Source organism: Equus asinus, chromosome 3 (assembly GCF_041296235.1).
Source record: "Equus asinus isolate D_3611 breed Donkey chromosome 3, EquAss-T2T_v2, whole genome shotgun sequence".
NCBI lineage: Eukaryota > Metazoa > Chordata > Mammalia > Perissodactyla > Equidae > Equus > Equus asinus.
The window spans coordinates 131,335,738-131,593,411 of record NC_091792.1 but is presented as its reverse complement, the minus strand read 5'-3'; the positions used below and the strand labels follow the sequence as shown (position 1 = coordinate 131,593,411).

The 257,674-nt window shown below is 43.3% G+C and overlaps 1 protein-coding gene and 1 long non-coding RNA gene across 12 annotated transcripts; both read left to right on the top strand.

Moving 5' to 3' along the window:
* The first annotated feature begins 18,003 nt into the window (after nt 1-18,003).
* Nucleotides 18,004-235,854, top strand: TBC1D1 (TBC1 domain family member 1). 11 transcript variants are annotated; one of them, XM_070506045.1, is made up of 23 exons: nt 18,056-18,507; nt 28,656-29,163; nt 120,892-121,413; nt 123,339-123,428; nt 125,834-125,938; nt 126,457-126,589; nt 132,848-132,939; nt 139,049-139,159; nt 145,536-145,664; nt 146,931-147,017; nt 150,284-150,564; nt 152,735-152,896; nt 153,684-153,803; nt 154,797-154,936; nt 189,793-189,978; nt 195,938-196,099; nt 202,261-202,419; nt 213,030-213,274; nt 215,333-215,492; nt 215,747-215,806; nt 223,075-223,244; nt 230,087-230,260; nt 233,994-235,854. In XM_070506045.1, the coding sequence occupies exons 2-23, from the start codon at nt 28,747-28,749 to the stop codon at nt 234,192-234,194; spliced, it is 3,906 nt and encodes a 1,301-aa protein (XP_070362146.1). In that variant the 5' UTR covers nt 18,056-18,507; nt 28,656-28,746; the 3' UTR covers nt 234,195-235,854. The 11 variants fall into 11 exon arrangements, with proteins under 11 accessions (XP_044623615.2, XP_070362147.1, XP_070362146.1 ...); XM_044767680.2 differs by lacking the exon at nt 215,747-215,806 and having other exon boundaries at nt 18,004-18,507; XM_070506047.1 differs by lacking the exons at nt 18,056-18,507; nt 28,656-29,163 and adding an exon at nt 90,429-90,881.
* Nucleotides 235,855-239,839: 3,985 nt separating this feature from the next.
* On the top strand, nt 239,840-241,333 carry LOC106831098 (uncharacterized). Its single transcript, XR_011502275.1, has 3 exons — nt 239,840-239,945; nt 240,360-240,419; nt 241,197-241,333. It is a non-coding gene; the product is annotated as an uncharacterized lncRNA (long non-coding RNA).
* The last annotated feature ends 16,341 nt before the right edge of the window (nt 241,334-257,674 follow it).

The window sequence follows — 257,674 nt, the reverse complement described above, 5'->3', positions numbered from 1 at the left end:
TAAAATCTTTAAAAAATAAATAAATAAAATAAAATAAAATATACAACTATGTGCTGGGGGGATTTGGAGAGAAAAAGCAGGGAAAAAAAAGATTGGCAACAGTTGTTAGCTCAGGTGCCAATCTTTAAAAAAAAAAATTTCAGTATGTATCTGTAAAAGATAGGATTTACACACACTCACAACCATACTACCATTTTACCACCTAGAAATGTTGACAATTCCTTAACATCACCAATTATCCAGTCAGTGGGCCAATTTCCCCATTTGTCTCATACATGTTATTTACACTTTGCTTGAATCAGTTTTCAAATAGCATCCACTCGTTGCATTTGGTTGATAGGTCTCTTAAATCTCTTTTAATCTATAAGTTCATCTATTTTTTCTTTTTTTTCATTTTTTGTAATTTATTCCACACTACCGAATCATTTGTCCTGTAGGATTTCTCACATTTTGGATTTTGCTAATTGCTTCCTCATGGACGTGTGTTTCTCTGTGCTTACATTTCTTGTAAAGTGATATATAGAAGATCGAGAAGCATGATCTGATTCAAGTTTGTTTTTTTGGCAAGAATATGTGATATGAGTTGGGGAGGGGTGGCGCTCACAGCCCTAGTTGCTTTCCAGGTGCTATGGATTAGTTATCACCAGCCAGTTGCCCACTCCTGCTCTGCCCTGCAGAATAAGAGGGTGATCAGGCAAATGGCAGTGGGGTTCACTCAAAAAGAGGAATGAATCGATGTATCCAGGGTCTCTCACACAGAATACTGCAAGAAGAGGGTGGGAGGAGTTGATGGACAATTTCAGACAGGATTATTAGTTTATGTCAACCTTGATGAAAGCGTGCTTGATGCCCTCAGAGAGCTCTCTTGGGCTCCAACAGTTAAAAGAAAGTGATTTGTCACACCTGCAGGCTCTTAGCGATTCCTCGCCTGTTCTAGAACAAAATTACATTTTTGTGTTGAGTTATAAAGACCAATAAACAAAGGGAGCAATGTGAAGCAGGTGCAAGAATCCACAGAGAGATCTGACAAAGTCTTTGCTTGAGTGGCCCAGCAACACGGTGGCTGTAACCACAAGTCAGAGGAAATATGACGATCTTCCTTCATACAGGGTGCAAACCAGAACTGGAACCACAATCTTTGTTGATAAGATACCAGACTTAAATGAGGATGAGTTTGTGCTGTTTCTCGAGAAGGATAGTCTCACTTGAGATCTACATCCTACGTCTCATCAGAGAGTAAGCATTTAGCACCTTCTGTGGAAAGGATGCTGACAGAAAGCTGTGACATTGTGTCGTGGCCATGAAATTTGCCCTGGAGTATGCATTTCTGTGGCAAGCAACAGGCTGGATCAATTTCACAAAGTAAGACATAGGAAAAGATTTTGAAAGAAGTCACACAAAGTTTGGTCAGTGGTATTTTCTATCATGAATATCATTTCTATCATGATAAGAAAAAGATCTGAGAGTTCAAGAATCACCAGTTAGCAGCACAAGCCAGAGGCTGGCTGATGAGCGGAAACCTAAAAGAATGAAGTTAGTTCCAGTTGAATGGATTGACCTTGCAGATGAAACGGATCCTGAGCTTGTGGCAAGATATGCACACTTCGGGAGAATCTTGACAATCACAATTTTGAAAGAGCTATTGAATAGGCAATTTTCAGAATTTAGAAAACTCAAAAGGCTGGATAAGTTGAAATATTACACATTTGCTCACAAATGGTAGCACACTGTTCTCCATCCGTTTTTCAGTCCCCTAGTTAGAAGGACATTTAAGCTGTTTCCGATTCTTTGCTAATATAACATAGCAGCAAATAATATTGCATATACATCATTATCCCTCCCATTCCAGTATATAGGACAAATGCTATTTTAACAGCTAAAATATCTTCTTGTTGAAAGAATGACACGAAGTATTACTATTGTCAGATAAATGAACAAATTAGACATAAATTATGTCTCATAATCCACCCATTTAGTGTTTGCATCTCTGTTTTAGAACACCAGTATTTTTTACTGCCCTTATTTCCCAGATGTTCACAGTAATTCTTAAAAAGAAAAAGAAATCAATATTTTTAGGTTGTGACCATTATAACCTGTCAGGGTTAAGGCTGTGTGGGCTCTGTAACCAGACTATCTGAGTTTCAATTCCAACTGTGTGATTTTGGACAAGTTTTTTAACATCTCTAAACCTCAATTTCCTTATCTGTAATGGGGATGAAATCAAATCATTTTTTCAAAATCGTTTGTGAAGACATTTGTCAATTGCCTTGGATCATGGAGGACGCTAAACGGCGGTTAGGGAGAAATTTTAGACCATCAGTAGAAACTTACTAACTATTAGGGAAAAGCCTCATAGGACATTAGGCCCCATGGATGACAGGCAGATGTACTCATTATTGTTCCTGCCAAAGGAGATAAAAGTTTGCGTGGAGAAACAAGACTGACACAAGACCTAGCAGTATTAGAAGAAAATTTGGGATTAATTCTTTTGTAATCTTAGAGTGGGAAAGAGTTCTAACTTTCTAACTACCACTCAAGTTATAAAGAAGGACTGATAAATTGACCCACATGAAATAAAATCTGTGACAAACTGGGGAAAAATATTAGCAATTTGTATCTCAAAGGGCTTACCCCCTAATGTGCAAAGAGCCCCTCAATATCAGTAACATAAAAGATCAACAGCCCAAGAAAAAAAGGGGCAAATGCTACAGAAAGACAGTTCACAGAAAAGGAAACACAAATGGCTTTTAGACATATTTTGTTAAGTGCTTAAGATCATTTTTTTTACCCCTCTTTGTTTCCTGTGCTATTTCCTATTCTTTTTGTGGTTACTCTTAAAATCTTAACATGTAAGTTTCCTCAATCAGGTTTAAAGTTAATATGTCTAGTCTCCACGCAAACAATACATGAAATTTAATTTTTGCTTAGATAAAATATTCCAATGGTAGAAAATTCAAAAGGTACGAAAGGGTATATAGAGAGAGAACTGTCTCTCGTCTACTCTTATTCAAAGCCACCCAGTTTCGATGCATGAAGGCAACCTCTTTGCCAGTTTCAAGAGTATCCTCCCAGAGGTCTTGTATATAAAACAATTATGTGATGGATTCTTTTGTCTTGATTTATTTTACCCAAATGGTAGGACACTGTACACAGTGTTCTGCACTCTGCTTTTTTCACTGAGCAATTGCGAAAGCGTTTTAACGTTTGTAATTACTCACTCCTCCTTCCCTGTAGACGGTGCGTCTGAGAAATCCATGTTCATCGTTAGAACCCACTGAGATGCTGTAGTTGTTAATGCAGAAAAATGACTCATACACAAATATATTATTCTAGATTATACTCAAAAGTGTATTTCCTTCTTTTTAACCAAATAATATTTTAATGTGGGGATATAATGCAATCTATTTAATCATTTCCCCTATTGATGAATACTGAACTTGTTTCTAATTTGTGCTGTTTGAAACAGTGCAGCAGTGAATAACCTTGTCACATATTTTGCGTGTATGTGTCTGCAGGATAATCCACTTAATTTTTAAAACTCTCCAAAATCAGTGTTTTTGAAAGTTAATGCTTATGTAGATTCACCAGCATATCATCTGTTTTAATTCTCCCATCCCACCTCTTCTGGCCAAAGCACGTATTTTAGAGGTGGTTGAAGTCTTGACCTGAAAATGTCTTTCGTCACTTTCATTCGTTCATAATAGTCCTGCCAGATAAAGGGCCCTACATAGACATTTATTTTCCCCGGCACTTTGAAGTCACTGTTGAATTATATTCTGGCCATTTTTATTTCTGACCAAAAGTGTGCTGTTAATCAAGTTGTCATTCTTTTGTAGATAGTTCTTTCTTTCTTTCTTTTTGATTGCTTTTTTAAAAAAAGTATTTTTATCAAAGTTTAGTATACATACAATAAAGTGTGGAAAATCTGAACTGCATGGCTCAGTGACTTTTCACACATTTATATATCCAGGTAACCATGAAGATAGAAAGCGTTCCCAGTATCTGAAAGGGCACCTCCTGCTGCCCCTTTCTAGATCGAACCCTTCCCCACCCCCCCCCCAAGATAACCACTATTTTAACACCCAACATCATACATTAGTTTTGCCTATTCTTGAACTTCATAAAAGTGAGGTTGTGTCTTTGGTTCACTATTTGATGGCTTCTTTTGCTCACTATTTGATTGCTTGTAAGATTTTTTTTTGTCCTTGCTGTTCTGTAGTTTTGTTATCATATTAAGTATACCCTTCTTGTTTTCCATTTCTTTATCTCTGTGTCGCTTTTTCAGCAATTTCCTCAGAGCTATCTTCCAGTTCACTGATTTCTCTTTAGTTTTTTCTAATCTGCAATTTAGCCTTTTTTTGAGTTTCAAATTTATATATATATATATAACATTTAGTTTCTAGAAGTTCTCTTTGACCTTTCTTCAAATCATCCTTTTTTAAATTATTTTTTACTATTAGAATCCCATTCCATCCTCTTGGTTCCCATTTTTGCTTTTTGTGAATAATTTTCAATATGCTTGTTTTATTCTCTCTTTCAGCTTGTCCTGTAAGCTAAAGTTCTTGAGATGCTGTGTCCTCAGTTTGTTGTGCTCGTTGGTTGTCCCTCATGGTGGATTGTTTTCTAGTGTTTGTGAATTTGCTTGTTTTTATTTTTGGCAGAGGTTTATTTATTTATGTATTTAATTTATGGGAGTCTCTTTGTGGCCTACTTTGTAGATCTATGGTTACAAAGCAACTTTGTATTTACTTCTGTGAGGTCCTGGGGGGTTCGCTATTTTGTTGCTGTTGTTATTATTGCTGTTGTTGTTTTGTTTGTTTTTTAAACTATTTTTTTTGTTTTGTGATCTTTTTTTAAACTGTTAATTGCTTTGCATACCTACAATTACAGTTATTAATTATAAGACATTATTATATGTGGTTGTAAAGAACACTTTTTTTTAACTTTTTATTAAGATTATGATAGTTTACAACCTTGTGAAATTTCGGTTGTACATTATTGTTAGTCATGTCGTAGGTACACCACTCCACCCTTTGTGCCCTCCCCCCACCCCCCCTTCCCCTGGTAACCACCAATCAGTTCTCTTTGTCTCTATGTTTAACTTCCACCTATGAGTGGAGTCACACAGAGTTCGTCTTTCTCTATCTGGCTTATTTCACTTAACATAATACCTTCAAGGTCCATAAGAACACATTTTTAAGTGATGTGGATAGCTTTAAATCTAGTAGCATAGTGCTACCCAAAACAACTATACAAATTGATCTTCACATTCATATGGAACAGTAAACAGCCATAATATGCAAAATAATATTGAAAAATAATAAATGTCGGGAGACAATTGTCCATTGGTGTCTTGCACTTCTGCACATCTTCTGAGCAGAGACACTGACAGATCTTTTTTTCTTTTTGGTGAGGAAGATTGGCCCTGAGCTATCGCCTGTTGCCAATCTTTCTCTTTTTTTTTTTCTCCCCAAAGCCCCAGTACATAGTTGTATATCCTAATTGTAGTGACAGATTTTTTTCTGAACTATCTTTTCAAGGACGTTTATGTAGCAAACAACTTTGGAAGACAGAGACAGTGTCTCGCTCCAGGGGGTAGCGCAGATTTGCTTCATGTCCCGGATATTTAAGAAATGTCTCCCTCTGGGGTTAAAGATAGGCAGGTTTGCTAGCAACCCCTTTAAAAGTGTGGGGCTTCCTAAGCTTGGGTTCCTCACTGTGATGTGTGCCGAATTCATCTCAGCTCTTCCATGTCACATGTGGGACTTGAGGACAAGAGTAACTGAGGTGAATGTGAAGATTATGCTGCCTGCTGTGCTGTGAGCAATACAGCCCTTTGCGTCTGACTCACCAGCCTCTCGTGTCTTCTGCTTGTATCCTTGGAACAGTGACAGGCTAACACTAGCTTGCACATAGGATATATTCTCAGACTTTTCACAGGTCACAGTAAGAAGAGGGGAATCGTACTACCAAATATTAAGATTTATTATAAAGATATAGTAAGTAAATTTGGCAGAGAGATGGACAGATAAAACAATGGTAGAAAATAACAAATAAGCACACGTCTATCAAAGAAATTAGTTTACGACTAACATGGCATCATAGACGTGTAGGGAAAGAACTATTGAGTAAGAAATTTTGAAATAATTGGCGATCCAAATGGAAGAGCTAAAATTAGATCCCTACCTCAAAACATATCCAAAACTATATCAAAAAGTAGATTCCAGTTGGATTCAAGATCTAAATGTGAACAGTAAAATTTTAAACACTTTAGAAGAAACTGTAGGACATTGTCTCTATGATATCATGGTAGAGAAGGGTTTTTGAAACAAGACACAAAAAGCCCAAACCATAAAGTAAAAGATTGAACTGCATTAGAATTAAAAACTTTTGTAGGGGCCAGCCCGTGCCCGAGTGGTTAAGTTTGCACGCTCTGCTTCTCAGGCCAGGGTTTCACTGGTTTGGATCCTGGGCACAGACATGGCACCGCTCATCAGGCCATGCTGAGGCGGTGTCCCACATGCCACAACCAGAAGGACCCACAACTAAAATATATGACTATGTCCTGGGGGGATTTGGGGAGAAAAAGCAGAAAAAAAAAAGATTGGCAACAGTTGTTAGCTCAGGTGCCAATCTTTAAAAACAAAACAAAACAACTTTTGTATAATAAAAGCCATCATAAGCAGAGTTAAAAGACAACCCACAATCTGAGAGAAGATACTTGCAATTCTCCTGAAAAAGTTAGTGTTGAGTTTTTGTGTTACTTTTACTAGCTTTTGATTCCTGCACCAACTTGTGAGCATCAATTCCCACTTCATACACGTGACACAGGCTTGGAGGGTTTTTTTTCCTTTCCTTTCCTTTTTTTTTTTTGAGGGAGATTAGCTCTGAGCTAACATCTGCTGCCAATCCTCCTCTTTTTGCTGAGGAAGACTGGCCCTGAGCTAACATCCATGCACATCTTCCTCTGTTTTATACATGGGACGCCTGCTACAGCATATAGGTTGATAAGCAGTGTGTAGGTCCACACCTGGGATCTGAACCAGTGAAACCCAGGCCACCGAAACAGAATGTGTGAACTTGACCAGTCAGCCACAGGGCCAGGCCCAGGTCTGGAGTTTTCATTTCTGGTCATGAACTCACTCTCCCCACCTCTGCCCCCCAGCCCATCCCCGAACCATCATCCTTCCCCAGGGTCTCAAGCAAACTACAAGCTTTCCTGATCCTTGTGGGAAAAATTTTTCTAGTTCTCTTTTCACAGAGGTATAGTCCTTTCAGGTTTCTTGGACACTAAGGGATAAGTAGGACACCGTGAATAAGAAGTCTTGAAAAAAACAATCCAATAGAATTTTAGGGAAAAAAAATAAAAAGTAAAAACAAAATGAATTCCAACTCCCTGCCTCCTCAGCCCAGGGCCACATTTCCAGTCGTGTGTGTGTGTGTGTGTGTGTGTGCGTGCACACGCGCCCGACCGATGTTAACCCCCAGCCCCTGAGGCCAACACCGGGTCTCACACCTCCCTAAGGCCATGGGTGCTTCCGCTTTCTGCTCTTCTCAGTTGATCTAGGAAAAATTTTTTAGCACCTGAGAAATTTCCCTATCTTTCTTTAGAGTTCAACTTTATGTTTAAAAACATTGTGTTATATTTTGTCCAGCACTAATATCCATCTGGTTCGGGAGACTTCTCCGCGCGTGCACAGCCTGCCTGTGGTCAGAACTCCCACCCCTCACCGTCCTTTCCCCAACACCCCGCTACCTCCCAGCGAAATCCCATTTAGGGGCAACAGGGCTTAAAGAAATTTTGAAAGACTTTTAAGTTGGTAAATTTTAACTTGAAAAATGTTACTAGCTTTGGACAAGCTTTCCTGCCCTTGCTGGCAAACCTTGACCATTTAAAAGGAAAACTGTTTCAAACTTGTTCTTTAAAGCCATCATTGTACTGTCTCTGAGGCAGCACAGGTAATGAATTCCTAAAGTCTTAGTTTTCAAAAAGATTGCGGTTGTTGGAATTTTCACCTGAAAGAAAATAGCCTATCAGGTTAGCATCCTGTTCTCCCTAGAGAAAGATGGAAGAGGAAAGAAAGCTGATAAAATCCAGAGCAGAAGGAAAAGGAGAGAAATTGCAATACTCAATAATAATGATATTGGCTTGCTTTCCTAGATGCCAGGTTGTAAGTATTTTACCTTTATTAACTCATTAATCCTCTTGACAACATTGTAAGGCAAGTTCTGTTACTTTTATTCCCATCTTATGGGTGGGGACACTAAGAACCAACACAAGTAAGTTAAGTAATTTCCCTAAATTTGCAAAGCTAGTCAGTGGTCCTTGGCCACCTGATGGGGGTCAGTGTGACAGGAATGGCGTCTTTCTTCAAAGGAGCATTCAAACCTAAAGGAGCTTCTGTGGTTATGGAACACTCAAGAGGAATTTAACACAGACTTGTGGAGTCCTCTCCCTGGTTATAGGAAGAAATGAGTTGTGATGATTGATAGTTGATGTTGAGGTCCAAGTGTGATCTTTTTTTAAAGATTAGCACCTGAGCTAACATCTGTTGCCCATCTTTTTTTTTTTTTAATTCTTCTCCCCAAAGCACCCCAGTACATAGTTGTATATTTTTAGTTGTGGGTCCTTCTGGTTGTGGCATGTGGGACGCTGCCTCAGCGTGGCCTGATGAGTGGTGCCATGTCCGTGCCCAGGATCCGAACAGGGGAAACCCTGGGCCGCCGCAGGGGAGCGCGAGAACTTAACCACGCAGCCTTGGGGCTGGCCCCTGAAGTGTGATCTTGTAGCACGCCAAATGCAACTGGAATTTTGAAGCCCAGGATGGGTAATGAGACACTAAGAAAATACTCACCAACTCAGAAGAACCTCTCTGAGTGCTAAGAACAGTTTGATGCAGTTGTACACGTTATCCTGACACACAGTGTATTAATCTTGGAGGACTTGTGGAACGTGGGAAAATTGCCAGGAAATGTAGATTTGGAAAATACAATGTTACACACTTGTATTAGTTAGTTAGTTAGCTTTTTTTTTTTTTTTTAAAGATTTTATTTTTCCTTTTTCTCCCAAAGCCGCCCGGTACATAGTCGTGTATTTTTAGTTGTGGGTCCTTCTAGTTGTGAGATGTGGGATGCCGCCTCAGCATGGCTTGATGAGTGGTGCCATGTCTGTGCCCAGGATTCAAACCTATGAAACCCTGGCCTGCGAAGCAGAGGGCGCAAACTTAACCGCTTGGCCACGGGGCTGGCCCCTATTAGTTAGCTTTTGATGCATAAGAAAGTACCCCCAAAATGAGTGACTTAAGGCCACAGCTACTTAATTAGCATATCCTATAGACTGGCAATGTAAGCTGGGCTCAGATATGCAGTTCTGCCTTGGGCCAGGCTTGACTGAGCTTGGTTGAGGCTCACTCATGTGTTTGCAGGATAAGGAAGGCATAAGAGATGCATAGCGGGATTACCAAGGGGTAGCAGGGCCTAGTTAAGGTTGAGTAACTTGGAACTATAAGGAAACCAAATAGTTTGTTTTTTTTTTATTTCTCCTTCCTTCCTTTTTTTCCCTTCCTCTCTTCTTCCTTCCTTCCTTCACCAAGTTCTGAGCTAATATTGAGGAACAAGGCTGACTCTCTCCCATACATCTTTTACGCAGATGATATATCCCAAAGTAAAGAGCAGAAATAAGACTTAGCTGTAAAATAAAGACTGTTCCCATTAGAAAATAATGCATGTTTATTGTATATAATTAAAAAATTATAAAAATGTACAAATTCAATGAAAATTATCATCCTTGTCCCCACCAGTAAAGTTGAAATTAAAGAAGCAGCAGGTGTCTCTGACAATCTTGGGTGTCTTCTTAGGGGAGAGTAAGTCTGTTCTAAATTGCTTTTCCAAAATCATGTTTTAATAAGAATACTTGAAAAGTCCAGTTGATAGACAACATGGTTTCTAAATGCTTTGGGTTTGCCTGGTTCACATCACACAGCATCTGCTGTATCATAAGAACTCTAATGCGGAGCCCAAGTGGCACCAATCAAGTCTTCTCTTAAAGGAGGGGTTGGCCTAGGTCACATGGATGGGGACGGAGTTGCACAGGACATTTAGAACCTCCTCTCTCCTTGCTGAGTCAATGCACTTCAATTTACCTCTGTCTTCTCGTGTCTATTAAAATTGTACTTTCAGAAGCAACGGCCTTCTAAATACTCACTTTCCCAGACCACCTTCTCCTTGACTTCTCAGGAGCTCTTACGCTGAAATAAAGGTTCTCCAATGGTTCGGCGCATAGAATCCAGAGAGTCAGTGAACTCAAGAGGAAAAACAAAACTACACTTCTTAAGTTACTTCTAGCATTTCTAATCAAAATTTAGACTTTCCTTCAATTATGAATGCAGGCAACAAACCACAAAAGTATTATCAGTCCCCATGACTTTGTCATTAATAGAAATCACAGATTTTCATGTCACATTTCAGTTGACACAGGTATCTCAGAATATCATGTATCCTCATCACTACCTCAAAATGATGGTATATGGGACCAGTGGCCAGATTTTGTTATTTAACGTTAATAACGAAGCACATATTAACCCCTTATCGGATATATGGTTTACAAATGTTTTCTTTCATTCCATAAATTGCCTCTTCATTTTGTGGATGGGTCCCTTTGCTGCGCGGAAGCTTTTTAGTTTGATGTAGTAGTTTTTACACTTTTAAATGATTGAAAACATTTTTTTTTAAAAGAATAATATTTCACATGTAAAAATGTTTGCAATTCTAATTTCAGTGTCCATATTCACAGAACACAGCCATATTCATTTATTTACATATTGCTTATGGCTACTTCTGTACTGCAACGACAGGGTTGAAAGTTGGGATGGAGACTGAAACGGCCTGCAAAGGCTAAAATATCTACTATGTGAGCCTTTAGTAAAAGTTTGCTGACCCTGAATTAGAAGAGTGTAAGAGTCCTGAGGACAGGGACAATGTCTCATATTTCTTTGCGTCACTTCAGAGCCTTAATCCAAGTCCATAGAAAGAATCGCTAATCAACAAATCTCTATTGGTTGAAAGACTACTCAGCCTTTTGTGGACCATACCTGCCCGTTTGGGAATCTTGGTAAATTCTACCTCCCCCTTAATCTCTTCCCTAAGCTCCTAATTCAAGGACTCACGTTCCTTTCCCTTGAATAATAGGAGAACTTCATCTTAAAAACATTTTACATTTAGCAACAGGAAAATGAGAAGAGGGCCAAATGTCTCTAGCTCAGCTTTACTGTTAAAGGAAATTACTAAGTAATGAAGCAAGCTGCCACTATAATGGTGTTGCGCAATATTAATTACTATGCAATAGAAACAGGGATCCAAAGGAGACTGCCTTGAAGCATATTTCTTCAATATGCACCTCGATTCAGTCCAGTGGATGGTCCGTCAAGCTAAAGGGTCAGAGGAGCCCAGCAGAAGTACGGCCCTCCCACAGAACACCTTGCAACAAGGCAGGTCATCCCAAAAGCCAAGGAAATAACCAGACTCTCCTTATGTCTTCTTTAAAAACAACAACAACAAAACAACTCTGTACAATATCTCCCTCAAAATAGTAGTTTTAAAGAGCAGTCATAAGGTATAGAGGAAAAGAATTAGACTTGGAGGCAGAGCATCTGGGTTAAAATTCCAATTTCTCTCCCACAAGCTCTCTGCCTGAGGAAAACTCCAACTCTCTAAGCCTAAATCTCTTCATGTATATAATGAGGGAAAGGGGAAAATAACACCCACCCCTCAGGAACATGAGGAGGATTAAGTAAGATGAGCCATGTCAATTACGGAGCCCTATACACTTGCAGATAACATTCAAAATGCTGATGAACAAGAGCATTTGATGCAGTGTGGAGTTGGTGCCACATGCCAAGCAAGTGGATATGTTCTTTAGCTCGTATAAGTCTATTCATTCGTTCATTCACTCATTCATTCACGTCTGCCACATCCCAGAAATAATTGAAGGTGGCTTAAATGCACACAAGGCAACATAACAAGAAGTGAATAAGAAATCAGGACTACAGGAGGAGAAAGTAGATGAGGATGAATGAAGCCAGGAGTAAGGTAGATAACCAATGCTTGCTAGACTCTGGATTTTCTGAACCACTGAAAGTTTCCCAAACACTGGCAGCTGACGGAACTGTGCTATCGTGTTCTTTTGCCAGGTAAAGATGTTAAAAACCAAAAATAAAAAGCCAACAAAAGCTCCTACCCTTGACTCTTACCACCATTTCATAAAAGAAAGACTTTCTTTTGTTAATACCTACAAAGTGGGAGGAATATGATCCCAGAATACAGAGTAGTATAGTTTAGTTTTGTAAAATTATACATTGCTATTCATATTTTGTCTTACATGGATGAAAACTGACACAAGCTGGCCATGGCTTATGAAGGGCATTTGTGAATCAATGACTTGGTACACAAAATGACCTCGAGACCTGCTAAGCAGTGGATCCCAAATCTGACCATTGAGTCCATTAGTCAGTGCAAGGATGGAGAGATGACAAGTTGCTCAAGGAAAGAAAAGTTATTCCTGGTAGAGCCCTGAGAAACTTTTTCTTGAATTCTCCTTAAAAGGACATTGTGTAAGGTGTTAAACAATATCCGGACCGAATAGGGCATTTTAATAAAATGTATTCCCCCAATATGGGCAAATGAAATAATGTCAAAGTGTAATTTGATGAAAGAAATTGTTCTGGATACAGTCCAGGAGGACTGCTCTTCTGTTGGGCTGATCGGGTCCAGGAACTGATTTTCAGGGATCCATATTCTGGAGGACCAGTCGGACTGTATATCTTTCAGGCAGTTCTCCAAAATGATACTTTTCTAAACCAAACTTTTGACAAATATTGAGTTCTCAGTTGCTGCATGATTTTACAGCCCTTTTATGGTACTTCTGGAAGTCAGATCCTGTGTTGATGGTTAAACTAGGAGTCACATGCTTTAACATTCAGATCACCTTGGGGGTAGGACTGACGTATCTCTTAGGGCAGTTGAGAAACCTGATGAGGGCACAAGACTAAATAGAGGGAAACCTAAAACTTTTCTAATCTAAAGGAGGTTCTATACAGACATTCCATGAACTCCCCAATGTCATGTGTTACAAATTATTTTCATTCATTCCTTATTTATTGAATGCCCACTATGTACAGGCTCTACTCTATGCATTGGAGATACGGCAGTGAAAAAAACAGAAAGAATTCTCTTTCCTCATGGAGGTGGGGACAGAAACAGATACGAATAAGATATATGAGTAACTAATATTGTATATCAGAGGGCAATCAACACTATGGGGAAATATAAAGCAGGAAAGTGGAAAAGAAGAGAGAGAGAGGGAGAGAGAGGGAGGGAGAGAGGGACAGAGAGAGAGAGAGAGAGAGTGTGTGTGTGTGTGTGTGTAGGTGGAGCAGTGGTTTCCATTTTCAAAAGATTGTCAAAGAAGGCCTGCTGGAGAAGGTGACATTTAAACAAAGACCTGAAGAAGGTGAAGTAGAGGGCAATGAGGAATCTGAGGTAAGAGCACATCTGGCAGAGGGAAGTGTGAGTGCCAAGGCCCTGGGCCAGGAGTGTGCCTCACCAGTTTGAGTAACAACAAGGCCAGTGTGGCTGGGGCCGAGTGATCTAAGACTGTTGGCAGGTGATGGAGCACAGAGGTAGTGGTGTGGAGGCGGGGAAGAAGGTAGACCCCTAGGGCTCCATAACCCACTATAAGGACTGTGACTCTACTCTGGGAAACCTGGGAAGGCATGGGAGGGTTCTAAGTAGACCAGCAACACGGCCCCACTAGTATTTTAACAGATTCACTTGGCTGCTGTAGTGAGAGTAGACTGCATGGAGGCGAGGGCAAAAGCAGGGAGACCCGCCAGCCGGCTACTGCATTTTCTAAGTGAGACCACACATCATGCACCAGCAACGTCATAACGGCATTTGGGATAAAATGAAGTGGGGGTTTTGCAGTGTTGCAAGCTTAGTCATTTTCCCAGTCTGGGTAAAAATCCCTGAAATCCCCAACTCTGACAATTTACAAAGAAATTCTCAGAGACCTTAGACAAATTTAGATATCATAACAAAGAGTGGCGTGCTAGCACTGGCTCAGCTCTGTGCTTAATGCCCGAACCCACAGAGTCAGCTCAGGTGGGAGGTGGGAACCCGAAGTAAAGGCTGGATACCGTCATAGAGCGGCGTGGAACAGTCGCCTGTGTAGAGCAATGATTTAACAAATAGGAGAGGGAGCTGAAAAAGGAAGTGGAACCAGTGCCCAGAGTTTTATCTACTTTGTCCATAAAAGGAGATGAGACACTTCACAGAAGCCTACTCTGGGGCTCGACAGGACAGTCCGCTTGTTCTCACAGCGCGTGGATTTATGTTGTCTTACCCCTTGTAAGCACCAGTTCTCCCATGCAATAAAACTTTTGTTTAAATTGCTGAAATTCCAAAATCTACATTGGTTATCTGCTCGTTTTATTTTTTTACTCTGCTACGTTTTATCATTCTTATGCCTTTCAGAAAGCAATTTAAGGCCCTAAGTATTGTAGGCAAGTCAATGTAACATACTCTCTGAACTTGACTTTAATCCATTTTCTTGTCATGAAGGTATTTCTTACAGCTAATTAAGATACTTGGGCATGACTTAACACACTGTTTAGATGCCGATAGTTACGCTTTGGGTTGGCAGGATTGGCAACTACCCAATTTGGTGCCTCCTCCCATGCTTGAGGCAGATGCTGCCTCTCCATTTTGCACCCCTTCCCACTGAGCTTGGATATGACTCAGAAACCTTCTCCACCTAGGGCTCTAGAAAGTCACCACCAGTCTGTGGCAGCAAGCATACTCAGTGAACCACTGTGCCATCCTGGGGTTCTATAGTCACAGCGGTGTTTGGTCCCATTCCCTACTTAGTTTTGTTATTGGTGACTTAAAGAACTACCAACAGAACACCTTCCTGGGCTCCCAGGGAGCCCATCTCTGCTGCCATCACCAATGCCCTGTTGCCCCAGCCTCCGCCATGGTGGCGTACCAGCCCTGCTGGGAGTCACATATCTGCACAAGGGGAAAGAGCTACTTTCTTCCTAGAGCGATGGCACTTGCAGTTAAAAGCTGGGTGGTTAGCTCTTACCTTTACCTTTCTGCTCTGCACTAGGACAACACGGATGTCCCCTCCTGTCTGACAGTCTGCATCCTGCCATCCCTGGTATCACCATCAGTCTCAAAGTCCTCTTTACTATTTCCTCCAGAGCTCCTAGGAATGAGTGCAAATGAGGTTGATGACAGGCTATCCTCTATTCTCTGAGATAATGCTTTACAGAAAAAAAAAAAAATCAAAAATCCTTATCACATATTGTAAAGGGAGTTCTGTTTCTAGGAAGCTAAAAGTATTATAAAATCTCTCACTATCCTTCCTAGGGCATTAACTGACCATGGGAACTGGAAAGGTGATGCAGAAATCACTGCTGCTCGCAAGGCCACAGCCCTTCCCTAACCCAGGTTAGGGGTCAGGGCAAATGATCATTCCTCACTAAGTTGTAAATCTCTGAGCTGGAACTTGCTAGATCTCAGCAGGGGGCGGGAGGGAGGTTTCCCCACCACTAAACTGTTTGAGAGACAGGGGACTTAGGCCTACCTCTGCCCCCAACCCTCCCACTTTCGACCTCTGTGACCTGATTAGCACCCCAGCTGGCTGCCTGTCTGTACCTAAGCTTTCCTGCTCTCTGGGACTGGCGGCGTGGGTGGAGTGGGGGTAGAAGGGGGTTAATGAGGAAAAGAAAAGGGAGTGGAGTGGCAGGATGGGAGGGGTTCTGGCCAGAATATTCTATAAGCAGAGAATAGCCTTGGCCTATCTCCTTCTCCCAGGGGCAGGGGATGGCAGGCAGGGATGATAGGTAATAGTTTCAACCACCATCTGGCAGGTCATATATGAAAGGCGGTTTTGGAGTGTCAGTGAAACGGACAACAGTGTACCTGTCTTGACATCCTAGCACTCTGAAGGTAAGTGGGTACAGCAGGCTGCTGCAAAGAAAGAATGAGAACTGTATGACTGAGTTGGAGATAAAGATGTGAAATAATTATGGTGTGATCCAAGAGACAACAATATGGCTTAACTGGTTTGCCTGGTCTTGTAACCTAATGAAGAACGATTTCCATAACCCAATAAACATTCTAATCACTAGAGTATTTATGTCTGTATGTATTCCTCACCTCTTTTTAAAAAAGATTTGAGGCTAAGTTCATAAATAACTGTGCTATAATAAACAGTGAGCTAAGTGCTCAAGACAGCGACACAGTGGCCAGAGAGAAAGTGGGTTATAAGGGGCTTTGGATCTTGGGGTTTCCAGCACCAACTAGCTCTGTGGCCTCCAAGAGGCATTAACCTCTTAGTTTCCTCATTAGTCAAGTGGATTGAATCATCTCTGTCCTGTAGAATTTTTGTGAGGATTAGAGACAACATATGTAAAGTACCTTCCACAATGACCCAAATAGACTAACCCTTCAAAGAATAATAGCTACCGCTATTATGAGAATTTTAAATCACACTGTGGATAAAACTTGTGTGCCCCACTTAAATATACCTTCCCTGGATGTGAGCATCCAGGAGAATGGAATCAGGGAATCCCATAAGGAAGTCCTAATCAAAAAGTCTCCAAGAACCTGGGTCAGCCTCTAGGAATACTCCTTTGGGGTGGGGCGGGGGGACCTGGGTCCTCCATCTGCCTCCTGAGCCATAGCAATAGCTGCTGCCATTAGCCGAGGTCCATATATGTGCCACTGTGCTCAGCACTTTACATACACTTTCCCATTTTATCCTCACAATGGTCCTGTAGAGTGTGAACTGGTCCCATTTTACAGGTAAGAGAATGGACACCAGAGGTGCAGCAGCTTGCCTAAGCCACACCAGTGGTGGAGTTGAGATGTGCCCAATCCTGCAGTCCAAACTCTCAGCCACTTCCCCAAAGTCAGCCTCCTGCTACACTAAGCAAAAGATCCCAAAAGATGATGCCTGGGCTTCTCCACCGCAGCCCCCTTCTGCTGCCCCACGTCCATCTCCCTCTTCTTCCTGCTCTCCCTTCCCTGCTTCCTCATCTCTGGAGACGGTGCCAAGCCCCTCACCTTCCTCAGATCCCTCCCCCCACCACGGAGTGAAATTGCTCCTATCTACCTGGTGGGACAGGTGTTTGGGAGGTTTGTCTGTGTCCTGCAGACTGCCACCCCCCAATCCCAGGAGCCGGCTCTCTCAGCCATCTTACATTTCCCTCGTGTCTCTTCTTACACTTTCCCAGGTTGCTGGGAACTTCCCCTAAAGTGACTCAAGGTTAGGCACACCGAGGCAAGGGGGTGGGGCGGGGGGGAGTGCACGCTCGCGCGCTCAAGCGCTGGACCAGCGAAGAGGGAAAAAGCGCCCAAGCCAGTCCCTGCGTCACCCCCGCAGTTGTTCAGAAATGGGGCTTACCGGTGTTACCGTATTAAACATGGGGCGGGGGTGACACTTTAACCTTCGCTGTTTCCCTGAGTCCCTGGTTTTCCTGCCATAGGATGTCCGTGCCTCAGTTCCCTCCCTGCTGTTATCCCACCCTAGGACAGGAAGCAGCAGTGATGCGAGGGAGAGCCAGGTGGCTTGGTTGCCTTCCTGTGATCTGGGCAGTTTTCACTACGTCCCTTTCAGAGGGAGAAGGCGAGAGTCCACATAAGGGGGGAGCAAAGAGCGGGCGGGTAGTGCCACCTGCTGAGAGCCCCGCTGGCCGAGAGAGCGGCAGGCAGTGCCACCTGCTATAAATAGGCCGCCGAGGACAGGGCGTGCGACCGCACATCCCACCGCGAGGGCCTTAATCACGCGCGGGGCCCCGCATCCCCGGAGCCCCAGGCGTACAGCGGGCCAGGAGCCTGCGCTAGGGCTGGATGGGGCGGTGCCCTGGACCTCCTCCCCCAGGCGGGGGCTGGAGCCCCCGGGGCGGGCCGAGGATGGACCGCCCGGGAGGGGAGAGGCGGGGAGGGGAGGGAGGCCGCGGCTGACCCGCACTGCAGCAGCTGTTGCCCGCGTGTGACTCGCCTGTCCCGGCTGTGCCGCTGGGGCAAAGTCACATGGCGCGGTGGGGAGGGGGGGGCATCGTGTCCCCCTCTTAGGTCCCTGGTGATTGAGTCGGGAGATCCCGGCTTCTGCCCTCCCCTCGCCTCCCCCGCGTTCGCCCAGCCGGGGAGGAGGAAACGCGAGCAGCGCGCAGACACCTCCTCCTCCTCTGCCGCCACCGCCGCCGTCGTCCCCGCGCCACGGTGCCTGTTGCTGCCGCCGCCGCCGGACCCGCCGGGTCCTCAGCCGGGTGGAGAAGAGGCGGGAGCCGAGCCAAGGGGAACCCTTCCCCGCCCCCCCGCGGCGGGAAGAGCGCAGTGAGCCGCGCACGATGGACGCCCCGCCCGCCCGGGCGGTCTCCAGGCTGCCCCCGAGCACCTGCGCCCCCCGGCCCGGCCCAGGGCTCTGAGCGCGCCGCGGCACAGGTAGGCGCCCTCTGAGGCTTCGCCCTCGCCACCTCGGGGGTTCCTGCCGGTGCATCCCGGGCGCCCCTCTCCCGCAGCACGCCCCTGCGCTCCCGGGCCCGCGGAGAAGCCGGAATCCAGCCGCCCAGGGGCGTTTCTGCCTTCGTCGCCGCGTGGGGGGCCCTCGGGGGAGGAAGTGCATTGCTACCTGGTTGCCTCCTACTTGGACGAAAGCGAAACCTTCAAGTTTGTAGCGACCCAGGAGCTCCGACAGGCACCCTCCCTCTGCCTTCCTCTACTCCTGCTCCTTCGTCCTTGCATCTCCCCGCTCCAGCCAAATAGCTCTAGGGCTAAAGAGTAAGGCAAGGAGATTGGAAGGAGGGCGGTCAGATGGAGCCCGTGCCACCTTCTAAAAGTTCAGGATACTTTGCAGTAGTAACTTAGGTAGTTCCACCAGTGCGCGCAACATTTCTTTCTATGGGCACATCCTGTACCAGTCATTTTGAAACCCTGCATAATTGTTTCTAGCAGCTTCCTGACCGTTCTATGATTATGGGACCCCTCAAACTTCGCCACACGTTGTTGGGTGTTTTTGTTTTTTTTTAAAAGAGGTGTCATTTTCTTTGAAATCCATCTAGAGGCGCCTTAACCTGTTGTGATTTTATTTAAAATGGCTTATTCTCTTGGAGTTGCTTAAAAAGGAGAAGAAATTGAAAGTAATGATTGTTCCTTCCGCCAAACACTTTAATTTGCCGAGTGCCCGACAGTAATGAATAGGTATTCACTTCGTATAGAGCTCTCATTCTTCCTGTTAGATGATCGGATGGTTTCATTTATTAATATAATCAGACTTTGTAAGAGCATTTAAAAGTGACCTGGTTTAAATGGGTCACACCCAAGAAACTCAGCTCTCTCTGCAAGTCCAAACTTCTTAACATTTTGCACTGTGTTTAAACTGAACTGCAGAGGCCCTGATAAAAAACCCTTCTTTAGGAAAGCAGAAATTCATTCTTCTCCCCAGATTCCAGATTGGATTGATAGGAGTTGGAGAATGGCCCCCTCTGGGTTTTGTTGTGTTTGGGGAGCTTGCTCTGTGTCGGAGGGATTCGGGTGGAAGAATGAATGGAGAGCTGCTCCAGGAGGCTGGGAATCCACCTAGCAGAACAAACTCTTGGTGTTTCTAAACACTTCATGTTCAGTTGCTCCCTTGGGTCAGGGATCCCAGAAGCAGGCGAGCTCTGCACCTTTTCCTAGAGTTAAGATGGCTTCTCGTGGTTGGGAGGAGGTGTGCCTCATGATCAGCTCCTTCCTGGGAACCCAGAAGGCTGTCCTAAGGAATAAGGACCTTAGATGAAACAGTTTGTATAAAAAATGATTCGTTGCTTTGGTCAACAGGTGCAGGTGTTTTACAGCTGTTGGCAATGGAATGCTACCACATCCTCAAATCTACCTGTTTCTTCTTTTTTTCTACCCAGTATTAGGAAAATAAGACCATAAAAATGCTTTCTCTCCAGATTTATCTGTAAGTAACCTTTGGACATCACGTGTGCTGCTAGATGGTGGGCACAGCTGTGAGTTAAAAGACACCATGTGAAATGTTTAGGGACATTTTCTGAAGTGAACACATGTGGAGTATCCCGAGACTATTAATTGAGTACAAGGAGATAGAAAAGAGACTAAGCCTGGCTCAAAGGGATAAATAAAATAATCAGGTGATAATTAAAATAAATGCCTTTATGTGGATTTGCCTAGCTGTTTGCAAACTAGGAAAACGGGGAAATTTGATGTTGTTATACATTTTTAGCATCAAAGAAAAGTTTTGCAAATGGGACTCCCTGCCATAGTCAACTGTTATCTTTCCCACTGAGCCTGGGGATTTCCCCTTTCACGATGAGAACTTTTCTGTTGGATGTTGACCTTTTATCCCATAAGACATTGTTTGTCCTGGTACCAGAGGGTGTGAGGAAGAAATGGGCAATGCTGAAGAAATGCAGCTTGCCCCTTCTCCCTTATTATCTGTCTACTGACAATTTCAGTCCCCCACTTCCCTAGAAGGCAGCCTTCACCAGAAAGGCTGCAGTAGCAATCAGATGTGCCCCTCTGTGGAGCCAGGTGTGGGCAGGCAGCTCCTTTCATGCCCAGATCTTCTAGAATCTTCTAGGAGGTACCCCTTACAAGCAGCAGTTAGTGCTGCACCAAGCAACGTGGTGCTTACCTGTTTCCCATTTACACCCGCATCTCCAGTCATTTGGTGGCTGGAGTAGGGATGCCTGCTTGAGAGGATGCTGTCTTTGAATGTGCTTTTAATTTTATCTCACAAAGTGACAGCTCCCTCAGGCCCCTTTTACTCCCTTCACAGCATTTCTCTGAAGGTCCTTGGTCTCTACTCTTCAGATTCCCCAGGTGACCTAAGACATATCAGCCCATTTGAGGGCTTCAGTCTGTTTATGTTTGGGGGCCTTGTTGCTTGACCCTTTTCCCTGTCTACTGTGCTGTCCTTCTCAAGTTTAATGTCCATGTTGGTCCTAATACATGGTATGTTTCTCAGCCCTTTTCTTTTCTTGGTCATTAAAACTTGGAGAAGTAGAGGGGGCTGGCCCCGTGGCCTAGTGGTTAATTTCCATCCTCTCCGTGTCAGCGGCCTGGGTTTGGTTGCCTGGGCGCAGACCTATGCCACTCCTTGTCGGCCATGCTGTGGTGGCAACCCACATACCAAAAAAAAAAAAAAAAAAAAATAGAGGAACATTGGCACAGATGTTAGCCTCAGGGCGAATCTTCCTCAAGCAAAAAGAGGGAAAAACTTGGAGAAGCAGAATCTGTTCCTGAAAATGACTGCGAGTCCACTCAGCAGACAGGGAATGTTGAGTTTGTGTCCCCTGGTGATGGCAAAGGATTTAGGTTTGCAGGGCAGAACTGTTACCTTACAATTGCCTTTGCCGATTTTTATCTTCACTTCTTCCTTTCTAACAAAACATTTTTTAAACTAGATTCTTCACAAAAGACATGAAGGTTTCCATTTTCAAGGGTTTTGACATTTTCAAGCCGAGCTTTTCATTTTATAGGTTCTTAGATTTAAAGGGAATGTGTCCCTTTGCAGGTTTCGAATGTTTAGAAAACAGATGTGTCATATTTGGGCCATGTGAAATAATCTTGACCCAGGTTTCAGCGGAGTTGTGCAGAAGGTGGGAAATATGTTTTAGCACCAACAAAGGGGCATTTAATTTTGAGTGTGCCTGCTTCCTTTGTGACAAACAGCAGCTACTTTTCTCTTAAAAAGGGAATACACTTATTTAGCAACACATTATTTATGATCAACGAATCTAAACTTCCAAAGTAGGTAAGCACTTGTGGGTTAGTTGTCACACTTAATGAATTGATGCATGTGAAGTCCTTAGTGCCTAAAACATACTGAGCCCTCAATAAAGATTACCTATTTCTTTATTATATTTATTTTATACTTTGAGAGTATAACTTTGACATTAGATTTGGATTACTGAGGCCAAGCAAAATTTGGGTAGAAAAACAACGCAGCTAATCCACCAGAAAGATATTTTAGATTTTCTCCCTTCTAGAGATATTCTTATATCACAAAGAATAGAAATTTGGGCATAAGACAGGTCTAGATTCAAATTCTGCCTTCACCACCAGGGGACCCTTATGTAAAATGGGGATGATAAAACATACTTCTCAGAGCTGTAAGAATACAGAAGATCATATATGTCCAAGGAGACATAGTTGGCCAACAGAATTCCTCTAGCAAAGTAGTTAAGGGCAAGCACCAAGTCTGGAGCAGAGGACCTGGGTTCAAAACCTGGTTCTGCCACTTGCTACTGGTATGACCTTGGGCAAGTGACTTCACTTCTCTGTGCCAGCGACTTCCTTCTCATCTCTCATCTTTAAATTGGAGCTGATAATGATAATAATCCATCATAGTCCTTATTCGGATAACATAATAATTGTCCTCATTGTCCAGGGCTGTTGTGAGAGCTGAATTAGTTCACAGATGCATAGTAAGTGCTATTCTGTGTTAATAATAATTATTATTACTTTTAGGAGAATGACCTAAAGCAGCTGTGCAGGAGGGAGAGTTACATGTAATCTCGGAAGGCCTGCCAGGACCCCCAGCCTCACCCCTTTATCCTGTGCAATAAAGTAGAAGAGAATACAAAAAGTGACAGTGGCATTCTAAAGCACTAGCCTTGAATTGGCTCTGATTTATATAGGAAGGAAATCGTTCAAAACATTGTTACTTTATGTGTCAAGTTAGAGAGGCGCCCGCAGTACTGGAGCATCCTTGATGATGAAAAGATTAGAAACACTGGCTCCAGGTGCTCCATGTGACGGTGAAATAGCCTGCTGCTCCAAAGATCTCTGGAACCTGCGGGCAATTCCTGGCTGAGCAGCACGTTGCTCTGATTGGGTGGGCTTCTGTGGAGGACGTGAACATATAGTTTAGCCAAGCCAGAGCTCTTACTGCGTGAGATTAGAGTGTTCAGGTGGCAGAATAATTCTATTCTACTGCATGCCCACTCTCTCTGGGCTAAAGAACAGAAAAATTAAACCATCGATTCTCAAAGGGAAGTGAATGGCCACCTGGGGGGGTGGGGTCCCTGACAGCTAATCAATATTGGCTGGTTCTTAACCTGGTCTGGAGCTAGAAGCTTCCCACACCCCTCCCTTTATCTTTCTTTTTTTCCCTTCTCCTCTCCCACCAGCACTCTGAGGAGATGAGGGCTGAACCCGCCACAGCTGTGGTCTTGTTACCTGCTGGAAATTCCCCATCCTACTCCCCATGGTTTGCTGGGAGGGAGTGGAGGGGGGCTGGGAAGAGAGGGGGTTCCCGATGGCAGCCTGCTAACTACCGCCATCACTCCTCCTGCTTCCTGATCAATAAACGCCATCCTTTCTTCATGTACCTCCCCCACGTTTATATTCTTGACAGGAAGATGAGAGCAGCTTTCCATTCCCCCACAATGTCAGGGACATTTGGTGTTATACATTATGAATATGAGATTCACCAGATTTTAGAGACAGAAGAGAACTTGGGGATGATCTTGTTCCATCCTCTTATAAGAATAAACTTGAGATTTGGAGAAGTTAAGTAACTCACTTTCTCAGCTTCACACTTGACAATGTTTTCATGAGGAAACTGAGGGTCTTTGCAGCACTGGGATGGGCGTCAGGGACTTAGATTGTCCTAATTCTGTCACCAAACTTGGACAAGCCACTTAACTTCTCCAGAACCCAGTTTCTTCATTTCAAATATGAGGGAAATTTCTAAATGGTTTAAAAGGAACTTTCTAGTTTTAAAATTTTATGATTCTATGTGCATGCTTCCAGGGATGTTTAGCATAGCAGGACTCACTAACAAGGCTTTGAAACTGTTCTAATAAGAGGATCTTTGTGTTTTGGGTACCTACCATGTTTATGAACTGTGGTAGGTAGGAGTTGTTTAGAGTACAGACACTCTCTGTAAGGGATAGGCCTGCTCACAGATGGCACTGCTAGCAAGAATGTAACTAGCTCACTGGAATAACAGATCAGAGTGTTTCTTACTGAGGGTATGAGGTACAAGAGGCCTCTTGGAATAGGTGGTTCTACCTGGGGCTTAAAAGATGGTCAGAGGTTGCATGCAAATGATGTGGACTTAGATGGCTTACAAAATAAACTAATGGTTTGTTAGTATTATTTGAATAGTTCATCTGTTTCATGGAACTTTTTATTGGCAAGTAATGTAGTTACTCACCTAGCTTGAGTTACCATGAACCTTATATCAGCAGAATCTGAATTGCTTATAAATAATTATGGCTATGTCTGAGGTAGAACTTATTATTTGATAGTTTATAAACAGTGTTAAGCTCCCATCTACTTTTTACAGAGAAACTAAGAATGTGCCCCAGCTGGTTGCAAAGTGAAAACTTCAGACATTCAAATAGTTTTGTCAGTGAAATATCAGAACTAATTTGATGACTGATTACTTACCAAATAATTTAAATGACTAAATTGTGTCACTTTTTTGCACTATGTATATATTCCCTTACAAGAACAGTGAAAGTAATTCTACTATGCTAATTGCCACCATATTCACAACTGTCTCGTCTACACTAATGGAGAGGTCTCAGTCCTATTCTTTGTAATAATTCTAGTACTTCTTTAAGCATGTCTTGGGATTAGCAGCTGTCAACAGTTAGAACTTGAAACAGATTCAGTTACAGGAGTGGAAGTTGAGCCAGACATTTAATGCCACTTTCACCGTTAGGTCAGAGAGAGAAAAAAGGAGAGAGAGAGAGAGAGAGACCATTATTTATGGGGTTGTAGGACTTCAAGTCTGTTTTCATCATCAAGGGAAGCTGTACTTTAAAGGAAGAGACAAGGGAATACACTTTCATGGAATATTTTGGAGCTCTAAATAAAGTATGGGTTTATTTCTGAACTTTTGAACATTTGCAATAAAAAAAATTAGCCCTGAACTATGTTCAAATTATCAAAATTCACTTTTGGCATATATGTCATGCAGAAAAACAGGGAGTAAAAAGAACAGCCTTCCATTCTATTCCAGAAAAGGTTTAGAATTTCAGTACCAGTTTGAGAAATCTCAACCCTTAGGAGTTCAAGCAGCTTACAGTCTTGTTGAGGGAGACCTATTCAAACTCTTGAAATAAATGTGGTGGTTAGATACAAAGTGCAGAAACCTGTGGTGATGGATGCCCTCGATCACCTTGCCAAAAAGAGGTGGCAGTTGCTTGAGCTATGACTTAAATACAAGTTGGAATTAGGTTAGAGGATGAGAGTAGGGTCCCTGGGAGATGATTCTCCATGGGTCCCTCGTGTTTCTACACATTTTGTGAACAGAGGCACTAAGTGCCTTTGTTCTGCACTACATTTTCAGTCTTTTTTTTAAGTAGCAAATAGCCATGGAAGGAGGAATAGCATCTCCCTCTGCAGAGAAGGGCAGACGTGCTTACTCCCCATTACAGAATATTTGGGCTCCCAGAGCTCAGGTGCCTCTCCTGTAACCCAGTGAGGATACAGAGGTCGCTCAGCCTGTGGGAATTGGGAGTCAGGGAACTGACACAAATGCTGACTCTCTGGCTACTGCTATTGCTCTGAGTAATACATTGTCCTCTGTCTCAGACACAGGAGTCTTATGCCTTCAGCCAGCAGGCTAACTTGTTAGCTTGCAAGTAGGGTAAAATCTCAGACCATTAACAGTTTTTGATAGGTATTATGTTCCTGGGAGAGAGCAACAGGATGCACTGTGGCACAGATGCGTGAGAAATCACATCTCCTATGGGAACCATAACTAGTTTTCTATCTTCAGAGCCCAAAGGTGCATGAAGGAAGGCATTTCAGAGAATATGAAGTTGGACAGTTAGCAGGACCAGATTCTGATGAGACCTTATGTACCATGTAGAACACTTTATGGGGGCAGTTATTAAGGAATTTTTAGTAGAGGAGTGACATGATGAATTTTGTGCATTGGTTAAATTACTCTAGGAAATAATACGTGAAGGATAAATTGGAGATTGGGCATCTTTTCTCCAGTTGAGAAAAGATAAGCTATATTTAGATATAGAGTTGGTTTAGAAGTAGTGATAGGATAAAGAAGAATCTGAATGACTTATTTTAGTTTGTTCAGGCTTCTATAACAGAATACCATGGACTGGTTGGTTTATAAACAACAGAAATTTATTTGTTACAGTTCTGGAGGCTGGATGTCCAAGATCAAGATGCTGGCAGATTCAGTGTCTGGTGATGGGCTGCTTCCTGATTCATAGACTGCCATCTTTTGCCTGTGTCCTCACGTGGTGGAAGGGGCAAGGGAGCTCTCTATATCTCTTTTATAAGGGCACTGATTCCATTCGTGAGGGCTCCACTCTCATGACCTGATCGCTTCCCAAAGGCCTGACCTCCAAATACCACCACAATGGGGTTTGGTTTCAACATATGAGTTTGGCGAGGACACATACATTTAGACTATAGCAATGACTCCTTGGCTTTTTACTTGGCCAAAAAAAACAGTGATGCTGTTCCCAGAGATACAGCTTATAGGAAGGAAGACAAGCTCTGGGAAGAGGGTAGGTGAGACTGAGTTAGTTTTAAAATAACTAAATTGAGACTGAGGTGCCTCTAGGCTATCCAGGTGGAAATATGTAATGGCCTGCACTGATCTGGTACTCAGGAAGGAGGGGGCTTCAGTGGGAGACAAACACTTGGGAACCATCAGGGTATGTGTGGTAGATGCGTTCTTGTGCAGCACTCAAGAGGATGGGTTGAGAATAAGGAGCAAACTCTTCCGCATCACCCGTGACAAGCAACTCAGGTTCTCCAGGCCTCAGTTTCCTAGGTCATAAATATGGCAGTAATCGTAGGCTCTGAGACTAAGGTTAGAGATGAAGGTCGTTGTGAAGATGAAATGAGATAACACGTGCAAAGTGTCTGGCTTTCCATAAAAGTAACCTGTTAGCAGCAGCGGCGGCAGGAGTGTTAGTTAGCAGCGGTTAGGAGTGTGGTTGTTGACACGAAGAGATTAGGTGAGATTGTCCAAAGAAAGCAGGTGGAATGAGAGGAGAGGATGAAGTCTAGCAGGGAAGAAAGCCATCAAAGGACCTGAAAAAAAGCAACCAGAGAGGTAAGATGAGAACCAGAAGAGTTTCTCAAGTAGGAAGGAGCAGTCAACGTTGAGAAATTCATCAGAGAGGAGACGGCAGTAAAGGACTAAAAAGCCCCCTTTGGATTTCCCAACCAGAGGATGTGGGCAACCTTAACGGGAGCAATTTCAGTGGTTCTTCAGTACTTATAGTCACAATCCAGATTGTGGATGGGCAGTAAGAATTGGAGATAGTCTAGACTTTACCTGAAGAAATTTGTGTAGGGAAGAAAAGTTATGACTGGCAGAGGTTTGAGGTCAAGGGAAAATATCTTTTTTTTTCAGGATGGGAGAGACTTCATTCAGTCTTTTAAAATATTTTTTGAGCCTGTTCTGGGTCGGGCTCTGTGCCAGGCACCAGTGATACAATAGTGAATCAGACAGATGTGATCCCTGCCTTAATGGAGTTTCTCCCCAGCGTGTGTATATATGCTCAGGGAATACATGAGACAATGGAGATCCAGGGAACAAATGAGTAGAGAATAGGACTTGAGACCCTGTTGACAACTCGGCTCTGAACAGAAGGGTTTTGTCATCCAGTGGACAGGAAGGCTTTAGGATACACCAAAATGTGGTTGTTGAAAATCACCCATCAAGAGGGGAAAGCAGTTGAGAGTTTGAGTCTAATAGAAACACCATCCTCTATTGAAGAGGAGGGGCAAAGTGTTGAGGTGATGGCTTGTAGTACATGAATTCAACAAAACGATATTTGTGATAGTGTTTAGAGCATAATAGGCACTGAGTACATGTTATTGGAATTTGAATTTGTGATTCAGAACCTCTGAACTACATGAGGGAGAGCCTTTTAAAACTTAAATGGGGGCCAGCCCTGGTGGCATAGTGGTTAAGTTGGGCACAGTCCACTTCAGCAGCTGGGGTTTGGTTCCTGGGCGCAGACCTATGCCACTCGCCTGTCAGTGGCCATGCTGTGGCAGTGGCTCACATATGAAAAGAGGAAGATGGCAACAGATGTTAGCTCAGGGTGAATCTTCCTCAGCAAAATAATAAAATGAAATAAAACTTAAATGGGATCCTAAGTGATAAAGTCAGTTGTTTAAAACTGGCCTCATTCAGTAGACTATGATGATGGATAGCTGATATTTTTTCTCGCAAAATTGTTTTTTTGGGGGTAGTCACCAGTACTGAATTTGATTATCTTAAAAAACTTCCCTGACATATATGTTAACTAATACAACAGAGTTTAAAGCTATCCAGGTAGCATTATATTGTTTTCTATTGTGCTTGCCTTTGTTGGCTCTCTGAGGCTTACGTTTAACAGGAGTTTCCCAGTGGGATCTTTGTAACCTGTAATGAGTGTAACAGTTATGGAATTTTCAGGTTTTATATGAAATACAGTTTTAGGGAGGCTCTTTCTAGGCAGAACAGCTTATTTGAACTAATATCTATTTCTTCCTGTGTTTGGGTTTCAGGCTTTTAAGATCTTCTGAAATAATAACTCTTTGAGAATAGCTATTGTGTGACTTCATTAAATTGTAATGCCTCTGTTTTTCTCCCCTAGGATTCTGCATCCGAAGCACGTAAAATAGATTGCTTGGTCTAAAACAGAAAACGGTAGCAACGTTTTGCTGAGTTTCCAGACCTTTCCCAAGATGGAACCAATAACATTCACAGTGAGGAGGCATCCATTTCCTAACGAGGTCTCGGTGGACTTCAGCCTTCAGCTGGTGGGCTCTCTGCCTGTGCATTCTCTCACCACCATGCCCATGCTGCCCTGGGTCGTGGCAGAGGTGCGAAGGCTCAGCAGGCAGTCCTCCAAAAAGGAGCCTGGTATCAGGCAGGTCCGGCTTTGTGTTTCGCCCTCTGGACTGAAATGTGAACCTGAGCCAGGGAAAAGTCAACAATGGGATCCACTGATCTGTTCCAGCATCTTCGAGTGTAAGCCTCAGCATGTTCACAAACTGATTCACAACAGTCATGACCCGAGTTACTTTGCTTGTCTGATCAAGGACAATGCAGCCAATCGGCAGAGTATCTGCTATGTGTTCAAAGCCGATGATCAAACAAAAGTAAGTGGAGTTGGGGATCAAAAAGATTAAGGTGTGACTGGATGGTTGTTATCGTATGGGGGTCAGAACATTGATTTTAAGTATCCTGGAATAAATAAGAGACCATGCTACAGTTATATATGGATTATTGCGCTGGAGTTTTGAGTTTGGGGATAATTTCTTTATAGTTTTGAAGAACATTTGATAACAGATATTAGAGATTATAAGTTTATGAGTTCAAAAACTCAACAGAGAAATCTCTCTAAATAATTATAAAGAAGAGCTGAACTGTTAGAATTTAGATTGTTTCAGATGTGTCTTCTGAAGCAGCGATTCTCAAACAGAAATGTACTGTATGAATCACCCGGGAATCTTGTTAAAGTGCAAATTCTGATCCAGTCGGTCAGGGATGGGCCCTAAGACTCTGCATTTCTCACAAGCTGCCTTGTGATGCTGATGCTGCCCCTTTGCACATTGCACTTCGAGAAGCAAAGTTCTAGATCAGTGAGCTCCACATTTTAAAATCCTATTAACAAACATATATTTATTTATAAACTGAATAAGAATACTATTAGCCAATTTCCCAAGGCATAGTGTTCTCTTAGGCAAAGACCATTGATAAGAACAGTGGCTCTGAATCTAAGTGTTGACACATTCAGGGTTGTTTCTGTTGTTGTTTTTTGCCAACTTCATGTCAGTTCTGATTATCTTGTTATTGTCATATCTCATGATGTGACGGAGAAAAATACTATATGGGAAATTGTAAAAATGTCGTCAGCCCTGCTGTTTTCCTGTTCATTTGGGCTTGCTTTGTTGTTAGTATTGTTTGCAGTTCTGTGCAGGATTCGTTTAAAGCGACTTGTTCATTTTGTGAGGGTTAGTTTAGGTGAAATTGAAAATATAAGCCATACAGCCACTTTCTCAATTGAGACCATGTAAACTGCAATTTGGTACAATCTACGGAAAGCACATAAACAGGTGAGAGCCCTGTTGTAGCCCTGTGAGCTGAGGCGTGCCCAGGCTAGACCTCGATGCCCAGCATGCCTGTGTGGCTGCCTGCCACCAGCACTGAGTGAGGATGCCAGTGTCAATCCATGTGCTAAATGTCAGTAAATAGAAATAGAAATGCTAATGATTGCTCCCTGCCCCCCACTGTGTTTTTTTTGCGTACCCTCCAGGCTGCACAAGCCTCATTGGAAATTAATGTTCTTGGTGACTAAGTATATTTGTGGAGATTGACTTTTGTTTGTTCATTCCTTGATTTTTTTACTCATTCATTCAGTGCTTGCTGCTCCAGATACCATGTGAGAGGATATTAGTACAGGCTAGGAGGAAGGCAGAAGCATCAATAGGTAAATACCGAATGGTCCAGGCACAGGGCATGATGGGAAGACAGAATGTGGCCTAACACACCAGAGTGTAAGGAAGGCTTTTTTGAAAGAAAGGCTCATCTGATAGAGCTAATAGAGCTTGAAACCACTAATTTACCCATAGAATTAGAAATCATTTAATGTTATTGTCCATGTATCTCAGATAGGCAGGACAACATCCTGGTTCAGAGGTTCAGAGGAACTAACTCCCTGGATTCCAGTCCTGTCTGCCACCTATAAACTGGATGGCCTCAGGCAGCACTGAGCCTGTTTTCTCATCTGTAAAATGGGGATAATTATTGTGTCGATCTCATAGAGTTGCTGGGAGGAACAAATGAGCTAGAACGAGACCTGAAACTTAGTAAGCGTTTATGGCCATAACCAATTTTCATTAAAGAAAGTTTTACTGAATGCAGATTATATGCTAATTTCATTTCAAGTCTTAGTTCAAAAGAAAAAGGAGACCAAGATGAGTGTCTTCAGCTCTCAGGATGAGAACCTAGTCATCCTTGAGCAACATTTTATAAACTAGACACTTACAAAACTACATAAATAAACTTAATGGTTCTTGTTATTTGGGCAAATTCCAAAATGAAAATTAGAGACTTGAACAGCCTGTACTTCAGCCCAGCTCTCTGTAAGGACCGCGTTTCCTTGGGGAGATTGTGTTTGCGTGGAGGAGTTGTTCAGACCTTTACACTTTTGACTCTTGCCCAAAATCTTTTACAGCCATCTGAGAACAGGCTTCTGGCCAGTCATGCAGATACCTGACAGGAAGAACAGATTTATAACTAAATTCTGTAATTGGGGCTTCCAGTCTTGCCGAAAGTAGAGAATTGGCCTTACTCCGTGTTCTAAAAAGCCATGGTAGAAATATGAATTAGTTCTTAAGTTATTTTTGGCTTGCATATGATTTTTACAAACACAAAGTGCCAGTATTCAGAGTAATAGATTGCTGTCATCCTGCTTATTTTATAAAAGAGTTATTTATAACATAGGTATTTCAATCAGTGACTCTGTTGTTGGTTCTGTTGTTGCTGGAAACTGGTAAACCAAATTGGCTATGATTCGAACTGGTGTGATATCTTTTATGTTCTTGGGCATCCCTGGCATTGAATCTCAGAGCAGAGAATTATCTGCTGTAGGAGCATGTTAACCCATGTCATCATTTCTCTTGACTATTTGTAACATTTGCTCAGTGAAGTAATTCTCTAGATTGAGGTGTCTTCTCGATAGATCAGGTCAGCATCAACTGTGTTTGCCAGAGGATGTATGTGCATTTACTGCCGGGTAAGCACAAAACTACAATTTGAGAGGGAACCCTTTGATCAACATATATATTAATTTACTGAAGAATGTCTAGGGAGAAGAGGCACAGAAATGAATAATTTTATTAGCACAAAATGAGGTTGTGTTTCCCAGTGTATATTCCATAGAATGTAGTCAAGATGTTCCACAGAGAAGGGCTTCCATCCTCAAAATACATTATGGCGGCCTCTCAACGTTTTAGATTTGAGGACCCCTTTTCACTCTTAAAAATTATTGAGGATCCTGAAGAGCATTAGTTTATGTGGCATATATATATTCATACTTACTGTATTAGAAATTAAAACTGAGACATTATAAAGGTATTAATTTGTTCATTTATTAAAAAACAAAAGTAATGAGCCCCTTACATGTTAGCATAAATAATATTTTTGTGAAAAATAACTATATTTTTCCAAAAAAATTGTGATGAGTGGCATAGTTTTATGGTTTTTTTAATTGAGGTAACGTTGATTTATAACATTATATAAATTTCACATGTACCTCATTATATTTCAATTTCTATGAAGATTACATCATGTTCCCCACCCAAAGACTAATTACCGTCCATCGCTGTACGCTTGCGTGAATCACCCCTTTCACCCTCCTCCCTCCCCCTTCCCCTCTGGTAACCACCAGTCCAATCTCTGTCTCTATGTGTTTGCTACTGTTAGTTTTACTTTTCTTGTTGCTTTCTTCCAATTCTCTTTAATGTGTGGATTAATATGCAGCTAGTGGATCCTCAGCTGCGTCTCCGTTCATTCTGTTGTGGTATGTTGTTTTGGTTGAGTACATGAAGAAAATTTGGCCTCTACAGATATGTAGTAGGAAAATGGAGAAATATTTTATGGCCATTTTAGAAAATTGTGGATATTTTTCTTTAGTACTATATTAAGCCTTGACAAGTGGTAGTTTCTCAAAGATTTGTTTTAAATGAAATTTGCAACTACATCAAAGCACTTTTTGCACTTTGTTATATTAAAATCCATTGGTCTGTCTTGCACTTTAATGAATCTTTTAAGCATGCATGATTCTGTAACATCATGCCTTGATTATGATTTGAAAAGTACTGGTTCACTGAGTTATACAGACCTCCCTCTGCGAATCGCTGTTAGGGAAACCCTGTATTCCAACCTTGAGCTGTACTTTAGGCCATTAAATCCCCGAATTTGTTTGACCATAGGTTACATTTTCTCATAACATCCAAGAACATCCTTCAGAATGTGTGTGAACACACTAGTAGAAGGTTCTGGGTTGAAGTGTAGTTTTGAGTTTGGGTCCATGGCAGGAAATGAAGACATCCACTCTGGAAATCATGGTTGCATGGATGACCCTGACTACATCTTCACCCCATCCTATCACAAAAAAATCAAGAGTCCCATCTGGACTCAGCCCTAGAAATCATGAAAAGTCTAAGAAAATTATCGCATGATTCTGCCCCTCTCCAGTTCTTCAGCTTTGTCTCTTCTATGAAAATCTGTACTCAGAAGAACATCTGATTTGCCACTCACTTGAGTGTTAACGTATGTCACTCATAAGAGTATCTACATTTTAATCCTTTTCTTTATCTATGGAGTGGAAAGCTCTACCAGCAGTGAGTTGCAGGTAGGGGACATGTTGGACTGGGGCTTCTGACATTGTCTGTTGCTGTTTAATGTCAATAAGGGAAAAGTGGATTTTGAATGGGGAATGGCAGGGATTATTGGGGCAGTAATAAATGGAGGAGAAGTATAGGTTTGTGTGTAGGTGAGGGGAGTGGGCAGTGTGTGGGGTCCAGCGTAAGTCAGCATAAGTCAGGGGTACATGGGAGTAGTTTTGCTATCAGTGCTCACTGTTCTTAACTCTTTCTTTATCACACTTGAAATCTATCCTGGCTTTTCAAACACTGTTCCCAACTCCAATCAGAGTCTGGTCTTCTGGATTTGGGGCGCAGTCTGGGCACAGCGTGAGTGTTTCATAACTGATGGGAGAGATGCCATTGATGCGGGAACGCTCATGGGCTTCAGCTTCTTCCTCCTGCCTAAGACAATCTGGTATTTGCCAGAATCTTACCAGCCTTATTCCTCCCTCTCCCAAATAAGTATTATTTCTTGCTGGGAGAGAGGCTGAGTTGATCTCCATAATAAAGTGCTAAAACCTTAGGGATGAGGAGGAGAGGAAAAGTGTGGAAAAGGAGCCTGGGGTGGGGGTAGAGGAGCTGGAGTAACTGCACAGAAAAGGACTTTATTAAATGTTGCTGAGGAAGATGTATTTTAGGGAATGTCAATGTCCTTTGAGAGAATGGGTTTCCTTTTCTATGATTCTTGGCCATGAACTGCATTTCTTGAAGGTGATCTGAGACCGAAACGTGTAGGCTCCCTTACCACTAATTTTAAGAGTCCTTGACTATTTGTGGACTTAATTTAAGAGCAATAAATGTTTCTTTTTGAAACTTCCTGTAAGGAACCAGTGCATCCTTGCCCTCTGAGTACGTCGTCTTTCCCCGTAACTGATTTAGAGCGACCTCACTTGGCCTCTCTGGATTCGGTTATCTTGGGTATTAAATAAAAAGGTGATCTAAAGTTGTTTTCCTGTGACTGACAGAGTCAATACTTCAATCCCTTATAATAAAAGCCAGAGTTGCTTTGACTGAGTTTTATGATTTAATTAACAATTTAAAAAAATGTTATCTTTGATCATAGCTTTGTTTCATTTACCCATTACTAATTTGTCTTAATAATTCCCCATCTGCTTGGAATTTTAAGTTAGTGACTTAAAATATGCACCACTTATTTTGGGATTTTCAATAGAGTCTGCCTTCAGTTGCATCTCTTGCTTGGCTGTTATATTTGCCGGCTCATTACTTTCTTTCTTTGCTAGAGTGAAAATCGAAATTATAACACTGAGCTGGAGCGTTTTGTTCCTGAGGGTGATTACTCTAAAGAATGTAGTATTGTTTTTCAGATATTCTTATCTATTGCCCTTTCTGCATTTGGTCTTCATAATTTCTAAATTTCAGACATGAGTCTCTTTTTGCTCCTCAGGAAATGGTTGTAAGAAGGTTTTGTTGTCTATGTTTTGGAGGATTTTTGATCTCTGTTAAATTCTCCCTGGGCATCTTTAATCCCATTCTGGTTTATTATGTAAGGTTTCATTTGGGGTCCCACTCGGTGGCTGTGACTCGGTCACGGAACAGCATATTCGTGTCAGCTAACCAACACTTGACCGTCTGTCATGCTAGACAGAAGTCGATTGCTGGTTACAAGGGTTGGCATGGATTCTTTTCATCTATAAAAAGAATGTCCTGGACTACATGAACTCTGAAGTATTCGTTGGAAGGTTTGGGTTCATGACACAGGTTTGATTACATCATTTATTTTTGACTTTGAGAAATGAGTCTGAGAGCTTCAGAAGCATCCACCTTCTGATAGATGCTTAGATAATTTTTTAAAAGTCTTTATTTTCAATACATCACTTTATATAGCTTTACATTTTTCACCAAATGCTTTGTTTGATAATTGTTTTTAATATAAATCTTTTCCTAAGAATAGACTTTACGAGTACCTTGAACCTAAAGCTGACTTGTATCTTAAAAGGATTTATTTATAGCCCAGAGCTTCACTGTCCAGAACAGTAGTCAGTAGCCATACTGAGTGCTTGCACTGTGGCTGGGCTGAATTGAGATGTGCTGTAAGTGTCAAAACAGTGCATTTCAAAGACTTAGTTTGAAAGAAGCAATATAAAATATCGCAATAATTTTCTAGATTGATTACATATTGAAATGATAATATTTTGTATATATCGGGTTAAATAAAATATAATAGTAAAATTATTTTTACCTTCTTGAATGTGCTTACTAGAAATTTTAAAATTACATATGTAGCTTGCATCCTATTTCTTTTCTTTTCCAGTTTATTTATTTATTTATTTTTTGAGGAAGATTAGCCCTGAGCTAACTACTGCCAATCCTCCTCTTTTTGCTGAAGAACACTGGCCCTGAGCTAACATCCATGCCCATCTTCCTCTACTTTATACGTGGGACGCCTGCCACAGCATGGCTTTTGCCAAGCGGTGCCATGTCCCCACCCAGAGTCTGAACTGGCGAACCCCAGGCCACTGAAGTGGAACATGCGAACTTAACTGCTGTGCTACTGGGCCGGCCCCGCCTCCTATTTCTACTAGTCAACTCGGACGAGGCTAGCTACCTAGGAAGTATTTCTGGAAATAATCTGAATATTCATCAGAGTGACTCCAGGTTTCATCCTTATCATTTGTTAATGATAGAATTTCACTCAAAGTTACTCTGAAAAGATCACATTCAAAACTATGACCTGTTTTTAATTTTGGATGCAGCTTGCAACGAGAGCCCTGTGAGTCACTAGTTTGGGATATACTGAAAGAGATAAATCTCTTGTTGCTACTTTTTCTCTTTTTCAAGTACTTTTCCTCCCTAGGGATCCAGCCCAATAATTGTTGCCTGCGAGCCCTAACCAACAATCAGAGCAGGCCAAGTTGGGAGCTGGCCTGACTCAGAGAAACCTCAGTTGGGGCTGGATTGAGGGTAGGACTTGGAGGAGGGGCCTGATGCAGGACACACAAGAAAAGAGGTGGACTTGAGTGTGATTGCTAATGTGCAACACTGTGCCTGACCCGGCACCTTAAATGTGACTCCATAGCTGTCAGTCCTGCAGGAACCCTTCCCTGGCAGCTTTAGTTCCAGAAGTGCGTCAGAAGTCATCATTTCTTGTGGTCAAGAGATGTAGATATTTGGGGGGCCGGCCCAGTGGCATAGTCATTAAGTTCATGTGCTCTGCTTCTGCGGCCAGGGTTTCACAGGTTCAGATCCCGGGAGCAGACCTGTACACCGCTCACCAAGCCATGCTGTGGGGGCATCCCACATACAAAATAGAGGAAGACTTTCACAGATTTTAGCCCAGCAACAGTCTTCCTCAAGCAAAAAGAGGAAGATTGGCAACAGATGTTAGCTTAGGGACAATCTTCCTCACCAAAAAAAAAAAGAGAGAGCTGTAGGTGTTTGAACTGTTGCCAATTTTATATTAATTCATTCTTTGGAAAGCTACCAGTGTGTCATGTACTTGGCTCAGTGCTAGGGTACAGAATCAAATAAGGCATGATTGACCCCTCAAGAAGAATAATGATGTTTTCGTATGTCAAATATAGGTTCTGAGTGCCGCACTGCTAGGAGTTAGCAAACATCTGTAAGTTATGGAAGAGAAAATTGGGGAGAGTGGGTGGAGCTCTAGTATAATAAGCGCTTGTAGTTATTTTAAAAAGCTGCCAGGTACAAAAAGATATAGACAAGTTATGAATTGCTCCAGAGGGCAAAACTAGAAACAGTAGAAATTCGTGGATAGATTTTTGTCTCTTCCCAGCAATGATAGCCATCTAATAATTAAATGGGTTTATATTGAACAGTGGACGTGGATGGGTCTCGTCTCAAAGGGGTTTCACTTGGCAAGTCATCATCTTCCTGTCTCCACACTTCCCGCTGTGTGGAACGAACTACCTGACAGTGTTCCCCTTTTGTTTCAGACAACTGAGTTGCTCCTAAGTCTGTTTTATGTTGAAATTAAGTTGTTCCCTGTAATATCTAGTTGTTCAGCACAGATCTGTCTTCTGGAAGAAGCCTCCAGAATGTACTGCGTTTTCCATGGGATGTTTGAATGGGTTTTAAAGACCCACTAGGAATTTCCCAGGCCAGTGAGTTGGGTGCGGATTGAATGGCTCTTCTAAGTAGAGGATATAGCTTGTGTTAAGCCATAACAAGACAAGGGAATGCAGACATGTCTGCTGGGGCTGGGGCTGCTGCCATTATTCTTTTGCAAATTGCATGATCAGAGATGAGACAGGAAGGAAAGGCTGGGGCCAGACTTTACAGGGCTCTGTATGCCTTGCTGAGGGAGTTGGATGTTCTCCTTAAGAAGGTTCCTATTTGAAGCATTAATCAGGGAAATGAAATAATTGTATTGTTTTTGGAATTTGGGGTGGAGGATGGAGTAGAGGAATGAGAGACAGATGAGGGAGACGAGTTAGGAGACTATTGCAGTAGTCAGTGTGAAAACTCAAGAAGCGTCTTCATCCATAAGTATAATATGAAGTAGCTTGTTCTCGCTGAACCCGTGTTGATGTCTTCTGATCATTTTCCCCTCTGGCTACCCAGAGAGGTTTTAATTGTTCATCGGTTTCTAACAGAAGAGAAAGTCAGCCATTCTGATTTTCTGTCCTATTGATGCTGACCTGCTTGGTTCCTACAGAATGATATGAAAAATAACATAGAAGTAAGATTTCTAATCTGGTTCTGCTTGGTCTTCTAAAAATATATCCTGATATCTCCCATCTTAAAAACAAACCCTTTCCTGACTCCATATCCTGTTTCGGCTCCCTCTAGTTATCCAATGTTCTGCTCCTTTTTTCAAGAATTGACGTGGTGGCTAACTTAACCTCCTCTTACCGTTTTCTCCTTGGTTTACTAGTTGGGCTTCTGTCTTCAACATTCCACTAAAGCGGCTCTGATCATGTCACCAGCAGCCTCTAGCTTGTGAGATCCAGTGATCCTTTCTCTGCACTTCTCTTATCCAGTTTTCAGTGGGTTTTGGCATAGTTGGCAAGAGAATGTTCTTGAAACACTCTCCTCTCTTGGCTTTTGGAAAACCAGACCCTCCTGTTTTTCATTCTTTTTCCATGGTGGTTTCTACCCTGTCTCTTTTCTTTGTTCTTCCTCTTCTCAATTCTGAGTTTTATGCCCCCCAAGACTTGATCTTCTACATTTCTCTTCTAGACACTCTTTCCAGATGAACTCATCATAGCGTTAAATACCACCTATTTGATGGTGACTCCCAAAAGTTATTCTATTGCTTCAGACTCGGTGATGGGTTCCAAACTTGTCTATCCAACTGCCAACTTGACTTTTCTACTTGGCTGTTAAATAGGCATCTCAAACTCAACATGGTTAAAATAGAACGCTTGAATTTATTCCCCACCAACGTGTTGCTTTCTCAGTCTTCTGCAGCTCTTAAGTGGCAAGGACAGGTGCTACAACCAAAATCTAGGAGTCATCTTTGATTTCTCTTTTTCCTTCACACACTTATCCAAATTATTCAAGGCTCATTCCAGATCTGCCACTTCTCTGATTCCCTTCTTAACCCTGAGCCCAAGACTGCATCATCTCTCCTCTGGACTACAGCAATGTTTCTTAACTGTTCTCCCTGTTTCCATTCTTGCTTTTCTCCACCAAGCAAGCATGCAGAGCCATCTTTAGAATACCTATCAATGCATGCCACTCCCCTGCTCAGAAGCTCCCTAGCGACTTCCCCCTGTACTTACACTAAAATCCCATATCTTTGCTGGGATTTACCATGTGGACCTCATTTCCCACACTCTTTCCAGTGCTCTCTGGACCCCAGGAACTGCTGCTTGTATTACTAAAACATGACAGTTTCATTCTTCACATTGGGTCTTTGCATTTGTTGTTGCCTCTCTGTGGAAGGCTGCGCTCCCAGCTCTTCATGTGGCTGCTTCCTTAGATCATTATGAACTCAGTTCGGATTTCATCCTCTGGCCGCTTAGTCAAAATCAATCACTGTCACTTCATCTGGTTTTAATGCCTTCATAACACTTACCACTATTTGAAATTATCTTGTTTGTTCATATGCTTCCTTGGGTACTGTCTCCCACCTGCCTAAGCAGCAAGAGAGGAGGGCTTTTGTCTGTCTTGTTCACTGCCAGACCCTGGCACCCAGAACAGTGCTTGTACATAGTGGGTCCTTCATGAATGAATGTTACCTTTTTGCATTCATTCTTGGGGATGTGCTCCTCCTTTTTTTTTTTAACCCCAGTCTCATCTGGAAACCCCCTGTGCACCCGTATTAGTTTGTTTCCTTGTTTTTCTTTTCCTTCTTCAGGACAGATTTCTCTTGCTCAGTCAGAATTTTATTCTTAGATACCACGCCTCCTCCTCCATCCCTCTTGAGCATCTTTCCCCTTAGAGTCTTTGTTCATAAGATAATATTCGTTGGCTCTCATCTCTTTGGGATCCGCACAGTTCTCTTCCTTGGTTTTTATGAACACAAAATTTTCTTGGCATTTATTGGTGACAGGTGTGGGAAACATTTCGTGAATGTTGAACAGTCCTTACTATTGAGAAACTCTTGTATGTAAGTTAAATCCTTTCGGCTGTGATTTATTTATTTTTTTTGCATCAATTTTTTTCCTAAAATGAATAATTCTTCTTATTATAGAGGCATTTATGCTTAATGTAAAAAAAAATAGTATAAGAGTATTAAAATTAAAAGTTTCCCCTTAATCCTACCTCCTAGAGGGAAACCAACATTAACAGATTTGTGTATATCCTTATAGATTTTTTTAATCTTATTATACAAACAAATGTTTCTGTATTTAATCACTTTATATATTGATATCTACCATTTTTTTAACTCAGCCCTCTCTCCCTATATATATATATACACATATGTATATATACTTATAAATACATATTTATTTATATAAATAAATGAATACATAAAAATATCTCTCTATATTTATATATAAAGTGAAAATATATACACAAACATAGATATAGCTATACATATAGACATATTTTAGACATTGTTTATGGTAGTGCAGGTGCATCCTTTTGAGTGATTGCACAGTTGTAGCAGCGGGGAGAGAGGAAGGGCCAGTTTTAGGACTGTGGCAGAACTGCTCTTGGGTGACAGCAGCATCTTTGTTTAGCTTTGATGAGCCATTTTGGTTATGAAAAAAGAGCATGGCCAAGATGGGCTGGAAGTGACTCAGAGATGTGTGATCTGCTTAGCACAAGAAACAAACAGGATTTTGGAGTAACAAAAGCAAAAATGAGCAAGTGGGACTACATGAAACTAAAAAGCTTCAGCACAGCAAAGGAAACATCAGCAAAACGAAAAGGCAACCTATGGAATGGGAGAAAATATTTGCAAATCATATATCTGATAAGGGGTCAATACCTAAAAATTATGAAGAATTCGTACAATCCAACAGCAAAAAAAAAATTCAGTTCAAAATGTGCAGAGGAACTGAATAGACATTTTCCAAAGAAGGCATACAAATGGCCAAGAGGTACATGAAAAGGTGCTCAACATCACTAATCATCAGGGAAATGCAACTCAAAACCACAATGAGATGTCACTTCACACCTATTAGAATGGCTGTCATCAAAAAGATAAGAGTTAACAAGTGTTGGCAAGGATGTGGAGAGAAGGGAACGCTTGTGCACTGTTGGTGGGAATATAAATTGGTATAGCTACTGTGGAAAGCAGTATGGAGGTTCCTCAAAAAGTTAAAAATAGAACTACGATATGATCCAGCAGTCCCACTTCTGGATATATATACAAAGGAAGTGAAAACAGGATCTGAAAGAGATATCTTCACTCCCGTGTTCTTTGCATCATTATTCACAATAGCCAAGACATGGAAACAACCTAAGTGTTTCAACAGATGCATGGATAAAGAAGTTGTGGTAATGAATAAAATTCAGAAGAAGGAAATTATGCCATTTGTGACAACGTGGATGGACCTTGAGAGCATGATGCTAAGTGAAATAAGTCAGACAGAGAAAGACAAATACTATATAATATTACTTATATATGGAATCTAAAAAAGCCAAAATCCTAGAAACAGAGAGTAGAATGGTAGTTACCAGGGGCTGAGGGTCAGGGAAATGGGGAGACGTTGGTCAAAGAGTATAAACTTTTAGTTATAAGATAAATAAGTTCTGAGATCTAATGTACAGCATGGTGATTATAGTTAATAATACTGTATTATGTACTTGAAAGTTGCTAAGAGAGTAGATCATAAATATGCTCACCATAAAAAAGAAATGAGAATCATGGGACAGTGTGGAAGTGTTAACTAATGCTATGGTGGTAATCATTTTGCAATAGAGAAGTGTATCAAATCAACACATTGTACACCTTAAACTTACACAGTGTCATATGTCAATTATATCTTAATGAAGCTGGAAAAAAAAGATACACAAGAACAATAAAAAAATAAAATAACAACTAAGATTTTGGAGAAAGCCAAGGCTCAACAGTGTGGGAAGCTGAGGCCAAAGTGAAATTCCTATTTTTGATGGCAGGGTTGGGGGAATAAGCAAGGTCTTCTAAGAACGGGAGGCCTAATATTTGTTTTTAGTTAGCTGCTATGTTGAATTATGTTGCAGCCAAATATCTTGCTCCTCCTCCCACCTCTTGCTGATATCCCCAATAGCTATTACAATCTACTACATATAAGAGGTCGTGTGAGTATTATTTGTGGACAGCAAAGAAAAGTGCCTATGTGGTATGTCTGCACACAGTGAACAGAGAAGGAACGGGTCGTAAGAGCAATAGGAGGCAGGACAGGGAAGAGAGCCAGTATTCACAGGGAGCTGAAGATGGAGGCAGAGGGAACAGGAGGAGCCGTGGACTCCCAAGAACCCCTAGAGAGTTTGGGATGGATGCTGGATTTCTCTTTCCCCAAGAGAAGAGATTTTGATCCAATTTTTTTCATCTGTCAAGTGACAGAATGACCCTTGCTACTATCTGGACTATATATGAATGTACCATAATTTAGCCAGCTCCTATTAATGGTCATTTAGATTTTCCCCTCTTTATTATAGTTTTTTCTGCAACAAGAATCTTACATAGTTTTGTATCTGCTTCTAAGTAGATATCATTAATTAATATAGATTAATGGAAACAGTGCTGCACCCCTCAGAAAACATAGACTACGAATGTTTTGAAGATGATCTCCTTAGCAGCAGATGTGGCTGGGAGCCCCTAGTTGCCCTGTGCTACTTAACCAGAGATTCCATTTTAATTATGATGGCGTGCCTTAATGGGATTCACAGCTTAAAAAACAACTGGAGACAAGTTGCACATGCAAGTGAATAAATGTCACATCCATGTCATTTTCATTCTCAAAGCTTGATTTATAACTCTTGATCTCTTCTTGCCTTTCTCCGTCTACACTATTATGGATTCTCTCAGTACTGCTCATAATGAATGAGGTGACTACCACTGACTTTTACAATGAGGGAAAGAAAAAGATTGTTTTGCATTGGAAAGCTGTATATAGCATTTGTGTTTTATGAAGAAAATAAAATTATACTAAATAATATTCTAGATTTTTCTTTCTTGGCTTTTATGTTTTAACTAATGACATCATGGAGTGTTTCTGGCATTTTTGATCAGTATCCAAAATGGGGTACAAATATACACTTCATGTAACAATTACTTATAAATTATGCAATCTTTTTAAAGATAAACAACATGTAACTATTTAAAAATTTTCTTATTATATTTCTGGTGTATATAACATTTTTTTTAAAGCGTAATTCAACATAATTGTTGAGTAACTTTTCCTTTAAGGTTTTAGATGATATTTTACTTCTTGTAACAATATGTCAACAACAGGGAGAAAAGACATGCAAGAAAATGATTCCTATTTGCAGGCTTGAAGACTTATCCCCTCCTTTTTTTAAAACTTAGAAGTGTGTGTCTTGAAAATGAAAGGTAAGAAAGAAGAAATAATCGAAAGAATTTTATGGTTATAGATTTTAATTTGATCAGTTTCTATGCAGTTCACTCCTGGGATAGGACAACGACTCCTAGTTAAGACTCAGAATGTGATCACTGGTTAAAAATGCATGTGCATTTTTCTCAAAATAAATACTCTAACGTAAATTTGGAATCTTCTGTGTCATCTGTTTCATGGGTTTAAATATATGAACTTCCCCATCTTTTGACTCTATCAGAGCTAAGTGATTACACTAAATTATCCATGTTGACTCTTACAAGTTAGATTATTTTCATCACAAGCAGAGTGTTCTTATTTAGCTTTCCTACAGCTGGTGAGGACTGGTTTAGTTCAGTAAACATTAACTGTTTACTCTGTACAAGCACTGTGCCCAGCATAAGGGATACAAAACCCAAAGAACAGCCCATGCCCTTGAAGAACTTAGAGTCCGGGGGCCGTGAGCATGGGGTGGGAGGAGGATGGTCTCAGACAGAGGCTTCAATATAAACTGCTAAGAGGTAATGAGGTACAGTTATGCACAGGGCACTAGGTGAGCTCTCTTCCACTTGGGGGTTCTGGAAAGCCATCTTTGAGAAGATGATGTGCGAGATGACTCTTTAAAGAGGAATGAGAAACAGGTGAAGAGACAAGGGCACAGAGTCACAGAAAGTGTGAGGTGGGGAGTGGCCTAAAAGAGGAGGGAGAATGAATGAGTAGGTTTCGGGCCTTAATGGCTTCCTGAGATGGGGAATAAGGGCAGACTTGAGGGAGACGAGCTGATTACTTGCATTTGGGGCTTGTGGGGTGTTGGAATTGTTTGAGAGACGTCCCATGGGCTGAAGCTCAGAGGAGTGGTCAGGGCTGGAGAGACGTAAGTGGAGCACAAACACAGTAGTCAAAACTATGAAAGTGGTTGACAACATCCAAGGAGAAAGGAACACCAGGGAACATGAGTATTTTAGGAGGTAAGTAGGGGAATGGGAGTCCAAAAAGGAAGATTAAGATAGGAGGAGACCCGTGAGGCAGCAGTGCCACAGGAGCCAAGGCAATAGGGAGTTTCAGGAATGAGGACAAGGACAGCAGTGTCAAGAGCAGGAATCAAGTTTGTAAATATAATAGCTGACAAATATTCCCTAGATTTGGCTATGTGAGTGGTCACTGATGACCTTTGTCAGTTTCAGTGGAGTAGCAGGGTGTGGAGTCAGATGTCAGTGAAGAGGGGATGGACAGCAAAGATGTTAAGATGACTTCTAAACCTACCCAGAAAAAAAATCTGTATCTATATATACACATAGATGGATAGATATACAAAAGTTTTATTCTGCCTCATCTATTTTTATTTCCTTTTCCTATTTTTATCTCTACTCAGGCCCATTCACTTTTTGTTTTTTACCTTCCCTACCTTTTGATCTTAAAAACAATAACCGCAACTAATTTGCATGGCTTTTTTTGTAATTTACAAAATGCTTTCACATACATCACCGCGTGTAATGTGCTCACGCACCCTTTGAGTTGGTATTATAACTAATTTACAGTTGTTTAGGATGGAGGCTCAGACATGCAGGCTCATCAATGCCTTGTAATTCAACCCCCTGTTTGATATTAAGGACACTAAGATTCGGAGAGACTTAGGGTCTTATGTCAAATTTCACTGATCTTTGGTGAGGTCCTGGCACTAGAAGCTGATCTCCTGATTTTCACTGCACACCTCTAATTACAGGGTGAGAACGTTGGTGAAGTTCAGGCAACCCTGTTAGAACTCGGTACAGCAGAAGCTTTGGCCCATAGCCAGCTAAGATCCTGTACCTTTAAACCATTCTGATTGATCTATGTGCTAGTTGCTGGTAGGCAATAAAACCAAACCACAGGCTCCCAGGCTCATCTATAGTAATGGCCTAAGACTCTCTCACTTTGTTCCCACTCATGTCTTCTATTGGTGGACATTCGTCCTTTTTGCCTGAGCAGTATCCACTTCTTAATTTATCAACAGCCCCCCACGTGGTCCACTGGAGATGACCCATGCCTAATTAGCATATTCTGTTACTTTGGCCTCAGTGATTGGTCCCCGTGTAGGCTTGTGAGACGAGTCAGGCAAATCTGAGCCAGTCCTGGAAAGAGAATCTCTCTGCTGGAGCTGCTGGAGACCATGTGGCCACTGCCTGGAAAGAGCCCAAATGAATGAAGCCAACATGGAGGCAGCACAGTCATGGATGGGGTAGCTGGGTGCCTGCAACATCATCTGCACGCTGGGATCTGCCCTGCCTGGAGCTGGAGCTCTCCCTGAACTTTGAGGTGCATGAGCCAATAAAGTGCCCATTTACGTTTAATCTTTCTGAGTAGCAGTTGCAACCACAAGAAGCTTAACTAATATTCTTCATTTTTTAGCCCCGCTTTGCCCCTGTGTCTTAATTGGACTCACCGAGTTTGATCGTTGCATTCTCTAGGATTTGCTTCAGACCGATCCTCTTACTCTGGGCTTCCCACTTTGCTGGTTCCTGCCCCATCAGCCATCTCTTCCCACTTCCCCTCACCAAGCCCTCTTGTGGGATGTTTTCTCATTACTTTGCTATGAGTCAGAGGTTATGAGCTGCCTCTGCTTTGTTTGTATGAACTGATTATTGTTGTTATAAAGACAGAAGAAATTTCTACCATTAACCCAGCACTTTTTTATTGAGATAAAATATTCCTAACATAAAGTTTACCATTTTTAGGTGTACAATCCAGTGGCATTAAGTACATCCACTATGTTGTCCAACTATCACCACTATCCATTTCCAGAACTTTTTCATCATCCTAAACAGAAATTCTATACCCATTAAGGATAACTTCCAACGTCTCCCTCTCCCGAGACCCTGGCAACCTCTATGCCACTTATTGTCTCTATGAATTTGCCTGTTCTAGGTATTTCATAAAAGTGGAATCATATAATATTTGTGCTTTGGTGTCTGGCTTACTTCACATAGCAGAATATTTTCAAGGTTTATCTATTTTATAGCATGTATCAAAATTTCTTTCCTTTTTAAGGCTGAAGAAAATTCCGTTGTATGTATATCCATGTTTTGTTTATCCATACATTTGAATTCTTTCTACTTTTTGATGATTGTGAATAACCCTGCTCTGAACATTGGCATGTGAGTATCCTGTTTGAGTCCCTGCTTTCAGTTCTTTTGCACAGAGAAGTGGGATTGCTGGATTGACCAGGACTTCTTATGTGCCAGGCACTGTGCTATGTAGTTTATGCTCATTATTTTATTTAATATTCACAAGAACTTTGTGAGGTAGTATTATTATTCCTACTTTACAGTTGAAGCTGAGGCTCAGAGAAATTAACATGCCCAAGGACACGTCCTTTTTCATGAACAACCCACGCCTGTTGGACTCCAGAGACTGTACTCTTAGTTTACTCTAAAGTCATGCCTTCAAGGCCTTCAAGAAACACACTTTGGGTACGTACTGTGTGTTGGGCCCTGGGCTGCATGCTGGAGTACGTAGTCATGTGTTCATCATGCCTCGTGTGGTCTTGAGCAAATTGAGAGGAAGAGCAACATTCTGTAGCATGTAGAATGGGCTGCGTGGTGCCTGGCCCGTGCTTCATGCATGGGGTCTCGTCTTCTCCATATGCACTGCTGGACTTTATTTTTTCCCAGCTAGTGACCAATTCTGCCAGCCTCTTTCAGAGCATGGACAGCTGCTTTCTTGGATGAGCCCAATCCTGTCTGAAAGTGGAAGGAACAAGGAAACAAGCTAAGAAAAAAAAAATTGTATATATTTCTTCTGATTATAAAAATGACACATAACCATTGCAGACAATTTGGGAAAAAATGGAAACATAGAGCAAAGAAATCAGAAACTACCCTCTAGTCAGGCTATTCAGAGAGAATTGTTTTTGATGAAAGTTTAAAAATAAATTAAAAATAAAAATAAATTAATAAAATGCTATGTTATCCTCTATTAGAAAAGATCAAAGTAGTTTGGTGTCAATTTATTCCGTAAAACAAAAGGGAGAAATTGGCCCTAAAAGTCCCCCAGCTACCTCTAATATGTTCAAATTACTCGATTCAGTTACTGCAGAGTTATGTCTTTCTGTTTGGAGGATATTAATCCTACAGAATTTGCCAGATGGTGCCCTGTGATAACTCTATTATTATCCATCATCCTTAGACGGAAAGGCTCCATCATCTGTCTGCATTAACTTTAGCTATTTAGAAGGAATGTATGTGCTTTGGAAGAAAGGTGCCACGTGAGGAAAGCATACTCTCGAGGGAAGGTGGTGAATTCTAGCAGTAAATTCTAGCAGAGATAATGTAAATGACACCAGGATCTACTCCAGGAGGGAGATTCCCTCCCCCTGCGCCTCCATAAGAGTATTGTCGGCTTCCCGTCCTTTAGGTCAGGTTTGCTCCTTCGTAATGCTGCTAACGCCATATGGCACCTTTGTCCAAAGTAGACAGAAGTACCTCTTCCTCTGGGAGGAGGGGGCCCCGCTCCACAGCTTGGCCAGTGGAGTGGTGGTGAGTTCATTCTTCACTTGATTCCTTGGCCAGGCACCCTTGTTCGGTGAACAACACATAACACTGTTTGTAATAGTCCGGGCTCTGCCTTTTTGAGGTTCTTCCCTCTCTGTGGACGTGGAGGCTGTAGATATTCCAGATCCAGGTGATGCAGCTCCAGTTCTGGGTGTGCCCTGGTGATATGGTCCTCAGTTCAACCTGTATGTATTGAGCTCTTACTGTCCAAGCCTAGTTTCCATGGAGAGCTACCTGGACCTGGATACCAGTCCTGCCTTCTTCTTGGCCACTGCCACCACCAACTCTGTGTTTTACAGCCCAGAACTTTCAGTCAAGTCCTCTAAGTATTGGCTGAATTTATTGGAAGTAGTTCTGTCTACAAGTGCTTGAGATATCACTATGTAATTATTAGCAGCTATTCAAATGAACAGAATCCTAATGTAGTCACAGACACATGAGCTAGATCTTCCAAAACTATGGCCACATCTAAAAACTCTCCTCATTTCGATTTTTTTTTCATTGGAAGCCAAATTTCACTCTCTTGCTACTAAAACAAATTCTATTTCTTCTTTGGGTCTTGGTTCTTAAACTTGCCAAGGTGACTTGGTCTCAAGCCTTTCCCTGTCTTAAGCTACTCCTCAAGAGTCTCTCTCTTAAAACTGTTGTGATTTAATTCATCTTTTGGTCTGGGGAACCCAGATCCATGGTTCCGGCTGTACTGGGCATCCTTAGTTTTCGCTTTACCCCGGTGCTGTTTGTATAAAAGCAAGGCCAGCAGTTACATCGTCTTGGGTGCATGAATGGATTTTTCATGTTAGAAACCATCATTGTGCCCTTGTGCAAATGAAATGTAACTTTGTGGAACTATGTGATATAGCATGAAGCTGAGCTGCTTCAATACAAATCCTTATGTTTTTGTCCCATTAACGCACCCTCAAAAATATTGGTAGGTTGAATTCAGGTCATTATTGTCCCTCACAAAAACAGGAATGATTGATTTATGGTAAGTGTGATTAAAAGCTGCACTCTAGAGCCACTTACCTGTTCAAGGACCTTGGGTAAGACACTAACTTTCTCTGTGCCTTAGTTTCCTCATTCTCCAAAACGGGGATGACAGTAGTACCACTCTTCTGGGTTGTTGCAAGGATTAAATGCGTTGATAGGTGTAAAGTGCTTGGACTACGGCCTGGCACATGGTAGGAGCTACTAGTGGACAAATGTTAGCTATTACATGGAAAATACTATATAATTAGCTTTTGGAAATCAGACAGAATTTAGGTATGCATTTTTATAATGCAGTCTTACTTTTTTAATGCTTTGGCCAAGCTAATTGAGATTAAATCCAACAGTGATAAATACCAAATGTTTAAACATTTTAAAACAGATTGGTGTTTTAGGGGCTGGCCCCGTGGCCGAGTGGTTAAGTTCGCGCTCTCCACATCAGCGGCCCAGGGTTTCGCTGGTTTGGATCCTGGGCGCGGACATGGCACTGCTCATCAGGCCATGCTGAGGCACAGCACAACCAGAGGCACTCACAACTAGAATCTACAACTATGTAGTAGGGGGCTTTGGGGAGAAGAATAAAAAAAAAAAAAAGAAGATTGGCAACAGTTGTTAGCTCAGATGCCAATCTTTAAAAAAAACAGAATAGATTGATGTTTTGTTTCGTTTTACAAACTTTCGATAACTGAATTACCTGAGTTTTCCCTCTTCGATGGGATAGATTTGTTCTCAGTCAAGGCAAGCATAATAAGCAGAACTTTAATTTGTCTTTCTTTTGCATCTGATCGTTGAGTCTGTTTCCATTACTTTTTCTTAATCCCTGTGGCAAGAGCCTCTGCTCTGTTTTGCTTCTGGCCCTGTTTGTTTGGATTCTGCTTTCTCTCTTACTTACTACAGCAAGGCAGCCAGCTCTGGCAGTGGGCGTACTTTAGAAAATTTAGATCTTGATTTTGCAGCTTGTCTGCACACAATAAATAGCCAACCTGTGCCAATTTTCTTCCAGGCTCTTTTTGGCAGAGGAATGATGACTGGCTGCTGTGGTCAGGAATGCTGTGTGCTCCTCAGTGGCTGGCCAGATCCGAGCTACAATATAAGAAATACAACCTTAAACTATTCCAATCTTTTCTGTTGCAGAAATGGATGCTATTATAACTGAGAAATTTATGATGGCCAGTTAATTTCCCTTTTTACATCACAGTGTTACTTATTTATTTATTTATTTTTAATTTTTTTTTTTTAGGAAGATTAGCCCTGAGTTAACATCTGCTGCCAATCCTCTTCTTTTTGCTGAGGAAGGCTGGCCCTGAGCTAACATCCGTACCCATCTTCCTCTACTTTACATGTGGGACGCCTGCCACAGCATGGCTTGCCAAGTGGTGCCATGTCCTCATCTGGGATCCAAACCAGTGAACCTCAAGCCCCCAAAGCAGAATTTGTGAACTTAACCGCTGCGCCGCTATGCCGGCCCCACAGTGTTATTTTTAACAACTGATTTCTCGAAATCCAAGGTCATAGGAACCATAGGCAGAATTATCTGAAGCGCTGAGAGCTCTTCCTGAAATGTATCTGGCTTGGTTTAGGAACAGTGAGCAGGATGCAAAGAATTTGTCTGGACTGTTCATCTGAGCCGTTCTTGCCTCCCTTTATCTATTGGTGCTTGGAATTTGTCATGGTGAAACTGTAAGATGGCTCAAAGTAAAACCACTTCAATAATTCATATCTTCTTTTTTTTTTAATTTTTTTAAATTCATATCTTCTTAATCTCCTTTTGATAATTTTGTGAGTGACTAGTGGTAACTGTAGTTAAGCGATGCCAGGGCAACCTTTTCTTTCTATATATCTAGTCCAGCATTTATCTGTCTGTTTATCTACCAATCTAGCTCTTGTGCCAGAAACAATCATAAGTGATTAACAAGTATACATAAAATACAAGAATGTTCCATGGATTAACAGTTGGGTGAGAGAGGAAAGAGACACAGTGATAAGGACATCATGTTGAGTAAGAAAGGAAAGTGAAAACGCTCTATTATGGAGCGTTACACCAGTGGTTTCAAAATTTAGCATGCACTGGCCTCGCCATGGGGTATTTCTTAGAAAAGCAGGTTCCTTGGCCTCACCCCAGGAACTCTGGCCCCTACATTGTTAACACGTGCCCGCAGGTGATTCTGACCCCGTGGGTGTAGGATCATACTCTAGAAGCACTGACCTGTTTGCTTGCTGCAGATGGGTAAATTTGGCTCCAAGCTTTCTGGCAGTCAAAATGAAAAGGGAAGGCTGTCTTTTCATAGTATGCAGAAGATAAGATCTTTGGCATAAGGTACAAATGAAGGTTTAACTATGCTTCTATCAACTTTAATATCTGCGTGGGACCTTGACTTTCGTAGGAATCAGAAAGGAAACGTCTTCTGTAGACCTCCCTAAGATGAAGTCTGTCAGTGAGTCTGTTGGATTCAATTAAATGGCATTAACTGAACTTTTGGGGGGTTGTACCAAACTGTCTTAGGGAGAAAGGAAAAGAAGGGGAAAAAAAAAGAGCAGGAGTGGGGAGATGAGAAAGAAAAAGGAAGAAGGAGGAAGAGTAAGAGAGTGAAAAATGAAGTTGGCCACGAGTTTGGACAATAGTTTGGTATTATCTACAAAAGGTGAATATAGTGCATACTCCATGGCCCAGCAGTTCCATTCCTAAGCATCTACCCTGTGGAATTTCTGCACATTAATGCCAGGAAATAGGAACAGAGAGTTTATAGCAGCATGGTTTGTAAAAAGTAAAAATTGGAAACAAATGAAATGTCTATCAACAGTCAAAGGGATAAATTGTGTAATATGATGCAATATTAAAGGTAACAAAAATGAATGAACTACAATCATGTGCAAAAACTTGGATGAATTCTAAAAACATAATGCTGATCAAAGGAAGCCAGGTGAAAGAAAATACATATTGTGTGATTCCATTCATATAAATTTCGAACTGGGTAAAAAGGGAACTGATACGTTGTTTAGGGTTGCAGACCTAGAAGTCAGGAGTCACTACCTTTCCAGGGAAAGAAGAGGCTGGGATCATGAAGGGGCATATGGGGATCTTTGGGAAGATGACGGTCATTTCTTTCTTTACTTGGATGGTAGTTATAAATGTGTCTCTTTTAATATGATTTGATAAATGATTTTGTGCACTTTTCTGTATGTGTATTATTTTTCACAATAAACAAGTTCTTAAAAGGTTGGGAGAATGTTATCAACAGGTTCATGGATAAACAAATGATGGTATATCCATACAATGGAATATTACTTTGCAATTAAAAGGAATGAAATATTGATGCATGCAACAAATGGATGATCTCAAAATCGTTATGCTGAATAAGCCACTCAAAAAAAGAGAATATACTGTATGATTCCATTTATATAAAATTCTAGAAAGTGGAAACTATTCTAGAGTGACAGAAAGTTGCTCAGTGATTGTCTGGGTCCTGGGCAGGGTAGAAGAGAGAAGGAGGGTTTACAAAGGATATGAGGAGACTTTTGGAAGTGATGGAGATCTTCATTATTGTAATGGTGGTGATAATGTTGCAAGTGTAAACAAATGTCAAAATTTATCAAATTGTGCTCCTTAAATATGTGCAGATTATTGTATGTCAGTTATACCTCAATAAAGATGTTAAAAAATGTTGAGAGGAGAAAAATTAGGTGTCAGAAATGCCAAAGAAATGGATCTGTCATCACCAAGCCTTCTCACGGTTAAGAGGGGACCCCCTACATGCCAAGGGTCAGTGTGAGGTGCTCTAGACTTCACTGTGCCCAGTTGGCCAGCACCTCATTGGGTTGGGGGATAACCATTCATTGACTCTCACTGTGCTTTTATTTCTTCATTTGTATATTGGACATAAATACCTTTCTTCTCATGATCTTTTGTTGAGTAAGGGATAAAGAGAAGAAATCTCACATTGGCCAATTCAGTTGCTCACTAACAGTTCAGACAGAGTTCGGACAAGAAGGCCTCAGGGAGAATTGAACAAAGTGCCTGCATTTACCTGTCTTCCATGTTTTTCTCGTGTTAATGTAAATCATTGTGAGATGGCTAACAGTGGTTGGTTGTAAACTCGAATCCAGTGAACTGTTAGACAAAGACTCTTACTACGCATATTTTTCAAAATACAAAAATTTCAAGACAGTGTATTATACTTCTGTGTTAAATTTTTAGAAACTCACTAAAATAATCTATTTGGAAGGCAGATCTGTGTGTTGACGTAGCATGAATATGTGTAACAACAAAGAGTATAGACATTTATGAGCTCAACAAATTCAAGTGCAGCGTGTATTGGTTTCCTTTTTGTGCTTAGCTTTCATTTGTTACGCAGATAAATTTAAATAAAATCATTTCTTGAATCGTATCTAACTCAAAGTGGAATACTAAATGCCCAGTATTTAAACTAATTAGATCGAGCTTAGGAATAATTAAATGTTTTAAAGGTAGGATAAACTAATTAAGTTATTAAACTTTTCCTTAAAATGCTGAGCTCTGTGGTTAGAGGTTTCCAGAAGAACAGGTAATAAATCTGCTTTAGTCATCTGAATATTTTATATTGAATGAAATAAATACAGCCTATTTTTGTTTTTCTAAAGGAGTATTTGCCAGATATTAAAATAATAAATAATTATTTAAAAGTATAAGTCATGAAAAAGTGAAGAATTAGACATGTTCGCAAGATAAAAATTCACACTAACAAAGGTGGAGAAAATCGTATTGGATAATACTTTGAGAACTCTCCCTTTCATGTGGAGAAAGAATGGATTAGGAGATTTTTGATCCTGGGTTTATTTAAGAATAATGATGGCCAGGGCCAGCCCGGTCGCGCAGCGGTTAAGTGTGCACATTCTGCTTCGGCTGCCCGGGGTTCGCCGGTTTGGATCCTGGGTGCGGACATGGCACCGCTTGGCACACCATGCTGTGGTAGGCATCCCACATATAAAGTAGAGGAAGATGGGCACGATGTTGGCTCAGGGCCAGGCTTCCTCAGCAAAAAGAGGAGAACTGGCAGCAGATGTTAGCTCAGGGCTAATGTTCCAAAAGAAAAAAAGAATAATGATAGCTATTACCATTTCTTACATGCCTACTTTGTGCCATTCACCACGATAGGTACTTACGTATTTTATTTCCAATTGTCACAAAAATTCCTGAGAATAAGGTACTGCTGTCCCCATTATTCCCTAACCTTTTTCCACTTCAGTCTCTTCTTTTCAAACTCATTCACAAGAGGTGTTTTGCAAGCTCATCCTTTAATATAAAATAACTTTTACTGTTCCTGTACCTCACATCTAATTTGCTTTGCCCTGATGACAGTAACTGAACAGGATCGAGAAATAAATTCTGAAATCATAAATTAGATCCAGCAGTCCTGTATCCGTTCCATTTTCCCCCCATTAGCTTCAGTCATTATAATTTTGACTAACAAATTTGGAATCACCTGAGAAAATCTCAAACTCGTCTGTCATTGTTTTTTTCCCCAGTGGCAGCGAAAGATTGCCTTCGTGGGCTTTTCCAGAATAAACAGTCTGAATCTTTAGTGAGATCTCTGAAACCTAACGCCAGGTCATTTCTAACGCATGTGTCAAGACTGGGCCTCTGTAGCTTGCCCTTTACAGAAATAGCTTCTGTCAGTTTTCTGTAAGCGATTCCTTTCATGGTGCATTGTCTACCCATGAAACTTAGAATATACAATTGTTTTCATTCCTGTGCTTTTAATTGATGTGGGAAACCAAGAATTACCACTGACGTTTCATAATTGTTCTCCTTTTATGCATTCATTACACTGGAGGTCATATGAAATCAACTTTTATTGTTCTCCTTGAATGTTGGGAAAATGATTTTACAAGGCCTTCAAGATGGAAAAAGAGCACTCGAAAACCAAAAGTGTAAATACTACGAATCCCTATGAGCGAGCATTAATTGGCTTTAAATCTGAATCTATTAATTTAAGAGGGATTTGTTTGACATTTTATGTCTTCTGAATTGTGGCATTTTGAGCAGGAGTGGCCCTGATGAGGCATCTGCTCAAACTCCATTTTACAGAGAGGGAACTCTGATTCAGAGAAGGCTGGTGCTGCTGGGCGCTGGCAAAGCTGGGACCGGAACGGGCCTCCTGGCTTCCTGTAGCCCGGGGCAATTTCTAAATGACTTTCACAGAAAATAGAATCTTAAAAGTTTAATAAACTTAAAACTTAAGAAATTTAAAAGCGTTTTAAAACTTCTCTGGGGATATTGCATTGTACTAGGTGTGATACCAAGTGGTTAAAACACGTATTTCCAGGACCGGCCCCGGTGGTGCAGCAGTTAAGTGCGCATGTTCTCCTTCAGTGGCTGGGGGTTCGCCGGTTCGGATCCCGGGTGCGGACATGGCACCGCTTGGCACGCCATGCTGTGGCAGGTGTCCCACATATAAAGTAGAGGAAGATGAGCACGGATGTTAGCTCAGGGCCAGTCTTCCTCAGCAAAAAGAAGAGGATTGGCAGCAGATGTTAGCTCAGGGCTAATCTTCCTCAAAAAAAAAAAAGTATTACCTACTTTCTAATCTAAGATCAGCAAATTCTTACACCTACAGCTATATGCACACACGTGTATATATATACATATATACCCACAAACACACAAAAAGGTATACACGTTTACCAATACATACACACACCTACATATATATAGATATATATATACAGATATATATATCTCCACACATGTTTCCCTACACAGGCACACCTCATTTTATTGTGCCTCACTTTATTGTGCTTCACAGATAATTGCCTTTTTTTACAGGCCTTCCACCATCAAAAAGATTACAACTTGCGAAAGGCTCAGATGGTGGTCAGCATTTTTTAGCAATAAAGAATTTTTTAATTAAGACATGCACTTTTTTTAGACATAATGCTATTGCACACTTAATAGACAACAGGATAGTGTAAACATAACTTTTAGACGCACTGGGAAACCAAAAAGTTCATGTGACTCCCTTTGTTGCGATGTTTGCTTTACTGTGATAGTCTGGAACTGAGCCTGAAATACCTCCAGGGTGCGCCTTTATATATACACACACATACACATATATAGATATGTCAACACGCCACACACACATACACACACGTGTACATTTGTGTATACACACACATACTCCCGTATGGACATTCATAAATATATGTATCTACACACACATACAACATACACACACACACGCACATATATAGCAGAATAGTAGAAAAATAAGGGCTCTGGAATCAGGCAAACCTACAATCCCATTGGTACTAGTTGTGTTTCCTCAGGCAATTACGTAAACTTTTAAAATCTAAGTTTCACCATTTACAAAATGGGGAAAAATATTGCTACTCTTAGGCTGACTCTAAGAAACAAAATAGATCATACGTTAAGTGTTGAGCGTGTTGCCTGCCATCTAATAAGCGTTCAATAAATGTTAGTAGCTAACCTTGTGAATATGTGCGAAATGTGAATGCTTAGTAAACTTAATAAAAGATAGATGTGTTTCAGTATCTTGACCTCCATGCTGATCATAATCTTCACAGCAGGCTGGGTACCTCTGGGTTGGGGACTGGCCCTAAACCAAGGGAAGAGGCATAGTCTTATTAATTTGGAAAGAAGGGCTTTTAAACAGAGGGTGACACTCTCAGTCCCAATGTATGGAAGGAGAAGAACATCTCAGGAGCCCTGGAGGCAGGGGGAGCCAGATGGCCTGTGCAATAGCCTTGTCCCAGGTCAAAGGTGAGCAGAAGCCACCTGTGTTGCATGTGTTCAGTGGGAATAAAGACACTTACACATGTCAGTTTGCCCCGGGTGAGCAGTGACCCTCTGGATCAACTGGGAGGATGCTGGTGGATGAGAAGCTTAGGCAATAGGCATCTGGTGTGTCATGGTTTGAATTCTGAGGCTGAGGAGTGGGAGTGCGGAGGGAAGAAGAACCAGCCAACTGGAATCTGGAAAGGTCAACTGGGCACACAGCTGTCCGTCTGGGGGCGTATCCAGAAGCCAAGACCAGAAGCTTGGGATGAGTCAGAATGGGCACGGGCGCCACATGTGCAGGTTGTCCCAGAGGCTGTGCGGGGGGCACATGGACCTCAGGCTGCCCAGACAACCCCAGGCACGGGGGGTCCAAGACCAAGAAGAAGAGTAGCCAGAAATGAATCCAAGAAATTGGTCAGAAACTGGAGGGAGTGAAGAGAGTAAGTCAATCACTTAGTCTCTCAAAATCACCAAGAAAGGACCAGGGCAGGGACTGATTTGGAGGGAGGGGAAAAACGTGTTGCTTCAGTTGTCATCTATCCCCACTTGTTCCCTGGGCAGAGTTTGTGCCTCCAGGCCTGAAAGTTGACGCAACTGGCTTCTGACTAAAGGAAAGGGAGCAGAGTGAGCAGCAGAAGAAAAAGGGCTGCTTTTGTTGGGATGGAAACCTGAGTTAGCCAGCGGAGAGGAGTCTGACAGAGACCCAGGCTGACCGAGCAACCTCCATCTGGAATGTTGCTGCTTGGCGTAGAAGATGAAAAAGAGACCACGGAGAACATTGAGCTGGCCTTAAAGCCTCTGCACAGAAGGAAGGTGACACATAGCATTTCTATTCACATGTCTTTGGTCAAAGCAAGTCATGTGGCCAACACTGATGTCAACAAGGTGGTAATTCTAATCCTTCCCCAGGGAGGGGCAATGAAGCTTTGTAATAATAACACAGTCCACCTATGACTGTGCTGACCCCAGGGTCATCTCACTACTCCCATGACCTCAGTAACTGTCCTTATGGTCCTAGACCCAGTCCTGTAGCTCAGATCTCTGCACCGACAGCCAGAGCCACATATGCAGCTGCCAATCAGGCAGTTTCCTTGGTCACTTAAACTGAACATGATCATGCTGAAGTCATTTCCTCCTAACCATTTCATTTCTTTTTGATTAAAGGCCCACTGTCCACCTGGCTACCCAATCAGACATCCGGGTGTCATCTTTGACTTCTCGCTTTCCTTGTTCACCCCATACACAAGCATGGATCAGAAAGTCCTCTGGATTGCACCCAATAAATGTCTCTTGAATATTTCTGCTTCTTTTCATCTCTTCTACTCCTACTTATTCAGGATATTGTCTTTCTTCCTTTATTTTTTTGAGGAAGATTAGCCCTGAGCTAACATCTGCCACCAGTCCTCTTTTTTTGTTTTCCTGAGGAAGACTGGCCCTGAGCTAACATCCTTGCCCATCTTCCTCTACTTTATATATGGGACGCCTACCACAGCATGGCTTAGTAAGCAGTGCGTAGGTCTACACCTGGGATCTGAACCGACAATCCCTGGGTTGCTGAAGCAGAGTGTGCAAACTTAACCACTGTGCCACCAGGCTGGCCCCCAGGATGTTGTCTTTCTATTCTGGACCACTTTGGTGAGCTCTTAAATAATCTTAATGCCTCCGTATTTCCCCTTTCGAGTTCATTCCACTCAGCACCCAGACTGGTCTTTCTAATTTGCAGATCTGACGATACGCCCTTTTGTTGCCACCTCTGCTTAAGCTCTTGCACGGCTTCTGATCTGAGAATAAAGCTGTGAAACGCTAATAAGCTTCTTCATCTGCCTCTTCAGTCTCACCTTAACTATTATCACTCCTCGCAACTGCTTACATTTCATGCCCCCACCTTCCATACTGAACCCCTTCCATTTTCTCTAATGTCCCGTGCTCTCTCCTACTTCTAGAATATTGCATGTGTTCTTCCTTCTAACTGTTATGCTCTCTGTCCTCTTCAGCTGGCTAACTTTACCTCCTCCTCCCTCAGACCTCAGCTTAAACATCCCTTCCTCAGGAAGCCTTCTCTGACCCCTTCCTAAACTAGGTAAGGTGCTCCTATTACGTACTAGTATGATACCATACTTCCTTCTCTATGGCACAGATCACCACTTAGAGCTGACTTAAATTGTCATTGTCTGTCTTTGCTGGTACACTCTAATCTCTTTGAGGGCAGTGACTAGTTCAACATAATGCCTCTGAGTCCTAGCAGAGTGCATCGAATAGCTTAGGAGCTGGTAAGTGCTTATGGAGTGATGATGATTGACCATTCGTGGTGTTGAATAGAAGGGTTTGTCCCGAACTCGAGAGAAAGGCCAGAAGGACGTGGAAAGATCCTTGCTTCTTTAATTCAAGGAAAGCTGAGGAAGACTAGCTTGGCTTAGGGCTAGAGGGATAGTATCAAAGTAAAAGAGACTTCTAGAGGAAGACAAAGTCAGGGCAGGGTCAGGAAGGAGTGAGATCCACTCGACTATAAGCTCCTTGAGGGAATGGCTTTTTGTTTCGTTCACTGCAGAATCCCTGTGCCTAGGATGGTGTTGGACACATATTAGGCAGTTCATAAGTACTTCACTGAATGAAGGAATGAACAAATTGTGGGCCAGGGTTCTTGGCTCCAAGAACCAACCGTGGCTGACATAAGCAAAAAAAAGGTTGGGAGGATATGGGGTAGTTCCCAGACTCAACATAAAGGCCACAGAATCAAGCCTTGCGAATGAGCAGCAACCCAGGGGAGCCAGGCAGGTGGAACCATGGCCAAGGTTGCATCACAGGAATACCCTGCCAAGGACACCACGGCTGGCACCACTGCTACCAGACACTGCTGTCCCTGGCACTGCCACCACTGCTCATTAGCTGTGGCACCACTGGACTCTAACACTGCTGCCCTCCTTGTGAGTCAGGCCTCACTGACCCTGTGACCTGACTTTACCCCTTCAAGATTCAAAGTCCCAGACAGGAATGCCTGACTGGCCTACCAAGGTCGGTTGTCTGCTGTTCAGCTGCCAGAAAACAAGACAGTGAATATTTGTCCCCCGTCAGCAGAGGGGGCCATGCTGCCACCTGTTTCAGGAATTCTTCCTAAATAGGAAAGTCATTCAACGCTGGGCAGCCTGGAAAGCTCGAAGTGTCCATTATGGGAGGACTGGACAGAAAAATTCAGAACCAAGGAAAGTATTTTCTCATTTAAAATATTTTATAAATGCTCACTATAAAAATTCCATCAATTCAGAAGTGTGTGAAGTATAAAATGTAAGTTCCCTCCCTACTTCCCCATCCCTATTCTACTCCAAGAAATAAGCACTGTTAGCAGTTGGGAATCTGTTCCTACGCACTCCTTCAAGAAACTTCTTGGATAAGAATTGTTTCTTAAATTGCACGGGGTTGAACTTCATAGAATTACTGGGTGCTTATAATTTTTATATTAAGCTTGTCGTCTGATATTTTTTACTTGGGAATAAAGTGGCTGCTTGGAGTCTAAAGACCGATGTGGTGGCAGCTGTCATTTTGATGGGTGAATGCATCTTGGGTTCTGTTGGTGGGAAGGTACTTGCTCTGCCTTTGCCTTCTCGATTTGAGTTGCCGAGGGGACAACCTCCTGTTCAGGATGTCTCGTGTAGAGAGTTAGGTTATGAAGAAAGAAAAGTTGTCTGAAACAATATTTTGCTGTGATTTTAAAGAAATAAAATTCTAGAGAGAATCCATCCTTAACTGACCTCCAGGGAAGTTACTCACGGTGTGTAGCTGTTAATTTTCCTTGTTGTGTTGGTGGTCGGCTGGGCTGAGGTGCCCAGGGAAGTGGTGCTCAGGTGCCCCGTGGTGGTTGGGCAATACAAACATAAGACTCTTATTTGAGACAATTTTGCACAAAGAACAGAGAGTTGTTGTTAAAATAAGCAATCTGAATTTTAACAAAGTAGAACTAGGTGTTAAAAAGCTCACTTGTAAGAAATTTATGATAAACCGTATGTTAGAGTTGTAAACTGAATAATCTCCTTAGATGAGGTGGATGAATGCTTCTCAGGTTGTTACATGGCTGACCCGAATTGGTCATCGAGATTGGCCCCCAAATAAGGCCTTGGACTGGTATCCAGTGTGGTCTCTGAGAAGCTAGAAGCAAAAGCTAGCACTTCCTTTGAGCCTGCTTTGCTCTGGATCGTCACGTGCCCAGGTTTGCATCAGTGAAAGATGATGCATACGTAATTTTTCAATGGTGCCATGTGCTTCTTTACCAAACAAGTAGTCTGCACGGTATTTCTGCACAGAAAGAAACAGATCCGATCAGATTAAGATGTGACATCCAGGATTCTCATCCAAAACCTTTCTGTCTGAAATCAATTATTAGTACCTACACTGGTAGCAATTGTGTTTTACACTCGTGAAATGGGATAAATTTTAGATCTTTTTGAGAGAATCAAATGAACAGATAGGGCTTGGAATTTTAAAATGCGGATGAATTGAGGCAATTCCAGTTTGGAATCCCAGCCAAAAGGAAAGCCAGCTGTGGTTCATTTGAAAGCATGTGGACATTTTGAGTGTTGATCACAGAGAAAGGTCTTCATTAAAAAAATATTATTTTGCAACATGTAATTATAGCCGAGCTGTAACAAGTGTGACAGAAAGCCGTAATATTTTGTTTATACAAAGAAACATTGGCTCCTTAAAAGAAGGTACCAGTGCAAGTGGCAACATTTAAAAAGAAGTGAAAGCAGTCAACTTTGATATTTTAATTTGAGTTAAATTTGCTCTTGCCTTGGTATCTTGACTGTTATACAAACAATCCTCTGTAGACTAGAAATGTTGGAAAACCCAGTATCATATGAATCTGTCGAAATAATATCCTTGTTTTGTCTGAGCAGGAAGTGAACAATTCTGTCATGTCCCCAAGGAGAAGTTAGACCACGACCGGGGCACTGAAGGGCCAGCAGTGGGAAAAGAATTAGAGGCATCAGCTGCAGAAAGAGGAAGCTGAGCTGTGGTGGCCACAGTGACGAGAAGTGGGAGTTGTGGGAGCAGCGGGGGACCAGTGGTGCCTCCGGAGGGTGTTTGGGAGTAGCAGTTGTGGCCATGCTGATGCTGGTTGTCTTTTCAGCCCACGGGCCACGAGCAGGTGCTCTGCTGGGCTTTACGAAATTTCGGGACAGCCACAGGATGCTATGTGGAAATGAAAATGTGTGTCCGCACAAGTCTCGTAACCAGCACTCCCGCAGCTTTCTATGGATCAGCCAAAAATGGAAAACAGCCCAGAAACGGAAAACAACCCAGATGTCCATCAACAGGGGGCGAATAGAATGCCGTTCACCAATAACAAGGATGCACATAGCAATGTGCAAAATCTCAGTATCATTGTGCTGAATGAACCCCCCCCCCCGCCCCAGAAAGAGTCTATGCTATATAATTCCATTTATATGAAACTCTAGAAAATGCAAACTAATCTCTGGTGAAGAAAACAGATCAGTAGTTGCCTTTGGATGGGGTGGAGGGAGGGATGGTGTGCAAAGGGGCACAAGAACTTTTGGGGGTGATGGAAATGCTTGGTAAATTGTGTTGGTTTCACAGGTTCATATGTCAAAACATATCAAAGTGTACACTTTATATGTACAGTTTATTGTAAAAAGATGTATTAAAAAAACTTCCAAAAAAGAGAACAGGGCCTGTTAGACAGTAAATACTCAATAAATTAATAATAATAGTAATAAAAATATGGGCTAGGCACTATTATTATCTTTGCTTTACAGATGGGGAAACTGAAGCCCAGAGAGGCTAAGTAACTTGCCAAAGGTCACACAGCCAACTGGTGGTATGGCCAGAATGCTGTCTAACTCCAGGACCTGGATCCCACAGTGGGAAAAAGAGTGTGAAGACAGAGCTAGAAGAGCAGGCCCAGAAAGATTATAAGAGGCAACATGCCAGAGCGGCAGCAAGAGGGGAACAGAGAGCAGTGTGCACAGGAAGAGCTCCGGCTGAGGACATTTTGTGGGCGTTCTTTAAGTACATGAACTTGCCTTCTCTCATTCAGTTTTTAATTCACATACCATAAAATTCACCCACTTAAAGTATACAATTCAGTGGGTTTTAGAATATTTACAGAGTTGTGCAACCATCACCACAATCTAATTTTGTAGCATTTTTATCACCCTGTAGGTATCAGCTGTCACTCTGCATCTTCTCTCCCTCCCTCCTGTTTTACTCCCCAGCCCTAGACAACCACACATCGACTTTCTGTCTCTATACATTTGCCTGTGCTGGACATTTCATACAAGTGGAATCATACAGTCTGTGGCCTTGTGTGTCTCACATCCTTCACTTAATATAATGTTTCCAAGGTTCATCCGTGTTGTGGCATGTATCCATACTTCATTCCTTTTTTCTGGCTGAATAATATTCCATTGTATGGATATGCCACATTTTGTGTCTCCAATCATCAGTTGATGGACACTTGGCTTGTTTTGGCTATCATGAATACTGCTGCTATTCTCAATTTCATTTAAACAACTGATGGTTATTTGAGCAGGTAAAGAGAGAGGCAGCTATCAATCATAGGCACACATACCATCCAAGCGGAAGGCTCTCTATTTGCAGGACTTCGAGTTTATTTGGTATTTAACAAGATACGTGGGGACTCTTTTGAAATATTTTCCTGTGTGGTAAAGGATTTAGACTGAGGCCATTGATACTGATGATAGTGTTTCCTAATACTAGTGTTTAGGAAAATTATTTGCAAATAATTGATAACATTTATTGAGCATTTCCTATGTGCCTGGCACCTCCTATGAGGTTGGCATGTATTTCCCGTTATAATTTTTACTCTGATCCCTGTGCTACATTTGATCATTGCCCTCCTTAGAGAAGAGAATTCTGAAGCCCAGAGGGGTTGTATGCGGCACATGCTTTGTTGCCTGGCTTGAATCCCTTTGACCCACCTCTGAGTTCACGTGTGGCTACATGCAGACAGCTTCTCATTTTAACCACCAGCCTCTCTGCTTCTTAGCCTGAGGCTTTCTCAGGAGCCACCCAGGCTAGCTCAGCTTGCCTGAAGGACAGGTTGGGAGTGCTAGGCATCTAATGACCCCAGGGCAACCCTAAACTAATGAGGTAAATAAATACAGCCGTTCCACAGTATCTGTGGGGGATTGGTTCCAGGGTCTCCCACAGATACCAAAATCCACAGATGCTCAAGTCCTTACAGTCAGCCCTCCGTATCCGCGAGTTCCGCAATATGGGTCTTTTCCATCCTTGGTTGGTTGAACCTGAGGACGCGCAACCCGCGGATACGGAACCCGCGGATACGGAGGGCCGACAGTACTCAACTTCCCTCTTACCTTCCAGATGTTCTACGTCACAGGTCAGCAAACTCTTTCTCTTAAGGGCCAGATAGGAAATATCTTCAACTTTACAAGTGTCTGTTGCAACTCTTCAACTCTGCCCTTTCAGCATGAAAATAGCCATAGACAGTAGACTGAAGGAATGAGCCTGGCTATATGCCAATAAAACTTTATTTACAAAGAGGCGGTGGGTCGGATTTGACCTGCTGGCTGCAGTTTGCTGACCCAGATTCTCCATGCTTCCTCAGCAGACTCCCCAGTGGAGCTGAGGCGCAGTTGCTCCCAGAGGTCACCCCTCCATCACCACACCCTTTCTCGGCTTTTCTTTCTTTCCTCTATTGTTGTTGGCACGTCCTCACTTGTGCTTCCTGGGATCTCCAGTCAGACAAAATCTCTGCTCGCAAGTTCTTTTCTCAGGGCCTGTTTTGGGGGAAACTGAATTGAGAAACCAGGACAATGCTAACAACACAATATTATGACAGGTTGACGACCGGAAGAGGTCACGGGCTCTAGAGTGAGTTGAGCAGCTGTTGTGCTCCTGAATGGCCCTGAGCAAATGCCTTCACCTCTTGGTGCCTGATTTTCTTCATCTGTAAAATCGGCATTATCACAGACCCTACCACAAAGCATTGTGATGAGGATTTTATGTTAATCTTTGTACAAGAGTGGAGTGCCCGAGATAGTGCCTGTAGGTGTTATAAGAGCATAGAGTATACAAACATTGAATCATTGTCTTGTACACCTGAAACCAGTGTAATGTATGTCAATTGTACCTCAATAAAAAATGAAAAGAAAAAACAAAGCCTAGAGACTTTTGCATAGTTAATAAAGCTTTTCCTTCATTCTTGGAAAAGTGCCTTAATGCCCTCTTTGCTGGAAAACTTCATGTTGAATTGATGGATTTTTGTTGTTGATTGTAAGTGGACAATATAAATGGCTGACCAGTGCTATGCATTTTCCCCCAGTTCGGGCCTTGATTTTAAAATCTGTTGTCCATGATGTTTAAAAAGCACAAAGTAGAAAGAATTCTTATCTTTTAGGGCTATATACTGAAATGTCTATGGATGAAATAATACATCGAGGACTGTCTTTAAAATAATCTGTGGGAGAGCAGTGGGTGTGGATACAAATGAAACAATATTGGGCCTGAGTTGACGATTATCGAAGTGGCGGATGGGATCTGGGAGTTCATTATAATATCTTCTCTACTTTCCTATTTGTTTGAAAATTTCCATAATTATAAGGTTTTTTAAAAACTAGTTTCATAATTTATAAACAAAACCTTGCTATTATAAGGACTGCATTACATATAGGATGGAAGACAGGGAATTGTCTCCAGCTAGAGACTGGGGACCACAACACCCCAGTTCCTTAATTGGTCAAAAGTATAGGCTCCTCGTTATTCTTGAGTGTACTGAAGACCCCCTGCAAGGTTCAGCTTATGTGGCCAGCAGTGGAGGAAGGGGCCTCATGACACTCAGCTAGAGAAAAGACATGGTGACACATAGCAGGGATGGGAAAGTGGCCCTTATGTCATAAATTAGCAAACTTCAAAAGGAATATTTGAAAGAGATGTTCAAAACAAACGTTTGAAAGAGATCAGAGTATCTGCTCAATAAAACACTTAGGATGTATAAAGCGGTCGTAGTACTTGTCCAGGAGGGTAAAACACTGAAGATCTAGAAAGAGGTCACAGTGTTTGCCCAGAGGAGTAAGTCATTAAGAGTTTTAGCTTTTAGGGGGCTGGCGCTGTGGCCCAGTGGTTAAGTTCGCGTGCTCGCTGTGGTGGCCCAAGGTTTCACTGGTTCGGATCCTGGGTGTAGACACGACACTGCTCATCAGGCCATGCTGAGGCGGCATCCCACATGCCACAACTAGAAGGACCCACAATTAAAAATATACAACTATGTACCAGGGGGCTTTGGGGAGAAAAAGGAAAAGAAAAAGAGTTTTAGCTTTTGGAATATTACCATCAAGTTCAGTTGACAGTGGACCTGTGCTTTACCATGCTCCCCAGTCTGTGAGTGCACAGATCACCTTAGCACCTAAGAGGCCTCAGGCTAGGAGTAAGCCCGTCCCTGGACTGTAGTTGCTCACCGTTCCTGTAGAAGGCCTGTGAAGATGCAGAAGGTGGGAAGACCTACCTGGAAAGCCACAGTGAGCTCCCAGTGTTGGCGAGATTGAGACTGTCACAAAGTCTGTGGTCATGTGTAGCCCAACAGTTTCCAGTTCATATCAGTGGCCCTGAGATTATTTATGCTGTGTCTTCACATTCTTCTTTGAGATTTTCTTTTTTTTTTCTCTTATTCTCCCCAAAGCCCCCCAGTACATAGTTGTATATTCTAGTCGTGGGTCCTTCTGGTTGTGCTATGAGGCAGGACGCCGCCTCGGTATGGCCTGATGAGCAGTGCTAGGTTCATGCCCAGGATCTGAACAGGCGAAACCCTGGGCCATTGAAGCAGAGCACACGAACTTAACCACTCGGCCACAGAGCCGGCCCCTGAGATTTTTCTTGTGGTCTTCCCTGAATCAGTTGTGGATATCACAGGGTGGTTTTTAGATTTTTTACTTTTACAGTGTGTGACTTGAACTTCGGTTGGTCTTGAGGGGAAGCTGATATTCTTGTGCAAAGTCATTTGTAGAAGCTGAATTAAAACCTTCATCTCGGGGCTAGCTCTGTGGCTGAGTGGTTAAGTTCGCGTGCTCCACTTCAGCAGCCAGGGGGTTCACCAGTTTGGATCCTGGACATGGACCTACACACTTCTCATCAGGCCATGCTGTGGCAGCATCCCACATAGAAGAACTAGAATGACTTACAGCTAGGATATACAACTATGTACTGGAGGTTTGGGGAGGAAAAAAAAAAAAGAGGAAGATTGGCAACAGATGTTAGCTCAGGGCCAATCTTCCTCCCCAAGAAAAAAAAAAGCACTTAAAAAAAAACCCTCCAGGGGCCAGCCCTGTGGCCGAGTGGTTAAGTTTGTGCGCTCTGCTTCGCCGGCCCAGGGTTCAGATCCTGAGTGTGGACATGGCACCACTCATCAGGCCACGTTGAGGCGGCGTCCCACATGCCACAACTAGAAGGACCCACAACTAAAATATACAACAATGTACAGGGGGGATTTGAGGAGAAAAAAAAAAAGCAGGAAAAAAAAAAGAAGAAGATTTGCAACAGTTGTTAGCTCAGGCGCCAATCTTTAAAAAAAAAAAACCCTCCATCTCTGGAGTCCTGGTTCTCTACTTATCCCTCATGTCCTTGTTGTGTGCACAGATTAAGTGATGGTTTTGAGTTGATTGGGCTGCAGATAAATTGTGCTGATTTACAGTGGAAATCAAAGCAAATGAACACATCTGACTGATGATGTGCAGTCCTCATCATGGCTGATGGATGTGAGGTGTCTGACAGCTGCAGGTACTCCATACCCACACACGTCTCCATTCCTCTCCCACCCTGGCTCTCGGACATATCTTACATTCAAATCAAGTAGTCTGATGCCTTTTCTGGTTACATTGGGCTGAAAAGTATGAATGCTAAATTTTTGAATAATATTTAAAAAGAGACATGGAAATACAGTGTGGTATGAAAAGTGTGTTGTTAGTTAATGAAATAGAATAAGTAGGAATTTTTTGGACAGATAAGAGAGGGATGGTGTTTTTAATCTAGGAGTGATCGTGAATAATTATTCTGAGCTCAGTTTTAAGCTGATACATATTAATATCAAACTTTGTAAAAAAAAAAAAACCCTGTTAAAGTGCCGTGTGCAATTAAGGCTTAATCAAGGAGAGACACATGCATGTCATTACTGGTAATAGAACACTGTTTATATAGTTTTTAATTCCCACATTACTGAAATAGAACACAGCCAGTTACATAACATAATATATAAAATCTACTAAGGAATTAAATGATTTTACAATTAAGTTTGAGGTCTTTCAAAATCATTTTACTTATCAAACATGCCACTCTAATTGTTTAATAATGACTTGAATAAAAGACTGTAAAGAAACATATTTGGGAATAAGTGCAGATGAGGTTAATGAGTGAAAAAAGTGACCAAGGCTGATGCGTGGAATAGTGGTAAAATCTGCAGAAGCTCCTTAAAGTGAGGGGTGAGCAGGAGCCCAGGCTGGGAGGCTGTTTGCATACATTGAGGAGTTTGGATGGCTAGTGTCCTTAGCTTGGCATGTGGAAAGGGACAGTAGACAGTAAGCATGAGTTAAGCTAAAAGTATTAGAATGCCCAATTTATAGTGGCCTATATCCTCATTCCTCAAAATGTGGTTCTTAGCAACATCACCTGGGAACCTTTTATTAATCTCACCTGGGCCCCGTCTCAGATCTGCTGACTCAGCATTTTCATTTCAGTGAGATTTCCAAGTGATTCTGTGAATCACTTTGAAGTCCAGTCTAGGCCGTAAAGATATGTTGATATCTCTCTTAATAAGGATTGGAAAGTAAGCAGTTCCAGAATGGCTGGATCGACATCATCAATAACACAGGCTTTTCTCTCATTACACTCTGCCATCCTTAGCGTGTTGATTTTAGCCTTTTGGTTTGTAACCTTATGGTTCCAAGATGGCTGCTGTGGCTCCTTGCACAAGTGAGTTCCAACCAGGAAGGATGTGGCATACTCCTTCTAATATCTCACTGGCTAGAACTGGGTTACGTGTTGACTTGTAGACTAATCACTTAGGAAGAGGAATGATATAAACATGACTAGTTGATACCATTCGTTCATTTAGTAAAAAAAGAAAAAAATGAATTGCTTTCTATGTGCCAACTCGTGAGTGTCCTTGGGGTAAAGCCTGAAATCAAGTCTTTTTTCATTAATTGAATAAAATAAGGGTTCTGTTAGTAAAGAGGAATGGAGGGAATTGTTATTAAGTAGGACTCATTGTCCACCACAGAAACGGGAGGCCAGATTTGGAAGTCTTGGAAGGCATGCCAAGACTGGACTTGATCCACTTGTCATTGGAGAATCAAGATAGTGACATAATCAGATCTGTGTTTTGAGAAGTCGTAAATCTAGCCTGTGGAGGATGGACTGAGGCCAGTAAGGAGATTTATGCAGTCGTCCAATAAGAGATGATGAGAGCTGACCTAGGACAGTGGCAAGCAGAACGGAGAAGAGGGGGTACATTTGGAAGGTCGGGCTGAGACAGAAGTCACTCCTTAGTGGCGGTGTCTGGGGGTGATGAGGAAGGAGAGGACTCAGAGATGATTCACTGAGGCTTTGATGGGATCACTCACTTGGCTGCCTAACGCTAGCTGCCACTTTTTAAAAAACAATCTGTTTATTTTACAGATATATGATCACAGCATACAAAGCTCTGTAACCTAGATTTTCCACTTTATGTATCATGAACTGATTTCTATCTCAGTCTGTATAGAGCTTTCTCATCCCTCTTTAATTCAGTTTTTATTTCTATTTATTTGAAAAATATCGTAAGACCTAAGCAAGTTAAAAACTATTTATAATGTGATAAATTTAAGAAACTGTAAACAGTAGAAAAGAAACTGCCTTCTCCATCTTGCTTCTGGAACACGTTCCTCCGCCCCAATTTTTTCCCTAAGGTAATACAGACATGTTGAGAGATTTGATACGCATGCGTACCTCTCTCCTTTCTCTCGCTCATAATCACGCTCTTCATGTTAGTCTGCCTTGTGTAGTTTCCATTGTTACGCTTTCCCACAAAAATCCTTGTCCTTTGTTTGTCATGAGTGGGCTGTGCTCCAAGAACAACCGGTGTGACCTATAAGAGGGCTTTACCTCAAAATGTACACCTTCCATTTTTCTATTTATACATGTAGATTCTATTTATACAGTCTGCTTCTAATGAACTTCTAATATACTATGGCATTTTAAGATTTGTTGATTGTCTGTCTCTCTCTTCACTAGGATGGAAGTTTTTCGAGACCAGGGATGTTTGCTTTGTTAATAGATGTATCCCCACGGCCTACACTATGTCTGGCCCCAAGTAGGGGTTCAAGTATTGGTGGATAAATGAACAAATTTCTAGCTGATTATCCTCATTATGCCAGACCTGGTGGTCTAGTAGTTAAGATTCAGTGCTCTCACCACTGTGGCTAAGTTTGTTTCCTGGTCGGGGAACCACACCACCCATCTGTGGGTTGTCATACTGTAGTGGCTGCGTGTTGCTGTGATGCTGAAAGCTATGCCACCAGTATTTCAGATATCAGTAGGGTCACCCATTGTGGACAAGTTTCAGTGGAGCTTCCAGACTAAGACAGACGAAGAAGGAGGGCCTGGCCACCCACTTCTGGAAAAAAAACATGGCCATGAAAACACTATGAACAGCAGCAGAGCCTTGTCTGATGTAGTGACAGAAGGTGAGAGGATGGAGCAAAAAGACCGGGCAGGGTTCCGCTCTGCTGTCCGCAGGAGCACTAGGAGTTGGAATTGATGCCACGACACTAACAATCCTCACTGTATTTTGCTTTAACACATTTAAAATCTTTAAATGGCTTTTCCCTATACCTCCATTCTATGTCTTTCCTTCTTGACCTCACACAGTGTGCCCAAGGGTGTCAACTAATTTTCCTATTCATCTAAAGAAAAGGGGAGTACAGCAATGAATTCCCCCAGAGAAGTCACTCAATGCATGCCACAGTGAAACATAAAGGATTACTGTTATCTGGCATTTGGGGTTGTCTGCACCACGGCCTCCCTCCCCTCAAAGGAAGGCTCAAGCTGAGCATCAACATTTAGACCCTCAGGGGTTGGGAGGATGTAAGCAGCTGACAATTGTGTCTAACACCCATGGCCACACTAGCACAATGTGGCAGGAAGATCTCTTACTTTCCGAAGGAAGGAAAGAAGTGAATGTATGTGATATATGATGTTGTGTGACACTTTTATCCTCCACAACCATTAAAGTAATAAATCATATCACCCTTTTAGAGATGAGGAAATTGACCTCATCACAAGAATGTGGAGTAAAGGGAGAGAGTTGATATTCCAGTATAGCCTTTCTGACTCCAAACTCCAATATTTTTTACCCAACACCGCTTTTTTGTAAAAGTTGAGAACAGATTGTTTGATGTTTTTCTTTTTCTTTGTTATTACTTTTAAAAAGGTCAGTTCTGACATTTGATTTACATTTCCTGACAAGCTACGTATCGTTTTCCTCCCTCCCTCCCTTCTTCCTTTTCTTCTTTTTTCATTCTTTGCATTTATAATGCAACAGATGATAGGTTTTCTTGATGTCCCGTACATGGTATGTTTTATTGAAAATGCCAGACAAATAAAATTATAAGTAGTCACTGGTGGAAACCTACACTGGAAAATATGCTTTCAGCTATAGTTCTATATTTTTTAAAACGCTATTTTTGCTGATCTCTACTCAGAGCTACGGAAACAGATGGCCACATATGCTGGATTTCCTGCTGGTTTTTATGCCCTCTTTTCGCATATATATTTATGGTGACCAAGTTTACTTTTAAAAACATGTGCTAAGAGTAATGACATATTTTTCAGTTTGAAGTTGTCTAGAAAAAGTATGCTTAAGAAAGTGAGATCAACGTAGCAGATTTGTCTCCTAGAAAACCCATTCTCTGATCAGGCCATTTTATCTCCAACGCTTTCTGGCCTGTCCACTGTCCATCCACTAACTAATAAATGCCAAACTCCTTAGCTTGGCAGCCAAGGGCCTTGACCAGATGGTCTCAGATGATTTTTCGTAGTTTTCCCTCTAATTCCAAGATTTTGCACCCTGTTCTCCAACAAGATGGACTGCTTATTTTTCCAAAATAGCCAAGCTTTCTTCTTTTTGCTCATTGCTGTTTCTTTTATCTGGAGAGGATTCTTTTCTTCCTTTACTTAAGAAAGCATTTCGTCTCTCCCAGCTCAAATGCCACCTCCTCCAAAAAGCTCCCCTGGATTGGATTTGCTTCCCTTCCTCTAGACCTCACCAGTCTCTCTTTATCCCTTCTCTGGGACACTTATACTACATCTTTTACTTTATTTCTGCCTAAATTCAGAGAACTATTTTAAGGCTATTCATTTAAAAAATGAATGTGTTAAAACACTTTGAATGAAGGCAGTTAACAATAACTCCTACTAATGGTATAACTAGGCAAGGTTGCAGACAGGTGGCTGCCGATATTTTTCATGTGCCTGCCATAGTGTTTGAAGAAAAGCAATTCAACTTGAATGTCTGCAGATGGGCATGCGCACTGGATTTCGCCAGTCTCTCCACTCCCCGTTGCCTTCCACCTGGCAATTCACATGTTTACATTGACTGCCTGACCCCCAACAGTACTTGAGTTCACAAGCTCCATGTAGCAGTTAATTGCTTGATACACCAGATGCAAGTTATGGCTCTATCACTTACTAGCTAGCTGTCTCAGGTTAGCAGTAAGAGTTCTCATAGTATCTTTGAATGGCCTTTTCTATTTGAGGTGGGCCTTATGCAAATAAACAGGTATATTTTTGCATATGGACTCAAATACAGACATACACACACAGCTTGGGTCAAAGATTCCTGGAATGAATTGGAAAACAAGCATGTTTATGACTGAACTGAAAGGACTCCCTTCATCTTAGCTCTAGGCCGTAGAAACAGACGTGACCCTTTGCTGCTGTGAATCAAGGGGCTGGACTAGGTTGGAGTAGGGCTGGCAAATGTATGGTGTCGTTACAATACTCCTGTATCCTGTGCCCATGGCTGACATCAGTGGTAGCCACATTACCCACGACATCACCGCTGAGCCCAGACACGGCCTCACAACTCTACTCACCGCTGTGTGCTAGATTTCTACTACCAACAGATAAGAGTTGGCAAAAGAGATAAATCAGGGTGGAACATATTTGGCATCTTGCAGTTAGAAGAACTTTGGGGAGCTGCTTTAGTCAAAACTGGAATACTTGAATTTACTCAAGTTTAGTAAGAAGTGAAACCATGTATGCAAAAGTACGTTACAAATTAGGCAACGCTGTAAAGGCAGCTGCTGTTTCTTTATTGGTTGCTCTGCACCTTGCCTAAGAGGTTTTCGACTTTCAAAATGCCTGAAAGAAGGGTGTTACCTCCATTTCATGGAAGTGGAAATAGGGCTTGGATGTTAAGTAAAGCTGCCCGGGGCTCCCAACTCCCAGTAAGTGGTGCACTGTGACTCCCTCTCAGCTCTGTCTGAGCTCTGGCCTGCGCCCTCTGCATGAGGTCGTGTGGGCTCCCAGATCACACTTTAGGCACGTCAGTTAGTCATTACAACAATGATTTCTACTATAATTACATTCCATTTAAATATAAAGTAGGTCGTCTTCCTTCTTATTCTCCCTCAGCTGATCCCTGGTTCCACACTCCTTCCGTACTAACGCTCCCACTTTTTGAGATATGTGAACAAGATTTGCCCCTGCAGAGAAAACAGGAGACAGGAAATAGCAAAGGATAAAGGAGAAAAGGCCAGGGTCAGGTCAAGAGCTTCCCACGTCTTTTCTTTCCAGTCTAGCATGAACCAGATGGAAGCCTTAAGGAGGTCCTAGAAGCCAAAGGCGACAATCAAGAGAAGATTGAGAGTTAAGTGGAATGCTGAAAAAATAGGAAACATATTTGCAGCTCAGACTAACATTGATTATCTTAAAATGTCTGCATGGTAAAGTAATATTCATGAATTCTCATTTTGCTTCTGACGTCTTATAACTTAAAGCAGCTTTGTGCCCATTCCTTGGAGTCTATACAAAGCTTTGATAGAGTGACAGATGTCTGATGTCAATCTAGACCACCTGTGAGGCTTGAGGAGCTCCTCTGTGGTTGCTGAGTTCCAGGATTTAGTGAATTTTCTAGATTGAGAGTTGGTAGTTATCATATATGTTAGTAGTTTTGCTGCTGCTACTGAAAGTGGGTGGTAGTTATGTCTCTGAATGTCTTCTTATTCCATAAAAAGCCAACTGGATATGGCTGTTTAAGAACCATCTGAGGCAGCCAGAGGCCAAGGGTTCCAGATTCCTTCCCAATCAAAGGATGCTCAGAGCTGACCTCCAGAAAAGATACAAAGTCTCAGTCCTAGGCTGCCATGTTGTTCCTTAAAGAGTCACCATTTCATGACTTTCTCTCCCCTTCACACTTCTCGCTGGAGAGGGTTAAATTTAAAAGTTCAAGACAAATCATAAAATGTTTGAGAAGTGATTGCAGATGGTTCCTTATTCACATTTTTTAAAACCTAAAGCTCATTCTTGATTCTCCTCTCTCATGTATACTGTGCCTTCCATCCATTTGTAAACCCTATTGGTTCTGTTTCCAAAATAGATCTTGGATCCATCAGTTTCTATCTAATTTTCACTTCCAGCCACCATCCTAATCCAAATCACCACGACAGTAGTCTCCTACCTGGAGAACTGGTCTCTTGTTCCCATCCTGCCCCCCGATATTCTCTTCTCTGTATAGTGGTCAGAATGACTGAGTAAAGAATTGAATCATGAGATTCCTCTCCTTAAATCCACCAATAGTTCCCAGTTATATTTAGGATAAAGTCCACCTCCTTACACAGCCTTTAAGGCCTTTGGTAATCTGTCCCTTGCTTATATCTCCAGCTCTATCTTAAGCCACTTCCTACCTCACTCTCTCTATTGTATCCATAGAGATAATTTCTTCTTTCCATTCACAGAGCCTTTGCTCATGCTTTTCTCCTGACTTGTGACATTGCCATCTCATTCAGGTCTCAGTTTGTTTTTTTTGAGGAAGATTAGCCCTGAGCTAACATCTGCTGCCAATCCTCCTCTTTTTGTTGAGGAAGACTGGCCCTGAGCTAACATCTGTGCCCATCTTCCTCTACTTTATACGTGGGACGCCTGCCGCAGCATGGCTTGCCAAGCGGTGCCATGTCTGCACCCAGGATCCGAACTGGCAAACCCAGGGCCTCCCGAAGTGGGACATGTGCACCTAACTGCTGCACCACCGGCCGGCCCCAGGTCTCAGTTTTAGTATTAATAGAGGCCTTTATTGACTAGACATTCTAAAGTAAGTCCCTTGTTCTCTTCCTTCATAGCACTTTACCTTCTTCCCTTCCTTCATAGCACTTACTACGCTTTGTAATTGTATATTTCACTGGCTTCCTTACTTCGTTATTGCCTGTCTCCTCTATTAGAAAGCGAGGCCCATGCGGGACAGGGACCGTGACTGTTTTGTTCACTATGATGGCCAAGTACTTACTCTTCCCCTGGAGCTGACCCTATGCTGGGTTCTCTATATAAGTAGTCTTTGTCTTGGATCAATGACCACGCAGGTCAAGGATGAGTTTGCATTAGGTGTGGGCATAAGCTCCTAGCCGTCCATTGCTCTCTTTAATGGAAGAACTGGATTTCATCTATAAAGGAGGCCATCATATGGTGTGAATGCTGGGGCTCTGTTCTCATGCAAGATTCATCTCTCTGTGTTTCAAGGTCAGGCCAAGCACCAGAAGTGTATCCTGTGACAAGACTGGAAGTATTGCTGGGGTTGGAATCCCTGCATCTTAGCCCTGCTTCCTCTGCTAGGAACCTTGGGCAAGCTGTTTACCTTCTCAAATTTTACCTCTTAAAGCTATCATTAGAGACATTAAATGTGTCTGAATTTTGTTTTAATGTTTAATGCTTACATTTACATGAAATTCTTAGTCATGCTTGGTAAATAGTAAGCACCTAAATGATATCTGTTGGAGTAGAAGCTTAATAAATATTTGTTGATTGAATGAATCAATAATTTAACCTCTCAGACTTCAGTTTCATCATGTGTAAATAAAGAGGTTTAGCTAGGTGATAACTTTCTAGTCTAACAGCCTATGGATTTAAGTTATGAGGCTGCTAATAGTTATGATAATTTGGGGTTATATTATTATTGATTTTTTTCAGGGTAATTATAAGGAGTAATAAAAAGTCAAATTCTAATTGGAAGTAAACAAATTGAACAAAAGATTGGACAAAAAAAAAAAAAGAAAATGTATCAAAAATCAGCCTAAGTCCAATGTTAAGTGGATCTTTGATTTAAAGTGTGTCTGTGGGGCTGGCCCCGTGGCCGAGTGGTTAAGTTCGCGCGCTCCGCTGCAGGTGGCCCAGTGTTTCGTTAGTTCGAATCCTGGGCGCGGACATGGCACTGCTCATCAGACCACGCTGAGGCAGCGTCCCACATGCCACAACTAGAAGAACCCACAACGAAGAATACACAACTATGTACCGGGGGGGCTTTGGGGAGAAAATGGAAAAAAATAAAATCTTTAAAGTGTGTCTGTGGTCAGCCCAGGGCTTGCAGCTTCTTTGAGGGTCTTTAACTTCTCCACGACAGTGATTAATCAATTAGTCTAGGCATCTCTATGGCAAGGGACATGAGCTCTTTGTTTCAGATATCTCTTTACATATGCTCCCCTAGGGCATGAGCTATGAAACTATTAAGAAAGTACAAGCCCGGTCCTCTGCTAAAGTTAATAAAAATCATTTAGTTGAAGCTATGCATAGTTACTAGATTATACTCATCTGTTAGCTGATTCACTTAACAGTATGCTTCTAAGTAATTATTAAGTCAAAGAACAGTTGATAAAGAATTAATATCCAGAATATATAATGAATTTCTGCAAATCAATTAAAAAAAAGACAACCCAGTAGAAAAATGGGCTGACAATGTGAACAGGCAGTTTACAGAGGGGGAAAGCTAAATAGCCATTTGACATATGAAAAGATGGGCATTTGCCAACAACCAGGAACAGGTAGATTACAGTAAGAAAATAACATAGGACACTCCTTAGATTCACAAAACTTAAGAGCTTGATAATACCAGGATTGTTGAGAATGTGAGGAAACAGGAAATATGCACTGCGAGTGGGAGTATAAATTGGCACAGTGGCTCTGCAGAGGAAAATGGCCAAGTGCAGTACAGCTGAAGATGTGGACACCCTTAACCCAGCAATTCCATTTCTAGGGACTCATCATGGACATATGTACAAGGATACAAGTACAAGGGTGTTGTTGCTATGGCAAAAAAATAATAATTGGGAAAAAATCTAAATGTCCCTCAAAAGAGAAGAGATAAATTATGGAATAGTCATACCATCTAATAAAGTTGAATATTATTCAGCAGTTAACACAATGTTGAATATAAAAAAGCAATTTCCAAAAAAGTATATACACTATGATATCACGTAGTAAAAAATTTAAATCACAAAATGCTACCTTATATTGTTTGTGGATTGATATCTATGGGGTTAATATATAAAAACAGAGGGGGAAAGACACACTCAGCACAAAATGGTGGTTACCTCTGGGGATGGAGGGAGAACTCTATAAGTAACATTTTACTTCTTTAAAAGAGTACATATATGTACGTATGTGCAAAATATTTAAAACTGTTAACACTGGGCAGTAGCTACATGGATATGTCATATTCTATTTAATTTAAAAAATATTTTATAATTAAAAAAATAACCTTAGAAAATAAGAATGCTGTATGTAATAAAAAGTTCAGTATCAGAGTCTACTCCTTTGAAGACTGGGGACACTGTCTCTCCTCTGGACCCTCTGGTGCCTAATTTCTAGTTGGCCTTTGTACGCATCCTTAAGCCTCGCTTCCTCCAGGCCATCTTACAGGGCCCCCGGTGTTAGGTAAAGGCCTTCTCTGCCTGCTTTACATAGCACCCTCTCTTTTCCTTCTTGAAGCACTTCTCACCCCGTCCTGCAGTTTCCTGTTTACTTGCTGTATGGGCCCACTGGACCCTAAGAAGTTCCTCTAGGGGCAGGTGGCTTGTTTACTGTAGCATCCCCAGGGACGAGTGTGCAGTCGTGTGCAATAGATATTTATTAAGTGACTGAATGAATTAATGGATACTTCAATGGCTTAAGTTCACTGCTATGCACATGGTGGGCCAGAGTTGGAGACCTGAAACCACCAACTATGTATACTATATATCAACTATGAATTGAAACTATAAAGCAGCATTTCTTGGTCCAGAGGGGCTGTGTGCATCTTTCTTGGATTTGGCCAGCCTGTGGCCCTTGCACTACGATGTCACATTTGGAGAGGAGGAGCAGGGTGATGTGACTCTTGTAAGGAAACTGCATCCTAGGAAGCTCACTGACTCATCCAACCCAAGAATCAGGTTCTCTTTAAGCTTTGGCAAGGGCCATACCCTAGCCAACAGAATTTCCTGAGCACTGGGAGGTTGGGGTCCTCCAGACCATCAGCCAGGCCAGCTTTTCTCAGGGAGGACCACTGCTCCTGTCTCCCTAACACCCAGCAGCCCAGCCCCTGCTTTATCCTGGGTTCAGGACAGGTCTGGCTTTCCAGCCCCCAGCGTGGCCTCCTTCTTGTTAGCCTTGAGAAGGGCCCTGCTGCCTCAGACCCAGAGAGAACTTGCTTCCTTTCCTTTCCTTCCTCTCTCATTCATTTGATTATTCATTAGAAGCTGCTGCTATTTCAAGCCCACTCCATCCAGTTTAGCTGGCGTTGGCCCAGCCCCCAGCCCCACGAGAGATGCAGAACTTCCCTGACAAAGCCTGCTGTTCACTGGAAGCTGGGGGCTGTCTCCAGAACCTCTCTTGACTAGACTAGATCCCTGATATCTTAGAGCACAAGGCCCTGTGTTTATAGCAGTTGGGACCACTTGCTTTCCTGACATTGCAGAGAGAGCCTCACGTTTACCTGGGCATGACCTTAGGCAACTTACTCTACCTTTCTGAACCTCAGCTTCTTCGTCTGCAAAACAGAATAAGTAATACCTTGCAGCGGAGTTTTGAGATAATAATTAGGGGCTAGTAGTAAAGTGGTTACGTTGACAGGATGCTTGGGCTGGAATCCTGGTTCTGCCCCTTCAGTCTGAAATAGGCTAATTCTGGTCTCTACCTCGTAAAGGCTTAGAACAATGCCTGACCCCATAATGAGTGCCTTCCAGAAGTTTGCTGGATTTAGCAGTGTCTGGTAGGTAGTGAGCGCTCAATACACAGTATGTTCTATTACTATTAGAATATTTGGGCTGCTATAACAAAACACCATAGACCAACTGGCTTATAAACAACAGAACTTATTTCTTACAGTTCTGGAGGCTGGGAAGTCTGAGATCAAGGTGCTGGCAGATTCGGTGTCTGGTGAGAGCTTGGTTCCTAGTTCATAGATGTCTGTCTTCTCACTGTATCCTCACATGCTGGAAGAGGTGAAAGATCTCTCTGGGCTCTCTTTTATAAGGGCACTCATCCCATTCGTGGGGGTTCTATTCTCATGACCTTATCACCTCCCAAAGGCCCTACCTTGAAGTATCATCACACTGGGGATGAAATTTCAGCATATGAACTTTGGGAGCACACAAACATTTAGTCTATAGCATTCTGCTCCTGGCTCCCCAAAATTCATGTCTTTCTCACGTGCAAGATACATTCATGACATCCCAACAGCCCCCAAAGTCTTGACTTGTTCCAGCATCAACTCAAATGTCTAAAGTCCAAAGTCTCATCTAAATATCATCTCAACCAGACACAGTGAGATTTGAGATGTGATTCATCCTGAGACAAATTCCTCTTTAGCTGTGAAACTGTGAAATCAAACAAATTATGTGCTTCCAAAATACAGTGGTGGGACAGGCATAGGATAGACATTCCCACTCCAAAAAAACTCCAAACTTCAAGGCAAACTCCATGAGATCTTAAGGCTTGAGAATAATCCTCCTTGGCTTGATTCTCTGATTCTCTGCCCTCCAGGCCCTCTGGAGCAGGGGTCCCACCTTCTGGACACACTGGGACAGAAGTCCTGTCCCTGCACTGCAGCTTTGTAGGGCAGGAGTTGGTCCCCCAAGGCGCTGGGAGGCCCTCTCCCTAAGCCTTTGGGGTTGTTATGAAGATTAATGAGACAAGATATGAAAATAGCTGGCATGCAATGAGTGCTCAATGGATATGGTTTCCTTCCTTCCTGACCCTTGATCTTGGAGGAGGGCTGGCTCAGACAGGAGGCAGGTGACTCCTGCCACTGAGTCACAGGCATTCATTCTTGCAATCTTCTCCCCTGAGGTAAGGAACCAACTCTAGGTTTCTGGAAAAGTTCTAAGAGCTTTGGTGCCCTTGTGACATGACTGAGATTGGTGAGCAGGTATGTTTAGTTTGGCCTTGACCCTGAGCTAAGGCTGCCAGCCACGGACCCATCCTGGGCATTTAATTTAACACATACCTCGTAGAGTTCCCGAGGGAAGCTTGGAAGGGGCCTGGGAGATCATGAGTCTAACCTCTGAAATTTACAAGCTGGAAACCGGTCCAGAGATGCAACATGAGCTGCCTGAGATCACACAGCCAGTCCTGGGCAGGTAGAAGCTAGCAGCACACACCTGGACGCCTACCCCATGTTCCTCCTGGGCTGCTTCTGAAGATGTGCTGCCTCCACAGAAAGACAGACCTCAAAGGGCTGGGTGTGCTCAGCTGGACCACTTTAGATGAATCCAGACCCTCCTCTGAAAGCTGATTTATCTTCACCTTGCCCAGAGCACACCCTCTGTCATGTCTGAAAAATTCCAGGTGAGGAGAGCAGTGCTTCAGACCTCCCACTTACAAGCACTTGAAAAATCGAAGGAGATTCCAGCACAAAGGGAAAAGAAGAGCCATTTCCGTCTTACATATTCTCAGCCCTTACATCTCGTCTACACCAACAGAAGTTCTTTTCCTTTATGTGCCTTCTCTAGGTGTATAGAGACCAGGATGCAGATGAGGTTTATTTTATAACCTGTGCAATCCTTTGCTAAGCAGCAAACCCAGAGAGACCTCTCATCTTAAAGGTTTTAAAGGGGCATTTACCTAGGAACACAGCATTTAACTCTTAGCTTCTGGAACGTGTGCTTGTTCTGTGTACCTGAAAATTGTGCTGAGCGTATCCTGGCACACTCCTCTTGGTGATATGTGAGTGTACATGGCTTGGGGGACTTTTTGTAGGAATCTCAGGCTACAGCGAGGAAACACATGAATTGCTTTGCACAACTGTGCAGATGTGCATGGGGGCTCTGTATCGGGCACAAGTAACCAACACAGAAGAGTCACTGTTCAGTTTTCTAGGTGCTTGCTGTATGATTCTGATCCAAAATACCAAAGTACATAATTTAGGTTTTGAAAAGGGTGAGAACATTGACAGAGAGTTTCTGTTGTATTTAAAACCTGATGATTTTTTTTAAACTTAATTTTTTAGAGTAGTTTTAGGTTCACAGAAAAATTGAGGAGAAGGTATAGAGATTTCCCATACACCTGGCCCCCACACATAAATAGCCTCTCCATTATCCACATCTCCCATCAGAGTGATACATTTGTTATAATTGTGAACCTCCATTGACCATCGTTATCATACAAAGTCCATAGTTCACATTAGGATTCACTCTTGGTGTTGTACATTCCGTGGGTTTGGACAACTGTCTAATGACATGTATCCATCATTATAGTATCATACAAAGTATTTTCACTGCCCGAAAAATCCTCTGTGCTCTGTCTGTTCATCCCTTCCTTCCCACTCTCAACTCCTGATAACCACTGATCTTTCTACTGTCTCCATAGTTTTGCCTTTTCCAGAATGTCACGTAGTTGGAATCATACAGTATGTATGTAGCCTTTTCAGATTGGCTTCTTTCACTTAGTAATATGCATTAAAAGTTCCTCCATGTCTTTTCATGGCTTGATCACTCATTTCTTTTTAGCACTGAATACTGTTGTCTGGATGTACCACAGTTTGTTTATCCATTCACCTACTAAAGGACATCTGGTTCCTTCCAAGTTTTGACAATTATGAATAAAGCTGCTACAAACATTCATGGGCAGATTTTTGTGTGGACATAAGTTTTCAACTCCTTTGGGTAAATACCAAGGAGTGTGATTGCTGGATTCAAACTTGACCATTTTAAAGAACTAGATGAAGATGAACAAATGGAAATTGTTTTAGAAGTGGGAAATCACTCTAATCAAAGGTAAACTAAATGACCTTTTTTTAAAAAAAAAAAGTAAATTATGATTTACAATGAAAGAAGGAGAAAATGCAAGTTTTGGTGAGATTTTTATTCACCACTAGATTTGATTAGGAAATAGGAATTGATGTTTTTCAGTCTAATTTTTTAGGAGAAACATAACTTTCAATTGAGAAAAAAAGTTATTTTTTGGTGAAATTGGTGCTGTGCAAAGTGGTGTTTTAATGTTTCCATGATGAATTATAATAAAAATGTCTGAGTTTAAAGCTGAGCATCTATGTTGAGTTGTAATGCAGGGTGAGGATGTCAAAAATCTTTCTTTTTTCCCAGTAATTTTATTGAGATCATAATGGTTTATAACATTGTGTAATTTCGGGTGTTATTATTTATCAATTTCTGAATAGACTTCATTGTGCTCACCACCAGTAGTCTAATTTTTATCCATCACCGTACATATGTGCCCCTTTACCCCTTTTGCCCGTCCCCTAAACCCCCTTCTCCTCTGGTAACCACTAATCTGTTCTCTTTATCTATGTATTTGTTATCTTCCACATATGAGTGAAATCAGGCAGTATTTGTCTTTCTTTGTCTGGCTGATTTCGCTTAACATTATACCCTCAAGCTCCATCTGTGTTGTTGCAAATGGGATGATTTTGTCCTTTTTTATGGTTGAGTAGTGTTTCATTGTATATATATACCACATCTTCTTTATCCATTCATCTATAGAGGGGCACTTGGGTTGCTTCCACATCTTGGCCATTGTGAATAAAGCTGCAATGAACATAGGGGTACATAAAACTCTTTGGATCATTGATTTCAAGTTCTTTGGATAAATACCCGGTAGTGGGATAGCTGGATCGTATGGTATTTCTATTTTTAAGTTTTTGAGAACTCTCCATACTGTTTTCAAAAATCTTTTGACTCTAAATTTTCACTGTGTTTTCTTTTATGAGCTCATTGCCACTGGGTTTTTCCATGAATTTGAAACATGTGTGCACAGTAATTTGGAAAGATTGTTTGTTTAAACTTTATAGACTGAGCTAAAAATAGAAAAACTCTGTTTCTATTTTTGGAATGTCTTACCAGCTAAAAAGTGAGCATGGTTACTGTACATGTTAAGCAAAATACTGAGAAGGGAACAGATATTTAAACAGCAAAATATATTAATTTAGCTGGCTTAGAAATGTCATAAGCATTTCAATGAATTGATTATTATTTTTAATGAAGAGATAACTTCGTGTCACAAAGTAAATGTCTGTTTTCACAAGAGTGCTGAGTGCAGAGAGAAAAAAGGCATCCTGAAATTGGAGTGAACTTTAGCTTGAGGGAGTTTGTTACTGTCTGGGTCCCTCTTGAGTTATAAGTTCAATGGCTCCCATTTTACACTGCACAGTCTTCTTAGTATTGCTAATTGGGCTGCAGTCAGCTTTTAATTTTGTAAGGCTTTTGGATGAAAGTAGTGAGCGTGGCTGGAGCCACTAAAAATATTCTTATTAAATCTGTTTGCCGTTATTCTGGCCAACAAGAAAACTACACCTTGATGCACAAAATCAAAACATAAAATTGGAGACCTTAATTTCAACGTTGACATGATCTATCAAAGTCGAATGTTCTTTAGCTAATCACCTGAATTTATTGTCTACCTCCAAATAAGTCTTCACCAAATTTATCCTTCCACTTTCCCACTGTACTTTCACTCATTCACTGATTTATTGAGCACCATTTGCTCTGAAGCTGGTCTTTGAATACTCAGTCTTGCCACTCACAGACTCCCTTTTGAATTTAGCACGATTTAAAACGTGAGTACATGTGAGTGCTTGAGACAAAGCAAAAGATGGAGACTGGTAAGGAGCGACAGGGTGTGTGGGGAAGAGAAAGGGAGAGTAGTAGTTTGAGTGAGCAGTATCCTTTTCTTAGGGAAGAATTTCTGAACTGTCTGAAAGTGTGAGAGGCTAGTAATGCTTGTGCACGCCAAGTCTCTGCCCAGGTAGAACGATAGGAATTTACCAGAGAAACCTGGGTGATTCACGGTGTGGCTTATAGCATGACAGTAACAAATGGAGCACAGTCCTACTGCTAGACATAGCAACTCATAAAAAGGGAGAGGAAAATATTGAGAGATGTTGGGGGTGGGGGGACCCTCCCATCCCGGAATTAGTTTTGGCTAACATGTAATCTCCTCTTTGAACTCAACTGTTTGTCCTGTCTATACACCCAGCCATGAATTTGAGACCTCCAGCCCATCACTTCTGTTTCATTTCTACATTTATAACATATCATACTGTATTAGCCAGGGTTCTCCAGAGAAACAGAACCAACAGGATATATTAGAGTGTTGGCCTTAAACAAATAGACAGCCAGTTATTTCTCCAGCAAAAATGGGTTTATTTAGGATCAACAAAGAATTGCAATTTGGGATCTGCAACCATGGTAAGCCACTTGCAAGTCAACAAGGGGAGGAGAGACCGTTTCATAGAGGGGAAAGGAAGTTGGGAGCCCTATCGTGAACAAAGAGTCCGTTGGAGGAAGTGAGAGCTCGAAGGATAGTGGCTTTTCCTTGGCTGAGGTGTGACAGTCTCTCATTGGCTGAGCTCTTGCAGGGCAGGAAGAGGAAGTCTTTCTTCTTCCTGTTGGGCTTACCATCCTCTAAAGAGCCTGAGAGCTCCCCCTTCTGGCCTCCTGACTCCATTTTCCCCCCTTCCCCAAGGCCCCAGTACATTGTTGTATATCCTAGTTGTAAGTCATTCTAGTTCTTCTATGTGAGCTGCCACCACAGCATGGCAACTGGCAGGTGGTGTGGTTCTGCAACCACTAAAGCTGTGAACACTGAACTTTAACCACTAGGCCATCAGGGCTGACTCCTAACTCCATTTTTTTTCTTTTTTTTTTGCTGAGGAAGATTCACCCTCAGCTAACATCTGTTGCCAATCTTCCTCTTTTTTTGCTTGAGGAAGATTAGCCCTAAGCTAACACCTGTGCCAGTCTTCCTCTACTTTGTTTGTGGGTCGCTGCCACAGGATGGCTGATGAGTGGTGTAGGTCCACACCTGGGATCCGAACCCAGGCATCCAGGCTGCTGAAGTGGAGTGGGCTGAACTTAATCACTACACCACTGGGCCGGCCCAAGCATCTCTAAAAGTCTTGATGTCTTCCAACCAAGAAGCTGGTTCCTCCTTTGGAGGCTGAAGTTATCTTTCCTCCGTCTGAGAACTCCGTGGGGCTTCACCTGGGCCTTTCCCATGGCAGTCTTCATTTACTTTTCCCTGCCTGACCTTCCCTTGAGGTCAGGCTTCAGTTCTGATCACCTTTGCTATTCCTTGCAAGGACACGTGTTGCTTTACACAATAGATGTACATTGTGTAATAGGTGAATATTCTCGAACTGAATAAATTCCTGATCAGTTGCTGTGGTATTGTGATTTATAATAAGAAATATATATTTGGTCTTTGCTCCCTTCCTGGCACAGAGCTCCTAAAACCTGTGGAATTTCCTGTGAGAACAGCAATAAAGGTGTCTTTTGTAATGTTAATGAGATGACTTTTGGAAAGCCTCTGGGTCACTCAAGGATGGAGGTTGGTTGCCAGGGGAACCAACCCTGTGATTACAGGGTTGAAACTTTCAGTCCCACCCTCTGACCTCTGGGGAGGGGATAGAGGCTGGAGATTGAGTTCAATCACCAACGGCCAATCATATAATCAATCATGCCTATGTAATGAAGCCTCCCTTAAAACCCAAATGGCAGCGTTCAGAGGTTGGTGAGCACGTGGAGATGCGGGGAGAGTGGTGCTCCCAGAGAGCGTGGAAGCTCCGTGCCCTTTCCCCATCCCTTGCCCTATGCATCTCTTCCATCTGGCTGTTTCTGAGTTATATAGCCTTTTATGATAAACTGGTAATCTAGTAAAACAAATGTTTCTCTAAGTTCTGTGAGCCACTCTAGCAAATTAATCGAACCCAAGGAGGGGTTTGTGAGAATCTGCGATCTCTAGCCGGCTGGTCAGAACCACAGGTGACAACCTGGACTTGTGATTGGCATCTGAAGTGGGGTGTGGGGACAGTGTTGTAGGACTGAGCCCTTACCCTGTGGGATCTGATTCTGTCTCCGTGTAGATAGTGTCAGAATTGAGTTGAATTGTAGGATGCCCCACTGGTGTCCTGGAATTGCTTGATGGGGGGTGGAAAAACACACATTGTAATTGCTGTCAGAATGGTAGTTGCCAAGTACCAGGTGGTTCTGATTCACTTGAAACCAAGCTGACTTTCCTTGTCAAGTTGGTATTACAATGGCTCTATTTTTAACCGTGTCTTGTGATGGGGAGGAACAAGCTGGCAGAGTGGGCTCATGCTTTTGCCTGCCTCCAGCCTCCCTGCCCTCCACATCTGAGTTGATGGAGAGCAGCCTGTCTGGCATCTTCTCCTGAACTCTCAGGAGGTTTTTCTGTCTTTGCCCCTTGCTCCTGCTCAAAGGAAGAACTTGGCAGAAGAGTAGGGCAGGAATGTCCAGGTTTATTTGGGGGGTTATGATCAGGCTTCGTAGGGAAGCAACGCTTCCAGTTCCTAGGTTTTCCCCTCTCTTTTCAAGACCTCCCTTAATGTCTCGGGGAAACTGAGATGGTGAGAGATTAAATCATCCTTTTAAAGTTACTTAGACAGCAGTCTTGGATTTTCTGTAGATCCTATTTGTTTAGATCTTGGCAGTCCTATTTGGATAGCCTATCGCTCTCCACAGAGCAACCATATCTTTTTTTTTTTCCTTTAAATAAGGGATCTAGAACTATGGACGTGGTTCTCAATCCTGACTGACAATCAGAATCACCTGTTAAAGTACACGTCCCACCCCCCCCCCCCCGCCCCCAACACTTTTCCAAGCTTTAAGTAAACCCAGAAGTCAACACCAATAATGACCTATCTTGCTTAATTCACTCAGCTGTCACATTTTGCTTGTCTGGGTGGGGTTTTAATAACTGAGCATGCATTCTCCAACAGTTCATTCATTCCTATTGTCTCACACTTGGGCCTCTTCACACATTTATGTGACCCGCCTGCCCTTGGAGGTTTCTGAGAATACAACCTTGCCCCACAGCAGCCAAATCATCTGCCCTCCTTCCCCACCTACCCCCACTTGGTACCACGGGTAACTCTGATAGACAATCAGGGCTGGGAGCCATCAGCATCTTTGAGCAATGACAATTCTGTCTGTAGAGGTTCTCAATTCTGGCTGAAAGAGAATCACCAGGGAGCTGTTAAAAATTATCAGTGCTTTTTTTTAGATTCCACATGTAAGTGAAATCATATGGTATTTGTCTTTGCTGACTTATTTCACTTAGCACAATACCCTATAGGTTAAACCATGTTGTTGAAGATGGCAGGATTTTCTTTTTCATGGCTCAGTAATATTCTGTTGTGTGTCTATATATACATACACACACACACACACACCATATCTTCTTTATCCATTCACCTATTGATAGAAACTTAGGTTGCTTCCATATCTTGGCTATTATAAATAACGCTGCAGTGAACATAGGGGTGCATATATCTTTTTGAATTAATGTTTTTGTCTTCTTCAGATACATACCCAGAAGTGGTACTGCTAGATTGTATGGTAGTTCTATTTTTAATTTTTTGAGGAAACTCCATACTGTTTTTATGGTATGTCAACTAGACTTTAATTAAAAAACAATTACCAATGCTTGGTCTACATACAGTCCTTCCCTAGGGGAATATACAGTTTCTTGGGGAAGGATACCTTTTCAGATGGGAGGGGGCGTAGTATTTTAAGGAAGATTGTTTTATTTGAGTGAGAGATCAGTGAGATCGTCTGAGGTAAACAGTCCCTTTGATGGAAGTCGAGATTATAACAGAATTTCCTTGTGCAGTGTAACTGGCAAGCTACATGTTGAGAGTGAATTAAAATAAGAACTTTCAGGTCTATTTCTTAAAAGATTTGGTGTTGGACCTCCACACGTTACTGTCCATCAAGTCTGCCCATTGGAAAGGCCCATATGTTCCCATGAAATGATTCTGCCCAGTCCTGGATCAGGCAGAGAGACCTGGAGCAGAGGGAGACCTCTGTGAGTCTAAAAGATATGCAAGCTTTAGGTAAGTTCAGATCCGGGTCAGCGTGAGCCTCCACCCTGATGTGTATGTATGGAGAATTGGATCCAGGTTTAAACAGTGAAGTCTTGATGTCCCTATTTCACCTGCCCACACACTTTTTCTTTGCAACTATTACACTTAGGATTTGGTCTGACTTTAATTTTTTTTGCAAGAAGTGCAATTTTTATTCTCCAAAGTTTAATGTAATTTCTTTTTTGCTTCCCACCTTGTGCCCTAGTGGCAAAAAATGTATCTCAGACAGTTAGAGGTAATGCAAGTTTCTGTAGTCAATTTCGGGTTCCTCTCATCCTTTCCCCAGAGTTGCTTCTATGTTCTGGGCATTTTCGTAGAGCTTTAGTCTGGGGATTGGAGTGATGGAGTATGTGATGTTTGTCATCAGCCCAGCTTGTCCCTCCTGGTCCTGAGCTGCCCATCCACATTATGTTGCTGTCCCAGAGCTCTCCAGGGCTCTCTCTAGCTGAAATAGTTCACACTATCACAAAGACTCAGGACAATTTTAGCTGTTCTCTCAAGGGGCTGTTTGGTCATAACTTATTTTAAGACCAATGTCAGTGAATCTCATATACTAGTGCATCTCAAACTTTAATGTGCATACCAGCCACTTGGAATCATGGTAAAATGAAGGTTCTGACTCAGTAGGTCTGGATTAGGGCAGGGCCTGGGATTCTGCATTTTTTCCTTCTTCTCCCTAAAGCCCCCTGGTACATAGTTGTATATTCTAGTTGTGAGTGCCTCTGGTTGTGCTATGTGGGACGCTGCCTCAGCATGGCCTGACAAAGTGGTGCCATGTCGGCGCCCAGAATCCAAACCAGTGAAACCCTGGGCTGCAGAAGCGGAGTGCACAAACGTAACCACTCGACCCCAGTGCTGGCCCCGGATTCTGTATTTATAACAAATTGCCAGGTGATGCTGAGGCAGCTGGTCAACGGACCACAGTCTAGGGAGCAAGGTTGTAGGGGCCAGAAGGGCTCTGATTTTAATGGAGCTCTCAGCCTCTCTCTCTTCCATTTGCTTGGGGAAGTGATGTGGCAACAGGGAAAGATTTGGTTAAATGGCTGCAAGGGCACTCTCATTTGCCACCTCTTAATTTCTTTAGGGAGCATCACTGGTTAAAAGAGTGAAAGAATAGCACTTCCCTAAGATGTTCCTAAGGTGCTTTTTAATTACCCAGGTAGGCTCTGTGAGAATGATAGCCCTCTTGACCTTCCCCATGCCTTTATCACTTATCTCATTCCCATGCACCTTATTGGGAAGGAGAAAAAAAAGGGATGATACCCCCTTCCTCTTGATCCTCTCCTCTTGGTATTCATGCCCTTGTGTAATCCCCTCGCCTTGAAAGCAGACTAGATTTATTCCCTTGACTTTAAAGAATAGGATACAGAAGTCTTAGGATGTCACTTTGGAGATTAGTTTATGAAACGACTGACGTCCTTCTTGGACACGTACTCTTTCTTGGATCACTTGTGGTGGGGAATTAAAGCTGCCATTTTGTGAGCAGCCCTATGGAGAGGACCACATGATGCAGCAAGAAACTGAGGCCTTGAGTCCAAAAGCCTGTAAGAAACTGGATCCTGGGAACAACTATGTGAGTGAGCTTGAAAGTGGATCCCTCAGTCCCAGTCCAGTCTTGAGATGAATGCATCTCCAGCTGACAGCTTGAGTGCAAGCTCAAGAGAGACCTTGAGCCAGAGGCACCCAGCTAAGATGCTCCTGGATTTCTGACCCACAGAAACTGTTGTTTCAAGCTTCTCAGTTTTGGGGTGATTTGTTATGCAGCAATAGATAACTAATATATCCACCTAACTCAGATGCCAGGCATTTGGGGAACCTCATTAAAATGTCATACTGGCCTATCATGAAGATAATGCACAATTAATGTGACAAAAGGAAAGCAAAGCAAAATTCTTGGGCTAGGGTGGCTATCTGGCCTGAGGAACTCAGTGAGCGGCTTAGCATGACGCGTATATTTACACATTGGCTCTTAGACCTTTGGTCTTTTTTTTTTTCAGCCTGGAACTCTTGGGTGTCTGAGCTTGAAACTCAGCCTAACCTTTGTAGCTATAAACTGACTCCACTGTTTTATCATCTTGCCTTGGGAAAGAAGAAAACTGTGGTGAAAACAACATTTCTCACGTTGCTGAAACCTCCAGGCTGGCAGGAGCTGATAGTTCGTTTCCTCCGCCCCTTTTCTAGTCTCAATAGCTGAGTTTCCTGACTCCCAGAAAACCACCTTTGATTACATAAAGGTATTAGGGCCTGGGGAAACACTAGTCCTTTTGTTACCAGCAATCTCGAGCTCTTAGGAAGAAACGCTGTGGGGGTGGGGGTAACCCCTGGAAAGTTGGGCGGGCTTTGTGTTCGCTCCTTCGCGGGGGCTTTTATCCGACCTCAGAGAGCGGGATGCCTAGCTTTCCGAAAGTTGTGCGAAACGAAGCCCAGAGGCCCAGAAAGCCGCGTCGCGGGGGAGCAGGGCTTGGGCTCCTCCTCCCGGAGCTGCGCAGCCAGGAGCATCCCGGAGGAGGGCGACCCCCGCACGTCCCAACTTCCCGCCGCGAGCCGAGCGTGGGGTGGGGGGCGGGGTTGGCGGCGCTCCCTCCTGCTCCCCCGTCCCCTCCCCCGCGCTCTCCCCACCCACTTCCCTTTCTCCGCCGGGCAGCCCCGCGGGCGCGACCTCTGCGGGCAGTGACGAGCGGGGAGGAGCCCGCCGCTGCCGCCGCCGCCGCCGCGGGGGGAGCCATGACCCGGCCCCGCCGCACCCCGAGCCCGCCCCCGGCTGCCCGCAGCCCCATGGGCAGGCGGCGGGAGTGAGCGGGAGCGGCGGGCGAGGAGCCGCCGCCCGGCCCGCGATGTCACCATTGTTCAGCTGGGTGGCCAAGGTAGGCGGCGGCGGACCGGCGCCCGTTCCGGTGGCGGGGGCCCTGGGAGCCGGCGGCCCGGGGCGCGGTTCGGGGGAGCTTTGTAACCGTCGGGCCGTGGGGGGCCGGAGCGCGGGGAGCGCCCGCGGCGGGGGGCGCCCCGCAGCCCAGGGACCGCGGCCGGGGAGCGCCGGCCCGGCCCGCGTCGTTTACCAGATGGCTCTCATTCATTAGTCCTTCTGCCCGGTGGGGCGACGGGCGAGTGGTGTCACGCCCATTTCACAGGTGGGGAGAGTGAGGCTCGACGCCGGCACGGTGAGCCCCTCGGGCCCCCCTCCCTCCCCACGCGCCGTGGGTTCACCGCTTGGCGTCTCCCCGGTGTGGGGAGCTTGGGTGTCATCCACTTTGCTACAGGTTTGTGCCTGGGATAGTGCTCCGAGGATGCCAGAAGGCTGATCTTGTTGCACTTCGAGGGGGGTCTGTCTCTTGTTTTTAACTCCTCGGTTTCAGAGGGCGGGTTTTGAGGTCTGAATTTTAAATGTAAGTTTTTTACTTTCTATTAAAGTTTTATTTTCAGAACATCGGCGCCTTCAGAATAGCTGAGCGTTACAGATCCAGGCCAATTTGACTATTGCTAAAGTGAAGAGACTAGAGTAGATTTCTAGAGTTCCCATCAGCTTGAGAGCGCGGTGATAGAATGATACCCTGCCAGAGCACCAGGTGTTTGCGGGTTTTCCGTGATGCATCCCTCGTCGCCTTTAAGGCCGGCCGGTCAGAAAGGCATCCTTCGCGAACCCCAGAGGCTCCCTCCCTTTGCCAGCCCCTTAGCAGGACTTACTCCTGGCGTATGGCAGGTTGAGGAATAAACTCGTATTGAGAGAATCTGTTAGCCATTCTGTGACTCTTTACAAATAATAATTAGGTGGTTGTTACATCTCTAGTTAGGATGCAGTGCTTTTAGAGTGTTGTTTTTATAAACACCTGCTTATGAGACAGTTAAGGCTTTGCCTATCATTTAAGAGAAAAGAAAATGGAGACACAGAAACCAGATAATATTAGTTGTTAGACAGGCACTGTATTGTATTCCATCTCCGATTCCTCACCAGAATCCTCACTTCCTGAAACACAGCTAGTGGTAAAATGAAATGACTTTCAAAAGAGTTTAGAGTCTTTATAAAGTGGTTTTGTACTGAAGAAAAATTGATAATGCCCAGATTTTCTGGGTTAAAGTGATAAGCTAATTGGCTTTTATAAATAATGCTAAAACTTTAAAGTGATGTTATATAGTTTGAAAAGTGACAAAGAGTGTGTTGTCTGATTATATTTTGCTTATTCTAGGTTGAGAATTTGAGTCTACTATATTTTGTACTTTTATTCTGTAAGGCTAAAGGGAGAAAAAAACAAATGGAGTTTTTTCTTCCAAAATCAGAAGTAAATCTAAAAAAAACTTATTGCCAGTACTATTTTATAGTTTTACTTACTTTACTAAAACCTATTTAATAAGATGCTTTTCACCAGAGAAGTGAGATGGACTTTTGTTTACGTTGACCTGGGGAGGTGACAATGAAAATACCAGACCACAGCCTTATTTCCAAAAAAACATCAAGGACTTCTACAAGGATTGTCAGCCTTCTCTGACTGGCAGTATTTTTGAAAAGTTCATGTAAGTGAATAGTATGTTGATAACTTGATCCAAATTCTGAATCATGTTATTTCAAAGTTGTTTAAACTGCAGAACAACAAAACTATGAAAGGTTTTGAAACAAAGTTATCAGTTGTCAGCATAATTTTTAAAAATGTAGTTATTTTCTATTTCATTTCTTCTAGGTGTGGTGCTATTATAAACTGCATCCTGAAATTGATTTTTATAGACAATGTTATTCTATGAGAGCTTTTAAGAAGTTTTTTTTTTTTTTTTAAGATTTTATTTTTCCTTGTTCTCTCCAAAGTCCCCAGGTACATAGTTGTATATTTTTAGTTGTGGGTCCTTCTAGTTGTGGCATGTGGGACGCCACTTCAGCATGGCTCAAGGTGCCGTGTCTGCGCCCAGGATCCGAACCAGCGAAACCCTGGGCTGCTGAAGCGGAGCGCACGAACTTAACCACTCGGCCACAGGGCTGGCCCCTGTGAGAGCTTTTAGAATATGAAGTTATTCTTTGAAAGTTCATTTCTTGGGGTTATAGATTACAAGAGTAACTTTCTATGGAACCTTTCTGGTTTTCAGTTAAGAGACAAGTCATTAACGCACTTTGAATTATAGACTAAGAAATGTTTTAAATGCAGAAACAAGAGGCACAGATAATACACGCAATGTGCATAATCCCAAAGTACATTTATATTTGATTTTAGAATGACCTGTCAAGGACACACAGATGCATACGAGCACACGCCTCTCACAGACACTTGCATGTCTAATTTCTTTTCTCTTTTGACCTTTGCAGACTGCAGCTCAACACCTGATAGGGAAGGAGAAGGGGGAGTGGGCATTGCTTGATGCAGATGGATCCCTGAACACGACTTTGTTTTTGGCGATGTGTTAATATTGTACGAATATTGAATGTGTAGAGTACACAATTTCGTGATGTAAACAGGGAAGAACTTTATTTCAAAGAGATCATCTGTTTAAAAAAAGAAAAAAATTAACATTCACTTTTTAAAGATTGGGTGTGACCTGGACCATTAAGGCAGGTCTGTATTGTATTGCACACAGGGCGAGGTTTTATACAGGTGTGATTTCTTGGTTAGCCTTTCATCGGGGACACTTGAGTTTTTACATCAATAATCAATAAAAAAACTTCCTTAAGCTTTGTGGTTTTCATACTAAACCCACAGATGTCCCCAACAACTTGGCAGTTTGAGTATTTCTGTTGATTGTTTCTATGCCTCCATGTATCTGTTAGTGAAGACAGGCTGCTGGAGAACTGCCGGGTAGGTTTCTGAATTTACTTGGACTTGTACATGCCTGTAAAGATGATGGCTAAGATTATTGCTAGTCTCTCAAATTAGTAGATTTTAAATGTATCTATCAGTTTATCAGATAAAATGGAAAATGGGACCTAACTGTACCCAAATTAGCTGTGTTCTCAAGTTTAAATGAAGTTTCCTATAGTTTATGCCTTGTTTTAAGTTATTTTCCACTGCTTATGTGTTTCTTCAGCAGATGTTTATCAGGTGCCTTCTGAGTACCAGGCACTGTTATGCCCTGGAGGAGATAGTTCACTTTGCACAACAGGTTTATCCTTTAAAAAATGTGTACAGTGAAGCTTTCTAAGCCAAGTATTTAAAAATGCATTAGGGAAGGAATCCTTTTGTAAAAGGAGTAATCACTAATTAATATTTTATGTAAAACCAGGTTTTTCATATTTTGCCCTTGCTTAAAACATAGGTAGGTTTATAGCCATTATTTATTCAACAAGTCATTTAACACATGTGTTCAACACAGATATTTATTGAGCACCTACTGCATGCCAGGCGCTGTTTGAGGAGCTGGAGCTTTACTGTAAATAGGTAGACCAAGTCTCTGTTTTCATGGAGCGCAAATTCTAGGCAAGAGAGATGACAGCAAAGCGGGAAGCAAATGGATGAATGAGGTAATTTCAGATGGTAGTAAGTGCTAGGAAGAAAAGGAAATACGGTGGTTTGGTAGAGACTCACTGGGGGCTGTGGTGGCATTTTGTCTGAGTGGTAAGAGTGTGCTAAACATGTTCCAGGCAGAGGGAACAGCAGGGACCTGGAGGTGGCACCCGGTGAGTGTGTTGAAGCAGCAGGAAAAAGGCAGGTGTGACTGGAGTACAGTGAGCTGGTGCGGAGAGGTGGGCCCAGAGCTGGGGAGGGGTAACCTGGGCCAGGCTGTTAAGGGCTCTGTAGGCACAGGATGGGGTTTGGGTTTGCTTTTAAGTGCGGTGAGGAGCCATTAGAGTGCATGAAAGAGAGGAGGGACGTCAGCTGATGTCTATGTTGGGTGGAAGCAGAGAAGACCACATAGGAGGCTGTTGTGGTTCAGGCAGGAGGTGAAAGTGGTAGCTTGGACTTCAGTAGTAAGGAAGGAACACAGTGGATATGTAATTGTTCTTTATCTTCTAAAATGATGTGGCCCAGCAGCTTTGCTCTCTTGTTTGTCTGAGATGGTCCCTAATCGCTTCTTGTATGTTGAGTACAACTGCAATTTGTCCTTTGGCTGGCTGCTCTTAACCATGGCTCTCAGGCATGATGTGTCCTGACGCTGGGCTTGTTTATTTACCTTTGAGGTTTCCTGCAGACTGGATCAGCCCACTTTGGGTGCCGCTGACCAGTTGGACTTGCTCTTCTGTTTCCCAGCACACAGCAGCCTTCCTATATGGTGTGACCCTGGCTGTAGCTAGTATTCAGGCAGCAGTCCTGATGTCTTGCTTAAAGTCGGTCTGATGTTGGTTTGTCCCTGAGGTGTGTCCTAGGTTAATGTGATGCATTATTTAAAAATATGTATAACATTTTTTTCTGTAGACTTATATTACTTTTAATTAGTGGATGGTTGAGTTTAATAAGGAGGGAAGAACTTTTCGTGGTCAAACAATTCCTTGAATTTGAAAAATTTGCTGCCTCTGCTAAGCCAAGCTGGTGTAGCCCAGACTATAGTTTCAGCAGAGCCCCGGTCGGGCATTTTTGTCTGGTCGTGGCAGCAGCCTCACTTTGGGTTGTGGGAGCTCTGGTTGCTTAAAGTGACAATAATTTGGGCACAGGTTGGTTTCACTAAGAGAGAATGGAGAAAAGCAGGGATGGAAACCCCACCTCATCCACAACAGAACTCTGAGCCGGAGCAGGTCTCATGATGAGACAAAAGCAAATTACAGTTTGTTCCACAACACAGATTCCCTAAACCCTTCTTAGCCTGTATGTGCCTCTGCCCTGGTTTTCCATTTCTGACTATGTAAACCCTTCTCATCCTTCACCCCTTCCCTGAAGCGTCTCTGATGACTCACTCATTCATTCCTTCATTCATTTGTTCAATGATAAACAGGATAGAAAATAACCCCTGAGGCGTTTCCTCTGGCAGGGGAGGATCGACCGCTAGCCAGCTGGGCTGTGCCATGGTAGAGCAGGGAAGGGCACAATGTGCCAGGTGGTCAGAGTAGCATGTGCGAAGGCCTGGCGGCACGTTGGAGAAACCTCCATCACGGGCTTGTATTCAGGCTGACAGGAGAATCTGCTGTAGGGGATAGTGGAGGGTGAGACTGGACAGATGAGCTGGGGCCAGGATGCATGGCATACAGAGCCCTTCAGAGGAGCTAGCATTTTATTCTGGGGCACTGGTAACCCCTGGGGAACCAAAGCTGATCTTTTCCTGAACTGTTGTAGCCGCATGGTCCATTCTGTGTCATGTCTTGTGTTGCAGGTGTTTGAATATTTTATCTCCTCTGTTAGCCTGTAAACTCTATGAAAATGGGGATGGTGTTGTCATATATACCAGTGCGTACAAATCACGTGGGCATCTTGTTAAAATGTAGTTCTGCTTTAGTGGGTCTGGAATGGAACCCAAGATTCTGTATTTCCAGCAAGAATCCCAGGTGATGATGCTGATGCTGCTGGTCTGGGGACCACACTTTGATTAGTAAGTTTCTCAATGTAGGTATTTTCTGTTACACCTTACCATTAGACATAGGACTTGCTCATATTTTGGGGAACAAATACCATGATTGCAGATTTGTCACTTGTATCCTTTGGGAAGATAATAGTGGGAAGAGTGTCCCATGAAATAAAACTTAAAAAAAACAGCAATAACCTTGAAATTGAGTGTCCGGGGAACGGAAGTGGAAGGAAGACTTGGCACTGCATATTCTTGCACCTTTTAAAAAATTTGAGCTTTTTGCGTATTAACTACTCAGTTTATTGAATTTAAAAAGTACTTTGGCCTTTCCTATTTTTGTGTGTATTTAACTTTGCACCCAAAACCATTAGCATATTAAAATAGACTAGCAAGCAGATTATTATTGAAAAATAGACTCAAATTGCCCCTCTTCCATTTCCTTTTTTTCTTTTGGAGACTATCTTTTAGAGCAGTTTTAGGTTCACAGCAAAATTGAAGGGAAGGTACAGAGATTTCCCGTGTGCTCCCTGTTCCCACACATGCATAGCCTCCCCCATTATCAATGTCCCCAACCAGAGCGGTACATTTGTTACAGCTAATGAAACTACACTGACACAGCACCCTCACCTGAAGTCCATAGCTTACGTTGCTCTTCACTCTTGGTGGTGTACATTCTGTGGCTTTGGACAAATGTATAATGGCATGTATCCACCACTAATTATCATACGGAGGAGTTTCACTGCCCTAAAAATCTCTGTGCTCATTCATCCTTTTCTCCTCCTAACTCCTGGCAACCACTGATCTTTGTAATCTTGCCTTTTCCAGGATGTCATATAGTTGAATCATAAAGTCTATATCCTTTTCTGATTGGCTTCTTTCACTTAGTAATGTGCATTTAAATTTCTTTTGTGTCTTTTCATGACTCAACAACTAATTTCTTTTTAGAGCTGAATAATATTCCATCATCTGGATATACCACATTTTATGTATCACCTACTGAAGGACATCTTAGTTGCTTCCAAGTTTTGGCAATTATGAAGAAAGTTGCTATAAACATCTGTGTGCGGTTTTTTGTGTGGACATAAGTTTTTGGTTTCTTTGGCTAAATAGCAAGGAGCATGGTTGCTGGATTGTATAGTAAGAGTACGTCTAGTTTTGTAAGAAGCGCTTAAAAGTCTTCGAAATTGGCATCCCCACCAGCAGGAATGAGAGTTCCTGATGCTCCACATCTTTGCCACTGTTTGGTGTTGTCAGGGTTCCAGATTGTGACCATTCTAATAAGTGTGTAATGGTATTTCATTGTTGCTTTAAGTTGCGTTTTCCTAATGACTTGATGGGGAACGTATCCTCCTTTCTTTTGATTGTTAACTTTTAAGGAGTAGAAGTAATAAATCAGTTCTTCTGAATTTTGTTTCATAATACGCGGTAGTATTCAGGAACATCTCTAAAAGAGAAAAACAACATCGTATGGTTATCTTTGTGAATCTAAATTTATCCCTAACTTTTTCATTGTTTCTGATTATCTCAGATTTTGCTGTTGGAATAGTGATGAATCAGCAGTCTACACTAATGTGTTAGATTTATAAAAAAGATGTAATAGAAGAATTTCCTTAGTTTTCATGCACTTTGGTACTTTTTCTGTGAATTACTTTTATATCTGTCATGCTGTAATGGGATTAGACTTGCAGGCTTTGTTCGCTTTTGGTTGAGCTTGCCTAAGGTAGCTTTGCTGAGCCTGTTTTCTCACCTATTAAATTAACTTAGTAATATATTCTGTATTTATTTGTCTATAGATCTATTTTAAGTTGAATAATGTCAAAATCTGCTTAGGAAATTGTGAAGATCATCTGCAAATGTAAACCATTTAAACCAGGTTTGAGGTGGCAGTTTAAGGCTGTGGTTTGTGCGTTTGTGGTGGAAGGCGCTGTGGATCCAGAGAAGGGTAGGGCGTGGCCCAGCCCTCGACCGCCTGCAGTCTCCTTGGAGAGGGGTGCCTGTGAAGGTAATTTAGTGCAGTAATACAGATGTATGCCAGGGAGCCACTCAGCTGGGGATCCAAGGAGACGTTTTAGAGGAAGTGAGGTCTGAGCCCAGTGTTGAAAGTTGTAGGTCATTGACGTGGCGGCTTCTGACAGAGAAGTTAGAAGTTTCCTACCATGTTTTGGAATTATTCAGGGTTACTTTCCAACCCTGTTTGCCTTGTTTTTGAGACTAGTGATTTTAGCCTTGGGGAAGGCATACCACGTTAAGTAAATTACCCAGACACAGGGACACTGAGGATTAAGAGCGAGCCTTTGCTTCCATCCCAGCTTACCTTAGGGCTTGCACACGCTTATCAGTAATTGGGGCCAGTGTGGTGCTCATTCTGGTGTAACCAGATTGTAATCTTTAATGTAATTCCATTGGTTCTTTTCTACATGAGGAAACTGAGACCCAGAGCAATAAAGTAACTTAATTTGAACAAGCTCCCACAGCTAGTTTGTGGCAGAACTTAAACCCAAAGCCTTGGACCCCAGGGTTTTGCGTACCTTGTTTGGGTTCCCCTGCTGATTTGTTTGTGCTTTGTCTCTAAAGAATTTTACTAAAATCAAAGCATGCACGCCTATCAAACAATATATTAGATTTCAGAATACTTGTATTCGTGTATTTCAGAGTAGGTCTATGTGCCTGCAAAGAAACGGGCAACGAATGGAGGCAAGACGTCGAGCAGTTTTGGGGGTGGAGATCCTCTGACGTGTGAAGGTGTCATAAACGCTGGAGAGCCTGGGAGGCCTGAGCAGTTGTGTGTACTGTGTGCAGGGAGAAACTAGGGCCTGAGTATTTGGAGAGAGTGGAAGTTGCCAAAATCAGGGTGGTGACACAGCTCCCTGGTATTGGGCTTCATTGACCTGCTGATTCACTTAATGCTCCCATTTCCAGGAGATGGGGTTGGTGTGTATAATGTATCTCTGCTCCTCTAAAAAGGGAGGTGGTTTGCTCAGAGAAACATCACTTGCGAAGCAGATTTAACAGGAGGGAAAATTACATTATCATTAATACCACCATGGAAAGGAAGAGATGATTTTTGTTTTTTTGAGCACTTAATGTGTGCCGGGCGTTGTGTTGGGAGTAGTCAACTTCCATAATTTATTTAATTATTGAGATAATTGTGGAGGTAGTGGTATTATTCCCTTCCATTTTTTTTTTTTTGGAAAGGAGCATGAAGAAACTGAAGTTCAGAGTGGTGAGGTAACTTGTCATAGCTATTAAGATAAAAGCTTGAATTGTCCGGCTCTAAATTCATGTTCTATCTGTTGTATCTTTGCTATCTCTCTGATAAAGGGTTTACAACACATGTTCAGGATTTGAAACAAGGGTGGTTAGAACTTAAAAAACTTGTCCCACCAAGAAATTGAATTTTTTTTTCTCCCTTAGGTGAGAGGTATAAAATGTGTAACTTAGCTGCTTTTAAAAATAGGTGTATGGGGGCTGGCCCCGTGGCCGAGTGGTTAAGTTCGCGCGCTCTGCTGCAGGCGGCCCAGTGTTTCGTTAGTTCGAATCCTGGGCGCGGACATGGCACTGCTCATCAGACCACGCTGAGGCAGCGTCCCACATGCCACAACTAGAAGAACCCACAACGAAGAATACACAACTATGTACCGAGGGGGCTTTGGGGAGAAAAAGGAAAAAAATAAAATCTTTAAAAAAAAAAAAAAAAAAAAAAAAAAAAATAGGTGTATGAAGGGCTGGCCCAGTGGCATAGTGGTTAGGTTCGTGCACTCTGCTTCAGTGGCCTGGCGTTTGCATGTTCGGATCCCAGGAGGGGACCTAGCACCACTCGTCAAGCCACACCGTGGCCGCATCTCACATAAAGTAGAGGAAGATTGGCACAGATGTTAGTGACAATCTTCCTCAAGCAAAAAAGAGGAATATTGGCAAGAGATGTTAGCTCAGGGCCAATCTTCCTCACACACACACAAATAGGTGTATGAGATTGAAGCGAAGTGGAACTAATATTTTTTAAATGCCTGGATTTCATGGTGTTCTCAGGGAGGGAAGAAAACAGGAAATACACTGGTAGGAAGATTGAAGATAGGTCAAGACTGGGGGGAGGTTAGGGGCAATTAAATGATAGAGTGAAAGAGGTCAGTTTTCAGTTTTCTTGTTCACTTGAGTTGTGAGCTTTCGAGAGTTATCACTTGTCTGATATTCTTTTCAAAGCACCATGGAGCCGTGTTTCATAGTTATTCAGCTTCTCTGGCAAGTTCTCTTTGTGTTAAGAGTCTATTTTGAATAGGCTCTCCAGAGAATCCTACCATAGTGGACATTTTCTCCGGCCTGTGACAGTACACAGACAGGAAGTTAAAGGCTTGAATTGGACGCCCTGGTTTGCCCTGCGTTTGCTGTTGACCTTGGCTGGATGCCTTGGGAGTGATGATCATCGCCCTGCTGCGGGTCGTCCTGTTTGGGCGTCAAATGAGATGATGTAAGTGAGCGTAAACTGTCGAGTACTCTTTAAGATGAGCTTGTCGAGGCAATGGGGTAGATGTAACCATTTATTTCCATTAAGTTTCCTGTCCTCTACTTCAGGTTTTACTTCCCTGGGCCTCATTCCCTGATCCATTAAATGAGGGCACTGTGTTGAATGATCACTGTGATTGTTCTCAATTTGGAATCTGTGTCTTTCTTACTGCAAGTCAGGCCAATCATCTTAGATCATACACCTCCAGTAAGGAAGAGAGGGCCCCTGGAGCCATTGATCTGGATTGCCTCTCCATCTGTCACCTGTAGAGGTATGACCTTAGACAAGTCACGTCTCTCTAAGCATGAATGTGTTCATCCACAAAATGACAACAATAGCCATCTTCCAAGCTGTTGAGGATTTATCCACATGACGTGTTTAGAACAATGCTTGGCTCAGATTAAGCACTTAATAAGGGTGAGCCATCACCATCGTCATCATTGAATTTAGGGGTGGAGAAGACCTCTGCAGTTGCTTTTTTCTGTTCCCTCTTTTTAAAGATGAAAAACTTGAGTCCTCCGGAGGGGAGGTGGCTTTCTCAAAGTCACAGCTAAGATTAAAACAAGGTGTCCTGACTCTTAGTCCAGAGCTCTTTGTATCACCCAGTACTCACCCCGATATTTAGATTCTTTCTGTTGTTTTATCACATTCTGCATGAATTAAACATAAGCCGTGGCTCTGTAGGACAGAACAGGAGCAAAATGCTTCCATCAGGCCACAAGTAATTTGATCAGATAAGGGGAAAATGGGGCAGAGAGAGTTACAAAAGCCTCTGCCACCAGCAGCCTGTGTGACCTTGCCGAGGGTCACATCTCTGCCTTGATTTCCCCTTCCCTAAGATAGAAATAGGGCAGGGCTGCTCAACCGTCTCTAAGGTCCTTTTCCTCTCTCAGAATACCGGGAAGAATTTCTTCCCTGCTCAGCCTGTTGAAGTCCAGGAAATGGTGTGCCAGCCAAAGATGTAGGTTCTCCAACTTTGGAAAACTTTAAAAATAGGAAGGAAGTTTATTTGTTTAGCAGAGTTCATAATTGTAGGCTCGCCGAAAGCAGAGAATCAGGCAACTGGTATTTTGCGGAAGTTCTTTTTACAGGGTGAACCCAAAGGAAATCAGTCATAAGGTGAAAATAAACTGTCAGGTCTCTGAGACAATATTTGCCTAGACTCATTTACACAGTTCTATTTTGATGGTCTCAGTTGTCTAGGCTTTTCGTTTTTTAATACATGTAAGTTTCCAAACTTAAAATATTAGAGATTTAATTGTAAAATTTGACTTGAGAAACACAAACCAAAAGCCTGCTTATAAGTAATGAATTTGTGGCCTCTTGCACATTGATTATTAATAAATGTATAATGGGCATGAAGTATTGTTAATACTTTGTGGTCAAAACCTTATATTTCCAGAAACAGCCATATTACTGAGTTTCTAGGTGAATAGAAGGGATTCTCTTCCCATATTTGAAAATATATAAAGGTAATACATACAAATTTATATGACGTTGGCATTTCAGTAAAGGCAGCCCTTTGAGCCTGTACCACCCACTTTTAGTGTAGCTGAAGGAACATCCCAGTTTGGTTTCCTGAATTCTGTGGTGTTTAAACTAGCTGAGGTTGTGATCTCTGGATTTCCCCCCCCAGGTAAGGAGCTCAGTGTGCTAGAACACCAGAGCACACAATTCTGTGTTAACTGTTTTGCGGTTACCACACCATTTAGGGGAGTCCTGTGGTATTTCCAGGCATTGTTGGCTGAGGAATCCAGCTTCTCCAAGCGCAGTGTCAATCACAACATATTAGTTGTACACCTTCTCTGTGCCAGACATGTGGGACACAGATGCCAGAATGAGAAAGACATGATTCCCGTCCTCATGGAGGGGAAGGCAGGCGTGTGTGAGGGTGCCTACGTGGTAGTCCTGCAGTAAAGCAGGCTGGGGGAGCTCCAAGACCTTTGGGTACACAGAGGTGACAGTTTTCCAAATGCAGTAAGTCCCACTTGACGTCTCACTGTTGATTTAATCAGGGATAGTCAGGGCCGATTGTACACTGTTAACTTAAATGTCATCCTTCTCAAAAACATTGTTTTCAGTTCGGGAGTCAGAGATGTGGTTTGGATGTGGGTGTTAAGAGAGGTCAGTAGTGTCCTGGAGCTCTTCTCTCTGCAGGTTTGGGGGCTCTTTGGATCTAATAGGTTTTTGCTTTAATCCTGATTGAATAAACAGGCAGTGGGGCCTACCTGGCTCCTCTTTGGTGGGGAGAAGGTAACTGCTCTCCAACCCTTCACACAGACCCCAGGATGGGCACCAAAGCCCTTCGTAGCCACATGGCACTAGCCATTAAACTTGAAAGTGCAAACCTAGTAGGTCTGGTGAGTCTAAGAGAAATCCCCCCAAGTCCCTGGAAATGTGGGCACTGCCTGCTCTTCTTGTTTTTTAAAAAACTTGAGGGCTTAGAGGTTTAGTCTAATGAGGAAATTTCATCCCAATTAAAAGCAAATCATGGGGACCTAGTGTGGTCTCTGAGTGAGGAGGTCTGGCTCTGACCAGCGCGGCTCTGTGACCAGATGCCGTCAGTCCAGCCCTCTGAGGCCTTGTTTCCTGATAAAATGAATAGGTTGAATTGAGTGGTTTGAGGGTCCCATCTAGGGGGTGAGAAAGAACGTTTGGATGGAAGCAGCTGCATGAGCAAAGGCATCATGGTGGAAATGCAGATGAGCAGAAGCCCAGATATGTTTGAGTGACGCCTTCCCGGGTTGGCGAATGGGGAACTGGGCCCCAGCGTGGAGGGCTTGCAAGGTTGGCCCTGGGGTGTTGGTGTTTAGGTAGCTTGGAGAGGAACTCTAGGTTTGTGAGTGGGAGGCTGACGCCACCAGATCATATCAGGCTGTCGTTGGAGAGTAGGATGGGTGAATATACATACTGGGAGAAGCCAGAGGTAGGGCCTCAGGCCATGGCTGGGGTGGGTGTGGATGGGAGGGGTGGGGGTGGGGGGTCCTTACCGTGGTCTGGCGGAGTTAAGTGCAGGCCTAGACCAGCGCTTGAGGTTTTGGGTTCTTAGAGTGTGCACTCTGATGGCAGATGGATAGATGGAGAAAGAAGGGAGAAGAATAGAGGCCACTTTCCAGCTTTCGAAACTAGTTACCTGGAAGGCATTTGGGAAACAAGTAAGGAGAGAGACCTGTTTTAGGGCAAAGAGAATGAGCTTGATTTGACTTTTAGGGTCAAGGTGCCTGAAGTCTGGGTGATTTCGCAAAGAGTTGTTTGGAAATTTGAGTCAAGTTTGGGAAAGAATTCAGAGCTAAAGATGTAGATTAGGAAATTATCTTTGCTGGCTCTGGGGGAGTGGATGAGTTCCCTGGAAAGAAACAGAGTAGAGAGAAAAGCAGAATACTTATAAAGTCTTCCTCAAGATGTCTATGAAATGGAAGTACATTTTACTAAATAGATTCTGAAGGAGGTAATTGCGTTAGTAAGATTTCCTTATACCATTCCTCCCCTTAGGGCTTAACTTTATTTTTTTCCACTTGTAAATCAAGGTGAAATCTCACTTTTGAAAATGTCATTAGGATTCAGGGACTACAGTTCTCACTTGGTAGGTGGAATTCTTGTTCCTTGATTGTGGAATCAGTGGAGGGTAGATCAGAGTTGAGTTTCAGCGAGTTGCTGAAGCTTCTCGACACACATTAGCCATTCCCTTGGCATGGGAAAACAGCGCTTTGAATACATTCCCAGCGGCAGCTCTTGGCAGCTGTAGCCAGTCTTTATCTCGTCAGCCTTGGTTTCAGTGTTGGTTCTCTAGGAATGTTCCTGATTGTAGAATATGTGGTCTTGTGAAGATGAAGTCAGCACTTTTCCCTCCCCCTACACCACACAACACCACACCACACACACACGCACACGCACACGCACACGAGTGTCCTGATTGGATAGAGAGGGAACCATGTTTTGAAACTCCTGCCTAATGGGAACTATTGGTCAGGAAGCCCTTGATGGTAGAGGCAGATTCTCGGTGCCTGTCTTTAAATAAAACCCAGGCCCCTGGAAATTGAAAGTCTGACTTTGAGCTGCATGGACAAGCTCCCTCCGTCCAGTGCTCAAACCTTCTCAAGGGATGCTCAGCATTCCTCAAGAAGTCCATACCATTCTATGTAGCTTTAATTGAAAGAAAGATTTTTATATTCTAAGCAGAAATCTTTCTCAGTTTGTGTCCCACCTTCTTTCCTTCCCGTTTGTGAGAAAGAGTGCTAATGCCTCTTGCCTGCAACAGACTTGCACGGGCAGTGACAGTGTTTTCTGTGTTCACTTTCCCAAGCTGAACGCCCTTAACTCCTTCCTCCAGTCTCCATCCTTGGATTTGCAGACACCATGCCACCTTGTTGCTACTGCTTTTCAAGTCTCCTGTAACTGAAAATGAAACTTCCTCTGTGGCTGGATCAGCAGGAAGGACAGTGAGGCTGTGACCCCTCTCTTAGTGTAAGGGTGACATTTCTCCTAATGCCATAGGCTTTTTGTTCCTTTTCATTCTTTTGGTATCCAGGCCATTCTGCTGGCTTATCCGGGGCTTACAGTCAACTAAAATCCCTAAATCTTTTTCACATGATCTTCTGGCAAGCTGGGTCTACCCCATGGGTACTTACCCAGCTGAGGTGTTTTCTTTTTTGTTTTTTGTAGCTTACATATAATACTTTACATATATCACCATGTTCCTGATATTGGGATTTCCTTTTTTGTATTTTCATTCTATTAATTTATTTTTACAGAATGGTAGAATTATGGCACTGGAAGTGATTTTGAGAGTACTGCAGTGGATTCCCTTCAGTGCGACACATGAGTAAGCGGCCTTGGGGAAGCTGGCCGTCGAGGGCTGTTTGGGTGCTAGGACAAGATGAGGTTTTCTTTCTCACACGCTCGGAGCGTAGGCAGGTCAGGGAGGAAGAGAAACGTTAGCCGAGGGCTGGGCACTGGTTATGAATTCACACTTGGACAGCTTCATTGTATGTGCAGCCTTATACTGTTTTATTTTTGTCTTGTGTATTTTTTTTTGATTGATTTCCTTCATCTCTAAAAACAGGAAGAAAGTGTTTGCCACTTAATTCTGCTTTTGAGGTATCACGTACTAGGAAAGAATCTGAGTTTTATAAACATTTATTGAAGTTATCTAACATTTATAACTTGTGAGAAAGTCATGGAGCAGCAAACAGGGTTGTTACTGTTACACTTGCTATTACATAAAGTATAAAATATGTCAAGTGGAAAATAGATTAGACCATTTCTAACTAGTATTCTTAGCTGGCCAAAGTTCTGATTTGCCTGTTGATTAAGATTAAAGAGAAGGAATGGCTACTTGGTGAGAATAGTTTATCTCAAGAAAAAGACTGAAATGATATGAGAGGAAAGACCTGTTTCTACTACTGATCTGAATGAAGTTCAGGATTCTTGAACATATGTGATGGGTTTTATTCAAGAATGCAGTTAATGCTGTAAAAGCTAGTGTAGTGTATTTAAAAACTAAATGATTGATTGATTGATGCATACCAGAAGCCATTCTGCTGATTGAGCCTGGAAATCATATATTAGTAAGTTTCAATTTCCAACCTTCACGTGGAAATTACCATGGATGTCGCAGATGCTGGTGACTGGGCTGCTCTCTATGTTTCTTCAGGTTGCGTACTTCACAAAGGCGCCCACCCAGCAGCTTGAGCAGGGGCTGAGATCCGCCCACATGTGGCTAGTCTGCCACCCATGGGTTTTTGTCTGCCAGGTGGGGGAGAACAGGGATTGGGCTTTTAATAATTTGAGCAAAAGCACTGTATATGAGAGAGGTAGCCCTATGCTAGGAATTATTTTATGTTTTTAAAAAAATGAATATTGGCGTTGTCAGTGTGATTCCATACTGTGTCCACAGATGTGATAATTTGAATTACAGTCATTTTACTACGATTCCTAGGAAGTAGCGAGTCTTTATCTGATTAACAGGGGTATCCAAACTCAAGTTTGAGCTGTCAGCTTCATAAAACAGACCAGTTCATACTATTACCACAGTTTTGATTTGAGCTACACATTTTTGTCTCAAGTAATTACCTATGCATGTAATAGGACAGTCTTTTGAATATTGCTTTTAGACTGTCATCTAAAGTTTTTGCTTTCTGTAGATATTGAAGTTGTTCAGATTGCGTTTCATAACTTAAAGGCTTTTGTGTGTTACACAGTAAAGCATTTGGGGGCACTTAGAAATGTATGCCATTTCACTGCTACACTGAGATAATTTATCATATTTACAATGAAGATTTTTTTCCTCTCTCCAAATAATTTTGCCTCTTGAAGACTTTACCTAAAAACAGTAGACAGTAACCTCTAAAATGTCTTAGAGTTTAAGAAAAATGTGCTCTCTTAAAAATTTAAGGATAACTTTTTTAAGATTACAAAAGCAATATCTGTAACTATAGAGAAATAACATACTGATAAGTGAAAATAACAAACTGCCATATTTCTGCTACCCGGAGAGAGGTAGCTCCTTCCAGATGTTTTTTATTGATGAACATTGTTTTAAATTGCATCTCTTGCTGAAAATAAGAAGAAATAACAGCTCTTCACACATACTTACAAGTGGTTTCTTGGAGCCTCAAGAGAGTTAATGTATTCCACTTTTGTTGTAATCTGTCAGAAGTTTTGGCCAGAAGGCCAAGTGCCACTGGGTGGATGGGGGAGGGGAATTGTTTTCTGAGCTGTAGCCTCCCCTATCTGCACAATTTCCACTTTTCGTTCAGGAATGAAATGTTCTTGAACAGAGAGAAAACTTACACGAGTAAATATTGAATTGTAACTTGTGTTCGGGTTTCTGGATGTTTTTTTGTCTTGGTGGATGGTTCTGCCATCTAACCTCTCACCTTTCACATTCAGTCCGTTACCAGTTCTTGCTCATTGTACTTTCTGAATAGTTCTTTACTTGATCCTCTTCTCTCTCCGTTTGTATTGCCGCTGCCCTGGTTGAGGTCATCATTTCTTCCTCGTCAGTTGCTCATTCGGTCTTTCGTCATTCATTTATTCCATCTGAGTTGAGGAACAGTGCTAGCTAAGCACAGCGGTGACTAAGCCCCTGCCTCCAGGACCCGTCCTCTTTTGGGGATGAAGGCAGGTAACTCAGCCATTTCCTCTTCAGCATCCTCCTGCCTGTCATTCTTCTTCGGGTGTTTTTCCATCAAGCGCAAGTTCTCCACAGCAACCGTGTGATCTGTTGATGGTGTAAACTGGCCCAGCCTCACCTGTCCAGTCTCAGGGTGTGCCGGTGGCCTGGGGCAGGCTGTGTGCAGGGCCTGGAGAGCTCCTTCCTCACCTCTCCTGACCAGCCTCTACTTGAGCCTTGAAGTCTCAGCCGGGGCTCCTCGCCTTCAGCAGTGTTCTCTGACCCCTCGCCTCCTGTCCTGCCCGCCCCCAGAAGGAGGTGCCTCTCCCCCGTTCACCTGTTGAGCTGAGGCCCTTTAGCTCCCATGGCCTCCATCACCTCGTTTTCTAAAGAGAGTGTGTTTCTGGCCCCACTCAAGACGGTGCCACGTTCATCTACAGCTCCGGTGCCCAGCACTGATGCGGAAGTCTCTGTTCTGTACAATGGAAATGATGTGTTTTTCTCAGAGGGTTGTTGAGAACGCAGTGAGATTATCTGTGTGAAGCGTGGCTTCTGGCACCTAGCTGGCTTCCATGAGTGGTGGTAATGCCTGAGATACTCTGTTAACTTAAATGACTCAGCTGAAGTGAAGGTGTCAGCAGTTTAGCTTTTCCCCTCGACGGTGTGCATATGATGATATAAAACACTGGTGTCACACTTTTCTCTGCCTGCTACTAGGTAAGGTTAGGAAATAAAGCCATTTTATTCTTTGTTTCTTTTGTTTTGACTGGCACAGTTTACCTACAGGAATTTGGTGAATTTTCAAGTAAATATATTTAAATTGAGGCAAATTCGTATTACATTATCTACACTTTAAGGTGGAGAAGCTGAAAACTGCCATTTATTTGCTCCTCACATTAAAGTGTGTGTGTTTAGTAAACACTGCCGCAGACCTGCAGGGGCAGACCTGCGTGGAGTACTGAATCAAACAGTGCTCCACCCCCAGCCCAAGGTATGGTATGGGAGACAGACGCCATGCTTGTGACCTGTGTTGCAACAGTGTAGGAACCCAGGGGGGCCAGCCCTGTGGGGCCGTGGGGCAGAGGAGATGCTCGAACTGGATCTGGAAGAATCAGCAGATGCTAGTGGAGAGTCGATGAAAGAATATTCTAGCGTAAAGGCTCCCCTACTTGCCTTCAGTTATCAAATGTGAGCTGCAACCCAAATAATAGTGTCTTGAAATGAGGTTTTAAAGGTATTTATTTTTTCATATTTTTCCTGTTCTCCCATTGGCAGGAATAACAAGTTGATAGTTGAAAATAATTTTCCATCTGTCTGTATATTAGACTAAATTGTCACATTCGAGGACTAGCTAGGAAATAAATCACATCAGACTTACGTTGAGTATTTGTAACATTTGAAAAGAGTTGTATTGGTTTTATATTGATGAAGAATTTACATTATGTAGAAATTAATTCCATAACTCTTAACTAATGGACACTTGAGTTCTACCCAATTAGAGTTTGCTTTCCTTATTGACTGCATCATGCCATTTTAATTTCTCTTTGTAGACTTTGATGACTATAGCTTTTGGCACAGCTTTCCCATTTTCAGTTGGATTTATGTTTGCAGTGGAATGGTAGGATGGCTTTGTTTCATTATTTGTATTTACAACATCTACACATCGTGGTCCCAGGAGAGATGACGTGGTGGTGATGGTGATCATATCTTTGAGTTAGTTGTAGCTGGTCCCACCCCTACCCCCACCCCCTGGGCTTCCTTTAGTCCAAGGATCCTTAACCTAAGATCTGAGGATGGAATTCCGGGGGTTCCATAAACTTGGATGGGGAAAAAATTATATCTTTATTTTTAGTAACCTCTAACTGAAATTTAACATCTCCTTCAATTATGTATGTAGTCATCAAACCCAGTAGCGTTAGCAGCTCCTCTGATGGTAATAACATCAATAGAATCAGTAGTGTTAGCAACTCCTGTGATGGTAACATAAATAAAATCAGTTATTTTCATATTGCATTACAGTTCACACATTTCTCAAAAATACTGTATATGCTCATTGTTACTTTGCATTACAGTAGTAATTTGGCATGCCACTAGGTCTTGTTAAGTATGGTAATAAGCACGTAAATCCTATATCGTAATTATTTGGATAATTCCCTTTTAGTAAAATTAAGTTCTTTTGTATTGCCTTGTGCTCTATTTTATGCATTTGAAAACCTAATTCTGAGAAGGGTCCCCTAGGGGTCTGTCAGAGGGTCTGTGGCACAAAAAGACTGGGAACCTCTCCACTGGTCCCCGGGGTCCATCTGAGAGAGAGCATGCCAGCATTTGCCTAGAGAGGACTGGGAGGAATGTGGGGTATGTAATTAAAAGCTGAGTTACGCATTTCACCTAAGACGCCTGGGATACTATACCATATGGTCGGGCCTGTTGTCCCAACCCAGTGCAGCACACAGCTTAACATAACCTCAGTAGCTCTTGTGGTCTATGCTCACCACAAAGAAGAAAGGGTTAAACTGCATTCTCTATAGCCTTTGAAAAAAATACATGAGATGATTCCCAACCAAAAATGGTTAAAATAGCTTAGGCGCTTAAAAGGGTCAGCCTTCAGCTGTCTAGAAAAATCTTATAATCCAAAAGGACTTAATCCTACTGTTTCTGGTTCACTGTTTTTACGCATTTGTTCCTTCTGCAAATATTTGTTGCATGCATGCTATGCGCGGGCATTGTGCTGAAGATATTACAGCTTTATTATGGTTTTCTCTTCTGAGGTCTACTTGAGATTTTTTTTTTTTGAAGATTGGCACCTGAGCTAACATCTGTCACTAATCTGTTTTTTTTTTTTTTTCCTCTTCTTCTTCTCCCCAAAGCCCCCCAGTACATAGTTGTATATTCTAGTTGTGAGTGCCTCTGGTTGTGCTGTGTGGGACACTGCTTCAGCGTGGCCTGGTTAGCGATGCTAGGTCTGTGCCCAGGATCCAAACCGGCAAAACCCTGGGCTGCTGAAGCGGAGCGTGTGAACCTAACCACTCGGCCATAGGGCAGTCCCTACTTGAGATGTGTCTTTCTCATGACTTAAAAACCTTGAAGTGACTAGATTTTCATTTTCAATTGCAATCATTTATACATTGAGCAAATTTATCGAGTACATGCTGTGCACCAGGCACTGTCCTGGGTACTTTGGGCTACCTCGGTGAGCAAAATAGACAGTAATTCTGCCCTCTTCGAGCTGACATCAAGCATTTAGGCATTTTATGCCGCGAAGTTTGTAGCACTGTCCTGAGTGTGCCACAAAACCGCCTGCCACTCACAGACCCGCACAGTTTATAAGGAAGTGGTTTCACACTTTGTTCCTGTGGGTCCTTGTGATGGCTCAGAGCTGGCGGAAGGAGGAGAAGGGATGTTCTCCTTCCTCAGCTGTTTGAATCAGAGCTTTCCTACTCTTGTGTATTTGGGGTGGCTGGGAAGTTGGACGTGGGGTGAGGGAGGGGAGAGTTCTGTTGTCTGCAGGATGTTTGGGAATGAGGTTGGACTTTTAAAATGTGATTGCCATTATCTTCTGCTGGCTGATTAGAATACATTTTTGTCATGTATTACCAGTTCTCTACTGAAAGGCAGTTGAAATAACAGCAAGCTCATTAGGTGCTGTTACTTTAAGAGAGGTGACCTTTTCCTGTTTTGCAAACCTGAAGGTGACAGCTTATTGGGAGCTAATGTGTGCTAGGCTCTGTACTAACAACTTTCGCATTCATTGTGTAATTTCATCCTCAAAACCACCTCCAGGGTAGCTGGTGATATCCCGTTTTGAGGGAAGATGATGCTGAAGTTCTAAGCAGCTGGCTGACTTGCCCGGACTTGCACGTGAAGCTGCAGAGTTTGGAGCTTTTTTCAGCATTTTCAGCAAGGATTCCCCTGTAGGATCTGTCAGTGCAGTAGATTCATGGCTTCAGCTGGGGCAGGAATTAGGGCTGACTTTCTCCTAATAGTTGTGACCAGCAGCAGCGAATGTTCATCTCTGTCTTTTTAAAGGTTATTCTATTTCAGTTTCTGCTCCCAGATCCCTCTCTCCCTTGAATGGAATGTTTCTCTCTGGTCTAGTAAGCAGTACTGGGTTCACTCTTATCATTTCTCCTACTCACCTCACACAAACACCTTACATCCTCTGAATACAAGGAGGGGTCTAGGCAGTTTATGCAAAGTTTGGGATCCTCATCACACTGTGGCCAAAATGGCTTATTGTTGAGCAGAGTTGATGACAGCTAGCATAGGGTTGATTGGAATCGGATCTTGAATAGGTTAAATTTTTTTTATATTTCTGTTGTGTACACTGTTAGCAGTGAATGAAACTGATGCTGTGGTTATCAGGAAGGAATGAGATGGTTCTATAATGGATTGACATGTCAATACAGTATGCCCATGATGATAAAAGTTAGTTGCAGAACACTGATCTGATTTTTTTTTTGTAAAGGAAATTATCATTTATTATACACAAAGAACCACATTTAAGAAAAACAAAACTATTAACTGAATATTTCTGGGCTTGGGATTATGGGCAACTTTATATGTTTCTCTATTTTTCTTTTACATAGATATGTATTAAACTTATTATTGGAAATAAAAGATGACTAAAAAACACATTCTGCTGCTATGTTTAAAAAGGAAACTGGATTACTGGGAAGTAGTAAAACAATTAGTACTTGTTTTTCCTTGGTTCTTGAGGTTAGCCCTTTCACACCAAGGCAAGATGCCGCATCCCGTCTTGCTCCTTGCTGGGGCCCAGGAAAAAGGCCCGACCTCGGCCCCTGGAGTCAGAGCCAGGGGGTAAGGCAGTTCTCTTTTATGTCCCATCTGCTCAGCAGCAACCTGCTTGCAAAAGTCTTGGTCCTGAAATGGTTGACTTTTCAGTTCAGCCCAGAGACGTCAGCCTGGTTGGCCCAGAGGCACCTGGCTGGTGCTGACTGGGAGTGGAGACCCCAGGGACTGGGGGAGCAGAGCAGACATGGGAAGGAGGCATCCCGGAGGGAAAAGCTTATGCTTTATTTTCCTCTGAAAACAAGGGGATAGAGAGGGGAAGAATTCCAGTGCAAAGCCCGCATTTTCCAGTAGCTGCCTCCATTCTGATCACCTGATTCCATTTGGTGTGTTTTAAGTACACAGAGTGAGACTGTCAGGTGCTGTCGGGGCTAGTTATGCAGGAGTCTAGGGTATTGCAGTTTACTGAGAAGTAAGGCGGTTTGATTAGAAGGACTACACCGTGTGACCTAGGGAATGGGTGTGCCCCTGCTTGGTGTTTGTCTGGCTTGCGTGGTGCTGTTCCCAGCCTTGGGCCAGGTAGCCTGGGTTCTGAGACACGGCGCAGCCTCCATGGGGACGACTCTGTTTCTTGTTGCTGTGGCTCAGAGCCCTGCACTTGGCACTGGGAGCCCTGCTTTTCCCATTCATATTCCTCTGGGTGGGGAAAGCCTTATCTTTTACCTAAGAAATGAGACTTGCCCCTGGATGTCTGGCTGAAACCCAGAAAATTCCTTTGCTGTGTTTTTCATTGAGGTGGACTCTGCTTACAAGTAAGCAGAGGAGGGATGTGCATCGTGGAGGGAGGGCAGGGCCACGTGGTACTCCTGCCCTCCCTGTCTCTGAGGACTGCCCCCAGTCCAGTGGCAGATGTAGGCCCTGGTGCAAGAGCAAGAAAGTTACCTTTGAGAGAAGCAACATCATCTTGGAGTGGCGTATTTAGAACTGTCTGTGAGGCAGTGTGCAGATACTTTGTAAATTACTTGTGTGTTTTGGTCCTGTTTCTCAGTGTTTTTATATTAGATGTGACTATAGTCTTTTCTTGTTCTACGTAGCAGGGAGCAGAGGAGCATGGGGATAATGGATGAACAAGTTGTACAGCTTTCTGAAGATTTTTTGATATCTAAAATTTTATATAGTCTCTTTTTTATAGGGAAAAAATGGAGTCAATTTCAATTTGGATGTGAAAAGATAACACATGGGCACTTGTTAGCTTAAAAACCAATTTTAATGGGGTCCAGCCTGGTAGCATAGTGGTTAAGTTCACATGCTCTGCTTCGGCAGCCTGGGGTTTGCAGGTTGGGATTCTAGGCACAGACCTATGTGCTGCTGGTCAAGCCAGGCTGTGGCGGTGTCCCACATACAAAATGGAGGAAGATTGACACAGATGTTAGCTCAGGGTCAATCTTCCTCACCAATAAATAAATAAATGAATGAATGAATGAAATTTTTTTAACTACCAAAAAAATCAGTTTTAATAAGTGTAATATGTTTGGTCCTGAATGATTTTAGCTAGAAGCAAAACAGTATTGGTACACCGTGCTCTAGCTGATTTTACTGTTTTGTTTATAAATATGTACTATTTGACCAAATATTCCTTTATTGAAGCACTCTCCATCAGTGACAAAATTTCGTTTGTAAAAGCTGATTATGGTGTGTGCCCTGGAGAAGGAGCCTGTGCTTTGTTTCCCGGTTTCTCCTAGCACATTTAGGTAGTTCTCTGCCTTGTGGAAAAGGGACCCCAGTGTCTGTTTTCAAAATTGTGCACCATATAGAACTAATGTTGGGTGACTGCTATGGTTAACTGCTAGTGCTTTATATTTGAGTGTTTCTTAATCTTTGAGAGATTATTTTGAAGTAAACTGATCAAAATTACAGAGTAGCATTTCTTATAAGGTATTCAGTCTTATGTATTTAATTAGCTAAGACCTGTGAAATGCGGTGAATTTATTTGCAAACCAAATTTGCCCTTAAATGGTATGGATAGGTTATCAAATATTTGTGTGGCGATTCTGTACTTGTGTCTTTGCTGGTTTCTTTGTCTCTGCTATAAGCGTGGTCTGGATCTGTGTGGTTGGGCTGCATTATTGCTATTCCCAGCTTGCCTAGGGCCTTAATAATCAAACAATTTTTGGGTATGATGGTGTCGGGGACACGGTGGGAGTGTGAACCGGACAGGTGGTAAATCTGGGATTCTGCCCGTTAGAACTGCCCGGATGCTTCTGAGAACTGCAGATCCCAGGGCCCCACCTCCCAGTGGGCCGCTTCATCTAGACTGGGGTGGGGCTAGACGTTAGTTTTTTAAAATACTGGCAATTCTAATATGCAGCTACATTTGAGTTGGGAATCATTGCATTAAATGAAGAGGGTTGGACATTGAGGACTTAGGTTCCCAGGTTGAACATTCAGTGATTTATTCCATGGTTTCTGTCAATATTTATGCTGACCCATCAAAATGTTTTGACTTTTAAAAATTGTTTTAGAAAACTTACAAAATAATTTCATACTCTTACAGTGATCCCTTCTCCCACCCTCTTTTATTAGCTCCTGCGGCTGTTAAATTACTTCTCCTGTTGGATTTTTAGAATCATTGTCTTAAACGTCTGTAGAAATGTGTTGGTTTAGTCAGAAGGTTGTAGTGAACCTTTCAGAGGATTATTTTAGAGTGTGACACTGGGCTTTGTGTTTGTGTAGACTCTTTCTGTGGGTTTAAAAGCTGCCAAGAGTTTATCCAGTTTGCCACTTCAGAGCAAGGGAAGCTGAATACTGCTGCTTCTCCTTTACATACGATGCAAGATCAAGACCCGAACGATAGAAAGGCAGGGATGAGCCAGGGTGTGTGCCCTGTGTCAGGGGCTGGCAGTCATTAGCATTTCTTATGTGCCAGATGCTTCCTCAGCCAGCTGATGAGAGCACATGTGATCTCTCTTTTGGGAAGATGTAACACACTAATCTGACCTTTCTGCTCATTGTAAGCGCAAGGCAGGGGTTGATGTGTTAATTCAAGACAGACCTCTACTCAGGGCCAGCCTTCTTGAGCACGCATTCAGTTGCTTTGCTCCTGTTCATGTTCTAGCGTCTGTCACACTATATTGGAAATCACATATTTAGAGTGTCTCTTCCTTCCTAGACTGTGAGCCTCGTAAGGTGGGGAGGAATCATGTCTTATTCACTGTATGAGGTGTATTTGCATCTTTATGTTGAATCTAGTGTCAGCAGGCCGAATCATGGATAATATGAATGCTCACATGTGTCTTACCTAGAAAGTGTCAGATAAGTGTTTTATTATCTTTAAATAATTTAAGTGGTGAGCACTAATGAGAAGATATTTAAGTGTTTTGTGTGAAACTCAAGGCGTGTAAGAGAGTGAAGAAATACTTGGTTTAGTTTTATTCACCTATTTACCTTATGACCAACAAATACAAATAACCACTTATTACTAAGGCAAACAAAAGTGTTTTCCTTCTGGAAAATAAGTATGCTGAATAATAATTTTGTTTGAAGTGCTTGTTTTAACTGCTTGCAGTGAGAACATTTCAAGGGACAAAAATATGGCCTCCATATTTTTGCAGTTTTGGAATGTTTTAATGTTAACTAATGGGAAAAAAAATGCTAGAATTTTAAATACAAGCTTCTTTAGATTCATTTAATATTTGTTACTAGTTGACAGAAAAACCATAGTGTAAATGCAAAGAAAAATGACTTTTCCTTCTAAATACCATTTCAGGAGCTCTTTCCCAAGTCCTTGTGAATAAAATTACACTTGCAGTGTGTTTATAATCCTCTAAAATCCCAAAATCCTTACAAAGAACGTTGACCCAAATGCTTAAATAAGGACTTTATTTACAGAAATGAGTATTTCTAATACTCTTAGAGTATCATTTTCCAGCTACTTATAAAACAGTATTCACTTAAGCCTGCTGCAGAAACTTCATATTATATTGTGCATTTGTTAGTATGTGAACTCATTAGAAACTTGTTTTGGTCGTGAAATAACTGCAGATTTACTTTAAAATTGAGCTTTAGTATATTCTCAAATAGGTCGACAGAAGAGCAGTTCAGTCAATTTTTGTATGTCTCAACAGGGCCTGTTTATTCCGTATTGGTGATGCATTTTAATTAACGTTTTTGTTGTGATTTCCAATATAAAAGGAAATAAAATCAAATTTCAAACCCATATTGAATTTCTCTCAGTAAAATGCTTTTCAGATTCTTATTTTTGCTGTAGTTTTGATTTACTTTATCTGCTTATCTGCAATCTGAAATGACGTAGATGCTATTGCTGTAACTAAAATAAAAAAAGATTTTTGTTAAAAGTACCCAGATTGTATCAGTGGGAATAAACACCAGTGACCTCAGCATATTTGCCCTAAAAGGGTCTTTGTATTTGCAGTAAATATTGTAACTTGAAGTGTATGTTCTTATAGACTAAGATTTCACCTTGAGACGTTTTTCAGTTATGGGAGCTTATTTTGGGGGGTTCGTATTGGCATTGCCCCCTTTCTTTGTTTTTACATGTCTCTGTAAGCTGCCAGCTCCAGCAGGCCTGTCTCAGTCCGTATTTTATTCTCAGTCACCTCCTCTCCCCGTCTTGAAAAGGGAGTGCTTGCTTGCCTGGGCATCTCTGACAGCATCCTTGCCTGCCTGCCTTCCCACTTCTCTGCCTGTGATTCCTCGGTTTCTTTACACCTGAAATCTTGGTGTGTCCTCAGGTCCCGTCTTTGCCCCCTTCCTTTACTTTCCCTTTTTCTGTTCCCACGGCGTCAGCCACCTCCTGTAGATGAGCTGTTGGTGTCTCGATCTCCATCTCCTGTCGTGGACTCCAGTCCTGTTTGTCCAGCCCTCCACTAAATGCCTTTACTCAACGTGTACAAAAGCAGAACTCATTGTATTGTCTCCCCAGATCTGCTTCTTCTGTATTCCCTACTAGAGAAGGCTAATCCAGAGCTCTGCCAGTCACAGTGGTCTTTGTGCCCTCAACTCCCCCATCTGGGTAATCACCAAGTCTTGTGGATTCTGTCTTCCAGAATCTTTTGTTCAGCCTCTCTCCATCTTCAGTGCTTGGTTCTTAGTCCGGACTCCCAGGAGACCCCCCTCAATTACTGTAAAGGATTCTAACTAAACCTTCCTCAGGCCCCATTCCCTTCCCAGGCAGGGCTGGCTTCTCAGGCCCTCCCTCCTGGCATCTAGTCATACTTAGAGAAGTGTGTGGACATAAAATGATGTCAGTAACTCAGTTCCCTCATGTAACAGGTGACAGTGTGGATGAGTCCAGGACAGAGTTATAAAGAATGGAGAATTCGAGATTTCATCACAAGTGGACATTATGCATTCATTTTTCAAAAAACAGTGTCCTAGGTCTTTTCTGGTAAAGGGGACTAAAGGCTCGGTAAAGTTTTACAAACTTACACACAGGTGGAGCCCACTTTTGATTGAAAGAGTGTCCTGGTAGATTTGACTTACAGTAATGTTTAAACAACAATAAATTTTTAACTGTTTACAGTTTATTGCTGAAACTACGTTTGGCAATATGCCTTCAAACGTTCTGAAGTTGTTATATTCTGGTCAGGAGCCCGGTGGTTTTTTTTTAAGCCCAGTTATCTCCTTGATATCCATATCACAGCTCACCTGAGCGAGGAGAGGAGGCGCTGCTCTTTGACTGAAGCCTGTCTTTTAGAGATTCTGATTGAAGTACGGGAGGGATTGCTGGTTGGAAAAAATTCCACAGCCTCGGCCCTGGCCAAGGTCAGACGTACTTTTAGCCTCTTCTACCCCCATGAAGCGAGGGAACAGTCAGGTTCTCGACTTTGTGTCTGACTCATGTTTGTGTTATTTACTACTGAGTCACCACAGATCACGTGACTTCACACATTTTCTCTCCCTTGGGTGTATAATGAAAGGCACCATTACTCTCTTCAGGGGCAGTGGAAGACCCAGCTTATAGAAACGTCAGCTCTTTTAACAAGCCTCCAAAGACTGTCAGCTTTGAATTTTCCATTCAGAGTGGGGTTAATAATTGAGAAGATTCACATGACTCCTGATAAAAATAATTTCACACACTTGCTCAGAGCACCGACAAGCTTCTTTACTTGCATAAATTGGTTATTTTTCTTTGAAAAATATCGTTATTTTTTTACCTCAGAGAAATAACTTTTACCTGAAAAGTCTTATAAGCTTTATTTTTTTCCCCAGAGAGAGAAACTGAGGCTCTTTTTGCTAAGTTCCTGTAGTGACTTGTTGGCAGAGCTGTGAATAAAATCTAGGCTTCCTACCTCTTTCTTCTCTCTTTGATATTGGTGAACAAGTTTTAGGTGTCCACCTCATGTATAATTATTTGTCAGTAGAGAAGTGAGCTACAGCACGAGCAAATACTCAGTGCAGATAAATGCTTAACGTGTATTAAAATTTTGACTTACTTGGTATTGTTTAGGTCTTATGCTTTAGGAATCAATTTTTAAATATAAAATATCCATAAAGATATTTTGACTCTTTTTTATGATAAAATACCTTGAACGGATATAACATAATCTTTATGGCAGACATATGGTCTTTAAGATGTGTTTGTTATGAAATCACAGAAAAATCTTTGGGTCTTTGGGGATTATCTCATTATCAGAGAATAGAAGCATTTTAAATCTGCTAAAACCTGCCTTGCTGTATATGTTGATCTTTGACATGAATTGAAAAGGGTTCTTTTTTCTCTCTCTATAATATCATTAAAAAGACATTGGGCCTTTAAGGTATTGGGCCTTAAATTGAATTTTCTTACATAGGAAAAAAAGGAAAAAATTGCTTTGGGTTTTAGGTCATAACAAAGACGAGGCCCTTCCTTAGGAAGGTTGAATTCCTGCTTGTCTGTGGTGGTGTTGGAGCTGTTTTTCATCCAGGTGATGCTGATGCTCGCTCTCTGTGGTCGAAGATTTGCCTTCGTTTCTGCTGCTGCTTTGAAGGGTCTTGTCAGAAGTTAATGATGAGAAGGTACGGCAGAAGGGATGATGGTAGCACATGAGACCCTTTTGTTCATTCTCTTGATCATAAGTTTACATAGAACTCAGTGGCTTTGGCATCTCCGTGGGAAGAAGCCCCAGCATGTTGTTGTGAAAATGACACTGTCCTGGGTTGCTTACTCCTTGATTAAAACCTCCTAGCTCTGGGGGCCAGCCCGTGGTGTAGTAGTTAAGTTCACGCACTCGGCTTCGATGGCATGGGGTTTGCAGGTTCAGATCCCCAGCGTGGACCTACACATCGCTAGTCAAGACATGCTGTGGCGGCGTCCCATGTACAAAAGAATAGAGGAAGATTGGCATGGATGTTAGCTCAGGGACAATCTTCCTCAAACAAACAGGAAGATTAGCAACAGATGTTAGCTCAGGGCCAATCTTCCTCACCAAAAAAACCCAACCACAACCCTCCTAGCTTGTAGTCAATCCTATTCAACTGTTAGGAAATACAAGACTTAGTAATAAATTGTCAGTAGTCATTGAGGAAAATAATGATGTTATGATTTGAAAAAATGTTTTATAAGATAAATTTAGTCTTTACGTGTCAACCTTATCCCAGCCATTTATTATTGAAGACTTTCCAAGATACACTGCCATGAAATCTAGAATAATGGCATGATGTTTGGTGAGCCACATCAGAGACAAACCTCTGTGGGAGGTGACAGCTTCTCCAGAGAGGACCTTTGGCTTTGGAGTGGAACCAGACTTGGTTTGAATCCAAGGCTTGCCATATTGGGCTGTACATCCATGGGCTAGTTACTTAACCTTGTGGGGTGCTGTGGCATGTGAATCCTCCAGCATAGCCCCTGGCACGTGAGAGGTGCTGAGTAAATATTGTTCCCCTTCTCTTCTCTGTGAATGTTGTGCATTTCGCTCTCATGGGAAGGCATTCATGGTCCTAGATTCCCCGTGGGATCCTCCTTCACTGCCATGCGGTGGAACAGGTGGGAGAGCGGATGGGCAGAGCGTAATGTCGGCTCCTTGTGTATTCGTGCCCTGTGTGTGTCAGCGTGGGAGGACCAGCTACTGCATGTTCCAAGTAACTCTCCTTCCTTTCTCTGCAGGTGCCTGAGATCATCAGCTCCATCCGACAGGCCGGGAAGATTGCCCGCCAGGAGGAGCTCCACTGCCCGTCGGAGTTTGACGACTCCTTTGCCAAGAAGTTCGAGGTGCTCTTCTGCGGCCGGGTGACGGTGGCTCACAAGAAGGCCCCGCCAGCCCTGATCGACGAGTGCATCGAGAAGTTCAATCACGTCAGTTGCAGCAGGAAAGCCGAATTTGACTTGGGGTCTCAGAATTCGGAAACAACCAACCCTGATGGAGGGTTTTCCCTCACGGATAAATTCCGGTCTGTGCTCCAGCCGGTGGGGAATGGCGAGCAGGGCCGGAGGCCCATGCGCAAGTCCTTCTCCCAGCCCGGGCTGCGCTCTCTGGCTTTTAAGAGGGAGTTTCAAGATGGAGGCCTTCGAAGTAGTAGTAGTATCTTCAGCTCTTTTGAGGAAAACGACATCGAGAACCACCTGATTAGTGGACACAATATTGTGCAGCCAACAGATATTGAGGAAAATCGAACTATGCTCTTCACGGTAAAATATTATCAAGCCTCGTGTGCATCCCCACTCTGAGATAGAAGTCCAAAAGAAAATCCACTTTATTGAGCGAAGATTCTTCATAAACGGCTTTTGGATTTATGTGTGAATCCATATATTTTCATCCTGAGTAATTCTTTTCTCAGGATGAAATCCTTACATGAGTCATAAGCCTTTAAAATCGTTGGGGGAATGAGGAGAATCTGTCTTATATCCTTGTATAATTTTTATGCCCCCCCCCGCAATGGTTGTAAAGACACCTTTCAGTGTGGAAAGAACAATCAATATATAGAAAAGAGGCCCCAAAAGGGGTTTTTAAAATGTAAATTAATTACAAGTAATGTATTTCAACAAAACCTTTACTCCCTCTTTACTGTTGGAAAATACTCCCTCTTTACTGTTTTTATTAATTTATAAAAACATTCACTCTTTGTTAATCAGGATAGTTGGATTTGGGGATAAGGTGATATTTGAAATTTATACCCAAACTGAAATAGTAGTTTAGTCAACCGCTTACACTTTTTTCTAGAAAAACTTTGGTAAACTAAAAGTGAACCAAATGCCAGAAAGGAATGGGCAGGGAGGCTGTCCCTGGCGGTTGGGGTTCTTGGCTTCCATGCTGACCTGGGCTCTTCTGGATGGGCTTGCCCTCCTTGGGAGTCCCCTGGGTCTGCCTGGTGGGACTCAGAGCTGTCCCAGCAGTGAGCTGGCCTCTGACGACATGGGGAACTGATTGTTCCTTAAGCCCCCTTCTCCATTTCTTCTTTGGTGCAAGGCTGGCTGACGTTTTAGAGCAAAATTAACCTTAAGTGTAGTGTCTTGTTTTTGTGCTTCCCTCAGGGCAGTGAGATGGCAGAGGGGTAAGGAAGCTGGTTGACCTGGTGTGCTGCAAAGCGTGCTGTTTTGGCAGTCAGACTTGTGCTTTAAGCTGTGAACTATATTTAAAAAACTCTTAGTGTTGTTGCGAAAGCTGCTCAGTGCGTTTATTTTCAAATACTTATCGTGTGACTGCTGTGTACAGGGTCCCTAGCAACACGTGAGAAATACAGCAGGTAACAAGGCAGGCATGGTCCCTGGCCATGTGCAATTTAAATTCCACCTCAGAGAGGCCGCCAGTTGATGGTACAAGCAATTATCTTGTTTCACTTGTGATACATGCTGCAAAGGTGAAGTAGAGGATGCTGTGAGAGCATCTGGGCATCAGGGAAGGCTTCTTTGAGGAAGCAACTTTCACTGAGCAGAGGTTTCAGTGTGGCCAACTGGAGGGCGCCCTGGGTTCAGGGAGCAGCAGGTGAGAAGGGCCTGGGGGAGCAAATGCCACACAGTTAACAACATGACCTTACAGCACAGTCCTGTTCTGTAATGGAGGTTTCTTATGCTGACCCACGTCAGGAAGACCATGTTGACTCAGGCTAATCCTCTAACTTTAGAAAGCCAGGTGAGCAGTATATGAATGCCTAACATGTGGTGTGTCCTCAACAAGCAGTAGGTTATTTTAACGATAATTTAAAAAGACTTTTCAGTGAAAAAAAAAAGTCATTATTAGAAAGTGTTTTGAAAGTTTTAAAAGAGAAGCTTCTCTTTTCTGGAAGATTCTCGTGTGTAGAAACCTCGCTTCCTTGCAAATGAGGGATGTGGGATCTGAGGTTTTGTTGCTCACTTTTGGATATTTGGTCCTTTCATCTCAAAGAAGACCACTGTCTGTGTAGGCGAATGCGCTAATAGTTGTGCTGTGCCACCTGAAATCCACAGGATAGATTATAAGCTCCAAAGTGGTTTTCTACAGTGAGACAGGCAGAATTTTATAGGAGCTTACCCCTTGTCTTCTTTATTTTTATAGGTCATGAAATGAGAAAGTTTGTTTATTAATGTGAACTCAACTTTCATGACAAGCTAGTTTCTGTTTTTGTTTGTCTTTTAAGATTGGCCAATCTGAAGTTTACCTCATCAGTCCTGACACCAAAAAAATAGCATTGGAGAAGAATTTTAAGGAGATATCCTTTTGCTCTCAGGTAAGTGGAGATGGGTTATTGGCTCAATTGCAGTTGAATTTTTTAGTGAATTCTTTTACTCTCTGTCTTTCAGCAGAGGTACTAAAGCTCACGAGACGTACGCTTTCTAAGTGCTGGATTTGTGGTCTTGCGTTTCTTGCTCCTTTGCTTTGGTATATTAAGGCAAAATATAATTATAATTTTGAAACTAGGAATTTTGCTCTTAGCAGCCGTAACCTACTGGAGAAAATAGATCCACTTTCCTTTTTTTCAGTTATTGGTGGTAATGTTCCACAGTCATGATTTCCTGATGTATATGTGTGTGTCTGTGTGCACGTTTTATATATAAATTCATATATACACAGAAATACATATTAAGTAGATACTTATTTATTTTTTTAATACTTTATTTTACATTTTTTGTGACATTATTTTATTTTATTTTTATTTATTTATTTTTTGAGGAAGATCAACCCTGAGCTAACATCTGCTGCCAGTCGTTCTCTTTTTGCTAAGGGAGACTGGCACTGAGCTAACATCCGTGCCCATCTTCCTCTACTTTATATGTGGGATGCCTGCCACAACATGGCTTGCCAAGCAGTGCCATGTCTGCACCAGGGATCTGAACTGGCGAACCCTGGGCCACTGAAGCGGAATGTGTGCACTTAACTGCTGTGCCACCAGGCCAGCCCCAAGTAGATACTTATTTCTACTTTACAAAGATTCACAACTTTTTTTGGGTATGGATTATTCTTTTTTTCTTTTCTTTTTTGGTGAGCAAGATTGGCCCTGAGCTAGCGTTTGTTGCCAATCTTCCTCTTTTTGCTTGAGGAAGATTATTACTAAGCTAACATCTGTGCCAGTCTTCCTCTATTTTGTATGTGGGATCCTACCACAGCATGGCTTGATGAGTGGTGTGTAGGTCTGTGCTCGGGATCTGAACCCACAAACCCTGGGCTGCCGAAGCAGAGCATGCGAACCTAACCTCTACACCACTGGGCTGGCCCCATAACTGTTTTTTGGTACCAATTATCGTTATTTCTTCTTTCTTCCTTAAAATATCATAGTTATTATCTTTGAGGATGTTTTACTCATAATATGATGTCTGCTTGAGTTCTTTCTTGACAATCTCCCAAGTGTGTTTCATAGAGAAATTTTGGCGAGTCAGTTATAATGAGCTGTGCTAGTTTACTCAGGATCTTCCTAGCAAACATGAGATCACTTAAAGTTATTGTTTGGCTATTTTTTTAAACTCTGACTTCTCATTTTCTCATTTCCATTTTCTCATAATTAGTAAGATATAATGAAAATCTCGTTTCTTGTTTTATGACATGACCTAATAAGGATTCAAAAGGGAATTTTTTTCCAAATTGTGAAAATAAAAAAATGTTCCTTTATAGTTTGAATAGGGAACCGTTTACAAAGGAAAAGTTTTTCCAAATCATATTCCCTGAGAAATAACCTCTAGCATATGCTTCAATTGCTGCCGGAGAACATTGATCGAGATATCAGGATATGTCAGTGGTTACAGATTTATTGGGAAAAATTCGACCTGAAAGTGAGATTATCCACAGAATTTTTATCTTGATTTGCTGATATTTCTATTGAAATATTAATGTTAAATGTTTGCTTTTCCCTGTGATAGTGTATTATTTCCTAAAGTGTGCAGTTCACAAGTGTATAGGATTCCGAACTCTAAGCTGTCAGCACTCCTCTCTCTCCTGCTGACGCTTTCAGGAGACGCTCACGTGTTAATATGTACGGACGATGTGTGATCTGTATCAAGGTGCTTCTTGGCTGATGTTTTCCAAACCAGTTTGCATATTAATGTTTATTAAAAAGAGCTCTTAGGAAACCACAGTAGAGCCTTGACCTTAATATCTTAGGTTTAAAAGCTTCTCTACTCTGCCTGTGTATCGTTTTTGACTCATTCTTCGTGCTAGTTGACTTCAGTATTGACTTGTTTGTTGTCTTAGGAGTACAAGTATGTTTTAAATCTTTTGTAACCTTTGTGTTTGTGTGTACACATGTGGGTCTGAGTGTGTGTGTACAGTTGTGTTTCTTCATTAATTTCTCATCTGCTTTTGATTTTCCAGTAGTTTTTTATTCTTTACTACCTAAGAAAAGTGCTCATTTTTCTGGGTCAGCTTTTCTCCACTTCCTTTTAGTACTGAAATGAGCATTAAAACCTCCAGTTTTTAGATCTTACTTCTCTTGTGTGGGGATAATCTGAATAACATTTTAGTGGAATGATGTTAATCTTCGTCATATTTGAGAGATGTTTTTAGACATTAAAAATATTTGAGAAAATAATAGTTTTATTGCTCTTTAAACCCGTGCTGTGTGCATCTTAAGCTGCCTTTCTGGCGGTGGCGCCTCTTCTGGATGCAGCTCAGCATCCCCTCCCGGTCTCCCTGCCTCCCCAGGGTATTCGACACGTGGACCACTTTGGCTTCATCTGCCGAGAGGCTTCGGGAGGTGGAGGTTTTCTCTTCGTCTGTTACGTGTTTCAGTGCACAAACGAAGCTCTGGTAAGCGGGAAGGAGGGGTTCCTCCCTTGAGACCTTATTTACAAGGAATTTTAGCCTCACTAATGTTTCTCTCCTTAGCAAACCATATAGCCTCACTGACATGTCGTTATTTGGCTTTCATTATTCATTCATGACTAATGACTCTCTAGTACATATCTGAGACTTACTTGGGTGTGCATTTTCAATTTTCATTACTTTTGAAGAATCTGTTCCCTTTCACCCTCTGGTCTAGCATTTTAAAAATGTCCTTGTGGGGTTTTGATCAGAGGAGTTGGCTTTTTCGCTCAGTTTAATTTGTGCCTTTAGTTTTTACCTTATCTCCTTTAAGAGCTGTGAGCCTCTAGGTAGTATTTCTCAGACTGTCACCCTAAGCAGTTATTCCAATTATTGTCCTTCAACCTGTGACTAATAGTCCAGAAAATCTTAAAATACTGTCTGTCCAGAGAGTCCTGAAATCTCAGCCCAGCTCATTTTGAATGGACTTTTTGCTGGTTACCGCCTCTCTTCTCTTTGACCAGGTGGATGAAATTATGATGACCCTGAAGCAGGCTTTCACGGTGGCTGCGGTGCAGCAGACGGCCCGAGCCCCCGGCCAGCTGTGTGAGGGCTGCCCTCTGCAGGGCCTGCACCGGCTCTGTGAGCGCATAGAGGGTGAGTAGGGGCCCCTGTCAAGCTTTAGCATAGCTGGAGTTCGAGGTCCCAGGAAAACCTTCGATGGTCCACATCTGTTGAAACGTCCTGCCTAACAGAGGCTTGTATTCATTACACGGATCATTGGTGAACTTGCATTGTGCAGTGGAAGGCTTTCCTATGGTCAGGTATTATGCTCAGTGCTTGAGATTTGAAGATAAAAATCCGTGTCCTCTTCTTCCATCTCCCCTCCAAGAGACTCTGAGGGTAGTGGTGGAGTCAGGAAAACAGGTTCCAAACCAGTCACCTAGCATTTATCAAGGTTATGAATGGTCAGTCATATTGGCTGCCATGGAGAGATCTAGTAACTTAAGAGCTAAACAGTTTCCACTAGGTGTCTTAATTACAAGGTCATCAGTAGAAGGTCAAGTGCCAGAAGAGTTGTAATGGAGTGGAGAGGGCAGAAGCAGGTTGCAGTTGAGGAGCCAATGGGAAGGAGTAAAAGAAGTGTTGACTTTAAGTATGGACTACACTTTTTAGAAATTTGGCTTAGGGAGAAACTGTAATAAATGTTAGGATTTCCAGCTAATATTTATTAAGTACTTAAGATGTGCCAGGCACTGTGCTTAGTGCTTTCTTTAACATGTATTATTGTCCATTTAATCCTTACCACATTGTCGGGGGAAAAGGGACTATTTATTCTGTACATTTTAAGGATAAGTAAATGGAGGATTCGTGAAGTCGAGGAGTAAACTAGTGTCTGAGGAGTCCAGGAGTCATCCCCAGGTGGGAAAGCCCTCACTGGTACCTGCCACCAGGCTGTCCTCCCAGGAGAAGGCCATGGTGAGGGGAGATCCAACTGACTTGCCTTTTACAATTGGAAAAGTTTGAGCAAGGGGGACCGGCCCTGTGGCCGAGTGGTTAAGTTCGAGTGCTCCGTTTTGTCAGCACAAGGTTTTGTGGGTTTGGATCCTGGGCATGGACATGGCATCAAGCCATGCTGAGGTGGCATCCCACATAGCACAACCAGAAGAACCTACAACTAGAATATACAACTGTGCACTGGGGGCCTTTGGGGAGAAGAAGAAGAAGAAAAAAAAAGATGATTGGCAACATATGTTAGCTCAGGTGCCAATCTTTAAAAAAAAAAAAAGAACCCAAGGGGCCAGGCTGGTCAGGATGGAATGGGGAAGATCCCTCCTGAACAAGGGCGAGCGGTCCATCTCAGACAGGAAGAGAGCAGCTCTGTCTCAGGGGCTGCAGGGGCTGAGGGGAGAAGACAGAACCCAGGTCAGGATGAAGTGATGGCAGTGATGCTCATCGACGGAACTTGGAAGTTGTTCATTCCTCTCTTTTCTTGATTTTGTATTTGGTTCCATTTATGGGAGGATTGCTAAAGCTTTTTGTGTGTGTATGGTTTTGAGGGGGCGTCACAGGATTTAAGCAATCCGTGTTGTTGTAAAAAGAAAACAAAGTTTTGATAGTTTCCCATGTCTCTAGAATACTTATTATAAGCTCTGCTTGTGTAAAGAAAAAGGTTACCATTGTGGGCTGGCCCGTGGCCAAGTGGTTAAATTTGCATGCTCTGCTTCAGCGGCCCAGGGTTTCACTGGTTCGGATCCTGGGTGTGGAATGGCACTGCTCATCAGGCCATGCTGAGGCGGTGTCCTACATAGCACAACCAGAGGCACTCACAACTAGAATATACAACTGTGTTCGTGGGGGCTTAGGGAAGAAGAAGAAGAAGAAGAAGAGAAACAAAAGATTGGCAACAGCTCAGGTGCCAGTCTTTAAAAAAAATTGCTATCTAGATCTGATTTCTTTTTTTTATAATTGTGGTAAAATACACATAAAATTGACCATTTTAACCTTTTCAAAGTGTCGAGTAGCGTTAGTACATTCACGTTATTGTGCAGCTGTCACCACCATCCACCTTTAGAACTTATTCTTCTTTCCAAACTGAAACATTAAAGAATAACTATATTTCCCCCTCCCCCTACCCCCTGGCAGCCACCATTCTACTTGCCATTCCTATGATTGTTGCTCCTCTAGGTACCTCGTAAGTGGAATCATAGAGTATTTGTCCTTTTGTGTCTGGCTTATTTATTTAGCATAATGTTTCCTAGGTTCGTTCTTATTGTAGCATGTGTCAGAATTTCATTCCTTTTTAAGTCTGAATAATGTTCCATTGTGTGTATATAGACCACGTTTTGTTTATCCATTCATTGGTCGATGGACATTTGGGTGGTTTCCACCTTGCGGCTGTTGTGAATGATGTTGTTCTAAAAGTTGGTGTACAAATATCATTTCAAGTTCTTGCTTTCAGCTCTTTTGGGAATATGCCCAGAAGTGGAATTGCTGGCTCATATGGTAATTATGTGTTTAATTTCCTGAGGAACTGCCACTCTGTTTTCCACAGTGGGTATACCATTTTACATTCCCATCAGCAATGCACGAGGGTTCCATTTCTCTACGTCCTTGCTAACGCTTGTTACTTTCTGGTGTTTTTTGATGATAACCATCCTAATGGTTGTAAAGTCGTATCTGATTTCCCTTTTTAAACGATATAAATTGATATTAAGGTCTTCAAAGGTTCATTTGCTGGCATTACAGTGCTGTTTAAAAATGAATCCAAATGATTAATATTCTCAGCTGTGCTTTCCTAGTTGTTACTATTTGCTGACATTATACAGAATGTATCTGGGAACAAGAAAAATTTGCTTTAACTAGAGATCCCATCTGAGAGGATCACTGACCCTTTCCTCCCTGGTTGTCAAGATAAGGTAAACGATGACGGAAATGTCCCTTTAAGAACTTACTAAGAAGCCAGCAATGCCTTTGGCCTTGAAGTTAAAGCAGATCATGTTCCACAGGAACTGGAAGGATTCCAGAGTTCCACTTGATAAATCTCTCTTTGGTCTGGCTTCACTTTCAGAAAGTTAGAGCTGAAAAGTTTAATCAGGGTTGGGATTTTGCCGCTGTAGTTTTGCAGTTATCATTTAATTCATCTTTTTACCTGATAAAATCCAAGCAAAGCAGAAAGCTATGCTAATGAAAAAGCATCCGTTAAATAGCACGGTTAGAAGGCTGGTGAGGGTATGTTTTGCCTACACAATGGGAAGCATTTCTGAAGTATAGATGGCACATTATTAGAGGCATCCTTAGTAGGGGAAATGCTAATTATTTTATGAACAGTTGCAGGCCCTTGCTTTTTGCCAGGTTGCACTCCTGATAAGTAGAATGAAGTGGTTTATTAAAGCTCATTGTATGTTCCCATAAGGGTAGTTCTAATAGAAGTTACCATCTGGCCAAGAACTCCAGAAGCTGTGGAGAGGACCAATGACGTGGCCACAAAAAGAAAGACTTAAAGACTGTTTTCTTAATTGTTATAGTCACGTTATGCCCCAGAATCTATTAAATCGGATCAGTACACTGCATATTGATGACATTGGGCACTGACAACATGTAAGAGGTGTAGCTGTGCTGGGCGTGTATTTGTACAACTGCTAGTAGAATATATATAGTATTTTGCTTGTTTTAAAGTTTAGAGGAGCATTTTTGGAATTACCAGAATGAATTATACTTTCACTAAAACAAAAAAAAAGTAGAACTGAAGTTTCCTTTTGCTCTCTAAGTAAATTTGCCTCTGGCAAAGCCAAGCCACTCATCAGAGCTCCCTCTAATAAGGGACAGCAGGACGATGTGAAAGGGGCTCGCTGACAACCCACGGCTACGGGGATTGTCCTTTAGGAATGCTGTGACTCCAGTTCCCTTTTTCTGTGTTGCTCTTTGCCTCCCTTTTCCCCCATAAAGCCTTTTGGCATCCCATGGGGAGTGCCATGTTCTTGCTGTAGAAACCACCAAGGGGTGGCCGAAGATGGTGAGAAGCCACATGGAAGGTGTGCAGTAAACACGGATTGGGGAGTGAGGCATGGACCACCTCTGTTTTGAGATGGGGCGGGAAGGACCCAATGAATTGAGGCATCCTGAAGACAAGGATCAGATTTGTTGAAGGATCTCTTCAGACTTGCTGAATATGAAGAATAGTCTGTAATGCATGATTTCAGCTAAGATTGTTAGATGTATGTAATTAGTCTAACTCCTCTTGGGACTTGGGGTTTTTCTCCACATGGGAGTGTCTCATCAAACGATACAGTTATGTCTAAAACAGGATGCTTACGCTGTCTCAGAGGCATCCATATGTGGGAGGTTTTTTAGTTAATGATCACTGAGTGCTTATTTAAACACTATTTTGATTCGACGTTTAAGTGTTTAGTGCAATAATGCCATCTCTCTGCTTCCCTGGCTTGTGTGACCTGACAGCTTATCGGAAGAGCACCTGAGTTGTGCTCTGACAAACCCATCCGTCCTTTCTGCACGTTTATCCACCTCTGAATTCCCTTTGGTACCGAAGCCCCTTGTGTCAGGTGACTTGATTGTCCTGGACTGTGGGTAAAGGGAGGCAGTGGAGTGTTGAAGAGTTTGGTCTCTGGAAGTAAACAGACATGGTTCAGATTCTAAGTCGGTCCCTTACGTAGCTGATGATCTTGAACAAAATACTTGACTTCACTGTGCCTCAGTTCATCTATACATTGGGATTACTAAAGATACTGCCCACTTCAAGGGTTATTTTGAGGAATAAATGAGATTTTTACGTGTAGTGTTGACTGAAGTGGCACGATCACTTAAATATTGGCTTTTATTTATTTATTTATTTATTTTTATTTATTTTTTTTAAAGATTTTATTTTTTCCTTTTTCTCCCCAAAGCCCCCGTTACATAGTTGTGTATTCTTTGTTGTGGGTTCTTCTAGTTGTGGTATGTGGGACGCTGCCTCAGCGTGGTTTGATGAGCAGTGCTATGTCCGCGCCCAGGATTCGAACCAACGAAACACTGGGCCGCCTGCAGCGGAGCGCGCGAACTTAACCACTCGGCCACGGGGCCAGCCCCTTGGCTTTTATTTTTATGGTGGCCTCTTAGGGTTTTCTTGGCCAAAAAAAAAGAAAAAAAGGTGTGGGGAGAGAAGCAGGACTTCCTGGAAGCTGAGCTGGCTGCAGCAGTTCTAGCAGGGGCCTCGCCACAGCAGTCGGGAGGGTGGGGGCTCTGCCTCCAGCTGCAGTGGGAGGGGGGAGCGCTGCTCTGGGGCGGGCTTGGCTGCTAATTGGCCTCCTGACCTTTGGCAAGTCGCCTGGCTTCTCTAGACCTCAGCAGACTCATCTGTAAAACAGGCATGATTTCCAGGTCCCGGTTCCAGATTTCAGAGGGGTCCCCTTCTGCCATCCTTAGCTGTGTGGATGCATCTGCCCTGTTCTCTGGCTCAGCCTTGGCCGAGCCCCTGTGCAGAGGCTCACCCTCTGGAGGAGGAGAAGGGAGTGGCAGGTGGATGAGGAGAGGGCTGCCCTTGGAATAAAAAGGATAGGCAGCAGTTTTTTCACAGCACTTAGGTCAGCAAATCTTTTCATTCTCAATCTTCTCATCATGTGAGACGTTTCTCTCCTGCACCGAGAAAAGGCAAAACAGGGTCTCAGCCATATTTGTGTGGGGAAAGAACTTTCTGAAATGCCAGACTCTAGTGGGCACTGAAATTGTGACTTTATTTTTATAACTTTTCCTGAAAATTCTCTGTAACAGTAATTAAATGGTCTTAAGACTATTAATAAGCAATGGGTGGTAAAAGGAAAGTTGTTAGCCATATGAATCAATTTTATGTAAAGGAGCCTAACATGCAAGAGAAAAATGTATGTCTATCAGTTTTCATATGGAGCATATGAAATGTTTCATCTGTTTTTCCTTAAGAAAAGTTGTCAGGTTTATATATAAATACGAGAATTTGTCATTTTCTGAAGATAATGTTCTGATTGCGTGAGGTGTTTTAACATGGAGTGGTGGCAAAAAAAAGTAGTTTGGAACTGCACAGACCTGACTTAGAGTCCAATGTGGTGGTCTTTGGAAATTACGTAAGCTCTGGGTCTTGGTTTCCTTAACTTTAAAATGGGATAATCGAATCCTCTTCATCAAACCATTCTGAGTATTAAATGAAGTAATGCAGGACTAATGTTTAAGGCAGGCCCTGGCATGTGAGGGCTTAACTAAAAAGTGCTAGTTGTTGTCACTGTCATCATCATCATCAACATTATTATTGATTAGAATTTCCATAAAACATTGAAAGCCTGAAATGAGCAGATAAGAACATAAAGGGAGTGGGTATGGAAGGTGTGAACTCTGCCTCATAACTTTTATGTAGAGTGTTTTCATGTCTCTCTTTTTTTTTCTTAATAGGGTTGAGCTCTTCCAAAACCAAACTAGAACTCCAGAAGCACCTGACCACGTTAACTAATCAAGAGCAAGCAACTATTTTTGAGGAAGTTCAGGTACAGTACTGGTTTTTAATTTCTACATGGAAAGAAAAGGCAGGCAGCTTACCCGTGAAGTGTTATTTATAAAAACCAGCCAGCCAGAGCATTCACAGCCCCGAGGAAGTGGCCCTGAGTTCCTCTTGGTTTAAACTTTAACAGCCCCATGGAGGGGCCAGGTCAGAATCGCAGATTCACATCAGGTCTCGGTTTTCATGGTGAAAGCAACTCAACCAGGGAAGCTGTCCCTTAAAAAAGATTGTTAGAATGAGAGAAAGGAAATTATAAAGTGGAGAGAGCCTCAGCCTGGGAGGCAGAAGAGCTGGACTTTGGTCCCCCGTGCTCCTCTGCTCCATGGGAAACCTCTGCCAGCCGCTGGCAGCCTGCTCGGGGTTGCAGCCCTGAGTGTGGGCATCAGAGGAGATGACGTTTTGTGCATGACATTGTGTGTTAATTGTTCCTCCTCTCTTTCATTTTTTTCAGTTTGAAAATAAATTTAAATGATAAAAATTATAATATATGAAACTTAAACATAGAAACAAAATAAAAACAAAAACAAGCTTGTTGGCTTTCTGCGTCCAACCTGGAAGCGCGCTCTTGTCCGTGCAGGGAGATGCAGCGTATCCTGGGGAAACCGTGCCGCGTGTGCTGGCACGCCTGGAGTCTCCTCATTATGAATCTTTAATGAGCTCATCAAAAATTTCATGTCTGCGTTAGCCGAGGGGCATTTTCTACGGTTTCCTGGCACTTTTCTAGGGAGGAGAGCACATCAGAACAAAGAAGAAATCTCTCTATTTTGTGGGGGGAGGAGAGCAGCAGGGGTCCTGCAAATAGAGGTGTCATTAAACCAAGCAAGAAGGCTAGCAGGCCTGCACTGTGAGTTCTCGCCTGGCCTTGTTGGGGGAAAGACTGTGCAGATGGGGCCCATGATCTGTTTTCTGTTATTGTGAAAAATTAAAGGATTGTTGTCTTCTTTTCAATCATGTGCTAGACTTTTCTTCATCTCTATTTCTCCTTCTGCAGTAAGATTGGTCTATGTTTATAGGAAGGTTTTTTAATTTCATAAATAGCTTAGAATGTAATTTTCACAATTTCTAATTGCCTTTAAATTTTTTTGTTTCCTTCAGCATCGACTTGAGACCACTACTTTTTCTTAAAGCATCTTTAGAGTTCTAAGTACACAGTACTCTGAGGCAAATTTAATGTCATTTGTACCGGGAATTCATGAACAGATGGGCAATTTGCTTCTTACTAGTGTGTTTACAATGGAGGCTGGGCCTTTGTCGTCTGATGCCGGCCCACTTGCTGTTCCAGTGCTGTCGGGTCACTTTGGGGAATGTCTTTCCCATAAGTGTAGAAGGTGCATATTCTTGCCCTAATGCTAGTTTTCTTTTTTAATTAGACATCACTCTGTAGCTTTCCCAAAAACAATTCGATGAGTCAGAATAGGTAAAACACAAAATGTTCCTGTGCAGCAATGAGAAGTTCCTAATGGATGTGACTCTGAGATTCACTTTGATCCATGTAAGTTTTTAGATACCCAGTACATTATGGCAAAGAGACTTTAGAGAAAAGTGCTGGGTGACACAGCTTTACTTAAAAAAAAATTCATTCAGTTAATGTCTTGGGGTCTCTATGTGTTGTTCTAGAAAGCTCCGTAACTTTTTGATTGGTTTAAAGACCAAAGGGAAGTCACTGGGTTTGAAAAGCCAGCTCATGCTTGTCCTCCGTCATTGCCACAGCTCTTCCTTGAATAATACAAATTTGGCAGAGATCTCTTCTTCTACTCGCTTATTGATAGTTTTGTAGAATTATTTCCTCAGTGACCATTCTTGGTTTTTGTAAAACATTTTATAAACCAAGTCACTGTTGTTGTTTTTTTTTTAAGTAGTAGTGCCTACCAGTGTGTTTTAAAATCATGTATTTCAAAAAGATCATAAAGAAAAAGGTGGCTTTGCATTGTCATGAGTCATCTTATAAATAGAATGATTAATATTTTCCTCTGTACAGTCTTTCCTGGAGGGGATTTTGTTTCTGAAGAACTCTCCAAGGACGAATTTTCCTAAGACAAATGTAATTACTATTGAAAATAATGGTATATGATTACTTAGTTATTAAAGCATACATAATCAGTCTTTTTGTAAATGAATGTTTAATGCAAAAATGCAACCCAAACAGAGCCAGAAAGAAACAGAAATTAATAATTACTATGCAGATGATGCTGGAGAAGATCTCTGTTGCAGACAAGCTGACTTTGAGCGCTCTGAGAGGAGGACTTGGTGCCAGATGAGCATGTGGCCCATTAACCCTCCTCTTTATAAGAGGACTCGTGACACGGCAGTCAAGTTTATTTATGACCTTTCTGAGATGTATAATGGTCCAGCATCTCTAACTGGGCACAGGTGAAGGTGACCCCCCGGGATCTCAGTGTCTCGCTGTCTCCTCAAGCTGCTCTGCTGCTGGCTGAGATGCCAAATCCAAATTGGTCCTCTTCAGTGTAAAAAGTTGCTTTCAGGCCAGGGATAGTAAAGAAAATGTCTCAACGTCTGAATCCCTTCATCCGAATGAGTATATTTCAGGGAATGACTTAATACTGAGTAGATAAGTAGATTTATGCTCAATAGGTGTCGATGATGGATTACATAACATGACTTTTCTCAAGTTAAAGATGAAGGGTCAGAGGAGCTTTTTTTTTGCACTTTGTAAAGAATATATATCAACTTAAACTATGGTTTTAAAATTATTTCTTATAAGATTTGATTATCATAATTTTTTTAAATGTCAGACTGTCGTGTCTAAGCGAGCATTGCTGTTTTCAGTCGTTCCCACAGAAGACCATAGACTTCCTCAGCATTCTGGTACTATTCGTTAGTCAGTTTTGGACATTTGTTTTTGAATTACTTTTATTACCAATTTATAGGCCCCTTCATAGAAATGTGGTTAAGAAACATAAGAAAATTAGCTTTGTTACTGTTAATAGGCAACTAATTGTTTTTTTAAATGAAATATAACTATAGAAAAGCACACAAATGAGTGGTGGGTAGTTCAGTGAATTTTTATAAGATGAATACATCTGTGCAGCCAGCATGAAGATTAAGAAACAGAGCATTTCTAGTCCCCGAGAACCCCCCCTCGATACTGCCCCCAGGTAACCACTGTCCTGACGTCTGACACTGTGGATTAATTTCGAATAAGCAGGGTAGTTTTTGGCTGCAGAGTGATGTTATCCAACTTGATTTCCCATTGTTTCCCTCAGACTTGTCTCTCTGACTGAGGAGTGTTCATAAAATTAAATCACCTTTAGTAAGTAATGGTCTGCTACTATAGGAAAATGGTGAAGTCGCATGGAAGGTATTAAGGAGATGATACCTTCCTGATCATTTTGAACTTAATAGGTAACCCCTAATCTTCGTTCAGTTATTTTTAAGGAAGGCTTTCTTTCTTTACTTGCATGACACCACGAACATGGATTTCTTGGCTTTAGTGACTTTCTTCTGTGACGTTGAATGAGCTCCATGGTGCTGTCTCTGGTTCTCGGCTTCAGTTTCTAATTGGTGGCACCTGTGGTGGTACGTGGTGCTCAATTGTCTCATTTTCTGATCACTCGAATAGTTTCTTTCATGTATATTTTGAGGAAAAGAAAATGTGTTAGTGCTTCTCATTACTGCATTCTTAGCTTTGTTTGATATTTTGAAGTCAGCGATCATGAAGAATTTCTCCAAGAAAAATATGTTTTCTCTTGAGAGCAACCAAAAGGTTTAATTAAAAATACAGGAGAAGAAAGAATGGGTCAACCCACGGGTGCCTGTGCCTGCTCAGAAGTCTCTCGTGATTCCTGTCTGCTTCTCTTTCCTGGACTTTTTAAAAAATTGACTTTATTTTTTAGAGTAGTTTTAGTTTTACAGAAAATGTGGGTGGAAAGTACAGAGAGTTCCCATATAACCTCTCATGTCCCCCGCCCCCCAGCCAGTTTCCCCAATTATTAACATCTTCATTAGTGTGATACATTTGTTAGAGTTGATGAGCCAATATTGATACATTATTATTACCTGAAATCCATAGTTTACATTAGGGTTCACTCTTGGTATCCATTCTGTGGATTCTGACAAATGTATAATGGCATGTATCCACCATTATAGTGTCATACAGAATTGTTTCACTGCCCTAAAAATTCTCTATGCTCCACCTGTTCATCCCGCCTCTAACACCCAGGCAATCATTGATCTTTTACTGTCTCCAGTTTTGCCTTTTCCAGGATGTCATATAGTTGGAATCATGCAGTATGTAGCCTTGTTAGATTGGCTTCTTTCACTTAACGGTATGCATTTAAGGTTCCTCCATGTCTTTTCATGGCTTGGTAGCTCTTTTCTTGTTAGTACTGAAGAATATTCCCTTGTGTGCATGTACCACAGTTTGTTTATCCATTCACCTGTTGAAGGACATGTAGGCTGCTTCTAAGTTTTAGCAGTTATAAATAAAGCTGCCGTAAACATTCATGTGCAGGTTTTGTATGGATATACATTTTCAGCTGATTTGGGTAAATGCTAAGCAGTGCGACTGCTGGATCACATGGTAAGAGGATAGTTAGTTTTCTAAGAAGCTGCCAAACTGGCTCCCTAAGTGGCTGTACCATTTGCATTCCCCCAGCATTGGAAGAAAGTCCCTGTTGCCTCCTGGGCTTTTAGGCTCACAATGTATCAACCTTCTTGGGGTCAGCAGTATTAAGTTGGGGTTGTGCTATCTGACTACCACTTTCCTTTTTTGAAGATCTGATAGGAACTTTCTCTGGAAAAAATCTACTTGTTGCATAAAACATGTAAACTTGTATAACATCAAGGTTCATGGCTTGGAATCCAGATTGAGAGTATCTGCTCTAGCTTCTAAAATATTTAATCTTTAAATCTGAAATTCGAAAGAACATGAAATCCTCAATGAAAGGAATTAGTCCCTTCTAGTCATTTATTATCTTTTCCTTGAGTAACAGGAGCAACCTATCATTTCAAATGATCTTTTTCTTAGAGGGGGAGTGTCAGAAGGTCTGGGTTAGTATTACCTTTGCTACTAAAGTCTGTGACTCGAAGAGTAAAATCATCGTTCCATAATTAGCTGGGGAAGAAGGTTGCCAAGAGCGACACTGACCCACACTCAGATGCTCGTATAGTTGATTCGTTTATTATACCCTGACTTTGTTTTAAGGAGCAGGCAAGAGGTTTGGAGTAGGGAGAGAGGAGGAGCAGGACAATGGATAATTGTCAATATAAAAAAGATGTATTTCCAAAGTTTATGGACTAGAAGCTTTGTGTGTAGCCAGAGTAATTCAGTTTTTTTTTTTTTTCCGTATTCAGAGAAAATAATACATTAAGTTAGATGGTCTTCTAAAAATGAACTCTGATAATTCAAATATGAAGACTTTGGGAGCTAGAGGGGACCTTGGAGTTTACTTCATGTGTAAGCTTCCTTTGACCAGATGAGGTAGCTAAGAGTAAATGACTTGCTTTGGTCACACTTCTTGGTGGCACCTAGAACCAGCATGTCCTGGTTTCTAGTGCAGTATGCTTTGCCACTACTCTGCCTGAAAAATAAAAGGCACAGTGAGAATTTTTTTAAAAAGAAAGAAAGAACAAAGAAATTGAGTCCGTGCCATGAAATCTTGTGTACAAGTACATGCGTTGTGAGCCTTCCACAAAGTGCGTCATGACAAACACATTTGACATGTGGAACCGTGACCCTGAATCCAGTTGCTATTTTCCTTTCCAGTTCCTGTACTGTAAGAATTATAAATGTGTAGCCATTATGGCTCTTGACCTCTTGATGTTTACACAGATTTTGTTCTTTTCTTCTGTTTTCAAGACTTTTTATTTATTAAATATTTTGACTGTGCCTCTATCTGATGTGAAATATTTATTTTAAGGACAGCAGAGGTCAAAAGTTAAATCTGGCCCACAGGCTCCATTTTCCCTTTTTAAAAATTGTTTCCACTTTTAGGAACATTGGTGCCCCCTAGTGAGATAACTGGGTAAAAGCATTAGTTTAATGGATGGATGAAAGCTGTTGGCTTTTCCAAAGGGATGGTTCAGCAGTTTTGTTGACAATTAAAAATAAATGTATTCTTTTTTTTTTTTTTAAGAAATTGAGACCAAGAAATGAGCAGCGAGAGAATGAACTGATTATATCTTTCCTGAGATGTTTATATGAGGAGAAACAGAAAGTTCACAGCCATACTGGGGAGACAAAGCAGGTATGGCATTTTTATCTCTTATAATTTTACCAGGACACTGATTAAAACAGAGTTTTGGGAATTTTCTGAAGCTCCGAATCCTCCTTTTCTCCCTGTATTTTATTTTCCTTTGTTACACATAGAGGGAAAATTTGGGAATATTTAGATTGTGCTTGGAGGAGGTGAGAAGTTTCTGTCTGCGTTGTCGTGGGGTTAGGGCAGTTGCTCTGACATGAGGACTGGTGTAGAGCGTCAAGGATGCAGTTTAAGCATCTAGACTTCTGGTGGTGAACATGATGCAGTCTGTACAGAAGCTGAAATCGAATGATGTGCTCCTGAAATTTATATAATGTTATAAACCAGTGTGACCTCCATAAAAAAAAGGTAACTCTGTGAGGTGAAAAGTATGAAGTTTAAGAGTAGATACGGCAATGACGAGCTACTTGACCTGCTGGGAGCCTGTCTCTGTCACCTCACCTTTCTCCCTGGTAAAATGGGAGTGACATTTTGTAGCTGCCTTCCAAATTACGTAAAGTGTGTAGAAGTTCTTTGTGATATAAATGCCATGTGGCTGTAAGACAGCGCTACTGACAGAGCAGATGCCGAGTCCACCTGGTTTATTTGCTATTCAGGTGTAGAGCTTCCATTAATTCCTGCCGTCCTCTGCCGTCCACAAGCCTTATTTAGCTTCTCTGTTTGTGGGGTGCTATGTCAGAAGCTGGGGCTACTTGCAGGTCTCTGTCTTTGAAGAGCTTCAAGGTAGGATTCAGTACACACAGTGCCATGGACCGTTTTCCTACATCGTTTGGACTCTGAGTAAGTCAATTCATAATAACTATTATAGCTTCAAAACATATACGTTTTATATTAAGTTACTTGTAGGCCAGAAAAATCAGTTAAGGATGTTCAAAAAATCTTTTAATTTTCCGAAAGTATATTGCCTTTTTTTAAGAAGACACTTACTGAATGCTTGGTCTAAAGGCGCTTTAATGCTCAGTCGTGTGCTCGCTCTTGCTCCTTCCCTGTAAACAGCCCGTGCTGTCCTGGTAACCGCACCATGGCGCAGTTTTACTTGGAGGCTCACATAGCAACTCTCCCCATCTGGTTTCTACCTGCCAGTTGGCCTTGGCAATCATGTGCCTTTCTTGAACTCTTAAAGCTCGTGGACAGTGGCTGATAGTTTTCAGTCTCATTGGCCGACGGCAGGGTCCCTTAGCAGTGACTCTGCACCAGTACACTGTCTGTTTTTGACCTTCAGCCATTGTGTGTTGGCATTCCTCCCTTGCCAGCCTGTACCTTTTAAGAGAGCGTAGGCGTTCTCTGCTACTCCTGTTCACTTTTGGATGGCCACCCAGTCTGAGTTTTCAGTTAATTCTCTAGTTCGCTTTCCAAACTATTTCTCTTCTCATTTTCATTCCTTTTATTTTTTTTCTTTTCTTCCCCTAATCATTTTTCCCTGTTGTGATTTTTTTTTCTCCTAACTTGTTCCAACAGGAAATGGATAATTTCGGAATAATTTATAAGTGCTAGAAGGGAATGGAGCATTTATGTTGGGCGGAAAATTTTGACCTAAGTGTGAACCCAATTTGTATGGAACAGGGTAGTATCTTTATGATTTGAGCATAGATTAGTCCAACAGGGAAATATATTTAATGGCTGTTTCATTTGAAAAAATCAGAATTCAGTGTAAAAGAGACTGAGCCTCACAAAACAGAACTGGCTCCTGGGCAGCTCTTTCTCCAGAGGTTTCTAAACATTCTGTTACCTGGGAGGCTCACGTCTTTGTCTATAAAGAGTTCCCCTGATCCCCAGATGTGGGGATGCCTCCAGTGTGAACACCGTCTCTGGCTCTGAGGACCAGGCTTTTCAGAGCAGCAGCCACTCGGTAGATGGATCAGGTGGAGCTTTGAAATTTGACATAGGGTCCTGCTCTCATTTTCCGCTACCAAATAGTTTGACCACATGGATTTCATTACCTCCTTGTTGGACCTAACAATTCCTGTAGCCTTTGAAAATGTGTTGTGATCTGACCTAGAGAGAGGTAGATTCATGGCTTTGACGGTGGACTTCTCTGGCCACCGGCCTTCAAAAGTGGACAGAAGACGATGAGCACAGACTCAGGGCAGCACTTCTCAGAGCCAGTGGGGACGCCGCACGTGCTGTTCAAAGACTAAAATGGCAGTTGGAAAGCTGTCAGAGGAATCATTTTCATAAAATGGAAAACAAACTGAATGAATCCTTTGAGCTTTTGGAAAAGGATTCACTTTGGGCAAAGACTTATAAATTAATAAAATAAGAGGGTGTCATGTTTTAGTGAATGGACATATCATTTGTACTTGTATCCACAGAGCTGGTGTAAAAATTAATAATATTAAATCAACTGCCACTTACTGAATGTTTGCCGTTTACAAGATACAGTTCTAATTCTTGACATGAATTATTCTGTTTCTTCTAAAACAACTTTTTTGTGGTGGGGGTATAATACTGATGTTAGAGACCGGCCACGGGGAACAGAGCTCAAGCAGTTTGTTAGGGAGTGGTGGGGCCAATGTGTCTGAGGTCCAAGGACATTATCTTAATTATTATGCTTTTTAGGGGTTTAACTAACAAAATTTAGTGTTATATAACTACTCATTGATTTGCCTGGGTCCATTTTCCAGTAGATAAATTTTTCTATTTTTCTGACATCTTATTATGAAAAAAAAGTTGAAAGAATTACATATGAGCATTCATACAGCCACTATCCAGATTGTAGCATTTTGTCATACTTGCTTTCCCAAATATCTGTCCATCGTTATTGTACCTTATTTTTGATGCCTTTCAAAGTAAGTTTCTGGTATCAGTACTCTTTATCCCTAAACACTGTAGCATATATATCATTAACTGGAAGTCAGTATTTGTTCATAATTTTTTGGAGAGAAAATTTACATATTGTAAGCTGCACAGGTTTCGAGATGCTGAGTTTTGAGGACTTCCTACATTCAGGTAGCCCAAACCCCTGTCGAGATACAGGGCATCCTCCATCACACCAGGAGGCACTGCCGTACCTCTTTTCCAGTCAGTCCTCACTACTCCTCCCCCAGGCAACCACTGTTTTGAATTTTTTTCACTGTGGATTAGTTTTGCCTGTTCTAGAACATTTTATAAGTGGAATCATATAGTATATGCTGTTCTAGTTCTGGCATAATATTTCTGATATTCATCCATTTGATATATTGTTGTGTATATCAATAGTTTGTTTCTTTTTATTGTATTGTGTCAGTACCACAGTTTTTCTCCATTCTCCTTTTAATGGACACCTAAGCTACTTCCAGGTGCTAGTTATTGTGAATAAGGCTGCTAGGAGATACGCTGTGACCCCCAGGATGGTGGGTTCTGACCTGAGAACTTTAGTGTAGCATCACAGTTTAAAACTTGGCTCCAAATTTTAAGGCTCAGAGTTCGCCCATCTGTCTAGAGATGGGCAATATGACAACTGCAGTACAGTTCACTCTAGAGCCCTAGTTAGAAACTTATCCATGAACCAGCATCATCTTCAAAGGAGAAACTTCTAGATGCTTATTTTTAAATAAACAAGGGATATGCTGTTTTCTAAATATGAATTACATTCTGAACGTGCGTTATTTTCTAAATGTGAATTATTTTCAAACTATACTTGAATTATGACGATAGAATCTCACTAGGTGGTAGATGAGAGCAGAATCAGCATTGAATTAACTGTACAGAGATATTTGTGGCCTGGTTTAAAAAAAGAAAAACACAAGTGCAGTTTTTCTTCTGTCTGTGTGGGATCTACTACATGCTACTAGTCTTGTAGCTAGTATTTTCTTGATGTCTCAGAACTCAAGATGGTCCTATTTTATGAAAACTTTTGTTATGAGTTTGAAAGCAAATCCACAGCTTCTTAACTTTGTGAATGAGCTGGCGTTGGGTCGGAGGCAGGCTGCTGAGGGCCCTTTGTGGGTAATTCCCTTTGCTCTGGAGGCTGCCTTGAGTCTGGACAGGCTTATTTTGGGGAAATGATTACACAGGACCACTTGCAACTAGTGAGGCCCCTGCCCATGGTGCACAAGGTTGGGCAGGCGCTCAGTCAACATTTGTTGAGTGAGTGTGTTACCTCAGGCGCATGTTTCCGTGGGCCTGTCTGGTGATCATTGCTTATTCACTTCTTCTTCGGCAAGCAAGTATTAAGTGTCCAGAGTGTGCTCAGTGTACTCTATGAAAACACGAAGATACGTGATAGTCTCCCTTCTTAAAGTTCTAAGCCAAGTAGTTCTTTTAATGCATGTTCCAGTTCTCATAGAAGTAAAATTCTGGATGACCGGACAAAGCCAAATGTAGCTCTTACCAGAATCTTTTCTTTCTCTTTTATGCCGTGAAAAATGTGTAACGTTCATGGGTGAATTAGGATTTCATTATTTCAAAGAACATGTAAGGTCTTTGACCAGCAAATAACTGAATAAAATGAAAAATGCTTCACTATAATAGGAATCAGGGGAAGACAAATTAAGAGACCATCTATACCCATCAGACTGGCAGAAATTGAAACACTTGACAATATCGTGTAAAAGAGATGAATTGGTATCATTTAGGGGAGAGAAATTTGACAGCTGAATATGCACAAACCCAGTGACGCAGCAAGGACATTGCTAATTATTTACCTTGCACACACTTTCACATGTGTGATAAGGAGCTATGTACAAGAGAGGTTACAGCAGTCTCCTTTGTAAAAGCAAGAAAAGGGAATCGTGTTTAACAACAGGAACATGAATAAATTGTGTTATCATACAGTCAAATATTACACTCTGATTAAAGTGAGTGAATCAAAGAACATTTGTCAACACGGATAAATTAGAAAACAAGACCATAAGAAAGCTAATTACAGAAGGAAATGTACAGTATGATACATTCATTTAAAGTTTCAACTACATGTAAACCAACAAATATGTTTTATGGATACATACATATATATAAAAGTGCAAAATTTGAGTTGATAAACACCAAATTCAGGAGAGGGGTTACTTCTGCGGATGGAGGAAGGAGCGTGGTTCCAGGAGACTTCAAAGACGTCTGTAATGTTTTCTGTTAAAAGTAGAAATAAATGGAGTAGCTAGTAATCATGAAAGCTGACATTTGCTGGGTGTCAGGTATGTTCTGCATGCCTTAGTGTGTACTCGTTTAAACCTCACAGCTGCTCTGTGAGGAGAGTTCCTTGGGTGTCCTCAGTCTGCAGGTGGAGGAGCTGAGGAGGACAGCAGGTAATACCCTGCCCAGGGCCACCTAGCTAGGGAGCAGCAGAGAAGCACCTCACCTGGGCACCGCACCGAGCTCCAGAGCCTGTGCTCCTCATTGCTCTCAGCACCTGCAAAATGTTAACTCGGCCAAAGGAGAGGGTGCACAAAATGTAACAGCAAAAAGAGTTGTTGGTTTTTACTGTAATGGAGGATGTATGTGCTTGTGTGTTTTTCTAACAAAATCATCATCTAGCAGGAAGCAATGAGGTAACAATCTATAGAAGTAAGAAACAATTTAATCTAGAGGGTTTGTGTAGTTTTTTTTTTTTTTTTTTACAAAAATACCTTTTTGTTAATAAGTAACATTAAACTTCATTTAGTGGTTGGCAGACAAACTCCATTGTGTTGTCAGGTTCCTGTTATGGTCAGTTAAGGGAGAGAAGCTTGGTTACAGAGGAGAATGAAAGGGATGATGGAAATAGTAGGCAGGAGAGAGGAACAAGTAGGGAAGAGAGCTTTCTATACAAGGGGATGAAGGGACTAGTACAGGCAGAGAGAATGGATTCTTCAGGAGATAAATCTCAGCCTCTGAAATGCCCCAGAAGGTAAGTTGTTACTTTACTTTGAAAAGCTAATCATAGCTACCTTTGTACCAGAAGCTGTGCCCAATGCTTTACCTGTTTTAATCTTACAACACGGTGTTGTGATTAGATCTTGAGGTTGGTCTCAATTTACAGAAGAGGAAATTGCAGTTCAGAGAAAGTAAGTAACTTGCGTAAGGGCACAGTTAGTGAATGACAGATCTCTGATCCAGTTGCAGAGCCCGAGCTCTGAACTGCTGTATTAACTGATTGGTTTCTAAGCACATTTCCTCATTTTGTTGGAGTAGGCATAGCAATTCTTTGAGGCAAAATTACTTCCTGGACTTTCAGCCATGTCACCCAGGAGTAGATGATACGAGGTCACAGAAAGAATTAGAATAATAGCCTTGGGTCAAAAAGGTACACCCTAAAATTGACAACAGACATTAGTTCAGGCTGAATCCTCCTCAGCAAAAAGGAAAAATACGGATGCGTCCTAGAGATTTTTCAGTCCTTTAAAAGGGAGGAAGGAGGGAAAGAAGCTGTGTAAGTGACTTAACTTTTCATTGTTTCACTTTTTAGACATCACAGATTGCAGCAGAGAATATTGGAAGTGAAATCGCACCCAGTGCCACTCGATTTAGGCTAGATATGCTGAAAAACAAAGCAAAGAGATCTTTAACAGAGTCTTTGGAAAGTATTTTGTCCCGGGTAAGTAGCATAATTTCTCCTAATTTAAATTAAATCACTTTTTTAAGAGAGCATGAGATTCAGTTCTTTACTGTTATTCCATCAGTGTTCATCATAGAGGGGTATAACCTTTTTAAATGTCTTCTCAGTCTTAGAACAGTGTTATCTGTACTTAAAATTCAGCCTTTAACTTGGCCTGAATTAGAAAAATTCTCCACTCTTTTGTATTACGCGATAGCCCACGGAATTTTTTGTCTTCCAAAAGAATGTCATTCATCGGCCAGTCTTATAAAGAGCAGAGTTAGACACACCAAGATATGGGTGCCATTCTCCCTAGTGTCACTAAGCACAACTGAAAAATCCAGTTACTGTCAGCTGCTGCTGCCATGTGTCTAGAACTCTATAGCAGGGGTCAGCAAATAGCACCTACTTCCTGTTTTTGTAAATGAGTTTTATTGAAACACAACCGCATTAGTTCATTCCCCTGTTGTCTGGGGCTGCGTTTGTGCAGAGTTGAGAAGTTGCCACAGATGCCATATGGTCCACAAAGCATGAAAGATTTATCATCAGGCCCTTTACAGAAAAAGTTTGTGACCTGCAACTCTCTAGGAAGAATAAAGTCTTCATCAGTCTGGCACGTATTTAAGAAATTACTTCCCCCCATGAGTGTAAATATCTTTGATGAAACTTCTAAGAAATGAAGGTTCAGTTTTTTTTCAAAGTTTCACACCTTTCAATATCTTCTTATAGTTCTTTGTGACTTCATGACACTCCATCTGAAACATACTTTATTTTTTTAGTTAAAGTTAAATTTTATTTTGTTTAAAGATGTTTCTGAGAATTTGGCAGCATCCTTACAGATAATTAAAAACCATTCATTTGCAAAACCAGGGTTAGGAGAGCTGCCTTTGAGAGCTCCCAAATGGATGGAATGTTTGAGCATCATGCAGCTGGCAGGTTTATGACAACAGGGGAGAGGGTCAGGGGAGAGGGTCGCTGAGTATGCTTATTTTAGCACTTGCTTTTCTTCATAGATGAATTGTTTCTTCTTCCTGCCTATTATCCCTGCCAAATGACTAATCCACAAGGTGTTTTGGAACATTTAGGTTGGTGTGTTATTAAGAAAAGAAAAAGATGACAGAAATGTTGATGTCTTAATGTACGTCTGTGCTTAGCAGCATTTCTCAGTAGATGCATTTTTCCTGAGCTTAAGTAGACCAAGGCATTTCCAGCTGACACCTTTGCTGAAGCCTCAGGGTCGTAACTTGACTGCCTTTTCTTTATTAGGGTAATAAAGCCAGAGGCCTGCAGGAACATTCTGCCAGTCTGGATCTGGACAGCTCCGTGTCCAGCACATTAAGTAACACCAGCAAAGTAAGCACATTTTTCTTTATATGACACCCTGAAGAAACCAGCAAATGAGTCTTGTTCATGTCCTATCTACAGAGCCTATCAAAAGGAACAAAAGAAGCTCCAATCATGAAAAATTTGGTGCTTCCAGACTTTTGGGTGCAGATGGAGGGCTGGTCATGCAGTTGTACTGTAACATTAAAGTTTTACATAACAAAGCAGATGGCCATTCCATAGGCAAAGAAACAAGACCACAATTTTAGACCACTAAGATCTAATTTATCACAAGCAGCCAATGAATTTTTTTTCTCAAGTATATTTTCCGATTTTAAAAATAATTAAAATTGGGAAAATCTTAAAAGTGGGTTTGTGAATTCCGAGAAGCACTCAACTTCCTGAAACTTACTTTATCCTCTAGCTGGCTCTATGATTATAATTAAACATTACTGTTTTTATAAATAAGCAAATAAGCTTCACCCCTTGCATCTGCCACCCAGCACAGCTTTGTTATAATGAGCAATCTCGCTGTTCTTTTTCATAACAAACCTGCGTCTATGTCTTTGTTTTAGTTTCTTCCTTTCTAGACTTTTAAGCATATTTAAACATGGTTAGTTCAACTTTTTAACCACCAAAAAGTGGATTTCGGTTTTGTGCTGGAGAGGTCAGCTTTCCTTCTGCTACAGGAGCACCCTCAGATGCAAGCATGAGAAAGTGTTTGTGAAGGCCAGCTCCTTGCCACAGGAACTCTGAGTTTTCCTGAGATCTCTCCGGGGCATGTGGCTTTCAAAATTTTTAGATCATAACCAATAGTAAGAAACACATTTAACACTGTGAGATGATTCACAAACACACACATATGCAAAATAAAATTTCAAAGAACAACGTTTACTGTAGATAACATGTAATACATAATGGTATTTTCTTATTCTCTTTTATTTAAAAAATGTTAATGGAAAGCCATTAAATTGATATCACTACCTACTAATGCATTACATTCTACAATTTGAGAAACACTGCATAAGATGAGTGCTTCTCAAATTCTAGGTGCACCGTCAATGGGGTTCTGGGTCACAGTGCAGCTTCTGATTCAGTAGGCCTGAGGTGAGGCCTGAAATGCTGAATCTTTGACAAGCTCCAAGGTGATGTTGATGCTGCTGGTCTGTGGACCCATTTTGGGGAGTGAGGCCCTAGATGCTGGTCTTCTGAACGTGATTTTCTAAGTTAAAATATACTTGAAAGTAGCATCGTCTGCCCTCCATCTACTACAGACTGATTCTACCCCACAATTCATTTTAAGTTTGGAAACATGGTTTATCTGCTGTATACAGATGAACAGGACAGAGCCCCTGCCCTGTGGGAACTTAGCTGGTCGGAGAGAGATGACAGATACTCGGATGACACCAGCATTGAGTAGAGTGTGTAGGAGCCCTGAGAGTTCGAATAAGAGGCGGTGGAAACTTAGTAGTCGCAGGAGCAGGGCTAAGGGGAGTGACTTTTGATCAGTGGAACTAGGGAAAGCTTGGGGAGGGAGACAGTGATGCTTTTGAATTAAATCTTGAAGAAAGTGTAGGAGTTGTACCTCTGGAAGTAGACAGGGAAGAAGGCGTTCCAGGTGGGTCAGTGTGAATAGAGAAATTCATGTCACTCAAGTGACTTTTCCAGTAAGTCTTACTGCTTTTTAAAAAATTCTTCTCCAAAACATAGATCTAGGAATATGCATATAGCTTGAATTTCTAGGGTAATTCTAAGAGAAATGCAACTTTTCAGAAGCCACCTGTGTGTGGCGTACGTGTATCTTTATGGGCACGTCTTCACGTCGTCTTTTCGTCCTGAGATTGAGAAACTGTTGTAAAGGTATGCTTTTTATGTAATTGGGTCTCTTCCAATAAATTGATATCTAGGAGTCTCAAAGAAGCTGAACATCAGAGTGGCCCTTTCAGTTGTAAGAGTAAGCAGCAGGGTAGCTCTTTCACATAATTTGGAGGGATGTTAATGAGAATTGAGATGAACAGGTTTACATGCTGGAGGTGGTTTGCTGTGATCCTAGACAAGTTTTAAATCCTTACAAAAGTCTTTGGAGCTGAAGAGTCCTGAAGAATGAAGAATTTCAGTTATGTTTAAAATAATTAACATTTCATAGTATGTTAGGAATTAAGCTTTTCCTATCTAATTCCTACAAAATAAGTGTATATAACCTCTTCCCTCAATAAACATAAATTTAATTTTTTAAGTTAAAATCCTTAATATCTTTCATCTAAAAGGCACTCAACTGTAGCTGGAATAACAGAATTTAGATTCTCCAGTCCACCATTAGCTGCATTTATTCCTTTTTTCATATTGATTTATTTATCCCTTCCAGCAATTCCAGGAGGGACAAACTGGTACATTTTCTCTTATATTTTTTGATTTGAGAAAAATATATTGGCCACCAACCATGTCCTGGCAGTGCAGTGCTGAGGGTCGGTGTGCATGAGTTATGCAGCAGTTCACTCCTTTGAAGAAGTACACATCTCAAAAGCCTGCAGTGTTAAATTATTGTCACGATTCTCAACAAACGTTTGAGTACCCCCTCAGTAAATTCATTGAGTATCTAATAAAAGAATAACTAATATTTGTATAATATTTTACAGTCAATAAAGTACTCTCAGTTGTATTATCTTTCTTAATTCTGAAACCCAGTGAGATGAATTTTCACTATCCTCTTTTACAGATGAGGAAATCGAGGTGCAGGAAGAAGTTAAGTGATTTGCCTAGAATTGTGGCAATAGTACCTAGAGAGAGATTTTCCATATTCTAAGAATAAAGTAGGATATAATTTTTAGTCCTCAAGATTACCAAATTAAATCTCAGCATTAGGTCAAGTTCAGAGAGAGCCTTAAAATGTGGGTGTAACCTGTGTGAACACAGCTGGCAGAGAGACAGAACTTCTCGATGTCTTTAAACAGTGCAGACAAGTTACATAACCCTCCTTATACTTCTTACGAGCAGAGAGCTGTTTTCTAGAGAGAGGGAACTATTTCGGTTTTGCTTAGAACAGTTACATGTTCTGGTTTAGTCCTTTTACACTTGCACTTGGGCAGTTTCCCTGTTTGTGCAGCAAACTGGCATTGTGTCTTTGACAAGCAGACATTTAACAGGCCTTCATTTCCTTGTGTTTTTGGTGGCCTCTAGATGGGATTATGATCAGATGTGCCTACATATTGAAATGTTTTCCCGCCCCTGGGATTAGAGATTTGTAAATCCCACAGATTCCCTGTGGGATGTCTGATCCACTGTCTCTTTGCTGCCAGGAGCCGTCTGTGTGTGAAAAGGAGGCCTTGCCCGTCTCTGAGAGCTCCTTCAGGCTCCTTGGCTCTTCGGATGACCTGTCAAGTGACTCGGAGAGCCATCCCGCAGAAGAGCCCGCCCCGCTCTCCCCGCAGCAGGCCTTCAGAAGGCGTGCAAACACCCTGAGTCACTTCCCTGTGGAAAGCCACGAACCTCCGGAACCTGCCCAGGGGTCTCCAGGGGTCTCGCAAAGAAAACTTACGAGGTATCACTCAGTGAGCACAGAGACGCCTCATGAACGAAAGTAAGAATTGTTTAAAATGTAAATTTGTTGTATAAAATAGCTGGGGCATATCTGTTCCTAATCAGGTATGTGTAACCCGGATAGGTTTATTGGGTGCAACAGAAACCTGAGTCCGGTTTTACTTGGCTTAGGAAGGTAAAACTTGAAGCACTGGCATGTTCCTCCCACCTTCCTGTGTTGGGGAGTATGTGGGTATAAGAGATATTTGTTACTTATTCAAGTAAGAAGTACAGGTATTATGAGGAAGCAGGTAAAACTGAGAAGAAATAGCCCTTAAAATGTCTAATAATCCTTCTTCAAACAGTGTGAGAGGCAGTATTGACTTTGCAACGTAGCTGCTGGCTTGGAGGGAAAGTAGCGAGTAAGCGGGTGGGTGAGTCTACTCATTTGAAACCTGGAACATTTCTGCAGTGGGACGCAGATGCATGATCAGTGCTGAGCAGAGCGTGAGAGTCCACAGGACGCCTGTGCTGGACGCAGCAGCCTTGGGCCCTGGTCCCAGCTCTGCCTTGAACTGGTTGTGACCTGGACAAATTTGCTTAACTTCTCTGTGTGACAAAATTGGAATAGATGTTTTCTAAAATCTCCATCGGTGTGAGAACTCTAGATTCTTCTAACCAAGATGTGCTAATTTTAATAATTGGGCTCTAATGAGCAGTTGGAATTTCCTGGTTATAGAGATGGGTAAGCAATATAGTAGCCGAAGTTCTCCTGCTTCTTTCTGGGGTCCCTTGGTAATTAATTTGACCCTAAGTGTCAGAGACCATAAATGGACTCCGAGTTATCTTTAAAAATAACTTTTAAAATCTTTTACAATCCTTCACCTTATAAATATGAAGTAGGGCCACACCTCTGTACAGTCGCTGCCTTCCTCTTACTGGTGACAACAGAAGCCGCAGGATGTGTGTCGGCACAGGTCACACACGGATAATGGAGGGTCCGTGCGGAGGTGCTTGAAACGTGTCCAGTGAAGAAGTGACGGCGTTAACAATCCTCGAACAATGTAGGAGAGCCTCTCAGCTTTGTTTTCGGTCACTAGTCATTGAAAATAGCTATGATGGCTCTTTGGAATTCGGCTGGATAACTATGATCCTAAAGCAGGACACACTTCAGAAGTCATTTAATAATAGGACATTTTAGAGACAAGCATAGTTTGAGGCTTTATGCGGTTCTTGTTTCTTAAAACCCTGTATACGCACTACTTCTGTGTGGTCTCTCCACTGTGTTCCTACCCCTCTATTTCTGGCATTTTCTGTGCTAATGGAAACATTCCTGTCTGGGGATTCCTAGTTCTCTTGCTAAGCCTGCTGTTTTACACAAGCCAGAGGTGGGAGGAAGTTAGGGGCCCCGATGGTGCATTGCCTGTCTCCCCTAGGAAGGCAGCTTCCTGATGGGTCACGCTGGACGGAGGTGATGAGAGGGCTGGAGAAACCTCCCCCTCCCCAGCACACCTATTTTTCTTTCTGCCCTCCTTGTGGACTCTTTTCTCATTTACGTACAGGAAATGAGACATTGAAATTCAAGGCAGGTTATTGTTCGTGTAAAAGAGAGGTGTATTTTTAAAACTCTGGGTTTTGTTTTGCTTTCCTTTTCTTTTGTTTTAATTTAAAAAATTTTTTTTGCCTGTTGGTTCCTAAAAAGGGAATAGAAGGCAAAGTACTCTTGGGTGCATAGACATGTGAGAAATGATCAAGGATGGCCGGCCCAGGGGCCGAATGGTTAAGTTTGCATGCTCCGCTTTGGTGGCCCAGGGTTTTGCCAATTTGGATCCTGGGCACAGACATGGCACCACACATCAGGCCATGCTGAGGTGGCATCCCACATAGCACAACCAGAAGGACCTACAACTAGAATATACAGCCATGTACTGGGGGCTTTGGGGAGAAGAAGAGGAAAAAGAAAAAAGAGAAATAGCTTTTGGCAGGCAATAAGAATAAAGTAGGATTTATTTTACAATACTTTTTTTTTTTTTAAATGAAAACTACCTTTGCCAGCAAGAGTTGGGATGCAGAAGAGAAGTGAAAAGCTGCCCTCTCACCCTGTGGTGCTTCCTCTTGGAATGATGGGACACCCACAGCCGTGTCCGTTCTCTCCTGTTTCCTCCGTGTTTCTTGCAGCGGTCCCTTCTCCCCCTCTAATCCCCCCTGCTTTCTCTCTAATTGCTATTTAGTGTGGATCATCCACCTGTTGGCGAGTCTAAAAGTTGCTCAGGTCAGTCTTCAGCTCCTGCTCCTCCACCTCGTCTTAACCCCTCCGCCTCCTCGCCAAATTTTTTTAAGTACCTAAAACATAACTCAAGTGGAGAACAAAGTGGGAATGCTGTGCCAAAGAGGTGAGCGCACTCGCATGGCAAGTTCAGTGTCGTTTGTCTTCCTGGGAAGTTCACACACAGGATTGTGCTGAATGGAGGGAAAGTCTGTGCAGAGAACCTGGGGCACCGCTTGTGTGTGTGTGTGTGTGTCTGTTTTTGGTTTTATTTCACACTCTCATTTGAACCGACTTAATTTCACTATTCATTAATTTTCTCAATTATTATGAAAACAGACTTTGATGGCAAGCTGTTTTTTATATCCTTATTTTCACGTTGCCCCTGCCCTAGTTCACACACATGCACAGGTTAACAACACTGTGTTTGACCATATGGACTACAAGTTGTGCCGTATCAGAAACTTCTTGATTAATTTAGGAAAATTATTTTTTCCAGTTTGAAAGGAACAGTCATTTTGGAAGATGGACTGATTTTTATTTTGTTTTATTTCATTCTGGTAAGAATGGTCAACATGAGATCTACTCTCTTAACAAATTTTCAGTGTGCACAACACAGTATTGTTAACAATAGGCACAATGTTGTATGGCAGATCTCTAGAATTTATTCATCTTGCATAACTGGATGGATTGATGTTTTTCAATTAATTCATTGATTCCATTCATTTAAAAGTGGAATTTTACTGATGGAAAATGAAAGTTAAATCTCACTTGTAAACTATTTTTAATTTCTTACCTGGTTTAATTTTCTTAGCATTAGAACTAAAGTGTTTCTTTTATTTTGAAGTTTATGTTTTATACTTTGTGTGTTTGTATTTCTTTATCCTAAATTCTTTCTTCAACCAAACTCTCAGCATCTCCTACCGTAATGCCCTGCGGAAAAAACTTCATTCTTCTTCCTCTGTGCCAAATTTTCTAAAATTTCTGGCTCCTGTAGATGAAAATAACACCTCTGACTTTATGAACACAAAAAGGTAGGGTTTAATTTAGATATATCAATCCTGGGTAGAAGTGTTGAGTTATTGTTAGATGTACAGGGAGTTTTAGCTGTTCTTTTGTCATTTAAAAAGTCATTTTAGCTAAATCTATTGTATCTTCTTTCTTAAACTTTTTTCTTACTGAATGTCATTTTAAAAAATGTGCATTCGACCTGTTCTCCATTTTTGACTAGGATTAGTTTATTAATGTGGTGTTATCGTCAGAAGATTAAAGAAAGTCTTAACCAGTTCTCTAAGAGATAGCAGTGTTTCTGGATAGTGAGCATGTGGCTGTCAGGGTTAAATCAGGATGTTTGATCTGTAAGTTTGGATGATTGCTTAGTTGTGGGTATATACTCGGGTGTGAATTAGGGTCTCCCCCAAGTTGTCCTGGGAATAGGAAGAAAATTAATGATTAGAAATTATATTTATGTACATTGATAAATATACTTTGTTTTGTAGTTTTAAAAATGCAAATGTTGGAACAATCATCATCAGCAAGTGACGGCATAATTATTGCCTTGATGGTTCTGTGTAATTTAACTTTTTTCATTTTTGGTGGTGATCCGTGGAGAGACAGGCTTTGCTGGGAAAATATTCCCACACACAGACTAGGGCAGATGGCGGCCCTGGTGACAGTGCCCCCTTTAGGCAATTTCTCTTTTCCGAAGCGGCACCAAGAGAGGCCCAACTGGAAGCTAACGATGTGTGGAGCATATTTCTTAATATCGTTTACAGTAGAAATAAATTAAAGGGGTGTGATCTTGCTGTGTTCATTAAAAGCATCCTGTGAGAAAGCAGTCCTTCAGGAGTGTTGACCCACCATCAGCCTGATTTGGTACCTGTGATTATCTAATTATGTTTGCTTATACAGAGAGAATTGGTAGTTTAGTGCTCTGTTTTAAAAAAAAAAAAAAAGAAAAAAAGTCAAGCTAAAGTACCTGTTTCTATCTCCCTACCAGTCCTAAAGCAATCGTCTTGTAATTTTAGGGACTTTCAATCCAAAGCCAACCATCTCGGGGATGCCAGTGGGACCCCCGTAAAGACACGGAGACACTCGTGGAGGCAGCAGATATTCCTCCGAGTGGCAACCCCCCAGAAAGCGTGCGATTCTCCCGGCAGATATGAAGGTAAGGCCTACCCCTAGCAGAAAGGAAGCTGCTAGATTCTGGCATGCATTTTACCTGTAACAAAAGTACATTTGGTGGAAGAAGAGGCAAAATGAGATTTCCAGTCCAAATCATCCCCTGATTTTAAAGTTCCCTGGGCAAGCAGCTCCAATGACCATGCCTATCACTGTTTCCAGAGGATTCCCAAATTCCAGGGACACTGATCCCAGGGCTCAGCAGCTTGTAATACCTTGTCTTAAAAATGTTGCCCTGCTGAGCTTTTGTGACCGCTCGCCCACCATGCCCGTGGGAGTGTTGAGGGGCTCAACCTGCTGCCCCCACTTCCCTCCTTCCCTTCCCACTGTGTTCCTGAGCTGGTCTGTGTTCCCTGTCTGCAGTCGCAGTGTGGGTTTGCACGCTGCCTGCGCATGGTGTGGTTTTAGAGTTACCCCCGATCCCAGTACTCTGGTCACACTGTGATGCTCCCTGCTGGGTCAATTGCTGTCACTCAGTCTTGTGTCATCAGACGACCGTCTTGTGCCCTCTCATCCTTCTTGTCCTCCCCAAATAAATACAGAGCGTGCTGAAAAGTGTCTTTAGGCCTTCGGATGTTGAGTTATAATGTAAAACATGAGTTTAAATGCAGTTCTGACTAAAATTAAGATTTTTCTCTAACCAACGATATCATAAGCTTTCAACAGCAGATAATTCCTTTCCACAGTGTTTTTTAACCAGAAAGCATTTTCTCCTCAAAAAAGCAAAGCAAACAGTAGAACTGCCAAGATTACCTGAATCGGAGGAGATGGCATGTCGTGTGGATTCACTCTTGTCCCTTGACACACTTCTGTGCGACTCTTAGGAAGCAGCACAGGCTCATCTGAGAGTTTTCAGACTAGGTTCTGAGTACCTGCCTGCGGGAGGAGGCACTATTGGACCACTCCCCGCTCGCTCGCCTCACCCCCCACCCCTCTGTCACTTCTCTCTCTCTCCCTCCCTACTTCCCTTCCCCCCTCCCTGAGAGTTTTCCTTAATATTTAATTTAAAAAATGAATCCTCTGCCAAGTAAAACTAGAGCCCGGTTTGGGCTCAGCAAGCTTTGTGACATACATCATATAACTTCATTTACTCTTAGTTCCTTCAGTTGGAAAATGGTTATAGTAATGTTGGCTCTTCCTATCTCATGGAATTAATTAAATTATAAATGTAAAAGTACTTTGAAAACCTAAAGACATAGCTAATGTAAAGTGATCACGTTATTTTGTTACCAATATGAGATTGGAACACTGGTGTTCAGCCTCTTATACTATTGTTCCCAGCAGGAGCAACATCAGAGAACACTAGAAAGACTGCATTTATAAATTCAGTGAGATTTTTAAAAAATTTCAGTAAATTGAGTTATTTCAATTTATATCAATTTAGAGAGTTTAGTTTTGAAGATTTCATTTTTTCGGATTGTCTAGTAATGTCCGGTGGCCAGATTGTGTGACCCAGTTCCTTCGTCTCTAAGCTTCTTTTAAAACTTCTAAGCCAAGGGGTCTACTTGGCTGGTGGCTATAGAAATCATCAGGCTTGTACAGTGCACAGCCCCGAGGGCCGTGCTCCAGGTTGGAACTCTGGCCTCTAAGGAAAACTTGGCCATCTCTGCAGGCCCCACCCCAGGGTCACTCTTGTCCCGAGTGCGGAAGTGTGGCCACTTTCCAGACAGACACTAGTATCTCCCAGTCAGTGTCTGAGGACCTGAGTCGGAAGGTTAGTCACTGCTGGCAGATGCTTCCCTGGAGAACCCCGAGCCGGAGAGGGCGAGTAGAGTGCACTGGGGGCAGGTGAGAGGACTGGCTCCTGTGTCAGCCCAGCCGGAGAAGCGCTAGGATTGGAAAGGGAAGGAAGCTTGGGTCCACATTCTCCTTTTGGAAGCTTTTCTTTTTAGTCAGTTTAGTCTGGGAATATTGTAAGAGGTGGATAGTTTACTCAAGGGCATTGTTATGTGTGATATTTGCAGTTGACAGGGTTCTTTGGTGAATTCTGGCCTAGCTGACACTGTAGGGCAAAAGTTTGCAATGAATGAGATGGGGTAATTGGTTGTTGCCCCAGGGGTCAGAGCACTAGCAGATCCCATTGATACCCTGGACCCTGGGCAGCATGGTTTCTAGGCAACTGAGAACGGAGCACTTGGTATTGTCCATCTCTCCCACTGCAAATGGTACTCAAAATAATACTCAACGGAGTACCCGAATGTCCTGCTGACTGGTTTTCCTGGGGTCACTGGCGTATTGGTAGGAAAGCAGAGAGCTGGCCTCCTGGGCCTGGGAGGCTCTGAGGTGGTCACAGTGTTGATGTAGGGAAGGAATTTAGAGCCCATTTAGGATCGCCTCCTCTGCAAGCAGGAGCAGAGCGACTGCATTCAAATCCCAGCTTTTCCTTAGGAGCCGTGCACTGGTGCAAGCTTTCTAAAATTCTCACCCGTGGCATAGGATTAATTATGCCTCTTGCCATACTGATTGAGATAAGGGAGCATGATGTGTTTACTGACATTTTATTTAAAAGTGTTCAGAATTCATAAGCGTAGAAATAAAATCAGTGAATCGAACGTTTCTAGTATAAAGCCACCTCCCTGGTTGTGGAAGTCCCTCTGGTGCTCCCGGGCTGCGGCTCCTCCTGCCTCAGCCCCTCCACGTGGGGGCGCCGCGGAGCCGCCGCCCCACCAGCGCCTCCTGCTGCGTGGAGCTCCGCGGTGGCAGAGCCGCGTGGCCCAGGGCCCGGGTTTTGACTCCTCTGCTGCCAGCGTGAGCGGGATGGCCGTGCCCCACTCCTCCCCTGCTGCAGTGGAGAGGCCCTCCTGCTGCAGAGGGCTCTTCCTCCCAGGTCCTGTGACGGGGTGGGGTGCGCGTGGGCTGAGGGGGAGGGACAGGGCCGGAGGGAGGCCGCGGAGGGGTGACTGAGCTGTGATTTGCGGCGGAAACAACAGAACAGCCCGGACGCCAGAAGTGGAGTTTCGATGTTTAAAAATAGCGCCCCAGCATGGCGGGGGCGATCCCATGCAGGGAGTGCTTGTGGAGATTGAATAATGCATTTAAATATGTAGCGATAAAATTCAAGTGCACTTTCTTAGATTGAGCCAAATCCTGCCCCCTGTCATTCCATCCCTCGGGTCCGCTCTGGTCGCTGAAGCCACACAGCATGCTGGTGCTTCCACTTCCTGTTCTCCAGGGGGCGGAGAGCCCTAGAAGACGCTGCTTCCCCTACAGCTATTTCCAGGCTAATTGCCATGGTTCCTTGGCCCTCGCGCAGTTTTACTGTTGGGTCCCCGCTAGGCAGAGCCCTGTCCTCTGAACACGCTGTGTCCCCGTGGAGCCCTGCACCAGCACAGCGTTCCGCCGTCCCCGGCCCTTACCTCCTCTTGTTCCAGCGTTCTCTGCATACAGGGTCACCTTCCTAGTCTGTTTCTGCTTTCAGTGATTAACTCACATTCTTGGCTCTTATTGTATCTTGTCCCTTGGGGCATAAACTGTTGTATAAAAATTTAAAAACTGCACTCTAGCTGCACTTGAGTAGGGCTTTTTAAAGGTTTTTCCCAAGCAGTTTGTCCCTGTGAAGTATTATGGCATGGGTTTTGGCCAGTCGTTTTGGGGTGGTTTTGAAGCTCAATTCTGGTGACCGCTTGTAGAGAGCTGGGTAACATTGAAGAGCCCTCTGTGTCTGTAAGTGCTTGATAAATGTGCTGAACACGGCAGGGCCCCGCAGTGATGCTGCTCTTCCATCCCTAATCTGTAATCGTGACTGATTTTCCAGGTCCCATGCTGTTCAGCTGCTGTCAGTGTTTCCACCATCTCCTGCAGGAAGGTGTCCTGAGAGACCCTCTGCAGCACTAAGTGGATGTCGTGATACATCAAAGCCTCTTGCTGGGGCCCCTCGCTTCACCACACATGCGCCTGCCTGAGGCCTTTGCGCGGGCTGTTTCGTCTGCCTGGAATGCTCTTCCAGATACCAAGCCCCCCACCCCCAAACTCCCTCGTCTGCTTCAGACCACTGCTTAAAATTGAGTTTTCAATGAGGCCTCTTCTCGCCACTCTATTTCAAATTGCACCCTCCCTGTCATACTGCCAGACATTCCCAGTCTGCTTATCCTGCTATTTTCCATAGCACTTCCTTCTTGTAACATACTCCAGCATTTACTCATTCCTTGTCTTTATCGTCAGATTCCTCCAGTCCACATAGGCTTTATGACTTTTAAAGGAAGGCAAGTAGATTGCTCAGATGCTCACAAGCTTAATATTTATTCATTAGTGATTTCTTAACTCCCTGCTCCTTCCTCCTCTTTCTCTGTAAGCTGTTCGTTCTGTTCTCTGTTAGAATTAAGAAATGCTGTCTGGATTTTTTGATTATATTATAGGTATTCCGTGTCTGCCAGCCCTGGTGGTCTAGTGGTTAAGATTTGGTGCTTTAGGGGCTGGCCCCGTGGCCAAGTGGTTTCGCTGGTTTGGATCCTGGGCACGGACATGGCACCGCTCTTCAGGCCACGTTGAAGCGACGTCCCACATGCCACAACTAGAAGGACCTGCCACTAAGATAGACAACTATGTGTGGGGGGACTTGGGGAGATAAAGCAGGAAAAAAAAAAAGGAAGATTGGCAACAGTTGTTAGCTCAGGTGCCAATCTTTAAAAAAAAAAAAAGATTTGGCGCTTTCACCATCATGGCCTGGGTTCCTTTCCTTGTCAGGGAACCACACCACCTGTCTGTTGGTTGTCATGCTGTGGTTGTTCCGTGCTGCTGTGATGCTGAAAGATATGCCACTGATATTTCAAATACCAGCAGGGTCACCCATGGTGGACAGGTTTCAGTGGAGCTTCTAGACTAAGACAGACTAGGAAGAAGGACCTGGCCACCCACCCCCACAAAAATTGGGCATGAAAAGCCTATGAATAGCAGCAGAACACTGTCTCATACAGTGCTGGAAGTGAGAGGATGGTGCAAAAAGACTGGGCAGGGTTCTGCTCTACTGTACACAGGGGCACTAGGAGTCAGAATTGACTTGACAACACTAACAAAGTCTCTGTATGATAGAGAGAGAAAATAAAAGCATTTAACACTCTGAATTGGTAAAATAATAATAATCACTTATGCCCTTACTTATGGCAAGTGCTTTACATAAATTATTTCCTTTAATTGCCAGTCAACCTTGTGAAGGTTGGCATTTTTATTATACCCGTTTCACAGGTGAAGGAGCAGAGGCTTGGAGTGGATTAAGTCACTTTCCCCAAACCACAGAGCTAGTGGGCAAGGGAGACAAGACTGGAGCTTGTAGGTCTGTGCCCCAGAGCTCACGCACTGACCTGTACACAGGCCTGGGCCGCTTGCTTCAGTCAGTTGTCCTCCTGCCGTGCATGATAGCAGTGGGACTGGAGTGTGCGGGGGAGGGAGGGTGATTTCTTAGCATCTGTCTGTGAATTTTCTTTTCCTAAATCAAGCATCTTTATCCTCTGCTGCTGTCTGGTGCCCATCTTTAGGTAGCAGAGATGCCAGCACCTTTCACTGTGGTCTCTGACCATTTGGACCACATCTCGGCTCTGTGTGTTCCCTTCCAGCGCAAGACCTCCAGATCCTCAGGCACTTAGGGTCCCAGAGGTGCCTGCTTTGGCCAGACTGTCCCCAGCAGAGTATGCACAGCTAGAGGTGGCTTGAGGCCTCTGTTCCTGCTCTGTCTTAGGGGCGGGACCCGTGGGAGCCCCAGGTGGCTGTGCCTGTGGCCTCGATGAGCTCGGGCTTTGATGGACATGGAAGTGTGCCCGTAGGGAACACTTAACAGTGCCTTGTAAAGTGCTTCAGATGCTCAGTGACTATTGGTGACAATTCTGAATTTATATTCTGGTGGTGCAAAGTTCAGTTAAACAGACAGGAAATCTTTTAACCTTGTCTCAAGGTGACAAAGTGAGACAAGGTTATTTGTACTGTCCCCTTTATTTCATCCCACTTGGATATACTAATAAAACAAACCACCAGTAATTTAAAAACCATGCTATTTGCATAGCAATAGGATACAAGAGAAGGAGAAATAGAATTTTCTGTAATTTTGGGGGTTCCGACTTTTATAGATTGGCTAAAACCTAGAGAGAAAAGTGTTAGTAAGGAGTGTGGCTCTGACTAAATATAGTGTGAAAGAGAGGAAAAGACACAGGCAGGCAGCATGGATGAAAGTGGAGAGATTAGACTTGGTAAACATTGTCTCAAACCAAATCAGCCTGTCCTTTCCTCAGGGGGGTATGACTTTCCGTATACAAATCCCTGTGAAATCATTAAGTTGCAAGTGTCTGAATTTTACGTTTTGGAGCAAAATGTAAAATTCTGAAGTAGGTAGGAAGTTAACTTCTATCTAGACATTTGCTTCTATATGTCTAGTAGGAACAGCACAAATCTTCTCAAATCATAGGCTGTTTTATTTTTTTAATTCAACAGAAACCTCTTGGTCTTCTGGTAGGAATTCCCACTTGAGGTTAGCGAAGTCTGGGAGGGATGGTTTCATTCTGAAGTTCATCACAGGGAGGTCTCTGCTTCCCAGACGGCAGGTCAGGTGCCCAGCAACACTCCATCGAAGGGAAACTGTACAATAAATAGGGGCATCAACAATTGGTACTTGAAGACTTGGTGAGGCAAATGTTTTTGTAATAAAACAAACATAGATATATCATGAAATAGAATACTAAAAGCAGCATAGTTTAAATTTAAAGCAGAGACTTCAGTCATGCTTTCAGTTTGCGGTGGCCTCTTATGGCTGTCGTCCAGAAACCCTCAGGAACTGCGTTCTCTCTCCTCTGCGTTGTGGTCCTTTGGGTGAAAGGTCTGTGAGATGCTGAGTATGCGGAAGGTCCGTGCTTGGTAACTGTGAGCTCGACGGAGGGTGTCTTATGGGGGCGCTCTTAGGTGTGCTGCAGGCCGCAGCTGCTGAAGGTTCAGTGAGCGTAAGACTGCGTTTGTAGGGCGAGGTGTTCCTCTGAGTAGGGGATGGTGATGCTGATGTCTGCGTGACAGCCTCTCTCGTTGTCAGAGCCTTCCTGCTGTTGAGCCGCACCCTAGCCCTGCCCTGACTGGTGCTGTCCTCCCTCAGATGAAGATGCGAACATACCTGTGGGTGTAGCAGCTTTCCCCAGATCATGGTCTAGAGCGGCACTTCACAAACTTTCACGTGCTTGGACTCTTCTGGGGATCTTGTTAAAAGGCAGATTCTGATCCAGTGGCTCTGGGTGGGGCCAGAGGGTCTCTGTTTATTTCTGACAAGCTCCCCAGTGATGCTGATGGTGCTGGTCCAGGGTGAGTAGCAAGGGCTTAGAACAGGTGACCGCGGTAAATCCAGCCCAGACCTTCCAGTCCTAGTCTACACATGTGACTCTCTGCTGCTCTGTGTCACTGTCATGACCCAAGGAGTCACCCAAGTGTCTCAGACCTCAAGTAAATCTGGGTTATTAGTGGCTTTGTTTGAGAAGATTTGTGCTACCTAGAGAAGCAAGAGTTTGTCTGGTGGGGAAAATGCAGTGATAAAAAACCTCTGGTAATAGGGATAAAGAAAAATTGATAATGTGCCAAATGGAACAAAACATATGGTGCTCTGCCTCCTTCCTCCCATCTTATTTTCCAGGGCAGCTTGGTCTCTGGGGGCAGCCTGGGTACAGAGGTGTGCAGGTGTTTATTGTCTTAGCCGTGGGCTCTGACTTCATGGTCAGGCCTGCAAAAATTGCTGAAAATGAACTTCTACTAGATACTTGGTAGTAGAAATATTCCACAGTTTTCCCTCCTACTGTATCATGCAAAAGCTAATTCTTTGTTGTTAAGAAATAATTTTTTATGTAACTCAAGTTTGGATTTGGGGGGAAATCCTTTTGTTTACCTCTGCGTACCAAGGTACAATTTGAGTCTTAGGCTAATGCTTTTCATTTAAGCATTTCAGATTACATTGTGCATTTACAGGTTTCACCAACAATAGAGGCATTCACACTTTACCTGTCTTGTTAAAGGAAAAAAACTCCATCTAATTTAGATAAGATTTATTGATTTGAAACCCATTGTACATAAGCAAATAGTCCAGTGAAACAAAAGTTCAAAGAGTTTTGTGTTGTGAGTATAGCTGTGTCAATACGCCTACTTTATGATAAGGTTAGGTCTGTTGGACTAGAGATTAGATGTAAATAGGAATGGTACAACCAAGGAATATAATCTGAATCTTTAGAATGACTGTTTTATATTGTGAAAAATATAGAAACTGTTGTATGACTATGATTTGTGTTATACATAGCTAAATTTTCAAGAATCTATATACTGTTAGGAAATTTTAATGAATGACATAAGCAGAATAACTACAAGTAAAACTTTGCTGGAAAATATAAGCATGGTGACATCTGTGGGACCTTTTGTTCTCATCAGTGGTCCTTGACTTTGGGCACCAGAGTGGCTTGGTGAGGTTTTTGAAATTCAGCCTGCACCTGCCCTCTGCTCTCTGCCTCACCGAGTCACCTGGGTGGGGCTGGGGCCTTAGCATAAATTCTGTTTTTTCTTTTAAATATGCATGAAGGATTCTGATTGCTGCCCCCAGTGAGATGGCTGGTTTAGACATCAGAGGGTGACTTGAGACACTGTCACCACTTGATGGCAGTGGTGCTCCCTGTGTCTCAATGGCCCTGGTTTCCTTCCAATGCCAGAAAAGTGCTTGCTTTCTTTTCTTTTTTCCCCTATATTTTTGTTTTTGTTCTTGTTTTTGTTACAGTATGTATCTTCCTTGCTCATTTGCAGCTTATTTGAATGGAGAGCTACCTTCTGAAATCCAGATGTTTTTCTTTCTTTTGCTGCAGGGTTTTAGAGAGTGGGCAAACAGGGTGGAGAAAAATGGTCTCCGGTTGCCAGAGACATGTGGCTTTTTAACATTATTTTACGTTTACTTTCCATACAGCTTTGCTTTTCTGTGGTGAATAAAGACCAGGTTCAAGATAAAATATTGCAAGCCAGGAATCTGACTGTTCATGGGTTTCCGTAGTTGGAAGCTACTAAATTTCTTCCCTTTTTTGTGCTTCCTGGCATGTCATTGCAGACGTTGGTATGGTGATTGGCAAGATTTGACCTCAGTGTGCTATTTTCGCTCCTGTTAACAATTGTAAGTTAGCATTGATCGAGCTTTTCCTAGTTAACCGTTGGTGTTTAAACAGTCCTTATATTTGTGCAAGGGCTAGAGCTAAGGGTTATTGGTGATAAGGCTACAGGAGCCCAGAGCTGAGGGCTTGGGCACTGGCGGCCCTGGTGGCAGATGGTCTGGCTGTGAATCCCTGTGCACAGCACCCTTGCTGGAGGGGTTCCTCCTTAGGGCTGATCTAACTCCACAGTCTGTGCCTGCATGCCCACAGGATTCAAGTTTGACGTGGGAGATCTTGATTTTTCACCTTTGAATTTTAATCTGTAGGCACTAGGGAGCCATTGAAGTTTATAAAGCAAAGAATGGTAAGGAGTTTGAAAAATGTGGGATAGAATCTGTAGACACATCTGAAGGTGAAGTAGCATCATAATCAGGGCAGGACTCGGGTGAGGCAAGCAGAATTTAAGGAGGCACTCACTTTTGGGGCCCTGCAAGTGCTGACCCTAAACTTGCACGGTGCTGAGAATGAACGCTGCCTTAGGTATTATGCCCTGGGTGCCTGCTGGCCTCCCCTCCTCTCAGCCCTCCCAGCTGTGCACTGCCACTCTGCAGTCTTCTCACGTGACCTGGGTGGCACTGCCAGGGAGGTTAGAGTAGCTCTGACGAGGGAGTCTTTGGCAGGAGGGGTTGTTTTGTTTAAAGGACAGCTTTATTGAAATAGAATTCATATACTATATAATTCACCCATTTAAAATATACACTGCTTTTTTTTGCTATATTCACAGGGTTGTGCAAACATCACCACAATCTAATTTTAAAACCTTTTTGTCCCCCAGAAAGAAACCCTTACCTGTCACTTTCTATTACCCCCCCAAACCCTAGACAGCTTCTAATCTATGCTTTCTGTCTCTGTAGATTTGCCTAGCTGGACGTTTCATATAAATGGAGTCATGTAATAGGTGGTCCTTTGTACGTGGCTTCTTTCACTTAGCATAATCTTTTCAAGGTTCATCGTGTTGCAGCTTGTTTCGGTGCTTCATCCCTTCTTATGGTCAGTTAATATTCCACTGCATATATATAGACCATGAACACATTTTCTTTATCCACGTACAAGTTGATGGACATTTGAGCTGTTTCCACCTGTTGGCTATTATGAATAATGCTGCTGTGAACTTTCATGTATGCATTTTTATGGGGAGGTATGTTAAGAAAGGGTTTTAAGGGTGAGCTGGCGTGGAACCTCCTTCTCTGGGGAGCTTTGAGTTGTCACCTGTGGTTCTGACCATGAAGGTGCTTAGGCCATGGAGGGGGGAGGTGACAGTTGGTCTCCCAGTACCAGGCTTCTCTGCTGGCTGACCTTGTTTGTTTTTCTTCTCCAGGGTGAGAAGGAGAGTGCAGGGGATGCTGGCATTGCTCTTAGAGGTGCCTGGAAAGGCAAGGGATGGGGGAATCCTCCATCAGGGCTCCCACAGCTCTCCCCAACCCAGGGGACAAAGGGCCACGTTTCTTTCAGCTGTTCTCAAGCTGAGTGTGCCCAGAATCCTTTGGAGGACTTGTGGAAACACAGATCACTGTGCCTCACCCTCAAGTTTCGTGGTTCTGGAGATGGAATTCTCTTGGTGGAGCCTGAGAATTTGCATTTCTTACGAGTTCCCAGGTGATGCTGATGTTGCAGATTTGAGGACCACACTCTGAGGCCCTCTGAATTTCTCGAGCTGCAGCAGCTGGTAGGTAGGGGTACATCCTATTCTGATTTAAACTCGGAACAAAAAAGCCCTGAATGGCTGTTAATGAAATAAACAACAGATTGAAAATCAGAAATATGTTCTATGGCAGATTATGAAGCAGCCAACAAATCCTGTTTTCTTTGCAATAAAACTAATCGAATCTTAATGATGGCCATTGTCACGTGTTAAGCATTCCGTGTTTCCACTTTTACACAGTTAGATGATAATCCTCATGTCCACTGCATGCGGGAGGTACCACTGCCCCTGGTTTTAGGGACGAGGCTGGAAAGATTGAACGATGTGCCATAGCTCCCACAGCGCTATGTTTCACATCTAGTGGGTTCGACTCTGAACCCAGTCTCTGAGTCACAGTAATGAACTGCTGACAGTTTTAGAAATAAATTATCGGGGGTTTTGACTGGTTTACTTGCTTAAGTTAGTGTTTGTATGGTGATAGGTTGTGTTAGAGCGAAAAAACAATTCTTATCTTGGAAGTATTCTAAAGTTAAATGTTAACTCTTGCTAATACAGCGCACGTTTTTGGCCTTATTTATTGGCAGTCCTGATTTTTTAAAACAGAATTAGAATCTTCCTAGTTGAATGGTTTCTGTTAATTTGATTTATTTAAATGAAAGAATGTGGATCTCCCGGAGGTGGCAAAGCTGTGCCTTCCCACCAGACATGAGCTAGCGACCCCAGAATTACAGCTGCCGGCACCCTCAACGAACTCTTGATTTTTATGAAATCCTGTGATAAAGCCAAGGGATGTATTAAAATGCTTTCTATGTGGATTTTTTCCCAAGCAAATTTGTTTCATCACTTTCCTATAAATGAAAATATTTACGGAATGAGTACTAACAAGATTTTAAACATCATTTACCAAAGTAGGAACACTGTAATTATGGTCTTATATAATTCTGAAAATAATTTGTAGTACCGAACTATGCATTTTATACTTGAGAGAATAATAGGGTTTCCGCAGAAAGTTGGAGTACTGCGGTTCGTTCCTGTCCAGGTGTGCCAGCTTGAGAGCTTTCGATGAAGGGCAGTTCTGGTGATGAGAGGTTGTGGTCTAACCTCGGCGGGTTTGGTTTTTGGAATTGTTTTTTTGCAGCAGCATCTTCCCCAAACCGTTACTGAGGGGAAGTTTATTGGCACCAGTCTTGTCTCCTGCCAAGGCTTGCATTTGGAGTGGGGTGGGATATAGAAACAATTGGCTTTTTCAGCCCTGGGAGGCTTCAGACTGTGGGACTTAGAGGTCATAGGCAGATGGCTGCCTTCACAAAGTGGTGTTTCTTCTTGTCACTGCTTGCAGAATGGCTGGTGTAGTTTGAGTTCATCATTCTCCCTTAGAGAAACCAATATGCACCACGTTCTGGAAGTTTTCTTCCATTATCCCTAACACTACAGTCTCAGTCACGCATGGTGTATGTCCCAATGTACAGCAGGCGACATATGGTTAGACCAGATGTTTTACCAGCACGTAACAAAGTCACCAGAGTCCCATTCATCTATTGGGGATTCCTCCTCATTTCCTATTGCCTAGTTTTCTCTGCCCTGCCAATTCCACATTTTTTAGCCCCTCACCTCAGATGCCAAATTTGACATCACTTAGAGATTAAATCTTGCTATGCTGGCGTTACTAAAGAGGGATGAATTTTTCTCACTGAACAATGGTAGAGCAAGGCTGATTCAGTGGCTCCATGATACGACCAGGGAGCTAGGCCCCTTCTCTTTCTGTTTCACCCTCTTGGATGCCTCCTGGCCACAAGATGGCTGCTCCACCTTCAGCTTCCCCTCCAGTTCCAATCAGAACAAAAAAGGAAACAACGAAGAGGAAAGGGTGATCCCTCTGTATCGAGAGAGCGAAACCCTTGCAGAAATCCCTAGTAGAGTTCCAGTTGTGCCTCATTACCTGGAACTGTGTCACCTGGCCATTCATAGCTACAAGGGAGGCCATGAGACTGATTTGTGGCCGAGCACATTGCCACGTTGTATAATATCCACAGATGCAGGGATGAGGGGAGACTGCATATGAGGAAGGGAAGCAGGGAGACTGCAGCGCTGCCCATGCAGAATGTGTTGCGTCTTCCTGCTGTGCTGTTTCTTCCTGCGGCCATGATTTTGTATAGATTGTTTCCTTTGCCCAGAAAGCTCCTTTTGCTGATCTTCTCTTTTCTACCCAATGCACAATGCTTTAACACTTACAGGCTTTTCCTAATCCTTTCAGGCCACTTCAGATGTCACCATTTCTTCCTCTTTTCTCTCAGGCGTAGACAGCCTCTCCATCCCTGATGTTCCTCAAGGGTTCGTGTTTGGACCTGTTAGACAGCTGGTTACTTTGTCTTGGGGTTATTTTGCTCGACATTGAGATCCATGCTGTCCAATTACAGTAGCCACTAGCCACATGTAACTATCTAAACTTAAATGTAAACTAATTACATAAAGACAATAAAAAATTTAGGTCCTCACATTAGCCTCATTTCAAGTGCTCAAGAACCACATGTGGCTAGTGGCTACCATATTGGAGAGTGCAGGTCTAGAACATTTCCCTCATCCAGATTCTCCTGGACATGCTCTTCTAGATGATGAACTCTTTGAGGTCTCCTTTGGCCCTGCCGCTGTCACTCAGAACCACAAGAACTTCGCCTCCAGGGTGATGCTTGTGTTGTGTTGTCTCCTAACTGAAGTGGTTAACCTTGGTCAGAGGCAAGATAGTCTGCAAACCCACGTGCTTCTAAAAATATTGTTAATGGTTATGTAGGAGGTATCGAATCCCCTGCTTTCAAAGAAGCCTAAAAGCAAGTGTGGACTTTGAAAAGTCGTCTGTCCCAAACTTCTTATTGTACAGATGTAGAAACTCAGGGAAAGGGACCCACTTAAGGTTAAACAGGCAGTCGGTGGTAGAATGGACTAGAATCTTGGTTATCTCATCCACCTTCACATCTCTTTCCATTAAACCACATGTGATTGAGTATCACCTAACCTGTTAGTTTTCCCTAATTAAGTTCTGTTCTTGCCTATTCAACCGGTTTCTTGAGAGAGGAAGTTGTTTTCAGCTCCTTAGTTATCCTCAAATGCCCGCTGCATCTAGGCGGTTCTCAGGGAAGGCTCAGGAAACAGATGAGTGTGAGGCTGTCTTAGTCAATGGTCGTTTGGTTGCAAGAAACAGGAAATAACTCAAGCCAGCTTAATCAGGAGGAGGCTTGTAACAATCAGGGTAGGAGCCAGAAACTGGCCACAAGTTATCAGGAACCAAGGAAGGCTCCCTCTCTTTAGGGCTGTGTAATTGTTTTTGTTCCGTTCTCTTCTTTATTCTGCACACCAGCTTTCCTAACTTGCTCATCACTGTGTACAGTCATGCCGGCCCCAAGTGTGTATGACCTCTTAGCTCCAGAGGCATCCAGTTACCTGACTGCCCATCTTTGCTTTATTCCAGAGTTTTGAGAGCTGATCAGCCCAGTCCATGGTAGCTCATCCAGGGAGGGGCGGGAGAATGTGATACCAACGCCCCCCGCCCCAGGATATTATCTGGGCTGTGGGGAGGGGGGCAAGGCCAACGAAAGTAACTGGGGCTCAGTAGCTTTTTAGCAGTTAATGCTTATCCAAAAGTAGGTGAAATTTTGTATGGGCAAGTGTGTAAATTTCTTATTACCAGAAGTACTTGGATAGAAGCTGAGTAACTATCTCTCAAAGATTCCTGTGCTGGGAATGAAGTGTGATTAATATGTTTACCCAGTCATAAGAATTTGGGATTCTCAGAGCAGTGTAGTTGGCACACAGCTCATCAACCAGCGGTGGTCAGTGTGAGACAGTGGGTCAGCACTGGGCTCACTGGACCTTAGACTCATGGTGTGTAGCAGGTCGGCCTTGGGGAAACCTCACACACTCTTTGTCCACTTAAGTTTGCCTTGCCACTGCGAGCATTTGGGGCATGTTTCTAAAACTCAGTTCAAGCTCTGTGAGGGCAGGGGCACTGCCTTGTTACAGTTTTAGGACCTGGCACAGAGTTTGGTTCATAGGTGGTGCTTGATGTCTGTTGAATACAAGGATATGTCATTTTGGAATATTAACCAAATGTGGGTATTTTATTGTGACTACTCAGATTTTACTATATAAAAAAAATAACATATCCATGGAGAATAAATACAATGGAAGCATACTGACGTTCTACCAAAATTGGGAGAAACTGTGGTAATAGGTGATATTTTCCCCTTTTCTCTTGTTCAGTTTTATAGTGTGGCATTTTGATAGTAGGAAAAATTAATTTTTCATTAAGAAAGAAACTTGAAATATATTCAGTTTTCTAGAAGGTTAAAATGAAAGTACATTTCTTTCATGAATCATGATGGTAGCAAGTACTGTCATGCACCACATAATGACGTTTTGTTCGATGACGGACCGCATATATGACCGTGGTCCCGTAAGATTAGTACCACGTAGCCTAGGTGTGCAGTAGGCTCATCTAAGTGTGTGTAAGTACACTCTGTGATGTTTGCACAACAATGAAATCTCTTAAGGACGCTTCCCTCAGAACATATCCCTGTTGTTAAGTGACTCATCACTGTATTCAGATTTATTGGAAATGGACCCGATTATAAAATCACTTCCCTCTCTTGTGGACGTGAACTACAGGGGATCATTTGGGGATGTCTTCCTCCCTTTCTTCGGAATAATTAAATCTGTCATGACCAGTAATTTGACTTGAGAAAGTAACAGCCTTAATTTGCAGAAATCAAGCTCAAAAGTTGGAGATTCACAGTCTTCATTGGAAGGTTTTTTCTTGTTCGTGGCTCTCCTGCCACCACTGCCATCTACCTCAGATGCCTTTGCTCCCGAGGGCCACGTATTACCTGCCCACCCACCCCAGAAAAGAGCCTCAAGTGTCCCAGGGCACTTTGTTGCCTAGTGCTCATTGAGATTCCAAATTTCTCTGGTTCCAGCAGAAATACAATTTCAGAATGTTATGTTTATAGTTTCAGAGAATAGTTTGGAAGTTGATTTTTTTAAAAAAAAATGTTATACTAAGAAATATATATTATATAATATAATTATATATTAGGTAATATAATGGATCCTTTTTCTCTGTATTTGGTAGCTTAAAAGATACCCCATTCCATCTTCTCTGATTGCTCTTCCTATACAACTGAAACCTTTTTTTTGAAATTGCAATCAATAGGTTAGTCCAAATCAGTATATTCTATTTCTAAATTAACCTGGTTCATTAAAGTTTAAATTCTGTGGTTGAAGTCATTTTAGGGTTCCTGATAACGTTAAGTGTTTTATTGTTCCTGAAGAAGTAACATCAGTGATATGGGAAAAACAAACATCGTGGTTTCTGCTTTTAGTGGTATAATGATGGGGGTCATTGCCCCCAGATGCCTCTCAGTGGAAGGCTTTTGGCTTTTGCCTTCTCTGGTCACCCTGTATTAATATGAACTCCAGTCCACGGCCACAGTCTCTGGCCATCCCGCCGTCAGCCTCTCACAGCTCCTTTGGTTGTGATCTGTAATGGTCCTACTGGCTGTGGGTCAGAAATAGTTTCATTTTCATCCTTTTGGTACTTGGTTCTTTCTGCAGTGGTATTGTTCTGTCTCCATAGTATGGCATGTGTGTCTGTATTGGTTCTTGTCTGAGATTCAGACTCTTGGATGACAAGATAAAAAGACTGTTTGCTTAAAAACTTCTATTTAATATTCCTATTATGATACCGTGAATCTGTGGAGCTCAGTAAAGTCTCCTTGATGTTGTTGGTAACTTAGATTATTGGGAGCTTTTCCTGTTAGAAATAACAGGGATTCTTAATCCAATGCCTCATTTTACAGATGAGAAGACTGAGGCTCACAGACCGTAATAACCACGTGAGCCTTCATGTGCACTGTGTTTAGGAGTAGTATCCAGGGTCAGTGCCTGGCATTGGCTGACTGCAGAGCAACCTGGTTAGGAGCCCTGGAGGTCGGGGGTGTGGGCTGCAAGGTGCCACTGTTGCTTCCCACCTCTGGAACCTTGGGCCTGCTCCTTTTCCTTGGTTCCTTTGTAAAATGGGGCCAGCAGTAACTGTCTCCTTCCATGAGAGGCAGTATTGCATCATGAATGAGAGCTTGGGCCTAAATAAGGCAACAGTGCCTGCCCTCAGAAAACCTCACAGGCAGAGAGACAGGGCCTGCGAGTGTTCTGCTTCATGTTCTGAATTGCTGTGACCTTTGGGAGGATATCCTGGAATCTCAGACTTTCATTTACATCAAGACTCTTTCCTTGCATACCCACATTTTCTGAGTTGCCACAGTGTTAAAAATGGGCCCTGTGAGCTTTCTTCCATTGCATCATTCTAGCCTGTGGTCCTTTATTTTCTTGGTATGTCGTGAGGCAGAATAAAGTGAAACTCCATGCTAGTTGCTAACTCCCATTGTAATGAATATTTCTGCAAATGGCTTCTGGCCACTTGAGGGAAAAGGGCTCATGTGTAATTTCAGAAAGATGTGATCGACTGGAGAATCAGTGTAGCATCCTGGTTAAGAGTAGGCATTTAGGAAAAAATTTTTTTTTATTTTTAATTTTGGTAAAAAATAAATTTATCGGGCTGGCCCCGTGGCTGAGTGGTTAAGTTCGCGCGCTCCGCTGCAGGCGGCCCAGTGTTTCGTTGGTTCGAGTCCTGGGCGCGGACATGGCACTGCTCATCAGACCACGCTGAGGCAGCGTCCCACATGCCACAACTAGAAGAACCCACAACGAAGAATACACAACTATGTACTGGGGGGCTTTGGGGAGAAAAAGGAAAAAATAAAAATCTTTAAAAAAAAATAAAAAAATAAAAAAATAAATTTATCATCTTACACATACTTACGTGTATAGTTCAGTAGTGTTGAGTGTATTCACATTGTTGTTCACTGGGTCTGCAGAACTTATTTTTGCAAAATTGAAACTCTATACCCATTAAACAGTAACTTTCCATTCCTTTTTCCCTACTACCCCTGGCAAGCACCTTTCTACTTTCTATTTCTATGACTACTTTAGATACTTCATATAAGTGGAATCATATAGTATTTGTCTTTTTTGACTGGCTTCTTTCACTTAGCATCATATCCTCAAGGTTCATCAAGTTGTAGCACATGACAGGATTTCTATCCTTTTTAAGGCCAAATAATATTCCACTGTATGTATATAGTACGTTTTGTTTATCCATTCATCTGTCACTGAATATTTAGGTTCTTTTCACCTCTTGGCTATTGTGAATAATGATTCGGTGAACATGGGTGTGCAAATATCTGTCCTAATACTGCTTTCAGTGCTTTTGGATATGTACCCAGAAGTGGAATTGCTGGGTCGTATGGTGATTCTATTTTTAATTTATTGAGCAACTGCCATACTGTTTTCCATAGCGGCTGCACCATTTTACATTCCCACCAAAGCGCCCAAGAGTTCCAGTTTCTCAACATCCCCAGCAGTACTTATTGTCTTCTGTTTTTTTGAAGTGGCCATCCTAATGGGTGTCAAGTGATATCTCATTGTGGTTTCGATTTGTATTTCTCTAATGGTTAGTGATGTTGGGCATCGTTTCATATGCTTCTTGGCCATTCATATGTCATCTTTGGAGAAATTTGCCCCTTTTTAATTTGAAATTATTTTTTTGTTGTTGTTAAGTTGAAGAGTCTGGCTTTTAAAATCAGACTGCTCCAGGCTTAAATCCTGACTCCTCCATTTATGAGCTGTTTGACCAAGGGCAGCTGCTCCACCCCTCTGTGACGTGGCTGTAGTAATAGTACCCACCTCATAGAGCTAGGGGTGTTGGGCAACCATGAAGAAGCACTCCAGAGATGGGAGCCAGTGCTACAGAAGAGTGCAGGCCGTCTATTCCTAATAGTGTTTTGAAGGAAATAAAAATGGCTGCCTTCTCAGTTCTCTCCACAAATGGCGGCCATTTTTAAACTCCAACTCCACCACATTCCCTTTTAACATCATTCGACTTTTAGGACGAGTGAGAGGATATTTTTGGACAATCAGGGACTCTGGCCTATGGAGGACCCTCCTGTTGCCAAAAAGAACCTTTCTGGGCCTCCTGGGCAGTGTGCTGGCAGTTTGTACAGTGGCTTCAGCTTTTCTGCAAAGTGAATGTCATCGCCTGAAGTCACACCCAGAGGAAACCTGGTCCTCAGGCGGCAGCTTGCTTCTCCTGCTCCGCCCCAGGTGAACACCTGTGACAACAGACCCCGCCTCGCTGAGCAGCCCTGTGCTCTGAATTCAGAGGCGGAAAAACCATGGGCCAAGCCTGTTGCCAGGGACAGGGGACCACTCTCTTTTCAAACTCTCTTTATGGAGAGAGACAAAAGACTGGGAATCATTGTAAAGAAATTAGTCGTAGACATTTCACTCTTGAAAATCATCCCAGTGAAAGGTTAGACAACTTCTAGCTTTCAAGATGTCCCAGACATTGACGGGTGCGGTGGGGTGAGACCTGGCCCCCTAAGCACAAAATTACCAGGCTCCAGAGGGTCCGTTTCCCCCATGGCTGACCTTCCTCGGAATGTAAGGCGCCACTTTTCAGCTGAGTTGGTTCTCTGTGTTGTGACAGGATGTTTAGAAAAGTATCCTTCCTTTGGAGTGGCAGATATGTCAGTCTTTACCAAATTACTTTGTTTATTCAATCAAAGGATCCCATTTCTGTCCTCTTTGTTTTGTCCTGTGCACACGTAACAACTCTCACTTCTTACCAGCTCCGAGTGGAAGTTCTGTGTGCTGGGATATGCCATGGTCAGCTCTGGTCAGGAGAGACTTTCAAAAGGAAATGTTACCTCTTTACTGAGGTTTTTGGGCAAAGTAAACTGTAGTAATGTTGAAGAAATTTGCTTGCCACAAAGCAGTTTTCAAAGAACATTTAAACTTGTCCACTCTAACTCATAAACCAGATTAAGTGTGTCTAAAATCTGTTGAGGTTTTGAATGAATATCAGAGTACTGACTTTTAGGGGATAGAAGCCATCTCTGTGATCATCTAGTTTGTTTCTATCTTCTAGCCGAAAACATGCAAGCCTGAAGCTCGACACAGCTGAATCCCAAGTTCCCCAACTGCTGAGCAGTCATGGATTCCTAAAAAGAGCACTCCTTCCCAAGGTGGTTCCTGTCAGGATATGGGCCCTTATAAGGAGAGCTGCGAGGCTGGGGTTTTCCAGGTGGAAAGGTCGCATTTCCACATAGAACCCAGTGAGCATTGTGTTGAGTTGGGGGAAGAACTGGGCTCGCTGTTGTGAACTTCTTGTTTTGTAGTGTGGACTTCCCCATCCCCTCTCCCCTGTAAAGCACAAAAGTATTTCCTAACTTTTAAGTCATGGCTTCCTTTCGTGGATTTTGACCTTAGATCGTATCCAGATAAGCATTGTGTAATGGGATGGGTGGGGTTAGGTTTTTTAGTCACAGATGCGTGAGAGGCCGGAGGGAGGGTGGAGGGCAGCAGAGTTTATAACTGGGGCTTTTAGCGATTCGTCCTCGTCAGCGCCTGAGTCAGACTTCTCATCGCAGGACTGTTGTGCCAACAAAAGCCGCATCAGGGCTGCCCTGCTGCCCTTTCGGATCACCTGGACGTGCCTTCGGGACCTTTCGTTCCTCTCTCCCTCTCAGTTTTTCCTTGGTGACACATTTCTTCCTTACATCCCCTGCATTACCCTCTCCCTGCTCCCATCCCCACTTTTTTCCCCTTTCCCAGAGGTTCCCACTGAAGTTCTCACCAGCTCTTCTCTGGGAATTACCGGACTGTGATGTGACCTTCTCGTTTTTGATTATTTCTAGTTGAATAGCTCCCAATGCTCCTCTCGGGAGATGAGTCCAAGTGTGCACATCCCGCCTGACCCTTTTATGTGGGACTGGGGTCATGACCCCACTGCCTCCTGTGGCTTGCTTCTGCTTGGGCGTGCCTCAGGGCCTAAGGCACTTCAGACTCTGCATCCCGTTATGATGTGTTAAAGGGTGGGTATGGACAGAGGAGATGACTCAAAGCAATTCTAATGAAAATCAAAATATAGCGTGGAAGGTACATTTATATGTTCGGTGAAATTCCAAGAAAAGACCAGAAGGAAATGTGTGAAAATATTAGGAGCATTTATCTTTGGGAGGTAGGGTTATAGGTGACCTTTTTGTTTTTGTTTTTTTTTGTTTGAGAAAGATTGTCTCTGAGCTAACATCTGTGCCAGTCTTTCTCTATTTTGTATATGGGATGCCACCACACCGTGGTTTGATGAGCAGTGTGTAGGTCTCTGCTTGGGATCTGAACCCATAAACCCTGGGCCACCAAAGTGGAATGTGAGAGCTTAACCACTACACCACTGGGCCAGTCCTGCTTTTTCTTTTTTTTTTTTTCTTTAATAATTTTTAGTGTTTCCAGTTTCTCTGCAATGAGTTAAATATTACCTTTTTTTTAGGAGGGAGGGGGGAAGGCCAGCCAACATATCTAAAAACCCTTGCCTGGGCCACAGGGGAAAAAATAAGACTCTTCCTGAAAATTGCCATTTGTGTAGTTGTTTTATCATTTTACCAGTCAATTGAGGTTGGACCCCTCGGACGAGGCTCTCTGAGTTTCTCCTTCTGCAGGGCCTCAGACACCCCTTCCTCCCTACTCCTTGGCTGCCACTCGGATCCATCTTTCAGACCTTCTTGGCCACAACAGCTCTTCCTTCTGCCCCTCACAGTGGTTCTTTCCGTAACTCAGTCTTTGTCATCACATCATCAAGAGATGCTGATATTGTTTTTAATGAAAGTCCAAAATTTGCATGTAGGATACAATCCCTGCCTGTGACGCGATGAGGGAGATTTATCCTGTGTTGTTTAACACGCAGGTGTTCTGAGGGTGCAGTTGTATGCAAAACACTGTACGAGGTGTTGGGTTCAAAGTGGATTTAATGAAAGATAAAGGAGTGTGCACATGTAGTGAGGGAGACGAATAACAAATACCAAAGGAGAAAAAAGCATGGGAAATGTCGAGGCTAGCTATAGCTCAGTGCAGGGTTCTGAGCTGGAAAGCTGCGGCCGTGGAAGGGAAAAGCCTTTTAAACTGCCCGGAGGTTTTCTTCTGTTGTCTTGTGTTGATGCAGTGCTGTTTTGTGGCGTAATCCTTAGTGATTTGGGAGTTAACACACTATCAGTATAAGATGATCTTTATCCACCTATCCAGCTATTACTAAGCTTAATAAATATTGAGTATAAATTAAATATACAAAATCTACCCATCTGTATTATAAATGTGTGGCAGAAACTGTATCTTGACTCTTGGTTCTTTCACAAAACTTTAATGTGTTTTTGCCTTGAATGTATTTTGTCTGATTTTACGTTGCAAGCTTGTGTTTGTCTCATGTCTCAAATCTGCAAAATTGTCCTTTTTTTCTCTGTCATTTTATGGGTGTTCAAGCGATTTTAATTGGAAGCTGGGCTTAAATCAGGCACTGGCATTGCCCTCCATGGTAATCTGGGGACTTGGAAGTACATATCAGTTAAGTGCCTGCCTCGTTGGTGCCCTGGAATGGATTGGGTTGGAAGTACCATTCCAAATCTGCGTCCTGTGGCAGGGCAAATGATGTTTTGTGTTGACAAGGAAGCAGGATAAAAGGTAGGCCAGGTGACAGAGTCCATGTTTAAGTCCTATCCCAGGACCTGGCTTATGAAAGATGCCACAAATATAAAATATAAATGATGCCACATGGCAGCTCAGGTCAGTTGCCACATTAATGACACAGCAAGTGCTATGAATTTAGAAGGAAAGATGGCTCTAAGCTAGAGTACTTGGTGGCTTTGCTCAAGCAGATCCCTCTTTCTGGCCCCCAGGTTTCCCTTCCCCCTGTAAAAAAAAAAAAAAACAGAAAAAAAGAAAAATCTGAATTTTGTCAGTCTGTCAAGAATCAAAACGGGCTGGCCTCGTGGCGCAGCGGTTAAGTTCACACATTCCGCTTTGGCGGCCTGGGGTTCGCCTGTTCGGATCCCGGGTGCAGACATGGCACCACTTGGCAAGCCATGCTGTGGTAGGTGTCCCACATAGAAAAAGTAGAGGGGCTGGCCCGGTGGCGCAGCAGTTAAGTTCACACATTCTGCTTTGGCGGCCCAGGATTCACAGGTTCGCATTCCAGGTGTGGACATGTCACCGCTTGGCAAAAGCCATGCTTTGGTAGGCGTCCCACATACAAAGTAGAGGAAGATGGGCACGGACGTTAGCTCAGGGCCAGTCTTCCTCAGCAAAAAGAGGAGGATTGGCAGCAAATGTTAGCTGAGGGCTAATGTTCCTCAAAAAAAAAAGAATAAAAACAGCATCCTATTCCTTTCAGTCATAATAAAACCTTGTTACCTGTGCTTTCAGAACTTTCCTTTTTTCTTAGCTACTGACCAGTCTTATTTAAGGAAAGTTTACAGAAGCCCTATACAACATTAACTCAAACGTGCTCTGCTGAAGTGGAATGGAGGGGTAGTCTAGAACCACATCTGCTCCTGCTATGGATTGTCTTTGCCCTCCCCAAATTCATGGGTGAAGCCGTCCTACCCATTGTGACAGAGGGGGCACCTTTGGGAGGTGATTAGATTTAGATGAGGTCATGAGGGCAGAGCCTGCATGATAGGATTAGTGCCCTTGTAAGAAGGGAAGGAGACCAGCGTTCTCTCTCCGCCATGTGATGATACAGCAAAAGGGAGGCTGTCTGCAAACCGGGGAGAGCACCCTCACCAAGAACCTGACCGCGCACACACCCTGATCTTGGACTTCCAGCCTCCAGAACTGTGAGAAACCAGTGTTTGTCGTTTAAGGGCCCCTGTCTGTGGTGTCTTGTTGTAGCAGCCCGAACTAAGACAGCTCCCTTCCCCACCACTTCCCTGGCCCCCGGCATGGACTTTGCAAACAGAGCTGCATGCGGGATCATTTGAGAGCCCTCATTCCGTGATGCAGCCACTTCACTCACTCCAGGTCCAATTCTGACCCTCTTAACGCCCTGCGCCGTGCTCAGGGGAGATTGGAGGGTGATGACACTGTTTCCTCTCTAGGCTTCTTGTCCCCATGCCTCAGTAGAAACAGACACAAAAATGCCCCTCGAGACTGAGCATACCTTTCTCAGGGGCAGGGGCTGTCCTGGCTCCAGGAGGATCACACAGAGGAGGTGCCGGGAGCCTTGCTGTAAACAAACGAGCAGCTTTTCAGCAGATGGTTAAATAACACGGGTTGAGAAATCCTGAGCTTTGACCTTAGTACTATATTTTTCTGTTTGTGTTGGGTGACTCATTGGTCTGTGTTTCTATTTATGTTCATATCTGGAAGTTTTCTGCAAGGAAATTTATTGTCACTATAATAGTGTGGGTGGTTGATCTGGGTCAGGGAGGGACCACTTTCTGAATGCGTTTCTTAAGAAAATGGTATTAATTTTAGTTCAAACAATTGCCTTCACCAGAAATAAAAATGAGATCTGGCTAGTGTTAGAAAAGCAAGATACATTATGTTTTTAAATTTTATTTCATGGTCAGGTCATCCATGATGGGTGGCGTCATTCACTTAATTAATTTGAAATAATTTATTTAAAAGATACCCATGTTCCCGAGTGTCATATAATGTGAAACCGCCAAAGGTAAACCTATAACCTAAAGTAAGTTATAGGTTACTGAAAAAATGCCAAATGTCAAAGGCCAGGAGTTCTCTAACTTTAGTGTGCATTAGAATTTCAATTTTGTTAAACTCAGGTTTCTGGGTCCCACTCCAGGGTTTGTGATCCAGGAGGCCTAGTGTGGGGCCAAGACTTTGCAGTTGCTACAAGCAACCAGGTGATGCGGATGCTGCTGGTCTGGAGAGCACTCTCTGAGAGCTGCCCCCATAGGCTGAACCTGTGGAGCCTCTGGAGATGGTAACCCCATGTGCTGCTGTCAGGAGGGGCATCAGGGGGACATCTTGTGCTGCACCCCCTCGGTGAGGCCCAAGCAACGTGGGCTTGACCGGGAGCTGTAGTCGTGGAGGGCCAACAAGGAAAATGACAAATGCTGGATGATCTGATACTTTTTTAAAAATCCATGTGGATGAGATCAAAGGGCCGAGTGTGGGTAACAGTCAGGGTAAATCCCCACCTGTTAATGCTCACTCGTTGGCTCTCTGAATAGAACTTAATGGCAAGCCATTTTTTCACCTTCTCTCTCGAGCTGTGTCAGGATGGCAGGCTTGCAAGCACCGGAAGCCGTTCACCTTTTGATCTGACTCATTTCTTACCATCTACGTGCACTCCTCCCTCCCCCAACACACACACACTTTCCCAGGGTCATGTGGAACTATTCGAAATTCCCAAATTCATCTTGCTTTGTTGTTTTACTTCCCGCACTTTGCAAGGAGTGACCTTCTCTCTCTGGCAGTCATCCCTCCTGGTCCTGCTTTGGGACTTAGCAATTCACCATCTCCTGCACCACTGTGCTTTCCCCGACCCCTGTGAAAGGAGCAGATGAGGATCATCTCTTCTAGAGGTAGGGCGTTCACGGTGGCCTTCTGTACTTTCGCCACCCCAGGGCTGTCCTCCTTCCACTTCTCACAATGACCTTCGCGGTGGCCTACTCAGCTGTCTCTTTAGGGACAGAGGTTGGTTTCATTTCATCATTGTTCCTGGGATGAATGGAATGATTGGTCTCTGGGGTGATTAACACCTTATTTGTAATATATTTCTTAAAAAGCCATTCATATATAAAGTTATATATATATACCTAAATGTCAGATATCCATATATCTGCATATGGAGATACGTAAAGTTTATATAAAGTTTTATAATAGTTTTGCATAATTTAATAATAAAACTGTTGAAAAGAGCTGAGCCCGAGTCACTTGGGCCTGGAATTGTGTGCTACCCAAGGAGGGGCCTTGCTTGTTTCTTTCCACCTCTGGGCATATTTCTCCCCGCCCCTCCTCTGCACTGCCCTTCTTTTACTTCCCTCCCTTCTGCTTGTCTTTCCCAGCATGCTCCATGCTGCCTTGATCTCCTGCTTCCCTGAGTTCCTCTTGCATTTATTATCTATGCTCAGGGCAGTGAATGTCAGCCCCAGGGCTGCCATGCTCAGGACCAGGGAGCCTTGCCTGAGGTTTGCCGCTGTGCTGGGGGAGCACAAAGGAGGTGTCCACAGGATGGGCAGGGCCAGAATGGCAGGAGGAGTCTCCCCAGAGGGTGTGACCTTGGAGCTGAGCTTTGAAGGAGGAGGAAGGGAGTCAACTAGACAAAGAAAGGCCAAAGGGCATCCAAGCCATTGTGAGCGTGGCGCTCTCCAGGGCTTCCATGCCTCTCGTGACCAGGGGCCTTGGACACACTAAGGCAGTGACCGGGGGCCTCTTATTGTTGGGGAAGCCCCAGGGACAACACAGTTGATTTTTTCACAGAATAAGTTTCTGCCTTCCTCAGTATCTGTCAGTAAACCAATTTTGTTTATTATCCCCAGCTCCAGTCTGTGGAGAAGTCCAAAGCACAGAAGGATTTTGCCGGGTATAGAATAAAATAGATGACCATGATAATAGGAACTCAGCACTTGCCCCTGGCCGAGCGCTGTTTTAAGTGCTCTCAAGGATTTCTCATTTAATCCCTGCAACAAAACTGTGGGAGGTGGCTGCTGTTATTGACTGTGATTTTTGGATGAGGAAACTGAGGCACAGAGGGGTCAAAGGCTTGTTTATTTCCTGGTTAGTAGGCGGCAGCACTGGTGTAATGAGGTGCCTTCTCCGTTCCCTCTTTGCATTCCTTCCCATCACCCCGAGCACTGGAGGAGCCAGCCTGAGGTCTGAGTCCTCGTCCTGGCTCCACAACCAGTTAGCTCTGTGGCCCAGACCTTGCCATTGAGGGATAGAAACAGTCCTCACTTATCAGATGATTGTGGGGATGAGATCGGTGGGTAATTGTAAAGCACACTGCCTGGCACGTTGTAAGTGCTCAAAAATATGACTTTGTGCCTCTTTGAGCCTGTTTCCCCATCTGGGAGGGGAGGGGGTGGAGCTAAATCATCTTCTAGTGCCCCTTTCAGCCCTGAGTTTTGTGTGTGTGTGTGTGCACGCGCGCGCTAGTGGTTTCCCCCACAATCCAGAAGAAGGAAGGAGTGTGTACAAGGGCTGGCTAAGGCAGTCGTCATGCAGCAGCTGCTGGTGGGAAGTCCTGGGGCTGGGAGAGGGCATGGGGGGAGCCAGGCCCAGTTCCCCGGACACCCCCCTCACACACGCATCCTAATGGCACTGACCCAAGGGCCTTTTGTGGTGGTGCTTTTCCACCCCATGGTGTCCCATAAAATTGCAAGAACCACAATTTCAAGTCCAGTGTTATAAAGTGGTAATATGAGAGAGCAAAGTGTGACAAAGATCAGCATTTTATATTCCCACTGAGGCTGAATTTGTCTTTAATCAAGAAACAAGAGCCCTGACCTTCAGCCCTCTCCAAAAGTACAATGTTCTTCCGTGCATTAAATAAAAATTCGTTCATCTGCAGTGTTTTCTTTGTTCTTTTCAAGCTTGTGTAGACCTTGACTTGTATAGCCACTACCTCCCCACTGCTGGGCAAGAACAGAGCTCATGGTGCTTTGTGCCTCTGCTCTCACAGCAGAGTGGCCCAGAAGGGAGGAAGCCAGGGGCCTTGTTGGCTGACCAGAGCTCTCCGGGAGCGCCTGCTGCCCACCTTCCTTCAGTCCTGGTCTCTGTGCCTCTTCCTGATTCGCTTCCCTGAGCTTCCCACCGCAAGGCCATCTTTACTGCTTCTCCTTTGAGCTGTCGGTACAACCCCTAGCCAGGCTAAGTCTGGGCTCTTGGCTTCCTCCTCTCGAAGTCGTCTTCATAGAACCTTGGAAACTCACCCTAAGTGGCTAATTTGGGAGGGTGTAGGAATAAGATCTGCAGGGCTCTTGGTTCTGTTTCTAGTTTCTGCATATCTTGCCTGCTGCTTTTTAAAAAAATTTGTATGCCTGCCCACCCACCACATATCCTTGCCTCCCACTGCATCCCACCTCAGGCAGAGTTGGGCTCACTATTCTGTCGTCTTGGTTTTTTTCCTGAGCACTTTTTCACATTGTTTTATAATAGCCTTTTGGTTTGTCTGATCCACTAAGCTGTGCATTCCCCGATGGCCAGGAAATCTTTCCAGTGCTAAAGAATGCATAAATGAAATAAAATTTCCTTTAAAAAACTGAAAACCCCAAATCTTCTATGATTCCAAGTTCCTTACCAGTTAATACATAAATTAACCAGGCATTCAACACTTTTGTAATCTAGACTCAGCCATTCTTGTCTTCTGTTTCTGTGTGCACACCATCTGGTCTAGAGCCAGAATGGGTCATTGGATGATTGACAGTCACCTGTACACCTTGTTTATGCTGCTCCATTTACCGGAAATGGCTTCCATCCTTTCCACCTGTCTGCATTTTACTTGTCCTTCAGGAACCTCCACCACTTCCAACAATCTGTTCCTGTTGATGATAAGAAGAATGATGGTAGATATTTGATTGAATGCTTGTTGTGTGCCTGGCTTGGTGTCTTCCCACACGCTTACCTGTTGAACGCTCTCACTCATCCTATGAGATAGGCTCTGTCATGCAAACTGTGCAGGTGAGGAAGAGGTTCTACAGAGATGAGACAGCCTGTCTGAGGTGAAGTCACTGGGTCAGTGGTGGAGCTACCATTTCATCCCAGACTTCTGGCTCCAGGGCCCATGCTCTTGACCTGATACAAGAGAGACTCATCTTTTTTGCTGAACTTCTAGAACACTTTCTTTGTGTTTCTCAGCAGTCATGTACTTCTCTCAATCACCCTGTCAAAATTTGAGGGACTGTGTCATAATTCATATCTGGACTTCTAGCAGCCTGTGGCAAAAACTTGAAAATGTTAATAATAAAACATTACCAAATGAATGTTATTTTTAGGAAGTTCTATTTTCCTATGGCTGGACCATCCTATAATACAACTGTAGCAAATAATGAGGGTTTTTTGGATTATTTTCCATAAAATGTCTGACGAAGTCCTGGTAGGGTTTAGAACAGTCTCAGTGAATGAGTTCATTTGCTTAGTGACTGTTGCATGTGCCTCTGCAGTTTCCCAGGCGCAGGGTCGGGCGGGGAACCCGGAGACCGGCCCTCCTGGCATCCACCTTGTGCTTGAGTGGAGGTAACATCGCTCGTGCTTTGTAAACAGTTTGACAGCATCGCAGAGGACTGCCTGTTCCTTTCTTAAGTCTGCACGGCTGTTTTGCTTTGTTTTTTGGGGAAATTTTCTTCAGCTGTTGGTAACAACAGATGCTGCAGATGTTAATCCCCAGTGTTGTTAACTTTTCTCCAGAGATGTAACGCTCAGTTTTAACTCTTTTCCAAAATCTATTCATGTAGTTAGAGCTTTCAGAATAACTGGAATTTGAAACTTTTTTTTTCTTTTGGCATGGGAGATCAGGATTTTCAAGAAGGATGGAGAGAGTTATAGAGTGCTCTCTTGTGGGATAACAGAAAAAGCCAGAATATTGGAGAACAAGGGTCTGTCTCTTCATTTTCTTCCTGGCACTCCTCTTTCTTACGGGGCACTTGACACGTGAGTTAATGTCCTGTCTGTAAGGGGAGGGGAGCTGCAGTTCAGGACTCAATATCAGTGTCTTGGGAAAATACGGGAAGGGAGCCCTGTATTCTGTACTTTATGGAGCCAGATGCTGCACTGGTATGAGGCCATAAGCATGCTCCTTTTCCTCCTGCCCTGGCACAGGATTGATTATGTTCATACCGACGGGGCAATGTCATGTTCTTCCCCACACGTCTGTGTGCAGAGAAAGGTGTGGAGCAACACGGAGGTGCTGGTGAACAATTTGGCATCTAAAATATTGACACACCAGCATAGATCATATTTATGACTCTTGAGAATGTCACAGCAGTGATCGAAATGGAGGCAATTGTCTCTTAGGGCCCCTGAATTATGGCTGGCTTTAGAATTCTTAGAACCCATGGACAGCTCTTGTTTCTGAAGGTCTAAATAATTTAAGCATTCTGCATCCTGTCATTACAGGAGATGTCAGAGTAGTAAAATCAAATCCTAGACTGACATGTCATGGCAGCCCTTTGGTTTTGTGCCTCTGCAGACTTTATAAACGTCTGTCAGTGCCTGTGGTCTCCACAGTTGGGCAGTCGGAGGTGAATATCCTTTCTCACATTTTGCACTGAGGGACTGGACCCCCAAAGGCGGGTATGTTTACAAAGATTTGCAAAGAGGGACCTACCAAGCTGGCGTGGGGGCGGAGTGGCCCCCAGCCCCCTGCGCAGCCTCTGCTGGACTGAGCGGTGCTCTTCCACGTCAGCCTCTGTGCAGCATCTCTCAGCGAGAGTGTAAGTCGAGGAAAAGAGCCGGATCCCTGGTGTTGTTCTGGAGAGTATTAGACACGTCAGAGTAGACTGTCTCAGAGCACCTGGCACATCCTATCCAGGTACATATGAGGGACTCAGTAATGCTGGTGTAAGTGGCTCAGGAATCATGCAGGTTAGCCTAATGCACATATTTATTATTAGAACAGGATTCTCAGCTGACAGTTGTCTGATGTTTTCATGCCATCATCCATTCCCTGCCCCTCCACTCAACCCCCTGTGTACGTGAGTCCATATCTCACAAGACTGCACCCCAAACACACACGTGCATGTGTGTGCAACACTAAGAGGACTGGTTACAAGGCCGCAGCCTTGTCCCAGATCTGAATCTTTTTGCATTGATAAGAAAACAGCCCAGTTGGACTCATTTAGCCAGGCTAAATTTAGAACAAACAAATATTTTAACTATCTCCGTTTTGTAAGTTACTAAACTACTTTGTAACTGGGTTACTGTTAATGTGAACAGAAGACTGTATTTTTAAGAAAATTGTTAACTAACTATAACATCAGCAATTGTTACCACATAAAATAAATTTGGGTGAAGGAGATATGTTTTTACTCCTTTCCAAGGTTTAGAAGAGAAGAAGTGATGAGTTTCTCACTCTGAATTGGCTTCTCACTGGAGGTGATCTTGTTCCCCTTCCCCTCAGGGGACGTTTAGCACTGTCTGGGTAGTGTTGCTCCACTCTTGGAGGCGGTAGAGATTATTGTCATCTAGTGGGTAGTGCCCAGGGATGCTGCTAAACGTTCCACAAAGCGAAGAACAGTCCCCATGACAGAGAATTCTCTAGCCCCAAGTGTCAGTCGTGCTGAGGTAGAGAAACCCTGCTGTAAACTGTTGGGTTTATTTGCTGACCTTTGCAGTGGATTAGCTTTTATTTAAGTAATTCAGAGGTGTAATTAATACTCATGCTTGTAACCGTTTGTGTTCCTGACTTGGCCTTGGTACCTGACCAAGATCAGGAGAGGCTGTGGCCATGAGTGAAGACCTAAATTCAGGCAGCTGACGACAACAGCACTTGAACTGTGTTCTGACGGTGACAGAAAGGAAAACGAAGAACTGACACGATGAGTACATAGGGTTGTGTGAAGAAACGAGAAGTAGAAGTGGAGCATGGAGCCCCACTGTTTGAAGTATGCTTTAGAACCAGCAGTGGTGGCCTCACCTGGGAGCCTGAGAGAAATGCAGACTCTCTCAGGCTCCCCTCAGACCTACTGAGTCAGCAAGATACCCAAGAGATGCTCCTGCTTCTAGAAGTTACAGAAGGGTGGGATAAGCATTGTTTACTTTGGAGGAAAATACACCTTGGTTCAAATTGTACCTCTCACTCTTACTAGCTGTGTGACCTTGGCCAACTTAAAAAACCTCACCGCACCGTAGTTATTTTGGCTGTAAAATGGGGATAATATCACCTATCTCATGAGGTGGTCAGGAGACTCAGACAAGCTTATTTGTGTTGGGGACTCATCACATGGTAAAAGCTCAGTGCACTGCGTGGTGATAATGAGAAAAAGGGCAAAAGTAGAGACGTTAAGGGGGCAATTTCTGTCTTAAACCTCACAGTCATCATCACCAAACAATGTGCTTGTATTCTTTGTAGATCTAATTTCCCCGAATGAGAAAATAGCAGAAACTGGAGCTTTGTAAGCTTCTATATCCTCTGGTCCTCGTCAGCAACCCAATGGACAGAGAAGAAGTGGATCTAGGGACCAACCAGCCCAAACTCCTAGACATGTTCTGTCAGCCTGGCCTGAGTGACACCTGCTCTGTTCATTACGTTTCAGAATTTGAAAGCAATGTAGTAGAATTTTCAGGGCACTTGGGAGAAGAAAGGCGGTGGTTGACAGGAGGGACGAGGTTAGAGGAAGGATGCTAGGTGAGGTGAGCCCTTGTCGTCTTAGTAGGGCTTAAGAATGAGAGACAATTTCTGGATTAACTCCACTTGATGTTCTGTTGATGGGTTGCGTCCTGGGTTCTTTTGATAAACACAGGAAAGGCCACTGAAGTGTTGTTCCAGGTACTGCTCTGAGGCCTGCCACGTGAGCCAGGGCATCTCACAAGAATGTGAACCAGAGGGAGTGTAAATACTTCCAATAAGAGATAAAGCAGAACTTGAATCATAGGTGCAGTGGCCAGCAGGGTTTCAACAGCCGAGGTGTTAAAAAAAAAAAAAAAAAAAAAAAAAGGGCTCACGTGGAAGACTTCGGCCTGCAGAATAAGAGTGAATAATAATCCTAAAATTGCTTTTGAAAAAAGATTAAAATATCATATTCAGTAATGACTAATCCTAAGTATACAGGTTTTGGGGGATTCGGTTTGTCTTCTGTTTTGCACGAGAACATTTTTCAATCTTTGATTTAAATCAGAATAGATTTGCATTATTTAAGTGTTTTTTTTCCTGAGGAAGATTTGCCCTGAGCTGACATCCGTGCCAGTAGTCCTCTGTTTTGTATGTGGGTTGCCTCCACAGCATGGCTGATGAGTGGTGTAGGTCCACACCTGGGATCCAAACCCAGGCTGCTGAAGTGGAGTGCACTGAACTTAACCACTATGCCATGTGGCCGACCCCTAAAAAAAACTTTTGTTATAAAAATATTTATTGTCACAAATTTACAAAATACAGGAAATACAGAGAAGGATAAGCACTCCAAAAACCAGCACCTACTCTCTCTTCCTTCCTTCGGCAGTTATTTGTTAGGCACCTGCTGGGATCAGCAGCTGTGCTTGTGCTGGACAAACCCTCATTGACGTGGTGGCTTTATCTAGCCTTCTTAGAGCCTGTGATTGAGTGGATAAATTTTGATGCTTCCATCCAGTATTTTTTTCTGTGCCCTTAATGAATATGTGATAGCAAACAATAAGAGCTAATATTCACTATATTCTTATGTGTTAGACCCTATTTTAGGTGGTTTATGTCATATGTATTAACTCCATCCCTGTAACACCACTGTGAGGGAGGTGCTGTTCTTCCTGCTTACAGATTGGAAAGCTGAAGCGCAGGAGAGATCGAGCAACTTGCTGAGGATCACGGCATCAATAATTGCAGAGTCTGATTAAAACCCAGGCAGCCTAGCTCCAGAGCCTGCCCTATTAATCGCTAAGCTATACTGCCTCTTACAATCTTTATAAAATTGAGATCCTACCATATAGACAGTTTTAATTCCTGCTTTAATATTCACCATTCCACATGAGCATCCTCCTGTAACGTGCATAAACTGTTGTTTCTTACCTCCAAAAGAAGTAGAATTTTAATGTATTCATTTGTTCAATAGGATCATAATGAAATAAGCATATATAGAAATGTCATAAGCTTCAAATGCTTACAGAGATCATGAAGCATTCTTAATGCTTATCAAAAAAATTTTAATCTATTGATTTAAGAGGAATTAGATGGACAAGTTGCTTTAGGAAATTAAAGATTTTGTAGCTTGTGTTTGATTTCATAGATCTCATAGCAGGAAAACAAACCCACCTTTAGATAAAGATAAGGAGCAGTCAGTGGTAATGACTGTTCTAGAAGTTACTCCTCATGTGGAATTGTGTTGGAGCTGTCCACTGGAAGAGATTGTATGTTGTATTACGGGTGGTTGTATGACTCAAGTCGCCTGTGAAGGGCTTTTCATGGCATGTGCTAAGACCATGGTTTTATTTAAGTTTAGTTTAGGCAGAAGCTCTCAAGGACGCATTGCATCAGCTGAGGTCCACTTGTACGGGAACATTCTCTGTGCCTGTCTGTAAGATATTTGTGAGTTATAACAACACTGTGCCAGCAATGTAGTGTCTGCAGTTGAGAAAGGTACACATTCATGGAACGTAAAAAGATTTCAGCTCCTAAGTAGAAATATGAAAATCAATGACATAGGAAACATTTGAATTGTAGGGGTATCTAGCAGAAAGCATGGGCTTCCAACTTAGGCAGACCTAGATTGGGATCCCAATGCACCTGCTTATTCACTGTGTGACTCTGGACAAGTTACTTGGCTTCTCTGAGCCTTAGTTTCCTCTTTAGGCTAATACTTGCCTTCTGGAGTTGTCAGGATTAAATGAGTCTGTCTGTATAAAACACCTGGCACAGTGCCCAGCACGTGGGGGAGGGTCTGTTATTGGTCACTGTTATTATTGGCTGTGAAACATCTTTTAATCTTCTTTCAAAATACCTAGCTCTATGACACAGTGGTTAAAAATGCGCATGAAAGGCAGACTTTGGGTTCTAATCCTGGCTCTGCTACTTCCTTGGTGTGTGTCTTTGGGCAAGTTACTTAAACTTCCTGTGCTTCGGTTTGCTTTTCTTTAAACCTGAATAGTTATATTTACGTCTCAGGGTGGTTGAATGTTAAATTATTGTACAAAGCCCTCAGAATAGTCTGGTACATAGTGGGCACTACATGAATGTCTGCTATTATCATCAATAATGTAGTCCTTAACTCAGGGGAAGATAAAAATATTACACCTTAAAAAGTAGGTATCCTTGAACATTTCTTCAGCTGCTACAACTTTCGCTCACTATTTGATGTATAATTTGTTTATGTTTGTGGCTCAGCCATAGTTTGCTGCAGTACATATTGAAACATGAATTTTACACTTGGGTGATGTCATTATGTAAATCTGAATGAGCGGAATTTTCCGATTTGGCACTGTGTTTAAATATAAATTTTTATTGAAAAATGACCATTCTGAAATGTCCTTTTCCCTCTCCAGATTATTCAGAGCTGGGAGAGCTTCCGCCGCGATCTCCGTTAGAGCCGGTTTGTGAAGATGGACCCTTTGGCCCAGTACCAGAGGAAAAGAAAAGGACATCTCGCGAGCTCCGAGAACTGTGGCAGAAGGCTATTCTACAACAGATACTGCTGCTCAGAATGGAGAAGGAGAATCAGAAGCTGCAAGGTTGGTTTGCCATTTGTGAAATTCAACAGGCCTGATCTTTGTTCACCTTGGGTCTGAAGTGTATCACGTCAGACATAAGCATACTGTCTTAAAAAAAACAAAATACTCTGTGTGTGTGTATATATATAAAGTATCTGTTTACTTTGTCAAAGTAAAGTTAACACTATTTACTTTCTGGAGATTTAATGATAATCTCATCAACTATATTTAATTATTCCTATATGGTCATTTTTAGCATAATGTCTATAACTTCTGAGAGACCAACCTTCAAATTTAAGCTTTAACCTTCTGAAAAGCGTTTGGGTTTGCGTTTTTTTTTTTTTTTTTTGGTTGGTTTCTCTCTACTTTCTCCTCAGCCCTAGTCTATGCCTGGGTATTAGGTATGAACTGATCCTACCTAAATCATTAAAGTTCATAACCCCACTCTGTGCATTTTTAATGAGTTGCAGGTAACCTGAAAGACAGGGGGCTAACCTTCAGCATTTGCTGAGCGTAACCTGCACTGATATCAAGGTTTTACATAGGCAGGCTAATTTAGTCCTGACCACAACTCCAGAAGGCAGGTATTAGCCTGAAGAGGAAACTGAGACTCAGAGAAGCCAAGTAACTTGCCCAGGGTTGTGTCAGTATCAAAATAAGACATGAACTTTGAAAGTTTAGATTTTGTTCATTTCCTGTTTCCATACTGTGACTTGAACTAATAAATATTATTTTCAAAGTAGGTAAGAAGCTAAGTTTTTGCACCGGGGTGGTATAATGGAAAGAGCGTGGGTCTTGGAGTGTAGAGAGCTACCTGTATAAAATAATGAGAATTTTGATGGGGAATTCTGAACATACTCTTTCAAAGGGAAGCTGAACAAGTAGTTCAGTCATGCCACCACTGCCCAAAGCAATTTTGGAATTAGAGTACCTTTCACTGAATTTCCTCCTTCATTGCAAATCTTCATCTTCTAATAATGATTTTGATGTTTGTATAGGACTGAAAGTCATTAAGACACCAAATCTGATGAATGAGATTCATAGTCCAGATAAGTATGTCATCTTTGACCAAAAACAAATGAAATATAGAGTAATAAGACCTTTTGATATGAAAGTAGTCCAACAGTTGGAACAGGCTGCTTATGGATGTAGTGAGCTTTCCAGTACATAGTACTGAAGCTGAGAGAAATGGACCATGCCATCACTGTGCCCTGGAAAGGGGATGCCAGAGTGAGGGGAATTCATTGCAGAGAATGCCAAGTTTTCTTCCAGCTGTTTTCCTGCTGTTTTCTTATGTTCTTGAAGGTAATTCTAAAAGTGGATGTCTAAAAGAGGTTTGATAGTGATGGCATCACTCAGCATGCCATCAGCTAATTGACAGCTTTGGAGCACGGCACTTAGATTCACGTGTATGTGGGGATTTTTGTTGAAAAGCAAAAAGGCAGTTATGTCCATCATGTAGGTCATAAACCTTAATGACCATCAGGTTTGTGCTGGCCAATCTTCTTGTGAATGACAGCCACAGAAAATCAGGGTGTAGCTGTAAAATAGGAATCATGCTGGCTGGCTTCTTGGGAATATTGGAAGGAATCATGACTGTAATTAATGAGACGAGATCAGTATGCTGATCAAAGCAAAGCTTTTGTAAAGCTATGTAAATGACTAGACAGAATGAGCAAGGTAGAGTTTCCTAAGGTTGCCTGGAACACCTTGCCAGGTGTGGCATTAAGTGCACTGGCCCTTGACAGCATCTTTCTGCTGCTTTCTCACTTCATCTGGCAGTGCTCAGTTCTGTGTGGTCTTTCAATTTTACGGTTTGAATTAATTTCTCTTCTTAGCTCTATAAAGTTGAACGTATGTTTACATTTATGTTGAAAGCACAATTAATTTGCTAAATATAGCATAAAAAGCATTGTATCAGTGTATACAGTTCCTATATTACTGAGAAAAATAGTCATCAATAAGAGCCTCATCAAGAATTGCCTAAAAATATTTAGTAAGTTTTGTTGGGATGGGATGAGGGGCAGAACTTTCCCATTAAATACAGAAGTAAGATTTGACAAAAACTAACCATAGAATGTACTGTGCACTAGAAAGATGGTCACACCATTGCATATTTTTTCTTCAATTGCTTTTTAAAGAAAGGTTAAATGGCAACTGGGATTGGCTCTTGAAATTGATCAAGGGTTCAGGCTGACTTGCTCTTTGGGAAGGGACTTAGAGAAACATGTATGAGGAGGTTCTTCCTATGGTTAAGCCTATTTCCTGGCTTTTAAATATATGGACCAAATATTTATCACAGTTCTGGAAGTGTTGCTTCTAAGAAAGAACCAAACCACGTCATCTAAATGTATCACACTCCATTGTACAGAGTTGGAAGCTGAACTGTGATTTTCCCAAAGTTAAACAGCTAAGTTTTGGTGGTTTGGGGACTAAAATGCATCACCTGTCTCCCAAGTCAGCAGTCCTCTGCTGTACCCCTGCAGGGCCACTTCCCCCTGTTATAAAAGAAGACGAGACAGCCTAATGCAGGACAGCGGGCTATGATTCAGTACAACCATGGTTTTTGGTCAGCATGTTATGGCTTATTGGACTTACTCATATAATTCAGCGTTTCCTGTTTACCTAAAATTAAAATGTTACAGATAGTACTTCTGCATAATGATGTGATAATACATGAAATTTTGAACTGTAGTTGAAAGTATTCTGATTTAGAAAAGGGTATTCCCTTGTTAAACAAATACGACATCTTGGTTGTAAAAAAATTAGATATTGAGTGTAGTTTTTCTAAAATCTCTACAATTTTGGGGGTCGTTTAGTTACTGACGCTCCTAGCCTCTTAGCCTTCCCTTTCTAAGCTTTCAAGTGTTGGTGGCAGTTGGAAGAGCATTTTGTCTGTGACGCCAGTTGCTAACGGAGCACCAGCAGCCCCTGTATGCAGTGGCCATATATCAGACCTGAACATCATTAGTCCAAAGTCCCAAGTTAGCACATGTCAATGTTAAATGGTCATAAATGTTTGGATGACTCTTGCAAAGTCACATTTGATCTCATTTAGTCCTGGTTTCCCTCTAGCCCCAGAAACTCACAAACCTGGGTTTGTAGACCGTTATTTAATAGTTTAAACAGTTTGGTCTCGTACCTGAAGTTCTTGCCTTGGAGCCTTGATGTTTGTCGCTGGCTTGCGCCATCTGCTTTGAATGATAAGGCATTTTGGAGGCCACTGATTTTTCGGCAGCAGTGTTGTCAGGATACCGAAACAGCGGGGTGTTGCTTGGGCCAACAGTGAAATACATGACTTAAGCCTTTCCAGCTGCTGCTTCTGGCCAGATATTTCTGTTTTGTTGACTTTCAGAGCAGGTTCTTCATGTTGCTTGCTGGGCCCTTTAGTGTAGCCAGCCTTGCTCACAGCAGAATTCACTGCCAGAGAAGTGTCCATTGCACCGAGAGCACAGGGCTGTTTGCAGTCACCGTTCAGCAAGGCCAGTCCTGAACCCGATTTGCCACAGGGATTAGCGCAACTCTAATGACATCTGCTGTCTTTTCTCATAGCCAAAAAAATCTAGGGTTGACATTTTTAAAAAATTTGAACTCCACAGATGTAGAGAATTGTTGAATTGTTTAGCGGGACCTTGAAAATGTATTCTTCCAAGTAAGAAGGAAAAGAATAAAGACGGTAGATGAAAAGTCACAAAAGATGAGAGGGAGGCAGCTCTAGGCCTGGGGTCCCTTGGCTGCCCCTCTCGCTAGTAAATAACTTTGGGCGGGTCTCCGGATCCTCCTCACCTTCCGTTTCCATGTCCATGAAATGAGAGGCTGGACAAGGGGTCTCCGCAGGCCTTTCCAGTGCTGTCTTTTGATGCATTTGTCCTTGAGGGGAGTAATTGAGTCACTTCACTTCAGAGTCCATGCATCAGATGAATAAGATCTTACCATCCTGGTAGCATTAGCCAGATCAACTGAGTTAGCATCTGCTCCATTTCTAACATGGAAAAAGAAAAAATTTTATTTCACGTGATCAGCACTTAGTTTGTAAACAACGTTTTGTACCTTCCGTCTTTATGTCTTTGATAATTTGTGGAGCACTTGCTAATGAGCAGACATTGTGTAGAAGCTTAGTATGTTTCATCTCCTTTAATCCTCACAAGAGCAAATCAATGAAGTAGCTGTAATTCCCATTTAAAAAATAATAGGAACTGGGGTGCACACAGATAGTGGTGTTAAGCCTGACGGCTTCACATCCTGCCTTCAGCACTTGCTAATTCTGTGGCCGTGGGCAAAATAATGAACCTGTGAGGCCTCTGTCTCCTCCTGAATAAAATGGGGAGGCGGGCGGAGGGAGAGGATGTGTTCCCGTGGGGTGCGTATGGAGAGCAGACTTGGGAGTTTGTGTGCCCTGACTTATCAATGTCTGTAGGACTAAGGACAGCTCTGTGTGCCAGTAAACTTTACTCAGATGAAATGGGCAAACTTCCTGAAAGATGTGATTTATCAAAACTGAAATGAGAAGAAAAAGATCGGAATGGCCCTGTATCTGTTAAAGAGATCAGATCTGGATTGAAAATCTTTTACACAAGGAAAACTCTGGGCCCAGTAACCCCACTGGATTCTATCAAACATTCAAGGCCCCTGATTGATATATGCCTAGTCCCAGAAAAAAATGTGTAGTTAATAACAGCAAGCTCTGCGGTGCAAGGAGAAGGGCGAGGGGCCAGGCCTGCTCTGGTACCTTGGGGGTGGGGGTGACTCAGCCCCCACCCCCTCGTGCCTCAACGTTCTCATCGAAAACCACGTCTCAGAGCATCGTTAAGATGAAAAGTTACTAAATATGAAGTACTTAAGACATTTAGTAAGTATTTATTATTATTATCATCATAATATCTGGCTCTGCAGAAGTGTGTGTATTGGCTTATACTTAGCTGTGTACCCTACCTGCTCTGTAACAAACACACAGTCTGGAGCTGAGATGTGATGCAGAATGGACTTTGGGGCTGACGATATTACCACTGTGTATAAATAGGATTTAGTGTTTTTAGGTGGGCATGAGGTTGCGGTTTTAATCCTTAGAACGGTCAGTTTAAAATTTGCCTTAACTGATTTTCCTCCCATTTTGGTAATTTAGATATAATTCTTCTTTTTTTCTTTTTCTTTTTTTTTTTGAGGAGGATTAGCCCTGAGCTAACTACTGCCAATCCTCCTCTTTTTGCTGAGGAAGACTGACCGTGAGCTAACATCCATGCCCATCTTCCTCTACTGTATACGTGGGATGCCTACCACAGCATGGCATGCCAAGCAGTGCCATATCCACACCCAGGATCCGAACTGTTGAACCCCGGGCTGCCGAAGCGAAACGTGTGAACTTAACCACTGCGCCACTGGGCCAGCCCCAATATAATTCTTCTTAATGCAGCTTTAGGCTGGATGAGATTGGTGGGAAACATAGCTATCCTCATGTATTTGAGGAGATGTTGTCTGAAAGGGTAAATTTATTCTGTTCAGCTCCAGGAAGCAGAAACATGACTAATGGTAGAAGCTACCTGAAGGAGGTTTGGCTGTAAATAAGAAGGAACTGTCCTTGGAGAGGCTCTCCCAGTTTAGATGGAGAAATTTTGTTGAGCTCTAACCATGCCAGGTGCCGGGAATTTTAGCATGCACGTCTTGCCCTTGAGATGTTTATGCTTTAATAGCATGGACATGGAGGAGAGAATTGGACAGGTGTGGGATGAGTTTTAGCAGTAGAGCCAACGGGACCCATTGGGGGTAAAGGGGTAAGAGAAATCAAGGATACATCCTAGGTGTTTAGCTTTTTCCAAAATAGGGAAATGGGATGGGGCAGGAACAGTGACTTTAACTTGGACCCGTTAATCCTGCTGTAACTGCTCGACATTTCAGGAGAGTGGATGGGCAGGCAGCCACATTGTGAAATAGAGGACATGTAGCTGTCGTGTGCACTAACGTGATCTTCACTGGTCTGTTCCAGCTTCTGAAAATGATTTGCTGAACAAGCGCCTAAAGCTTGATTATGAAGAAATCACTCCTTGCCTTAAAGAAGTAACTACTGTGTGGGAAAAGATGCTCAGCACTCCAGGAAGATCAAAAATTAAGTTTGACATGGAAAAAGTGCATTCGGCAGTTGGGCAAGGTAAGCTTTGCTGGGAGTCGGGCCAGCCAACCTCACTCCTCACTGGTGACTGTGGAGAAGTGGGCAATAAAACAACTTCCAGTCCCATTTGAGTGGCCGTCTCTCTCCTGTTTATCATGTCTTCACCTAATCTGTTTCCAGCTGTGTTAGTTAATTGACGTTTCATCACCTTTCATGATTCCTCTTAATTAAATTAATTCAAATGCCCGGAAGACCAGGGAACAGGAAGAAAATAGAGGACAACCTAAGGGGTTAGTTGCCTTCAGACTGGGTAATGATAGGATGATATACTTTGAGTTAAATAGTAAACCGAAAACTAATTGCCTGGCTTCTCTCTGGCACTTGTGGGAGATGTCATAGAATGTGGGGCACAGACTTCAGACAGGCAGTCCTGGGTTTGAATCCCAGCTCTACCAGTTACTTTGCAGTGTGAACTGAGGCAAATGGCTTAACATCTCTGAGCCTCACTTTCCACCTGGGTAGGATGTGAGTGATGACAGTAGGTGTTGTGAGTAAATGAGCTGATAGCTAGGAGCACACTGCCAGTGTCTGCTGTACTGAAAGGCCTTGGAGACGGGGCAGTAGTTGCTGCTGCAATTTTTTTTTTTTTTTTTTTGTGAGGAAGATTAGCCCTGAGCTAACATCTGTGCCAGTCTTCCTCTACTTTGTATGTGGGATGCCTCCACAGCATGACTGATGAGTGGAGTAGGTCCACGCCTAGGATCCGAACCTGCAAACTGTGGGCCACTGAAGTGGAGCGTGCAGAACTTTAACCACTTGGCCACAGGGCTGGCCCCTATTTGCTGTTCTCTTTAGTGTGGTCTGCTGGCCGTGTGCCAGTCTGACGTGTTACTGATCCAAGATAAATACAGAACTTGAGACTAAGCATTTAGAAAGTTTCTCAGCAAGTCGACAGTTATCCTCATAAAAAAAAGTGGACTTGTATTTTATCAGTCTTTTTTTTTCTCATTTCATTTTTCTACTGATTCATTTTTATTGTATTTTATAAAAGAATCAGTCTGCAATGATTGGAAAATGTAAAAAGAAAAAGAAAAAACTGGTCCTTCATCAAAGACAGTTTGAGAAACACTGTTTTAGAGTTTAACTTTGATGATTATTAGTGTTCAAGTAAAACAACCATTTCTTTTAAAACGTAGGTTAGTGTCTGCAGGCAGGACTGGAAGCTTTCTGCGTCTAATTCTTGTGCTGCTGAGTTCTGGTCCAGCTAGTCACGAGTAACCAGGTGTCTGGAATGAGGGTTGCAAATATGTATAAATTGTACATTTTCTTCTGACTCAGCTGTTCAGGGGACAAAGTTCCACATGCATTATTTATGTGCAAGAGTAAAAGCGGCCTTTTCTACTATAGTCCATTAGGTATTATTCAACCTTCCTCTGAGTTTTGACAGCATCAAGTTTAGTAACAAGATGTGGTTGTTGCTCATTATGACCTTCCCCTTTCCGTGGTTAAGGAAACCTGGGCTTAGAGCAGTTGAGTAATGGGCCCAGGGCCACAGAGCTGCTCGCACGCCCCAGTTTGCTGGAGCTCTGGCCACCACAGGGCGCTGCCTGCAATCAAACCGTGCCTCAGCAGTGCTCTTCTCAGAGGCCAGAAATGTGGTGAGTGGTGAGGACTCAGGCTCTGAATCGTCCAGCAGCTCCCAGTGTGACCTCTGGCAGGTGCCCTCACCTTTCTGGGCTCTGGCCTCCTGGCTGGAAGGAGGAGAGGCATGGACCCAGCAGAAGCTCTCAGAGCTCTCTTCTAGCTCTCACGTTCTTTGCCTCTGTCGTGGTTGCTGGAGGCTTACCATTGCACCAAATGGCCCCAGCTTGCTGTTTTGAAAAAGAAAGCAGAGAAAAGACTTAGTTTGCTTTTCACTGTTGACTAGATGATGATCTTCAGGTGCCTCTGCTTCCACAAAGGGTAAATTGCATGAGTCGGTGACAACTGTTCCGAGTATTTGAGCTTCTTAGAAGCCTGGCACCTGGATATGTTGGTTTTTGTTGTGCATTTTACAGGAGGACTGACAGAAATACTCAGGGCATCTGGAACCTGTAATGAAGGGGGCTAGATGACTGGACAGTTTATACGCAGAGGTGAGCTGAGGCCACCCTGGAATTTCCTCGTGTATCCCCCAACATTGCAACATCGCATTCTGCTGCAGGAATGTTGTATCTCTGACTGTGGAAGGAGCTTTGTCAATTATCCAGCTCAGCTGGTTTCAGCACATAAGATTTAAGGACTCCTAACAAATGACCACAGAATATCTCATAGCTCGGAATTAAGATGAGATTAAATCAGAACTCCCCCCGTGACCTTTCAGGCAAAGGCTGAGTCACTTCTGAGAGAGAAGACAGTTCCTGTGTGGGTCATGAGGTCTCTCCTCTTAATGACCTCAAGACTCCTAACTGACAGAAATAAAGGGATTTATAAACCTCCAAGTTAAAAGTGGATCAGAGTGGCAGGTTGGGGTGTCAACGTGGGAGAAGGAAGACTACTATGGAATTTTAAATAATTCAAAGTTTAGTTTGGGTTTTAATGATTTCTCTGAAGATATCGAGGTAGAACTTTATAATCTGGAGAGTACTTTTCTAGGAATGGGATCATGAAGAGGACGCCTGAGCAGTTGGCAGTATGGACCAGATGTAAACTCTGCTTACCTTTGACCCAGCGATGCCATGGATAGCAACCTATTCTAGAAATTAGTCAAAAATGTACTGCAGGAGGAAGAATGCTTATTGTGGCTTTAATAGCCAAAAAACAAGACAGACCAAAAAAACCCAACCATGTGACCACCCCATATCGTATTCCTTGAAAATGATGCAGTAGATCTGTATTACTTATGTAAGAGACGTCTAAGTTGTTAAATGAAAAAAAAAGTACAGCATGATCTCTGTGCAGTTGTATATTTTTATATGTCTTCATGTAGAAAAATATCTACGATGTGTTCACAGATATCCGGGTAATGGACAGGATGGCCATGTATCCAGTTTACCTGGCATAGCCCTGGTTTACGCCTCTTGTCCCAGTAACGTAATTAATAGCCTTCCTCCCCTTTGCTTTCAGAAGCTTCCTGCTTTTCAATGGTGAAATATGTTCACTCTAGTTATGAGTGGTTTTTCACTTTTTGCATTTTCAGAAGTTTTTTTTCCTCACTTAAATAGTGAACGTATATTGCTTTTAAAGTCAGTAAAAATAAAAAGGTATTGACATTGGGGGATGGGGGATGAGGATGGCCTCCTGTCCACGCAGAACTCTGCCTGCAGGCTCTGGGTGGACTCCGCTGCCTGGTTTCTGTCTTGGGTTAGGAGTGGAAGCAAAACCAAAGATGAGGAAGGGTATAACAGGTCGTTCTTAGCAAAAACATTGCCTCCAATTTGCATGACCCTTTGTTTTCAAATCACAAAATCTCAGCTTTTGCTTAAACATCAGAATATGTGGCACTGTCCAGTGACACAGCCAGTGTTCTTCTCCAAAAAAATAAAGGGCTGATAAGATAATGGGAATGATTTAGTAATAAAAGGAAATTGGTCATTTCATAATTTGGGAAAATTTCCCAGTTTGAACAAAATATTTTGTGAAAAGCCCCACTATAAATCACTTACCATCCTGACTGTTTTTCAGGCCACATTTACTTCTCATACGATTTGGAGTAGTAAGGGCTTGAGAGTGTGTGTGAGTGAGTGTGTGTGTGTGTGTGTGTATACATAGACACAAACCTAAGCTATATATCTGAGCAGGAATAGTAGAGAGGGAGAGAAGGAAAAGAATAATGTAAAAAGGCAGATATCAGAGTGTATTCATTGCTGCTGTAACAAATTTAAACAACAGATTTTTCCCTTGCAGTCCTTGAGGCCAGAGGTCTGAAGTCAGGGTGTCGGCAGGGCTGTGTGGGCCTCTTCAGCTGCTGGGGGCTGTCAGCATTCCTTGACTTGAGGCTGCATCAGACGCCCTTCTCTGCCTCCACAGTCACGTTGCCGCCGCCTCTTCCCTTCCCCTCTCTGTGTCTCTTACACTTATTTGTCATTGGATAGAGGGCCCACCTAGATAATCCAGGATGGTCATCTCATTTCAAGATCTTAATTATGTCTACAAAGACCCTTTTTCCAAATAAGTTAACTTTCACAGGCTCCCAGGATTAGGATGTGGAACCACCATTCAACCCACTACACAGGCTCGTCAGATTAATGCTGAGATAAACATTTAGAGAAGGGGTAGGATGTGGTCACAAGTTACGTGTGGCCTTGTGTTTCTCCAACAGGCTAACTCTTTTTTTTTTCTTTTACAATTCTATGTTTAAGGGAAAAACCAAATTACTTACTATACCTTCGGTACTTCCAAGAGATGGCTGAGTGATTGTTTCTAGTTTCTTGTGGATCTGGTAATAAATGAAATTGACTACCATCTGGTTCAAATCCGCAAACGATTGTTTTATTCTTAATTGCCAGGTAGGGACATAAAATATCTTTTCTCCAGTGCCCATCTGAGGAGCAGATTGTCTGACAGTCCTGACAGGGAGGATGAAGAGGAAACGGCAGGCTCTTTCCCTGTGCTGCCCCTGACCAGCTGGGGGGTCTTGGGCAAAGGGTCTGTCCTCGTTGGCCTGTTTCCTCATCTTTACCATGCGGATGACCATAATATTTCCCCTAGCAGGTTGTAAGGTGCTTAGAATGGTGACGGTGCCTGGTCACCTCGAAGTAAATCTTAGCTGCTGCTGCTCTCCTACCAGAGTAGAACCTTCTCTCAGAGATGGCCAGTGGGAAGCCAGTCTTCCTGGGTAGGCCATCTGAGTGGCAGGGAAGTCTCCAAAGTGGTCACGTTTTTTCTGAATGGAAAGAAAGAATAATCTCTAATCTGAAAGTTCCTTTTCTCTCAAGAGAACTCCTGTCAGAGATGAGAAAGATTCGGTGTCTCATTTTTCAGTCTTCTTTCTCTCCCCATGTCTACATTTGAGCCTTATAGCAGCTGAAGGATAAACCAAAGAATTTTAAATCAAAACTGTCACTTTTTCTAATGAGGTTTGCCCTAAATAACATCATTGACTTTAAGGGAACTTTTCTTAGTTTTAGACATTTTTAATCACTTTGAATATTCAAATTAATCATATTTAAAGCATGAAAGAGGCTCGTGGATAATTTTTCTTGTTTTTAGATCTCTGTTGAACGCTTACCATGGCATGGCTATGCAGATGCTTCCCTGCCCAGCCTCTGGTCCCTTCCTCCAGCCCTCCTTTGCAGGAGGGTGTCTAATCAGTATTCCTGAATCTCAGCCTTGATTCACTTTCTCCCTCCCCAGCTCAAAAACCTTCATGGTTCCCTAGAACTACCGACTAAAGTGAAGGTTTCTTGCTCTGAATTTTGCCTCTAATGAAACCCTTCCACCCTGGCTGCCACCTGCTCCCTCCCTGTGCCCGAGGCACCAGCAACACTCATAGCTCCCTTCCTCTGACTTATCTTCTCTTTGCCTTCTCCCACTCTTTTTTTTTTTTTTAATGCTTTTTGATGAGGAAGATTGGCCCTGAGCTAACATCTGTTGCCAATCTTCATTTTCTTCTCCCCAAAGCCCCAAGACATAGTTGTATGTACTAGTTGTAGGTCCTTCTAATTCTTCTGTGGGGAATGCGGCCACAGCATGGCTTGGTGAGCAGTGTGTAGGTCCATGCCCAGTATCCAAACCAATGAATCCCCGGCCACTGAAGCAGAGCGTGTGAACTTAACCAATGCCCCACTGGGCCTACTCTCAAGTCTTGGCACAAGTGAAGGATTCTGTGACACCATGATCTCCATACAGACTCACCTCACTTTGATTATATGAGATGACATTTCACGTTGTAGTCTTATATGCTTGGTCTTCTTTCCCTAGAACATTATTAATTAGCACCAGATAGGAGCTCATGTCATTCATCAGTTTCTTCTTTGCAGACTGTGAACATAGTGTAGATTTGAAAGGTGAAAGGGGAAGTGGGAGGGGGTCGGAGGCGTGTGGAGGAAGGAAGGAGGCAAGCAAACAGGACAAAATTTTGGTTGCTTCCTTTCCATTCCTATGCTAGTAATTCATAATGCAACAAGAATTTGGATCTCTGGAGTGAAACACAACTCATTTATATTGTTGTACTCTATGCATAAAGTCTCTCTCTTTATTTTCTAACACCCCCCCCCTAGGTGTGCCACGTCATCAGCGGGGTGAAATTTGGAAATTCCTAGCACAGCAATACCACCTTAAACACCAGTTTCCCAGTAAACAGCAGCCAGAGGACACGCCGTACAAAGAACTCTTAAAACAGCTCACCTCCCAGCAGCACGCAATTCTTATCGACCTCGGTGAGTCTGCAATTGATTTTGACATGAAAACGGAAGTTCCACTCATGTGAGAAATCTGAAGAGGCTGTCCAAGTTATTTAGTGATCTGCCTTTAGGTTTAGCAATCAAAATTTACTACTGAGACTTTCAATTAAAAAGCCCTGGAGTAATCCCAGATGTCTTCTTCAAGTACATAAAAATCTCTCCACTGGGCAGCTTGTTAACTCTGCTCAGCAGGTGGGGTGGCCGTCATGAAGGCTCCGGTGGTGGCTGTGCTTCAGTTCAGTAATTCAGATATTGCCGGGAGGTTTTATAGTCAACCCAGGGAACATCCTGGAAAAATAAGTGCCAGAGCCGAGGCTTGTTGAATTACAGGAGCCACTCCCTTAGTCTTTACGACTTAGAAACAAGATTTATTAGAAAAATTGTCAAAAGCAGTTTTTGTGTGCGGCAACGGGGCGGCCCCTTGTCTCTTGAACAGTGTTAAAAACACTAAGATGGAAACAGTCTGTTGGGTATGTTTGCAGTTGCCTCCAGGAAGAGCTTGGGGAATCGGGGTGTATAAAAGAGCCTTTCTCACTTGTCGGTGGCCACGCTGGGGTGGAGGTGGGGTGCGTCGTTTGCTGCTGCGGCCTCTCACCAGGGCCTCCATCTCTGCTGGCCCCATCTGGCAGGAGCTCAGCATCGCTGCTTTTAGGGCATGTGGTCCTGCTTCCAGAACATCCATCCTGGCTCCTGCTGCCACCACCGGGGGCCCCCTAGAGCCCCTGTCTGTGCTTCGGGCTCTTTGAGGTTCCTGCAGTGCAGCAGCCGGGAGGCAGGAAGGCTGTTTCCCAGTAATTTGAGGTGTAAGCTGCACCAGGCAGTATCAGGTCTTTTCTCTCCAGCCATAGAGCAAGTCGTAAGGGTTGACTTCATAAATGTTACTCTAGGTCTGAGGTCAGATGTCATCTCTGGGAAACTGTCCCTGACTGTAGCCTCTTTTCATACCAGCAGACTGGATTAGGTGCCTCTGCTGAGCCTTTCTGTCCTGTTCCATACTCTCCCTCTGTGATACTTATCACATTTGTTATTATTACAATTATTCTTTAAAGCTAATACTTAAATTTACCTTGGGCCAAATGTTGTGTAAAGTTACGTAAACTACTTTCTTTGATCCTAACAACACAGGCAGGTAGCTACTCTTCTATCCCTGTTTAGAGTTGAGAAGAATTGAAACACAGAGAGGTTAAGTAACTTGCTCGAAGTAACACAGCCAGTATGCTGCTGAGCAATGTGACTCCAGAGCCTGTGCTCTTTACCACCCCGCCCCCGCAGCTGTCCTCAGGTATATGGCAACGCCTTTTCCTTGCCTTCTCTGCTGTAGGGTGAAGCCCTTTGTGGCCTGGACTGAGGCTGTTTTACCACCTCCTAGGATAGAGCCTGTCACACAGTAGATACTCAGTAAATCTTTTTTGATGTTGAATATGGGGCAGTGCACTAGCACCCCAATCTCACATGACCCTCACAACAGCCCTGGGAAATTGGCCCTGTGTCCTGTTTAAGAAATGAGGAAATTGAGGCACAGAGAGGTCAAGGGTTGACCACACTCACACAGTCAACCCACTGTGGCTCTGTGCTGTGCTGAGGCCGTTCCATCCCTGAGGCCCTTTGAGCCCAGGAGCCCCCCGTGTTCCTGTCACCATGGCTGGCTGGGTGAAGGGTGATGCTCAGGCCATGATTACACTTGGGGACAAAGTGTGAGGCGTGGGGCTGGAGCCCGTTTGGCCCACTGACCCTGAGGAAAGCAGTTTTGTGAATTGGCAGTAGCTGTGTTTGCTAATGTGATGAGTAACAGAAAAAATGACATCATGTTCCTATCATGTGAAATGAAGTGAAAAATAAATTTTGAGTAGGAGGTTGAGATGGAGGGAGTACAGCCGGTTCCTCAGCTCCCCCCAGTCCTTCCCCGGATGGAGGGAGAGGAGAGGGGAGCATGTTTCCCCTCCTTGACTCGAATGTTCTCTTCTCTTAGTTTTCCTCTCCTTCTTCCGCGGGCGGGATTGGCCCCCTGCCTCCTGTTGCTCAGATGTAATTGCTCTTCTGCAGAGTGGGAGGAAAAGGCCAGGTCGGCACAGGGCCCTGGGGCCTCTCCCCGGGGAGCTGTGTTTGCGGGGGCCTCACCTCGGGTGGCTGCTCTGGCCAGAGGCCCAGTGCAGCCTTTCCTCCAGTTGGCACATGGTCTGTGTGAACCGAGACTCATCCTTTCCTCATTCGTGGGCAGGGCCAGGCTGCACTCAAGTCCCCTCCGTCCCTGCCTGTCTCCCACCCTCACCCCTCTGCACCCCCAAAGGCCAGCCACCCCTCCCTGACAGTGCTGGCCTCGTCCGTCCACCTCACTTCTTTCCCAGTCCTGGCCTCCACTTTGGAGGCCCTCCAGATACCCTCCCAAGGCCTAAAAGAACCTGTTTCCAGCAATGCATCTCCCAAGCAACCTCAGTGCATCTCTGCCAGCTTACTTTATCCAGAGACCTGACCAGCACCAGCCTCCTCTCCCCACTTGAACTGGGAAAACCCAAATGTTGCCCCAGACCCGGCGGTGAACCCGGTGGGCCCTGCCTGCCAGGCTCTGGCTCTGCCCAGTCGGGGTTCGAGGGGCCTCACTTAGAAGTTCCTCCAAATTTTGTGTGTTGCTACCCCCACCTCTCACCAAGAGTCAAGTCAGTTGTTTAGTCTATACTTTCTGTTTGGTCTACACTGTGGCTAACTCAAAGCCCAATAAAGGTGTGTGATGCTGAGCAAAAACAAATCAGTAGTTCAGTTGTTCTTAAAACGTGACATTCTTATCCTAGCCAGAAGAACAGAATGCTTGTTGCTTGGATGTATTTTGGGTTTTCATGGATTTTTGTTTTCCTGCCTCTTGCTTTACTTTATGAAATTAGTTGTGAGTCTAATCAGCTTTTTGCAAGATTTTTTTCTTCCAAAGAGTAAGAATAATAGACTTTGTAGTTGGGCAGTGTTTTATAGTTTGGGAAACATACTTTCTAACTTTGTCAGATTTCAGCTTTACACAACCCTGTATGAAATTGGGCACATATTATTCCACTTCAGAGCTGATGAATGAGACCCAGAGAGGTTGAATGCTTTGCCCAAGTCACAAGCTACTCAGTGGCAGAAAGTTCTGAAGGCCTCAGCTCAGGAACCTGCCCCGCTCCTTAAGCCTGGTTCCAGCTACATCCATTTGTGCAGCCCTCTCTTCTCTGGCCCCCCATCCTGGGGGCGCAGCACGGACTGCCAAGCTTCCTGCCTTCTGACTGGGGCTCCCACTTGAGTTGTGGCCACACTAAAGGCCACCAGTGGCACTAGCTGGAGACTCCCTTCAGGCTCCACTTCACCCCTCCTTCTGCTGCCACTTCAGCTGCTCCTGCCCCTGGCATCCCAGCCTGGACTCCTCCAGCCATCAGTGCTTCTGCCTGGTGAGGCTGTCCAGCCTCTCCCATGGCAGCAGGGCTTTAGGTCCAGAAATGGAGGAACACGTTAAGTCAGAGAGCAGAGGCGGGAACTGCTCCCCTACATCGATTACTTATTATTTTATTAATCTGTGTTTTATAGATCAATAAAGTGGTGGCATAGTTTATATACCCTACAGAGATCTGGTGAATCTTTTGGTGTCCAGAAGTAGCATTTTTTGCTAGATTTCTAGAAGAACTTCTACCAGTGACACGCAAATGGGTTTAGGTGTCCTCGTGCTGCAGTGAGAGGTGGAGCATCTATCCAAAGACATATTTGGGTCAAGAATCCAGCATGGGTGCTCTCATACTGATTTTTGTTTCCACTTAATGGGGATTTTGTTTGTTTGTTTTTTTGGTGAGGAAGAGTGGCCCTGAGCTAACATCTGTTGCCAATCTTCCTCTTTTTTTTTCCCCCAGCTTTATTGAGATATAAATGACATATAACGTTTAAGTCTGAGGCATACAACATAATGATTTGATATATGTATATATTGCAGAATGATTACCACAATAAGCTTAGTTAACATCCATTACCTCACGTAGTTAGATTTGTGTGTGTGTGTTGAGAACATTTAAGATCTACTCTCTTAGCAACTTTCAAACATACAATACAGTATTGTTAACTGTAGCCAACGTGCTATATGCTACATTCCCAGAACTTATTCATCTTGTAACTGGAAATTTGTACTCTTTGACTATTTTATTTCCATATCTTAAAGTGATATTTTGAAGTGTAAAAACCACATGGCTGTTAAGATAACAAACCAAAAAAACATATTGGCATATGTATCTTTTTATACATTTTGAATTATTTTATTGGTCTGAATTTTCAGAAGGAAATGGCCTGGAAAGCCAAATTGGTCTCTTAAGGGTTTGACAAATGCAGACTAGCCAATCTTCCTCTTTTTGCTTGAGGAAGATTGACCTTGAGCTAACACCTGTGCCAGTCTTCCTCTATTTTATCTGTGGGACGCTGCCACAGCATGGCTTGATGCGCAGTGTGTAGGTCTGCACCTGGGATCGGAGCATCGAACTTAACCACTGCACCACTGGGCCGGCCCTACTTAACGTATTTAAACAAAGGTATAAAACTTGCCTGGTATCTGGAAGCAAGGGAGCTATAAACCAAGTGTTATAAATGGGAATTTTTTCCTTGCTTTTTTAGAATCCATAAAAGATGAGAGGAAGAGCCTCCAAAGGAAAGATCAGTAGAAAGGCCTTAAGATGACTAAATGTAGAGGGGCAGACAGGAGCATTTTCCCTCCTCCCTCCGTGCTCGGTAGTTTGCTTTGCCTGGTCTTGCCACAAAGCGCTATGTGCTCTGAGTAGTAGATGGGGCTGTTCCTCAACACATGGGTGCTGGTAGCGAGCAGCACTCTGTGTTTCGTCTTTGGTTGAAGTGCTGTGTGAGAAACTAAAAAGCATTAATGGCGGAAGACAGACAAGTCCCTGGAGTTTGTCATGCAGCGGTCTTGTTACTTAACACACCTGTCTGTCCAGTTGGAGACCTTGCTTTATGGAGGTCTGTTGAACAGTCGCAGCTCAAGAGTCATACGTTCTTGCATCACCAGCTACACGCATTATTCCAAAGGGTCTGCCATTGTGTCTGATGTTATCAAGACCACGTTGTGAAATCACACGTATTTGACCCTTCCAAATGTGCTCTTTAACCTCAGAGTGATGTAACTCAATGTGGGTGATGTAAGGAAAGAGTAAAGTGGCGTGTGACTTCACTTCCTTTCACAGAGGTCTGAAATCTTCCTACATCCTTTGAGCCACTCAATGGTGTGCTGGCAAGTGTTTAACAACGAGCTCCCCTGACTCCTCCAGTGAAGCCCGGTGTTAGCGTGTGCAGATTTCCATGGCGTACATACTCCACTTTGGGAAATTTTAAGCTACCAACTTGATGTCACCGATGGCGGAATTGGGCAGAGATGTGCACAAACAGAGCCAGCAGGAGCCAGTGCCAGCGGCCACTGGACTAAGCCAAATGTTTCCTAAAAATAATCTGCATAGAGAAGAGCTCTGCCTTCTTAATCTCCCCCGTGTCGTTCAGTGGTGATTCCAGAGATGCTTCTGGAGCACCTGGTGCATTCCATGCACTCTAGGAAACACACGTTCCAGAGGGGAAGACGGACACTGAACAGCTGATGACCAAATTATTTAACTAAGTTGTGAGGAGTCATGCAAAGGGTATTTTTTCTTCAGTCTCTCATCTCACATTCTGCTCCGAGCTAGATGGTTGGAACAATTTAAGAATCTCTTAGGATCACAGCTCCTCCTCCTGGAAAGAGCCTTAGAGGTCATTTGACCGTAGGTTACTCTTCCTTCTGCAAGTGAGGACAACGAGACCCGTGAGTTAGAGGTCACAGTCAGGTGGCTGGTTTGCCAGCACCTCTCCCTAGAGATGCAGAAGTCTCCAGGCTCTTTGTGAAAGAGGCAAAAGAAAGAAACCTGATAGTCAGCTGTTCAGAGCGTCCTCAAGACGGAATAGCTTTGCAAGTGGCCCTGTGTATGCTGGACCGACCTCTGGCCTCCTGTAGCAGCTACAGCGAGTAACAAAGCTGAGAAGACCACGGGTCTCACCCAGGGTCAAGTAGATGGGCTCTGCTCAGACTGGAGTGGTATTTCTCACAGTGCCGTGCAGGGGTCACCCACACAGTCCCTTGAGGAGCTTGTAGAAAACACATTCCTGAGGCCGCCATGCCTGAGCTGCCGCTGAAGAAGGATTTCCGGGTGAGGGCCAAGGATGCGTGTGCTTCACAAGCCCCCAGGTGACTGATGTGATCAGTGTTTGGAAACTGCTGGATGAAAGCTCTTCACCGGCAAGGTGATGGAGGAGAAGATTCACGGAGAAACATCCCTTAGATAAATGAAATTCCTTAGGAACACTTAGCGTGTTGAGCACACCATGAAGTTAAGTAGGAGATGGTCTAGAAATACGTCTGAATTGAGTATCGCCTCTTAGGCCTTTCTAGCACATTTCTCTACTTAGACATACAGGACACAAAATTGTTACACATAAGGGGTTTCTTTGTGCTCATATTTGACTTCCTCCACTTAACAGCCCCATTCTCATTTTGTATATGAAGGGAGACTGCAGTAGAGAGAAATTTAAAGGGCCTGCATTCCTCTACTACGTGGCAAACAGTAAAATAGAGTTTAAAGAGGCAGGCCTGTAGCCTGATCCATTTATCAGAAGGATTCCACAGTTTTTGCCCAGTTGCCCTCTAGGTTGGCAGAAATAAGGTGTTTTTCCTAAGCCGGAGTCTTCTGGAGCCACTGCTGCTCCTGGAGGTGTGCAGCCTTCCACAGCCTGTCTTGTTGAGTCAGAAACTCGTTCTAGAATCTTTTCACAGGCTTTGAACAAACAGCCAACAGTAAACAGCATCTTGCTTGTAGTTAATGTGCTTCGAGTGAGCAGCGAGGTGCAGGGGGCTGTGCTAGACCCGTCACCTGCTGCAGAGCAACGTACATATGTGTGGTCTCTATAAAGTGCGGTTTTTTCCTTCCCGGTGCTGACTTAGCACCTTCTCACCTGGGCCTGGAGGGCTCAGTACTCAGTACTGGATTAGGTGGGTGCGGATTGTCTAGGACCATTTCTAATCTGACGGGTCCACTTTCTTCTCGCGAGCCCTGCCTCCCTCCTCTCCTCGGTGTGCATGTGTTCAGGAATGTGTGTGAGCGTGGTGTCCGCCTAGAACAGCGGTTCCCTGACTTTTGATCTCAGGATTCCTTTCACTCTTAAAAATTATTGAGTGGCCCAAAGAGCTTTGTTTGCAAGGATAATTTCTATTAGTGTTTACTATGTTAGACATTAAAACTTCTTCAGAAATTAAAACTTTGTTAAAATAATATAAATAAAAACTTCTGTATTTATTTTTAGATAACTATGATAAACTCACGCATATAAACATATTATGAAAAGTGGACTTTCCAAAATAAGAAAATTTAGTGAGAAGAGTGGCATTGTTTTACATTTTTACAAATCTCTTTACTGTCTAGCTTAATAGAATCAGCTGGACTTTCATACTTGCTTCTGCGTTCGGTCTGTTGTGATTGTGTTATTTGAAATATATGGAGAAAAAGGTGACCTTGCATAGATACGTAGTTGGAAAAGGGAGGGAGGACCTCAGGGACCCCTGAAAGGGCCTCAGAGACCCCCAGCAGTCCTTAGACCGACCATACATAGAGAACCACTGACCTAGAAAAATGTAATATAGGAAACCCCGTCTCACCCAAATAGAACTGCGTGAGGAAGTCCGACGGGCAGTCATTCCTCCATTCCCGTTCGTTAGGAGCTGAAGACCAGAGACGCGTGGCTGTTCCCCAACCTGGAGGCGGGTGGAGCGCCTTTCTTGCTGCACTGAGTCCCAGACTGTGTGGGACGGGAGATGACGTTTGGCAGTCTCTTGGAACACACGGGAACATTTGTTTTAGCTCGGTCAGGTTTCTGCAGCCGGGTTTCTCGCATAAAGAAAATCAGTGACAGTTTCTGGGACTCCACAGTACGAAAGAGTTATGTTTTGGTGAATCTGGATTGTGATGATGTTTGTTACTGTTATTATTTGGAATCCATATCGGCTTTCAGTTCCACATGTCTGTGAATTCTAAATTTCATGGAATTAGTTCCTGGAACGAAACTTTCCTTTGCCTCTAGAACTCTGTCGGAAAGTGAGATGTTTCAGGCTCAAGTGGAATGTTAGAATCAATAGAGCAGTGGTTCTGCAAGGTTGTTCCTCTTTTTGCATTTTTGCTACAGAAGTGTTGTGTGTGTGCCGTTTTTTTCTGTCCTGGTTGGAAGCCAGCTTTTTGTATGGCATATCTGAAGACTGTGCCCTGTGCTTAAAGGCCATTAATCGCACCCATTCGTGTCAGGCATTGTACATGTGCTCCCGACTCCGCAAAGCGTACTTTCTGCCCATTGTAAAGAAGAGGAAGCTGAGGTTCACAGGGGCTGGATGGTCCATTCTGAGCTGCACATGCTGGGGTCAGAATCATGCACTATGCCCTTTGCACTTGACCTTGCTGCCTTGCAGACAAACCCACATAGGGAGAGTCTGTCTCTGTTTGTCAGAATTCATATGTCTTATGTTTTAAGTAAGATGTTTAGCTAAATTCTAAAAACAGTGTGTTTTTTCTCAGCTGTCAAAAATGGGGAGCGTAATGTCTGCTGTTTGGGTTGTGTGGGTGAAGTAAGACAGAGCCTGAAGAACCGAGTTCAGTCCTGGCCCCGGATGTGCAATCCACCGCTCTCACATTATCTTTTCTTTCCTTCTTGTCACACGTCTGAGGGCTCACGAAACTCGAACTTGAAATAAAGCCTCATTGTTCCTCACAGATGCCCCTTAGCTTTTTACTTCATGGATCCCTTCTGCATAGGTAATTACCCTGGTTTCACGTTTGCAAGTGAGTCCTCCAGGTTGAACAACACTTGCTGAGCCTAATTCAAGATATGCATTCGTGTAAAGAATACACTGGATTTCAAAAGCAAAGTATGGAAAAAAGAATGCAAAATGTCTTAATAATAATTTGCTGATTATGTGTTGAAATGACAATGTTCTGTATCTGTTGTGTCAAACAGACTCTCTTGTTAAAGTTAATTTCACCTATTACTTTTTCATGTGGCCACTGGAAAATTGTATGTGGCTCACGTTACAGTTGAGTTGTACAGGCTGCTCTAGAACAGGAAAATGCACAGGCATTATTATATCCTCTCATACTTGCACATGCACGCTCAGTTCTGCGCACAGCTCACAAGGGTTCAGAGACCTGGAGGCCCCCCCTCACAGCTCTAAGGTTAACCCTGGAGCAGAGGATGAAGCTGGGAGGGGAGGTGAGGAGGTGAGTGTGTGGACTGGGGAGCTGTTGATTGCTTTCTAGCAGTGAGTGACGTGTGCAGAGTGTGTTTGGGGAAGAGGTTGAGCAGGCAAGAAACGAATCAGGATAAGAAATCAGGAACGGAGTTAGGAGACTGTTGCCATCCTCTTAAATCAAGTTCAGATGGACCAACCTGGATTGATGAAATGCCTTCTCAGGAGGCTGAGGATACATCTCACAGATGTATCCTTCTCCCTTTGCTGAGACCAGATAATTAAGTTGAACAGTTAACTTGTGGCCTAGATGCACTTTCTGCCTTTGCTGATCCAGACGAGGTCATAATTCTCACCTGGATCCAAATGTGGCCCTGGCCGAGCATTTCTCTTAATCAGGTACTTTCTGCTCCCTGGAGACACTTCCCCATCGGTCACATTCCAAAAGGATGGGGTGAGGTGGGATTTGACAGGTATCAACCATAAAAGCATACTGAACAAAAGAAGTCTTTAAACCCGATCTGAATCCCAGCTTTGTGTGAAAATAATCAGGATGTTGGGAGCACCCCCACATCTCCCCAAGCCCCAGTGCATGGTGGTGTATCTTAGTTGTAAGTCATTCTAGTTCTGTGTGAGCTGCTGACACAGCATGGCAACTGACAGGTGGGTGGTGTGGTTCTGTGACTAGGAAGTGAACCGGGGCCACCGATGCTTTGAGAGCACCGAACTTTAATCACCAGGCCATCAGGGCTGGCTCAGGCTTTTTTTTTTTTTTTTAACCTTTTTTGGGGAGGTAACTCTTTTGTGTAAAAGAAAACACTTACTGCTCCTCGGTCTGTTTCAAAGCACTGCCTCTGGTTTAAAAGCTTAGAAATATGCATGTGGCATGAAGCATTTGCAGGCAAAATAAGTGCAGTCTGGGAAAAGCTGATCAGGGAGTGTCTGTAGCAAGGCCAGGCTTTTGGCCGCATTTAGTTGATGTTGGAATAGTGTGGTGGTAAAGAACCACAGCTGTTTGCTCCTCTTGAGAGTGTAGATGTGTTTAGAGGATCGACAGGTTTTTTTGTTTGTTTTAGATTGAAATCCAGAGATCTGTAGGACCAAAGGTAGTTCTAATTGCTTTCTCCTGAACCACCACAAAACATGAATAACTGCTGATTTTTTATTGCAACATTATTCCAAGAACAACCAGCTGACCTTGTTTACAGAGCTGATTTACAGTATGGTCCAACTTCTAAAGACCTGTTGCTTTGACCTGAAGCACCTTGGGTTTCTGGTTCAGTGGCTTTCTCTTTGCAATTACAGCTAATGTGTATTGTTTTCACAGGACGAACCTTTCCAACGCATCCATACTTCTCTGCCCAGCTAGGAGCAGGGCAGCTGTCCCTTTACAACATTTTGAAGGCCTACTCGCTTCTAGACCAGGAAGTCGGATATTGCCAAGGCCTCAGCTTTGTAGCAGGCATTCTGCTGCTTCACATGGGTGAGGAAGAGGCGTTTAACATGCTCAAGTTTCTGATGTTTGACATGGGTCTGCGGAAACAGTACCGGCCGGACATGATAATTTTACAGGTAGAGAGTGTTCCTGTGTCTTTGATAGAGACAAATGCCAAAGACGTGTGTGATTACTTCCAGGTCCATCAAAGGAACTTTCTCACCATCAGTTAACACTGTAACAGCTGTCATTGCTGAGAACTTACTCTGTGCTAGGCATTGCACCACGTGTTTCATATGTACCTGTCTCCTTAATAACCCTCAGGAAGATGCTATTAGTCAGGTCAATTTATAGATGGGAAAACTAAGGCTCAGAGAGATTACATAATTTGACCAGGTCACACAGCTAGTAAGTGGCTGAATTCAGATTTAAACCCAGGCCTGTCTGACTCCAGGGCCCTCCCTTTTACCTCTCATCAGACCGTCTTCACATAATCTAATTCCTACCTCCCACTGTATTTGCTACTTCCTCCACCAGGGATCCCCTCACCCAACATCCCTCAGCCCTTGTCATCTGGGGCTCATCTCAGGTATCACATCCTGGAGGAGCTCCTGCTGACCACCCTCATGTCGTGTCCCTGCTCATCCACCCTGGCACACTGTATCACATTATCCCATCTCATTTCTTCTGCATAACACACGCATTGTCTGAAATTGTCTTGTGTCCTTATTCATTTACCCATTTATTTTCTGACTTTCCTTAGTGAAAGGGGGCATCTTACCCATCTCGGAGCTATGTCCCTGGTTCCTAGAACAGTTCCTGGGATGAAGTAGGTACCCAGCCAGTATCTGAATGGATGAGTGACAGATGGCAGGTCATAGCAAAAGGAAACCAAACACAGCAGCAAGTGCCAAGTGCTGCTACTGCCACCTTTTAGAGGTGGAGAGAAGACTGGATCCTGCCCTGGGAATATTCCTAAATGTTGGAGCACGTGTTTACGTGTTCATTTACCAGCAAGATGCCGTGATCTCAGAGCCTTAGAAGCATCCTTAAAAAGGAAACACTGGAGCCAGGGACTCTTTCAGAGCTCTAGATTGCGTGGTTAAAAATCCTTTCACCTCCACCTGTGAATGTGAACCACACGAACATAAATCTCATACAAGGAAGCCATTAGCTAAAAGATTTTGTCCCAGTAACACTTTCCACACATACTGTCAGGTTCTTCCTATATTCTCCCCATTAGCTTTAATACAGGCACACTTGCCATCTAAGAGAGCAGAAGTTTTGAGTTTTATGTAATTTTGTATCATACCATGCGACTCTTTGTGGGCTGGTGGCCTTGGTGGTTAGATTCTTTTTGATACAAAAAAGCCACTGTTTTTTGTTACTAGAGGACTGTTTGGGATGGGCCCCTGAGCAGTACATATCCATCTTGTAGCATAGGGTTCTGACCCTCTCTCAGTTATTGTTTCTTTGGGCTCAGGCCCTGGGATGCTGACATCTGGGCTGGCTTTAGGACCTCTGTGAGCCCTGGGACTCATCATGGGGCCTCCTGCCAGAGCCGTATCACTCTCTGAAGAGAGTGAACCCTTTCGCTTGAAGTTCAACTTCAGTTGGAAAAGTTATTTTCTCCTTCTTGAGATAAACACTTCTTATTTTAACTTCCCCAGGATCTGTATATTTCATACATTATAAACCTAAAGAAGTCATACTTGTCCTGCCCATTGAGTCAGTTGGGGGCTCCGAGGGAACTGACCGAGTGAACAGCACAATGGAATCCCTCGACAGAATCACCACGTGCATTCGCATCACTTTTAGCAGAGAGACTGATTCCTCTGGGTTTGAGTTTTACTAGGAATGTGTATTTGTATGAGAATTTATGAAAATGTTTTCACAAGACAGATGTTTAGATTCTCTTAGCCAAGGAACACAAGGGAACAGTAAAGAGAAAGGAAGTGGTGGGAGATGACCCGATGTGAGTGTCCTGGGCCTGCACCCAGCCAGGGGCTCGTGTGCAGCAGGCACCCAGTAATGGCTTGTGGGATAAATGAGTAGTTGAGATCAGTGGGTATCGCAGCCCAGACAGAATGTTTAAAGTCTAATAATTCCTCTCTTACACCCTGTGAGTGGGATAAGAAACTGAATATACGTAGCAGGTATCTAGTTCTGACACCTGGGTGCGTGTATCTCCACAGATCCAGATGTACCAGCTCTCGAGGCTTCTTCACGACTACCACAGAGACCTCTACAACCACCTCGAGGAGCACGAGATCGGCCCCAGCCTCTATGCCGCCCCCTGGTTCCTCACCGTGTTTGCCTCACAGTTCCCACTGGGATTTGTGGCCAGAGTCTTTGGTAAGTGCGTGTACGTCTGTCTGCCACAACCAGCATCCTCATGTTCCCTGAGAAACATTGATTGTCGCTCCACGGTGAGTCGTCTTAGTTTCATACCTGTCTCTTCTACAGGAGCAGGGATCGTTTGACATTCTGAGTTTAGTCAGCGGTGGGTTTTGTGAATTTCAAGACCTGCTTAGCTTCTGATAATCGTTGGGCTTCCCTAGATCTAACCTTCATCCTGTGGGATTTACACCCAGTTTCCTCACCACCAGGCTGTTCCTGGAACGGACATCTTAAAGACCTGGCTGAGGAGCCCCACGCGTGTATTCCAGGTGCATCTGTCGTGACTCATCTTCCTCACCCTCTCTGGCCCGTGACTCTGTTTCCTGAGAGCTCCTTAAAACTCTTCAACCGATGACTTCTGGGCTAGTGTTCTTTCTAGATTCCCTTCGCATCTCCTCTTTCCCTATCCTTGGCTCTTCATTTTCTCTGCCATCACGCTCTTGAAGACACCTGTGTGTGGATGACTCACTGTTCCATCCTCACATGCCCCCTGCCTCATCTTCCCAGATGTCACAGCCACTTCCACTTCTGTGCCCCACCGTAACCACAGGTTATTCACCTTTCAAACTGTCTCCTATTTTCTTTATTTACTTTTTAAGAAGATTGTCTCTGTCAAAGTTAAACAGATGTTCACGTGCAGAGTCTCAAAACTATACTTCAATAGAAAAATAAATTAAAAAAAAAAGTTTTTAAAGAGCCACCTTGCGTTGTTGGCAGAGATAGGTGTATCCTTTTGGATACCAGGAGCTGAGTGAACTCTGAGCACAGTGAATTCTTGTAGAGTGTGTTTTCCCTACTTCAGAGTGGAGGAATAGTTTTGACGATTCAGGTTCTTTTCATTTTTTACTGTGGAGGAGGAGGTTATTAAAGAATTGATAGTTATCACAGCAAGGGGTTTTTAAAGTGTCATTTATGTTCAGTCACTTGATAGCTTAAAAACCTGCAATCTTACACTTTTTTAGATTTGTTTTTAGAATGAGAGAGCATCTTTTTTTTTTTTTTTTTTTTTAAAGATTTTATTTTTTCCTTTTTCTCCCCAAAGCCCCCCGGTACATAGTTGTATATTCTTCGTTGTGGGTCCTTCTAGTTGTGGCATGTGGGACGCTGCCTCAGCGTGGTTTGATGAGCAGTGCCATGTCCACGCCCAGGATTCGAACCAACGAAACACTGGCCGCTTGCAGCGGAGCGCGCGAACTTAACCACTCGGCCACGGGACCGGCCCCTGAGAGAGCATCTTAAAGGGAATGTTCAAAAACATTGAGAGAATCCTCTTTAGACATACTCTGGGAAGACAGCTTGTATATCCAAATTCTAGACATCGTAAAATTTGCTTTTTAATATAAATGGGCATTGAGTTGTCTTCTCTCCTACTCTTCTCCCCAAAGTGCTAGATTTTTAGCATTACTCACTTCTATCCACAAGCACTTTTAAAGACTTTCCCATTTGGCCTTACTAGAAGCATCCATGTTCTTAAAATATTCACCACCTTCCCTATTGTATAACTAGCTCCCCAAATGGATTTTTACTTTCTGTCCCTAAGAAAAAAATCATTGAAAAAAATAGGTACTAAAAACTCTCTCCTGGTCAAACAAGTCGTTAGATTCCATGAAGATTTTAATACCCTAGTTCAAAAAAAAGATAAAGCCTCAAAATTGTCTGCTTAGTTTGCCAACAAAAGAGTCACAAAAACTGTAAGATCTCTAGCTGTAGGCTTCAGTCTTTTTTTTTTTTTTTTGGAAGATTAGCCTTGAGCTAACTGCTGCCAATCCTCTTTTTGCTCAGGAAGACTGGCCCTGAGCTACCATCCGTGCCCACCTTCCTCTACTTTATATGTGGGACGCCTACCACAGCATGGCTTGCCAATCGGTGTCATGTCCACAGCCAGGATCCGAACTGGTGAACCCCAGGCAGCTGAAGCGGAACGTGCGCACTTAACCGCTGCGCCACTGGGTCGGCCCCAGCTTCAGTCTGTCATGCCAAAAATTTCTGTTTTTTTTTACTTTTCTTACTCTGGAAATTAGAAGAACATGATTAGTCCACCTTACTTTCCTCCTGGTTCTTTACTGTGTTTTTCAAACAGAGCAGTGGAGAGGAGTGAAGATTGAGAGGGGAAGGAGGGAGTGTTGTCAATTGTAAAACAGCTCATGCATCGAATTACACTGTTTGTGAAGAAATTTCTACAAAGGGGGCTGGGCAGGAGGGGACACGAGGGTCAAGGCTGAGTTATCACTCCCCCAAGCCATAGGCACCACTGGCTGCCTGCAGAGTGTTCTGGGCTCTAGGGCCATAAAGCTCTAGGAAAAAATCTGTCCTTAGGCTGCACAAGTGGGTAAGAGGCACTAACAACAAACCCTGCTTTGGAAATGACAGCCCTTCTGTTGCAGAATATTTGGAACTCTATGAAGCTCATCCTAATGTCTTTATAAATAAAAGCTGAAGCCAGTAAAAGGGCATTTTTCTCTATATTATGTAGTCAGTGGTGGGTCTTTGAATTTCTTATGCATTACGCATAAAGATGCCAGTGTCTGTATAATTCTTGGATCCCACACACCCCTGCTGTCCGAAGTGAGGGCATGTCCAGCTGGCTAAGGGCTTGGGGCTCCTCAGATTAGAGGCAGGAAGAGGGAACTCAAGGCAGCACTATGTTGTGACGTCACTTTGCAAAAACTGTTTTTTCGCACAATCCATACCATCTACCAGTACTGAAAAAACATTTTATTAGTAGGTTTCATAGAAAAGTTAGATGTTTTAAAAACCATTTCTGTATTTAGCATCAGTGACTTGAACCGTGTTTGTTTAGTTCCTTGATGGTGAATAGCTTCGTTTTAAATCCCAAAGCCTTCTGTTCATACACTGCAGTCTTTTTTGGCCTGAAGCCCATTTTATTATAAGCCTTTAGGCCTGGATAAGCCTAAAAACAAATGGACCTTTGTTAACCAGTCACTGTTTTATATATAGGTAAAGGATTCTCAGCTTGCAGTCAGTGTAGCTCATATATTAATAGATTACCTTGAATTATGTATAATATACTTGGAGGGACCGCTGCCAATGATGGATGTGCCTTAACCATCACCTGGTAATCACATTTCCCTGAATGTCAGTCCTTCTCTCTGGCTGTCACATAATGTGAAATAGCCGCCTCCTGTATTTTTCCCATTTGGGTGTAGAGGGTCCCAGGAGAGATTCTTGCCTTATTCACCTTGCAATCATGTCTACCTTTGGAAAAAATCTGAAAAATAGGGCCTGGTCTGCTCCTGATGGAGGAGGAGGCTGTGGTATCAGGCTCCTGATGTTTTCTATAAGATGTGCCGCCCAGTAGATGAGAGAGGAGGTGGAATGTAAAAACTAAAGGTTTGGCAAAAAGCACAAGAAGCCCCTTGTAATGTAGGGAAGGATCAGAGAGGCGTTAGGACTAAAACAGACTGGGAAAACAAGATCGTTGATACGGCCAGGACAAATGGCTCTTTGGGTAACGTAATCCAGTGGTGACGAAGTGAGTTTTTGCAAAGTCTGCTGGTGCTATTGCTCTGCTGCAAGGCTGTCATCTTTCATTTTCCTTCTACCCATTCCTGGTAGGAATGTGGGGGTGTCACACCTGGACGACTACAGCCTCCCAGGAGAAGGTTAGAGAGAGGGATTGCCCTTGACAAAGACAAAGCCACCCAGAAGAGAGATTCCGTGCAAGTTTGCTTACTGGCCCTGTGCTTGGCGTCTGTCATTTCCCCCATAGGAAAATTGCACTTTTATATCCCAGGGAGTTCCAAATAGAGTTCCCATACACGTTAACACAGTAACAGGGCTGCTGCAGTGTCTTCAGAAGAAAGTAGTTACTTGTATTGTTCTCAGCAAATAATCGGCAGAGTGGTGAGATCAGCTGAATTTAAGGTTTTGTCTATTTCCTGCCTGATAAAACTTTGCCTGGGGCCAGCCCCATGGCCCAGTGGTTAAGTTCACATGCTCAGCTCCCGTGGACATGACACTGCTCATCAGGCAGCACTGAGGCAGCATCCCACATAGCACAGCCCGAAGGACCTGCAACTAGAGTGTACAACTATGTAGTGGGGGGCTTTGGGGAGAAGAAGGAAAAAAAAAAAGATGATTGGTACCTGAGCTAACTTCTGTTACCAATCTTTAAAAAAGAAAATCCTCTTCCTGTTTCTAGGTGGCTAGAAACAGGAGAGAAGAAAGGAACTGGGCCACAGTGTTGTGAGCTGGGCTCCTGCGCCAGCTGTTCCCTTTCTTGTGCAGTTATTTTTCAAGTGTGGGACATTAATTCACTTTTCCACGGAGATTGTTTTTTCTAAAAAATGTTCTATAATGTGAATGTATAACGATTGGAAAATGGGAAAAGTGAAAATAATTGGGTTGGGGCAGTGGGTTTATAGGTAACATTTTTCTTTACTGTTACTTAAAAATTACTTAATGTTTTAGATTTCCAGAGGGAGAAAAATGCACTCACTGTTTAAAGGATATAGATGTTGCCCCCCAAGTGTACTCAGATAGATTTAGGAGCCCCTTCCTCCAAGCAGAACTTTCAGTGATCCTTCCTTCCACCTGTCAGTCACATTCCTTCACTGTGCACCCCAGTGAACTCCTTACTTGAGGCTTCCCCAGCATAACAGAAGCTTCTAGGGCTGAGCTTTCCCAGCCTCACTAGTGCAGACAACCAGCCCACTCGTCTTCAGAAAGATGCGTGCCTGGAGCGGGCCTCCAGGAGTGCTGGTGAATCGAGCATCCCACAGCTGGCAGCGTGCCCTTGTGAGTCTGCTGGTGGGAATCAGCGTGCTCTTGCCAGAGGCTCTTAGAAGCTAGCTAACTCTTGCAAGGATCAGACCAATAACCTGGATCTCATTTATATCATCTCCTTATTGGTGCACTCACCGACTCAGAAAAAAAGAACAGAAAGCCTTCAGTGACCCCTAGTACACTGGGTTGTTAGAACGCACGGCCTGGGCAAAAAGCCGTTGAGGTCTGGCCCCTGCTCCGCCCCCCAGCCAGAGCTCTTACCACACTCTTTTCTGGCTCCGGCACACATGGTGTGGTTCTTTCACACCTCTCTGCATTTACACCTTCTCTCCCTTCTGCTCACGGTGTTATTCCCTGACTTCTTACCTAGCAAGTTTCTCTTGGTTCTTCCAGCGCGGTTTGGCAGCCACCTTTCCTTGGACTTTTTTCTTCCCTTTTGTTCTCCTAACACCCGGGGCATAACTCTACCAAACCAAGAGTTGTCCGTGTCTCTGCAGTTTGTTCTTTGTGCTTTGTTCGTGGCTTAATCCCCAGTGTCCAGGACAATGCCTGCCGTGTGTCTGATGCTCAGTGAATGAAGCGGAGAAACTTCTCAGCGGTTAGGAGTATTCTTAAGGTGTTGAGAACAGCATTAGGAAAGAACATTTCTTTATTATTACATTAAATACTACAGTTGATCTAATGAAATAAACATATCCAGAGTTTTATTTTTTTAACATACCAATAGAGTTTAAAAAAAACAACAAAAACCCTCCAGCCTTCTTTTTCTTTTCTTCATACTGTCCAAAAAGTCTGAGTTTAGACTCTTAGGAAGCACTCTACTAAGGAGAGATTTGTTAGAAAAACCAAGATCCTAAAGGAATAAAACTTGGAAGGCCTGTTGTTAACCTTAAGAGACTGCTGATGTGGACTGCATACTCGATTACGCTCATAGAAGTTCCCCAATAATGATTTATCTTAATTGGCTTGCATGCGGTACTGTATCTAGTTTGAAGATACTTGTCCTCAGAGACTAAAGATGCCAAGCTGTGGCCGGTCATTGATCTGGTAGTGCAGTGCCTTCCCCGGGACCCCTGCACAGAATGTCTTGATGTTTATTCTGATAAGGCCATCAATTTTTGTTCAGCTATAAGTGTTCCTATATTGAAAGGAAGTCTTACTATCTAAACCGCAGAAACTTCAAATTTGCTTTGCTTTGTTTTTGGAAATGTCATTTCTGTTTACATCTTGATGATAGTGCTATTTTAGATCTTATTTGCTGTAGTGGTGAATTAAGTGGGTAGACTATGTATTTTATGAAGCAGACACTGCACAGGAATATTCACCCGTCGTGCTGCCTTGATACAGGTCATACTTCCCCTAAGAGGCTCAAATTTTAAAGATACAGTCAGTTCTCTAATTTATCTTTCCAGCCTCCATGGCCAGACCTAACAAGGAGGCAGCCTTGGTCCTCTCCTGTTTCCTGGGGCTGCCCTGGACCGCAAGCAGCCGTGGTGTTGGTGGGAGCTGTGGCCCTTAGCTCTACGAGAGAGACAGGCTAGCCTCAGTGGCATCATTGCTTAAGGCTGCCCCCAGACCCCACCAGGTCCGCTCACGTGCTTAAGGCCTATGTGACGGTTACAGAGAGCATCTCCAGGGCTAACCCAGCCAGCCGGTGCCTGGATCTCTCCTGTGCGCTGTCCATAGACGGCTCGGACTTGGCCACCTTTCCTATTTGCACGGCAACATTCAACCTTTGCCTTCCTGTTTCTTAATGGCTTTTACATGTCATCCCACTAAACCACCTGGGGAGGCACATGCTGGGGATTCTTCTCTCATCTGCTTTTGTCTTCCTGGACTTACTGAAATTTACTTCTTTGTCTCTTCCATTATCCTACAACCAAAAAAAAAAAAGAAATATTGACAGTTGCCTCTAATCATCTTTAAAACTATGTTTTTTCTTATATTATTTTTCCAGTTGTTAGGTAACATGTCTGAATCTAGTCACCCAACAATTGGTTATGAGGGCTGTGCTTTAGCCCCAGGACATTGGCTCGGACTCTGTGAGGAAGGGGCAGCCAGGCCTGGGCTGGCTCGGCCACTTGACCTCCCTCTCACTGTGTCCACTCAGTATAGGATTTGCTAACATTTGCCAACTGTTCTAAGAAAAAAATATGGCAAGGACTAGAAAATAACTTTGACAAAGTTCTTAAATTCCTCAGAGGAAAATATGTTTTTTACTCCATTTTTATGCTAAAATTCAGTCTACTTCACAGTATTTAATAATGTACTTTGCAATTGTGCAGACTTTTTACAGTTTTTAGACATCTTTTATTTCCCCTTCAACAGAGAAAGCAAGGGGATTTTTCACTTACTCTATCTTAATTTCTGATGATATATCTATAAACTCTTTCAGTTTGGGCCATAAAAACATATGTTTTAGTAGCTCCTTTAAAATCCAGAACATTCCTGGAAAAATAGATTAATAAGTTTTCTTTTTCTCAATTTAACTTTGGAAGCATGCTTGAATTTAACATATTTTTGGAGCAAAAAAAAAGATTCATCTGAACCTGTGATAAAATCTTAGTAATATGTTTACCTATATTTTTTTATTATTTGCAGTATTCAAATATTGCAATATTGTGTTGACAACGCTATCTGAAACATTAGGATCTTAAAAAGGAAATAAAGTTTGCAATTTCCGGTTACATTTCACACCATCCTGCTCTGTGATGTGTGGAAAAGGAAATGGGAGTGGTATTTCATCAGAAACTGGTCTGGTTTAACTTTTTGCATTTCTCTGTTTTCCCAGATATGATCTTTCTTCAGGGATCCGAGGTCATGTTTAAAGTGGCATTAAGTTTGTTGGGAAGCCATAAGCCCTTGATTCTGCAGCATGAAAACCTGGAAACCATAGTTGACTTTATAAAAAACACACTACCCAACCTGGGCTTGGTGCAAATGGAAAAGACCATCAATCAGGTATCACTCAGCGCGAACCTTCCAAAGGCTTAAGCAATCCTGAATATGTAGAAGCTTAATTTTTTTTTTTTGAGCAGGCCCTGTTTCCTGCTCCTTTGTATTCTGAGCAGCTTGTGTAATGCCTGGCATGTAGGAGGCACATGGCAAATATGTGTTCAGTGATTAAATGCATGTCGGAGTGTGTGCTGTCAGTGTAATGGTGAAAAGCCACATGGGAACATAGTGGCAGTGTTTAGGTGTGATAACCACAAATTCTCAGTAGTTTCTTACAATTAAGAGGTTTCACCCCAGGCATTTGTTCTGAAATACATACATTTTTTGTAAAATGAGTGATTTAATTTTTCTGCTGGATGGTATTAATTGGAGTTTTCTGAAAATAACTCTTTGATAGCAAAGTTGTGATAGAGAGTATATATTCTTTAAGTTTGTTCCATGATAAGTGTCTGCATTCTGCACAGGAGAGGTGGGTTTTTTTTTTCTTTTTGGTGAGGAAGATTGACCCTGAGCTAACATCCATTGCCAAACCTCTTCTTTTTGCCTGAGAAAGATTGTTGCTGAGCTAACATCTGTGCCACACTTCTCTCTTTTGATTGTGGGATGCTGCCACAGCATGGCCTGTTGAGTGGTGCTAGGTCTGTGCCCAGGATCCAAACCTGTGAACCCCTGGCCGCCGAAGCAGAGTGTGGGAACTTAACCACTATGCCACCAGGCTGGCCCTGTGTTTTTGTGTGTGTGTTTGTTTTAAATAGAATTCACTTCTGTGTCTGTGGTTTCAGCAGCTCTGGTCTCTGTGTACAGTAGAACCGTTACTGTCTGAAATGTTAGAGGTGAGGGGTGAACTGACCTGGGAATTACGACTAAACCAGTTGTTAAATGGTCTAGGTTAGAGGTGGGAGCAGATGTTGACTCTATAAGGAAGAATCTTCCAGTAATGATTGCTGACTGTGAAGGACTGAACTGCTTAGCAGAGGAGATGAGGTCACTGTTGGAAGTGGCTAGAGGCTGGATGGCTAAGAATGCTCTTGGAAGAGATTTCTGCATTGGGGCACTGCAGAGTCATCAGTCAGCCCTCTCATAAGCCTAGAACTTGCCTCACCTGCTCCATATATAATGAAAACAGAGCAATTAAGTAAAAGCAGATCGTGAAATAAAGCTATTTGTAAAAAAAAAAATCCTTATTTTGAGAATTTCTGATCGTCCAAGAGGAATCCAGTGATTCCCGTGGGTTGCACCCAGATGTGGCATTTGTGATTTCCTTTGCTACCCCTCCTTAGGTGTTGAGCACAGAAAAAGGAACAAGTCTGGCATGGAAAAAGACGCGGGTTTCATGCCGACTGTTACCTTGGACATCCGCACGTCTCCGTATGCCTGTGGGAAAGCACAGTTCTTTCCCGCTCTGCCCTCTCATCTTGAGTTAATTGGTAGGCTCCACATCTCTCTGTGTTTGACTTCCCTGGCACGTCCCTCTCAGTGTGAACAGCTTTGGCTTGTTGAGGTCCTACTTTTTGCCAGGTTGTGTGAATCTGTATATACACATGATCTCATTTAGTCGTGACCGCATTCCGGAGAGGAGAGGTGGTTTTAACCCATGAGGAACCTAGGGCTCAAAGTGGTTAATTAACTGCCCACAGTCATCCTGCGGAGGAGTGGGGGAAGGGAGGGTTTCAAACTCCGGTCCTCTGGCCTCAAAGTGACTGAGCAGCTAACTCCACCCTGCCAGGTGCCTCTGGGTGTCGTCTAATTAGAGCTTTCTATATTTTACCTGTACATTAGTACAGAATTCTCCACCCTTTTGATTCTTTAACTTCTGGCATTTGCATGCATTTATTCTCTTAGAGCTTTCACTGCTCACACGTACGTGTTCTGGCTGCTGGGGCGAGTGCAGAGGGCCTTGGTTACCATGTACCCCAGTGTCTGTGCCCAGCGAGTGCCTTTGCACCTGGCTCTAAAGCAGGCAGTCTCGGCTGACATTCCGTTTAACCCCCATATTGACCCCCAGAAAAAAAATCCCGTTTTCCTCCCCTTTTCTGTAAACGGATACTTACTGAGACTATGAGGTGCTCTTTAAATTTGGAAGAGTAGAAATGGACACAGCGTGGAGAGAGAACAGTTTTGTATGTGTGCCTGATTGTTTCAGGCAACCATTTTGAACTTGGTATCTTTTGTTCCATCAACCCCTTAGCAACTCTGGGACATGTCTCATAACACCCATTTCTATAGACAGAAAGAACTTGGCATGGAGAGAGTGACATGCCCAGCACCCTGTGTAAAGTGGCAGAGCCAAGAATGTAATGTCTCTGACACCAAGGTGCATCCTATGCAGAACATGAGCACGTCATCCAGTAATTTCAGGCATGGTGAGAGCTACAGTGGTGCTCTTGCAAAGGCATGTGGGAGCGAGGCTGGTGGAGTGCTGCTCACGCTTGAGAATTGAGGGAGTTTTCAGCTGGGCCTGAAAGAATGCGCTAAGACAGGGCTCAGCACACGTTTGTTGCTGAGGGCCAGATAGTAAGTATTTTAGGCTCTGTGGGCCATAAGGTCTCTGCTGCAACCACTCAGCTCTGCCTTTGCAGCGCGAAAGCAGCCACAGACGATATGTATAGAAGTGAAGTTGTTGCACTGAAAATTTATTTACAAAAATATGCAGTAGGACAGAGTCAGTCCACAGGCTGTAGTTTGCTGACCCCTGATCACCGCCCATGCAAAGGCGCGGGGGTGAGAAAGAAATTCTAGATGCCTGACGGGTTCAGCTTTTGAGGGGAAGTTGGCAGTTGGGAGAGTCAGTGTCGGGAACACAAAAATCTCCATTTTGGGGCCCAGGTTTTCATTCTACAAAAGTCTCAGATGGGAAACAGTAATAATGCCAGGCAGCTCGCTGCCTTTTTCTCCTCTCGTGTTTTTCCTGTGAAACTTAACGTCTGAGGACGCTCCGTTAGCCTTTCTGCACTCTCACTGCCCCTTCCCCTCCAGAGGGTGCTCTAGTCTCAAGTCCTACTCAGAGATGAGGCCTGAGGTGCAGTGCAGTTCCTCTGCTGCCTTAGAGAATCCCCAGGCTCAAATCTGGGAGGTCCACAGGGTGGAAGTGACAGATGCATTCACTGCCCACAACTGGGCCTTCTGTGTGTATATGGATGGGCGGAGTCTGGGTAGTCCTCTGTGATAGCCATGGCTCCATTTCATTACATGCCCTCTCTGTAGATGGCCTCAGCTTGAGCAGTGAGACACAGCCTGCTCCAGATTCGGGGAGAAGGTAGCTAAGGACAGGGCTCTGGAGCTCCGGCTGAGTGTGGACAAGCTGGGAAGGGCCAATTCTGAGTTGACAGGGTCCAGAGCAGAAGGACAAGGGTCTCTAGGCTCTGTGGTAGTTCCTCAGTGTGAATTAACTGTCAGTTGAACGTAAGCCCTAAAAATCCTCTGATCCAAGAAGTGGGGACTCCCTGGCAATAACAGAAATGAAGAGAAGGAGGTCAGTTTGTATTCCTGTCACAGTGAGTGCCTCTGCCTGTGCAGCCTCAGTTCAGTGTCAAGAAGAGAAAGAGTTGAAAGGGGGCTTTAGGAGACTGGCAAATAGCCTTCTTTTAACGTCCTTTGGACTCTCTTCAAAGTGTGGCCCCAGACCAGCACCATCACTGTCTCATGCGTGAACTTGTTAGAAATGCAGAATGTGAAGCCCCACCCCAGACCTGCTGAGTCAGAATCTGCATTTTAACAAGGTGCCCAGGGGGTTCATGCAAACATTGAGAAGTTCGATTATGGGCAGCTGCATTGTAAACACACTAGACAATTCCCTGTTCTAGTTGCGCTTGTAGGATAAAAACCAGAATCTTAACAAGGTCCCTTTGTTCCGAAGACGCTCCTCAGCATCGCAGTGGTGAAACCTTGGGAGAAGCTCAGGCAGTTTGCTTTGTTGAAAATGAGCACTTTTTGAAAAGGGCAGTCAAGAGGCTGGGGTACAGTGGGGAGGAATATTTTACCACTGGCATTGTTGAGAATTGCTTGCATGTGGTGATAATAAAAAGCAGACCAGTTGTTGGTTGGGTTCATTATTATTTTTAAATTCACTGCAGACACTGTGCCCCCTTATTGCCACTACCTGGGCCGCCTGCTCCACTGTCCAGCATTCGTTGTGTGACAGAGACCCACAGATTGGGGGGCAGGGTCTGGGGGTTGGGAAGGTGGAAAGTATGTGGCTAGTTCTGCAGACATCAAGGTTAATAATGGCTTCGTTATACCGAGTGTCCACAGACTGCAAAGAAAAACACTTGAGTCTCCAATAGCAAATGAACCAAGAAAGTAAACAGACAATTCACTAACGAGGATCTTCGTCTAGTAAAATGAATATCTGGGAAAATATTTAGCTATAACATAATGCTTTACCTACTAGATTAACAAAATGGAATTTTTTTAATACGAATATGCAGTACCCAGGGTATACTGTATCTGGCACATTCTTATTTTGCTAATGGCATTGTAAGTTGATTATTGCCATTGGGGAAGCAATTTGGCAATACATGTCACAAGCCAGTAAAATATTCCTACCCTTTGACTCAGTAATCCCGTTTCTTGGAATGTGTCCTTAGGAAATAATCCAAAATATGGGGAAAACCATATGTACAAGGATGTTTAGAGTTGTCATTTATAACAACAAAGACTTGCAAGGAACTAGATAGCCAACACTTGATGGATGGATTAACATGGTTATATGTCAAGTTGGTAGAATACCATGAAGCCGTTTATAATTATGGTTATGAAAAATAGATAGCAACTTGAAAAAGCATTGTTTGAGGACCCGGGCCCTCCTTTAACCACCAGCCACATACTGCCGTGCTTTGGGATAAATTCTAGGGCATAACTACAAAATCAAGAGCTGTAAGTGTTCTGGCAGCCAGGAGATAGTGATGCCATGAGGCAGAGATGATTATGACGGGCAGGGTGCTTCCTAGGGATCAGTGGAGGTCTGAGAGTATGCAGCTTTGGGCACAGCGAGAGAGCCATTAACCTTGGCAGAGCATCAGTGTCTATAAAAGGCCAGAGGTTTTGTTCCCAGGTTTTCCAATTTAGGAGCTCATTCAAAAATAAATCCTTGTGGGGAAAAAAAAAGTAACTGTGTGTATAACATTTATTCTGCACCATATGTATAATTACATGCTAATGCCATGGCAATCTCGGTTTTACTGTTTGTGGTTTTTACTCTGTTTGAGCTAATCAGAAGTTTCATGATGTGGCATCCTTTGTAGTTTTGCTGAAGCACAAGGTTGGATGTGAGGGTTTCATGACAAGTGTGTGAAAGCAGATCCCTTAGCTGAGTGAGCGCCTACTCAACCTGCCGGGCACGTGCTGGGAGCTTCCGGGAGTTGTCTCTTGTAAACCCCACAGCCATGCTGGGAGGGAGGTGTTTTCACCCTCATGTTGGAGGCCGGGAGCCGAGACTGGGAGAGGTCAAGCAACTTGTTCAAAGTTATTCAGGGATTTGCCAGTTGGAGCCCCGATTCCAGGGCTGAGTCAAAGCCTCTGAGTCAGTTTCCTCGACGGTAAAGTAGATGTGAGCATCCCTGCTGACCTCACAGTCACTCAGAGGGACAACGGAGAAGCAGATCAATACAGTAAACTGCTCTGCACACACACGCCAGAGATACGTGGATTAGTTTTTCAGCATAGAATGACTTCTGTGCCTAATTAGTGTTGCCCATTGAATTAAACTGAAAACCAGGAAGCTGAAAAGTTAATCTCAAGGAAGAGAAAATAAGACTATTGGGAATGATGAGAAAGTGAACATGGTTTTTGAAAACTGATTTCAGGGAAAATAGGAATCATCTATTTTTGAATGCTCATAGGGTGCCAACACAGGAAATGAGTTTTTCATTGATTTTAACTATGTTCAAGTTTCTTTCTTAAAGAAATGCAGTGAAGAGTCAGTTTCTGCTCTTGTAAAGTCTAACTTCATTCTCTAAATGTGTGTTCTGATCATGCTGGCTTTTTTTTACGTGGTGTCTGAAATTGCAGCTCCCCCAAATCCATGTTGGGCCTTCACTCCTGTGCTGAGAAGCATAGCTCTGGGGTGATCCCACAGAAATAATGGGGTGGGGGAGGTGCCCTGGGCAGCAGCAGCATCTGCCTTCTGACCCCCTCGTCATTCCACCAAACTCACTCACCAAGAGAAAGTACCGGCATGAACAGCTCACTCATTCGTGCACCTTGGGGTTGTTTTTCACACGGGTGGTTTTTTTCATCACCGTTACTATTATGGGAAGGAAGGCAACTCAGGCATTGTTTCGTATTCACTCATCCGTGTGGGTGACATTTGGGTTTTGGCTCATTTCTGTATATCTTGTGTGAAAAGGAGGGTTTTTAGTAAACGGTTCCATTACTTAGCTGTTCTTGGTACTCTGAAAACCCAGCTGAACTATCATTAAACCTTGACTGGGTGACTGGGCAAATAGGGCTGTGATTCTCTTGTTTTGTTTTTTTCTCCCTTTGACCCATAGTTTATGTAGCTAACCTAATAGAATTTTCAGAGAAAAAGGAAATAAGTACTAGAATAAGAACTAAAAATAAATTTTTATAAGCCTTTTCAAAAATAAGGTTTTGGCTTTTGGAAAATGACTTATCAGAGACCCATGCCTACTGTTACCTTAGGCTTGTTTCTCAGTGCTTCTTATATCATTTTTTTCCCAAGTAAAATTCTTACCTTTTCGGTGCAGAGAGTTTTCCTTAGTTTTCACTGAAAGTACCAGACACAGAGTAAGTGCTTAGTGGATGCTCGTTGACATGGTCACCTGTGTGTGTGAGTGTGTGTGATTTTTCTCATGTTCATTGCCTGATGACTTTTCTGTATTTAACAGGTGTTTGAGATGGACATCTCTAAACAGTTACAAGCTTATGAAGTTGAGTACCACGTGCTTCAAGAAGAACTTATCGATTCCTCCCCTCTCAGTGACAACCAAAGAATGGACAAATTAGAGAAAACCAACAGCAGCTTACGCAAACAGAACCTTGACCTCCTTGAACAGCTGCAGGTAGAGCGTGTGTGAAGCAGCTTCCTGAACCCCGAGCGTGTGGTCGTTCATTAACTCACCAAAGGCACCAGCAGGCTGGGTTTTCCCATGACCACAGGACCTTTCTCTCCCCAGTGTGTTTATAGTTGGGATCAAAGGTATCCCAGGAGAGTTGGGCCTTTTGATTAGGGGCAGACAGATTATGCTTTGCTGAGGTCAGACGGTCCTAGAGTTTTCTGAGAGGCTGCTTCTGCACAAACCCTTTTAGGAGACAGGCCCAGAGATGAACTTGGGTTCAGGATGCCATGGTGCTATTAGCTGAGTGCCAGCAGTGGTGCTTTTTGTAGTGACAGGAGAATCAAAGGCTTGACCTTCTGTGAGCAAAACCAGCTAGGTCCACAGATGGATATTAAGAGAGGAAAGTGACACAGAAATCTACCAACAAAGTAAACCAGAGCATATGATCGTGATTTGTGAGTCCTTGGGGGAAATAGAAAGGTTTGGTTAATGAAGCACACAGTTCTCCGATCTAGAAGCGTCCATCTTACCATGGATAAGTGTGGAACATGTCAGACAGGAGAAGGGCACATACACAGACCATGTGTGCAGAAGGGTGAGATGGAGCGAGCATGGGATGCAGTCCAGAGACCTGGATCTTGCCAGATCCGCTGTTGCCGCCACCACACTGTCACCCTGGGCAGACCGCTGACCTGTCCTGATTCCCTTGTCTGTGTGACAAGGACAAAAAGAATACCTAAGTGCTTAGCATGGCTCCTTTACCAATCAAGTTGAATAAAGTAACCATACAGTCTGCATTTTTAAGGTCATAAATGGGTGGTAATGCTGTGTTGTTTTAGGGATATTTAAAAAAATTTTTTCTGTTGCTGCAGAGAAAAATACATAGTTTTTCCCAAAATATGTATTTCTTGGTGTTCCTGGGCTGTTCTCTTTTTGTCCTGATCTAAGCCTCTTATTTTTCTCCATCGAAAGTTGCCACTTTGCAGGCACAAGCTTGGCAGTGATGTGAGAAAGGCTAGCGTTTGAGAGCCTAATAACTCAACCCTTGTCTGAGGCGCGTTCCTCCCAGCAGGGGCGTGTCCCAGTAGACCCTTGTAGCTGTTTACTGTAGAGGAACAAAGAAAAATGCCTTCTCCGCCCTCAGTCCTAACAAACAGTCACCTTCTGAAACTTAGCTTCCTTTTTCCCCCTAAGATTGAGACATCCTAACTGAAAATATGACTGTGGACGATTTCCCCAGGATGTCTCAGCTGTAACCAGAGGGAAGACTCAAGGGAATAAAGAGCCTTATCTGGCCTGGAAGGGTCTGCAGTGTAGATGGTAATTTTAAATGATTTCCAAACACACAGTAGGTCCCTGAAATACAGCACGATGGCAACCTTTCTATCAAAGCTCAGACTTGCATTTGAAGCATTTGGCTCATTGAGGTAGTAGTACTCAAATAAAAGCTTCATTTTATTGGGCTAGTGCCCATGTGGTTTCTTTGTGATGAGGGTGGGAGTAATTATATGTTGCTGCGGTGACACTGTACCCGTTTTGTGAAGAGGGGGAGTCGTGAAGAGCTGTCCAGATATCGACATCCCTCAAGAAAGGCATCGAGCGGCAATTGGTCATAACAGATGTTCTCCTTGCAGTGTTCTTTCTCTGGACCCAGTGGCTCTGCACTTCCGGAGGTGTCATTCAAGATTGCAGCTTATGCCAATCCACCAGTATTTAGAGTCCTTGCTGGGCTGGGTGGCAGGGGCCAGCAAGATTCATAACGCTGCCGCTCTCAAAGAATTGGGATGGGATTGTGGTGTGTCAATTTGTAGGTGCTTGAATCTAGCTTTCCCATCACCCTCTGTGAGTCACATGGATTTACTTTCTTTCAGCCAGATTATATAAGTTCTGTGAGACTCACACCTCCTTTCTTTTTCTTTTTTTTAAAACAGTTTTCAGAGTACAAAGATAGGTGTTCAATACACTAGTACTTAATTCTCTAACATAAGTCTTTGTTTTTTGCCAAAGTATCAAAATTGACCTGTTTTTTAGCTTTGTTCTGTTCATATAGTTTTAGACATACTCAACTATATGTTTATTTATTTATTTTTCCCATTTATTTTCTTGTTAAACACCTAAGAATGTTGTCTAGCAGCTGGAGACCAAACTGTTTAACCTGTTTTGTCCAGCAGCATACATAGGACGATTGCATAGACAGGTCAAATGGTGCCAAATACTAATGGGCGTACGTTTTCCATAATAATTAACCACAAGTCATTGAGCACCCACGAGCTAGGTGCCGTGGGAGGCCAGACCATGTGCAGGATGAGACGTGCTCTCTTCCATGAAAGAGCTCCATCTCACTGAGGAGACCTGACATTCATGCAGAGCCATAAATGACCATGTAAAACAGCTCACTTCTAAGCTGTCTGGTGCACCTGGGGGTGCTGTGGGACTTCAGACTGAGCAGTCCTGTGTGGGGATAAGGTGGGACCATCCCAGGCCTTGCCCGTGGGTAGGATTCAGGGGGTCAGAGTACTACTTGCAGATGCACACCAAGCGTGACCACCCCTTGCCTGGCAGGCTGACAAACTTGGGTCTCAATCCTTTGTCCTTGTGTTTTGAGTGTTCCACTGGCACAACCAGAGCTAGACTTTGAGTCATGAATTCTCTTTCTGGCTCAAGTGTTATCTTGTTCAAAAAACTGTTTCCCTTGTTTTGAAAATGGGCGAGAAAATAAATGGAGATGTGCAGAGGAGTGGACTGGGTTAACGAGGTAGAGCAGTACCTTACTGACCCCTGACGTGAGCACTGCACATGCAGCCGTGAGCCGAGGAGCAGGCCAGAAAGGCCTCGCGGACAGCAATGTAAAGGTCGGACTTTCTGTGGTTCTCTGAGAAAACCCCTCGGCTTCACTAGCGCCAACTCACTTGTTGCCTGGGAAGCCGGCCCTAGTGGATTAGAGGGAGGAGGGACATTTGCTAGAGGGAGGCACCCGGAAGTTCCGCCTGACATGAATTGTTTGCTGGGTGCTGAGGATGTGCACTGGCTGGGAGTGACAACAGTGCTTACCTCTCTGGTGGTGGTGACCAATCCGTGAGGCCAGGCCCATGAACCTCTGAGCAGAATGCCTGGCTATCCTGAGCACACCACATGTGTTCTGGGGGAAATGCCCATGTTTCTTGACATAGTAATGATGTCTCATTACTGTAAGGAAAATAAAAACAGTTTCAGATTAGAGAGCTGTTACTACTTGGGCCTTCACACAGAAACTGTTATAACTGTCAGTCTAAAGTCAATTGGTTCGTGGAAATATGTGTATTAGTCAACAGAGGCCCGGCCGTGCCGCAGTAATAAAGCTTCAGATCTCGGTGGCTTAGCACAACAGAAGTCTTTTTGCCCTTGAAGCTCTCCCTATTGTTCATCAAGCATTCTTTGGCCATATCAGAGCTGTCCTTCCTGGAGTGGGTGACTTGGGGATCAGGCTCCCTCCACATTGAAGCCACCATCTCAACATATCACTTCCAAAGTAGCCACAACAGGGGAAGAACATGCTGGAGGATCTCAGGGTGGCCGAGCCTGCCTGTAAGGGAACCCGGGAAATGTAGTCTTCCTGTGTGACCAGAAGAACCGATAGTAAACACTAGACTCGTCTCGGTGCCAGAGTGCCCTCAAGGCTGGACAGTGGGAGGGTACACTGGATCCCCCTGTGTTATCACTAGGCAGTTCCCTTCTCATTTCTTCTTTTATTCTGCAGGTGGCAAATGGTAGGATCCAAAGCCTTGAAGCCACAGTTGAGAAGCTTCTGACCAGCGAAAGCAAGCTGAAGCAGGCCAGCCTTGCCCTAGAGCTGGAGAGGTCAGCCCTGCTGCAGATGGTGGAGGAGCTTCGGCGGCAGACTGCACAGCCAGGCGGTGCCGAGCCTGACCTCACACAGCCCGAGCCCACAGGCGACTGACAGCACAGAGGACAGCATCCTGCCAGAGCATGGCTCCCGAGGAGACCCTGCAACACCATCCCAACACTGTCCAGGCCTTAATTGAGAAACACAGAGGATGCTGGAGGGAGAGAACGAAGCGTGAAGCGTGCTTCTCAGGGAGGAAACTGGCTTGCCAGCATGCAGATTCTTCTAAACTAAAACTTGCAATTCAGGGAGGCGAATGTCCCGGTGTTTTTGTTGTTGTTTAGGTTCTAATTTGTCCCTTCTCTGGTCCTGATTCCTGTACTCAGTAGATTTAGATGGCATGGACATGAATAAATGCACCTTTGTGTTTCCATGTTGTTTCTTTTTTCGATTTCACTCTTTGTAAAGAGCATCCGTAGTACTGTGGAGCTGCAAAAGCAGGAAGGGCTCCAGGTCTTTCCTCTGGCGAAGATGTAGGTCCGTCGCTCTTCCAAGGAGGTTTGTGTGACTACACCCTCAGCATCACCGGCAAGGTGTGCAGTTGGCCCTTGTCCATTCTTGTTGCGGAAGGCCCAGATGACCATTGGGAAAGAGCAAAAGTGATTTCTTTAAATTTGACATCTTGGATTTGATCACTATCCTTGGTATCTAATGATGTTTGTCTTTTTAAAAAAATAGCATTTTCATACATTTTTTGCTTAGCCTCTTAACTATTGATCCAAAGTCATTGTCAATAAATGTTTTATGGGAAAATCACCATTTTTAAGGCTCTACCAGGTATTGCTAGCGTGTGACCCGCAGTTGTAGAGTCTGAGATATTTATTTCTTTGTGGTGTTTCATATCCATATTTTAGAGTCGTATATTTATTTTTGCCATTGTTTGATGTCATGCAGCTGTGTGTCCCTTTGAGCCTCCAGCCCTTCAGAATCTGTTTCCTTGCAGAAGTAGCAGCCATATCAGGACTTTTTAGGGGTGCCAGAGATTCTGGAACTTTCAAAAAAGACATCAGCCTGAAATTGCAATCAAATGTATGGCAGCTGAGGGCAGTTTTTCAGAAGTAGGATGTGTATTTGAACATAACTCACAACACAGTGACCCCGCTCCCTCAGGAAGAGGAGAACCCTGTGCCTTCAACAAGCAAAAAGCCACTCACGGTTGTCCTGGTTTCACCCGCTCCCTGTGTGAGGCCTGTGTCAGAGTGAGTTGTTTTCTTATAAAGGATCAGGTTAGAGAAGAACCAGGTAGGCAAGGATCACTTGCTTGACAGCAGAATCCTTTCTGGTCTTCATCATCATCATCGCTTTTATTCCACAGGAGTTTATTTTGACTCCCTCAGTAGTGGGCGTGTCTTTTAAGCCTGAGGTGAAAGGAAGGATTTTCATATTTGAAATCATTATCGATCTCTCCAGACATTTCAAAGGGAGACAAATGTGCCGCCACCAGGGCCTGAACAGTTGGTTGCCATTTGGGACTCTTCCTGTCCTTGTGTCAGCGGATAGCAATTCCCTTCATAAACCAAGATGGCAAGTCCAGTAGCCTTTATTCCAAGTTATTCCACCAGATATAACTTAGAGGAGTTAACATTTGAGGGCTCTTTCCACACGTTGTACTGTTTGAATGTTTAATAATGTTGAATTTTGGATATCTTATCATTACTCAAAAACATTGACTCTGTATTAAATAAGAAGAAAGCAATAAAACAAATAATTCATACCTGTACTTTTATGGGTTTTTTTTAACTTTGGGTTTTTGCTTTTCAGCCCAGGACTGAAAGAATGCCTCATGAACACCTGTGGGTCAAAGTGTGACTATTGCCTAACCATGAGTGAAGCCATCTGAGGTCCTGGCGTCTGTGTTTCCAGTATTGCTTGTCATGTTGTGACACCTCTGCACAGGGTGTGACTAGTAGCACTGAGGAGAGGAGCTCCGTCAGTTGTATGTGCCAGCGAGTGTTGTTAGGAGATTGTGATGGGCAGAGAGGACTGTTGACATGAGCCTGTGGGTTGCAGGTTGGACAGGGTCTCAGCCTGTGACTTAGGGAAAGAAAACCATAGAGCCAGTTCACATCAGTGCATAAGGATTCACAGAGGCAATTTTTTTTTTGCTTGGAAAGATTTGTCCTGAGCAATCTTCCTCTTCTTGTAGGTGAGCCACTGCCACAGCATGGCCACTGACAGACGAATGGTGTAGGTCTGCACCCAGGAACCGAACCGCAGGCCACTGAAGCAGAGCATGCTGAACTTAACCACTAGGCAACTGGGGCTGGCCCAGAGACAAAGTTTTAAACCAAGTAAGTTTGGTATCATATTTTCCCCCAAGCAAGCACGCAACTATATGCATACACATGTGTGTGCTTGGAGGTTGTCTGTCTTTTGATTTCTTCCATCTTAAACTTGAGACATTATGATCCCTAAGGAAGCTCACTGTTACGTAGAATATGTATAAAAAGATCTTCTATGCGGGATGCTCAATTTGGGGCCCTCTTAGGAGTTACATATAGATAGAACCACAATGTCCTTTTGGGGATTTGTGTGTGTGGTTTGGTCGGTGAATCAGGGGAGAGGAGTTGCTCTGAGTGCTGTGGGATACAGGATTTGTTATGGGAAGTGGACCAGGCCTCACCATGTGAGGAGCTGAGGGTGACAAAGAGATGTGTGAATTGAGAGCAGTCACCAGCTAGTCCATCTGAGTGCAAAGCACGGAGGCTGAAGTGACCCCGGGCAGGGGTGCACGCAGCGAGCATTATGGGAAGCTGACGCTGCGGTAGCAACTGCCTCTGTGCATCTACAGCCAGGTGCTCAGTGGTGCGCCTGGGGCCACCCTAGGTCAACACTGGGGAAGAAGAGCTGAGGCGGAGTGGAGGAGAATGAGGACCAGCTGGCACTGGCCAAGCACCTCTGTGTCTGTCCCCACATTTGACTGTGATGACCTTTGAAGGAAAATGGCCTTTGCTTCACTTTTGCCTTCCAAATCTTACATAAGCATGTTTTTGAGCCAATTTGAACTTAGAACCACCAGGGAAGGGGACTCCGGGAAGGGTAGTTCTGGCTTAACCATGTTGACAAGAACAAACCACCACAGTTTTGGAAACTGCCTATTTGAATGACAGCATGCACGCATGAGACCTTTTACAGAAGCCCTCCATGTCAGTACACACAATTAGTCATCCACAGAGTTCAGATTCACAGTTTGATTTTGACTTTGAAAGTCACTGAGGGTGCAGTGTTGGAGACTACAAACAGCAGTGGACCATTGCTGGCATCCAGGACGTCACCCAGGCACCATCTGCTCCCCTCTGTTAAGTGTTACCAAACGTTCTACAAATTAAGATCCAGAAACTGTCTATGTGGTAAAATAATTCACAGGCCACATTGTCTTAAATTGAAACTGCTTTAAGGGTTTGAAATGGTTCAAAGTCATGTTGGGTTGGGAAAGCCAAAGGGAACCTTCCACTTTATTCTGGAAGACCACCTCCCACCCCATTTTACAGAGGAAAAAACTGAGGTGAGGAAGGCCTCAAAGTCATGTGATGTTTGGCTGCAGGAGCAGAGTAAATCTCCAGTCTCCTGTCTGCCTGATAGTCCACAAGCCCCAGCTTTAATTCCAGTGAGTTTTGGGAATCATTTCTGATGATATCAAGATTGAAAGAAAGGAAAGTTCTACTCCATTTTCACAAGAGTGATCTGTATGGTAAGGAGCCCAAATTAGGTTCTCTCCTGAGATACGGGGTCTTAATTTATTATGAGTTAAAACCAGGGAAGGGCTCTCCAGTCCATCCCCGTGTGTGGACTCAGGCAGAGGAATACTACTGCAACAGGGTCTGTATTGATTGGGTACAAGGTTTGCTCTTGACAGTCTTTTCATTTTTACCTTTAGACTTTTTTATTGTGAGGAAGATTGGCCCTGAGCTAATATCTATCGCCAATCTTCCTCTTTTTGCTTGAGGAAGATTGTTGCTGAGCTAACATCTGTGCCAGTCCTCCTCTGTTTTGTATGTGGGGTGCTGCCACAGCATGACTTGATGGTGGTATGTAGGTCTGTGCCTGGGATCCAAACCCATGAACCCCAGGCCGCCGAGGCAGAGCATGTGCACTTAACCACTATGCCACCGGGCCAGCCCCTACCTTTAGACTTGGAAAACCTTGCATTGCAATGTTTAAAAAAAAAAATCACAGAATTGCCTTTGGTTTTGTAGAGGTAGAACTTTCCATAATGTAAAGGTTTTTGCTACTGTCTTTAGAAATGATTAGAACGATTAGGGAAATGTAAGAGTCATAATATGGAGCAGCCACAGCAATCATTGTTTGGACAGTTTGAAACTAATAACAAAAGATGAAGAAGAATATTCTTAGTATCTAAGCTTCATAGGTACCTGCCTTCATATCTCTAAACTGAATAATGAACCAACCGTTTGGGTTGTAAACCCTTATTAGAAAGGTGTTTGCATTTACACCATCATATGTATATTTATTTAAAAATTTCATACATGACAATTTTATAGAATAGAAGTTTTAAATGAGGTGAAACAAAAGTTTAAAAATGTTAATGATTAAAAAGTTGATATCTAGTGTCTCTAAGGAAAATAATGAACACTTTATCGCATTAAGCGTTGTTTTAAGACTGTGATGCAGTAATTCAGGGTTCAGCCTATTTGATGGTTGGTTTTAATGCACCGTCATGGCTTAAAAAAGGTGGCTTCCAAACTCTAAACGGAGGAGGGGCACTGCTGGTCATGTTAAGTCATGATGCTTATTAATTCACTTTTATTCGCCAATTATACAAAGGTTTTTGTTGAAATCTGACTAGTAAATTTCCGTCTTCTCTAGTAGCAGACTAATTGAAACGTGTTAGAGTTTTGTATTTTTTAACCAGGGACTTTAAAGCGCTCAAACTCCTCATTTGGAAAGTTTTGAACAAGTTGTAAGAGCATTTCCAACACTGTTTAACACGTTTACCTGGGTTTTGGCCAAAAGATGACTTAAACAATGGCAACACTTCCAAACATCCTTTTCTGACATCCTTCTCCATAGCGCTCGCTCAGTAGTCTTTTCTAGGGCTCTCGGTCATGGGGCGCGGGGTGGAGTAGGTTCTAGTGTGTGGGTCTTCTTTTGCCATGTGGCTGCCTGCTCACTGGCCCGTGTGCGTGCCGTAGACAGTGGCCTCACCGCCAGCCCCTGTCCTGCGCTTCCTCAGGAGCCTGGAGGTCCTGGGCCCTGTAAGTGCCAGGCTGAGCAGAGCAGAGAGAAGCTGCACAGTGTGTGTGTGTGTGTCTGTGTGTGTGTGTCTGTGTCTGTGTGTGTGTGTGTGTGTGTGTGTGTGTGTGTGTAATGGCGCCCTGTAAGTGCCAGGCTGAGCAGAGCAGAGAGAAGCTGCACAGTGTGTGTGTGTGTGTCTGTGTGTGTGTGTCTGTGTCTGTGTGTGTGTGTGTGTGTGTGTGTGTGTGTGTGTAATGGCGCCCGTGAGTCACTGTGCTGTGTTCCTGCCGTACCCTTCCCTCACAACCACTGGAGAGAGCCTGGACACTCAGACAGGGGGAGGGGAAGCAACTTTCACAATCTTCTTCCAGGTAGATTCGTCTGCTTCTCCTCACTCTTCTGGTTAGGCCTTCCTGCTATTGGTTTTGTCTTATTCCATATTTGGATCTTCGTTGACCAATTTTGAGTATCTTCTTCCTTTCTCTTCTAGACATTTCTTCTTTCTAAACTTCCGTGTTTCTCATTTCTTCCAACTGTAGGAAAAGCCAACTCTAACGACCGTTAAACTCTGCCTTCAGTTCTCAGCACCCTGCAGGGTGACATCCTGAGGTACCATCTTGGGGAATCTGTATAGACTGTGAAGTAGCACATTAGGGAAGTAGAGGCAAGTTTGCTTGGGGGAGGGGTCTATTTAATGATATCAAAGTTCTGCCCACCTCAGTTCTTCCTATACTTTCTACCAAGGATGATGTGATCCATTTTCCTTCCCTTGAGGTACATGGCAATCAACTTTACTCCTAAATTTCATATGCTCAAATCATCTAAATGGCTTGGTTATTAGAAAGGATAAAATGAGCTTTTTCACTCCGGATCCCTCTTTCTTCCCACACATGTCTCTGTGATCACTCCTACTATCACTGTAGCCCCACTGTCTTCCCATCGTGTACAACTGGACTCACCACTCAGGCCCCAACTTTGCGGTCATTGACGTCTCACCTGCTTCCCTGTTTTCACTTCTTCCAGCAAATGGTTATGGTGCCCTCTGCTATGAACAGAGCGCTGTCTAAGTCCTGGGACTACAAGGTAAGTATCTGCCATCAATGAGTATTTGTCTAGCAGGGAAGATAGGTAATTGAAATAAGTAAACAAAAATCACTTACCGGGTGGGGCCTCCTACATAGAGTGGTCAGAGAAGGCTCAGCTGAGGAGCTTGTATTCAAGGTGAGACCCCAAGGATAAGAAAAGGAACCAGCTAAAGAGGAGTTTGGCAAGAGTGTTCTGGGCAGCTTAATATTAGAAGATGGAAGAGTGCTTTCCAAATGATGTATAATTCTAACCTTGAATCTTGTGCCAAGAGATCTACTTTCAAAAACCACACCACCAAACACATGGATAAGGAGAATAGGTTAGTGGTTACCAGAGGGGAAGCGGGTGGAGGGATGACAAAAGGGGGAACATATATGTATGGTGATGGATAAAAACTAGACTGTTGGTGGTGAACATGATGTGGTCTATACAGAAACTGATAAGTAATAACATACACCTGAAATTTGCAAAACGTCATAAGCCAATATGACCTCAATAAAATAATTTTAAAAAACCCAAAAACCCCAACACACTTGACACCATGTCTTTTTCAAGTGGCAAGAAAATACCAATACTTTTCAAGATAGATAACATTCTCATTACTGTATAGTCTCATAAATATAAATGATAAATTATTGGCCTCATCCACTGATTGTTTCAACTAACACAAGGGAAGCTGCTATTGTTAACTTCACATCAAGCTACGAGGAGGAATGAGTTGGTGAAATGGGCGTTGTGATGGGCACCTGACAGAGAGTGACCTTGTTATTTCAGGTTATGCTGGCCTCACCTGCAGATCTGACAGCCAGCCTGTGGACACAGCCATATCAACTTGATGCTGTGATGATCAGCAAGGAGAAACTAGGTGTTGGGAAGACACTCCTCAAAGTCAGATGTGATTTCGTGGAATGAGAGTCCAAAAGGTAAGGTGAGTCAAGAGACTATGAAACTCTCCAAAAGTGAATCCTGAATGCTCAGATTACATTCCAGGGTACTGAGAAAACGTGAGCAGAGAATTGCTAAATTGCTGTTAATCTTTTGGAATGAGTTTACAGTGGTGGAAGAGATACTGGAAATGGGAATGCAGAAATCTTTGAAGAATTAGAAAGCTAGCCAAAATTCTCATTTTTTAAATAAAAGAGGAAGTGGATGGTGGAAATCACGATTCGCTGAGCCCTGTGAAATTCTCATCTGCCTGGATCATGAGGATGTTCCTGCAGACGTTCCTTTCACCCTCACTGCCTTCTTTAAGAAGGCCCGGGGCTTCTTAGGTACTTGTCCTGAGCAATGTTTGTGTTTAATCCAATGTCACCCGTGCAGTTGAACATGTGATCCTATTTTGACTTGATGTTTCCAGGACACTCAAAGCCAAATTGGTGACCCTTCAGTTAGCAAATGAGAAAACATTTTGTTCTGACCCGTGACTCATTTTGACTCTCTCTGGTCTTACTTTATTCCAGTTATTTCATTCTTTCTCATATCTTTAACATCCTTGTAAGTCACCATAAAACACTTTAAGAACAAAATGGCGCCTGGCAAATATAAATAGAAGCAACATCTAGTGGTTAAATGTATGGGCCCTGGAGTCAGCTGGAATCCAGTCTTGATTCCTCACGTGTAAAATGGAAATAATCATAGCTATTTTATAGGATTGTTGTGTGATATTTATGAAGAGCACTGTGGCTGAGACAAAGTTAACAAGCAATAAATGCGAGCTATCATTACATTATGATTATATAAACTAAATGGATCCAATTCAGTGAGCTTGAAATTGACCCCAGGCAAAATTCCTCAACAGATTGTAAACATCTTTACAAGGTGATCTTTAAAATTAGTATGATTTTCTAACACCATGTCATGCTAGGCCAATAGAATTTTATGTTTCTGAAAGTGCAGTGATCAAATAGAAGAATTTGGAAAGCTGTAGGAAAACATACCTTGATGTCAGCAAAGCTTTGCCAACAACTCTCACAGTAACTTAGATGAGTAAAGCTTATCAAAGCTTAAAAAAGTTACAAGGGCAGAAGGACAGTTCAATTGGGTTGGTTTGCTAGGTTAAATCAGTAAGACCTCTAGATGGTGGTTCTCAGCCCTGGTTGCACATTAGAATGACCTGGAGAGAATGTTTTTTAAAGTACCAGCACCTGAGGGAACTCTGGGCTGTAAACTCAGGCTCTCCAGGGTGGGGCCTAAGCATCATTTTTTGTTTTGTTTTTGTTTTTTAAGCTTCCCTGTGATTTTAGAGTTTGACCAGGATTGAGAAATACTGCCGTAATTATAATGGATTGAGGTGAGCCTAAAAGCTAGGGGTTTAATCACCTGACCTGGATTTTGTCTTTAGTCAGCCCTATCCACATTTGTATCAGTCACCTGTATAAGAACCCAGGGCGCATGCCTCTCAGAAGCGGAGATGCCACAAAGGTGGTGAATGACAGACACAACCTTAGTGGATGTTGACAAGCTGGACCCATGACCTGATTCGAGCAAAATGCACTTTTAAATGTCAAGTTCTAAATTCAGGTGGGGACTACACTTTAGTTCCCAAAGTGTAGTCCCCAGACCAATAGCATCAGCTTCATCTGAAAACTTGTTTAAAGTGCTAATTCTCTAGCTCTACCCCAACCTACTAATTCAGAAACTCTAGAGGGTGGAGCTGTCAATCTTTTTTTTTTGGTGAGGAAGATTGGCCCTGAGCTAACATCTGTTGCCATCTTCCTCTTTTTGCTTCAGGAAGATTGTCCCTGAGCTAACATCTGTGCCAGTCTTCCTCTATTTTGTATGTGGGATGCTGCCACAGCATGGCTTGATGAGTGGTGTGTAGGTGTGTGCCCGGGATCCTAACCCATGAACCCCGGGCTGCTGAAGCACAGCATGTAAACCTAACCACTATGTAACCCGGCCAGCCCCTGTAAATCTTTTTTAACAAGCCCTTGATGGTGGATTCTGATGCATGCTAAGTTTGACTTGTATGTGGGGAAAAATCTCACTGGACAAGTACCAAATGGGAGACACTTGAGTAAGCAGTGACTATGAATGGAGAATCTCTTTGTTGATTTGTGGTACTATTTCATTCTTACTTTCCCATTGCTATGCAGACCTTCCACACTATGTGGGTGGTGCCACTTGCTCAGCAATTTGTTCCCCATTCACAGTATAATCTGTTTATTGAACATCTGAATAATTCCAGAGACTTAAATAGTGAGAAATACTGAGGGTAGAGTATGATGATATAATAATGCCTAAAAAAAACCCCAAAAAACAGAAGTTACCATTTATCAGGCACTGTTATGAGGCCCTTAAATGAATATTAACTCATTTATGAGGAAAGACACAGTTCGGATTTGATCTGTTTGCAGCTGCAGAATGATCACTGTTGGTGGTCGGGCAGCAAAGGTTGAAGGGTGGGCTCGGTAAACTTCCAGTGGTTTCATAGGTCACGGGGTGCACTGTGTAACTGAAGATCTTTTGGATAAATAGTAAAGAAGGTTAAAAATGAATGATCACCAGGATTTAAATTTTCATGCCCTCTCCCTCCCTCTCCCCAATCCCTGAAAAGGGGCAGATGAGAAGACAAATTCTGCCTTACCACACGAAGGGAACAGAAGGCAGAAAAGTTGGGAGAGACCCTGCGAGGTAGACGACTGGCTCTGCTCCAGGGCACGTGGATGAACGTGCACCTGCCTGAGGCCATGTGGGGAGTGGGGTGCAGAGGGGGAATTTATATCTCAGGGTGGCGGAGCACAAATGTGTCCCCTCCTCCAGCCCCTGACAAAGGGAGGTACAAACTGGAGGGACCAAGACTACCTGGGGGGCTTTTCTTTTTTTTGAGAGGATCTGTGATTTAAGAATGAATTGCTTGGGGGCCAGTCAAAAGTTTCATGAAAGAACTGTGGTATCTCAAGCCTCATTCTCTAACTGGGTGTGGAAGAAACAGTCTGAGTCCAGCAAAATGCCCCAAATGGATTTTTCTGTGGCCGTGGCCAGGCTCAGCCACCTTTAAATGCCTTCTGGGCTGGGAGGGCTCGAGGAAGCAGTGTCGGCCAGATCCGTGCTTCCCAGTGTTCTGAGCGCACCTCTGCGAGGGTTTTGCTCCCCTTGGAGATTAAAAATATGTTAGCATGTGTTAAGGATGCTGAGAAGTCCTATCGTACATGTGATACTGTGATTTATAATAGGAAATATACGTTTGATCTTGGCACTGAGTGCCCAAAACACTTGGAATTTCCTGAGATGAGAGTGATAAAGGTGTCATTTGTTATATTAATGAGGTGACTTTTGGAAAGTACCTAAGGATGAGGACTGATCACCAGAGGAAGAAACCATGTGATTAGAAGGAGGAGAGGGGCTGGAGGTTGAATCACTCTCCAGTGGCCAATGATTTGATCAATCAGGCCTGTGTAATGAAGCTTCTATAAACACCCAAAAGGACGGGTTTGGAGAGCTGCTGGGTTGGTAAACAAGTGGAGATTTGGAGAGTGGCGGCTCAGAGAGCGTGGAAGCTCCCAGCCCTTTCCCCACCCCTTGCCTGACGTATCTCTTCCGTCTGCCTGTTCCTGAGTTATAGCCTTTTATAATAAGCCAGTAATCTAGTAAGTAAACTGATTTCCTGTGTTCTGTGAGCCCCTCTAGCAAATTAATTGAACCCAAGGAGGGGGTTGTGGGAACCTCAGTCTATAGCCAGTCAGAAGCACAGGTGACAACCTGGACTTGCAATTGGCATCTGGGGAGGGGGTGGAATGGGCGGTGTTGTAGGACTGAGCTCTTAACCTGTGAGATCTGACACTATCTCCATGTAGATAATGTCAGAATTGAGTTGAATTGTAGGACACCCAGCTGGTGTCCGAGAATTGCTTGGTGGTGTGGAAAAACCCACACGCATTGGAGTTGGTGTCAAAATTGTAGTAAAGAAACCTAGTTTCCATCTTGGCAATATGTGGTCTTTCTAAAGCATTTCTTCCCCATGATTATGTTACATACTATTAAAAAAATCAGAAAGGAAGACAATTTAGGTGATAAAACCTTTAACACCTCATGAAGTGGACAGTCACCTTTCGGGGAACTGCAAAATGGAGCAGAAAGCAAGAAGCTTTTATAGGATAAAGAATAAAGAACGAGGAAGGGACTAATAGAAAGTACCTGATTGGCTGGGGCCCCATAGTCAACCTTGTTTGGGGTGAGAAGGCCCAGAGTTGGTTTGGCCTTTGGGGATTGGCTGAATGAAAATCTTGCATTTCCAGTCGAGAGGAACACGATGTGTTTACAGGGACACGAATGTTTTCTAAGTTTTGGTTTGCTGGTGTGGTACCCCGGGCAGGAGTGGCTCCATCTTGGGCCTAGAAATTTATTGCAATAATCCAGGTGGTAAAAACTTGAACACACAACAGAAACATACAAAATAAAAGCAAAGTCATTCAAAGGCCCCTCAGCCCATTTCCTACTACCCAAAGATAATCACTTTTATCGGTTTCTTATCTCTTCTTCCAAAAATTGATATGCATACCACAGGAAACGTGTGTGTGTGTGTGTGTGTGTGTGTGTGTGTGTTTATGGAAACATTTTGGATTGTGACAATTTAGGGGAAAGGATGGGTGTGTGCTACTGTCTTCTAGTTGGCAGAGGCCAGAGATGCTGCTAAATATCCTACAGTAAACAGAAGAGGCCCCCACAACAAAGAATTATTGTGCCCTAAGTGTCAGTGTTACCGAACCTGAAGTGAGTTCGCTCACCCGTTGAGCAGCAAGCCAATCTCTGACACCGGGTGTGGTGGAAGAAAGTAGGAAGTTTATTTTTGCACAGCGCTGAGCAAGGAGAGAGGGCAGCTAACGCTGAAATCCCAAACTCCCCGAAAAGCTAAAAGGAAGGGTTTTTATTTGGGGTTTTAGGTAGGGGAGGGGGAGCATATGGCCTCGCTGGTCGGAGCTTTCCCACCAGCCTGTCTTTGGCCTTGAGACACTTGCAGAGAGGAGGCAGCTCATGACCTTGCTGGTCAGCAGCTTTCCCACCAGCCCGTATCTCTTTGTGGGAGGAGATAGTCCAGGTGCTTGTCCTTGACGGTGTCTGTCTCCATGGAGGATAGTGGATTCTGGAGCCAGGAAGCCAGAGAGTAAACTGGGAATGAGTGTTTTGGTTTTAACCCCATATATGCTGGGTTTAATGTGGGGAAACTGATATCAGGGTCGATATCATCAGCATTGCTGATCTTGAGAAACCTTGCAGCAGTTTTGAAACCTGAGTGTATCAGAATCCCCTGGAAGGTTTGTTAAGACACAGATTGCTGGGCCCCACCCCCAAAGTTTCTAATTCAGTAGGTCTGGAGTGGGGCCCCCAAATTTGTATTTCTACAAGTTTCCAGGTGATGCTGATGTTGCAAATCTAAGGACCACATCTTGGGAACCTGCCTGGGGCCTTCCCCTTGTCTCTTTGCATGAGGTGGGGGCACTAGCACCAGATCTTGGTTCTGCGTGTGGGAAGGGATAAAAGTGAGAGAGGAATACTGTCTGCTCTTGGAGTACCAAACCAAGAAGTAGCAGAAATCACTGCCATTCACAGTCCATTGGCAGGAACTTAATGAGGAGGCCACACCCAGTTGCCCAAGAGGCTGGAAGATGTGGTCTCCAGTAGAGCAGCCATGAGCCCCACAAAGATGAGGGGATGGGGTTGGGGGGCGGATTTTATTACTAGGAAGAAGAGAGAATGGATACCAGGGACAGTTTGCAGTCTCTGCAGAAAGATCTGCCCACCACCCTGCCTGCTCTCTCTCTGACCTCCGCTCCTCTCTTTCCGCTCTCTAGACACACTCCTCTCTCTGCTCCTCTGCCGCCCAGCACACTCTGTCTCAGGGCCTTTGCACTCCCTTCTCCCTCGTGTTGGAAACTCCTCTCCCAGACAGACAGACACTGGGTTTGTTCTCTCACTTCACTGGGGTCTCAGCTCAAATGTGACTCTTAGAGAGGTGGCCCTGACCACCCTGTCTAACACGTACCCCCCCACCTGTCCCTTTATTCTTTCTCCCCTTATCCTGCTTTCTTTGTCCATGTTAGTGCCCTCGACAGTATATTGCATCTTTCTCTGCCTCTCTGTTTGTGCTTGTCACTGGAAAGTAAAATTTGTGAGGGTAAGGCTTGTCTGCAAATAGATTTGTCCTCGGGTTGCAAAGCGATGAGCTGTTCAATCCTCATTAATTTGGAATATTTTCTTTGGGCTTCTTGTGCCCAGTGTGGTGGCATATAGGCTCGATGGCCCTGGAACATCCATTGCTGTCCCTCTGCCTCTCTTGGGGTGGCCTTGTCTCTCCAGGTTCATGGGGCTGCCCTTTCCAGCTGGGAAAACAGCTGAGCTAGAGAAAACAAAGCCGGCTGGCAGCAAATCTTCCTAAGGGGGCAACGCCACTTCTCAAAGGAACGCGTGATGGTCACCCATTTAATGGAACAGCCCAATCAAGGGAGAGGCATTGATTCATCTGATTCAGCCCTCACCAGAAAAATCATCCTCTATCTAAACCATCTTGACTTACAAGATTCTTAATGGCTCAAAAGTGCCGTATCAGCTAAAGCTGATGCAAGAAAATAAACACTTCAAAACTGTGATATTATAAGCGGCTCCAGACACAGAACAGCTCATCCCCCATGGATAGTTCTTATAAATAAACCAGGCCATCGCACACTACAGAAATAACTAGAATTTCTGTGACTTCACAGGGAGCCAGATGGAAATGCCCTTGTGAAGAGAATGCTGAAGTCGTCCCATAGTCAGATTATGGTCAAGCATTATATTTGAGCCAAAAACGTTTTGCCCTAACTTGGGCCACTTCTCGAGTGGAATCTAGTTCACTTGAGCACTCAAGCTGAATTTTGATGCTTAGACTTTAGGGAAAGGAGACATAACTACAACAGCATGAGCTCATCTAAAGGGTCTGGTTAGCGCCAAACAGAAACAAATGCCAGCAGCCAGCGCAAGCCTGGAATCAGGTTTGACCAGTGGCCTGTATGTTCTACATCCACAGCCCAGGCCATCTGGACTCACAGTGCCCTGCAGCCCGGCAGGGTCCTGTGTGATTAAAAACAGGCCAGGCACTGGGCCATGAGACAGAGATTTTCAGCATCACTGGTTAAAATAAAAATAGTTTCCTGTTAACGAGAAAAGGCCAGATATCAGAAGAACCTCGTTTCCCTAGCATTTTAATTTTTGAGATTTTATGGTGATAAGAAAAAAGCAAATTCTTTTTCAAGAGAGTGTGCTGTAGCAATTTATTTGGGAAATGATATCTTCTGGACAAGGTGACCATGTGGTCTGTTTTGGATGGACTGAAAAGTAGCCAAGACAAAATCAGGGGAGACTCAGCTTTGTCCACAGGCTCAATTGCAGGCAAATGGTAGCTCTGTAAGGGCAAGGCTGAACTGAAGCCAGATTGGCCAGGAGAGGTCATTTGATTCAGACTGTCCCCATAAATTCCCCTGGAGCATAGGTAGTGATTTTTCTTACTCCCCAGATTCCAAATCCTTTCAGTAACTGGCTTGGCAGTCTGCATGATGGGCAGTCAATACAGAGGCGCAAAGGTCTCCAAAAGCTAGGCCAACTCAAGGCTTGGAAAGTCTCCAGGGCTGTGCCAGAAACCAGCAACCCCAGCAGGGTGGAGGCCTGTACGAAACCATGGGATCCGAACATGTGTACTGCTGTGCCACCCGGCTGGCCCCCCTGGGGGACTTCTTTTATTCCTCAACTGTGACAGCTTGGTCTCCACTGAAAGCTTCACTCCAGCTGTGTGAGCTTGGAGGGAGCCGAAGAAACCACTCCTCTGATGGAGGGGTTCAAAGCAGGGCTGTCAATGTCCCAATGTCCTCCAGAGCTTTTGGGGACAAATGGCTTTTTATGTTTTATTCACAGCACCCATGACCCATCCCCACCCCAAGACTAATACCCAAACTGTTGGGGGACCGGCCAGGAGACTGAAGAGAAGCACAGTGGACGTTCTGTGTGCGGCTGCATCTCAGATTGCAGTAGCCCCTGCCAGACTCCTCACGCCCACCTGCGATAGAACGCTGCTCCTCTCCCCACATCCCTGCGCTCCTCTGAACCCTGGAGCAGGCAGCAGCGAAGAGTCAGGCTGGAGACTCCTCCCAAACAAGTCAATGGCGAGCGAAGCAAGCGCTCTAGACCTGTGCGGTCCAATGCAGCTGCCACCGGACACAGGGGGAGACCCAGCACTTGAAATGAAGCCAGTGCAAATTGAGATGTGCTGTAGCTATAAAATACACACCAGATTTTGAATACTTAGTATAAAAAGAGAGTGTAAAATGTCTCATTAATCATTTTATGTTGATTACGTTTTGAAATGATACTGTTTTTGATATACTGGGTTAAATAAAATATGTTCAAACTAATTTCACCTGTTTCTTTTTACTTTCATTCATGTGGCTACAAAAACACTTAAAATGACATAGGTGGTCCTTGTTAGATTTCCACAGGACTGGAAGAAACCCCGGTGTGGTCTGAGGGTCAGGGACGTCCCTGGAGAAGGGGAGAGTGGAGCTGCGCTCAGATGCGAGGGGAGGATTTCATCAGAGGAGAGGAGGGCTTTTCATTTAGGAAGAAAGTATTTTAACTCACTAGCAGACCAGCAGGCTGCTAGCTGGGTCCACAGGGGCAGCCAGCAGTTAGCAGGATGCTAACCGGGTTTTATTCAGGTGTCTATCTCAGATGACCTGCTAGCGCAAGCCAGCCTTGGGTCTGCCACGGCTCATCAGGGGCGGGAAGGGGAAGCTGTGATGTGATCTGTCTCCAAGCCCTTTCGCCCTCCAGGAGAGGGACCTGTGTCTGCCCTGCAAGTCATTAACGCAGTCAGTGACCGACACAGAGGCATTTTTGTATCTGGGCAAAAAGTCCAATAGTAACAGCTGCCATTTCGGTGCTGCAGAACGATCCTAAGCACTTATTGTCTGTTTAGGGTTCTCAAAAATCCCATTCAGTTGGTTTAATTACTGCCAGTGTTTCACAAATAAGGAAGCCCAGTCCCCCAGACGTTAATAACAGGCAGAAAGTCACGCCAGGTAAGAGAGGAAATCAGGATTTGCCCCACGTCCCTGCTTCTGCACTCTGAACCACCACACTCCACCTTGTTCCGGCCTCTGCTTAGACCTGGGGCCCCACCCCAGCTGCCTGGCCTGGCACGCTCCACAGCTGGCTGCTGGCCCGGGCAAGCTTTCCTGGCCTCCGCTGCCTGCTCCTAAACCAACAGGTACAGCCAAGTCCCTGCCCAGAACCCATCCTTGTGCCTCAGGCTGTGGAATGTAGGGGAAGCATCCAACAGCTTGCTCTCCGAAGCGCTGGGGAAGCGCCTTGGGCGAGGGGGTCAGCGAGGCGCCTGCCTGCTCCTCTAGGCCCTGCCCCTGTGGTCAGTCCCTGGGTGCTCCCTCAGGGTTTACATCTGCTCCGTGGGAAAACTGGGCTTGTGGGGCTGCTACCTTTTGTCCAGCCTCTGTTTTCTGTTTCACCCTGGCTGGTTCCATCTGGCATTTCGATATTATAAATAGCCCTAGCTAGGGTGTGACTTGGGTGGAGACCTGGAGCCTGTACTCCACCCTAAAGGGGAAAAAAAGCTTATTTAATTCATTTCTGCGCTTGGAAGCCTCTAGCTGTATAGAATGCCAATTAGACAGCAGCTGCTGGGGTTTTTCCTCTCCCCATCCCAAGATGGCCCATCTGATTTTCTGTTCCTGTTGACTTAAGCTCTTACAGGAGGCTGGGTGAGGCCGACGTGGCAGGACCACAGCCGCTCTGAACATGGGCTGGCTGAGCTTTGCTGACTTTCTGCAAGAGCCTGCGGGTGTGGGTGGGTGAGGTCCCACAGAGGGGCCCAGCCCTTCTCTGTTTCTCCCAGGATGCATGAGTTTGGGGTAAGAGAAAAGATGTTTCCCTGAGAGAGGAGGGCCCAGCTGGCAAGCACCTGAGGAAGCCCCCAGAACTAGTGCCCTAAACAAAAACCCTGGGGAAGGGTCTGGGCCTCTTGGCTTCTGTAGAATTTGGGTCTCTGGGCCATGCATCTGGCATCCTGTGCTGCCTTGTAGATTATACTGCTCTAAGGCGCCGGTCCCCAGTTCCCATGGGGATTACAGGGCCGCCCCAGAGTTCTGGGGAGGGTGGCATGGTCCAGTGCATGGGAAGTGCTTGGTGTAGAGCCTGGCCCACAGTGAGGGCTCACAGAGGCCGCTCTCACGAGCTGCTGTACTAGATTGAGACATAAAGCCAGCTGACACTCAACAGTTCCCCAAGGGTTCAATGCAACTTCTAGGAAGACCAAAATAAATTGGAGGGCTTCCGGTTATCAGCCAAATGTTAATATCTAAAGTGATTTTTAAAAACGAAAGCATTACATAATAAAATGTAAAATGTGTTTAATACATAATAAAAAAGCATTACAAGATAAAATAACAACAAAAAAGTAAGGCAAGTGGGTATGCCAGCAGACAAAAATAAGAAACACCCCAACACTCATCCTCCGGGGTTCTTGCCATTATTAAAACTCCTTGATGTGTGACCTTTTGGCTCCTTTTCTATGCATAAATTAATTTGCATGTGCATGCGTGCGTGTGCTTGTGTGTGTGCGTGCACGCATGTGTGTCTGGGTGGCAGGGGCTGAGGCTGTGAGGCAGTTGGCAAAAGGAGTAAGGAGTAACTAACCCTTCTCCACGTGCTTCTGTGGATCTGCCTGGGGCTGGTGGGACTGAAGGCTGAGAGATGGAACTGAGGTGTGCAGGGGGCCCTGCAGAGAGAAAAGGGATGACAAGAAAGGAATATTATGGCCTTTCTCCTCCACCCGCCTTGGAACCAGGTTTGAGTTTTCTCCCAAGGGAGGGGTAAGGACCACAGGCTGAAGACACTATTTTTATGAAAGACTTTGTGAGACTCTGGGCACAGGCAGTCCTGCCTCAGCACCCAAATGGCAAGCTATGGCACTGAGTCAGGAGGACAGGCAAGGCACTGTCAGCTGTGGTGACAAAGAGGCTTCTTTAAGGGTCTGTTTGGTGGACTCCAACAGTGACGACTTACTGTAGAGAAAGCCAATGGAGAACGCTCCGCAGCTCTGGTGGCCGAGACACTGATACTCCTTTGGGATTGGCCAGAAATAACAGGAAGATTTTAAAGAGGAGCTCAGGTCCTGCCCTCTGGCAAGGGTAGCTCAGAGTCATTGGAATTTGGGCATAAATGTGAATGTGATGTCATTATTAAGCAAATATTGAGTCATCTGTTTGTGTCATTTCCTAAGTAGCTCTTGTTGCGTGGTTAATTAGGATGAAAACATATTATTGAATTTAAATTAAATCCACAGAGTCCATTCCAGCATCTTTTGAACAATAGGAAGAAGGTAAGATTTGAAGCAATTCTCCAGTATTCTTCAGATTCTATCGGCTGTGAGACACTTTGGGTATTTAAAGACAGCTGGCTGCCTTTCACTGCCCTCAACTCCATCCTTCCCTGGCATGATGGAGAGGGAAGATGAACACGAGGCCCACCTAGTGCAGCTTTTTAGAGCTGATTAGGTACCCACCTGAGTGAACAATTTGAACTCAACACATTCCAAGTTGCACAAGTGGGCCAAGACTCTCAGCATCCAGGACCACAGCTTTGCTTCCATCAGGAGCTGGAAATCTGGTGCTCAGAACTTCAGGTGTGTGCCACACCCCTGGGAAGAGGCACACCCTCTTGTGCAATGTGAAGGCCACAGTCTGGACTCCATTCTCATCCCCATGTCTAGAGTTTAAGTGCAACAGAGGAGGAAAACCTGAGTGCAGAAGCTTAAGCCCTTCCTAGGTGGTAACACTGTCTTGCAGAGTGCCGTGGGAGAGCTCAACCGTACATTTGTTCCTTCTGGACACAGTGCCTATGAGTCACACTCCTTAGAGAATATCAGATGGGAGAAGCGCACTGGCTGGCAGGGGCTGGGGGGACCCCTTTCTTCAGATAGGTCCTTGCCTTGGGAACTCCCTGGCCTATGAAAGTCTTCAGGGGTCAAACCTCTTATTCTCTCTTCTATGGGCCTCCTTCTGTCCAAATGGAAAGAGTCTCACCATCTTGCCAGAATATCATTTAATTTCCTCTTGTTTATAGATTGAGCCTTCATTATCAGATGTCAAGATGTTTTGTACTGAGGCATCAGTGTCAATTTTGAGAGAGACAGTGTTTTAAAACCTGGAGATAGAGGAGAAAGTGGAATAGCTACAGAGACGGACCATTGATTTCATTCATTAGTTCATTTTTTCCTTCATTGAGTGCCTAGAGAAATACTTCTTGAATCCCCCATTTCCACTGCTACCACTTTGTTCAAGCCACCATCCTCTCTGGGCTGGACCAGTACAATAGTTTACTAAGGGTTCCATTTGTTTCCATTATGCCCTTTCTCCAACCATTCTCATCAAGGTGATCTAAAAAAAAAAAAAACCCAAAACTCCATAAATTGAATCTTGTCTCTTCGCACTGCTGCTGAAATTCATTGACTGCCTTTCCCTTCCTCGTGGGATGAGTGGGATGAAGACTAAACCCTGCAAGGCCCAGCGAGCCATGGCTGCTCCCTGCTCCCGGCCTCAGCCCCTCCCTTATGTACCACAGTGACATCAGGGCTGTCTTTCAGATCCTCAAATCTCCCTTCCCGCTTCAGAGCCCCTGCCTGGACTGTCTCCTCCTGTTCCCTCTTCACCTAAAACTCACTCCCTGTGTTCAGATCTCGTCTCAAACATCACTTCCTCAAAAAGCCTTTACAGCCTTCAGACTTGAACAGCTTTCTTGCACTATGTTCTCTTAACACTTGGTAATTTTCTTTCATGTCACTTATCGGAGTGAGTGCTAATATATTTTTCTGGGTGATTATTCGATCCGTGTCTGTCTCCTCAGTGGATTAGACATTGCAGGAGACTAGGGAGGGTGCCTGTTTTGCTCACCATTATATTCTTAGTGCCCAGCACAGAGCCTAACACAAAAGTGCTCAATAAAGGTTTGTCTAATACTTGAATAGAAGTGTAGATTAGCTCCCAGAAGTCTATCATCAGCTAGGAGAGAAAAAGATTTCTTCTAACGCTCCAAAGCCCTTTTCAATCTTGTCCTCATCGTGAAGTTTCCCTGTTCAATATCTCTCCTCCTCCCCACCCTGGGCAGAATAAATCTCCTCCAGCATGCTCTGTTCCTTAGTAACCCCTCCTTGGGCTTTAGAAAGAAGACTGGCCTGACCTCATCCATACCTTTCAATGGGACAGCTCCATCTGGATCCCTGTATCTGTTTCTTAGGGATACTATAACCAAGTACCACAAATTGGCTTAAAACAACAGAAATTTATTTTCACACAGTTCTGGAGGCTAGAAGTCTGAAATCAAGATGTTGGCAGGGCCATGCTCCCTCTAAAACATGTAGGGGAAAATCCTTCCTTGCTGCTTCTAGCTTCTGATGTTTTCTGACAATTCTTGGTGTTTCTTGTCTTGTAGATGCTTCACTCCAATCTCTGCCTCCATTGTCACATAGCCATCTTCTTCTAAGGACACTAGTCATATTGGATTAAGGGCCAACCTTACTCCAGATGACCTCATCTTAACTAATTATTTCTTCAAATACCCTATTTCCAAATAAGGTCACATTCTGAGGTATTGGGGGTTATGACTTGAACATATCTTTGGAGAGGACAAAATGCAACCCATAACAAGCCCAACAGATGACCCAGGTTCCAAATTGCCCTCTCTCTTTTCCCTAAACCTACTCATCCTCCTATATTCCTTATCTTAATAGGTGGCACCAAGGCCCATCTAAAGCAGAAGAATAGGAAGTCATCCTATTCTCCCTCTTCCGTATCTGATTAGTCATGAAGTTCTATTGACTATCTCTTTAACATTCCCTGTATTCATCCCCAATGACTCTATTTTAGTTTCTTCATCATCTTTCACCCGGACAATGGTAAGAATCAGACTGGTCTTTCCATCTCCTGTTTTAATCCCTTCCAATTCATCTTCCATGTTACTGCATGAGAGACCTATTTAAAACACAAATATGGCCATGATACCATGTTTAAAACTCTTCAAAAGCTCTGCTTTGCACATGAGGTGATCCAAACTCCTATGCATGGCCCACCACATTTCATCATCTTGTCCCTATCATATTTCCCTTCTCAATTTTGGATGCTTCCTCTCTGCACTCTCTTCTCCAGTCATTTTGAACTGTTCAGTTTCCTAAGCCCAGAAAACTCTTTCATGCCTTTGGGCTTGTGGCAGAGACATTTACTACTCATGGAATAGGTGTGTGTTTCTGCACATTTCATAACAGGGCAGGCATGTGATTAGTTCTAGCCATTTGGCTGTGAATGGAAATTATATGTATCACCTCTGAGCCAAAGCATTTAAGAGCCAATGTGTTACCTTCTGGCTTTTTGTTTCCTGCAATGCCAACTTGAAAGCCAAGGTTTAAGGATGTATGGATTCCACTAACCTGGATTCCCAAGTGACCGTGTAGAGAAGATCCCTGGCCCCTGCTCCTGCTCCTCACCCCCCTAACCGGGTGACTTGCATTGGACATATGATTTGAGTAAGAAATAAACGTCAGCTGTGTTAAGCTACTAAGGCTTCAGGGTCATTTGTTGTTATGGCATAACTTAGGCCAAGCTGACTCATGCAGAGCTTTTGTACGAGTTGTTCCCTCTGTCTCCCCTGCTCCACTTCACCTGCTCAGGAAAGTCCTGCTTATCCTTCCAGCTCCACGGTCTTCTCTCCTGTGAAACTGATCTGACCCATTACCAAATAGAGTTAATGACTCTGTCCTGTGGTCCCACTGTACCTTGTATATAATGCCGTCTTCCTTATCACCTGTTATCACTGTAATTTAACATGCATCGAATCATGGAATACTAAATACTAGGTGCCTTGAGGGCTGGGACTGTGTGTCATTCAGCTATCAAGTTTGTGTCTCCAGCACACCACAGAGTGATTGGCATATAGAGGGTGCCCAATACAATAAATGATGAATGAATGAATGAATAAATTGATTCAATGTCATCTGTATAGGCTGTCAATGGAGGGGGATGGGGAAGGCCCAGAGGAACATGAAAATACTGTGTGGGACTCTGGCCCTATGGCTCAGAGACATTAGGAATCAATTATTGTAACTTTGAGCTTATGTTGAGCTCAGTGTAATATTGGCCTATATAATGTATATTACTGGGGCTCAAGTGAATAAAAGGATTATAGAAAATAAAACTATCATGCATGCAATCAGAAAGGTGAAGTTTAAAAGAATCCCGCAAATTACTTTTAACTCATGAGTGAATGCACAAGAGTGGAATAAAAGTGGGTCCTGTCGGGGCCGGCTCCCTGGCTGAGTGGTTAAAGTTCCACGCACTTTGCTCTCGTGGCCCAGGTTCACAGGTTCAGATCCTGGGCATGGACCTACTCCACTCATCAGCCATGCTATAGAGGAATCCCACATATAAAGTAGAGGAAGACTGGCACAGATGTTAGTTCAGGGCTTATCTTCCTCAGGCAAAAAAAGAGGAGGGTTGGCAATGGACATTGGCTCAGGGCAAATCTTCCTCACACACAGACACACAAAACGTGGGTTCTGTTAGCCACAGGTGGTTATTTAGAAAGTAACACTGCACGTGTCTGACACAGCCAGAATAACTATCAAATTAAAATCATGTGTAACTGGCACATTGAAAAAGCATGAACAGAGATTGTGAACAAATTGCAACTCTATCTCTCTCTTTATCATCTATCTATCTGTCATCTATCTATCATCTATCAACCCCATGAGAGCAGTAGGGGCAGATCTGAGTTTTTTGGGGTTCCACCTTGTCTCTTTAAATTTTATTTGATAGCAGCAGAATTCCTCTACCCCCAGTGCTGATTTGGGCAAGCCAATGAATTTACTGTCACATTCAGGCAATAAACAAATCCTGTGAGTTGTAAAGAGTAGCCTCAATTCAGATCTTAGCATTGCAAGTCCCAGGTAATAGTTAAAACTGAAACTGACTTAGCCTTAAATCTCCTCTCCTCCCTTGGCTCAGCCATGCCTCGACCTGGAAGAGTGCCCTGGGAAACGGGGCATGGTCCTTTTCCTCTCCTCTCCGGCTGCTCACCTCCTCCCCTTGCTAGCTGTGTTTCCCTCCATGCCTGGAATGAAGCCCAGAAAGGGGAGAGGTACAGGAATAAGATAGTTCTCACGTGGCTGGGTGGCCTGAGCCCTTTGGGCCAGCAGCTGGCCTCCATGGGGTGGCCTGGCAGAT

Excerpts from the sequence above, each read along its gene's own strand:
- TBC1D1 (XM_070506045.1), top strand. The coding sequence starts at position 28,747 with ATGGAACCAATAACATTCACAGTGAGGAGGCATCCATTTCCTAACGAG. Across the intron at positions 139,160-145,535 it reads ATACTGGGGAGACAAAGCAG|ACATCACAGATTGCAGCAGA; the intron begins GTATGGCATTTT and ends TTCACTTTTTAG. Across the intron at positions 153,804-154,796 it reads GACTTTATGAACACAAAAAG|GGACTTTCAATCCAAAGCCA; the intron begins GTAGGGTTTAAT and ends TTGTAATTTTAG.